The 287,009-nt window shown below is 44.5% G+C and overlaps 7 protein-coding genes, 1 long non-coding RNA gene and 1 other non-coding gene across 19 annotated transcripts in view; 6 read left to right on the top strand and 3 right to left on the bottom strand.

Moving 5' to 3' along the window:
* Window positions 1–4,985: 4,985 nt before the first annotated feature.
* On the top strand, window positions 4,986–29,512 carry ZHX1 (zinc fingers and homeoboxes 1). Of its 3 annotated transcripts, none has more exons than XM_038555438.1 (4): window positions 4,986–5,156; window positions 12,114–12,226; window positions 22,288–25,137; window positions 28,510–29,512. In XM_038555438.1, exon 3 carries the CDS (start codon window positions 22,513–22,515, stop codon window positions 25,132–25,134), a length of 2,622 nt encoding a protein of 873 aa, XP_038411366.1. In that variant the 5' UTR covers window positions 4,986–5,156; window positions 12,114–12,226; window positions 22,288–22,512; the 3' UTR covers window positions 25,135–25,137; window positions 28,510–29,512. The 3 variants fall into 3 exon arrangements, with proteins under 3 accessions (XP_038411366.1, XP_038411365.1, XP_038411364.1); XM_038555437.1 differs by having other exon boundaries at window positions 27,794–29,512; XM_038555436.1 differs by having other exon boundaries at window positions 4,989–5,156; window positions 27,820–29,512.
* Window positions 29,513–38,166: 8,654 nt separating this feature from the next.
* C13H8orf76 (chromosome 13 C8orf76 homolog) lies at window positions 38,167–58,170 on the top strand. 2 transcript variants are annotated; one of them, XM_038555440.1, is made up of 6 exons: window positions 38,167–38,329; window positions 41,227–41,322; window positions 42,051–42,194; window positions 46,776–47,182; window positions 51,505–51,637; window positions 57,795–58,170. In XM_038555440.1, the coding sequence occupies exons 1-6, from the start codon at window positions 38,213–38,215 to the stop codon at window positions 57,990–57,992; spliced, it is 1,095 nt and encodes a 364-aa protein (XP_038411368.1). In that variant the 5' UTR covers window positions 38,167–38,212; the 3' UTR covers window positions 57,993–58,170. The 2 variants fall into 2 exon arrangements, with proteins under 2 accessions (XP_038411368.1, XP_038411367.1); XM_038555439.1 differs by having other exon boundaries at window positions 38,169–38,329; window positions 46,725–47,182.
* Window positions 58,171–67,486: 9,316 nt separating this feature from the next.
* On the bottom strand, window positions 67,487–92,461 carry FAM83A (family with sequence similarity 83 member A). Its single transcript, XM_038555435.1, is given in 5 exon segments — window positions 67,487–68,151; window positions 75,301–75,323; window positions 75,325–75,426; window positions 77,011–77,178; window positions 91,889–92,461. Coding segments are annotated over 5 exon segments (1,308 nt in total). The 5' UTR covers window positions 92,369–92,461; the 3' UTR covers window positions 67,487–67,616.
* An 18,157-nt stretch (window positions 92,462–110,618) lies between these two features.
* Window positions 110,619–110,691, top strand: TRNAM-CAU. The gene has a single exon. It is a non-coding gene; the product is annotated as a tRNA-Met (tRNA).
* A 4,129-nt stretch (window positions 110,692–114,820) lies between these two features.
* TBC1D31 (TBC1 domain family member 31) lies at window positions 114,821–183,317 on the bottom strand. 4 transcript variants are annotated; one of them, XM_038555430.1, is made up of 22 exons: window positions 183,156–183,317; window positions 179,194–179,340; window positions 173,484–173,599; window positions 168,738–168,916; window positions 160,707–160,858; window positions 156,601–156,760; window positions 155,581–155,781; window positions 151,600–151,776; window positions 147,100–147,179; window positions 146,872–147,018; window positions 144,589–144,722; window positions 141,017–141,150; window positions 140,511–140,690; window positions 138,731–138,963; window positions 138,124–138,276; window positions 136,596–136,731; window positions 132,551–132,643; window positions 127,314–127,454; window positions 125,490–125,684; window positions 123,159–123,297; window positions 117,523–117,618; window positions 114,821–115,160 (listed from the first exon to the last, which is right to left on the bottom strand). In XM_038555430.1, the coding sequence occupies exons 1-22, from the start codon at window positions 183,230–183,232 to the stop codon at window positions 115,027–115,029; spliced, it is 3,204 nt and encodes a 1,067-aa protein (XP_038411358.1). In that variant the 5' UTR covers window positions 183,233–183,317; the 3' UTR covers window positions 114,821–115,026. The 4 variants fall into 4 exon arrangements, with proteins under 4 accessions (XP_038411358.1, XP_038411360.1, XP_038411359.1 ...); XM_038555432.1 differs by lacking the exon at window positions 183,156–183,317 and adding an exon at window positions 179,016–179,078 and having other exon boundaries at window positions 179,194–179,334; XM_038555431.1 differs by lacking the exons at window positions 173,484–173,599; window positions 183,156–183,317 and having other exon boundaries at window positions 179,194–179,307.
* Window positions 155,844–156,138, top strand: LOC102153461 (acyl-CoA-binding protein-like). The gene has a single exon (XM_038555434.1). It carries the CDS (start codon window positions 155,847–155,849, stop codon window positions 156,108–156,110), a length of 264 nt encoding a protein of 87 aa, XP_038411362.1. The 5' UTR covers window positions 155,844–155,846; the 3' UTR covers window positions 156,111–156,138.
* On the top strand, window positions 164,937–203,811 carry LOC102153799. 4 transcript variants are annotated; one of them, XR_005368604.1, is made up of 5 exons: window positions 164,937–165,098; window positions 167,056–167,151; window positions 176,234–176,373; window positions 195,673–195,946; window positions 203,655–203,811. It is a non-coding gene; the product is annotated as an uncharacterized LOC102153799 (long non-coding RNA). The 4 variants fall into 4 exon arrangements; XR_005368605.1 differs by lacking the exon at window positions 203,655–203,811 and adding an exon at window positions 197,292–197,412; XR_005368606.1 differs by lacking the exon at window positions 167,056–167,151.
* A 1,833-nt stretch (window positions 203,812–205,644) lies between these two features.
* Window positions 205,645–234,721, top strand: DERL1 (derlin 1). The gene is made up of 8 exons (XM_038555429.1): window positions 205,645–206,057; window positions 216,858–216,969; window positions 223,384–223,448; window positions 224,492–224,518; window positions 225,083–225,178; window positions 226,752–226,804; window positions 228,708–228,818; window positions 232,430–234,721. Exons 1-8 carry the CDS (start codon window positions 205,905–205,907, stop codon window positions 232,566–232,568), a joined length of 756 nt encoding a protein of 251 aa, XP_038411357.1. The 5' UTR covers window positions 205,645–205,904; the 3' UTR covers window positions 232,569–234,721.
* A 29,788-nt stretch (window positions 234,722–264,509) lies between these two features.
* Window positions 264,510–287,009, bottom strand: part of ZHX2 (zinc fingers and homeoboxes 2) — a 161,732-nt gene continuing 139,232 nt past the window's right edge. Inside the window, exons 3-5 of one of the 2 annotated variants that reach the window (XM_038555428.1) lie at window positions 278,436–281,186; window positions 275,095–275,129; window positions 264,510–265,810 (exon numbers count right to left, since the gene is read on the bottom strand). In XM_038555428.1, the coding sequence (XP_038411356.1) occupies window positions 278,439–280,955 (2,517 nt within the window). In that variant the 5' untranslated portion in view covers window positions 280,956–281,186 and the 3' untranslated portion in view covers window positions 264,510–265,810; window positions 275,095–275,129; window positions 278,436–278,438. The remainder of the gene's footprint in view (window positions 265,811–275,094; window positions 275,130–278,435; window positions 281,187–287,009) is intronic. The other variant, XM_038555427.1, reaches the window with a different exon arrangement.

Below are 287,009 nucleotides of genomic sequence, written 5' to 3'. Positions count from 1 at the left end.
AAGAAACCTGCCTTGAGGGGCACCTGGGTGGCTGGCTCAGTGGTTGAGCAGCCTTTGGCTCAGGTCTTGATTCCAGGGTCCTGGGATTGAGTCCTGCATTGGGCTCCTCACAGGAAGCCTACTTCTCCTCTGCCTATGTCTCTGCCTCTCTCTGTGTCTCTCATGAATAAATAAAATCTTTAGGAAAAAAAAAAGAAAAAGAAAGTTATGTTGAGTCATATAGTTATTGTGGAAAATCAATTACAAAAAAATGGCCATGGTTGTTTATTTTTCCTGTATCCTCATCCTTTGCAGTGTGACTTTGCAGCTGCTCCCATCAAGAGGTGGCATCTGGGCTGGCCCTGTGACTTGCTTTGACTAGTAGATCATGGCAGAAATGACAAGTGTGTCAGTTCCAAGGCTAGCCATAAGAAGTCTTAAACATTGCTTCTCAATTTCTTAGAACTCTGTGCATGTGAAGGAGTCCAGGCTATGTTCTATTGGAAGATGAGACACATGTGGTCACCCTATGATCAATAACCAACCACCCAAGGGAGGGGGACTGAGGCCATCCTAGATGAGCCAGCACCTAGATGATCCACTGACCATCAGCCAACTGCCAGCTTACATGAACGAATCTCTCCTAGACCAAGCAGCCTCTAGACAACCCACCTGCTAACTATGATGCATGAGTGAATCCCGTCAAGGTCAACCAAACCTGGCCCAGATCAGCAGAACCACCCAGCTGACCCACTGGTTTATGAGCTACATAACTGCTTGGGCTTTTAAGCCACTAAATTTTTATGGGTTTGTTATGAAGCAACAGTTGCTGATGCAGAGGATCTGGGATTTGAACAGAAGACTGTCTGACTTCCAACACCAGAGAATGCTCTCAAATCCTGTGTCCCTTGTAGCCTGGCTAATGCAATACCGTCCTTCTAAGAAGGAGTGCATGTAACGTCTTCATTAGATTTTAGGATTGGTCAAGGTGGGTTCAAAACCCTTTACCTTGTAGGTCACAGGGCAACTGACTGGCAGCTTAACCTCTCCAAACATTGGCATCCTCATTATGTTAACTTCAAGCAATACCAACTACTTCACACAGACCCCAGGAAGGTAAAACAAGATAGTATATCTAAAGTGCCCAGGGTTTAGTGAGCTGCGTGGGTTTTCCTGGAAGATGGACATTTGCAGTGCTCCAAAAGTTCTTGAAGACTGAAGAATTTCCCTTTCGGTGTTGATATCCAACCAACTGACAGTTTTAGGAATGAATATGTCTTCTTAGAGATAATGACTTTTGATGGCTTGTAGCCTTTGGTTCTACAAGAATGCAATAACTTTTTCCTCAATTATAAGCATTTTTCTAGATCACTGTTTCTCAAAGTAAACCTACAGTTCATTTGCCTGAGCCTCACCAGCTGCCTGGCAGATTCATAGCCTCATCCCAGACCTACTGAATTAGAGACTCTCCCAGGAGCAGAGTCTGAGAACTTACATTTTAAACAAGTTACCGGTAATTTTCACACACATTAAAATTTAAGAGTTGCTGCCCTAGACTCCTCTGCTAAGACTTTGAAATACAGTGAAGTATTTCATCTTCTCACTCTAGGACTGCTTTTTAGTTGGGTGTTCCTCTAGTGTTACTCATGTCCCAAGATTTTAGGTCAAAACAGATAACACTGGCACCATTTTTTTTCCTCCCAGAGATGGTGTTGACATAGCCACTAACTTTTTGGTGAAAATAGACCACATAGCAATGATTGAACCAACCCAGATGACACCATGATTAAAAAAAAGAAAAAGTGCATCAACATGTTACTCCTTGAATAAACACTGGGAAATCCATTTTTCCTGTTTTTCTTGTTTTGCATCTGCAGTCTCATAGTCCTGTATGTATTATAGTCTTATGCTAGCTAGATACAGAAACGGGAAGAGTGGGATGGGAAGAACATTACTAAGAATATTACCTTGTTTTTACTGTTGTTATTATCAACAACATTCCTATTTTCACAAAGCAAGCATTCAGAGGAATAGGAAATGACTTGACCCTAAACTGACTTTGGAAGTTTGTTCAGTCTGAACTAGCTTTAGCCTGAACGTTTTTGTTTACCTTCGGAACTAGCCATTGGAGAGCGCTGTGGGAGTATTTCACTAAGGCTAAATTCTTCAGTTCATCTACCTGTAATTAAAACTTTAAAGTGTCTTCTTCATTTGACGTCTTTCCGGCTGATCTGTTTTCAAGGTATCGTGTGTGTGTGTGTGTGTGTGTGTGTGTTTTTAAAGACTTTGTCACCAAAAGAGGAAAAAGGAAAAAAATAATAACAGAAGGAACTACTACAAAAAAGTGCTTTTGGAAGCCTATTCCTCTTCAGATGACACCAGTGCTTAGAACTTTTGATTCAAATCTCTTCATTTCCTACAAATATTTTTTTTTCACTGTTCCAAATACGGAAGAGGCTCTGAATAGCAAAAGTGCTGTGCTTTTTAAAAACCTGCTGGACAACTTTTCATCTCTAGCAGTACTGAAGTTTTGCCATACCAGACTGTGTATGACAAACTGCAAAACATATGCATAAAAAATCTAGACTCTTCTAATTGTGCCAATGCATGGCTAAAAACTTACTTCTGGAGCCACACAGCTGTTGAAATCAGTCATATTTACAATTTTTACAAATGAGTTTATTTTAATAAAAACAAGTTACTCTGTGAGCATGATCTCTAAACAGATTTATGTGGGCTGGCACAATCTGCTATGCTAAACATATATTCATATTGCTTGGGTCTGCAAGCAGGTTTTGTGTGTGTGTGTGTGTGTGTGTGGTTTTTTTGTTTTTTTTTTTGTTTTTTTTTTTGAGGGTGATAACAGTCTTGCTTTGTACAAGGATACCAAATAATTGGCAGCAATTCAGCCAAGGACACTGTTCTAAGCACTGTGCTGTTGAAGTTGTTTTCCTGGACAGAATTGCCCTGTGGGCATGGCCCTAAATTGGGAGGACTCTGGGCTGCTGGCATTGGGCAGTGAACCAGGCAGACAGCTTACAGTGAGAAGGAGGTGATTCTATAAAATGGTACTAAGAGGATGAGGAGGAGGAGAAAAAGAAGGGAAGGAGGGATAGAAGAAGGGAAAGGGAGAAAGGGAGAGAGAGGGAGAGGGTGAGATTTCTATTCATCAGTCCATACCCTTAAAGGGATCTCTTTTTGTATTCCATCTTGGTCTCGTCTCACCTCTCCCTTTGACTGATGTTTTTATGCTCATGTTTTTCACTTGGTTACTCGACTGTAGCCTCCTTGAAGACAGAAATGTTACCTGACTCAGCTTTGCATCTCCCACAGTGCCTGGTGGACGCTGGTGCTCAAAAACCTAGCTGTTAAATGTATGAACAAAAGAATGCATTTCTGTAACTGAAGCATTTCCTTTCCACAGAAAGAAGTCCTAAGGGCACGGTACTGCCCCCTAGGGGGGGTCCTGAAATTTTATGGGGGCAGTTTTTGTTCAGTAGTTCTCGTATTGGGGCCAGAGTGTTTACACAGTGCAAAACATATTTTATTGTTTTCCTTGATATTAGTATAGTATTTTCGAACTTTCTCTTTTTCCACCTTTATAACATTACACTGGTTTATTGAATTTATTTGTGTAGTTTACATTATCTGTGAATTTAGCTCTAGGAGAGTGAAGTGGTGTTACATTTATGTTGTAAATACGGGGATGTTGAGTATGGTAGGGTTGAGTACTCTGCTTATAAGATCATCAAGCTTTGCTTGCTTCTGCTTCCCCAAGTTCTAGGATTCTAAGACGAAACATACAAATAAAGAAGCTGGTGTACATTGATTTCAACAATCAGGCTTTCACTTTAAGCAACTGCACGTTTTAGGATTAATGTGGCTCAGGGAAGCATTGCTGTCAAAGCACAGAGGGTCCAGCGTCCAGGCTCATGAATCTGTGCAGAGCGGCTTGGAGAGTGAAACATTTCTCATCCCTTTGGTTTGCACGTTTCATAATTTTGAAAGTGATGGTGGAGGAGTGGTGAGGAGGGGCGGTGACGCCTGGGTGCTTGGCTGGCCCCCCTCTCTGCAGGACTAGTGCCCATGGAAGCTGTCCGGGTTTGAAGAGCTCGGCTGGAAAAGGAAGCCTTTCAGCAGAGCGGCTCGTAAGAGGGGAAAGGAGGGTTCCAGGGGAGCAAAGGGTGGCTCCGTCTTCAACGACAGTTGGAAGCGAGGCTGAACTGAACTTTCGGTGTCAGCGGGTGGAGCTGCGGTTTGTGGTGGAGCGGGGACCCGCAGGCGAGAAGAGGCGGGGCGGAGGTTGACAGAAGGTGGGGCCTCGGCCAGGCGGGGCTTCTTTTTGACAGTGGGCGGGGATTCCGATGAAGGGGCGGGGCTTGGGCGGACGCCCCCGGGAGACGGGGCTTACGCTGACAACGGGCGTTTCTTGAGGTCCGGCGGTGACAGTAGCAAGGCGGAGCGCCCAGAGGGCAGGCCCACAAGTGACAGGAGGAGGGAACCGACCCGAGTTAAGACGAGGCTTCTGTTGATAGCGCAAGGGGCGGGGCCGCTCCGCGATCCGGAGAGGGCGGGCCTTCTGCTGACAGGGGGCGGGGCCAGCGCGACCAGGGGGCGGGGCCGCTCCGCGATCCGGAGTGGGCGGGCCTTCTGCTGACAGGGGGCGGGGCCACCGCGGGCAAGGGGCGGGGCCGCTCCATGATCCGGAGTGGGCGGGCCTTCTGCTGACAGGGGGCGGGGCCACCGCGGGCAAGGGGCGGGGCTTCTGTTGACAGAGGGGCGGGGCGGCGCCCTACCTCCCAGTGCGCCAATCCTGAGGGTAGAGGCAGGGGTCGGACCCCAGGGGAGCCGCGGGGTCCGGGAGCCGAGAGCCCGGCGCGGAGCGGGGTGGGGGCGCGCGGGGACGGCGTGCGCGCGGGAGGGCCCCGCCTCGGCCGGCTCCTTCCCTCCCTCCCCGCTCCCGGTCGGCCGCTGGGGCGCGCGCCTCGCCTCGCACCCCCACCCCCCGACCCTCCGCGCTCCGCGGGGCCCGCCGAGCTGCCGAGGCCGTGTGCCGGCCCGCCGAGCGGTTCCGGGTGTAGGGTTCACAGGTCAGAGTTGACTCCCTGAAAAGTGCAGCCGGTTTGAAATGCAAGATGGCGGCGGCGGGGCGCTGAGAGGCGCGGCGGCCCCTGCAGGTAGCGGCGCGAGCGGGCTCCGGGACGAGCGGGCCGGGACGCCCGGGGGACCGCGCGGGGTGGGGGCGCGGGGAACCGGCAGCGCGGGCCGGCCGGGGGAAGGCGGCTCCGGGGCAGGGACCCCGGGGGCTCCGGGCGCCGGCGGCGGCGGCGGCGGCGGCGGCTGGCGAGGAGGACGCGGCGCGGGGCGCCTGAGGGGGAGGGACCCCGCCTGCCTGCCGGCCTCGGGGAGTCGCCGCCGAGGGACGGCCCCTGAGGTTCCCTCGCGCCCTCGGGGTGTCTGCGGCCGTGGAGGGAGCTGGCGGGGGGCTCTGGGAGGAGTCATGTCAGCCCCCGTTCTTACGGGAGCACCGAGCAACTTGGGACTGGAGCGGAGTGAAGACGCGGCCGCCGGGGCGGGGGGGCGCCGCGGGGCGCGGGGAGGGTCCTGGCGGAGGTCGGGAGGCCCGCCCCGCGGGGGCGCGCGCCGGCTGGTGGGTGCTGCCCCCGGGGCGGCGAGCAGAGCCCCCCTTGCGGGGCCGAGCGCAGTCGGCGTCGGAGCCCCCGGGCAACGCGCCGCGGGAGGGCTGCCCCCCACTTGACGGAAGGCTCGGCGCCCATCTCGGGGCCAGGCCGTGCCCGCCCCTGGGGGGCAAGACTCGGAGTCGAGTCCCGACGAGCTCTCTTCCGTTTAGAGGCACACTGGCACTCCGAAGTTCATTCAAGAGAATGGAAGCGGTCCCCGTCCCCTTGCAGGAGGGAGACGAGGGAGGCCCCACCGGGCACTCGCCCGAGCCTCGGGGCCTAACGGGAACAGCCTCGCAGTCTCAGCGAGGGAGGAAGGGCTGCGGAGGGGGTGCGAGGGGACAAGGCGCGGGGGCTGAGGGCGCGAGGAGCCCTGGCGGATGATGCCCTTCCCCTGGGGGTTTACCCTGAAGTTGTGGGTAGAGGGACTTGGAATTCTTTGTTCCGTGCACCTCCCTCCACCTCTCCCCGCTGTAGGTAACAGTAAGGAGAGAGCAGAACCCCCACTGGAAGAGAAGGCTCCGTTGGATATCCTAAGTTTAGGTTATAGCGCTGAGCGGAGCGGCCAGCTGTGACCGGCTCCGGGGAGAGACTGGGCGGGGGGGGGGGGGGGGGTCGAGGAGTGCGGTGCAGAGCTGGGCAGAGTGCGGATCCTACAGCGCTGTTCTGTCGTCACCCCCCCCCCCACCCCGAGCTGAAAACAGAAGGAGCTCATCTTTAAGGGGCGGGGGGGGGGGGATGTAAAAAAAAAAAGGCTGATAGTTTGTAATGTGATTAGGTGGGGATTGCATGTAACTTGAAAAAGCAGTTCTCTTGGAGGTTGAGAATATAACAGAAAAGGGAGGAAAATCACAGGATTGGGAAATAGAGTTCACAGGGAGGAAGCAGCAGCTTTCCCTCCAGGACTAGTGCCTATTCGTGGGTTTGGACTGTGTGTGTGTGTGTGTGTGTGTGTGTGTGTGTGTGCGCGCGCGCGCGCCTTCCCTACGGTAGTGCGCCTTTAGACTTGTTGGTGTTGGTCATTGCATCTCAGTCTTTGTCTGGAAGCTTTAACTTGTCTTACACGGTGTTACATGGATTGTCCTTGTTTCTGAGAAATTATCCCCCCAAAAGTCGTTATGTTTTTATGCCATCAGTGAGGATGAACGGGAGTTGGTTTTCACACGGCCTTAGTATATCCATAGAGTTTAAACAATTTTCTTAAGGAGCAATTCTGACTCTTGATTTCAGGCAAAAGAAATGTGGGTGCTGCCAAAGACAATAATGCATCACAGGATGTAAAAGGGCCCTCATGAATATTTTTTCCTCCTAATCTGTCTCTCCTTACTCCAAGCATTAGGGCCAAGCTAACTAATTTTACGCAAAGTAAAATGTAAAGTGTTGGGTTCGTTCAATATAGAAATGATAGCATTTCACTTAAGAGTGAGTCTTTTGTAGAAGTACCTCTTCAAATGCTTTATGTAATGATCAGGATTAAAATGAGAAAAAAATCAAGTAAGACTTGGGTACCTGATGACAGCTATGATTCATACAGATTTCTTGAACCATTCTAGTATTTTTAAAAGAGCTTTAATGTCTTTCATAGAAATGTCTTCTCAAACACATTTCAAGTGTAAACTAGTTGAGAGCTGCACATTTAGAGCATTATTATACATGTGAGCTATTCTTTGGTTTCCCCAAAGTGCATGTAGCTCTAGTTTTGTATTCAATTCTGAACAGACTAGGCTGGATGAACCAGAGTAGCATTGATGCCAGATGGTTTGAAAATATGCTAAGGCTGAAAACATAAATGTGCTTGTGCTGTGCTTGTACTCGTTAATAGTAGATGTCTTTCCCTTATAGCGAGCTTATTATTTCACTGGATTTGGAGGACAGTTCATGAATGATGTAGCAATTATTTCACCTTTGGTGATACTTGCAAGGTTTTTAAAAATAAATATGAATAAAGTTTAACAGTTATTTTATTAGTGACCTTAACAGCGTAGGTGAGGTGCTTCATGTTGAAGATTTTCTCCCTTTTATAACTTACATTAAGATTGAAAGGTGATATTTTAATGTATTTATATTTTCTTTCTAATACTGTTAATTGGGCACAAAAATGGGTTATTTGAGACTTAATTTGCTGTGAATCATGGCTTTATATTTAAATAGAATTACTCTTAACATTACTAAAATGATTACAAATGTAGCTGAGGAAATAACCTTTTTATATACATTGCATCATTGTGGATGTGGGCTCAAGAGACTCTACTTATTTGAACATTAGCAGTGTTAAAATTTCAGTGCCTAAGCTAGGTTTTAATCTAATATCATATTCATTAATTTAGGGAGGTGTTTGGAAATATCTGTTGCCCTATAGCCAGTGTAACACATCCACTTTTACATCTAAATCTCTTCTAAATTAAAATCCTTCCAAATCATCCTATGTAATCTCAAAGGTAATTTAAACTACATTTAATTGAGGGGGGAAAAAAGCTGTGATGCTAGCCTTTGAATAATAGCCAATGCTTCTATAATATTACTGATCTATCTTACTGTCTCCTGTTGCTCTGATATATTTGTGGTTGTGAGTAACCAAATTTGAATGGCTGAAGCTGCTAATTTAGATTACTAATCAAAATACATTTGAATTTACATTTTTGGGATCTGTATTTCATACAGTTAATTTTTAAGTAAATGTTTATGTAAATTTTTATGTAGTTGCCAAGTTTGGGTCTTAAGGGGTACATAATCTTTGCAGCTTATATAATCCATATCCTATGGTGTATTCAAGAGGTATTAAGATGGTCTTTAATTCCTTTGATCAAAACAAATATGATGATATACTTTGGAAAAAAAGTGTTTTTTTTTTAAGATTTTATTTATTTATTCATGAGAGACACAGAGAGAGGCAGAGGCATAGGCAGAGGGAGAAGCAGACTCCATGCAAGGACCCTGATGTGAGACCTGGGATCACACCCTGAGCCAAAGGCAGACGCTCAACTACTAAGCCACCCAGGTGTCCCAGAAAATAAGTTTTTATGAGTAGGTTAAGAATGACATTTATTGAAGACAGTCAAAATGTTTTACTTTTTTTTTTTTTTAAGTAGCCTCCATACTCAGCGCGGAGCCCAACGTGGGGGCTTGAAGTCACAACCCGAGATCAAGACCTGAGCCAAGACCAAGTGTCACTCAACCAACTGAGTCACCCAGATACCCAAAGCTGTCAAAATTTTTATGCAGGATTTTTGTTTTGAGTTTTTAGATTTAGATTTTTAAAAAATAATATTCTCAAAGCCTATCTAAAAAAATCATTGAAGTAGGAACCATATACATATTATTTTGAAACAAAAGAACTTTGTCATTAAATCTTAGTGATTTCATATTTCCCATAGGATTTCTGACTCCCCTTTTCCTCCTTCCCGATGGTCTTTCTGTTTTTTTGGGTTATTGTGAGGAATGAAAGGAGATAGAAATTCTGATTTTTATATTTCTAAGCACTTCACTCAATAATTATGTTTTTCTTCTATACAAAATCTATTCCCTTTTAACTTCTAATATTGTCAAAAAGAAGTTTGTTAAAACTTTGCTGGACCTGGGCTGTATTTGAAAGTGAGGGAATGGTAATTGCACTACTGAGTATTTACCCCAAAGATACCGATGTAGTGAAATGCTGGGACACCTGCACTCCAATGTTCATAGCAGCAGTGTCCACAATAGCCAAACTATGGAAGGAGCCATGATGTCTTTCGACAGATGAATCAATAAAGAAGATGTGGTATATATACAATGGAATGTTACTCGGCCATCAGGAAGGATGAATACCCACCATTTGCTTCAGCATAGATGAACTAGAGGGTATTAGGCTAAGTGAAATAAGTCAGTTGGGGAAGGACAATCATCATAGGGTTTCATTCATACGTGGAATATAAGAAATAGTGAAAGGGATTATAAGAGAAAGGAGGGAAATTGAGTGGGGATAAGTCAGAGAGGGAGACAAACCATGAGAGACTCCTAACTCTGGGAAACAAAGGGTTGTGGAAGGGGTGCTGGGTGGGGAGATGGGGTAACTGGGTGACAGGCACTGAGGATGGCACTTGATGGGATGAACACTGGGTGTTATACTATATGTTGGCAAATTGAATTTAAACAAAAAAAAATTTTTTAAGTGAGGGTATGGTGAGGAGGGAACAATTTTTCTTCATAACTACAATAAGATGATTTGTATCAGAGCTTTGTTAGTTCTATGAAACACATTTTAAAATGTGTTATGCATTAATGATTCTCCTTGAAGCTAAGGTCAGAGAAAATATGTGTATGTTGGGGTGGGGGGGTGTAAATTATGATTGCTTAATGCCTACCTGTTAAAGCCAACTTGTTCTAGCATTGCTTAATATGCTCAAAAGTATGAAGTGGAAAATAAAATTGATTGTTGCCCAGACCTTTAAAATATTTTATAATGTCTCAACATTTAGCAAAGTTTATGTGAAGACTTCCTTTGTTGTATAACTTAAAGCTAATACCTTAAATAAAAGTCAGAAAAATCTAGTTGTGGGGACACCCGGGTAGCTCAGCAGTTGAGTGTCTGCCTTTGGCTCAGGGTGTTAACCCAAGGGTCTGGGATCAAGTCCTGCATCCAGCTCTTTGCAGGGAGCCTGCTTCTCCCTCTGCCTATGTCTCTGTCTCTCTCTCTGTGCCTACCATGAATAAATAAATAACATATTTTTAAAAAGAAAAATCTAATTGTGGACTTACTAAGTCTACAAGCTTTACGTGGGTTATTTTAAACACATGTTATTAGAGTCCCACTTGAGATGAGGGGGCAATAACATAAGCTAAGTCACTTGTTTAAGACCACCCAGCTAGTAAGTGACAGAGCTGAGATTTGAACCCATGCAGTCTTGGTTCCAAAGCCCGAGGTCTTCATCTTTATTTACAGTCCCATCTTCTGCCAAAACAACTCCTCTGTTTTACTATATAATGTATATAGCTGAGATGATTTCTGTAATTTTTGAAGTTCATTCTAATATTAAAATCTTAAAAGATACTTTGAATTAGAAGTATTTAAAAATAACCCCAGTGTCAAGAGCTAAAATAACATCGGGCAAGTATACTTTTCATCCAGAAGTATCAAGGAGCTGCTTTGTTGCTCTTCTAGTTGCCTTGTGCCCTTGCAATGTCTCAGCAGCTCTTCTCAAGAGACTCTCGTTCGGTAAAATGTCTTGCAATTACTGTATGATTCAAGAATGGATTCAAATAGGTTACCAATTTCCCATAATATTAATAATTCATTTTGGAAAATAACTTCCCCTCTTTGGCAGCTGTTTCCTATCTTCTCTTCTAGTCCACATCCTGTGGATGGATAGCTAAGGAGCTTCCAAACAAGGAGATACCAGGAAATGAAACTGTAGAATCCCAGGCTGCAGAGAGCAGGATGCTCTACTGGGCCTACCAGGAAAATGCTCTTTTGCTTTTCATGAAAATAGTGTAACTATTTAGCCTAAGCTTTAACTTAATCTAGAAGTATCTTACTAAAGGGTTGGTGTATTTATTTCTTAAGAGCCTCTTCATGAACATGTATATAATAAAAGAATCAAAGGATAAGGTATTTGGAAGAAATCATCTTCCTTAATATTTATTCGCTTGGTTTATGGAGTTTCAGTGCTTAAAGAACAACAGCTAAAAATGCTTTGACTCTTCAAAAGTGCCATTTACTATTATTTATTAAGAGAAGCAGTTACAGTTTTTGTTACGTTTTCCTGATTGGGTTAAATACTCTGAATAATACGTCCCAAGAATTTTGGACACATATCTCAATTTTTGGTAAATGATCTTCAGTTTGATTGTATGGTCTAATGCTTACAACACACGGATTGAAAAGCCATCTGGTAGTAGTTTCTTGTAAAAATGAAATAAACACAGGTCATTCTACTAGATAATACATGCTTTGGGGTAGAGTACCGCTAGTTAAGTTATATTGTCTTGTTGCCAGGATTAATAACCACTGCATTGCAATTAATGCATTGTAAATAGGATACAGATATCAGTGGGTTTATGTGTAAACATACAAACATACACTTTCTCCCACCTCTTAGTTTAACTAAATTATCTTTCATAACTTTTGTTATGGGTCTAATATTTTACAGTTCCCAGTTTCTTCATCTCTCCTTTTATATTACAGCCTGCATATATCCATCCACATTTTGGAAATTTTTATTGAAAATAACGTAATAGTGAAAATAGTATCTGGTTGTTTTATATAATATAAATCCAGTTTTTGAGAATGTTTTACATTTTGTGTTTCTTAGTAATATTGGGTTTGACAGTTAAATGCTTCCTTTACAATTTCTATGAGGAAATTAAATTTTTTTCCAAAATTACGTTTATTTTTTAAAAATCAAGGCATAAACTTTAAAGTCCTAAGGCCGTATTATATCTAGGATAATAAAGTGATATTATTATTTTTTTTTTTAGGAAATGGCAGATAGGTACTTCAGACCTGTTGGTAATGATGGCCTGAGCTAAACACCGAATTTGAAGGGACACCCTCCGTGTCAAAGAACAGAATGCTGAAGAAGCTATGGCAAGTATGTATTTCATTGTTTGAATATGATAAAACTCAAATTCTGAATATGTTCACTTTAGATCCCATGATACTATATTTGGCTAACCTCTTAAAAGCTTTCCTTAAAAAAGCAGCAGACTTAGTCTTGATACTGTTAAGAAATGCGCTTTCAAACTTTAAAAATATAGGAGTACTGGCTGCTTTAATTTCAAAGGAAACAGCATCACAGTTCATGATAAATCTATGTGGTATATTAATCATTAATTTTTCAATTAATATTTGTTGAAGGGATCCCTGGGTGGCGCAGCGGTTTGGCGCCTGCCTTTGGCCCGGGGCACGATCCTGGAGACCGGGGATCAAATCCCACGTCGGGCTCCCGGTGCATGAAGCCTGCTTCTTCCTCTGCCTGTGTCTCTGCCTCTCTGTCTCTCTCTGTGTGACTATCATGAATAAATAAATAAAATCAAAAAAAAAAATATTTGTTGAAATACACTGTCAGGCACTATATTCAGTGCTGTGGTAACAGTGGTAAACAAGACAAATGAAGATCATGAGGGCAGATAACTTTAGTGTGGGAAAATTGATCTAGAAATTTTACTGTTTTTTTGCCTATATCCAGAAAAATTCTTCAAGACTTCAGAGAACAACTCCTGAAAATATATTTCCAGTATATAGTCTACTAATAATAATTATAATTCTAAAAGTTAAGATATTGGTGATTAAGTACTTAGTTTTAGGTTAAGCATGGCAGTATTTAAATATCTGAATATATTTGTACCTAATTACTTTTATATTTTATTTAACTGACATAAATTGGCTTTCATAAGAAGCATTAGATCACATACTATAGTGTTGAAATATTTACACTTTAGTCCTATTGTTATTTTAGATAATTCTAGAAAGTACCAAGAAGGATTTTTTAAAGATTTATTTATGTATTTTATTTTTTTATTTTTATTTTTTAAATTTTATTTATTTATTCATGAGATACACACAGAGAGAAAGCAGAGACACAGGCAGAGGGAGAAGCAGGCTCCATGCAGGGAGCCCGACGTGGGACTCTATTCCGGGACTGCAGGATCCCACCCTGGGCCAAAGGCAGGCGCTAAACCACTGAGCCACCCAGGAATCCCTATTTATGTATTTTAGAGAGAGAGAGAGTGTAGGCGCATGGGTACACACAGAGGGAGATAATCTTCAAGCAGACTCCCAGCTGAGTATGGAGCCCAAACTGGGGCTTGATCCCATCACCCTGAGATCGTGACCTGAGCTGAAACCAAAAGTTGAACGCTTAACTGCCTGAGCTACCCAGGCACCCCAGATTCTCTAGCTATTAATGTGATGGTTCAACTTTCATTTTTAAAAAATTGTTAAGAGTCCTTACAAGTTGACATTACCAATACTAATTACTATTATGTTTCAAAGTATTTTTTATAATTGAATGATTATATTCTGAATAAAATATGTAAGTTATTTTATTTTATAAATGGGGACGATAATAGACAGATGAATGGTTTTTCAGCCACTCAATGATAATATCACTTGCAGTCACTTGCAGTCACTTGCACTTGCAGTCACTTGCAGCACTTGCAGTTTTTTGTTTGCCTTCTTGTGTTAGACTGTCTGTGAAAGATTTAATGTACCTTCTTGGAAAAAGTTAGGCAAAACTTTTTCCAGCAAAAAAAATTACTTTGGGGCAATACTATAAACTTTAATAACAAAAATAGTGGATTTCATTATAGTACTTATTTATGTATCACTCTCAATATGTTACTTACCTACCTACAGCAAAAAAAATTACTTTGGGGTAATACTATAAACTTTAATAACAAAAATAGTGGATTTCATTATAGTACTTATTTATGTATCACTCTCAATATGTTACTTACCTACCTACATGCCAGCAGAAGATAGAAAACCAGGATAGTAGTTAGTGTTGTAGAAACCTTACAAAAAGACATTTCACTCCTCAAATCTGGGGTCAATGCTTGCCAGGAGAAATCTGTCCAGCTTAGATTCTTCTTTTAATCTTTAACAGTATTAAGGTTGGCTTTTTCAGGTAGAAAAATATAGGTAGAGAGGATAGAATTTCTAAACCATTAAGCCTTAGTTTAGTATTAGCAAAGAGGATAGAATTTCTAAACCATTAAGCCTTAGTTTAGTATTAGCAAAGGGACCTGAAATTAGTTGATTTTTGGCCAAAGTTTCTTCAGTGCTTCTATTTTTAGCACATTTACTTCTGTCTGTATTCACCTTCATACTTGAATTTTGATAATCTTGAGACCATTTTGGCAATTTTCTTGAGATTTATCTCTTAGGTAATAATTCTTAAAAACATATGCTGTGGGTACAAATTTGAGTTATCAAATTTCTTATTTAATTTTTTTTAGGAAATTAGCCATTGTTTCTAAATATTTTTACATTTTGGCTTTAAAAAGTGCCTAAAGTGTATACAGGCCAAAACGGGTTTGCTTTCTTTAAGTAAAGAAGGTATCTTCTTGGACATCTTTTTCTTTAACATGGTGGATATTCTGTGTTTTAATTTGACCCCATTATTCTTTATTCCTATTATTATTCCGGGCATTCTGTGATTTTGGTGGATTTGTAACTTTTAGTTTGAATATAAACATGCAAAAATAAGTATTTTCAGTTGGCTAAACAGAACTCTGACTTTAGAGAATAAGAAATGAAACTAAATAAAATACAGAATTCTAAGAATTCTCAGTATAGGTCTGAATAAATATCCCAAAGGATTTATCAGTTTATATTTTAGCTACCTTGAGAACAATTTTTAGCTAGTACCAGATCAAAACTAACATAATCCTTAAAAATTATAATTATTTTATAAGTGTTCATATTTGATTAAGAATTGGTATGAAAGTTGTTTTTATTCACATAAAATCTTACCAATATAATATGCTTTTGTGGCTAACGAGGCAAGTAAATTATTGTCTGTTAGTCATTTAATTTGAAGTATAAGACAGACAAAAAAATAGAGGCATGGAAATTCAGTATAATCACAAGTCTGTGTAACCGTAAAAAATTTTAGACTATTTGTAGCACTAAGCATAGAATTTGAAACAATCTACTATTTATAATGTATTAATTGAGAACTTATTTTTTAATCTAAAATTTAATTTAAAAATGTACAACACCATTAAAGTATAGTTTTCTCCAGGAACAGAAAAATAATGATTCTAAGTTCAGATTTATATTTGCTATTTTTACAGGAACATTTTTCTCCTGAATTTGACTGCAGGACTAATTCTGTGAATGAATTTATTTCCCTTGTTTCATTCTTATGCGGTCCACAAATTTAGACATGTACTACTCATACATAAAACTGATTTGTTACAACAGAATTATAGATGATAGTAAATATTTGTTGAATATTCATTGCTATATTTTAATAAATAGAATGTTTTATATAGGAAGATGGTTTAATATTCTAATGACTAAGGTAATTTTATTAGTAAGGATTTCACCATTGGAAGTAATTTACTATATAGTAAGCACAGTTGTTCTTTATAACTTCTCTGTAAAAGAGTGTTTAATGAAGTAAAATGTTATAATATATGATACTGATATATTATAAAAGGTTTTTTTTCCAACAAATATTATTGAGGCCTTAATAGGCAATGTGCTGGGCTCTTGGAATATATAGTGGAGAGCTAGGTAGACATTCTTTCTGACTATGTAAGAACTGCTGTTGGAACTGTCCCTGATAAAATGAATTTTGCTTTCATTAAATGCTCTTCTGTAGAGAAACTTTGTTGAAATTATTTTGATGAGTTTAGAATCATGAATTGTTTAAGAAGTATCTTACCCTCAGAAGAAGAGCTAGGATGCAGATGGAACCATGGAAATTGACTTGACCTAGATGCATATGCTGCACATTCTGAGTGCTCCTGAGGGTTCTTAGAACTAGTTTGACTTCTCAGACTGTGGAGCAGGTCCCAAAAATGTGTGGAATACACTCGAATGCTGTACATACTCAGAGATTTCTGCTTCCCCTGAAAAAAACCTTTATGTAGCACATGTTTTTGCCCTAAAAATAGAAAGTAAACTTTGTTTCCAGCTCCAGATAAATGACCATCAGAATATTCTAGTCTATTTGCAATTTTAAGGCCTTGAAATTGTTTGTTGTATTTTATAATAAAGCAATGTTATAATGAAGAAAATTTGTAAATAGCACACATAAAAATTTCACCCATAGTCTCATATGAAAATTTCATTTCTTTATATTCTCATCTAGTTTTTGCCCATATGCATACATATTTTCCCAGTTATTTTATAATTAATATGCAAATTTTGTTATGATTTTTTGTTTGATTCTTTAAAAAGTTTAGCAGTAAAAGTGGATAAATATTTTTTCATATTCCTACACTTGATCTTAGTCAAAGGCTGAGAGGCGATTTTTTTTATATTCCTTAATTACTCTTGATTACATTTTAAAATAATCATATAATAGTTGATCAGGTTGGGGGTTTTTTGTTACGTTGTTACCATTTTTCTACTGAAAAGTTACCTGAAAATAGCTTTCAACTATATTTACAGTGCTATATGCATTGAGAGTATAATTTTTTTATCTTTTTGGCAGTCTTCACTTTGTGTTTTAATTGCAAAGCCACCTAGCTATCTACTCAGTTGTGCAACTGAACTCTACCCCCTTTTTACAGGTAAATAGTGCAAGGTTCCCCTAATTGATTTTGAGCTGTTTTTTGTTTACCTTCACCTGTCAGCTAATAGTGATTTCTGTATGGCAATTTTCGTGTCTCAGCCTCGTTGTACTTTAATGATAAAAGGAGATAAATTGGAACCACACCAAAGAAATTCTTATTCTTTTTATCCTTTCTCCTTTTTCATTCAGTTTGTGTCAGCTGATTAAATTGTAAGAGATAGAAAGAGAGAGAGGACAATACTAAATAAGTGGTATTTCTTCATCTCCCAAAAGAATTTTTAGAGACTAGAAAATAGCATTAATTGGGCACCGACTATGTTTTACCGTGTGTGAAGCATTTTATTTGATAGGCCTCTGAGGTGGATAGCACCATTCTTATTTTTTCCAGGGCAGCCTTTCTGTTTCCTTTCTAGAACCTCCTATAGTGTGCTCATAGAGTTCCTGATGTTTCCTCTCTCATTGCATTGATCACAGCTATTTTAAGTGATTGTTTACTACCTGTTTTTCTTGCTCAACTGCTAGTAGTGACAGACCTGAGGCAATCTATCATGGTCATTGCCTTACTATAGTGCCTAACACAGTGCTTGGCTCATGGTTGACATCCAACAAATAGTTGAATGAATTTGTTGAATTGAAGAATCTTGGTTTTATAGATGAGAAAACTGAGGTTGATTCTGAGTAACTTTTCCAGGCACTGAACCACTGAGTAACAGAGCAGACTCTAGAACCTGTGGTTTTATCCTATATCACAGCTCCTCTGTGAATGTGTTCCTCTGGGCCTGAGTTTCTTCTGTCATGAAAATGGAGTATTTGTACTGAGTTCCCTGCTTCCCCCCAAATTATGACTTTATGTAATCAGGACCCCGAGGATCTCTTTGTTTGTGCTTTGGTCTATTTTTGAGCTATATACATTATAGTAGACTTGAGCCATTAGACCAAATCTTGAGGTTTCTTGGGAATTCTCAGTCTCCCTTAGAAATAATACTAAACAATATAGTGACTCAGGTTTTGTTGGGAAAATGTAAACAGTATCAGGAATAAAGTGGGGAGTATTTCTTGGATCTGTGTATTTGGGTATAAAAGTCACCTGAGCTGGAGGCCATCTTTAATACCTGAGATAATCAGATTTGAGTCTTTTGCATTACTGAAGATTTTTTTTAAAGCTTCTCTTTTAAGTAGCTTAAGTTTATATTGCCAAAACCAGTGCTTTCAACAGAAAACACACAATGGTGCATATACATCATTAGATTGTAAAATAATCTATGAATATTTTGTAATTTTTTATGGCTTTAGCAAAACATATTTAAGACTTTTTTTTTTAATTTTTTTATTTATTTATGATAGTCACAGAGAGAGAGAGAGAGAGAGAGGCAGAGACAAAGGCAGAGGGAGAAGCAGGCTCCATGCCCCGGGAGCCCGACGTGGGATTTGATCCCGGGTCTCCAGGATCGCGCCCTGGGCCAAAGGCAGGCGCCAAACCGCTGCGCCACCCAGGGATCCCATATTTAAGACTTTAAAATTTGTTTATATTGGGGCAGCCCCGGGGACTCAGTGGTTTAGTGCTGTCTTCAGCCCAGGGCCTGATCCTGGAGACCCAGGATCGAGTCCCATGTCAGGCTTCCTGCATGGAGCCTGTTTCTCCCTCTGCCTGTGTCTCTGCCTCTCTCTCTCTCTCTCTCTCTCTCTCTCTCTCTCTCTGTGTGTGTGTGTGTGTGTGTGTGTGTGTGAATTTAGCAAATTCCTATTTTTAAGCTAGATAAAGTGAAAAGTAAGCAGCTTAACCTAAGACCTAGAGAGCCAGATCAATAAAGGGACCTGAGGTCCTCAAGTTTCTCTTTTGTATCTCTTAGTAGTACTGGCAACTCTGTTCTACCCTGAGTGCCCAAGCCCTGCCTTCCACAGTGAAACAAGCTGAAGGACACATTAAATTTTCTTTAGATTAGTTTTCAAATTTCATGGCTCAGCAGTTAAGCTGCAAAGGATTTTTAGTGACACTGATACATTGTCTTGAAAGTATTTAAGTTTTTTAAAGCACAGGCTTTCAAACACATCTCAGAACCCGTTGGAGATGGAAGTAGGGTTTGTGGGATCCATGGGATGGAGTCAGGAAGTAGTTTAGCCTCTCCTTCTTCAACCAGATAGCTGTTCTTTTATCTATTTTGCCCTAAGGCTTCTCATAGAATCTTGTTTGAAGAAAGGGCTCCCCTGCTTACAACAAAAAGTTTGAAAACCATCACTAAGGAAAGGTAGTTTCAAAAAAACCTATCTTTGATTTTTAACTATTAGTATACTCCCAATTCCATATAATCTAAGATTCTAGGAGAATAACAGTTACAAAATAACTTACTCCCTGCCTTTCAACAATTCTCCCTCACTGCCAAAAATGTGAGTACTGCTCATTTGTTACTCTTCCACTTACTTCAGGCTATTTGAGGAATTCCCTGTTCCTAATAACCAAAAAATGATCAAACAGCTATACTAGCACTTGAACAAAATAGTTCAAATCCTACTGAAATGACTAGGAGAGATGGCATTAGCTTAGCATAAAATATTCAGTTAAGAAATAGTTTTAAATATCAGTGATTTCTTTATATTACCTTAGAAATCAGAGGCTTTTTCCTGGGTGGGGGTGGGGAATGACACCTTTGAGAATCGAATACTATTATTACTAAGTGGATGCTTTTTATTTTATAATGGAAAATTGGGGAATGAAAGACATTTAGGCCAACTTTCCTTCTGTTGCTTGGATACATCAAATGGATATGTAGTATATATTTGAATAATCCCAGTGAAGAGGATCTTCCTACCTTCAAATCAGAGGCAAGGCATTCTCTCTTTGGACAGTTCTGTTTCCTAAAGATGTTTCTGCTTTTCCTGAGTCAATATATCTCCTCATACACCCTGGGTTTTGCTTTATAATCTTTGAAGTAAACTTTATCTCCTCAGTTCAGTGAGAATAAGGATAAGACTAATAAATGCAAATAGTTCTAATTTGGAGTAGAGAGTAAGGGAGACCACTTAACTCATTTTATTCATTTTTCTTTGGTTTAGACTTCAAAGCACATTACCTTGCATTGTTGTAGCATAAAAATTTTAAATATTTGGATACAAAATTACTGAAATGTATTTGTATAAACATAATTCACTTTTTCTTGATAAGTCACAATCATTCTTGTGAATTTCTGCTACTGTTCTCTGTGGTGATGTTCTCAGGGCATGTTGAGTTTCTTTTATTTTTTATTTCAATTTCTTATTTAAATAGTGAACATATATGCTAATATTAGTTTCAGGTGTAGAATTTAGTGATTCATCACTTAAATACAAAACCCAGTGCTTGGGACGCCTGGGTAACTAAGGGGTTGGGCGTCTACCTTCAGCTCAGGGTATGATCCCAGGATACAGGATGGAGTGCTGCATCGGCTCCCTGCAAGGGAGCTGCTTCTCCCTGTGCCTGTGTTTCTGCCTCTCCCTCTGTGTATTTTATGAATGAATAAATAAGTCTTTAAAAACAAAAAACAGGGGCAGCCCTGGTGGCTCAGCGGTTTAGCGCCACCTTCAGCCCAGGGCGTGATCCTGGAGACCTGGGATCGAGTTCCGTGTCAGGCTCCCTGCATGGAGCCTGCTTCTCCCTCGGCCTGTTTCTCTGCCTCTCTCTCTCTCTGTGTCGCTCATGAATAAATAAATGAAATATTTTTTAAAAATAAAAACAAAAAAACAGTGCTTGTCACAAGTGCCCTCCTTAATCCCCATCACCCATTCAGCCCATCCTACACACACCTCTCTCCATCAGCCCTTAGTTTGTTCTCTGTTGTTAAGAGTTTCTTATGGTTTGTTACCCCTCTTTTTTCTCCTTCCCTTATGTTCATCTGTTTTGTTTTTTAAATTCCACATATAAGTGAAATCATATGATATTTGTCTTTCTCTGGGACTTATTTTGCTTAGCATAATACTCTCTGGCTCTGTCCACATTGTTGCCAATGGCAAGATTTCATTCTCTTTGATGACTGAGTAATATTCCATTGTATATATGTATACATCTTTTTTTTTAAAGATTTTATTTATTGATTGAGTAGAGACACAGAGAGAGAGGCAGAGACATAGGCAGAGGGAGAAGCAGGCTCCCCACAGGGAGCCTGATGCAGGACTCAATCCCAGGACCCCTGGATCATACCCTGAGCCCAAGGCAGACACTCAGCCGCTGAGCCACCTGTCCATTCATCAGTCGATGGACATTTGGGCTCTTTCCATAATTTGGCAGGGTATGTTGAGTTTCATAGGACTGTTTTCCTGTTCATTATAGTTCAAGTTAATAAACATTTAATGAGTCCCTACTTCTAGGCTTTTTGTATGCAGAGGGGCTACAGAAATAAATGAGAAGGCAGCCAAGATAGTTCAGCTGAAGATAGTTCAGCTGGGAGAGCATTACACTGAAGATATAAAGGTCCTTGGAAGAATGAGATGCACTGTAGTAAGGAGACCAGGAGTATGGATAGGTTGTGGGATAGAAATGTAACACTCCTCTGCCACAATATGGTAAGTGCTAGACCAGAAGATAAATTGAGGAGGAGGTCAGGCCAAGTTAAAGGGAGAAGGTGATCTATAGAGCAGACAAAGATCATCACAGCTCATGCACAAACAAGGCTTCTGGCATAGGGAATGACCCCATTGTGTGTCCCTGGACAACAGTTGTGTCTACTGTGTTCAAAGCATAAGAAATAGGAGTCAGGAGGGAGACTACAGGAAGTTGAGGTTGAAACCAGGTGTAAAGAGAACTACATGTGGCTTAAGGAGTTTGGGTTTCATTCTTTCAACACTGGGGAAACTTTAAGTCAGAAGACTGATATGATCATATATGTTTTATAAATTCTAGTAGCATTATGGAGAATGATTAAGAATAATGTCTCTAAAACTAAAACTTTGATCACTCTTACCCATCTTTGCTGCTTCTGTCATACTTGGCTCTACTACTAGAATCGTAAAACAGCCTAGTAGGAAGAAGAGGGCATAAGTGATGGATTGAATTTCTTATATACTTAATGGCTCTGAGTACCTGTGACTACCTTTTAGAGTTTTAAATTTCCTCCCTTATTAACAGATTATCATTTCACATTGATAATAGTGTGCTTGCCAAAGCAAACTCTTCTCCTTTTAAATATAGAGCTGGCTGAAAAATCCAAGTAAACAGCTGGGGGCTGACCATGATACAGTATGTGACTTTCAGTGATTTGACTTGGAGACATATATTTTGATCATTAGATGACTTTTTTTCCTGGTTCTGATCTTATTCTAGATCTTTATAACTTAACTATCCAACAACTTCATATAAGTGAAATATAACTGCAGCTTGTTTAAAAGATCATAATCACACATTTAAAAACATTTTTAAATTTATTTTAATATAGGTGATTGGAGTTGTGCTTCAAAAATTTCAGCAGTTCAACAGTATTTTATCTGCCAACAATAAGCTCTTTACTTGATTGCACCATGAGAAAGCTGCTAATGAAACTTGCTGAACACAAAAATGGACTTGAAGAACCAAAAGGCATTGTTTTCAAATGAAGAATACTGAACAATTTTAAGCCTCGATGCTTTTTAATCACCACTGAGATTTTCCTCATAACATCAGAATGGCAAGCAGGCGAAAATCCACAACACCTTGCATGGTCCTTGCCAGTGAACAGGATCCAGACCTGGAGTTGATATCAGATTTGGATGAAGGTCCTCCTGTACTTACACCTGTAGAAAACACCAGAGCAGAGAGTATCTCAAGTGATGAAGAAGTTCATGAATCTGTGGATTCTGACAATCAACAAAATAAAAAAGTTGAAGGTGGCTATGAATGTAAATATTGTACTTTTCAAACCCCAGATCTAAATATGTTTACTTTTCATGTGGATTCAGAACATCCCAATGTAGTGCTAAATTCATCCTATGTTTGTGTTGAATGCAATTTTCTTACCAAAAGGTATGATGCACTTTCCGAGCATAATCTGAAATATCACCCAGGAGAAGAGAATTTTAAGTTGACTATGGTGAAACGAAATAACCAGACAATCTTTGAACAGACAATAAATGATCTGACTTTTGATGGTAGTTTTGTCAAAGAGGAGAATTCAGAGCAAGCTGAACCTACAGAAGTTTCTTCTTCAGGAATATCTATCAGTAAAACCCCAATCATGAAAATGATGAAAAATAAAGTGGAGAACAAACGGATCACAGTTCATCACAACTCAGTTGAGGACATTCCTGAAGACAAAGAGAATGAAATCAAACCAGACCGTGAAGAAACTGTGGAAAATCCAAGTTCCTCAGCCTCTGAATCTAATACAAGTACTTCGATTGTCAACAGAATACATCCAAATACTGCCAGCACAGTCATGACCCCAGCAGCAGTTCTTCCTGGGTTAGCACAGGTGATAACTGCTGTATCAGCTCAGCAGAATTCCAATTTGATTCCCAAAGTCTTAATCCCCGTTAATAGCATTCCTACCTACAATGCTGCATTGGATAACAACCCCCTGTTGCTTAACACCTACAACAAGTTCCCTTATCCCACAATGTCAGAAATTACTGTTCTTTCTGCTCAAGCAAAATACACAGAGGAACAGATCAAGATATGGTTTTCAGCCCAACGCTTAAAACATGGTGTTAGCTGGACTCCCGAGGAAGTAGAGGAGGCCAGAAGAAAACAATTCAATGGAACAGTACACACTGTACCTCAGACCATAACCGTTATTCCTACACACATTTCCACAGGGAGTAATGGTTTACCATCCATTTTACAGACATGCCAAATAGTTGGTCAGCCAGGACTGGTCCTTACACAAGTAGCTGGAGCAAACCCCTTGCCAGTAACAGCACCTATAGCCTTGACAGTGGCAGGGGTTCCAAATCAAACAAACGTACAAAAAAGTCAGGCACCTGCTGCCCAGCCTATTGCAGAGACAAAGCCAGCAACAGCAGCAATCCCACCTTCTCAGCTTGTTAAACATGAAACCACAGGGGCAAACCCTGATTCATTTGGCATTCGAGCCAAAAAGACTAAAGAACAACTGGCTGAATTAAAAGTCAGCTACCTTAAAAATCAGTTTCCCCATGATTCAGAAATTATCAGACTTATGAAAATCACAGGCCTGACTAAAGGAGAGATTAAAAAATGGTTTAGTGACACAAGGTACAACCAGAGAAATTCGAAGAGTAATCAGTGCTTACATCTCAACAATGATTCCTCCACGACTATTATTATAGACTCCAGTGATGAAACCACGGAATCCCCAACTGTTGTTACTTCACAGCCTAAACAATCCTGGAATCCTTTTCCCGACTTCACTCCCCAGAAATTTAAAGAGAAGACCGCAGAACAGCTCCGTGCCCTTCAGGCAAGTTTTCTCAACAGCTCTGTACTCACAGATGAAGAGTTAAATAGGTTAAGAGCTCAAACCAAACTTACCAGAAGGGAAATTGATGCTTGGTTTACAGAGAAGAAGAAATCAAAAGCTTTAAAGGAGGAGAAAATGGAAGTAGATGAAAATAATGCAGGTAGTTCCAAAGAAGAACCTGGAGAAACTTCTCCCAGAGATGAATCTGGTGCACCTAAGCCAGGAAATACGGGCAAGATCTGTAAAAAAACACCTGAGCAGTTGCACATGCTTAAGAGTGCATTTGTCCGAACCCAGTGGCCATCACCAGAAGAATATGACAAGTTGGCTGAAGAAAGCGGGCTTGCTAGAACAGACATTGTCAGTTGGTTTGGGGACACCCGTTATGCTTGGAAAAATGGAAACTTAAAATGGTACTACTACTATCAAAGCGCCAATTCGAGTAGTATGAATGGGCTGTCCTCCCTTAGGAAAAGGGGGAGGGGGAGACCCAAAGGAAGGGGAAGAGGAAGACCACGTGGGCGGCCGAGAGGAAGCAAGAGAATGAACAACTGGGACAGGGGGCCATCACTCATAAAATTTAAAACTGGAACTGCAATACTTAAGGATTATTACCTGAAGCACAAATTTCTTAATGAGCAAGACCTTGACGAGCTCGTGAACAAATCACATATGGGCTATGAGCAGGTCAGAGAGTGGTTTGCAGAAAGACAGAGGAGATCCGAGTTAGGTATGGAATTATTTGAGGAAAATGAGGAGGAAGATGAAGTGATCGATGATCAGGAAGAGGACGAAGAAGAAACAGATGATAGTGACACTTGGGAACCCCCACGACATGTGAAACGGAAGCTTTCTAAATCAGATGACTGAAATGTAAGTTTCTAATCTGAGTGTATATTCATCAACCATATACATTTAGAATAGTCACCTTATATCTGACGCCTTCACTCTTGACAGTTTTTTCTGAGATGGTTTTCCTTTTAGCTAATAAGAGGACTAAGGACCAAGACTGTGGCCAAGAGACACGTGATTATTATGTGTAGTCTGATTATTATGATTGTTACATTGATTATGTAGAATTTAATGCTGCTATCATTTTTACATAAAATGTTTTTTTTTTTCACTTTGTTTTAAGGGAAAGGTACCCATTCTCAGAGAAGGGAGACTAGACTGGTGGTGGAGTGGAGGGATTCACAAAATACTGAAGATAACTAAAATGTATTGTTTGCAACCCTCCTTCACTAAAGCTTCATTTTTTGCCTATTTAAGGGAAGAATTCAAAAATGAAAATTAAAAAGAAGGGGAAAAGTGTACCGAAGGACAAACTTACCACAGGGGCGAGGATTGCTCAGTTTTAGGAAACTAGGTGAAAATGGGTATCTTTTTTAATTTATTGTATTGCCCCCAAACTATTAGGTTTTTAACTAGAGTTTAAAATGCTTTATGTGGGATCCTTGGGTGGCGCAGCGGTTTGGCGCCTGCCTTTGGCCCAGGGCGCGATCCTGGAGACCTGGGATCGAATCCCACGTCGGGCTCCCGGTGCATGGAGCCTGCTTCTCCCTCTGCCTGTGTCTCTGCCTCTCTCTCTCTCTCTGTGAGACTATCATAAATAAATAAAAATTAAAAAAAAATAAAATAAAATAAAATGCTTTATGTGTTAAAATTATTCAGTAATTTTTCTGTTGAAAGCCAAAGGTCTATTTTAGGCTTTATGTAAATTCATATTTGCTTGGAGGGCATCTGTTTTTGAAAACTGTGATATAAATTATTTCTGTCTTAGAGATCAAAAGGTAAATAACATATTTGATATTAAATTAACTCAGTTGCCTAAAGTGTCTTTTCATTCTTTGATAGAAAACAAACCTGCTACCAGAAGAAATGCTGTATTTGGTTAAAAATACATCTCTTGCTATAAAAGCGCAAGTAAACATGCTTTAAATCTGAAATGTTTGGCATGTTCCTTAAATTTTAACTCTTTTATAGATTGAATTAAAATTTCACTGTAGCTGCAAATCAGACACCTGATATGGAGTTAGGACTTCAATTCTTAATACTTTTGGAATTTAATAGCATAGTTCTACTCTCTGTTTTGGAGTGTTCTAGGATAAAACTATACTCTGTTGAGTATAGAGTAAACCATATTCTATTGCAAATAATGCACTTGTCACAAAATGTTTGTATATGTCTGTCAGGAGTCAAAAAGCATCTTATTATCAGAGATTACTGCCGTGTTCTCAAACAGTAAAAAAGGAAATGAGGAATAGATCCTCATTATCGTATGAGCATGTTTACTTACTTCCTTAGCTGTTTGCATCCCTACCCCATCCTCTACTTTTATGCTCTATTATTCTGCACAGTATTTCCTTGACTCCCCCATGTCTTCCTCACTGGTTTTATTTATTTTGTTAAACAGTTATTTATAGAGAGCTTAATATGTACCAGGCACTTTTCTTTTTGCTTAGCAGTCCTTTTCCAGACTTTCTTTGCATTAACATTTTTTTTTCAAGCAGAAATATAGATGAAACTAAAGCATCTATTTTTGAGTAAATCTTACTCCAGGTTATTGATAATGTAAGTAACAGGAAGTTAAACAATGTTGTATAGCTTTATTCTGAAGTGCAGTCCTCCATTTCCTAATGTCAGAAATTTTCAGGACAGGCTTTCTTCTGACCCAGATGCATAAAATATTTTTACCAGGCTTTTTTTTTTTTTTTTTTTGCTAAACACAATTCTCACTCGGCCAAGATTAAATCAACAAATGTGTTGCTGCAGTGAATTGTCCTTGTGGTTGTAATAACTTCAGCAATGATTCTGTAGGGAGCTGCAATCTTCTAAAAATAACAGGAACTTTTTTGTACAGTTTTTGGCTTTGTGTGGATAATTCTCATGTTCTGTATTGACACTCTAATGGATACTATGATAAAAATTCATACAAAGCCACAGTTTTCAAAAAATTATGTATGTTATTCATGTACTTTCATGGTACATATTCAGGCATGCCTTTAAAAATATTCAAAAGTCTAAAATTTAAAAATGCATTAATTAGCAAGTTACTGTTGGCTTAACAAAATAACTTTTCATCTTATAAGAGGATTCATCTTAAGTTTCCTCTTATTTCTTCACTTAAATATGGTTCAGTTTACCAAAAATAAGTAACCAAAACTTCTCCAAAATAGTTATTGCAAAAAGTGAAATACATATATATCTTTTGCATAAGTGAGACTTGTATATAAATAGAAAAAAAATACAAGACCCTTTAGATCTCAGTCTGTTTATTACAAATACTGACAGTGAATATACACTTCCTACTAATAATTGTTTTTATAAATTTTAACATAAAGGTGAAAATGTCCATATGCAGAACCTATACATAGGAGTTGCACACAAAATCTACTTTATATAAAATGTATATAGCAAGTGATCTCAGTGTTTAATAAGCAAATACAAAGGATGTATTTTCATGGCTAATTTGTATAATTTTTGTTTCTAAAGTGGTAAACATTAAAATATGGGTTTTAAAAAATTTTAGTTTTTTATTATGTTTTTCTTTTATAGCTGCCTAACGTTGGAGGAGAATCAATTCTTCAACGCAAGATGTCTGATTTACTGTGAATGGGCCCAATCTTTGATGACACTGAAAATGTTTTGGGGCATACACATTCTCAAAAAAATAGGATCCAATACCCAAAAGAAATGGAACTTAATGTTGTGCCAAAGTTAAACTACTGCATTTGGCGGAAGTTCTGCAATGTAAATAGAACACTAATTAAACAACTTGTAAAAATTCGAATTTTAATATAGTACATTTTTATTCTGATATGATGGAGATGTTCTGATTCTTAGACTTTCTGAGGGGGTTTAATGACCACTAGAGCTTGTCCTCATATTTTGTCCAGCTTAATACTGTATGTCTAGTGAGATGGGCCTTATTGCCTATATTCTTTGATATGTGATTAAGCTTATAGCTTTGAGTGACCAAACATTTTACAGAGTAAAAATTGTTAGAAACAGGAAGAGGAAAAACTTGATGTATTTCTATGTCTTATTTATCAGGCCCTGCACTGAGATTAAAATTTGTGCATGGGCTTATACAATTTCAACGTAAGTGGAAAAAAGCAGCCTATTGACACATGTTGAAACAGTAAGATTTTGTGATATCATTGGCCCTTAATGATGGATCTTTAATTTAACACATTCATGGATACCACTATTATTCTGTAATACTCTGTTCATTTTTTTCATTAGAAGCTGAATTTGCTTTGTATTAAACTGAAGATAATCAATTCTGAAGAAGGAAAAGAAAAAGGCATAAGAATTTGGTAGGGTGAAACTCTGAAATAATTATTTTACCAAAAATGTGAAGAAGAACCATTTAGTAAATATATACTTAATGTTTTCTTAACAATCATATAGAAATCAGAAATGTTTGTACAGGTATCATATCAGAATTTTCAAGAATTCTCTTTCAGGGAAATTCTACTTTATGTAGCAATTTCAGTGAATAGAGAGAAAATTCTGAACTGATCATAATGAGTTAAAGGTTAGCTTTTCATTTATGAATCATGGGAGTGTTAACTGTTAACTCTTGCCATGTCAGGAGACTGAAAGTTCATACTAACTTATAAACTTTGTAAAGACCGGTGCTGTTCATTCATGTTGAGAAGGACCCTTTTTTTTTTTTTTTTTTTTTTTGTGACTTTAGGATCGTTTTTCAAAATGTGCTTTCTTCATAGAAAAAAAATGTTCAGTTTAATTAGCTCTGGATTTTAAAATGTTTTTCTGAATGACCGGATGTAGTGGGCTTGGCCAGTTTCTTTTGTCTAATTTAATGAATAATATTAAGCTCTTGTTTTTACCTAAATGTTTGTCAGCTAATGAAATGTTATGAAAAAGCCTTGAATATGCATGCTGCTTTCATTTTTATAAACTTTTTATTTTTTAACTATAGCTTTATTAGTAATTCCAAAATGCTGCAATTTAGCTGATTTCTTCACTCAGACAGCTGGCTTTGTGGGTGGCTTTTTCATACTACTGTTAACTTTTTTAAGAAGAAGCAATGTAAAGACTGTAACAATTTAATGCACTAAACTGTTCTTTCTTTTACACATTTAAAAACTTCTTAAAGCCCTCTGTATTATAATAATTAAATTGCTCCCTTTTTTAAACCATTGCTAATGTGGTCTGCGTTTTGTTTGACAATTTTCATATTTGAAATGTCAAGTATTAGAAATAAAGCCTTTGAATAATATATTTATATTATGTTTCCCCTGCTATATGTAAACTTTGTATAACCATAAATAACTAGTAGTAATTTCCCTCTCTGTCTCTTTTATAAACTTGACACTTCATTCTGCTCTGATGTTTGCTAGATTTTAAATATATTTATTTGACAGAGCAAAAGCCCTCTTTTCCGGGTTAATGATGTCCTTGAATACAGAATAAAAATTAGCAGTGATTAGTAGGTTTCAGTGATTTTTTTTCCATTTTATTAACTGAGTTTTTTAAAAACTGTGGTAAAATACACATAACAAAATTTGCCACTATAGCTGTTTTTAGGTGTATGATTCAATGGCATTAATTATGTTCACAATGTTGGGCAACCATTACCACTATTAACAAAACATTTTCATCATCCCAAACAGAAACTCCATAACCGTTGAGCATTCCCCCTCCCCCAAGCCCCTGGTAACCTTTAATCTACTATTCTATTTCTCTGAAATTGCCTATTTTTGATATTTCAAGTAAGTGGAATTATACAATACTTTTCCTTTTGTACTTGATTATCATAATGTTTTCAAGGTGCATTCATGTTGTAATATATATCAGTACTTTGTTCCTTTTTTTTTTTTTTTTTAAGTAGGCTCCATGCCCAGCGTGGAGCCCAGTATGGGGCTTGAACTCATGAGATCTTGGTCTTGAACCCTGAGATCAAGACCTGAACCAAGATCAAGAGTCGGAGGCTTAACTGATTGAGCCACCCCAGGTACTTCTGTTACTTTTTATGGCAGAATAATATTCCAGACGGTAGCTGTGTTTTGTTTGTTTGTTGTTTTATTTGAGTATAGTTGCCACACGATGTTACATTAGTTTCAAGTATACAACATAGTGATTGAACAATCCAATATATACATTTTATTTATTCTTCTGTTGATAGACGATAGACATTTGAGTTGTTTTTACCTTTTGGCCAGAAAAATGCTACAGTAAACATGGGCGTGTATAAGTATCCATTTAGAGTCTCTGTTTTCAGTTCTTTCAGGTATTTATCTAGGAGCGGAATTGCTGAATCAAATAGTAATTCTGTGTTTAAATTTTTGAGGAACCACCAAACTTTTCTACAGTGACAAAATGTCTTCCATAGTGTCTGTAACCATTTTACTCCAGTTTCTTTGTATCCTAGCCAACATTTTTTATTTTCAGTTTTAAAAAGTTATTATTATTATTATTATTATTATTATTATTATTACTACTAGTATTACTATCCTAATAGGTATGAAGTGGTGTCTCATAGTTTTGATTTGCATTTCTCTAATGACTAATGATGTTCCACATCTTTTAGCTGTTTATTGACTATTTATAGATTTTCTTTGGAGAAGTAAGTGTGTGTTCAAGTCCTTTGCCCAAGTATAATTGCGTTGCTTTTTGTCGTTGAGTTTTAGGGGTTCTTTGTATATTTTGGATGGAAACCTTTAACAGATTATATGATTTGCAGATACAGTCACTTCTCATTATCCACAGATTCTGTTTATGAAATTTGACTACTCACTAACATTTATTTGCAATCCTGAAATCAATATTCATGGCACTTTTGTGCTCATCCACACACATGTGAATGGTGGCAAAACATTTGAATTGTCAAACTGCGTGTTCCCAGATGAAGTTTAAAAAAAAAAAGTTATGCTTTGCCTCTTATTTCAACTCTCAGATTATAAAGAAACATCCCTTCTGTAGTCTGTTAGTGCCACTTTTAAAGTATTTTTGCGTCTTTTCTTGGTGATTTAGCTGTTTAAAATGACCCTAAGTGTTGTGCTGAAGCACTGTCTAGTGTTCATAAATGCAAGAAGGCTGTTAAGTGCCTTATGGAGAAAACACGTGTTAGACAAGCTTTATTCAGGCATGAGTTATGGTGCTGTCGGCTGAGAGTTCAATGTTAATGAATCAACAATGTATATTAAATAGGGTATCTTTAAACAGAAGAACACATAAAACAGGTTATGTATTAATCAGTTTATGAAAACGTTATGATCGAAAAACTCCCAGGATTCTCCCTAGGAGAATTTGTTCAGTATTCACTGAATTAGTGACTCTATAGAACATAACTATTGAGAGGAACAAAAATTGACTATATTTTCTTCCTTCTGTGGATTGTATTTTCACTTTCTTGATAGCATCATTTGATGAACAAAAAATTTTCTACTGTGATAATGTTCAATTTATCTATTTTTGTTATTGTTGTTATTTATGCTTTTGATGTCATATCTAAGAATCCATTTCCAAGGGGTGCCTGGCTGGCTCAGTTGGTAGATCATGAGACTTTTGATCTCTAGATTGAGTTCAAGCCCTGTATTGGGCCTACAAATTATTTAATAAGAAAAAATCCATTGCCAAATCCAAGGTCATGAAGATTTACCCCTACGTTTTCTTCTAAGAGTTTTATGGTTACAGCTCTTTTTTATGTTTTTTATTTTATTTTTTATGGTTACAGATCTTATATTTAGATCATTAATGCATTGTGAATAAATTTTTGTATATGGCTTGAGGTAAAAGTCCGACTTCATTCTTTTGTTTGTGGTAATCCAGTTATCCTAGTGCTATCTGTTGAAACAACTATCTTTCTCTTACTGAATGGATATAGCACCCTAGTCAAAAATCAGTTGCCTATATTTATGAAGGTTTATTTCTAGACTTTCACTTCTATTCCTTTGGTATATATACTTATCCTTTTGCCATTGCCACACTGTTTTGATTATTTTAGTTTTATAGTAAGTTTTCACATCAGGAGTATGAGTCCTTAACTTTCTTCTTTTTCAAGATTATTTTGTATACTTGGGGTCCCTTGCAATTATATGCAAATTTGAGGATTGGCTTTTCCATTTCTGAAAAAAAGTTATTAGAAGTTTAAATTATGAACCATGGAAGCAGTTATGTTGAATCTTTAGATTGCTTTGGGTAGTATTGACATCTTAACAATATTCAGTATTCCTATCTATGAAGATGAGATGCCTTTCCACTTATTTAGGTCTTATTTCTTTGAGCAAGTTTTGTAGTTTTCAGTGGATAAGTCTTTCACTTCCTTGGTTACATGTTATTCATAGATATTCTTTAGATGCTATTGTTATTGGAATTGCTGTCTTAATTTGTTCTTCAGATGTTTATTGTACAGAAGCAACTAATTTTTGTTTGTTGATCTCATAACCTCCAATTTTGCTGGATTCACTTATTAGCTCTAGTAGTTTTCTTGTGGATTCTTTAGTATTTTCTATATGTAGGATCATGCCCTCCTTAAATAGATGTAGTTTTACTCTTTTCCCATCTGGATACCTATTTTTCTCATCTAATTGCTCTGGCTGGAACTTCTGACACTGTGCTGCATAGCACTGGTGAAAGAGGACATCCTTGTCTTGTTCCTGATCACAAAAGAAGGCTTTTAACCTTGCCATCAAATATCATTATCTGTGGGCTTTTTATTAATGTCCTTTATCATGTTAGGGAAGTTGTAGTCTTAGTGTTCTGACAGATTTAATTGTGAAAGAGTGCTGGATTTGTGTCAGATGCTTTCTCTGGCATCAATTGAGATGATTGTATGGTTCCCCCCCTTCATTCTATTAATATGATGTCTTATATTGATTATTTTTCTTGTGTTAAACCACTCTTGTATTCCTAAAATAAATCCCACTTAGTTATAGTGGGAGGGCACTGGGAGGGGCTTTCCTGATGAAAGAAGTGGTGAGCTGGGATGCCTGGATGGCTCAGCGGTTGAGCATCTGCCTTCCGCCCAGGGTATGATCCCGGGATCCGGGATCGAGTCCCACGTTGGGCTCCCTGCGTGGAGCCTGTTTCTCCCTCTGCCTGTGTCTGTGCCTCTCTCTCTCAATCTGGGTCTCTCATGAATAAATGAATAAAATCTTAAAAAAAAAAAAAGTGGTGAGCTGAGACCTAGTAAATGCAGGGAAGGTTGTAAGATAAAGGAAAGACTTGGAGTGGGGGTCAGGGGCAATGTAGGAGGCCTATTCTGGAGAGGACCCAGCCTGGCTACAAAGCAGGATTCAGTGAAAGAAATGAGGTAGGGAAGGATAAAACCTTTATAGGTGATGGATATGTTCATCATCGTGAGTGGAGGGAGGGTTTCATAGAGATATACCTATGTCAAAATTCATTTTAAATATGTGTAGTTGTTAATTATAACTTAATAAAGTTATATAAACAGAAACACAAAAATAAATAAACAAAAGAATAAAACAGTATGAGTTAGTTTGGCGTCAGACTGTAGATGGCTTTGAATGCCTGAAGAATGTATAGTTAGTAAGGCATTGCGCTTTTTATTTTATTTTTTAAAAGATTTATTTATTTACTCATGAGACACACACAGAGAGGGAGAGGCAGAGACATAGGCAGAGGAAGAAGCAGGTTCCTCACAGGGAGCCCAATGTGGAACTGGATCCCGGATCCCAGGATCAGGCAGGCCCTGATCCGAAGACAGGTGCTCAACCTTTGAGCCACCCAGGTGTCCTGGTATTGGGCTTTTTAAAAGTACCTCTAAGGTCTCCCTTGGGCCAGGAAAGTAGTAACCTCAGACACCCATCTTTGAGGGCTGGATAAAACTTCCTCTTGCTTCATAGAGCATCTGGATTTCTGGGCAGTTCCAAAAACGATTTGAAAACAACCAGTCTTCCCACCTTTGGTTAAAGCCTATAGTCAAAGATAATATTCTGGTGTTCTGGAAGGGAGTATCTTTGAGAGGCAGAAATAGAAATTTAGCAGGGCTCAAGACCGGGAGAGGTGTGGAGGTCTGTAATTTCTAAGTATAGTGAGAACAATCTTGTACTCTGGAAGCACCCTTGAGTCTGTGGAATGATGTACCCAAGAGACTAGACTCTAGCCCAGGGGCTCCCAGCCAATGCCAAAGCAAAGACCCAGCTCTCTGCCTGGCATAGTGACTGCAAATTCCGTAGACCACACATATATGTACACTTGGCTCCCTGCCACCTCCCAGTTCCACAGCCCCCACCCCCACCCCCGAGCCACCAGGAGACCACCAGAACCTTCTTCAGCTTTCAGTTCTTTGAGATGGCGAGGGCATCTCACTCTTTGGCCAATAGAATCTCTTGGCCAATGACCTTGAAAGGGGACACATAGTGATGCTTGTCATTTTCTTATGCTCAATAAATATTGGTTCCTCCCCTCCCTCTCAGAAAAGGCCTCATTATGTGACTTAAAACTTCAAAGTGCCACTTCCTGTCCATTCAACAAGCATTAATAGAGCAGCTCTGGACCAAGCTCTGTCTGAGGGCTGAGTTTCCAAAGAGTGAGAAAGACACTATCTTTAATTTCCAACAGTCCACAGTGTGATAAATGCCACAGTGGATGAAAGCATGGAGGAATTAGAAGAATGAGGAGGGACAGCTGCCTGGAGGAGGCGGTATCTTGCGGTGGGAAACTCAATCTAATAATCTATAAAAACAGATTTTAATGACAACCAACAAAATCTTAAACACTTGCAGAATTCCCTTTTACTCCCTAACAGTGCCTAACACCTAGCATTTCCTATGTATTTAATAGTTACAAAGTACTCTTCTCTTTTATTTTATTTTATTTTTTACTCTTCTCTTTTATTTTACTCTCTTCTTTTTATTTTTTTAACTAGGCTCCACACCCAGTATGGGATTCAAACTCACAACCCCAAGATTAAGAATCTCTTGCTCTACCTACTGAGCCATCCAGGCTTCCCTCTCTTTTTAAAAATAACATAATCCTAGGGCCTTTCTGTCAAATGACACAGTGATTTAAAACTTGGGGTCTAGGGATCCCTGGGTGGCGCAGCGGTTTAGCGCCTGCCTTTGGCCCAGGGCGCGATCCTGGAGACCCAGGATCGAATCCCACGTCGGGCTCCCGGTGCATGGAGCCTGCTTCTCCCTCTGCCTATGTCTCTGCCTCTGTGTGTGTGTGTGTGTGTGTGTGTGTGTGTGACTATCATAAATTTAAAATAAATAAATAAATAAATAAATAAATAAATAAATAAATAAATAAATAAATAAATAAATAAAACTTGGGGTCTAGATGCCAGGTCCTCAACAGTGATAAGGGCCCTTTGAGCTGTTTTCATTATTGCCAAAGGCCTGATGTTAATTACATTTAACCTTTCCCCAGGCTTCCTAACAGCTACCTCTTTGCTTTCAACTAAAACTCTAATACACAATGACGTTGGCTGGTAGGCTCAGGCTGAGCAGAAGCTTGTGTTGGCTGTTATATAGAATTTAGATTCAATGTTTTATTTATTTATTTTTTTAAATTTTTATTTATTTATGATAGTTACAGAGAGAGAGAGAGAGAGAGAGAGAGGCAGAGACACAGGCAGAGGGAGAAGCAGGCTCCATGCGCCGGGAGCCGATGTGGGATTCGATCCCGGGTCTCCAGGATCGCGCCCTGGGCCAAAGGCAGGCGCCAAACCGCTGCGCCACCCAGGGATCCCAGATTCAATGTTTTAAAGGAAAATGAAGCAATTATTAGTTAATTAGTGCAGTTTATTGTGTGCACAAATCCTCCACAACTTTGGGGAAAATAACAAAGGCTTCTTAGTGGTAAAAAGGCTAGAAACCCTGCACCTCAGGAATCCTGAGTTCAAAGGCTGAAGAACTCTCTCATACTCATAAGCTGCTGTTCTGTGGCTTCTTGACCACTGTGGTAAGAATATCTAGCTTAGGGCAGCCCAGGTGGCTCAGCGGTTTAGCGCCACCTTCAGCTCAGGGTGTGATCCTGGAGACCCAGAATCAAGTCCCACGTGGGGCTCCCTGCATGGAGCCTGCTTCTCTCTCTGCCTGTGTCTCTGCCTCTCTCTGTCCCTCTCTGTGTCTCTCATGAATAAATAAAAAAATAAAATATTAAAAAAAAGAATATCTAGCTTAGATAGTTTCATTGGGCCAGGAGGAGGCTAGGAGGCTAGAATGAGGTGGGAGGTAGAGGGCACAGATTCCAATAGGGTGGAGATTCCAAAACCAAACAGCCTTAAAAAAGAAAAAACTGGAAAAAAAAAAAAAAAGTTCTCTCTGCCTGCCTTTGCTTTGTTCTTACTTTGTACCTGAAACAGGAATTTTGAATGAACATATCTTACTCACTTGCTATCCGACAGGCACTTTACATGCATTATTTTAATCAGTGCCCATTTCACAAATTGGATCACACCGCTAGTGAATAACTAAACCAGGATCATGAACCCAGACAAATCTGGTCCATGAGGCCCTTTCAACACTATACTATATTGCCTTTACTACTAGAACAGGGCATATTAGGATTAGGGCAAATATCTCTACCCTTTTAGACTCCATTACTTCTGGATGCTTATATTATGGATACCTCTTTTTCTTCTACTTTTCTATAATTTCTAAGTTTTTCCAAATTAGGACTATTACATCTCTGAATGGAAAACAAACATTTTTTCTTGTTTTTTTTTTTAATGACCCATCTATGGATGAATGCATCAGTAGCTAATGTCTGAAGGCTATTCTGGTTAAGCCTTCCACTCAAGGCTGTTGGATATATGAGCTGATTCTAGATTTGAGGATTGATCAGCAGAGAGATTTTGAAACTTTGGGGAGTAGCTTAGACTCTCCCAGGGTGAATTTGTGGAATAGAAGATTGGGTTAAAGAAAGAAAATTGAGAGATCCCTGGGTGGCTCAGCCCGGGGCATGATCCTGGAGTCCCAGGATTGAGTCCCACATCGGGCTCCTTGCATGGAGCCTGCTTCTCCCTCTGCCTGTGTCTCTGCCTCTCTCTTTCTGTGTCTATCATGAATAAATATAATCTTAAAAAAAAAGAAAGAAAGAAACTTGGAAGACAAATGGTGGAAGAGGAATAGGTGAATGAGAAATAGGAGGAAAGCAAGGAAAAACCTGCTGTCACAGTAGTAGTATGTCACAGTAGTAGTATGTCACAGTAATATTGTGTTGTGCAATATTGGTGGTTATTTTGTCAATTTCTATTTTCCAGTCTCAAGGGATATCTTGAATGTATAAGAAATCTAGTAAATGTTAGTTTTAAACTTCTGGAATTTGGTATTTTTCTCCAGGTAGAATTAATGGTCCTTGATGGAGCATCAGAGTGAATTTCTGTCCTCCATTCTATAAATGCGTGAATTACTCTGGTCTTTGTTTTTGATGGTGGTGGTGTCTCTTTTCTGGAGACATGGGGACTAGTGATTCATTTCTGTATTTCCCAGCTCTTAGCCACATAAAAATTGATCCTGAGCAAGGTACTTAACTTCTCTAAACCCCAGTAGCTTCATTTGGAAAGTGAGAATCACTGCGCCTTTCATAAATTGTTAGGAGAGGATACAAAGTGCAAAAGAACATGCTTAACACAGTGTCAGGAGTATCTTCAGTGGTGAAAAACTGGTATGCACTAGTTTTAAAAAGCTACCCTGGAGCCAGTGCTTTTTGATGCGTGCAGGTAAGGCTCTCTCTGTCCATCTGCTGAAAGGGAGCGGTCAAACATTTTGTCCTGGCTTCGATCAGAGTGAGTCAGATAGAGATCGGAGTTCCACCAGGACTCCACGCCAGCAGCGCAGCCGCGGGCCGGATCCCGGTTTGGGTCCCCCCGCCTCCACCCAGAGACTACAAGTCCCAGCATGCCGCGCTCTGGCCTTGACGGCCCCGCCCCTTCCGCGTTGGCCCGCACGTGGCCGCCGTTCTAGCCCCCCCCCCCCCCTCCCGGTACCGCGGCGGCGGGAGCGCCATGGAGACCGGTTGCTGGTTGCTGGGCGGCGAGTTCGAGGACGCGGTGTTCGAAGAGAGGCGGGAGCGGCGGCCGGGACCGGCGGCGCCCTACTGCGCCAAGCGCTGCGAGCCGCAGGTGAGAGGGCGGGGCCTGCCGGCCTGTCTCCCGACCCCCGCAGGCCTGGGGCCCCGGGTCCCGGGCGGCCCGCCGCCCCCGCAGGCCTCGGCTCCCCGAGAGGCCCGGCCGTTTCCGAACCTCAGCCGGTGGGCCTGGCCGGCGGCGCCGCGCTGTCGGCGGCGGGGGTCCCCGCGGCGCCCGGTCCTGCAGCCTCGGGTCACGACGTGCGCCCTCGCTGAGCCTGCAGCCCGGCGGGCAGCGCCCACCTCCCGAAGCTCACCTGCTCCCCAAACGGCGACGCCGCACCCGCCGGCCGGCCCCTGTTCGGGCACCTCCCCCAGCCCCGTCAGCCCGGCTCGCGGGGTCAGGGTGTGCAGTTATACCCATCTCGGAGCACACCTTGACTGCCGCTTCCTCCAGGAAGTCTTCTCTGATTCCTCCTTTCCAGCAAATATGTTTGTCTTTGCCTCCCTCCCTCCCCGCCCCCTTCAGTTTGTATTACAGCCCTTGCCTGTACCATAAAGCTAATTAATCGATCACATTAGAGCGGGGGGCTTAACTTTACGTCCTCCAGTGCCTGGCAGTTTCTGTTCATAACAGGAGCTCCGTGAATATTTTGAGTCCGTAGAATATTACTTTGTATTATTGCACATATGTAAATCTCCTCTCATGTGTAAGAACTACCCTACTATGTATCAGAAACTCACCTGTTTCTGGAAATGCTAGCTAGGTTCCTTTTCTGGTATTGTCTTCATGTTTCCTTAAAACCCATTGTACTTAAAGGTGTCGGGTGCTCAGTAGTGACCAGATTATGTTAGTTTTATTTCACTTCCCTTTTCTCCTTAACGCATACCTTCTTTCAGAGTTACCTGTAGTAGTTGATCATGCAGACTAAAAACAGGAACGGACTTGGGAAGTCATGTGGCGCAGCATTAAAAGCCATCGCCATGAGACAAGACCCTGAATTGCAGCCTTGGCTTTTACTACTTGCCTTTCAGAGTGTCAATTCCTTATTTGTAGTTCGGGAAAAATAATATTTGCTGGCTCACAGGGTCATTGTGGAGTGCGATGGGTGAGATACTTTGTCAGGTGTGATGTGCTGCACACTCACAGGTAAAACCCAAAATCACTTGTCTTTAGGATTTGTTTGGTATAGGATACTGCTCATAACCTCAAAGAGGCCTTCCTTACTCGAGTCATGTTGATTTCCCTGGGTGAAAAACCTGGAGCCTGGGTTAGAAGATTTCTGCTGTCCCTGCCCAGATTCTTTGTGGGACAGAGGTTGGCCTTATCCAGCACTTCACCTGTTAGTTCCACGTTTGCTCACAAGCTTTCTCTTACCAGAAAGGGAGATTTGAAGCCATTTCTGTCTGAATCATTGTGGACCTGCAGCGTATGTGGGAGAATAGAAACAATCATTTGAAAGCCAGTTTTTCTCCATCATTTCCCAGTGGGATCATGAAAATTGGAAGAAGGGTTGCAGTTAGGTGGTTATTGTTCGGTAAGTTGGGGCTGGCACCGTGACTAGAAAGCAGCAGAGCATGAAGGAAAATTATGGATTTAGTACCTAGACTTGTTGACTTAACGCAACACTTAAGGGAAACAGAAAAACAGCACTTACTAGCTTTCTTTGCTGGGATGGAACAGGCCAAGGAGATAAAGTGTTTTACTAAGATGATGGGAGGGCACTGATAGCCAGGCAACTCTTAGAAATAGGACCAAGCAATTTTGACATGATGGTACCACCACCACAAATGCAGTTGCATTTTAATAGCATTTACCTGGGGATAGACTACATCCAGCCTCAGTATGTTTTACTGTGAGTAAAAAAGGAGATTGAGCTACTGTGGTGAAGCTGGAAAAACTGGCACACAGACTGCTTTTTGTTATGCCTTTTGCCTCATCTTGACGTTCTTTACTAACCAAGTCCAATGTCACTTTCCTTTCTAATAGGGTTTAAATCAGTAGAAAAGTGAATAAAATATTCCAGAATGGCATTTCCTCAGACTTCTCTTCTATAGGTCCTTGGCATTAGATTGCACAGAAACCTCCTTTCAGCCTTAATTTCAGTCTCTTTGGTTAGAGTCTACCTTTGCTTTTATGACATTTTCATAAAAGCACTGTAAATAAAGGTAATTCCTCTTTCCTTTGTCCTTTCCATAAAGCGTTGTCAATCCCTGTTCCATCTACTCTAAAAGTGTCTCTACAGGGAAATGTGTCTCAGTCTAAAGAAGCATTGGTGGGATCCCTGAGTGGCTCAGCAGTTTAAGCGCTGCCTTCAACTGGGGGCGTGATCCTGGAGACCCGGGATCGAGTCCCATGTCGGGCTCCCTGCATGGAGCCTGTTTCTCTCTCTCTCTCTCTGTCTCTGTCTCTCATGAATAAATAAATAAAATAAAATAAAATTTAAAAAAAGCAGCACTGGGAACTGTGCTAGTTAAAAATGTAGCTTCCCAGGCACCACCCCATTTCAAAATGCTCTAGATAGAACCGTATATGCCTGTGCTGCTTTTTCAGTCGAGGGGTTTCGTATTGGTATGTTTATTACTCAAAATAATTTATTTATTTATTTATTCATGAGAGACAGAGAGACACAGGCAGAGGGAGAAGCAGGCTCCTCACAGGCAGCCCGATGCGGGACTCGATCCCAGAACCCCAAGATCACACCCTGAGCCAAAAACAGACAGACGCTCAACCACTGAGCCACCCAGACGTCCCAACTCAAAATAATTCTAATGAAAACTAAACCAATGCTAAAATTGTCATTCTTGTTGGATGTTTTCCTGTGAGTCTCATCCTAAAGAAGTATGTCTCTCTTTGAGGTTTAATCAACTATATGTGGGAAATTGCTTCTATTTAAGTAGGTGGAAAAGCAAAACGTAATTTCTGTAACATGCTATTTTCACAATTTCTAGTGGTTTGATGAAGAAACAGGGAACAGTGATGATGTTGAAGCTCTAACTCTGAAGAAATTCAAAGGGGACCTTGCCTACAGACGGCAGGAGTATCAGGTAGAGTTCAGCTCTGTGAGGTTGCGCTACTTGACATAAGCTCTTGTTCTGCCAGTTGTAGGATGTTAGTTGTGAGCATGTTGTTTGTGAGGGTGAATTTGATCTGTGATAAGTGTTTGTAAACTCAGAACCCCAAGTTTCTGTCCTTTTCTACATGCCTCTATGTTATTTGTTTTGTGTCCTGTATCTACGATATAGGGATCTTTTTGGGATCCTTGCAGGTCTGTTTCCCCAGGTTCTGTTACCTCCTCATTCTGTGGGAGCCTCTAGTACAGATTCCTCACAGAGTCACGGGGTAGGGCACCCCAAAATGTGTAAGAAAAGGGAAGGACAAGTAGATACCATCTTGCTTTACATAGAAGATCTCATTTCTTCGCAAGAGTCTTGTTGTTACTTTGCTGATGAGAAATGGCAGGTAGTGTAGCAAGTTAGTGGCACAACCAGGATTCAATCCTGGTCTATTTGGCTTCAGAAAGCTTTTCCTACCCTATGGTGATATTTCCCATGGTGGTAGCGGTTATATTCTCCAGCCATTTCTTTTCTACCTTTTAGAAGAATAGTATTGACAAGTTACTCAAGCCTTCCTTGGTTCGTTGCGGAGTCCATTATCATAATACCTTCTGCCAAGAAAAAAGTCATCCCTATAACTGAATCCTTATTTCTACTATATTTTTGCCCCTCTTTTTATTCCTTCTCTTCATTTCCTTTATGTAACAAATAATTGGCAGAAAGCACTGCAAGAGTATTCCAGCATCTCTGAAAAATTGCCATCTACGAATTTTGCCATGAAGAGGGATGTCCAGGAAGGCCAGGCTCGGTGTCTGGCTCACCTGGGAAGGCACACAGAAGCCTTGGAGATTGCTACAAACTTGGTAAGTGGTTTGGTTGCTTATTTTCCTTTTGCTTTCTTGGGATTTTTGAATAGTTTATTTTCTAAAACAAAAACAAAAACAACTTCTTGCCAGCAGCAAAATTTGCGGGTTTGGATAAGTAGAGGAAAATCGTCAGTGGTGCAAGAACTTTGTAATGAACAGTTCAGAGCTCTAGACAGTCATTTTCTTGTAACATTTTTTTCTTTCCTGTGTTATGCCTAAAAATCTCATTTGTAAAGGTTTTACTCTTGTTAGGAGTAAACATTCAGAGTAGGAAGATCATCAGTAACGTTTATTTTATTTTATTTTATTTTATTTTATTTTATTTTATTTTATTTTATTTTGATTTATTTATTTATTTATTTATTTATTTATTTATTTATTTATTTATTTTAGATTTTGTTTTCCAAAATTTCTACAATGAACATGGATTACTTTTGTAAACAAGAAATAAAGTTAATCAAAAAAAAAAGCTAGATACAATACTGAGCCAAGCTTAACAGCCTTTTTTATTCTTAAATGGAATTCACAGAATCCCTTTTTAAGGGATGAAGAAAAGCAGTTATTTGCAGTTCTAGATTCTGCTTGTTTTTGTTTTCAGATGAAAGCATTTTTTAAATTCTGGTTTTTCTGTGTATAAATTTTATATAAGGATTGGTCTAAAAAGACCAATCTTAGTTTATAGATGACCAGTTTTCTTGCTCAGAAGGAATTAAAATGAGGTGCCAAGACACTGATCCATGATCCCGGCAGTTGAAGTTGCTGGGAGGTCAGCCTAAAGTATGCATCCGATTGAGCTGTCCTCCTCCATTTCACTAAGAGAAATCCCTAAATTTACTTGCTGGTGGGTTTACTGCCTCAGACCTCAGCCTCTTGCAGTGAGAGCAGACCTTGGAATTTGTCTTTAGAATGTGGAAAACAGCTATGTCTTCTTCTTTTTCTCCCCTTTAATAAATGCAGGTTAATTCTTAAGCTGGAAGGTAAGATTAGCTTCTTCAGAAGCACGTGGCACAGTGAACTTGATGGGATTTAACAGCATTCATTCTCTGTCTCTGGGGTCTGCAAATTAGCAGCAGCTTTGGCCCTTTGTGCCTTTTTCTAGACATCAGTCACGCGTCCTTCGTTCCTGTTCTATGCTCTCTCTCCCCTCTCTCTTCCTGGCATCTCTTGCACCACTGTGCTCTTCCCTGCCTAACCTACTGAAGGCAGTGGCAGCAGCATTAGTGTCTGGATCATTTCTGTGGTTCCTTCTAGCTTAGGAAGTCTGTTTCTGTGGCTCAGAGAAACATCTGTTGCCTGTCAGCAGATGCCAGCTGTCCAGAGCTTAGGATGTTATGAAGTAGGAAGAGGGACCAGTCGGAAGACCTTCAGCTCCCCTGCCAGGACTGAGAACTATCCATCAGGCTTGTAGGCCCCTTGTGGGAGAACGAACCAGCAGTGTAGGCCAGTGGCTTTCACTCTTTCTTTGAGTCTCTACATGACCTCCGACCTCTACCAATTTGCATAGTTTCCCATTGCCTGGTACCCCGTGTTTTGTTTTATTTTTTAAATTTCTTCCTTACAGACCTTTCTCTTTTGTTATTAGCTTTGGTCCATTTCTGTTTTTGTCTCGGTGGTTATTGTCCTTTTGTGTTCTGTATGGGGGACAGGTCGGTATATTGCATTGAATAAAATACACAGTCCTAGAGTGCCCCTCAGGATGCGAACACTTTATGCTCACAACTTCTAATTCACTCTCTTCTTAATGATTTTTGGGCAGAATTTGTAATAGAACTCATTTATATTTTATCATTTTAAATAATTAAACATCTTACAGTAACTGATAGGCTCATGAGATAAGCTATGGTAACAATGTTGTTTTCTGACGGTAAATGACTTTTTTTTTTAAATGTGTGTACTCTACAAATGTTGCAGTCCTACATGCCCAGTTCTGGGTTCAGTGCTAAGGTGACAGATGAAGCATATCCATACCCCCCCGCCCCAATACACTGCTCATCTTGTATCTGGAGGGAGAATCCCAAGCCAGCTAACATGCGTCAGCTCTTCTAAAGTACCCTGCATCCTGTGCCTTCTGATATGACTGACTATAGCTCTGCTACTTACTAGCTATGTAGGCAAGCTCTCCAACTTCTCTGCTATGACTCGGTTCCCTCTTCTATGAAATGGGGATAATAATGGAATCTATTTTAAAGGATTGTCATGAGGAATAAATGAGTATAACTAGTGCATGACACATATTAGCACTCAATAAATATATTTTTTTAAGATTTTATTTATTTGGGATCCCTGGGTAGCTCAGTGGTTTGGCGCCTGCATTTGGCCCAGGGCGCGGTCCTGGAGTCCCAGGATCAAATCCCGCGTCGGGCTCCCGGCATGGAGCCTGCTTCTCCCTCCTCCTGTGTCTCTGCCTCTCTCTCTCTCTCTCTGTCTATCATAACATAACATATCATCTCTGTCTATCATAAAATTTTATTTTATTTATTTATTAGAGACAGAGAGAGAGAGAGGCAGAGGGAGAAGCAGGCTCCATGCAGGGAGCCGGACGTGGGACTCAATATCCGGTCTCCAGGATCATGCCCTGGGCTGAAGGCAGCGCTGAACTGCTGAGCCACCCGGTCTGCCCAGCACTCAATAAATATTAACTGTTGTCATCATTATTGCATTTCAGGAGTTGTATTATTCTGGGAAAATCACACAAAGTCATTTAAATGGAATTTAATTTCCATAGAGTTATTATTTATGCTGTAAAAACTCTTCCATCAAAATCATAGTTTGTATGTAACAGCCTCTACCCCAACATACATTCTCAATATGAAATGTTGTTAAATAGCATAAAGCACTATAGACTAGTTGTAGAAGAAAGGTAGTATTTCTTAAAGTCTGTGTGTTGTTCTCCTTATAAATAAACGACATGAAGATGTATTACTTAGTTACTGAATATCTGCTATGTCCATGGTGCTATGCTCTCTACTAGGAATTCAGCATTGAACAGAAAAACTTTTGGGGGGAGAAATGAGAGAAGTAAAAAAGCAAGAAACAGATTCTTAACTACAGAGAACAAACTGATGGTTACCAGAAGGGAGGGGAGTGGGAGTGGAATGGTGGGTGAACTAGGTAGTGGGGATTAAGGAGTGCACTTGTGATGAGCACAGAGTGATGTGTGAAAGGGGTAAATCACTATATTGTACGCCTGTAACTAATAAAACACTGTATGTTAACTAACTGGAAATAAAATAAACTTAAAAAGAAAAAAATTATAGAAGATTTCTGAAGGGAAAAACTTTAGAAAAAAGAGTTTTATATGTGGTCAGAACTAAGGTTGAAATAAATGAGTTTTAAAAAGTAAACAAAAAAAAAAAACCCTTTTGGAACCTAATGTTCTGTTAGGAAGGACAAAATGCTAAACAATAGTAATAAAACCAAATATATTTGTCTTTGGGAAGTTGCAGTATCACCAGATAGATTGCATGGAGCTTTATTTTCTGTATTCTCACTTAATATAGAAATATTTAGGATCCTCCCCAAGCTTTCACTCACTGGCCTGTTTCTTCAGGCTGCATACTGGGTAGTTTTACTTGTATTTCTGGCTCATTGTAGTTTTGTACAGGAGTTTGATCTGGATATTAGTAGGCCAAGTTTTCTTTAGGCTTAAAATTAACTGAAAGGTAATTTTAGTCTGCCATCTGCTCTCCACAGACTAACTTAGAAAAAGAAGCCTTGTTTTCCCTAACCCACAGGGCTTTTGCCATATGGCAAGTTAGGCAAGAGGTGGTGGCTCTGGTTAAAGAGACTTGAAAAGCATTTTCTGATCAGAAGGAAACCAAGCAACCCCTTCTGGCCAAAAATAATTGGCCTTGGTAATAGTTACCAGGGACGGCATTTGGATTCAATTATGATGCATCGTGAAGCACTGAGAGCTTCAGGGCTCTCCTGTTTAAGATGTCTAAGCCAAGTCAGATTTGGAAATGGAGTCCATTTGAATCCTCAAGGAAATTACCATTTGGATTTTTAGAAAACCTGGAATATTAAAATGGAACCGCTAGCCCAGGGTTAAAAAGAGTTGGCTTAGGTCTTTCGGCTTTCTGGCTAAGACAATGAAGATTACAATAAAAATTGAAGATAAACTGCCATTTTATGATTTGGGTGCTGAATTTTGTCAGGCCACTGTCACATGAATTATGTTACAGTTATGACAGGATGTTTGGGAGTGTCTGGTGGTTATTTTGGTAGGTAGTATGTATTTCTCTAGGTTTACAGCTTCAAACAGTTCTCTGTACTTGTAGCTACAGAAAGATACCTCTCATTTACAGCATACACAAGTTGGGTTTTTAGGCATCTCCATTTTTACATGAAAAACATTCTGCAGTTTAAAGTTTTTAACTCTTGGAGCCCCTGGCTAGCTGAGTCGGTGGAGCATGCAAGTATTGATCTCGGAGCTGTGGGTTTGGGCCCCACATTGCGTATAGAGATTGTTTAAAAATAGAATTTTAAAAAAATAATAAAGTTTTTAACTTTTTTTTTTCTCCTTAGGAAAATAAAGCAACTAACACAGACCATTTAACCACTGTGCTCTATCTCCAGTTGGCTATTTGTTCAAGTCTGCAGAACTTGGAGAAAACAATTCTCTGCCTACAGAAACTAATTTCTTTGCATCCTTTTAATCCTTGGAACTGGGGCAAATTGGCAGAGGCTTACCTGAATCTGGGGCCAGCTCTGTCAACATTGTGTGCGTCATCTCAGAAACAGAACAGTTTCACCTCCAGTGACAAAACTATCAAATCCTCCTTTCCACACTCAGGAAAAGACTGTCTTTTGTGTTTTCCTGAAACGTTGCCTGAGAGCTCTGTGTTTTCTATGGAAGCAAGCAGCAGTAATAACCAGAAGAATGAGAAAGCCATGAAAAATATTCAAAACTGTATGGCAGAAAAGAGAGAAGCAGTGTTGCTAGAGACTCAGATGAAAGCGTGTGCCTCTTTTATACGAACCAGGTAATGAAGATGGATTAAACAACACAGGGGACTAGGCCAAGGGTAAAGGTGTTATTTTTCTAATTTTAAACTTCAAAAAGTTATAGGCTAGACATTTGGTATGTTTTTGAGATTATTTTCCCTATAGTCTAGATGGAATCCTTTGAACATGTCCTTTTAGTAAGATTTAAAAACAAAACTATGTTTGCTCAAGAATATGATTTGTTACCATTGCTCCAGATAAAATGTTAAAATTCAAAAACATTAAAACTAGAAAAAGAAAACTAAATGTATAAAACATTAACAGAGGGGAAGAGGTATTTTAAACAAGGAATTTTTCACTTGCAGTTTCCATAGAAATCTACTAAAGACCAAAATTTGTTCTTGTGTTTGAATCACTATTAATAATATGAATAAACACTGTTTAACTCATTCTACAGAGAATTCCTGTGGTTTAGGGACTCCAGACACTTTAAATCCATCGTAACAAGAGTTTAAGAGAAAAAAAAAAAGTTTAAGGAAAAGGGGAACATACACTTGACCAAATCCCATAATTTATGAAAGAAACAGATTCTCTTAGGTCTCACATGATGCCAAAAAGGGAGTGCTTTTGTTGTTGTTGTTGTCGTCATTGTTTTTAACTCTGGAGAATTCTAGAAATATGAACAGTGAGGCTCACTGAGAAGTGGTATCTCTGAGGCAAAATTGTAAACTTTATTCAGCAGATGTTTAGTGTTGACTGTGTTACTTTGTGAATCAGAAATATGTTGAATCAGTGGTATGCCAGGCACATGCGGGGTGCTGGGATCATAAAGATTGTTAAAAAGAGGCCCTTTTTGGGACCCCTGGGTGGCTCACTCAGATAAGCACCCACCTCTGGCTCAGGTCATGATCCCAGGGTCCTGGTATCCAGCCCCACATCACATCAGGCTCCCTGCTCAACAGGGAGTCTACTTCTCTCTCTCCCTCTGCTACTTCTCCTGCTTGTGCTCTCTCACTCTCTTAAAAAAAAGATTTTATTTTTCTTTTTTATTTTTTTATTTTTTTATTTTTCTTTTTTAAAAAAGAAAAATAAAATCTTTTTTTTTTTTTTTTTTTTTTTTTTTTTTTTTTAAAGGCCCTTTCCTTACACCACTCAGTGCTCTGAGGAAAATACATGAAGAGTCAGTGACAGGTGGCACAGGTGCTAACGGGTAGGTGAGTGGAACCCTATGGGGACAGGTAGCAGGAGCTGTTTAGTGTAGCAGGAAGAAGGAAGCCTTTACAGAGGGAGTGATGCTTCTGCCGAATGTTTCTGGGAACCTCCATCAGCTGTAGAGAAATGTGTGCTAGAGCTTTGTATACCTTATTTCACTCGCTGCTCCCTGGGGTGGACATTTGGATCCCATCGGGGAGACTAGGCATCATAACTTAGAATTATGCCCAAAGTGGCACAGCTAGGAAATGCTGCCATGTTTTGGACCCAGGCCTTTGATTCCACAGCTTGTGTTCTTTCTGGGATATCTTGCTGACTCTGGAATACGTCTCCAAATGAGAAGAGGCTGGGTAAAGAGAAAGAAAGCCGAGTCCACGGGGTGGAAGGCCTGGTGTAACACAATCTGCTGCAATGACAGCAGCATTGGTGGTGGAGCTGGAGAGGTGCGTTGTAGACCATGAGCCAGGATGACATAGTGAGAAGGAGGAAGAGGGGTTTTGGAGTTAAGGTGTTAAAGAACCTAATAAATTGTTACTAAGTGAATGAGTGTGGACTCCTCCACTTGCTAGTGGTCTGATCTTGCACAAATTACTTAAACTCTCTGATCTCCAGTTCCTTCATCTTCATCTTCATGGAGAAATGGGGAAATGCCTTCTTCATGGGATCGTTAGAATTAAAGTATCTGAAGCTCTTGGTGTAGTGCACAGTATTTGGACAGCATTTGGTGAAGGCTGTACTTCTGTACTATTAGCATAAGATGTTAAACGTCATCTTAAAGAATTTGGTCTTTAGGCTGAAGGCCTGAATAGTATTTGAAAGTTTTAAATGTCCAAGTGGTATGACAAGAGCTGTGATTTCAAGAGAGAGATCTGGTGGCTGGCAGGATATTTTGGAAGAAGGAATAGGGATCCCGGAACACCGGTAAAGGAGCTGTGGAATCATCAGTGGATGGCAATCAAGACCTGATCTAGGACCTGACCCAAGAAGAAATGGACATCACTGCAGGGTGGAATAGCCCAAACTGAGTGACCAGCTGAGGGTGTAGGAAAGACAAGGAAGAGAGAAAAGGAGTCCAAGACCAGTCAAGGGTCTACCTTGGGTGGATGGTGGCACCTTTTGCTGCGACAGGACACACGGGACAAAGAGCAGAGCAGACTTAGGATGGCAGTGAAGATTTTCGTTCAGTGTGCTGACATTTGAGTGCCTGTAGGACATCCAGCTGGAGCTTTTCACAAGGAGGAGTTCAGCTCAGAAGAAGGGAGCTAGAGATGAAGGAGTTTTCAGGAAAGAAAATAGCAACCAGATGATAAAAGTCAGGTAGGATCGATTCTGAGATTTGAAAGTGAGGTCATTGCAGCCTTTGAGAAGGCAGTTTGAATGGTGATGGATGACGAGGCAGAGGGTTGAATGAGCATGACACGGAAGGAACGAGTGTAAGCTGTATTTTCAGGTACTTTCAGGAGGAAGAGTAGAAATGTACATCTTTGATATCCATCAAAGATAAAAGGGGTCACAAATATACATGCCTCCAGAGGCCAGGTAGGTCATATAAGTAAGCAGGTTTGAGTGAATGGGGGAATGTGGGTCAGAGCATGCTCTCCTACCAGGCTGTCCGGTGACTTCCCGTTGCACTTACATAAACGCCCCGCTTCTTTCCATGGCCTGCAAGATGTTGACCTTGCCTTTCCTTTTCTCCTCACTTACTGCAGTTATTTTTTCCTCTCTGTTCTAGCCACAGTGATCTTTATGATTTTCAAACACATCAAGCTAATTCATGTGTCAGGGGCCTCCTTCCGCCGGATATTCTGGTGGCTGGCTCATCATTAGATCTTAGCTTGAGTGGTAACACAGAAAAGCCTTCCTTTACTTCCCCACCTAAAGCAGACACTTTATTCCCCCTGCTTGGGTTGTTTTGTTTGTACAGCAGTCCTCACTGCCTGAAGTCATCTTATTTATTTGTGATATCTCTCCTTCTGTTCCATGAAGCAGGACCCTGTTTTTCGCCTACCAGTATCTCCCAATGCCTAGAATAGTGAGTGGTCCATTCAAGACGTGAAATGAGTGAATGGAAGAGTCGAGTGCTTATGGAATAGCAATAGAGACAGTGAGGCCTGAGGGAAATTGGGAAATTTTACACACTCAATATTTTTTTTAAAGATTGAAATTTTTTTTAGAGTGCGTGAGTGCGCAGAAGCCAGGAGATGAGCAGAATGAGTAGAGAGAATCTCAAGCAGACTCCCCCTGCTGAGCAGGGAGCCCGACATGGCTCAATCTCATGTCCCTGAGATCATGACCTGAGCCAAAAATCAAGAGTCAGCCACTCAAAGGACTGGGCTACCCGGGCACCCCCACATTCAATTTTTTTTAAAGATTTTATTTATTTATTCATGAGAAACACAGAGAGAGAGAGGCAGAGACAGGCAGAGGGAGAAGCAGGCTCCATGCAGGGAGCCCGACGTGGGACTCGATCCTGGGTCTCCAGGATCATGCCCTGGGCTGAAGGCAGGCACCAAACCTCTGAGCCACCAGGGATTCCCCCACATTCAATATTTTAAGAAACAATGAAGAGAAGAGCTGTGTGAAGAGGACACGAGGGAGGAGGAAAGAGAAAACCAGGTTATGCTCATGATGGGAAGGTAGTGGCGAGGCGGTTGCCAGATGGTCATCAGAAGCTTGTCAAAGATTTGACCTTGCTTGGGGTAATTAAAGTATGCTGGAGGATCTAATTAGTCCTTGAAGTTGAGTGGCTGTGGGTTTGGAGAGATTTAAAGGGTCACAGAACACGGACTTCAAAAGAACGCATCCCAGACACTTTGTGAGGAGGAGCCTTTGATTAGGAAGCTTGTCCTTTTCACTCCAAATTGTTTGTGCTTTCAATCACTTGACTTCCACAGGAAGCCCTTTTGAGATTTTGCCCTCTAAAGATTTATTTGAGAAGCTTTGGTCTATGAATTTTAGAAAAGATGTCTCTCCATTGCAGTTTGCTCCATTTGCTCAGGTAAGAAGCTTTAGGGATTAAAACGAAGGTGAGGATCTTCCTTTATCCTGGTAGGACTCCCATCCAGCCCAGTACCTGTGCTCTCTGCAAACATTTCCTCACTGCTTTCCCTTACCTGTTGCTCACACGTTGGAACTTAATGTTTTTCAGGCTTTTGCTTCAGCTCACCCAATCTCAGCAAACATCATTTGCTTTGGAGAAGAACTTAAGGACTCAGCAGGAAATTGAAGATAAAATGAAAGGGTTCAGCTTCAAGGAAGACACTTTGCTGTTGATAGCTGAGGTGAGTGTTCACATAAACCCCCAGGCATCAGAGGTATTTTTCTTGGCTCTGGTACCATTTTTTAAGAAACAGCCAAATCTCTACGAAGGGACTCTTTTTTCCCTGCTTCACATGCCTTTTGATCACTCAATCCCTGAAAGCAGCCTCTTCGTCATCTCTCTCCTGCAGCATGCTGGAGGCAGGGACTCTGTTTCATTTTCTTGTCGGTGCTTGTTAGTACCTGCCTGCTTGAACATCGTAAATGCCCAGTAACTGTTATTTGAGTGCTGATTAAACGAATGAATGAATGTTGACATTCTTGCAGCATTTCCGTACCTTTTTTCCTCCATTTGTCCTCAGAACCCTCAGCACGGCCTGTGGGACAGGTGAATCTGGGAGTGAGAATCAGACAGGTTAGGACCTGCCTAAGGTCAGATCATAAGCTGCAGTGCTAGATGGGAGCCCGTCCCACCACAAAGTCCATATTCTTTATTGCCCACTTTTCAACTACCTTGATGGTTGCAGAAAAATTGAAATGTCAAGGTTTTGACATTTGACTGTAACTGAAACTTGACAATACAGGTGCTTTTCCCATGCAGTTAGTCTATATCCATATCCATCCCACCGTCATTCTTTAAGAAATACTGCATATCTCAATTGTCTGGCTCCTTTCTTCCTTCAAACTAAGTGTCCACTTGGACCCCTTTTCTCTCTTATGGGGCCACGCTCTCCTTCCCGTTCTCTGTGAGCCTTTTTCAACCTTTTCCCTTTCATGGGCTTTTTCCCTTGAGCCCACAGACAGGTGTAACAGATAGTCTGTCCATCCTCAGTTTCCTGTAGCCTTCTTTAGCCTTTGCTTTCCTTCATCCTTATGTGGCATTTATAGCTATTAGCCACCCACTTTTTGTTTCCACTTCCCTTTACTTCAGAGAGGCAATATTAGTCTAATTTTCTCCTATTTTCCTAATAGTCCTCTGCCTCTTGGAACTTGCTGCTTTCCTCTGGGTCTTAAGTAATGACATCATCTGAGGTTCTACTTAGGTTCTCTGTTCTCTTTGCCATCTCCCACAGAAGTCATAACCACACTCATGGTTTCAGTGGTCACCTCTGGGTTGATTATCCTCCAGTCTGTATCTTTAGTCCCATCTCTGGAACACTTGTCTCACGTCTCAGACCAGTTACCTGGTCTGTGATTAAGTGATTTATCTGAAATGATAACTGATGATCCTACTGTCACTTCAGGTACAAAGTGTCTAAAATGGAGCTACTCATCAAAACACTTTCCAGTCAATCTTCTGTCAGTATCTAGCAGAGAGAAGTTGGAGAGAACCCTCTCCATGCTAGACTTTGTTTTTTTCATCACTGCTGTCTGTCATTCTGTTATCTAGACCTGGGGCCTCGCTAGCTGTGAGCCATCTCCCCTCCTGCAGGCACGCAGTCACCCTTCTTTCAGGTCCACCTTTCATTTCTCTTGCACCTCCAGCACCCTCATCCCTACCACCTCTGCTTGGCTCACAGTGACCTCCTGGCTTGGCTCTCCTTGCCTCCTTACTTTCTCCCCTCAGATCTGACTGAAACGTTGCTGCTGCTAGCTTTCTCTTACAACATTGCTTTGAGCGTATTACCTGCTTGCCCCAAAACCAAAGTGTGTCACCATCACCTCAGAGGTCAAGTCTATTTTAGGTGCCTCCATATGATATCCAAGGCCTCCCAGAGAGTAACCCCAAACTTAGGACCTAGTAATTCCTTACACAAATCTTTTGCATCCTCTAAACTGATCTGCCACATCTAACAGACTTGTGGGTTTTCTCATCTCCACCCACTTACTGTATTTCCATCCTCAAAGACCCCACTGAGGTTCTTCCCTGTAGGAAGCTTTCCCTGAACGTTCCTGTCTGTGGCAATGGCTCCCTCCTCTCAGCTCAGGAAGAGTGAAGTATTGAATAGGTAGCTCTTTGGACCCTATAAGAAATACAAGAATATGTCTCAACTTTTCAACTAGATTTTAGGTTTCCTTATAAGTAAGGTTATCCTTAAAAAGAAGACATCCTTACAAGATGTCTTAAAAATCTTCATACTCTTTATCTTTACCACGCTCAGTACATCTGTGGACTGAGTGCAATAGTAGTTCTCCACCTGGACAATGCATGTGAAGTACCTGTGGAGCTTTTTAACAAAGACTAATGTCTGGGGGCAGCCCGGGTGGCTCAGCAGTTTGGCGCCACCTTCAGCCCAGGCATGATCCTGGAGACCCTGGATCGAGTCCCATGTTGGGCTCCCTGCATGGAGCCTGCTTCTCCCTCTGCCTGTGTCTCTGCCTCTCTCTCTCCTCTCTGTGTTTCTCATGAATAAATAAATAAAATATTAAAAAAAAAAGACTAATGTCTGGACCCTCATTGGGATTATAATATACACTTCATTTTGTGCTCCATAAATCTTACTTGGTGACATGAGCATGACCCTGTGTCCTTAAATATCCTTTGATTGTATACATTTTTTTCTTCTTATCACTGTTTATTTGAATTAGGATCTAGGGCACCTGGCTGGCTCAGTTGGTAGAACATCCAACTCTTCTTCTCTAATGTGGGTATAAGCCTCATATTGGGTGTGGAGCCTACTTTAAAAAAAAAAAATTAAAGGATCCATATAAGATCCACGGACTGTATTTGGTTCTTCTGTCTCTTACAACTCTTTTATTCTTTTTTTTTTAATTTGTTTTTATTTATTTATGATAGTCACACAGAGAGAGAGAGAGAGAGAGAGAGGCAGAGACATAGGCAGAGGGAGAAGCAGGCTCCATGCACCGGGAGCCCGACGTGGGATTCGATCCCGGGTCTCCAGGATCGCGCCCTGGGCCAAAGGCAGGCGCTAAACCACTGCGCCACCCAGGGATCCCCATCTCTTTTATTCTATAAAAGCTACCCTTCTCTACTTTTTTAAGATGAAAAATATATAACATAAAATTTGCCATCTTAACCATGTTTAATGTACAATTCATTAATCACATGCACGGTGTTGTGCAACCATCAGCACTACTTCCAAAATTTTTTCATCATCCCTAAGAGAAACTCTAACCATTAAGCAATAATTTCCATTCCCTCCCAACCTCTAGTAACCTCTAATCTACTTCCTGTGTCTATGAATTTGCCTATATTAGATATTTCAAACAGTGGAGTCCTATAATATTTGCCCTTTTATGTCTGGCTTCTTTCACTTAATGTAGTGTTTCAAGGTTCATCCATTATTGTAGCATGTGTCAGAACTTCATTCCTTTTTTATAGCTGAATAATGTTCCATTGCATTTATGTATATGCCACATTTTGTTTATCCATTCATCTGTCAAATGGCACTTAGATCATTTCTACCTTTTGGCTATTGTGAATAATACTACTATGAACATTGGCATACAAGTATCTGTTTGAATTCCTGATTTAAATTCTTCTGGATATATATTCCTAAGAATGGAGTTTGCTGGGTCACGTGGTGATTCTGTTTAATTTTTGAAGAACTGCCAAACTGTACATTTCACCTTATACTCTTATTTTTACCTGACATAGTAACATGATTGTGTCCCCGTATCTTTTTTTTTTTTTTTAAGATTTATTTATTTTAGAGAGAGAGCATGCCTTGGGGAGAGGTAGAGGGACAGGGAGGGAGAAACTCAAGCAGACTCTGCACTGAGTGCAGAGCACAAAGCCTGATGTGGGGCTTGATCCCATGACCCTGAGATCACAACCCATACCTCTATAGGGTTGTTTAAGTATGTCCTTTTTTTTTTTTTTTTTTTTTATTCATGAGAGACAGAGAGAGAGAGAGAGAGAGAGGGGCAGAGACACAGGCAGAGGGAGAAGCAGGCTCCATGCAGGGAGCCCAATGTGGGACTCCATCCCGGGTCTCCAGGATCACACCCCAGGCTGCAGGCGGCGCTAAACCACTGTGCCACCAGGGCTGCCCAAGTATGTCCTTTTTAATGGTGGGATAGTGGTCCAGTTATAGCTTTGGATGAGCTATCATTTATTTACTTAAGTCCTCTATATTGAACATTTAACAAATATTAACTACCTATTTTAATAACTCTGCAAAAAAAAATCAGTGTATTCCTTTTAGAATAGATTACTAGGAATAGAATCACTGGGTTAAAATATATAAACATTTTTAAAGAAACTCCTTTTCCAAATTATGATTCAGAAAGCTGGTTCAATTTACATATCCTGTATGAGAATACTGATTTTCCTTCTCTAAATCCTATTTAGATTGAACCATATGAAATTGTCAAGTTGATCATTTTGACCTATAAAAACAGTTTTATATGTATTAGTCAACTTATTTTTCAAAATCTGCAATTTGATTAGTAAAAATGGCACTTTTTAGTGTTAATTTACTTATTTGATTACTCTTAAGATGAACAGTTTTTTCATGTTTATGGGCCATCTGTATTTTGTGAAATACCTAGTCATGCTTTTTCTTCATTATTCTGTTTGTATGTTTCTGTTTTTCTTAATAATTTTTAAGAGTTCTCTCTATACTAGGCTTACTAACCTTTTATATGTTGTAGTATTTTCTGAAGTTTATGATTTTTTTTTGATATATAGAAGTTTAAATTATTTTATATGGTCAAATGTTTTTGCAGATATTTTGACAACTGTGAATTATGCACCTGCTAATCCCTCTTTCTGGAATATTGTATTATTTGGATATTACTATTCAATTCTCTTTTTATTAAAAAAAAAGACTTTTAGGGTTATATCCTAGATTTTAAAATACTTCATTTAATTGAGTCCAAGAAATCATCAATTGTAAGACACATCATTATTTGATGGGCCACTAAAAAGAAAATTAAGATGCCATTTATGCTGTGACATGCTGGTGTTGCTTGATGTCAGAAATGTTAAAATACAAAACAAAAATTGTCTTAGAATTAATGAAAATACAGGGGGATCCCTGGGTGGCGCAGCGGTTTGGCGCCTGCCTTTGGCCCGGGGCGCGATCCTGGAGACCCGGGATTGAATCCCACGTCAGGCTCCCAGTGCATGGAGCCTGCTTCTCCCTCTGCCTGTATCTCTGCCTCTCTCTCTCTCTCTCTCTCTCTCTCTCTCTGTGTGACTATCATAAATAAATAAAAATGTAAAAAAAAAGAATTAATGAAAATACAAAGCTATAATAAATGCTGATAGTTGACTGGGAAAGCTATTCATCTTGTTAGCTCCTGCCTCAAATAATAAGTAGTCTTTGAAGATTTAAAGTCAGTGGAAACTGTTCTTTGGATGTGCTTATTAATCCACTATAATTTGAGTATTCATGAATACATTGGATCTCAGGGTTTGCAAGAAATTTAGGCATAATCTAGTCCAAATCCAAGTGACTTAAATTCTCTCTACAGCATCCCTGCCAGATGGTTCCCTAAACCTTTTGTGCCAATGGTATGAAGTGTGTTGGAACTTAATTTCAGTTCACTGTCCTTACCAAAGATGGGCTGATCACTTAGTGGGTTCAGGTGCAAGCTTTCCACATCTTAACTTTTGCGTGTCTTATCAGAGAAACTAACAAAATATCTGGGCCTGATTCTGACCAGTAGGGAGCAGTGTTGTGCCTTGGGAGGGTAAACAAGCTCCTCCAGGTCCTGGAGGCTGCTGTGACCTCTCCAGAGGGATTGAGTACTCTCTGGGTCAGGAGAGGGTAGGCCCAGCTACTTGCTACTTGCCTATTTGCTGCCTTTGACTTCTTTGGAGAACTTCTAAGAGGGAGAATCTATGCCCCCATCTCACCCCCAGCAGCAGTTTTCTGCCCAAGCTCTGCTTTCTGATTATTTTATGAGGAGGGAGAAGTACTCACAGATGTGTTCTTGCCAGCAAAAGATCATCTTTGATTTGAGATGGTTGACCGGGCACTCTCTGTAGGCTGAATAGCTGCCACATTGGTCATTTCAGTGATTTGTTCACTCAGGGGAAGATAAGAGGAGAAATAGGGGTATTTTACTTATGTAGTCCTTGGATCACTACTTCTGAACAAACATCTTTTCAATATGTTGGAATTGTTGGAATTATCCCCTAGCTGCTAAAATATTTCTGCTTGCTTTTTGGTATGAAATCCTTTACACTTGATGAATAGCATAGTCTTCTATTCCACGTCTGCTGCCCCTTTCACTGGGACATGTTTTGTTTTTTTCCTCCTGCTGCAGGTTATGGGAGAAGATATCGTCCCAGAAAAAATAAAAGATGAGGTTCATACAGAGGTGAAGTGTGTTGGTTCTACAGCCCTGACTGCCTTGGTGATTGCATCTTCGAAAGAATTTGAAGACAAGTGGTTCAAAAAGATCAAAGACCACTTCTGTCCCTTTGAAAATCAGTTCCATACAGAGATACAAATCTTGGCTTAGTGGTCCCTTTAAAAACAAAAGAAAACATCCTGCATGTTTTAATTGTCCTTATTTATTTCGGATAGAATCCATACTAATCATGGAATATAATAAATTTATTTATTTATTTTTAAAAAATTTTTTTGGAATATAGTAAATTTAAAATGATTGTTTTATAAAAATAGCTTCTCTTCCAGATTATTTCTACTGTGTCATTTCTTGATTTTTTTTGTTTCCATTGTAGATTTTTACCATTCACTTATCTTAAACCTACTATCCCTTTAGAAGGTACCTGTTGGGAAAGTGAATAAAAGAGGCTTTTAGATATTAATAGTTTTTTTTAAACAGGTACTGTGTTATAATCAGCAATAAAAGTATCCACATTGTTTAGGTAAATTCATCAGGAAAGAATGAGAATGTTGAAACATAAAGGTAAACCATTTCTAAGAATGATGTGTCAAAGTCTTTGAAGGCTCTGAGATTTTGTTTTGTTTTTTTTTTTAATATTTTTTGTATATTTATTTATTTATTTATGATAGTCACACAGAGAGAGAGAGAGAGGCAGAGACACAGGCAGAGGGAGAAGCAGGCTCCCTGCACCGGGAGCCCGATGTGGGATTCGATCCCGGGTCTCCAGGATCGCGCCCTGGGCCAAAGGCAGGCGCCAAACCACTGCGCCACCCAGGGATCCTGGCTCTGAGATTTTGTATATGGGTCTGAACAAAGAGTGCGCATGGAGTAGGCTGTAGTATAGAAACTCAGGTCTCTCTCTCGTGGGCAGTACTCAGCATGCTGGCCTTGTGCTCCAGCGGAGGACACCTTCTCTTTTGTAAGGCTGTTTGCTGTGCAGGCATCATTGAAATTACAGTGTGGAATGAAGGGCAGTCTTGCTCACCAGAGGCACAAAAACGCAAGGCCCACAGGGCACTGTCATCTATGGTGATGGTCTGTCTTCCAGCCACTTGATTAGAGTCACAGTCTCTAAAATCTTCCATACAAAAGGCCATCATCTTACTCGCATCATCTGGAATGGAAGAGCGCCCTTATGAGGAGTGGAATTTAATAGTAAACCAAAAACTTCATCAAGTGTTGTCCCACACAGCTTTTTATTCTTCTCAGCAGAGGTAAAAGAATTCCAGCCCTGGGCAAAGAAGTGGAATCCTCGAGATTTCCCTTCCACTTCACCGGCTGCTTCACCCCTTCCCAGGCCCCTTCACAAAACAGAAATGTCTGATTCTCTTTCTATTTTGACTGGTCTTTTAGTATGTATGATAGCTTGACTAGCAATTTTAAGTTGTCATTTATCTCTAATGTGAAACAAAAGATTGGTATGATTAATAGACATTTTAATTTTTAGGAACCATTATATGGAAGCCTCTCAACAGCTCCCCATTGTCCTCCATCCATCCACTCACGGAGTCATGAACAATCACTGTGGAGCTCCTGTTCAATGACAAGCATTGTGTGGTTGCCGTGGAGACACTGGCTCTGGGAGTTTATGGTCTAGTTGCGGATGGCCCCCAAGGATATAGCCCAAACAGAAACCTGGTTTGCCAAGCCTTTGGCTCCCAGGCTCCCTCCTTCCCGGCTCCCCAGCTTTAAATGTGCCATAGCTTTTGCCTTCAGGCCTTCGCATGGCAGTTTGGCCTGGCACCTCTCCCCATCCCCTATCATAGGGCTGCTTCTCTAAGCCTTTCCAGTCTCTACTTCTTACAGCTTCCCAGAAGTCTTGACCTCCAGGTGGCAGTAGGTTTCCCTCTTTCATGCTCCTTCACTGTTTCACTCCCATATTGTTTCTCACTGCTCAGTTGTGATCACCTGCTTGTTTTTCACCGTAGACTTTAAAATTGTAAAACTAGGGACTAAGACTGTCTTTTTCATAGAGGTATCCTCAGGACAGAATACTCGACATTTCATTAAATATTTGTTGAATTTCTGAATTAACTGCATTAATACAGTTAATTACAAAACAGCGTCTTATTTTGTTGGCACAAAAACTTAATTCCCCAAAGACCCAACACAGTGCTGAGGCACTGGAAACACCCTGCCTGTTTCTCTTTCTGGAACTGAACACCTTCCCCCTGTTAGTCTAGGCCTCCTAGAAATACCCTTTTCCCTCCAGTCTGGCTTGGCTTCCCATCTCCATTCTAGTGCCCTTCTTGCTGCATCCATGCTTTTAGCTCTCAGCCCTCTGGCAGTCCTCCCAGATCCAGTGTCTGTGCTGTCCTGAACTCCCTGAGTGGTCTCCATGTGAATCTTCCCGCACCCCTGCCCCACCTCACTTTCCTGGCAGCAATATGATGATGATGTGTGTGAGAAGCCAGCCTCCTTCACCATGATGCTTGGCTGTAATGCAAGGCGGGGAAGGGCACTCAGAAATACTGGGCACCTCAGAGTTTCCTCACACACGTCATCTTGATCATTTCCAGCACAGATGGTGAAGGGCAGGGTTAACTGAGCAGTGATTATGCTAAAGAAAAATCTCAGGCCTGCCTACTTAGAGACCCCACCCTCTTGTCAATGAGTGAATCACAGGGAAGGTGAGCAAATGTGAACCAGGGGGATGACTGCACTCCAGGTGGGTGGGGTGGGACCCAAGGGCAATCCTCACCTCTTGTGACTCCCAAAAGGTCTGTCTGCAACATTTTCTCCCAAGGTGGAGTTTGTAGCTGGCATTTGAGCTGGTGAAAGTCCTTTGTCCTATATGCTCTCACACATCCACAATCTTCATACTGTAGCCAGAGGGTCTTAGAAAGATCGTTTTCAGTGCAGTAGTGGACTTCCCAATTCATTCCCACCCAAGCCCTTTGCCCATGCAGTTACCTCTACTGGGAACATTATTTCCCGTAGTCTCCCAACCCTGCCATTAGTTTCCCCTTCCTACAGATCTCAGCTCAGGGGTCATTCTCATACAAAATGTTCCTGATCGCACACTAGCTTAGGTCCCCCTTTAAATTTCATAGTGTTCGTGCTTTTTCCCCCAAAGCACCAGATGGGATTATAATTGAAAAAATAGAGGACTGGCCTTTGTCTATTTGGGACTCACTCTTGTCATTTTTCTCCCTCCTTAGCAGAGTGACTTTACTACCTAAAGCTTCAGTGTTGGGTCTGCTCAGCCCTTGAGTTAACAACCACCCGACCCCCTATCTCTGGGAACTACCCTCTCACCCTCACAGGTGGGTACCCGGCTGCCATATTTGTACTCAGTGACTCTAATTGGAGAGAGGATGGAGGGTTTACCTGGAAATGTCTCAGCCAATCAGAATCTCACCCAAGAGATTTAGAAATCAAAGACTCTTCTCCTGTCTGAAACTAACAGGGTCAAAACCTGGGAGTGGCTGTGTTCTGCCAAAGTAGACTGAGGAATGGACAGAGAAAGTCTACAGAGAAGGAGGAAAAGTAATGCCCAGATGCCCGGCTACTTCCTGATTGCAAGCCCTTCCTGTTCTCTACCCCCAGCTACATTCCTGGCTGAAGTCTCCATGAGACACCTGGAGTGTGGCGAGCAGAATAAGAGCCACCCAAGGATGTCCATGTCTTAATTCCCACAACCTGTGAATACATTAGGTTACACAGCAAAGGGGAATTAAGGTTGCTAATCAGCAGACCTAAAAATAGGGAGACTATCCTGGATTATCCAGGTAGGCCCAGTGTAATCACTGGGATCTTTCCAAATGGAAGATGGAATGTATTAGGGCTCTCCAGAGAAATAGAACCAGCAGGAGATATCTGTATATCTGTAGCTATAGATACAGATATATGTATGTACTTATCCATGTATATGTATAAATGTGTGTGTATATAGAGAGAGTTTTTTTATGGGAGTTGGTTCATATGATTATGGAGGCTGAGAAGTTGAAAGGCCTGAAAGTCAATGGGGTTAACAGTCTATGTCCTGATCTGCATACCAAAGCCAGAGAACCAGGAGTGCCAGTGTCCAAAGGCAGAAGATTGATGTCTCAGCTCAAGCAAAGAGCAAATTTGCCCTTCCTCTGCCTTTTTGTTCCATTCAGGCTTTCAGCAGGATGAATGGTGCCCACCTACACTGGGGAAAGTGATCTTCTTTACTCAGTTCGCAGATTCAAATGCTCATCTCTACCAGAAACTCTCAAAACACACCCAAAATAATGTCCTACTAGCTATCTGGGCATCCCTTCGCCTAGTCAAGTTGACACATAAAATTAGCCATCACATGGAGACAGAAGGAGTGAGTCAGGGTCAGAGAGATGCTATGCTACTGGCTTTGAAGATAGAGAAAGGGTCCACGAGCCAAGGAATGCAGGTGGCCTATGGAAATTGCAAAAGACAAGGAGATGGACTCTCTCCTAGGGTGTCCTGCTGGCCCAGTGAAATGCATGTTGGAGTTCTGAACTAGAGAACTCTAAGGTAATGAATGTGTGTAATGTGTGTTGTTTCAAGCTATGATGTTTGTAGTCATAAGTTGACTGCTTGAGCTAGTTTCAGCTCCTGTTACTTGCAACCAAAGAATCCTAATACAGGCCACTTGGGCCCCTTCAATCTCTGTTTTAGAATAAGAATTTGATTCTCAGAAGGCAATTTCTTTTATACATGACTTTCCTTTTTAAAACTTTGATAGAACATTATTGTAGAAGGTATCAAATAAAAAATGCAGCACCTGCTTTCAAGAGCTTCCATTCTCTAGCCGAAGTAACAGGACATCCACGTAAATAGTAGATAATGGGCAGGAGGGAGGTCTGGCTATTGCAGGGTACAGAGGAAGGTGGGGCTTCCAAAGAAGTTTCATGAAGGTGGAAACATCCGAGCTGGACTTTGGGAAGGGGAGGGTTTGCAGCAGGGTCTGTGGGGAACAAGAGGCAGGCATGTTGAGTTTCTCAGTAAGAAGATGTAAGGAGCCACCACCTGGAGGACGTGAAGGCTGGTTGTCCAGGTTAGCGGGCATGAGGGGACATGGGAGATGAGGCAGGGCAGGTGAGCCAGCATCACATTATGAAAGGTCATTGATGCCATGTAAAAAGTTTTACTTCACTCAGGGAACAAATACCAAACTAGAGAAAGTTTTTGAGCAGGGTTAGGGTTGTGCTTTGGTCTGATAAATCTGATTTTACTTTCCAAATGTTAAAAGTCTTTGAGCTTCATGCAACATGTGTTTGGGGGCTGGTCTGGGAAAGCTCCAGATATTGGTACCAATGTGGCCTCAAGATCCCCCGGATGTTCCAAGGGCCTTAGGGAATTCACATTGTTGTGAAGAATTTGTTACTCTTCAGGGCTTCCCATTACACTTAGAAGGCCAACTCCAACCAGCCTTTGCCTGCTGTCTGGCACGCTCTTCCCACCTTTTTCGTGGTTGACTGCTTCTCACATTCCAGTGTCCACCCCTGTCTCCCCTCATACAGGCCTTCCCTGCCCCCCGTCACTCTCAGACCCAACAAACCACAGATAGCAAGATGCAGGCAGGCAGCGAGGCCCTTGACGCTGCTAAGCTCATGGAAAGCAGGGAGCACATCCGCTTCCATCCACATTGGCCACCCAGCTCCTGGCACCGCAGAGGGCCAAGTTTGTGATTAAATACATGAATCCAGGCCCTTTTGGTGTGGAAACCGAGGCTGGCGTCCCAGGACTTGGGATAGAATAATTCAGCAAGGAAACGTGAGCTGGACGTTTCTTCACGCCGCCCTGCGGGGAGGGTTCCCAGCACAGCAGTGGCGGGCTCACCCCTCTGTGGGCTGCACTGCAGGGCCTGTGAGGAGCTCACACATGTTCTCGGAGAACAGCCCCCAGAGTAAGCCCCTGACTCTGCTGGCAGAGTTTGAATGGAGAAGGGCCCTCTCCGGAGGCCTAGCTGAGCTGACTCAGCTGTCTGTTGTCCCACGGCAGGGCAGGAGGGGAGTGCCGTGGGGACAGGCGGGGGGCAAGGGCGGGGCTGGAAGGGGCAGCCCGGTGTCCACCAGGCCAGGCTGCTCTGGCCACGGCCTACGTGGGAGGCCTGCCTGTCATGGCTGGCCTGTATTCCGTTCCCCCGTCCCGCCCCGAAGTTGTATGTTGAAGGCCTAGCCCAGTACCTCAGAATGTATTTGGAGATAAGGCCCTTAAACGCCTGGCACCGAAATCAGTGTTAGCCAGGGTTGTCTGGGGCAACAGAACCTCAATATGCCTATTTGTACTTGTATCTGTACCTGTGGCTCTGTCTGTCCAGAGAGATCTAGTACATGCACTGGCTGATGTGATTCTGGAGGCCGGCAAGTCCCAAGGTCCGCAGGGTGAGCAGACAGGCTGGGACCCGGGGAGTCCGGCGTGAGGTTCCAGTCCAAAGGCCAACAGGCTCCAGGCCCAGGGACAGCCAGGGTTTCAGTGTGAGTCTGATGACAGGAAAGACCTATGTCCCGGTTCCAAGGCAGTCAGGTAGAAGGAGTGTCTTCCTCCGGGAGGGTCAGCCTCAGCGTGGCTCCTGCAGACGCCCCTCAGCACGCCCTCCCGAGGGGAGAGGGAAGGGACGCGCCACCCACCTCGGAAGCGACATGTCTGCCTCAGGCGAAACACAGCAAACAACAAGAAGAAAGGAGGTTGTGTTTATGCTCGTGCATGTGTGTCTGCGATATTTATACTCTCTGGTAACAGTTTTTCTGACACACATACGCTCTTCAGGAGGAAGCTGAGAAAGTGAGTGGCAGTTTCTCTGTGTCCAACAACTTCTTGGACCAAGTCCAGCAAACGAAGTGTTTGAAGATGTGGCTCTGGCACCTTCCGTGACAGGCCAGCATGGCAAGCAAGGCTGGAGACAGGGAGCCCACGTCGAGGTGAGAGCAGGAGCCGGGAGAGGAGAAGTCATCCTGCGCTGTGTCAGTGTCCCCAGCAGGAGCCAAGCCCCTCCTGGCAGTCAGGTGGCACTCACTGTGGGCTGGGACCACCCAGGCGCTGAGGTTAGGGCCCCCGGGGCCAGCAAAGGTAACCTTGGCCTCTGGGCTCTTACGGTGCAGACAGGGCGATAAAAGGTCAGTATCTGGTGAGGAGCACATGAGCACAACAGATAATTTCTAGGAGAGGCTTGTGGGACTAACATTTCCAGTCAGTCCTGGCTGATAATCCTTCTGGGTAACATGAGCCCTCATCCCCGGTATGGGGCGTGCATCTGGCCGTCAGTGACGCCCCCCTCTGCCCCCCACCATGCCTGTCATACTATTTCATTCTCTCATGTTCTTCACGATGGTGGTTCATGTGGGTGTCACGCCTCGGCCACCTTTGGAGTTCTCCAGGACAGACGTGAGTCTGGGTCCCTGCCTGGAGCTGAAATGGTGTCAGCACACACATGGCAGGTGTCCCCTGGCTACCGTCGAATTTCACACGGTGGCAGAGATGCCATGTGTTTAGGACAGCCCCCAGCGAGCAGGGCGGCCAAGGCAGGTACAGGTGTGGTTTTAGCCCAGAGCAGAATTAGAGACAGGGCATACTGGGTTTGGGAGGATTGGAAACTTGGATTAGCATTTGCTTTGATCCTCAGTCACCCCCTTGCCATGTGTGTAAAACCCTCCTGGTGTCTGGTGGAAATAGCGTCTTGGGGTGAGAGCCCAGGGCTTGGGGGGCCCTTGGGAATCCAGTTCCACAAAGGAACGGCCCAGCCTCACGTAGGCAGGTCCCAGCGGGCTAGGGTGGATCATGATGCAGTGATAAATAATCCCAAATCTCGGGGCTTGCACAACAAAGGTTGATTTCTGGCTCATGCTACTTATCCACTGCAGGGGTCGGAGGGTGGGAGTGGGAGGTCCTGCTCAGCACCGTCCCTGGGGAATCTGGGCTGGCGGAGGGGCTCCATCGGAGGAGAGCTCCTGCACGGCCACCTGCACCCAAGCTCTTAAAGCTCGGGCCGGAAGTGATCCCCACCGCTTTGCCCATATTCCACCAACCACAGCTAACTTCCCTGGCAGGCAGGGGTCACACATGACAAAATGTCCAGAGGAGGAAAAACCTTATGTGTGAACCGCTAAGAAGACCTCGGGGGTGAGGGGTGACTGGCTGGTGCGGAGTGAGTGGGGGCAAGGGGGCTCGTTCCTCTCCGTTCAGACTGAGCCAGCTGCAGGCCGAGGCGGAGCCGGCCTTTGGGGCTCTTGGTCCCTGGCAGGCTTTACCTTCCCGAAGCTTTCTCAGCAGACTGGAATCCAGCTTAGAACCTTCAGCGGCCCCCGGCCGTTCCAGCCTCGTTAGGGCGGTCAGCAGGAAAACAGCACATCAGGCCTGGGGTTTAAAGAACCTTCAGGAACCAAAAGGGTTTTTTGTTGTTGTTGGAGTTTTAGGAACTAAGGAGGGGAAAAGTGAAATGAGGACAGGAATACTATTTGAAAGAAGCAAAGATGCCTTTGCCTTTGCCTTTGCCTTTGCCAGGAGTACTGGGCAAACACAGGGATGGGCTGAAGGGAGGTACCCTCTGGGGAGCGTGACTTGGGCTGCCAGGAGCTGCCGGGCTTCAGAAGCCATCAGGACAAAGGGCTCTGTCCTCGCAGCCCTTCATGGTGAAGGCAAAGCTTCTGAACCAGGCTCCAGCAACAGGAAGACATTGGCTCGGGTGATCTGGTGGCAGAGGGAGGGAAACGGGGATGCCTGTGGGGCTTTCTGTGCCTGCCTCCGTGGGGCTGGAACAGTCTGAGTTGTCGTCCCCCCACCACCACCTTTCACACCCGTGTCCATCAGGTCTCGTTAACTGTCACTTCTCTGGGAAGTGTCCCCTGACCTCCCCAGACCCGGCTGCCCGGCCCTTGCCTTACTTGCTGTGAGTCTGACAGTAAGTGCATGATGGGGCCTGCAAGGGCCCAGCGTCCTTGTTTCAGAGGCCCCTGGGTATGACCTTGCAGTTCAGCTGAACGCCCCCCTGGTGGCTCCCAGCTGCCCTGGGCACTGCGGCGGGGATCTCTCTAGACCCTGACAACGCCAGCCCCTGGGCCTGGCCAGACTCTGGGACCTCTTGACCTGCCCAAGGCTCCCTGAAGCCAGAACCTGAGCTCATGAACAGCCTTGCCCAACTCCACCCCCAGACACCTCGGCTTGCCCCATCCCTGGTGGCTACCATTTCAACTGACCCACCACTGCTTAGAGGGGCACATCCTGCAGCCTTACCCCTAATTCACCAGCCCAGGGGTAGTGGTATGCCTTCACCACCCTTCCCAGAAACATCCACAATGTTCCCATACCTTCTGAATCTCTGTGGACTGGGCTATCCCTGGGCACTGGGAAACAGAACTACCTTAGTCACACCCACAGTCTACCTCTTTGTGCCTCAGTTTACCCATATGTAAAACTTGGGCCACATCTGCCCCTTCTTACATTACAGAGATTCAGGAAACATTATTAAAGCGCCAGCTGTTCTTTGGAAGAAAAGGGCTCTATTTTCATGCTTTTGTCCTCTACCTCCTCACCCATCCCCACCTCCCTGGAACTTTCTGGAATGTGCTCCATAGGCCAAACTAAAGAGGCCAACACCCCCAGGACTGGTGGGTGTTGGCCAGCGAATGGTCGCAGGCCTGGAAACATTCAAACACAGGCAACGATGTTGTCCAAGCACTTTTAGTTCAAAGCTAAAGTTCAAAGCTGCTAGTCCTTGAGGTGGGGTCCTTGGGCCGGACAGTCCCGGAACGCCCAGCCCTGGCCCTGGGGAGGGCTGCTGGGGGAAGCGACCCTTCAGAAGTGAGGGGAGGCCTGTAGAAAGGGTCTCCAGATGTGGGCCACCCTGGGTACCAAGCCAAGCTGCTCGAGCTGCAGCCGCGTGGGCCTGTAGGCATTGAGGTTGCTGTAGGGAGCTGCTGTGCCGTCATGGGGCCTCGGGGAGAAGTGGGCCTGCGGGCTCAGGGCCCCCCACGGGCCATGGTGGGGCTGAAGCCTGGCGGGCAGAGGTGGGTTGGGGGCCGGGGGACTGCTGGGCCCCGACGCCGCCGACACATTCCGGTTCTGGGGGTTGCTGCCCGTCGACGGGCTGCTGAAAGGGTTGGAGGACGTGTGGTCGCTGGCAGAGCTGCTGCTGCCACTGAGGTGGCCAGGCGGGGGGCTGCGGCCGGCCCTGGGCTGCAGGGGTGCCCCCAGCCTGGGGGACTTCGGGCCCATCACGGGCTTGGAGGATGCGTATAGGTGGCGGAACTCCTCGTCAAACAGCTCCACCGCCGGGCCCGTGAACTTGGAGAGGATGTTCCGGTGGACGTGTCCGCAGAGCCAGGTGAAGCTGCAGGGGAAGAGGAGAGCGGGCTGGCAACGGGGAGGCCCGCCGAGCCCCCGCAGGCCGCTCCGAGTGGCAGTGGGCTCCCGGCACTGCTGCCCGGAGGGACCGACCACTAGCCAGAGGGGACCGGCCAGTGTCCGCAGGTGAACCCTAAAGACACCAGACCGAAGCCCTGGGTCGGGCCAGGCTCCCTCCTGGGGCTCGAACTCTTGCGCTCCCTGCCCAAGTGCAAGAGGGCTAAGTGACAGCCGAGTCCCCGGACTGCTGAGGCCACCTGTGACATGTGGGAACACCTGCCTCTTCTAACCAAAGGGGGGGTCTGGGGGAGGCTGCTCCTTAGAAGGCAGGGCGTGTTCTCAGGAAAGTCTTGAGGGTGTGGCCACACTTGAGGCCCAGGGACCCCAAGGGGCAGGCGGCAGGGGAGGGGATTCCCACGGGAACCAGAGTGCACTTTGCCCCGACCCCCAGGGAGGTGGGCGGAGGCCTCGGCCCTCCCTCCATTAACTGGTTTCAAATGAAAACAAAATGCTGAAGGCATTTATGGATTGTGTTTTATGATTCCTTGATTTAACTGAGTTCCTTTTTATCTCTGATGGAAAAGTCCCCTTATTAACCCCACTTACACACACCCACATACTCAAACCCCTTGAAAAGTCCTGGTGGACAGCACAGAGGACCCACCCAAAGGGTCAGGGTAGAGATTCCTGGGTCCCTAATAATGGGAACCCAGGCATAGAGGGCAATAGTGACAGGATGGTCAGAGGAACACACGGTCAATGTGGGGGACAGGAACGACCCCCCACCAACGGTCTCAACCTTCCCCCCCACCCTCCACCGGCCTTGCTACCAAAAAAGGCCTGGCCCAACCAGCAGAGTCCCCACTTGGTGAGGCAGGGCAGGTGAGCAAGGCTGAGCAATCCCAGGAAGAACAATGAGGCTTTGTTCAAACCTCACCTCCGGCCCACAAGCCACCCACACACCCCAGAGAGGTGAGCAACTGACGAAGAGCCTAGGGCCAGCCAGGTGACAGGGAAGGCAGCAAACAGTGGGGACAGCGGGACTCGGCTACACTAAGAAATCAGTCGCCTGGTGTTGCTTGGAATCAGACGAGATTAGGCCAAGCAACTGCATGCTTTATGCAACAGAACAGTCCCACAGGTGCCCTGGCAACTTTTCAGGCTCCCACACCCCGGTGGTCTCTGCACCTGCCCCCCACCCCAGGTCCTTGGTGTCCCTGCAGCCCCTGCACACCTATGAACCTCCTTTACACCCTGCATTGCCATTCATTCTATGCCCTTTTACACTTTCTCTTTATCACCACCCGAGGTAAGAAGTACACTTCATTTCTATTGCTTTTTGGCACTTAGTACATGGAACTGATGTTGTCACAATTTTTGGCTCAAGAACCACTCTCATGACTGGTCTATTCCTCGCCCGTTTTAATCTATTCAGCTATTTACTTAGTTATTTTAAATAACGTAATAAGCACCAACAAACCCAGCACCTAAAAATAATAAAAAGCTAGCATCTTGGCAATAATCAGCATCAAACCATACAGTCCCTCCCCAAAAGAAGGAATCATCACCCTGAATCCTGTGTCATAGTTCCCATACTTTCCTTTCTCCTTAAAAAAATGTTTTATGTATTCTGGAAAGAAAGTATTTTCGAGTTTAATATACATGTAATATTTTGGGGGGTTTTCCCATTTAATATTATATTGCTAAGATTTATCCATGTTCTTTCTTGTTGCTGTGCCTCATCCATTTTTGACTGCTGTATAATATTCCACTGGTGGCTAGATCATGGTTTATTCATCCACTCTCCCGTTGACAGGCATTTGGATTGCTTCCACGGTATTTCTGTTGGGACCTGTGCTATAGCAAGCATTCTCATACCTGTCTTTTACTACACCGTGGACTCCCTCTCTTGGAAATACCCCTGGGAGTGGAAGTGCTGGATCATAAGCCAGGTGAATAGTCAGCTTCAGGAGAAATTCCAAACTCTTTTAAAAGTCACTGTCTTGGGGATCCCTGGGTGGCTCAGTGGTTTAGCTCCTGCCTTTGGCCCAGGCAGTGATCCTGGAGTCCCAGGATCGAGTCCTACGTCAGGTCCCTGCATGGAGCCTGCTTCTCTCTCTGCCTGTGTCTCTGCCTCTCTCTCTCTCTCTCTCGTGTTTCTCATGAATAAATAATTTTTTTAAAAAATCACTCTCTCGACCTACAATCCCCTCAGCCATGCAGGAAAGATGCTGTACAGCCAGCATCTGGTATCGTCAGTCTTATTTTCTTGCCAGTTGAAAAGGTATAAAAAGGCAACTGGTCCTAGCCTCGATCTGCACTTTCTGGTCACTGAGATGCGAACGCCTCTCCCCGCGTGCTCCTGGCTGGGATGCCCACTCGCACCCCCTATTCTGGCGCTAAGCCTCGGGAACTACTTGTGGTTCTGACACTAATCGCGTCAGGGCATCAGGAAAGCCCGCTCTCACTCTGTAAGCTGACTTTTCCCTTTCTTTCAGGTATCTTTCAATGAACCGAAGTTCTTCATCGGAATACAGTCAGATACAGCGATCTTTCAGGGTCAAGGCTTTTTTTGTGTTGTTTCACACAAAAGACAGGTGTCCGTGTTAAGACACTTAATCCTTATCCTAAGGCCTAAAAAGATATTCATCTATTCTTTTCTATTAAGAGTTTAAAGTTTGTGGGGTTTTTTTGACATTTAAGAGTTTTTAATCTATTGGAAGGTGATTTTTTTTTGTACATGTGTGACATGGAATCCAATTTTCTGTGTGCAGAATTATTGTTTTCCAGTTTCTCCTTTCCCCACTGTGCAGACATGCCCCATCATGTGTGGGTCTGTCTCCGGGCTTTCTGCTCTGTTCCATTTGTCAGTTTGCCTGTACCTCCTCCGATGCCACATTGTCTAGATTATTCCAGCTCCACGACACAGCCTGATCCCTGGCAGGAGCAAGTCCTCCCTACCTGTTCTTCCTCCGACTTACCTGGCTAATCTTGGAGAGATACATTTAATGTCTTGACCTACTCACATAGACAAACACATACATAAGTACACAACAGTTTCCAGAACATTCCTGACCTCAGGAATGCTCTCTGTATGTTTATTCTATCCTATATCATTATAAAAATAATTCCAGGCATCATCCACTAACTTGATTTCATATCCTGCTAATGGATAATGATGCACATGGTTTGAAAAAACTTTGTTCCTCTAGCTACATTGGATGGCCAGAACCTTATATAGACTTTCATTAATTTATTTACTCATTCATTCAACATATATTATGATCATATATAATGTTCGGGCACTGGGTTAGCTATATTTCATTCCAGGGATATAACAGAGAGAAAACAGACTCGATCCAGGTTCTGACATCATGTTTACGATCTTGGATAAACAAGTCCACAGAGAAGCTCTCTAGGAGATGATCTGGAAACTCCAAGATAAGGAGTTAGCAGGATAAGACAGCAGGAATTACCTCTCCAGCAGAGGGCATGTACAGCAAGTGCAAAGGCCCTGAGGCCTGAAAGAGCATGAAAGACCTGGAGGAACACAGTATGGCTACAGCACAGTGGAGAGGAAGGAAAATCCTGCAGAGGCCATGGTAAGAATGATTTTTTTTTCTTTTCTAGGAGAAGTGACAAGCATAGAAGGATCTTAAGGAGGCCAGTGATTTGATCTGGCTTTTGTTTAAAAATCTTTCTGTTCCTGGTACAGAAAGCCCAGAAGTAGAAGTGTGGGTCAGGGCAGGAATGGATTCAGGGGTGGTTCAGTTCTCACGCTGTGGCCACCAAGGCCCAACCCCAAAGGCACCAACCTCCTGGACTTGCCAGCAGAAGTGGGAGCTCCTTCCTGGCTGACCACAGAGCACTTCCTAAGCTCATACTGACCTTAGAACACACGCCACACCGCCCTGTGGCCATTTGTCCATGTTTTTTCATAAGAGAGAAGAGCTCTGTGTCCCCAGCACCTGGCATATTGCCTGTGCTGGATAAGGCTTCACTTTTTTTTTTTTTTTTTTTAAAGAGTTTTGTTATTTATTCATGAGAGACATAGAGAAAGAGAGGCAGAGACACAGGCAGAGGGAGAAGCAGGCTCCATGCAGGGACTCCAGGATCACGACCTGAGCCAAAGGCAGATGCCCAACTGCTGAGCCACCCAGGCGTCCCTGGGTAAGACTTTCTAACAGAGCTTAAATGTTCAAATGTACACCCCCCACCTCACCCGCACCCCTCAGCTAAAGATGTGCACAGAGCACCTCAGTTTGGGAGAACTGTATACAACCAGGGCCAAAATATCCGAAGCCCAAGGACAGCTGCATTGAAAGAATGGGAGGGAGACATGTTTTGTTTCAACTGGAGACAACCTTGAGAGTCCCCACGGAGAAGGATCTAACTGAAGGCCAGCAAACAGATCTCCTCTGAGCGCTGAGTGCAAATGAAGTTACAGGTGTCCTGCCCTCTCTCCAGGAGCTGGGTTCTTCGGTTCTCAGGAATGGCCCTGTGTGTCTTCAGGCCCGGTGCCACCCTCCTCCTGGCACCTCCCATATCAGGATGACAAGCTCAGAAGGCACTAGAGAGCTGGAGATCCTAGCTGAGAAGGCTGGTGACCCTGGGCCAATCACCTACCCTTGCCGTGCCTCAGTTCCCCCAACCGTCATTGGGAAGAATAATTCCTCCCTCAAAGGGTTAAATCCTTCCTAAAAGTCTCATCACACCCGGCCTAGGGCCTGGCACAAAGCTCAACAAGGTTAGTTCTGCTTCCTTCTGCCCCCACCAAGGGCAAAGACCCCCCACCCCCAACCCACCCCCCTTGCCAGCAGCATAATGAGCTCCGCAAGGGCAAATACAAACAAAAACAAAGAAGCATAATTCTCCCAATTGAAAACAAGAGGAGACACTCTCATTCCTCTGCATTTTCTCTTTCAGAATTTCTTTCTCTGGCCCAGAAGACAAGGGAGGAATCCGAATGAGTGGGCCTTGCTACATTTCCCCAGTGACAACCTTTAGCTCGTACCCTTTTGCCCTACCATGTTTTCCAGGACTTTCCTTGACTCTGCTCTTCATCAAAGCTCATATAAAAATGCCCAGGCTGGAGGCACCTGGGTGGCTCAGTGGTTGAGCGTCTGCCTTGGGCTCAGGTTGTGATCCCGGGGTCTCAGGATCGAGTCCTGGATCAGGCCCCCCTGCATGGAGCCTGCTTCTCCCTCTGCCTGTGTCTGCCTCTCTCTCTGTCTCTCATGAATAAATTAATAAATTTTTTTTAAATGCTCAGGCTTAACCATTTCTTAGGATCATTTCTTTCTGGAGGTCCCATGCCACATGAAACTTGGAAATAAATCCACATGCTTTTCTCTTGTTAGTCTATCTTTTGTCCAGTTTACAGGCCCCAGCCAGAGCACCTAGAAAGGTAATAGGAAAATGAGGGTTTTCCTCCCCATATACTGGGTATGGGTTTTTTTTTTTTTTTTTGAGGTGATAAAAATATTCTGGACCTAGGTAGCAGTGACGGTTGCACACACAGGGAATGAATTAAATGCCACTGAATCACACATTGAAAATGGCTAATTTTAGGTTATGCGAATTTCCCCATAATAATAAAAAAGAATGAAGGAGGACTCTTCAGCTCTGGTGGGCCCCTGACTCCAGCTGCCCATCCAGGTGGTGAGCTAGGTCTCTAGTGGCAGCTTAGCTAAGGTCAGAGGTCAAGGTCAGAGGCCTCCAGTCCTGATGTGGGGTTTGAGGCTGAGCTCCCACCCAGAGCTTATGGCTTGCTGGCTTGCTGCCCAGCGGCCTTTGTCACTTTCAAATCTGAAAGAACAAAAAGCTGAGAAAGTGGCTTTGGCCACTTGGGGAGGGTAACTCAGCCCCATCTCAGCCTCTTACAAAACAACCGAGCGCTAATGCGGGGCCCTAGGATCAGAAGTACATGGGGTCCCTTTTGCACAGGTGCCCCAGTGAAGCAAAACAATGAGGAGAGAAGCTGTGGGAGGAAATGCACATGGACCACACCTGGGTGTCCCTCAGGGTGCGTCTTAGGTCTCAGAGACCATCATGGCATTAGGAGCTAAGGAAACCATTCCCTCAGATGTGACCACACTCTTCACTCGGGGGCAGTAAAGGGAGAGAGCACAGGCCCATGCACAGCCGAGGAAACCAGGGCCAGGAAAAGGTGGAGACAGCCAGAGGGGAGTAAAGGGAGCTTTTAGGCACTCTCCCTCCAAAGACCCCACCTCCCGCCCCGCAATGGCTCTTGAGGAGGGAGTTCCTTCTTCTTTCTTCTTCTCTTCTTAGCTTACTGTCGCTTCTGGGTCTTGCTTCGTATTCTTCCTTCATTTCTTCTTCTCTTCTCTTCTTCTTCTTCTTCGTATTTAGTCTTTTTCTTCTTCTCCTCTTCTCTCTTTCTCTTTCTCTTCGTTCACACCCAACATAGGGCTTGAACTCACAGCCCCAAGATCGAGAGTTACACACTGTACCGAATGAACCAGCCATGACCGGCTGTAGTCTATCTCCTTGGTTTGAATGGCAGCTCCAGAGGGGCGCCCCAGCCTTGAAGCATGCCTACTATGTACCCAGTAGGTCTCTACATAGCTGTCGAATGAATGAAGGAACAGAGACACATGGTGACTTGCTCAAGGTCACCCAGCCAGAAAGCTACAGAGCTGGGAATTGAACCCAACGTCTAGTCCAGGCTGCTGCCACGTCCAGTCTCTAGCACTAGCCTTAGGTCCCAGTGAATTGGGACACACTTCTGAAAATAAAATAGGACACACACACACACACACACACACACAGCCCAAAACAAATTGCATAGTTTTACAATCACGCCTGATAGAGCTGAGGAAGGAAAAAGAAGATTCTAAAAAAAAAAAAAAGAAAAAGAAGATTCTATGTCCTGTTGCAACCTGAAGGGAAACTTCAAAGTGCCTCTCTACCCTCAAGCCCAGAAGGCCCCCTTCTTCCTAGGCTAGTCCTGCCTCCAGCCTCATGTATGTGATGAAGTCTCAGCTCGGCAGGGACAGAAGCAGCCCCCTGGGAGCCCCTGGGAGGGACAGGCTACGTGCCTGAGCGGCCAGGACTACGCCACACTCAGCCTGGGCCTCCTCGAAGCCTTGGGCCCGTGAAACCCAGCGCTCACCTGTACGATCCCGACAGGACATTATCTCCAATCTGAGATGATGAACTTCTCCTGGATTTGGCCGGCGAACTTCCGGCCTGATTTGGCACAGTACACCTCTCCTTCCACACTCCGGATGGAAATGTTCTGTTGGAAGGAGAGTCAAGGCCTCATTTGCTAATTACGTATGTGTAGATATATGTTTGCCTAGGAAAACATCTGGAAGGATGCTCAGCAAGACATGAGCAGGGGTTATCTCTAATTTGTAGGCTCATCGGCTATTTTTATTTTTTCCTTTGCTGAATTTTCTAGATTCTTTTCATTGTCCTGACATTATTTGAGAAATGGGGCGGGGGGAGGGGGAGAGAGATGGTAGGATTTTATTTTATTTTTTTAGATGGTAGGATTTAAACAAAGTGACAAAGAAAAGAAAGATGACGGCCTAATACCCAACTTGCCTTGCAGGGGGCTTCAGTTACATGAGTCCCTGACCCCAAGCTGGTCACAGGGAAGTGCAGCCGGAGGGGTGGCTCTGTGGAGACCTCAGTGGACCTTAGATCGTCCTAAGGAAAGGTGTGTCCACAACCCAAATCATGGCCCTGCGTGTCCCTTCCTCTGCCCCCAGGAACACCTGCTGCCCCAGCCCCTGCCCAGAACCCTTGGGAGGCTGGAGAAATGAAAGGGTGGGTAAAGCCAGGGATCTCTGGGGAAGCCAGGATACTGCTGGGATCCCGTGAATGTCCCTGGTGGCTGGGCAGGCTCTGGGAAGGGGACACCCACGAGCTTCCTAGTGATTCCCAGCCTCCCCATAAGCTCTGTGACCTGTTGAGAGGAGGGTCTCATCTCACTGTCCCTTGGCGGGCAGAGGACTGGCAGCTGTGGCTGGTGTGGGCCATGGATTCAAGGCCTGTGCGGACTCTGCACCTGCCGACGGCCTCGTGTCGAGGAGGTGCGATCCAGGCCAAGCAGGCCTGGTAATCACAGGACCCAGGCCTGTCGCTCCAGATGCCTGAGCTCGGCTGCATCCCAGGCAGTGGGGAGGACAAGGGATGGAGGAAGGGAGGTTGGGGGGTCTCCCGGAGGCTGACCTGTCTGAGCTAGAGCCCAGTCACCGAGGGAACCACCCACCCCTGGTGAGTAGAGCCTGCTCATAAAAACTGGGTGGTTTTACCTTTGACCCTGAAGTAGCTGCCCTAAATTCGACATGATTAAATGACCCTTTATGCCTGGGTTTCTTTTCTCCTTGCCAGAAGGAAGTCCGTGGGCAGTTGGGTTCTGTCCAAAAGGATCAGCTTCCTGGGGTCCTGCGGAGTCCTATACGTGTACCAAACAGCCCGGATGCTGACCTGGCCTGTGGAGCCACGAGGTCCTTCAGCAGAGAAGACAACAGGCATGCGCAGCAGAGATTGCGGCCCACGAGATACCCACGGCCCCTTCCAGTTCCCAGCCCCCGTGGGCTGCGTGAGCCAGAGGGCCTAAGCAGGCATGACGGACACGTCCTCCAGGTCAGGTCCTGCGGCACTCCCCTGCCCTCTCTCCCTGTCACTGCCACCCCGAGGCCACGTATTCCTATGGTGTAGCTACAAGGTGAGGGAGGGCCGCCTGTTTTACAGGGCACTTTTGAGCGAGAGACAAACCTTTCTTTACGCTGAACCATTGAGATGGGGTGTGTGGAGGGGACTGTTAGCGGGCGCCAGCCATGCTGCCCTCACTCCCACTGGGGGCCCCTACCTTGAGGTGGCTGTCAGAGATCTGGACTTTGTCACACATCTCCTGGAAGAGCTTCACACCTCCCTGGTCCAGGAGCACACAGACAAACACCCCGCGCTTGTTGGCCGCCTCTAGAATGTCACAGAAGATCTCCACGTCGGTGAACACATCCATCAGGATAGCCAGGACCTGGGCCAGGGCAGAGGGGTGGACACAGAGTCAGGGGCCAGGTGCTAACTGGTTTCCGCCCGGCTTCCTACGGCCCCGACCCCGTGGGCCTTCCTGGGAGAGCAGCCCCCACGGCTGCTGCACTGGAGGAGCAGGGGTGGGGGCTCCGCCAGGGCACATTCAAGGGGAAAGAGCTGGAGGCCTCTGCCCTGACTCCATCGCCTGACCACGGCCCCTCGGGCCTCTTGGCCCACTGCTGGAGTGCAGCACCCACAGCAGGAAGGAGAGAAAGGCAGAGAAAGGAGCAGGAGGGAAGGGCAGAGCAAGGGGAGGCGGCCACGCAGGTTCAGGGCTGAGGGACAGATTTGACGACGGGGCTGCTCAGCCAGACAAGCTCGAAGGCCCCCAGTGGCCACTGGTTTTCACCTGCTATGAAGCCACATGTATTCGCCTCCAACAGAACCCTGGTGGAGGGGATCCCTGGGTGGCTCAGCGGACTAGCACCTGCCTTTGGCCCAGGGCTCAATGCTGCAGCCCAGGCCCGGGATCGAGTCCTGCATCAGGCTCCCGGCATGGAGCCTGCTTCTTCCTCTGCCTGTGTCTCTGCCTGTGTCTCTGCCTCTCTCTCTGTGTGTGTCTGGAGACCCCTACATGCAGAGTAGCCACTGCCACCTCTATCATAACAGGATCTGGGGGATCTGGGGGAGGAGAGAGCCCTAGAAATGCAGCAAAGGGGGGATGTGAGTGTGTGTGTGTGTGTGTGTCTCCCCCTGCCAGGCATCCAGTGTGTGTGTGTGTGTCTCTCCAGTGTGTGTGTGTGTGTCTACCTGCCAGGCATCCAGTGTGTGTGTGTGTGTGTCTCCACCTGCCAGGCATCCAGTGTGTGTGTGTGTGTGTCTCCACCTGCCAGGCATCCAGTGTGTGTGTGTGTGTGTCTCCACCTGCCAGGCATCCAGTGTGTGTGTGTGTGTGTCTCCACCTGCCAGGCATCCAGTGTGTGTGTGTGTGTGTCTCCACCTGCCAGGCATCCAGTGTGTGTGTGTGTGTGTCTCCACCTGCCAGGCATCCAGTGTGTGTGTGTGTGTGTCTCCACCTGCCAGGCATCCAGTGTGTGTGTGTGTGTGTCTCCACCTGCCAGGCATCCAGTGTGTGTGTGTGTGTCTACCTACCAGGCATCCAGTGTGTGTGTGTGTGTGTGTGTGTGTCTCCACCTGCCAGGCATCCAGTGTGTGTGTGTGTGTGTCTCCACCTGCCAGGCATCCAGTGTGTGTGTGTGTGTGTCTCCACCTGCCAGGCATCCAGTGTGTGTGTGTGTGTCTACCTACCAGGCATCCAGTGTGTGTGTGTGTGTGTGTGTGTGTGTCTCCACCTGCCAGGCATCCAGTGTGTGTGTGTGTGTGTCTCCACCTGCCAGGCATCCAGTGTGTGTGTGTGTGTGTGTGTGTTTGTGTCTCCACCTGCCAGGCATCCAGTGTGTGTGTGTGTGTGTGTGTGTGTGTCTCCACCTGCCAGGCATCCAGTGTGTGTGTGTCTCCACCTGCCAGGCATCCAGTGTGTGTGTGTGTGTGTGTGTGTGTGTGTGTCTCCACCTGCCAGGCATCCAGTGTGTGTGTGTTTGTGTGTTAGTGTCTCCCCCTGCCAGGCATCCAGTGTGTGCGTGTGTGTGTGTGCGCGTGTGTGTCTCCACCTGCCAGGCATCCAGTGTGTGTGTGTGTGTGTGTGTGTGTGTGTCTCCACCTGCTAGGCATCCAGTGTGTGTGTGTCTCCACCTGCCAGGCATCCAATGTGTGTGTGTGTGTTTGTGTGCGTCTCCACCCGCCAGACAGCCAGTGTGTGTGCGCGTGTGTGTGCGTGTGCGTCTCCACCTGCCAGGCATCCACTGTGTGCGTGTGCGCGTGTGTGTGCATGTGTGTGTCTCCACCTGCCAGGCATCCAGTGTGTGCGTGCGCGTGTGTGCGCGTGTGTGTGCATGTGTGTGTCTCCACCTGCCAGGCATCCAGTGTGTGTGTGTGTGTCTACCTACCAGGCATCCAGTGTGTGTGTGTGTGTGTGTGTGTGTCTCCACCTGCCAGGCATCCAGTGTGTGTGTGTGTGTGTCTCCACCTGCCAGGCATCCAGTGTGTGTGTGTGTGTGTCTCCACCTGCCAGGCATCCAGTGTGTGTGTGTGTGTGTCTCCACCTGCCAGGCATCCAGTGTGTGTGTGTGTGTGTGTGTGTGTGTGTGTCTCCACCTGCCAGGCATCCAGTGTGTGTGTGTGTGTGTCTCCACCTGCCAGGCATCCAGTGTGTGTGTGTGTGTGTCTCCACCTGCCAGGCATCCAGTGTGTGTGTGTGTGTCTACCTACCAGGCATCCAGTGTGTGTGTGTGTGTGTGTGTGTGTGTCTCCACCTGCCAGGCATCCAGTGTGTGTGTGTGTGTCTCCACCTGCCAGGCATCCAGTGTGTGTGTGTGTGTGTGTGTTTGTGTCTCCACCTGCCAGGCATCCAGTGTGTGTGTGTGTGTGTGTGTGTGTGTCTCCACCTGCCAGGCATCCAGTGTGTGTGTGTCTCCACCTGCCAGGCATCCAGTGTGTGTGTGTGTGTGTGTGTGTGTGTGTGTGTGTCTCCACCTGCCAGGCATCCAGTGTGTGTGTGTTTGTGTGTTTGTGTCTCCCCCTGCCAGGCATCCAGTATGTGCGTGTGTGTGTGTGCGCGTGTGTGTCTCCACCTGCCAGGCATCCAGTGTGTGTGTGTGTGTGTGTGTGTGTGTCTCCACCTGCTAGGCATCCAGTGTGTGTGTGTCTCCACCTGCCAGGCATCCAATGTGTGTGTGTGTGTTTGTGTGCGTCTCCACCCGCCAGACAGCCAGTGTGTGTGCGCGTGTGTGTGCGTGTGCGTCTCCACCTGCCAGGCATCCACTGTGTGCGTGTGCGCGTGTGTGTGCATGTGTGTGTCTCCACCTGCCAGGCATCCAGTGTGTGCGTGCGCGTGTGTGCGCGTGTGTGTGCATGTGTGTGTCTCCACCTGCCAGGCATCCAGTGTGTGTGTGTGTGTCTACCTACCAGGCATCCAGTGTGTGTGTGTGTGTGTGTGTGTGTGTGTCTCCACCTGCCAGGCATCCAGTGTGTGTGTGTGTGTGTCTCCACCTGCCAGGCATCCAGTGTGTGTGTGTGTGTGTCTCCACCTGCCAGGCATCCAGTGTGTGTGTGTGTGTGTCTCCACCTGCCAGGCATCCAGTGTGTGTGTGTGTGTCTACCTACCAGGCATCCAGTGTGTGTGTGTGTGTGTGTGTGTGTGTGTCTCCACCTGCCAGGCATCCAGTGTGTGTGTGTGTGTGTCTCCACCTGCCAGGCATCCAGTGTGTGTGTGTGTGTGTCTCCACCTGCCAGGCATCCAGTGTGTGTGTGTGTGTGTCTCCACCTGCCAGGCATCCAGTGTGTGTGTGTGTGTGTGTGTGTGTGTCTCCACCTGCCAGGCATCCAGTGTGTGTGTGTGTGTCTCCACCTACCAGGCATCCAGTGTGTGTGTGTGTGTGTGTGTGTGTGTCTCCACCTGCCAGGCATCCAGTGTGTGTGTGTCTCCACCTGCCAGGCATCCAGTGTGTGTGTGTGTGTGTGTGTGTGTGTGTGTGTGTCTCCACCTGCCAGGCATCCAGTGTGTGTGTGTTTGTGTGTTTGTGTCTCCCCCTGCCAGGCATCCAGTGTGTGCGTGTGTGTGTGTGCGCGTGTGTGTCTCCACCTGCCAGGCATCCAGTGTGTGTGTGTGTGTGTGTGTGTGTGTCTCCACCTGCTAGGCATCCAGTGTGTGTGTGTCTCCACCTGCCAGGCATCCAATGTGTGTGTGTGTGTTTGTGTGCGTCTCCACCCGCCAGACAGCCAGTGTGTGTGCGCGTGTGTGTGCGTGTGCGTCTCCACCTGCCAGGCATCCACTGTGTGCGTGTGCGCGTGTGTGTGCATGTGTGTGTCTCCACCTGCCAGGCATCCAGTGTGTGCGTGCGCGTGTGTGCGCGTGTGTGTGCATGTGTGTGTCTCCACCTGCCAGGCATCCAGTGTGTGTGTGTGTGTCTACCTACCAGGCATCCAGTGTGTGTGTGTGTGTGTGTGTGTGTGTCTCCACCTGCCAGGCATCCAGTGTGTGTGTGTGTGTGTCTCCACCTGCCAGGCATCCAGTGTGTGTGTGTGTGTGTCTCCACCTGCCAGGCATCCAGTGTGTGTGTGTGTGTGTCTCCACCTGCCAGGCATCCAGTGTGTGTGTGTGTGTCTACCTACCAGGCATCCAGTGTGTGTGTGTGTGTGTGTGTGTGTGTGTCTCCACCTGCCAGGCATCCAGTGTGTGTGTGTGTGTGTCTCCACCTGCCAGGCATCCAGTGTGTGTGTGTGTGTGTCTCCACCTGCCAGGCATCCAGTGTGTGTGTGTGTGTGTCTCCACCTGCCAGGCATCCAGTGTGTGTGTGTGTGTGTGTGTGTGTGTCTCCACCTGCCAGGCATCCAGTGTGTGTGTGTGTGTCTCCACCTACCAGGCATCCAGTGTGTGTGTGTGTGTGTGTGTGTGTGTCTCCACCTGCCAGGCATCCAGTGTGTGTGTGTCTCCACCTGCCAGGCATCCAGTGTGTGTGTGTGTGTGTGTGTGTGTGTGTGTGTGTGTCTCCACCTGCCAGGCATCCAGTGTGTGTGTGTTTGTGTGTTTGTGTCTCCCCCTGCCAGGCATCCAGTGTGTGCGTGTGTGTGTGTGCGCGTGTGTGTCTCCACCTGCCAGGCATCCAGTGTGTGTGTGTGTGTGTGTGTGTGTCTCCACCTGCTAGGCATCCAGTGTGTGTGTGTCTCCACCTGCCAGGCATCCAATGTGTGTGTGTGTGTTTGTGTGCGTCTCCACCCGCCAGACAGCCAGTGTGTGTGCGCGTGTGTGTGCGTGTGCGTCTCCACCTGCCAGGCATCCACTGTGTGCGTGTGCGCGTGTGTGTGCATGTGTGTGTCTCCACCTGCCAGGCATCCAGTGTGTGCGTGCGCGTGTGTGCGCGTGTGTGTGCATGTGTGTGTCTCCACCTGCCAGGCATCCAGTGTGTGTGTGTGTGTCTACCTACCAGGCATCCAGTGTGTGTGTGTGTGTGTGTGTGTGTGTCTCCACCTGCCAGGCATCCAGTGTGTGTGTGTGTGTGTCTCCACCTGCCAGGCATCCAGTGTGTGTGTGTGTGTGTCTCCACCTGCCAGGCATCCAGTGTGTGTGTGTGTGTGTCTCCACCTGCCAGGCATCCAGTGTGTGTGTGTGTGTCTACCTACCAGGCATCCAGTGTGTGTGTGTGTGTGTGTGTGTGTGTGTCTCCACCTGCCAGGCATCCAGTGTGTGTGTGTGTGTGTCTCCACCTGCCAGGCATCCAGTGTGTGTGTGTGTGTGTCTCCACCTGCCAGGCATCCAGTGTGTGTGTGTGTGTCTACCTACCAGGCATCCAGTGTGTGTGTGTGTGTGTGTGTGTGTGTCTCCACCTGCCAGGCATCCAGTGTGTGTGTGTGTGTCTCCACCTACCAGGCATCCAGTGTGTGTGTGTGTGTGTGTGTGTTTGTGTCTCCACCTGCCAGGCATCCAGTGTGTGTGTGTGTGTGTGTGTGTGTGTCTCCACCTGCCAGGCATCCAGTGTGTGTGTGTCTCCACCTGCCAGGCATCCAGTGTGTGTGTGTGTGTGTGTGTGTGTGTGTGTCTCCACCTGCTAGGCATCCAGTGTGTGTGTGTCTCCACCTGCCAGGCATCCAATGTGTGTGTGTGTGTTTGTGTGCGTCTCCACCCGCCAGACAGCCAGTGTGTGTGCGCGTGTGTGTGCGTGTGCGTCTCCACCTGCCAGGCATCCACTGTGTGCGTGTGCGCGTGTGTGTGCATGTGTGTGTCTCCACCTGCCAGGCATCCAGTGTGTGCGTGCGCGTGTGTGCGCGTGTGTGTGCATGTGTGTGTCTCCACCTGCCAGGCATCCAGTGTGTGTGTGTGTCTACCTACCAGGCATCCAGTGTGTGTGTGTGTGTGTGTGTGTGTGTGTGTCTCCACCTGCCAGGCATCCAGTGTGTGTGTGTGTGTGTCTCCACCTGCCAGGCATCCAGTGTGTGTGTGTGTGTGTCTCCACCTGCCAGGCATCCAGTGTGTGTGTGTGTGTCTACCTACCAGGCATCCAGTGTGTGTGTGTGTGTGTGTGTGTGTGTCTCCACCTGCCAGGCATCCAGTGTGTGTGTGTGTGTCTCCACCTGCCAGGCATCCAGTGTGTGTGTGTGTGTGTGTGTGTTTGTGTCTCCACCTGCCAGGCATCCAGTGTGTGTGTGTGTGTGTGTGTGTGTCTCCACCTGCCAGGCATCCAGTGTGTGTGTGTCTCCACCTGCCAGGCATCCAGTGTGTGTGTGTGTGTGTGTGTGTGTGTGTGTCTCCACCTGCTAGGCATCCAGTGTGTGTGTGTCTCCACCTGCCAGGCATCCAATGTGTGTGTGTGTGTTTGTGTGCGTCTCCACCCGCCAGACAGCCAGTGTGTGTGCGCGTGTGTGTGCGTGTGCGTCTCCACCTGCCAGGCATCCACTGTGTGCGTGTGCGCGTGTGTGTGCATGTGTGTGTCTCCACCTGCCAGGCATCCAGTGTGTGCGTGCGCGTGTGCGTCTCCACCTGCCAGGCCCCAAGCCTCCTCCTGCCAGCGGCTCCCGGCCTCCCTCTGAGGACTCCCGCCTCCTCCGCAAGCAAAGTGGTTTGGGCGGGGCCACCGGGGCGGGGAGGGCCCATCACCGCGGCCAGGCCAATGAGAGCGCGGCATCCCCTGCGAGCCACGGGGATTGGCCCGGGGCTGCTCACGTGACCCACGTTATGCTAATGAGAGCCCCGCGGGCGGTCGCTGGGCCGCAGCGCGGGGGAGGCTCCGGCTGCCGTCTCGCCGCCACTTGGGGACAGCGTACGCGAACGTGAAGGCAGCCCCGGCGACAGCCGGGCCGAGCAGGGTCCCGGCAGCATCCTCCGATCATCTGGTTTCGGCCATGCCCGAAGCCGGCCCTACCCTTGACCTTCCCACCGTGGAAGTCAGTGCCTGCTCCTCTCCTTACACTTGTTTGGGGTTGTTTCCCCCGATATTGTGATTTATAAAAAAATATATATATTTGATCCTTGTCCGTGTTTTGGCACCAAGCTCTAACACACCTGGAATTTGCTAAGTGGTGAGAGCGGAGAGAGATAACGATGCTTTGTTATGTTAATGAGGTGACTTTTGGATGGGGCTGGTTGCCAGGGGAACCCACTTAGGGGTTGGAGGGTTGGAATTTTCTGTCCCTCCCGCCCGCTGCCCCAGGGAAAGGGGGGGCTGGAGGTTGAATCAGCTGCCAGTGCCAATGACGTCGGGGGTCGTGCCTGTGTGAGGCCGGGCTCTGAGTCCTCTGGGTTGGTGATTTGGGGAGAGCTGAGTGCTCAGAGGAGGCGTGGAAGTTCCATGCCCTTCCCCGTGCATCTCTTCCATCTGGCTGTTCCTGAGTGCTCGCCCTTATAATAGCGGCAATCTAGAAAGTAAAAGGTTTCTTTGTTGTGAGCTAGTCCAGCGGATTGATCACACCCAAGGAGAGGGCCAGTCTCCAGACTCTGAGCTGCTGGGGCAGAGGCACCGGTGACAACCTGGGACGCCCAGCTGGGGTCTGAGAATTGCCCGGTGGTGGGAGACTCCCACACAGTGGGGTGGGAGCAGAACTAGACGGCTGTCACCCAATCGAAAGTCAGTCCTCACACCCGGATCATGGCATATGGACAAGTGGATTCAGCAGCCATTCGCAATGATAATTAAAACCATCATATAAAAACTGTAAGACATGGCGGAATGTTGAAGTAAAAGTGCTGTATAATCCACCCTTAAGGGACACCTGGGTGGCTTAGCGATTGGGTGTCTGCCTTTGGCTCAGGTTATGATCCCAGGGTCCTGGGATCGAGTCCCACGTCAGACTCCCTGCTTAGCAGAGTCTGCTCCTTCTCTTCCCTGCTGGTGCGCTCTCTCTCACTATCTCTGTCTTTCTTTCTCTCAAATAAATAAGTAAAATCTTAAGAAATCCATGCTCGGGCAGCCCTGGTGGTGCAGCGGCTTGGCGCCATCTACAGCCCAGGGTGTGATCCTGGAGACCCTGAATCGAGTCCCATGTCGGGCTCCCTGCATGGTGCCTGCTTCTCCCTCTGCCTGTGTCTCTGCCTCTCTCTCTCTCTGCATCTCTATGAATAAATAAATAAAATCTTTAAAAAAAAAAAAAAGGAAATCCATGCTCAACACAGGTGTGTTAGCAATGAACGAATTCAGTGAAAAAGGCTTAACAGAGCACAAAATGATAGTATTTCTGGTACGGTTGCCAGTGAGGGCAAGTGGCGTGGAGACACATAAGCAGGCACAAAGCCAAAACTAGCGGTTTGGACTGGGCATGAGGGCAGCTTTCAACATTACCTATAACAACGTTCCACCATTTTTCTAATAATTGCTATAAAAGTATAGTAATTATATAGATATGGTATATGGAGATGTATATGTACATACAGATCTGTAGATATATGGACCATTAGCATCTGGGAAGTAGCAAGGACAAGAAGAGGGTCATTGACACAGACAAAGGAGATGTCTGGTACCTCTCGGAGCTGACTTCCTGCTCAGATGACATGAGTGTCTGCACAGGGGAAAGAACTGCCTGGGTCAGAAGTCGGAAAAGATGTTCTCACAGGGAGGTCACGCTCCTTTAGAACCGTGGCCCTGTTAGCACGTGATTGTCTCTACACATTTAGCCTTCTGATGCCAACAGCAACCCAGGCCCTCTCTGCAGAAAGATAACTGCTTCCTCCTTGAGGGGGATATAGATGAAAGGGACAATTCCCTCTCTCTGCTCCTGTCCACCCTTCACCCCCTGTTGTGTTCCAGTGAGGGGGCATGTTTACAAATAACCCCAGGTCATGATTTAAGGGATACTTGGAAAAACAGGCTCAAGAAGTCTAGGTTTATCGTGTTGGCCTCCTGTTGGGATTGGCTCCCAGCCGGACTGTTTTAAGGCCCATAACCTCTTCAGTCCCCTGCGTGGTCATGCTACCTTACAGGGTGTGGTGGGATGAATGAGGACCTCCCAAAAGACAGGTCCACATCCTAACCATCAGAGCCTATGGGTGTGACCTCACTTGGAAAAAGTCTTCACAGGTGCAATTAAGCTCCCAAAGTGAGGGGCACCTGGGTGGCTCAGTGGTTAAGTGGCCACCCGCCTTTGGCTCAGGTCATGATCCTGGGGTCCTGGGATCAAGTCCCTCATCAGGCTCCCCTCGGGGAGCCTGCTTCTCCCTCTGCCTATGTCTCTGACTCTCTGTGTCTCTCATGAATAAATAAATAAATAAAATCTTCAAAAAAAATTGCAAGATGAGATCATCCTGGATTATCCAGTGGGCCCTAAATTCACTGGCAAATATCCTCATCAAAGACACCCAGAGGAGGGCAGCCCGGGTGGCTCAGCAGTTTAGCGCCTGACTTTGGCCCAGGGTGTGATCCTGGAGATCCAGGATCAAGTCCCACGTCAGGCTCTCTACATGGAGCCTGCTTCTCCCTCTGCCTCTCTCTCTGTCTCTCATGAATGAATGAATAAATAAAATCTTAAAAAAAAAAAAAAAAGACACCCAGAGGAGAGACAAGGAGAAGAGGCCACGCGAAGACAGAGGCAGAGCCTGGAGTGAAGGAACATAAGCTGAGGAACACCTGCAGCCACCAGAAGCTGGGGGCAGAAGACAGGACCCTCCCCCAGAGACTTCAGAGCAAGAATGGCTCAACGGATGTCTTCATTTTAGGTCTGGCTTCCAGAACTAGGAGAGATAAATATGTCTTGTTTGAAACCACCAGCTGTGCAGGAATTTGTCACAGCAGCCCCGGGACACTAATAGGGAGGGGTAGCACACAATCCAGAGGACAGTGCTCTACGGGGTGTTAGGGAACCCTGGCGCCAGCCCCGGTGCTACTAGAGATGAGCTGAGTCCCTTCGGACAAGCCACTTACTGTCTCTGGGCCTTAGTTTCTTTACCCAAAAAGAGCATTAGCTATCATCCCAGCTGCATCCAACCCTGAGCCCAGATAACATAGAGGAAACCGTGTGCAAAAAGTAAAAGTTTTTATTCTAGTTTGTAGTTTAAAAATGAGTGTGGTTTTTATATGCATTGGGAACAAGTATGAATAATGTTAGAAGAACACCATGCAGGGGAGCCTGGGTGGCTCAGTGGTTGAGCATCTACCTTCAGCCCAGGGTGTGATCCTGGAGACCCGGGATCGAGTCCCACATCGGGCTCCCTGCATGGAGCCTGCTTCTCCCTCTGCCTGTGTCTCAGCCTCTCTCTCTGTGTCTCTCATGAATAAATAAATAAAATCTCTAAAAATCACCATGCAAACATGTTTCAGTCTGGGTTATGGAAGGGGATTAAAATTAGTGCCTGCACCTCTGTGGCAGAAAGAAGAAATCAAGTAGGCCGATCAGTGGGATGGGCACTTTGGAGCGGGGTTGGCTGAGAAGGAGGAAGTACTCTGGAGACCCTAAAGGAGGAAGCCCAGGTGGCAGCCGGCTCTGGGAACCTGAGCTGCAGAGAGACGGAGGAGGCCCCCCAGGGGGTGCTGCTCTGCTGGGGGCATGCCCATATGCCAGGGTCATCCTGCGGGGACCTCACCCCCTGCCTGGCACATGCGAGCTCCTCCTGGGCTAGAGGGCCGCTGCCTCATTCGTCTGTAGGGGATGGAAGGGTGGAAAAGGGGCGATGGGATTTGGGTCCTGGTGGGGCCCAAGCATGGTGGGAACACTATCGCCCCCCATCCCGGCTTCCATTTCTCTTGCCTCTTTCTCTTCTGTGTGCTGAGGCTCCTTTGTTTTCCAAAAACAACAGCAACAGCCACATGTAGGGAGCAGAGCACACCCTTTCCCAGTTTGGCAAATCCCTGTGGTATCTGGCCTCACGGAAGACAGCTGGCTCCTCAAACCTGCTTCTGCAGCAATCTGTTGTGCTATGTTGCTGGGTGGAAGCCAACGAAGATAATCTGGCCTCGCACAGGTAAGTGGTGAGAGAGGACATGACGGCCCAGGCCCACGGACGGGGTCTGAGAAACCCTCGGGGATCCTGACTGCCTCGGAGGATGGATTGATCCTCGTGTTTCCATATTTCAGGATGCTTCTTCCTGCAGGGCCAGCTGATTGCCGGAGAGGCGGCAAGCACCGTGCCTCGGAGCACGCCTTTGGTAGGCACGCCAAGCCAGCACGGCCCCTGCCCTGAGTGACCCTGAATGACCCCAGGGCCACGTGCTGGGCAGCAGAGCCTGCTGAACAGGGCCTCCTTCCAACTAGCCCATCCTGATCCGTGTACCCTGCCTGCCCTCCCTTCCCTGCAGAAGCACAGTAAGGGCCTGTGCGTGTGCATTCCCCGCGCCCCTTCTGCCTCCTGACCCCCCTGGTGCTTCCTGTGGTCCTGCAACCCACGCTATGCCCCCTGCTTCTAAGGCACTGTGAGCAAAAACTTCTTGTTTCACGCCAGGCGTTTCCATGCCTGCACATCCCCCCCCGCTGCGGGACACCCAACCCTCTCACACCTCCTGACCTCTGCCTAGACTCCCGTCCCTCTCTGCCTCACAACCTCTTACTCAGCCTTGGAGACTCAGGTCAGAGGCCACCTCTTCCGTGAAGCCAGCCTTAGTCACCCTGTCCTCCCAGGCACAGACGGTTGCTCACGCCCCGGGGCTGCCTCCCACCCAGTGTCCTCTTCTCCTCCCCTAATGGGCACAGAGGCAGGGCGCTCCCCGAGGGATGGAGGGAGGCCCCCTGTTCTGCTTGGCCATCCTGGGTGCGGGACCTGGCTATGAATTAGGCTCTGTGGGATAAAGGAATGTGAGCATGAAGGGAAAGACAGACAATTCCTGCAAGCTGAGGGAGTGGAAACTGGTCTGGAAAACCCTGAGCAGGCTGGCTCTGTTTGTTCCCCTCTCAGGAGGCTGAAGCCATAGAGGGAGGACGCCAACCGATCCACCCTCCAGCTCTGAGTGGGGAGGCAGGGGCACAGCCTGCTTCTGAGGACAGCCTGTGACCAGGTCCCTGGGCCCTGGCATCTCTGTGGGGGCCGGCCACCCCTGAGCCCCTGTGTGTGTGTGTGTGTGTGTGTGTGTGTGTGTGTCTGTGTGTGGAGAATATCACAAACTGCCTGCAGGGGCCTGGCAGGCTACAACATGGGTGCAGCTCATCAAGGCCTGGGACAAGAGGGCGTGGTGGGGACTGTGGCAAAGCACACTCCCACAAAGTGGTGGTCGCCACTCAGCGCCAGCAGAGCCAGCTCTTCCTACTTGCTAAGAGGAACTAGAAATTCTCACTCTTAAGTGAACTCTTCAGGCTTTTTTTTTTTTTTTTTTAAGATTTTATCCATTTATTCATGAGACACACAGAGAGGCAGAGACACAGGCAGAGGGAGAAGCAGGCTCCCTGCGGGGAGCCCGATGCGGGGACTTGATCCAGGGACCCCCGGGATCACAACCTGAGCTGAAGGCAGACGCTGAACCACTGAACCACCCAGGAACCCCGAAATCTTCAGCTTTTCAGTGTTGTGTTAAATTTATAACACGCTGTTTTGGTGAAACAAAGGATATTGAGGGGGCCTCAGGGCCACAGAGGGAGGGAAGCCTCTCTGGGTGGAGGGTGGGTGTGGGGGGGGAGGGACTCAGCCTGGGGATTACTTCACAAGCTCTAACCTGGCTTCTTTCCAGGGAGCCTCACTCACTCAGGGTCCGAGCTGCGGCCATGGGTGAGAATGTTCCCCATGCCAGTGGTCCCTACCCCTCGGGAGGCCGCTGAACTGCACACTGGAGAGGCCAGAGTGGAGTCTGAGGCCTGGGGAGGTCGAGCGACTTGCCCCAGGTCCCGCAGTCAGCCCCAGGCGCGGCCTGCGCTCCTGGCTGCCTGCCTGGGCCCATCTGTCAATCCCTAATGCTGACCTGGCCCGGAAGCATGAAATACTGCTCTCAAGCAGCCCTGCCACTTGAAAAACCAACACTCCACCCATTGTGACTTTATTTCATTTTCCAGAACTCCACTCTTTCCCTGCCGGTCCACACACCGCCTCCCCATCTTAAGCGGGGCTTTTTCTGGAGCCTGAAGATTTCACAGAGTACCGACCCTCTGAGGGCACTTGGTCAGGAGCCTGGGATCCCGGCAGAAAATGAGCTGAAGCATCAGCTTGTTCTTTCTTTGAGTCTCCTCTCAAAAAAAAAAAAAAAAAAAAAGAGTCTCGGGACACCTGAGTGGCTCAGCGGTTTGGCGCCTGCCTTTGGCCCAGGGCATGATCCCTGAGTCCTGGGATCGAGTCCCGCATCGGGCTCTCCGCAAAGGAGCCTGCTTCTCCCTCTGCCTGTGTCTCTGCCTCTCTCTGTGAGTCTCATGAATAAATAAAATTAAGAAAAAAAAAATGAGTTCCTTCTCCCCTCTCTGAGCTTCAGGTGGCAGGAGGGAGCCTCCCCAGCCCTGTTTGTTCGGAACAGTTGTCTCATGCAGCTGGGGGAGAATGAGCCAGAGTGGCTCCGGCCGTGCCCGAAATTCTTTTTTTTTAAGATTTTATTTATTTATTCATGAGACACAAAGAGAGAGAGAGAGGCAGAGACCCAGGTAGAGGGAGAAGCAGGCTCCATGCAGGGAGCCCGACGTGGGACTCGATCCCTGGACTCAGGGATCACACCCTGGGCTGAAAGCAGGTGCCATACCGCTGGGCCACCCAGGGATCCCTTTCTTTCTTTTCTTTTTTTTTTTTTTAAAGATCGTGCCCGAAATTCTATCAACCACGCTCCAGTCTTGAAATGTTTTTCTTCTTCCAAAGTCACATATTGGCGTGCAGACACGCGGGGAGAAACCTCTCTGCCTGTCCTGTCTTCCGTGTGACACTAGCTGGACCCAGGTGCTGCCTGGCCTGTTGTGACCGGGTCTAAGCCGAGGCTGGGGGCTCAGGGGCGGGCATGAGCCTCGGCGGCCTGACCCCGAGGTGAGGCCTTCCTGAGAAGGGGACTCGGGTGCTGCGTCCTGAAGAAGCAGCCGGCGTCATCATCAGGTGAAGAGCAGGGAAGGGGAGGGGTGCCGGGCAGGGGGCACGGCACCCGCAAGGCCCTGAAGAAGGAGCAAGGCGGGCTGGAGGGTCTGCAGGTCCCGGGACCGGCCGCTCGAGCTGGGAGCCCCGCGGAGTTGCTCTTCCCACTGCAGGTGCGGGGGAGACCCAGAGGCTCCCAGCGGGAAGGGACGAGGCTAGACTGGAAGCGCAGAAGTACTGGGGGGCGGCATGGAGTCTGGGTGGTTGGGGATCGCCACGGAAGGCGAGGGGCAGGGCAGCCCGGGGCTCAGCGGTCTAGCGCCGCCTTGGGCCCAGGGCCTGATCCTGGAGACCCGGGGATCGAGTCCCACATCGGGCTCCCTGCGTGGAGCCTGCTCCTCCCTCTGCCTGGGTCTCTGCCTCTCTCTGTGTCTCTCATGAACATATAAATAAAATCCTTAAAAAATAATTAAAAAAAAAGAAGTCGAGGGGCAGGTAGGATGCCAGGGAGGGTGGGTCGTGGGACCCAGATGGTGACAGGTGGGACCAGAAAGTCGGTGATCCAGGGCAAGAGAGAGAATAGCACCTGACTCCATCCTCAGCCCCAGCCTCTGAACCCCATCCCGTGGGGCCAGCCCCAGCCCCATTCCTCCTCTACCAGCCCCGTTCGCCCCCGACCCCACGGCCAAGGAGACACAGGCCCCACCACCTGTACCTGGCTGGTCCGGGTGATGCAGCGACGAATGAGGTCTCGGATGTTGTTGTGCTTGTCCATCTGGAAATAGACGGTGGCGCTGGATTTTTCCTTCAGGTAGGGCTTCTGGGCTGAGGCCCAGGTGTGCAGCAGGGTGGGCTCGCTGCCCTCGGAGGCCGCGGGGAAGTAGGTGCCCGAGGGCAGGGAGCAGGAGTCCAGTCCCCTGGCGCCTGCCTCTGCCCCTGCTGCGGGCTCGGGGGCACCCGGCGGCTCCCTGGCCCGGGCCTGGATGAACTGGGCCTCCTCGGAGGACAAGAAGTCCACCTCCCCTTCCTGGCCCAGCGCCTGCCAGTAGGCCTCGGGACCCCCATCCAGGAGGGCGTCTGTGGCCAGCCGGGCGCTCTCGTTGTCGCTGAAATCGGCCCTGGCCGGCCGGACCCACTGGCTCTTGACGTCTTCCAGGCGCTTCTGGATCTTGCCCACGTGCCTTGACCGGCTCATGCTGCCCAGTGGTGCTGGGGAGGCCGCTGCTGCTCCAGGTCTCCTTGACGCCAGTGGGCCTCGCTGCGGGGGGGGGGGGGGGGGGCTAGCGCTCCCGGGAAGCCCCCCGCATCCACCTGTGCAGGGAAGTGGTTACCTGGCCCAGCAGCGCTGCCGGGATCAGCATCCCGGCCAGGCCCACCTGTGGGCGCCACCGCCCTGCCCTGCCCTGCCCGGGGCACGCCCCGCACGCTCCGCCCTGCACCCCCCCCCCCCCCCCCAGCCAGGCGGCAGGGCAGAGCCGGGAGGCCGTCCTGTGCTCTCAGTTCAGACACCACTGGTTCGAGCCCAGGACTCCCCTGCGGAGCAGATGCGGCCCTGAGGTTGGGGAGAGCCGGGGGGGGGGGGGGGGGGGGGGGCGCGGCCCAGAGCTGTCCACCTCGCGCCCCTCCCTTCTCCCGGGCCGCCCCAGTTCCCGGCCTCCTCCTCCGAAAAACCTGCCTGGGCTCCCTCTCCCCCTGCTAATGTTTGTCACCGTCGTGTTTGAACAGAGCATGGAGAGAAGCTCCGGGAGGGGGGTGCGCCACCGGCTTGGAGAAGCGCCTGGAGGGGAGGCCGCTGCTGTCTGCGCGGGTGACGGGACCTGCCCGCCCTGCGCTGGAGGCAGGTGGCAGCAGAACAGCTAAGGGAGAAGCCTCTTTCTTCCTTTCTTCCTTTCTTCCTTTCTTTCTTTCTTTCTTTCTTTCTTTCTTTCTTTCTTTCTTTCTTTCTTTCTTTCTTTCTTTCTTTTCTTTTTCTCCTTCCCCTTCTCTTTCTTTCTCTCTTTCTCAATCTCTCTCTTCCTTTTTTTTAGAAGCCGCATTTTCTCCCCAGGTCAGGTCATGGTCAAGTCAGTGTCAGTGGAATGCAATGTCTATCTTCCTACCAGAAACAGAATGACACAGGATTTGCTCATTGGAAGGTGATTCCAAGAAGCGCCAACGGGTCTGGGGAGGAGTGAGACAGGAAGGGCAGGGAGCACCACAGGGCACCACCCGGGCATATGCTAATGAGCAGGTGACTGTTGTGCACATCTGGGATTTATGAACACCGAGGGACCGTCTGGGGTCATTCCTGCCAGGCCCTCTGGGAGATGGTATTGAATACATCTTAGAATTTTCCTACACCCTCCCCCCCAAAAAAGAATTTTCCTACCCAAAGGGTGAGGATTTATCTACCAATCTCCATTTGTCATGGGGGGAGGGCTGCTCCCCGGCCCACATCAACCCCCACGTGGCTGGCCTGCCCTGTGTGCTCACCAAGCAAACCTTGAAGCCAGAGGAGACATGTGGTCCGACTCTCAGAGACAGGGTCAGAGATTCAGGGGAGTGGTGAGTGCTAATGGGAGCGAAGTAGGGCCCTGACAATGTCTGCTAAGAGAACAATGCCAGAGGAGTGGGCCTGTGGGGTCCTCACACAGCTGGCATGTAGAAAGAGCCAGAAGTCTATCTGTCTGTGGCTTATCTATTCTTTGGAGAAAAATCGCTGTCAGCATCTATAACCCACCAAAGCCATGGCCCAAGTGGCTCAGTCCAGAAGGACAGTAGTAGCATTTTAAAAAACACAGTCCAGGGGCACCTGGGTGGCTCAGTGGTGGCTCAGTCAGTTAAGCACCTGCCTTCAGCTCAGGTCATGATCCCAGGGTCCTGAGATCAAGTCCTACCTCAAGCCCCCTGCTCAGTGGGGAGCCTGCTTCTCTCTCTCCTGCTCCCCCTGCTTGTGTTCCCTCTATCTCTCTGTGGCAAAAAGATAAATAAAATCTTTAAAAAAAAATCACAGTCCAAGAAGAGAAAAAGAAATTAAAAGAAATTTCTTCTTTTAAAGGTCATTGAAGAAATCCAATTCACACCCTTGTGCAACCCTCTCTCGTATTTGACTTTCTCTCTTCCCTGCAACCCCTAGAACCCCTAGTATGACAAACCTAACTCTCTCCCTAGTGCCCTTCTGGCTCCGTGCCTCTCCCTTTGGCCGACTCTTGCTTGGACAGATTGACTTAACCTCTTCCCCACGTTCGCCTCTGAGCCTGCCTCCTCTCTGGCCCTCCTCGGTCCCTTCTTCCAGCTGTGTCACCTAAGTCCAGTGCCCAGTCTGGTGAAACCAACTTGGGGAGGACAGTAATAACCCCCGGATTTCTCCTGGTTCGTGCCAGGGCTCTACAGATGTCCGCGGCTCTCCACTGCCTGCCGTGTTAAGTACTGATTCCCAAGCCCTGCGTTGAAGACCTTGTGTGTTCGAGACCCGTGGGAACATTCCAGCCTGACCCTTCCTACACTTGGCCATAATTAAGTGCTCATTGCATGCTGGCCATCTGTGCTGAGGGAGACACAGATTAGTGGGCTTCGTTTCACAGATGAGGAAACCAAGGCTCAGAGAAGTTGAGTAACTTGTCCAGGATCACGCAGCTAGTGAGTGGCATAGCCCAGACACTGTCACCCCAAAGCTCATGTGCTCACTGTGCCAAGCTTCCCCTGCCCTTTCGCCTTCTACCCTCAGAACAATCCACATCCTCCTACCAGTTCCAGAGTCTATACAAGGGAGACCTAAGAAGTGGGTGGAGGAGATGGGCTTCTGGTCTCACCCAGGCCCCAATTCTCTTTGATGAATAAATGATTGAGGGACCCCTGAACCAGTGGCCAGTCTCCAGGGCCTGTAGGGACTATTTTTACCTTTGCACTTGCAGAGCAGCTCTAATTAAAAAAAAAACAAAAAACCACATCTGAATGGAACTTTCACCTCTAGAACTGCATGAGGAAGAAGAGCCCTGTTTCTCTTTTTCTCAGCTCTGTGCCCTCACAAAGACCCCAAAGATTCTACTTTAATCCTTCAGAATAGACACCCATACATTCAATGTGCTGTGACACAGCTTATCCCCCTATTTCTGTGTCCCTGGCAGACATTACTAGTTGATCACAGAGCTCTTTCCCCAGGAACGGGGGACCATACCCCCCTGCTCTTTATGGGGCTCAGAGAGAAGTCCTCACCGGGAGGAATCTTGGATGTACCACAAGCCTTCCATTTGCTGATGAGAAAACAGGAAGCCCAGAGAGGGGACGTCAGACAGCTGGCAGGTGCTGGTCATGGGTGTCGCTCCCCCCTCTGCTCCTCTGCAGCCCCGGCCCTGGGGACCATCACTGTTCCTGCTGGATCTGCTGGCTGAAATAACACCCCCCACACACACACACACACCCGGGACTGCGCTTCTGGAGCAGGAAATCTGGCCAGCTGTTGAGCCACACATGCTGAGGAATCCCTGCCAAAGAGCCCTGAGTGGGGCGCCTGGGGGGCTCCGTGGTTGAGCATCTGCCTTCGGCTCAGGTCCTGATCCTGGGGTCCTGGGATGGAGCCCAGCATCAGGCTCCCCGCAGGGAGCCTGCTCCTCCCTCTGCCTGTGTCTCTGCCTGTCTCTCTCTCTGTCTCTCATGAATACATAAATATATGAAATCTTAAAAAAATAATAAAGGGAAAGCCCTGTGTCATACATGATCAAACCTTGTTCCAGTTTTGCTCCACTCTTCAGCCTGAGACAGCTGCAGTGTTTTTTTTTTCTTCTGAGCTCTTTACGTAGGATACTATCCATGCAATTTTATAGCTTATCTTCTTTGATAGCATCATAATACTCAGAAGTGTATTTCTCATGTCATTAAAAAATGTCCATGCTTCCTGCTCCCTTGTCTCCCACCCCCTTCCTGGCTGAACAGTTTGTTTGAGACAGAGAGAGAGAGAGAGAGAGAGAGAGAGAGAGAGCAGGGGGAGGGGCAGAGGGAGGAGAGAGAATTTTTTTTTTGCAGTTTTTTCAACAGATTTTTTTTTTTTTTATTGGAGTTCGATTTGCCAACATATAGCATAAGAGAGAGAAGATCTTAAGCAGACTCCACGCTAAGCAGTTTAGGTGAGATTCTCCTCCTTCAGGCTGTGAGCAAGTTAGGGTGAGGGATGGGGGAGCAAGCAAGGCAGGACTTCGCTTCTTGACACCCCTCGGGGCCTATGCCGCTTGGAGCTGGCACACAGTAGGCACCTAATACACATTTGTCAGGTGGATGATGGCGAAGGGCTCCTGGGGCGGAGGCCAGCTCGCACAGAATCTTCTGGAATGAGGACCCCAGAGCTTGTCTGTGGAGCAGCCAGGGGCTGCGAGCCTGGGCCTTGGGGGCAGGAATCTGCCTGTTTGACCTTACGAAGCAGCTGCCCCCGCCTCCCTACCACCTCTCCATCCGGGCCTGCAGCAGCATGCAAACTGTATGCTCATTAGCCAGTGACCCAAGAAGTGCAATTAAGTTGAAAATTAGTTGGCATAATTAATTAGACGGGTAAATAGCTCCCTGTCAACACCAATCAATTCATTCTGCATATAATCAGCTCCACGAAGGCGGCCTAGGAGCTCCTGCAGCTGATCCTTCCTTCCTCTGGCAGGCAAGGGCAGAGGGTGGGAGCCCAAAGGGGCCAGGATGTCCAGCCCCCCGCCCCCCCAAGCTAAGCTGCACCCACAGGTGCTCTACAGTTGCTCTTCAGCAGAGCAGCCTCTTCCCGGCTGTCCTCAGTGATTCCATCCAGGCACCCAGCAAAACCACAGCTTTACTCCCCGGAGCCCTTTGCCTTCTCCAGCTTCCTACTTTTGAGTTCCCCGTGTGTTGCTCAAGATTCCTGATGTGTGTAAAAACCATAAACACGCATAAAAACCATGGGAGCTCCCAGTTTGGGGCTAGCAAATCTGCAGATGCTTTTTTAAAAATTTAATGTAATTAATTTATTTTTTATTTTTTATTTTTTTTGCAGATGCTTTTTTCAAATGAAGGTATAACTTAAATGAGCGTAATGCACCCTCGTTAGTGTTCAGCTCTATGCGCTTTGAGAAATGCCTACAGTCATGTAGCCACACCACAGCTAAGATCTAGAACATTTCTATCTCCTGCCCTCTCCTAGTAGTCAACTGCTCTCCACGCCCAACCCCTGGCAAGCACTGATCCATGACCTCTCCCGAGAGGTCCTACTCCAGAAAGTTCTATAAATGGAATCATACAGCGTGAACCTTTCGAGTCTGGCTTCCTTTTGCTTAGCATAATGCACTAGGGATTGATCCATATAGTGATGTGTGCCAGTGATTAGCTACTCCGTATTGCTGAGTAGTGTCTTACAGCACAAATGCACCAGTGTATCTGTTTCCCAGTTGAAGGACACCGGGTTGTTTCTAGTTTTGAGTGTTTATGAACAAAGCCACTATAAATATTCATAAAAAAGCTTTTGTATGAACACAAATTTTGTGCACTTGTCTTAGATAAATACCTAGGGGTGAGTTTGCTGGGTCTTATGCTAGGTGTGTAGGCAAGTATATAAGAAACTGTCAAGTGGTTTCCTTAAGTCCTGTACCATTTTGCATCCCACTGGCAATGTATGGGACTTCCAGGAGCTTTGCATCTTTGCCAGGGTGTAGACTTCAAAAAACTGTGCTATCCATCGCTGCTGATAGCAGGGATGGTGGCATAATTTTCAGGGCCCTAATTTTCAAGAAAAAAAAGTGCCACTAACAGTATTAAAATAGAAAGCTTTTTCCTTTCTACCATAGTCTTTCTCTCCACTTCTCATGGCAGTGTGTTTTTTTTTTCACTTGTTATTTCATGTTTTGAGTAAAGAAACGTTAAAATTCAAAACTGTTAACATGGATTTTACCCTTCATCTCTATATTGTGCAATGCTGTTTCAAATGCAAATATGAGCGCATTTAACCTGTACGTAGAATCACTGAAATTACACAATTCGCATTTTGTTTGTACATGCATATGTATTTTGTTCTTCCCAGAAAGTGGAAATGCTGCACAAAACGAGCTCACCTGTTTTGCTTTGTTCCTTTTTAAGATTTTATTTATTTGACAGAGTGAGAGAGCACAAGCAAGTACAATTTTATTTATCTGACCAAGAGAGAGCACAAGCAAGGGGAGAGGGAGAGGGAGAAGCAGGCTCCCCACTGAGCAGGGAGCCCAGTGCAGGGCTCCCTCCCTCTCAGGACCCTGGGATCATGACCTGAGCTGAAGGCAGGTCATGATCCCACTTAACCAGATGGAGCCACCTGGGCTCACCTGTTTTTGTCTCACTTCTTACCATGTGCATGTCCTACCTACAAACACTCTCTACCTTTGGCTTACCGGTGCATAAGGAAGGACAGAGACAAGAAGGAGGTACCTTCATTCTCTTCAGTGAGCATATGGAGAATTCCTTGGTTGTTTCCCAGAACAATGCCCTTTCCTGCAACCAAAGCAAATTCTGGTTCCAACAGAAGGCGTGACCTCTCGGGGTCTGCTCTTGCCCCCACTTTCCTTGTCTTCCCTGGGAGTTTCACTGACTTCCCACGCTCGGCGGGCCCACTGGGGTTCAGAGCTCATGGGCACTGTCTGTGCTCTGTGCTAGTGGCTCAGCCAGGAGCTGCCTGTCTCCTGCTCACCCCGCTGTTGGACTTCACTTACAAAACCCCAGTTCAACGATCAAAATCATTCAAGAATTTCAAGATGGTGACAGGAGAGCCTTAGACCAAGCCTAGGGCCCTCGTGAGCCTGGGACCTACGGGACTGACCCCACGGGCTGCCTGGAGAAACGAGTTCTTTGACGTGCACATCCTCTGTGATACCAGATTAAAAGACTTTTATCATTTTTTTTTTTTATCAAAAAAAGTCCATCCCTGAGATCCTAGGTAATTATGTTATTTGGGGTATGCTGTTCTTTAGGTGATTAACTTAAGCTTTCTCTGTCTGAGGACATCGTTCCTTTTTCTAGAATGAAGAAGACAACTTCTTTTTATTTTTTTTATTTTTTATTTTTTTAAATTTTTATTTATTTATGATAGTCACACAGAGAGAGAGAGAGAGAGGCAGAGACACAGGCAGAGGGAGAAGCAGGCTCCATGCATCGGGAGCCCGACGTGGGACTCGATTCTGGGTCTCCAGGATCGTGCCCTGGGCCAAAGGCAGGCGCCAGACTGCTGCGCCACCCAGGGATCCTCACAACTTCTTTTTAATTTTAATTTTAATTTTTTATTTTTTTAAAAGATTTTATTTATTTATTCATGAGAGACACAGAGGGAGAGAGAGGCAGAGACACAGGTAGAGGGAGAAGCAGGCTCCATGCAGGGAGCCTGACATGGGACTCAATTCCGGGTCCCAGGATCAGGCCCTGGGCTGAAGGCAGCACTAAACCGCTGCACCACCCGGGCTGACCTTCTTTTTATTTTTTTTCTAAGATTTTATTTATTTATTCTTGAGAGGCACACAGAGAGAGGCAGAGATATAAGCAGAGGGAGAAGCAGGCTCCCTGTGGGGAGCCTGACATGGGACTTGATCCCAGGACCCGGGGACCACGCCCTGGGCCAAAAGCAGATGCTCAACCACTGAGCCACCCAGGTGTCCCAAGAACACAACTTCTGTTCTTTCATTACAGGGCACAACCCCTGGCCTGGCCAGGGCACCCACAGGCCCTCAGGAAAACCACTGTGCTGGAATAAGCCTCCCCTGCACCCCTGACTCTGTGTGGGAGCAAGGGGAGAGTGAGAGCACTGAGGCTCCCCTATGATGACCCTCACCCCACACACAGCTGGCAGGAGCTGGGGTAAGAAGGCTGAAGATATCAGCTGGTAAAGGAAGGAATATATAAGTGGGTCAACCCAGCAACATCTCAGCAACTCAGAAGTGACTCTCAGGAATTTCATATAGTTCCTGGTACAGGTCAGCAAATAGTCAGAACCTGCCCAAGGTGGCCACCGGGCAGGTGTGGGTAGTCCGAGGGACCTTCCCTCCAAGCCCAGCTGGGAAACTTCTTTTTTAGAACTCCACCCTGTCTCCTTGGCTTTGGAAAATAATTCTATTTGCTTTCCCCTTTGTTTTGTGACTATTACATGGTCATTTGTGAAGTGAACCCAGAAAAAATTTGTGAAAAAAATCCAGAAAAACAAAAATGAGTAAAATGCATTAAGATGGAACCCCACCCACCCTGTCTTCCACAGCCGCACACCACTGGCATCACAATTTTTAACACTGGTTGTGCGTTGTGGCCACAGCATAGATTAGATGTCTCTGGGACCCTCTGTAAAGTCCCTCTAGAGAGTGCTACTCCCTTCCCCCCCCAGTACTCCCCAAAGCCAGAGCTCTGCATAGGACCCAAGCTCTGCCAGGCAGGAGCATCCCCCCATGACTTGGAAGGTGCTCGCTCTTAAGAGATCAGAGCTCGGGTGGGAATGGGTGCAGGCTCCAGTCCAGGTGTCAGAGATGCAGAACCACAGCAGCAGTGTTCCCCTGGAACCATCCATGGTGTGGCCAGGCATCTGCCTGGGCTTGTTCTTGACTCTGTGGCATCTGAGCACGGTTCCCTAGCCCTCCTGGAAATTCTGGAATGAACTAATACTCTGCAACAAAGCCCCTTCTGCTCAGCCGGCTAGAGTGGATTCTGTTGTCTGCAATGAAGAACTCGCTGCTGGGGCCTCAGCTTCGCTCCTCCCAACCTCCTTCATAGCACTTATCTGAGATCATCACCTGAGATTGTGACCTGAGCTGAAATCAAGAGTTGGATGCTTAACCAACGGAGCCACCCAGGTGCCTCTACTTAATATGTCTTAATGAGGGAGGACCCAACTGTCTCATCCACCGCGTTGATCCCTGTGGCTGTCCCGTGGCAGCACTTGGCAAGTATCTGCGGAGTGAAGTACTTGCTCCTGTCCAGCAGCCCTTACTTTGCCCCAAGGGAGGAGTGGAGTAGTCCTAGCACCAGCCACTTCTGGATCGAGTCGGGGATATTCTTTCTCCATGTATGCCCCCCCCACCAACATTTCCTGACTGTCTCCCAGAGAAGTGCACTGTTCTAGAAGATACCAGCTTGCACACCCTGGCTCTAGTGACTCAAGGTCGTACAGATGAATGAGCTCACCGCGGCCAATTCCTTGCTCTGCTTCAATGAGCAAAGACCCGCTCCGTGATGAGTGTGTGTATGTCCGTGTGTGTTCAGTGGGGACAGATTTTTCTGAATAGAAAACCCCACAGACTCAGAATAGCAGACATGGATCATTCATTCATTCTGCAAACACCGACCGTGGGTCTGCTATGCATGTATGTGTGTGTAAAGTGCAGGAGGCAGCCTGGACCTCCCAGCAAATGCCACTTTGTAAACAGACTTTCTCCCTTTGGCTATCAGACTGTCACCTAGATTAGTTGAAGCCTCTAAGCCTTAAATTAGGAGCCAGATGATGCAACTTTGCCATAACGTAGTTGTGCAATTTCAGGCACAAAGCTACGTTTGAAACACAGGTGCGGGAGTAGATTTTAGTGATATGATTTGAAAGCATTAATATTTAAGCAGCCCAGGCCCTGGAAGCCTGGCTACTGCAGGTGGGAACCATGACGCCCATTAGCCCTGTGAAGAAGGGAGCCTCGAGCCTCTGTGTCTCAACACCGACTGGGGTCCCAGGACACACACTGTGACCCCTGTCACTGTCATTGTGTCTGTTGGAATGTCAATCTGACCATGGAAGGGGCAGGCCCACCTGCTGGTGCCCCAGGGCTGCTGGGACCACACCCTTCACCACCTGTCTCACCTGTCCGAGGGGGCGGAGTGGGAGGGCCCTGGGAAGGGAGTGCTGTAACCCTTTCCTCTCCTCTGGCTAGGACACCTGGCTGTCCTCCCCACCCTGTGTGTGGGGAGTGGGTCATGGATCTTTTGTTGTTGTTGTCGTTAAAGATTTTTAATTTATTTATTCATGGGAGACACAGAGAGAGAGGCAGAGACATAAGAGGGAGAAGCAGGCTCCCTGCGGGGAGCCTGTTATGGGACTCAGGACTCCATCCCAGGACCCCAGGATCACGACCTGAGCCAAAGGCAGACACTCAACCACTGAGCCACCCAGGCACCCAGTGGGCAATGGATCTTGAAGCCCATTCCTGGCCGGGTCATGGCAAGGCCCACTAATAACTTGGTTATTAGATCAGATCCTGCACATGTTTGGAACTAAGAAATAGGTCTTTGATCAGCCTCAAAGTTGGAGATCCAGAAATGAACCAACCACAGCCCCCGCCCTCCAGGAAAGAAAAGCCGTTAGGGTAGAATGTGAGAAGCTTCCCCTCCTCAGCGAACACTGGAGGGCCCGGCGTGGGTTCTGCTCAGCCTGCCGCAGACCCCTGTCGCGGTGGCTCTGACAGTCCACGGGAAAGACAGCAAATGAGAAGTCACCACGTCAGACTGTGGTGAACCTTAAGGTCACGGGAGCCAAGAGAATGCAGAACAGAGAGGCCTGACCCAGCCCCGGGGGTCAGGAGGCATCTCTCAGGTCACAGCCCTGTGTAGGTGGGGACCAGCGGGGTGGTGGGAATCAGCTGGGGGAGGCGGGAGGGAATGGGCACCCAAGTCGTGTTGAGGTTGTGTGGAGGGTGGTGAGGGCAGGGGACAGAGGAACCCCAAAGCCGAGGCCTCTGGGGGCACAGGAGGACTTCCTGCAGGGATAGTCTGAGGAAAATCCTCCTCTCCTGGCCCCACATTCTGTCTCTCTCAGTCTTCCCTAGACCTGCCCAGCTGGCTGTGGCCTCACTCCTGGCTTGTCACAGCCAGGATAATGAGACAAGACACGAGGGCCTGCAGCCAGTTACCAGGTCCTGGCTGGCAAGGGGCCAGGCCTGGAAGCCTCTGCTGCTCCCAAAGTGCCACAGGCGAACCTACCATAAATGAGGCTTTTCTCCTCAGCGTCCTTCCTTCCCTCATAGCCTTTCCCCTCACTTAGCCCTCTCTTTATATATCTATAGGTAGATGATAGATAGATGATAGAGATATTCTTTTATTTTACTATTTTATTTTATTTTATTTTATTTTATTATTTTATTTTAGCAGAGAGAGAGAGAGCTGGAAAGGAGAGGAGAATCACAGTGAGCGTGGGCCCTGGAAGCCGCTCACTCTGACTTCCCTCCACCTGGACCAGTGACAGGAGAGCTGTTTGAGAAAAGATGGGCTGTGGGTCGTGGTCAGGTCAGATGGGCTCACGGTGTGCTGGTGACCCTGCCAAGCAGATGGAGTCAGGGGCCCGAGGGTGGCGTGGAGGTGCAGGGACAGGTCAGGGTGGAAAGAGAAGTCCCAGCTCCTAACCGCACAGCGACCCTGGAGCTTCTGGTGTTCGCCCGCAGGTAAATGGACAACCCCGGCTGTGCTTCCTTGGGAGCAAAACAGTAAATCTACCAGAATCCAGGACAGAACAAGTTTTCGGCTGTCCACAAGCCCCTTGGATGTCCGCTGTCAAACACCAGCACAAGAGTGTTCACTACAGCACTCGTTACTGATTGGGAAGGATGAGACGTTCTGGAATCAGAAGACCTAGGGCAGCTGGGGCTGCCACTACAAAGGACCAGCCTGGGTGGCTGAAACAACAGAGATCTGGCCTGTCACAGTTCTGAGGCCCGAAGCCTGCGGCTGAGGAGTCGGCAGGGCTTCTCTGTGGCCTCTCTCCCTGGCCTGTACTCGGCCGTCCTCTCCCTGTGCCCTCACATGGTCTCCCCCTTGTGCGTCTACCGCCCCATCTCCTCTTAGAGACACTCTGCTGTGGTGACAAAGAACAGGAAGATGTATATGTATTGGCGGGAAAAGAGTTCCAAGCTCGGGACGCCTGGGTGGCTCAGTGGTTGAGTGTCGGCCTTCGGTTCAGGTTGTGATCCTGGGGTCCTGGGATCGAGTCCCACATCGGGCTCCCTGCAGGGCGCCTGCGTCTCCCTCTGCCTGTGTCTCTGCCTCTCTCTCTGTGTCTCTCATGAATAATTAAAAAAAAAAAAAAAAGAGTTCCCAGCTTACTGTTAGTAATGGGACAAAAGGATACTGATACCAGTGGTCTCCCTCTGGAGAGGGAACAGATTAGGGGCCAGGGTGGGACGAGGAGGACTTATGTGCTTGAGTCCGTGTTGACATATGGGTATGTGACAGACTGGCTTCTTGCCCTCACCTCTTCACTCCCTCCCTTCCCTGGCTTTGCGGCCTCCCACAGTGGGCCGAGAATGCTTCCCTGCCCCATGGATGTTGAACTTGGCCAGGTGGTTTGGTTTGACCAATGCAATTTTGATGGATGTACCCAGAGCAGAGGCCTTAAATGTGCTTTCTTGGCATAGCTTGGCCTCTTGGGCTGCCATGACCCTCACTGAGAAGAACATCCCCTGGGGGGTAGCTGGTCCCAGGAGAACATGGAGACAGCCCTGAGCAGAGCTGAATTCAACCTCACCTGGTATGAGTCCTGCAACCTGCAGGAGCCAGAAAAATACATGCTTACCTTGAAAACAGTAGGCTGAGCGGAGTAAACCAGACACAGAGGGACAAGTGTTGTATAATTCCATGTACATGAAATGCCTCGATTAGGCAAATCCATAGACAGTAGATTAGAGGCCACCAGGAACACGGAGGAGGGGGACTAGGGAGCTATTGCTTAATGGGTACAGTTTCTGCTTGGGGTGAGGCAAAGGTTTTGGAAATTGATAGTTAAGACAGTTGCATCATAAATGTACCTAGTGCCACTGAATTGCACAGTGAAAGTGGTTAAGATGGTAAATTTTGTATATCTTTGGCTACAATTTATTATTTTTTCAAAAAGATTTTATTTGAGAGGGAGAGACAAGCAGAGGGGCAGAGGGAAAGGGAGAAGCAGATTCCACGCTGAGCTGGGAGCCCGATGAGAGACTCCATCCCAGGATCCTGGGATCATGCCCTGAGCTGAAGTCAGCCACTTAACCAACTGAGCCCTCCAGGTGCCCACAATAAAGCCATTTTTATTTTTATTTTTAAAATATTTTATTTATTTATTCATTAGAGACAGAGAGAGAGGCAGAGACATAGGCATTGGGAGAAGCAGGTTCCCCGTGGGGAGCCTGATGTGGGACTTGATCCCAGGACCCTGGGAGCACGCCCTGACTCAACCACTGAGCCAGGCAGGCGTCCCATAAAGCTATTTTTACAAAAGAAAAATACCTGCTTGTTGTTTAAGTCATTGACTTTTGGATGATTGGTTGAAGTAGCACTTGTATGGCAATTTTTGACAGAGAGCTGCGTGTGTGTGTCTACACTGAGCACACGTTATTTGTGTAATACAAAAGATGCAAAATCAGCATGTATTGGGTTTCCCTTAAACAGGCCCTCTGTCTTCCTGCCTGGTGGTGGCACCAGGATGTTTCTGGACATTGCTCATCCTAATTTGGAATGACTCCTGGCTTCTCTGTCTATCCTTGGCAGTTGACCAGATCCAAGTCCTGACTGTTCCTGGAGAACGTGTCTCCATTGGCTCCCTAATCCTCGTCTCCGTAGCCATCTCCCTGGGCCTGGATTGTCTGTCTGGTTCCTCTGGTGACCTCCCTGCCTGGGTCCAGCCAGGCTGTGGGAAAGCAATAATTTGCAACACGTTTCCATTAAGTTCCCCTGTCCAGCTGGCCCTGAGGCCCCCTTCTCAAAACACACACACACACTCAAGCACACCAACTTTTCACTCTATAAAATGGGTTTACAACAGCCTCTCCTGCCTGTCAGTACCCGCAGGGGTACGTGAAGAGGTCCTAAAATTAATCAAGAGGAAGGGTTCCTGTTCCTTCTCCATCTCCCATTTCCCATCTGTTCTTCCATATTTCGGATCGTCGTACTACTAGGTGGGTGTGGAAAGCTCCAGCACCACAAGTAAGGGGAATGTTCAATTCAACATCGCTTAGAAGTTGAGAAAGCTAAAGATTCTGACGACTAATGATCGTGGCTTCCAATCCCAAGCTGAAAGAGGACCAACCAAGCTGCTAAATGGATGAAAATTAGTTCTGAAGTGCTTTTTAGGCTGTAACTTGAAATATGCTGAAGGAATTGATTCTAGTGCTGAAGCAAAGCTCTCTCCACCCTTTTTTCTTCTTTATGTGAAGTTTCTCAACTTTTATGTCTGTAAATATGAAAAATAGGAATAAAATTAATGCAGAACCCCATCTTATTCTAGCAAAACGTACTAATAGTTGTTCACTCTGTGAACTACATAGAACACTGCAGCCAGGGGCGCCTGGGGGGCTCAGACCCTCAAGCTGGGGACTCTTGATTTCGGATCAAGTTATGACCTTGGATCCAGTTATGATCTCAGGGTCCTGATCTCCAGGTGGTGAGATGGAGCCCAGCCTGGAGCCTGCTTGAGACTCTCTCTCTCCCTCCGCTCCTCCCCTGCATGTTGGCCAGTTGCTGCTGGGGGTGCGGGGAGCGCTGGAGGGAGGCCCCCAGCGGTGCCTGACTAGGGCTGAGGTCTTTGCCTCCCTGGCAGCCAGGGGTTCCTACCCGAGCAGGCCGCCTAACCGGCCTCCTTGAGTGTGCACCCCTGTAAGTGAAGAACAGGGGTGGTACTGACCCCTTCAGGTTGTTCTGGGGAGTAAGTGAGCCCCAGGGAGGGAGTGTTCCGCTGCGAGGACGAAGCCGCCCCCCTCCCCCGCCCCCGCATCCACCCAAGGGAGGGGTTTGGGGGTGGGGCCGGGGAAAGAAGCAAAGGAGGAAGGCAACAGGGATCAGGTTTTTGCAGAGGGGGTGACGGTGTACCAGGCTGGAGAAAGGTTGAGAAGAGAAGGGAAGAGACTCGTCTCAAACAAGGTGCTTGACGGTGGAAAAGGCGTGCCAGGCCTTTGGTGCCAGGCCTCTGGGTGGAAGGGGCTCGTCTGGGGACCCCCTGCACAGACACAGGTCCTCAGCCTTGGGTCACTCACTGGCTGCCAGGCCTGGGGGTCTGCGTCTGCCACCCTGGTGGGCAGGTGACACTGACTCCAGACTCGGGGCACAGCCAGGCCACGGACCCTGCGCAGCAGCCAGGGGGGTGCCACGTGGGGGCCGGCACCTGCCCGGGTTCTGCAGGGCGCGGGCCTCACGGAGGAAGCACGAGTGTGCGTGTGCGTGCACACGGGCTCCTTGTCAAAGTCTTTGAAAATTGGTGACACGCGCATTTAAAAGATGGAGACGCTTTATTTGGTGGAATATTGACCCGGTGCTCACCGCCCCACCCCGCCCCTCGCGTGCTCTACTTTGCATGGGAAGGTTTGGGTGATGCTGCGACCCCCCCCCCCCCCCCCCCCCCGGGCGGGCCCAGCCCGGTTCCCCCCAGTGGCCGCGCCCCCCTCGGCCTCCTGCCCTGTTCCCGGGACGCTCTAGAACCCAACGGACGGGCCCTCCCCTCTCCCGCCTTCCCGAGGGGACCCCTCCACCCGGAGATGGGGAGACGGCTGCGCCCCCTCCCCGCGCACCGACGCCCTCCTCCCCATCTGCACCGTCCCCTCCTCGCTCTCCGCCGCCCCCGCCCCCGCCTCCTTTGGTCCTGCAGTTTAGATCTTTTAGGTTAATGGACTTAACATCTTAAATAGGCAGTAGATGAACAAAGTTGGAATATTTTATTTTCAACTATTCAAAGGTAAACCGAGAAACGTCTTCCTCCCAGAAGAACTTGAGGCAAATCCCCAAACTGAGGATCAGTCTATGAACTATCTGACCAGTCCTACCCAACACTGGGGTCCAGGGGCCCTGTCAGTGATAGTAACTACTTATTGGGGTTGGGGGGGGTCCTCTCCACCAATCTGCTTGGGCCTGTGCAAAGGGCACTTCAGAGGAGTCCCTGTGCACTTGGAGGCCAGGAGCCAAGGGGATACGCAGCGACTCTCAGACATTTCAGGGCTGGTTTCTCTGTTCATACCCAATTCTGGTGCTTAGAACAGGGGCCCATGCTGACCCGAGGGCAAAAAGCCCCACTTCCTTTAAGGAAGGGGGCAGGCCTGACCCGGATGCCCAATAAGGGGCAACCCTAGCCTTTTTTGTTTTTCTTGCTTTTATTCCTTTTTTTTGTTGGCCTTGTGCTGAGTTTGTTTACAAAAGATGTATTTTTTAAAAAGATTATTTATTTATTCATGAGAGACACACAGAGAGAGAGGCAGAGACACAGGCAGAGGGAGAAGCAGGCTCCACGCAGGGGGCCCTACGCAGGTCTCCAGGATCACGCCCTGGGCCGGAGGCAGGCGCTAGGCCGCTGAGCCACCCAGGGATCCCCCAAAAGATGTATTTTGTTTAACCAAATATTAAAAATGGAAAACTGAAGAAGAAAAGAAGAAGAAGAAGAAGAAGAAGAAGAAGAAGAAGAAGAAGAAGAAGAAGAAGAAGAAGAAGAAGAGGAGGAGGAGGAGGAGGAGGAGGAGGAGGAGGGAGGGGGAGGGGGAGGGGGAAGGGAAGCGGGAGGGGGAGGGGGAGGAGGAGGAGGAGGAGGAGAAAAAGAAGGCAAGTCTAAGAAACTGTCACAGCCAGGAGGGGCCTAAGGGGGCATGACTTTTACACAGGATATGGGGTCCTGCATGCGCTCCCGGACCAGAAAAAGGACCTTTAGGGAAAACCAAGGAAATGTGAATCAGGATGGACTTCAGGCAATAAAATATGCACACTGGTTCAGGGATTGTAGCCAGCATACCACACTAATGTGGGAGGTTAGTAATAGGGGAAACTGGGGGTGGTCTTTATGGGAACTCTAGTACCTGCCATTTCTCTGTAAATCTAAACCTGCTAACTTAATAGTTTACTTTCTAGAAAGCCTTCCTCCCATCCATGCCTTCAACCGTGCAGCTTCCGGCCTCCTCCAGTACATATTGATCATTGATCTTGGTTTTCTGTGTATCCGTTCAGAGATTCGGGGTGCAAACACGAGCACCTGTGCATATCCTCAGCCCCACCGCACCCCCATCCGGCAGTGGCAGCGGCAGGCCCCACACCCCGTTGTGCCCGGGCTTGCTCCACTCAGGTCCTGTCGGGCGTGGAGCGCCCCGCGTTCCTGTTTGCAGCCTCGTTCCTGTGGCCTCGTCCCTGCTCCTGGACTTGGGCTCGTCCCGAATGTTTGCGGGTCTCACGCGGCTTGAGGGCATAAGCCCGGCGGCGGGGGAGGGCATCTGTTGGCTGCGGGACCCGGAGCGAGTCACTGGACCCCCCCCCAGGCTTCCTGTGAGTGTGTTCTCTGGGGGCTCCCCCTCCCCCTCGCCCTGCTGCGCCCCGGGAGCTGCCCTGAGGCCGCCGCGACCGCCCCTGGGGCACGGCTCCCGTGGGGTCCCCCAGGGAGCGGGGGAGGGAGAGCTGCCCCAGGACTGAGTAGCCGTGGGGCTTCCCTGGGGCGGGGGCGGGGGCGGGGGCGGGGGCGGGGGGACGTCCCCAGGGGAGGGTGCAGCCAATCCGCGGGTCCTGCAGCCGGGCCGCCCGCTGCACCCGCGGCCCCTCCCGCCCCGGGGGTCGCTCCCCTTAGCGCCCCGCCGCGCTCCCCGCCGGGGCTTTCTCTCCGCCCCCAGGGTCGCGGGATGCGGCCCCCACCTCCCGGCGCCCGCGTGGGCCATCCGTCCCCTTCACAGCCCGCCGCGTCTCCCGAGCTCGCGGGGACCGACACAACATACTGGCAAATTTCAGGAAAACTAGGACACGTCTGCAGGCCCGCTCGGGGGCGCTCCCTCCGCCCAGGCCCGGCGCTGGCGGCGGCTCAGCCCAGGGGAACGGGGTGAGGGTCCAGGGGGACGCAGCGAGGCCCACAGGTGTGGGTGCCACGTGCGGCTGGGTTCAGGGGACACGCGGGAGAGGACTTCCAGTTCGATAGTCGCGTCCTTAAACCTATTCTTAAAAAAAAAAAAAAAAAAACAAACCCACCCCGCTTTCCACGGATGACGGTGGTACAGTTTCCTGGACCAGGGGAGGTGGTGTTTAAATACGTTGGTGTAAAGGACGGGGAGGTGGGGGGGAAATGGGGAAATCGGGGGCTCCGAGGGCTCAGGCCGTGGCTGCTCCTGGAGCGGCTCCGGGCCGCGGGGCACACCTGGGCTCGTGCTCGTGCTCGTGCTCGTGCACCTGCGCCTGCGCCTGCACCTGCGCCTGCGCCTGCCCCGCCGCCCGCGGGGGCCGGGGCGTCCCCGGGAGCCCAGCGCCCGGCACGGAGCCGGGGACACCGCAGGGGCCCAGTAGGTGGTTCACGGGCTCGCAAACATGCAAACGCCCAAGTGCAGCCGCGGGAAGAAGCGCGGGCCTCGGCGTCCTCTCGTCGGTGCCTGGGGCCCGGCAGGCGCGGCGCTGGTCTCCCGCGGACGGTCCGGCGGGCGCGGGGCCGAGGTTGCCAAGGACGCCGTCCGGCGCCGGCGTTGGAGCTCGGGTCCCGGAGCCCGGCGCAGGGGTTCGTCTGAGCATGCGCGCAGGCCCCTGCGTTAGCCTCATTACCCTACTGCCGGAGGACGCACGCAGGTGCCTCGTTAGCGCAGTAGGCAGCGCGTCAGTCTCATAATCTGAAGGTCGTGAGTTCGATCCTCACACGGGGCACAATACTTTTGTTCGCGGTCTCCGCTCCCGCCAGACCCGCGGGTTTTGTTTGCTCGTCGGTGCCGCACGGGGAGACCCCGGCGTCCGTGCTTTTCCCCCGTGGGCCCCTGGGGTCGGCCTCGCCCCCCCAAGTACCGGCGCCCGGACGCGGCCTGTGGGTGTCCCGTCCGCCCTGTCTGTTCCGAGGCGCGACGACAGGGGGACACCGGGAGCCTGGCTGGCCCCGCGGGCCGCCGCTGTGAGCCTCCTGGGAAGCACCGCGGCGTCCCCAGCAGGCGGCGCCCCTGCCCCCGGGCCTCCCGCGCCGCCCGCTCCGGCCCCGGCCCCGGCCCCCGCCCTGGCCCGGGACCCCGGGGGGGGTGGGGCGGGGCGGGGCGGGGCTGCGGGACCCCGGCGGGGCGGACCGAGGCGCTTGCACCCCCGGAGCTGCCGTGCTGCGCGGGCCGACGCGGTGCGCTCGCGGGGCTCGGCCGCCCCAGGTTTTCGGCGGCGGCACTAACCTGTGCAGCCGCGCCGCGGGCCGCGGGAGGACCTCTGGCTCCCATCCCGTGGGAGCAGCCCCCAGGGCGCCGGTGCGCAGCTGCGGCCGCCGGTCAGGGGTCGTCCCCGCGGGCAGCTCCTCAGAGCCGCAGCCGGCGCCCTGGCCCTGCTGCGCCCGCCCTGACTCCGGGTTGGCCCCAGACCCCACCACCTGCCACCGGCTGCCCGAGGCTGGTGCACGCGGGAGTGAGTGTCCACTTAGAGCCGTGTCTGGGGTCCCCTGAGGGGCTGCGCCCAGGCCCTACCTGCGGCCGGCGAATGGCAACGGGTCCCTTTGGAAAGGCTTGGGATTACTCATAGCATAATAGGGGCACTCACTGCTGCGGGATCCTTCCTCGGGGGGGGCGGGGGGCGGGGGGGCCCGGCCTCCCCTTGGGTCAGGAGCCTTTGGATCTGGAAAGAAGTGTGGGCCTGGAAACTGCGGCCCGCGTGGCGCGGCTCTCCCGTCGGGTTCTCAGCCCGCGGAAGCTTTCCTGCTACGGATGTCAGGACGTTTTAGTGGACTGCCAACGATTTCATTCTTAGGGACAAGAGAATCCATTGCCCAGAGCCCCATCCTCTCCTCCCCTCTCCCCCTGCCCCTCCCCCTCCTCTGCTGCCCGCCCCCCCCCCCCGCCTCTCCTGGTAGGAACCCCATCACCCCCCCCCCCCTGGAAGTCAGGGGAGTGTCCGCGGCGGCATCTCTCGCCCCGCTCACCCCCTCCCAAGCAGCCCCGAGCTCTTCAAGTTTGCAGACGCTCCGCTCACTCGGTGCCCGAGGCGGGGCGCGCCCCGGGGCTGAGCGCGAGGCTGGGAGGTGAGCGAGCAGCCCCTGCTCCATCCCTGCGTCCCTAAGCCTTTGCACGCCGTCGTCGGCAGCACCCGCCAGGGGCCCCGGCTCCCTTCCCGCGCGGCCTCCCCCAGCGCTCCCGCGGCGTGCAGGGGGGCCGAGGGGCAGCAGGGGGTCTGGAGGTCGCCGCCGAGGAAGGGGCTCCTCTTCCTCCTGGCAGGTGCGGTTCTGCCTCCCGGTTCCTGCTTGCTGGGCCTTGAGCCCCGGAGCGCTCCCCGCAGCGGCCGGACAGCCTCGGGCGACGAGCGCTCGGCCACCAGCCTCTCCGCGGGGCGGGGCACCTGCCGGGCAGGCCCCGCGCGGGACCAGGCGCCCGCCGCGCAGACGACCCTCGGGGGCCCCGCCCGCGCGCCCCTGGCCGGGAGGCCTCGTCCCACGAGGCCTGACGCGGAGCCCGGGGCCCTCCGGGTGTGTGCGCCTCCTTGACTCTCCCGCAGTCCGCGGGACCCCGCAGAGTTCTCTTCACATCTCAACGTTACTGGCCCATCATCGTTTAAGAACTCACCGCCTCGTCTCTCCGGCTTTTCCTGCTAAAGTTGCCGTGTGGTTTGGCTCCCGGCTCCATCTAGACGTGAGCTCCAGAAGCTGTGCCCGGGGCACCCATGCCAGTGAAGCTGTCGCCGTGCTGGTGGCCCCCGCTGCTGCCCTGATGGGCGACATGGAATCGCCGCGCAAAGGCCTGTAGCAAGTGCTCAAATCTTGCTCAACATCAGAGAATTCTCGCTGGACAAGAGCCACAGGAATGTACCGGATCCAGAAAGGCCTTGGGGCGCCTGAGTGGCTCAGCGGTGGAGCATCTGCCTTTGGCTCAGGTGGTGATCCCGGGGTCCTGGGATGGAGTCCCTCATCCGGTTCCCTGTTCACTCAGAGCCTGCTTCCCCCTCTGCCTGTCTCTGCCTCTCTCTGTGTGTCTCTCATGAATAAATAAAATCTTAAAAAAATATCTGAAAAGGCCTTAAACCAAGTTAATAATTTATTCGACATCACTGAATTCATACTGGAGAGACACTAAGTGTAGCCGATGTGAAGAATTCAGGGGAAGCCTCACCTTCATCCAACATGGACCACTTCACACCAGAGAGAAACCTTATGAAGGCAATAAATACGGAAAGGCCTTTAGGAACCGTCCTGCTTTAACAAGCTTAAGGGAGTACTGGAGAGAAACTACTTGAAGGGAGCCAGAGTAGGAAGAATTTTAGCTAAGCTACACCTTTCTTCAATTCCCAGAGAATTTACATTACAAAGAAATTGGGGTTAAGTTGAAGTTGTGTCAAGCAGCAGGAGGAGATAATCAGAAATGTATTTCATCTATTTTATTTAAGTGTGAGAGTGTCTGAAAACCCCAAGCAAGCACATCTGACCAGATTCAGCCCAGGATCTGAAATCTGCTACGACAGTGACGTTATCAAGATTATTGGGAGAACTATAGAGCCAGAGAAAACTGAAAGAATGTGATAGGAAGAGCTTCATTTGGTTGAGAGTCTGCATAACCATCCCTGGATAAATGGAAACTTTTAAATTTAAATCCAATTAGCCAACATATAGTACATCATTAGTTTCAGATGTAGTGTTCAATAATTTATTTAAATTCAATTAGCCAACATATTGTACATCATTAGTTTCAGATGTAGTGTTCAATAATTTATCAGTTGCCTATCACACTCAGTGCTCACCACATCGTGTGCCCCCCTTAATGCCGGTCACCCAATTACCCATCAAATGGTAACTTTCAAAAATGAAAAACGGTAGTACTATAAAAGAGGTGTGTATTTGCAAAACCAGTCTGAGTAACTGTGAGTTCCGGTAAAAGGGGACCTGAGGTAGAGGTAAAAATCTGGCATTATAGAGCTGAGTCTGGCTGGCAGGATCAGAATACTTTAGAATGCTTTTAGGACAGCAAGCAGTTTCTAGCTCCCCTGACTTTCCATTCTACCCTATACATTTTATATTCTGTGACTTCCTGTTGCCAAACACACACCAGCTTGGCCCATGAAGGCATTTGCAGCTGCCTGAAAATGGACAGAAAAGTAGGCTGAAGAAAGTGCTCCTGGGAAACCAATGCCTTGCATTAGGACTTTGCCTACTGGACAAAAGAGAGCATAAGAATTACTACTACTGCATGCTTACTGTATGTCACAGTATCAGAATTTTACATTATCTTTCATTTAATCCTCACATCCGTCCTGAGCTATTTATACCCACCTTTTAGAGATGGGTTCAGGGAAGGTTCTGGAAATAATTACCCAAGATAATGGAAATTGTGAGGAGCCCTGCTGTGGAGCAAAGGGCCAGAGCGGGAGAGCAGAGCTGTCTGGAGAGACAGAGACACACACCAGTGTTAGGAGCAGGGGGGGTCCACTGGGGAAGAGGAGACCCTGGTGCTGGGGGACAGACGGCCACAGTGTACACTGCTGGTGCTCTAGATGTCCTGCTGACTTCTCCCGCAGTTCTGGCTGCAAGGTTTATAAGATGATTTTCTGTGTTTCTCCATTTATTTATTTTATTTTATTAAGATTTTATTTATTAGAAAGAGAACACAAGCAGTTGGAGTGGCAGAGGGAGAAGCTGACACCCTGCAGAGCAGGGAGCCTGACCTGGGGCTTGATCCCAAGACCCTGAGATCATGACCTGAGCCAGAGGCAGATCCTTAACCAACTGAGCCACCCAGGCGCCCCTCTCCATTTATCTTTAAAATAAACTCTCATCAGCTAGTCAGAGGTTTACGCTGGTCCTTGCAACCTGAAAGAGCTTAACACAAGCTTTAAGAGCTTCAAAAATTTTATTATGAAAAATATAAGGAGTCATTTACAAGCCAAAAAGCATCAGAACAAAATAGTACACATAATTTTTATACATACATTTTTCTATACAAAAGGTGGACCTCTCTAGGGGTATAAAATAAATAATGTAAAATCCATGTCACTGATTGCAAAATAGGTTATTTCTTCAACTATCTCAAGCCCTATCTATGTAACCAAAAGGTGAGGAGTCTGACATCTGTTACGAGCCTGGACGGTGAGTCTCTGGCGAAGATTTCTCACTCTCTCCATAAGATCCCGTTCCGTGGTATCCCATTGTATTCTTCTTTGACTAAAAGAAGCTTGGAAACAAAATTTAAAATTAACAATAGTTTAATTTTTGATGTTAGCAACAATAGAGCATTTTATTTTTTTATTTTTTTATTATTTTTTTTTTTTTAATTTTTATTTATTTATGATAGTCACAGAGAGAGAGAGAGAGAGGCAGAGACACAGGCAGAGGGAGAAACAGGCTCCATGCACCGGGAGCCTGATGTGGGATTCGATCCTGCGTCTCCAGGATCGCGCCCTGGGCCAAAGGCAGGCGCCAAACCGCTGCGCCACCCAGGGATCCCAACAATAGAGCATTTTAAAGGCAAATGTGTTGCCAAAAATCAATAATGAAATGAATATTCAAAAAAAATTTCTTGAACAAAAAGCCTAATCTATTGTTTCCTATATTGTTCCATTTACAAGCTAAATATTTATTTGTTGAATAAATTTGTTGAATGCTGTCATAGAATGTACTTGCTTTTGGTTAGTTACCACTTTTTTTTTTTTTTTTTTTTTAAATCTGGGGGATACAATCTTTTAAATTAGGAACAAATCTTGTCCCAGAGAGGATGAATGAGTTCTTTGCAACAATAAGTTTCCTCACCAGGAGGCTTAATGATAATGAGAAAAAGCATTCCAAGCCGCCAAAATTAATATTTAGAAAAGTACACCAAGACTACTTTCCCAATGACTAAACGAAAATAAATAAATCAAATGGTTTTAATAGTGGCCAACACAGGGAGAGTCCAATTAAAATATTACAATGTATCCAAGTGCAACAGCCATTTGATACTGAGTTTGAGGGACTAGTAAACACTGGAATCTGGGAAAAAAAAAAAAAAAAAGCAAGCATCTTAAAAATACACTTTTCTCAAACCTAGATTCAAACAGCTCCGATTTCTGAAACTATGATTTTCCTCCAAAGGAATACAACTTTTGTGTTTTGTTTTGCTGCTAAATAACCTGAGCTTACCAAATGTCTTGACCTTAGTTTCTAATTTAGAATGATCTAATAACTAAAAAGTGAAGTTCTGATGTGTCAGAATAAAGAACAGCTGAAAATCTCACGTACGCTTTCATTTGACTTACGCATGACTTTTGGTTTAATTCTGATTCTAACACAGAATCTGTACTCATATAAAGTATGAGTCAGCCAAAAATATACAACACTGGAATCTCCCGACTTGTTCTTAGGTAGAGTTCTTATACAGCTTGTCTTCAGAGACACTTGTTTAAGAATCTGTTCTTCTAAGAGAACTTAAAACATCTCGTTAAATGCCGCTTCTTCTATACGATAGTTTTAATTGAAAATGTCAGTTGAAATCAAAGTCTAAAAGAGTTTCTTGTCCCCTCTTGTTTTAAAAAAGAAGTCAATACTTTATTGGGAAAGCTGTCAGCTCCTTGATGGGCTAACGCCGTGACTCTATTTCTGTATCATGTTTCCACCCTGTCCCTTCTAAACAGAAACTTCCAGTGAATCAGGCGGAGGGATTAAAAGTCAGCTAATCACCACGAAACCATTAGTGTCTGGCAGTTCGGCTGCTAGTGGCCCCAGCAGTCCATCACGGCGCCCAGAGCAAACCCACATTTCCAGTGGCTATTGGACAGAGCCCACCCAGAAGAACAGAGTCAGAAAATTCAAACATGTAATAGCTTTGAAAACTAACGCTCAGATTTTCTTTCCACAGGATGTAAAAACTAGTTGTGAGTATCATTAATTTAGTTAGTGACAGGGGATCCCTGGGTGGCTCAGTAGTTTAGCGCCTGCCGTTGGCCCAGGGCGTGATCCTGGAGTGCTGGGATTGAGTCCGTGTCGGGCTCCCTGCGTGGAGCCTGCTTCTCCCTCTGCCTGTGTCTCTGACTCTCCCTCTCTCTCTGTGTCTCTCAAGAATAAATAAAAACTTAAAAAAATTTTTTTTTTAGTTAGTGACAGACTTCTGCAGGAGCCGGCAGCTGGTTCTCATCAGAGACATCCATCTGGCAAACTTTCTTTGCTTGGTTTTGGTCTGATCCAGTTTTTACCCCAGCTAGACTTTCTGAGAATCTTGCTACCTCCATTTCAGGATTTCCATTATCAATGCCTTGGAAAAATGGTATCAGCATGCTGCAAAAAGAATTCAAGCCACAACCTTGCTTAAATTAAAGATATATATTTATTATTATTATTATTATTTTTGAGAGAGAGAGATAGACTGTGAGAGAGAGCACGAGCAGAGTGGGGAGGGAGAAGCAGGTACTGTGCCAAGCGGGGAGCCCGACACGGGACTCGATCCCAGGATCCTGGGATCTTTACTTGAGCCGAAGGTAGATGCCCAACCAATTGAGCCACCCAAATGCCCTTAATGCTAAATTTTCAATGCTGGAAGAAATATTTCTTGCTTATCAACTTACGACATGTTGAGGAATCCGCTTCCGAAATGTCATTTAATTGCGAGGTTCTAGACAAACAGGTGGAGACGACCTGTCCATTTTGGTACCTGGGCACTCCTGTTAGAAAAGTGAGGAGATACAGAAGACATTAGGAGTGAGTGGAAAGCCTTTCTTAATTCAAAATGGTCCCTAGGAAATTACAGTTGCCAAGGATGAAAAGCCCGACTTCTATTCTGAGAAGAGTGCTGTCCCCATTAAAGGCAGGGTAAGTGCAGTTCAGAGCTGAAGTTTTGGCGAAATATTTTAAAAACACCTTTAGCTAAAACAAAAAGCCAACAAACAACTCAAAAGTAGAGACGTTAGGACACAGATTCCAAATGTTTCGTGGAAAAGATTATGAAAAACTGATGAGCGAGCCCATCCCCTGGTGGCTTCCACAGGGCAGGGCCTCATTGCAGCAACGGAGAGCAAGCGAGAACCAGCAAGAAGCAGACTGGCTACCCTGAAACCTTCCAGAACAGCGAGCAGAGCAGGGTTCCGGCACCGACGGTACCTTCCCCGGTTTTTTAATCAATCATTCTCATCTCATAAGTTATACAGGCCCCTCAGCTCTGTTTTCACTGTTCCCCAACTCCTACAGCTTTTCAGTAAGACACTAAGATCTTTTTTTGATTTTTCATCCTAACAAGAGTCATGACTGTCCCTTTCTACTCCCATCCCTGGAGTCCAAGCCTCCAAGACTCAGGTCCAGACTGTCTGAGTTACACTGACTCATTAAGATGCCTGCTTTTTACCTGATCTCGAGGGCTTTAGCAAATGGTTTTAACTCACAGTTTTAGCTCAATGAGTCATTAAGACTATTTGGGGCTGATTACCAAATGACTAATTTGAACTGGTGTGGGGAAATGGAACGTAAGAGTCATCTTCAAATATCTGAAGGGCTGTCATGAGGCAGAGGTAGTAGATGTAATCTGCATTTGCTCCAAAGAACTGTTTCTAATGAGAGAATTAAAAAAAAAAAAGGCATATTGAATTTTACATAAGGAGACATAGCTTGTAAATATAATACTGGCAGAAATGGAATCAGGTGGTGAGCTCGCCAGCTCCGTAATATCCTGGCATAAACTGTAAAACCACTATTCGCTACTGCGATGTTGCAGATGATTCACACAGTAGATGCTGGTTCTCTGGATCCTTCCACATCTGAGACCTCACTGTCCCTGGTCTCTCATTTGTCCTCCAAGAGCCAGCCTGCCCCTGGCTGTTTACTTCTCCCCCAAGGGCCATGGTGTAAACATTACCTCTGTTCCAGCACCGAATGGTTCCCTTTGCCTACAGCCATGCTTTAAACACTGGCTGAGCAGATTAACCTATGAAATTTTAAAACAAAATTCCAGCTTCCTAGCTTCTATCCTAGATCTACCACATTAATTCACTGTTGATGAGATCCTCAATATGTGGGTTTTTAAAAATCTTCAATTAAAAAAAATGCTAGAAGTAACACATTTGAACACATAAAGAATAAAGCAAAAACTCAAAATTCCTTTCCTGTACCTTTTGGAGTACAACTTGTTCTTATTCTTCATTTAATGTAATATATTTTATTTTATTTTTTAAAGATTTTATTTATTTATTCATGAGAGACACACACACACACACACACACACACAGAGGCAGAGACACAGGCAGAGGGAGAAGCAGGCTCCATGTAGAGAGCCTGACGTGGGACTCGATCCAGAATCTCCAGGATCACATCCTGGGCTGAAGGTGGCGCTAAACCACTGAGTCACTCAGGGATTCCCCAATGTAATATATTTTAAAGCCCCAAAGGGGACTCTTATCAGTTTAAATCAGTATGTATTTGCTGAATTTGTATTAAGGGGACCACAAAATTCAAAAGGAACCAAAGATACAAACTAAAATTCCTCCCTTCTCCTAATGCCAGGTACCAATTTCTTTACCCAGGAGGTAGGCCCCACTGTAGAGTTTCCAGGTCATTCTGCTGTGTAGCCAGGAAGGCAAAGAGGATGTGGCCCACTTCCTGAGCCTGGCACTGAAGGTCCCTCTCCTCTCGCTTTCCAGTGATATCTCTAACTATCCTGCACACGCGTTCTCTGCTCCAGCTGGTCTAACATCTCACCACAGCAGGCAACTTCGGGCCGCTGATTAATCACATCTAACAAGTTCTGTCATGTACAAGCAGAGTTCATGGAGGCTGAAGCTGGTGAATCCACAACAATTATAAAGGAAAGTTCTGTGTGTCTATTTGTATGTGCATGTTTCTGGAAGAGTCTCAGAGGGGTCCACAAACCATAAATGGCTAGAAAACGGTGCACTGGAACAAAATTAAAGATCACCTGGTCTATAATGCTCTCATTTTACAAATGAGGAAACTGAAGACCAGTCACCATTTCTGAATAAATCCAGTGACTCTAGCATCACTTATTTAAACTCTTGTGTTTGGGGGGACCTGGGTGGCTCAGTTGGGTTGGGGTGTCTGCCTTGGGTTCAAGTCATGGTCTCTGGGTCCTGAGATCAAGCCCACATGGGGCTCCATCCTCAGTGGGGCGTCCACTTCTCTCTCTCTCCTTCTGCCTCTCCCCACTGCTTGTATTCTCTCTCTCAAATCAATCAACCAACCAACCAATTAATCTTTAAACTTCTGTGTTCATTTACCATAAAGCTGGGACTAGGATCCAGTGCGCCCCTGCCACCCAATTGGGGATCCTGCACTGCACGCATCATGCAGTCCTCCCTCTGAAGTGTGCTCCCTGTTGCTCCAAGTCCATCCCTTTCTTTAAAGACCTAGTGATTAAAAACCTGGTCCAATGGCCCCACATGATAACAGCATTTACTAACATCTTTTTTTTAAAGTAACAGTTTCATTGAGATGTAATCCACGTACCATAAAATTCACTCCGTTAAAATGCACAGTTCAGTGTTCTCAGTGTATTCAGAGTTGTGCAACCATCACCACTAACTCTAGAGCACTTCCGTCCCCCCAAGTCCTCTACATCCATTAGTAGTACCCTCCCGACCCCCGTGAAAATCAAATGATATGTATTCCTTTATATCTGGCTCCTTAAACTTAGCAGAGTTTTCAAGGTTTATCCATTTACAACATAAATTTGTACTTAATTCCTTTTTATTGCTAAATAAATTTCCATCATATGCACAGGCTAGATTTTGTTGATCCATTCCTCGTTTGATGTATATTCAAGTTATTTATACTTTTCAGCTATTACTAGTAATGACGCTATGCACATTCCTGTCCAGGTTTTTGTATGAACACATTTCTGAGTCTCTTAGGTACACACCTACAAGCGCATCTGCTGGGTCATACAGCCACTCTAGGTTTAACCTACTGAGTAACCACCAGACTATTTCCCAGAGTGGCTGCCATTTTATACTCCCATCAGCACTGTTCCCATTTCTCTCTGATCCTTGTCAATACTTGCTATGTTTGATTATTGTCACGCTAATGAGTATGAAATAGTACCTCATTCTGTTTTTTTATTTGTATTTATTTATTAAAATTTTTTAAAAAAGATTTTATTTATTATTCATTTGAGAGAGAGAGAGTGAGAGAGAGAAAAGCACATAAGCAGGGGGAGAAGCAGATTCCTCACTAAGCTGGGAGCTGACTCAGGGCTTGATCCCAGGACCCTGAGATCATGCCTGAGCCAAAGGCAGATGCTTAATTGACTGAGCCACCCACCCAGGTGCCCGTTTTTTTTGTTTTGTTTTGTTTTGTTTTTTTTTTAATTTTTATTTATTTATGATAGTAACAGAGGGAGAGAGAGAGAGAGGCAGAGACACAGGCAGAGGGAGAAGCAGGCTCCATGCACCGAGAGCCCGACGTGGGATTCGATCCCGGGTCTCCAGGATCGCGCCCTGGGCCAAAGGCAGGCGCCAAACCGCTGCGCCACCCAGGGATCCCGGTGCCCCTGTTTTTGTATTTTTAAATTTTTTTCCTCATCGTGGTTTGGTTTATATTATATTATATAAATTATATATCCTATTAACTGATGAAGATAAATATCTTTTCCTGTGTGTACTGTGGCCATGTGTATCTTCTTTGGAGAAATGTATATTCAAATCCTTTGCCCATTTAAAACTCTATGCTAAATATCATTTTATAGGACATAGCTATTCAGCTACAATTTTAAGTTTATGGACATGGGATTTTAGGGGTAGCAAGGGCCATTCACATTGTCCGGAAGGTTCTGTTTTCTAGAAAATACTAAGAATTTCCTTTTCACTGCTAATAAAGATTTGACAATAAGCAAAAATTTTACTTATTTTTAAAGATTTATTTATTTGAGAGAGAGAGCAAGAGAGAGAATGAATGGGGGGGAGGGCAGAGAGCAAGGGAGAGAATCTCAAGCAGACTCCATGCTGAGCATAGTGTCTGATGCAGGGCTCGATCCCATGGCCCTGAGATAATGACCTGAGCGAAAGTCAAGAGTCAGACGCTTAACCCAATGGAGCCATCTAGGTGCACCCCGTTCTTATTAAAAATTTAAATAAATGACCCATCATTGGCACACTCTAATCTGCTTCTTACTTCCTGATGCCTCCATTCTAGGCCCTGAGTGACAAACCAATCCTGAGTGCCTACAATCAAAATGCCATTTTCCTAATTACAGCTGATTATCTCCTAGTGGTAAGAGCAAATGACTCTGATTTCATTTATACACCCTGATTAAGAAAATGAAAAATCCTTACACATTTGCCTTTTGAAAAATGGATGATTATTAACCAAATTATCTCTCATTGGTGAAATTTAGGAAAGTTAAAAAAAATTGAGGTAGCATGGTGAGAAGACCCCAAATATATATATTTTTTTACTTATGGCAGTATAATACCATAAAATTATATACTTCAAATAGGTAAATCAAATAGCTTGTGAATTATTTATCAGTAAGACAGTTTCTAAAAAAAGTAATCCATATACATTATAAAAGATGGGAAGAGAACAGGGATGCCTGGGTGGCTCAGTGGTTGAGTGTCTGTCTGCTTTTGGCTCAGGTCGTGATCCTGGAGTCCTGGGATTGAGTCCCACATTTGGCTCCCTGCATAGAGCCTGCTTCTCTCTCTGCCTATGTCTCTGCCTCTGTGTCTTTCATGAATAAATAAATAAATAAAATCTTAAAAAAAAAAGATGGAACAATACAAAACGTAGTAAAAAAAAGTTCACTATATTTAAAAATTCTAAGTAATTTAGGTTTTCACTTGATGCCATTGTAAGCCCCACACCAAAACCTAATAGTTATACTAAGTTTCCTTGTGCTACTTTACTGTTTTGAGGACCAGCTATTGGCAAAGCACAAATTTTTACCAAAATAAACTAGAAATAGCACTTTGGGAATAAATGAGATTCCGCTAGATTAAGGAGATGGCAGGAAATAAATCCATGAAATAAAACAGAATTGTACAGAATGGTTGAGAGATTTTTCTTGATTGGAGCTATTTTGTTTGTTTGTTTTTTTTTTAAAACAAGCCCCAGCAACCAAAGAAATGGTGACTAGTGATCACCTTTCAGCTAAGAAATAATTTGAATAAACTACACCTCAGGGATTTATTCATGACAGCAGATCACATCAAATGAATGAATCTGTACTATCAAGAAAAGAAAGGCACTCATGGATACTCACCTTTAGTACATGGATGTTCTGCATGTTCTAAAGCATCATTTATCTCTTTCTGTAGAAACCACTTTCTAGATGCATCTGAGAGAGCTGAAGCTTTCTTTTCTGATTTCAAATGGAAGTCTTTTTCTTCAGCTTCTTGCCACTATATGCAGATAAATGAGAGAAAATAAAAATCACCAAAAATTGGGGTAATGTCAGTTTCTACAGTGAAATAAGCCCTTTCTGTTTACTTCACTTCCTTTGGAGTCCATGGCATGTAGGATCTGTTTGGTTTCAGGGTAACTTGAGTGCCTGTCTTTGCCCAGGACTGCTGAAGACCCTAAAAGACAGAGGCACTTCTCAGGTAGCACTCAGGACTTCAGGGTGCCAAAATGCACAGATAGGTGTCTCCTGTCTTTGGAATAACAAGTCATTTCAATACATTTCAAATGTCAAATCTTAAGAGATTAAGCAGCTTTTTAAAATTCATGACAATGGTCTTACTTAATTTGAATGCTATCCCTTAATATTAAAATCTACAATGTGCAGAGAATGAATTCTTTGCCCAGTTCTGGTATTTACACCAACCATGGGGAAGTAAAGGAATTTCTATTAACCCTTGCTTTCTCTTTCCTACAGTGAGAAAAGGATTATCTCAAAATTAGCTCAAGGGCAATTACAATAATCCCTTTAAGATATCATACAACCCCTAAAGTTCGTCAGTGTTCCATGCTGCAGCTCTTCTATGCAAACACACATACGATTTTTATGTTAGAGAATTGCTAAAGCAGAAAATAACAGAACTTTAAAGAATCATTAGGGCTAGGAAGGACCACAGAAATCCAGTTCTTTCCTGTTACTGAGGAGGAGGGGAGGATCCTCAGGATCCTCAGGTTGAGGACCAAGGATACCAGATACAAAGGAGGATCTCTGTAAAACAGGGAAACTCCTCACAGTGATTCTGAGTCTACTCTTATCTATACCATTTTACTCAACGAAGAGCAGCATCGAATCTGGCACACTCTAGAGCTGATGTCAGCAACCCTTGAAGACATGGACCTCCACCATAACTTTCCCGAGGAGAATAGCCGCAGGGGGCACTCAAAGTGTTCTCAGGGCCACGTACCCCTCAGATGGGGTAGCAGGAACATGAACAGGAGTAGTGACTTGAAGGAAATATATTATAAAAAGCTTTCAGAGTAGATATCACGATAGAGCAGCCTGAAAAGGAACGCACCCCAGCCAGTTATCTACTTCCTGATTTCTCCCTAGCTCTTCAGTGTCATCAGGGAGGCCTGCTTTGTCTGCAGTAAGATCTGTAGAGCGTGGGTGCCAGAGCTGCTCACGGGATCAACCAAAGGACACATTTGTGTAACATGACATAAACTCTTAGGCTCCTCCTCAAAATCCATTCTCTAATTCTTTTATGGGAAAAGAACTCTAAATTTATTTGGGATGATGATGCTCCCTGCTAAAAATACCATATTTCCCAACATCCTTCGCAGGCAAATTGTAGCTAGAAATGTGACACGGGACTTCTGGAAAGGAATTATAGGGTTGTCTCAGCTGAGAGTTGGACCTTTATACGTCTGCCCTACTTTCTTCTTGCTGCTGGAATGCATATGTGATCACTGGAAGTGCAGCAGTCATATTGGGACGGTAAGCTATCCTTGAGAAAGACAGTTGTACACCAGGAAAGGAAGCAACACAGAAAGACTGAAGGGGCCACTTTCCCTAATGACCTTGGAGTCAGGAAAGCAACTCTGGACTTCCTACCTCCAGACTTCTTTCATGTGAAAAAGTAAAACACTTCCTATCTTGCTTATAGTCACTATTAGTTCGGCTTTTGTTAGTAGCAGTTACATATAATTCCTAACTGTTTAAATATCGTTAACATTTTAATAATCAAGAATTAGGTAATGTTAGGGATGCCTGGGTGGCTCAGTGGTTGAGCATCTGCCTTTGGCTCGGGGCGTGATCCCGGGGTTCTGGGATCAAGTTCCACATCAGGTTCCCTGCATGGAACCTGCTTCTCCCTCTGCCTATGTCTCTGCCTCTCTCTGTCTCTCATGAATTAATAAATAAAATCTTTAAAAAAATAGGTAATGTTAGTAATATTATCCCATCAGCCAGAACAAATCCACTGCAGGAAGCTGAGAAGTTGAGAGGCACTAATGTAATGCCTAGTCATTTTCGGTATCATGTTAGATTTCTTCTCTGTAAATAACCTATTAAAACTAGATTATTTTTAAGATCTTATTTATCCAAATTTATCTGGTTTGATGCTTTTGTCATTTGATGATGTAATATTTCAAAACTCAAATGATAACAAAAAGTTTGTGACACCGTTCTTACCTTTTTAGCTTCCTCCCCCATCATTGAGTTTAATACTTCTGTTTCTTTCCGTCTGTTTTCCCGAAGGAGTCTGGCCACTTCCTGGTAACACTCGCTTCGCTGCAGATCGTCACATCTTTGTTTATGTAAAGCTTGAATTCGCCAGTCTGCATTTAGACACGCTTGCTCAGCTTTTGCCAAATTTTCTTCAATTAACTAAGAAATATTTACAAATTTCAGAAACAAGGTCAGATTATATATAAAATACAGTATATCCATTCAATGCATCCAAGTGTCTAGGGGAACTTTTTTTTTTTTTTTTTTTTTTTAGGATTTATTTATTTGAGAGAGAGAGAGGGAGAGAAAGAGCGTGGCAGGGAGACAGAAGGAGAGAGAGAATCTTAAGCAGACTCTTCACTGAGCATGGAGCCCGAAGTGGGGCTTGATCTCATGACCCAGAGATCATGTGAGCTGAAACCAAGAGTCAAACTGACTCCCAAACTGACTGAGCCACTCAGGCACCCCTCCGGTACCTGTTTGTAACCCTGGCTGCATATTAGAATCACCTCACAGTGTTTAAAACAAACTGGATGCTGAGTATCCAGGACCCAGCACAAACCAATTATATCAATCTCTGGGGTAGCAGGATATTAAAACTTTTTTACAAAGATAATTCTAATGTATAGTCAAGGTTGAGAATTTCAAGGTTAGGTAATAAGGGGGATTAAACAATTTCCATGTTTCAACCTTTTGAAAAGGAGTCAGAAGAGCCCATTCTTACACTGTGGACAAAAGCCTATAAGGAAAAATAAATGGTAGGCTATTCCAGTGGGATCACCTAAGGGACTGTTATTGAACAGAAGGTAGGGAAACATTACACTATTCCTGGCTTTGGACCAGGGCCAGGCCTTGCTACAGACTCATTTAGAATTTTGTTAACTGGATAATAGAGAAAGTTCTTTCCGGAAGTTCTCAAATTCTATTTCAATTCATGTAAGCCAGCATTTCTGAAAGGGTACTCCACAGAAATTCTACAAAATAAGTTTGGGAAATTTTCTTAAAGATTCACAATGTATCATATCCTCAAATTTGGCAGGAAAAAAGCCCCTAAATTTAAACAGCACTGCTGGGGTGGCTCAGTCAGTTGAGCATCTGCCTTCGGCTCAGGTCATAATCTTAGGGTCCTGGAATGGAGCCTCTTGTAGCAGCCTGAAAAGGAACACACCCCAGCCAGTTATCTACTTCCTGATTTCTCCCTAGCTCTTCAGTGTCATCAGGGAGCCCTGATGCTTCTCCCTCTCCCTTTCCCTCTCCCCCTCACTTGTGCTTTCTCTCACTTTCTCTCAAATAAATAAAATCTTTAAAAAACAAAAAACCCAAAGCACCTCTAATACTTATTGCCACTCCCCATTTTATTGTGTCATAGTTATTAATATTCTACAGAACATACTTTGGAAATGCTGGCTTATATATACCAGGCAAAGACCTGATGTTTTGTAACTAATTTACTCAGGGACAATTTCTGAGACATTAACACAGTGGGTTTGTATTTATAACGTTACTATTTCCCTCGTATTTTCTTCTAAGTCTTAAAATTCTCAAAGACTATAAAAGATACATGTTTATGTCTGGCAGTGAAGTGAGTGACCTGTAAAAATAATGTGAGATTCTAGGAATTGTGATAACTGAAACAAAGAAATGAATTAACTCAACTTCACAGAGCGCGATTGTGAATTTCTTCTTTTGAAAGGATGACTGATGGGGGCAGGGAAAAAATAAATACATAAAAGGATGACAGATGGGGATTCCTCCCCCCTCTATATGCTAGATTTGCCATATTTTTACCTTGTGAGTTTTTTGGTTCTGAGTTTGACCGGTTTCTATCAGTTTATGAAACATATGTTCTTCAAGATCCACTTTTCGTCTGTAGGCATCTGTATCTTCTCTCATTTCTTTTGCAACAGCTTCCTGATTTCTAATAAGATTCTGTTAAAAAAAAGCATTTGTAAAAAAAAAAATCTATAGAATATATATAGATTATATCTATATAACAACGCTAGAACAAATCTATATAATAATGCTAGAACACAAAATGACTTTTTTCCCCTTTAATACTAGCACACAAATAAAAAATTGTAGTTCTCTAGTTTTCAAAGACAAAAGCAAACAGAAGTGACATCAGTGACAATACAAGAAAGGACTTCTGAAAATTCTCTCATCCAAAAAAGTACTAAGAACACTGGTAAAATCAATTTTTTCAGAACTCTGGAAACTAACCAAAGGCTTACAGCAATTTGGGGAGCATTCACTCATAAAAATGGCTGAATCTTGGTAAAAAGAATAAGCCTTAGGGCATTTTTAAGTTGCATTATTCCTAGTCCCACCCCACCCCTTAGCTCTGCATTAGCCTTGAAAACCAGCAGCCTGGCAGCCTGTGGAAGGGGCAAGATGGACTAGGAGCTCCTTCAAACTCCCATTCTCCCATGATTGTCACCATTTGACCTATTTGCTGATTTTGGAAGAACTCTCTTCCAAGGCTGTCTTTATTTGTCCTTATTAAGAACTCATTACTTTGAACAGTCTTTTCCCTGGGGACATTTGCTGAAAAACATCAGAGGAACCTGTTGAACATCTTGGCTGTCTTGGGCAGTAGATCTCAGTGCAAACCATAAGTTAATCAAAAGGCTTTACAGAAAAAGTTGGAGAAGCAGATGTCTGCTGGGGACTTTGAAAAGCTCTGATAGATTCCTAGGACCCTAAAAGTCCATATGCATGTGTAAGGCTGTATATATGCCAAGGGCTATGTGAATGCTCAGATCTGAGAAGGTCCTGAGCTTTCAAGTCTGGTGAACTGAGGTATTGCACAGTCAGGAAGTGAAATCTAAGAGTTCTGAACTACGTAGCTAAATGTTGAAGGCATGGTCCAACACAGTGCACACAGAGTCCCTTGGCAAAGACTAGGAGCTAATTGGTTCAGGCAACTAAGGAAATCTCTATATAGTCACTAGAACTGAGTTAAGACTTTAATTGAATTCTATAAATTAAACTTTACAGATTTAATTCAGAAAAGTCATTAAGGACAAGAAACCCTGAGGTGGGAGGAGAATCTGATTTTCAGAACTGCCACATTATTTTAAAAGACCTAGTTTTCTTTTCTTTTTTTAAAGATTTGAGAGAGAGAGAAGAGGGGCAGAAGGAGAAGCTGAGTTCCCACTGAGCAGGGAGCCTGAGTTGGGCTCAATCCCAAGACCCTGAGATCATGACCTGAGCCAAAGAGGTGTTTATGCTTAACTGAGCCACCCAGGTGCCCCTAAAATATATAGTTTTCGACAAAAAATTATATGAGATATTAAAAACCAACAGTTTCTCTCTCTCCAAAGAGCACCATAAAAATGGCCAATAAACATGAAAGCATCACTATGACTAGCATCATCAGTCATTAAAAAATGCAAATCAAAACCACACGATACCGCTATATACGCACTAGTATGGCTTTTATCAAAAGGACAGACAATAACAATTGTTGACAAGAATGTACAGAAATGAGAATTCTACACTCCTAGGTATATATCTAAGATAATAGAAAATGTATGTTCAAACAAAAAGCTGTATGTGAATGTTCACAGCAGTGTGACCTATCATAGCCAAAAAGTGGAAACAACCCAAATCTCCACAGAATGTGGTTTTATCCATATGACAGAATATTATTCGGCCACAAAAAGGAATGAAGTACTAACTCAGGATGCTACATGTATAAACCTTGAAAACATTATGCTACATGAAAGAAAACAGTCACAAAAGACTATACATTGTATGATTGCATGCACTTACATGAAATGTCAGAATAGGCAAATCCATAGAGATAGAGAATAAAATAAGTGCTTGCCAGAGTCAGGAGAATGAGTGCTAATGAGTGCAGTGGTTGTAGGGAAGGACAGCAAACAATATTCATGAATATTTAAGTTAAAAAAGCAAACTACTAATTGTATGTACCAAATAATCTCACTTGATGGTATTAGCAGTTATTTCCCAATTTATTTTATTTTATTTATTATTTTTTTTATTTCCCAATTTAGAGATTTATTCTAGTTTTCCAATGATCTACTGGCAACATAATTACCTTCATAATGAAAAATAAAAATGTTTATAATTATATGCAGAGAAGATATTTGTATGAAGAAGTTTATTGCCAAAACCTGTAAACTACTTAAGCACCCAACAACAGAAAATAGATTTAAATAAGTTATAGTTCATCAATATCTATTACAAATGACAATACCAAGATATGGAGTCATTTAGAAAAAGGATTTTATTAAGTAAAAAAGAAAAGAATACAGAATCTTAGTTACTCCACAAGAGGTAAAACAATGTATATGCAGAGATTAGGAGGAAAACAATGGACATTTACAAACAGTAGAGGAAGGAAGACAGGGTGGTGATTTAAAGAATCAGGGGAAGGAAGTTGTCGATTCATTTTGTCAAAGTGTAGAGCGTTTTTGGCCAAGGGGCAATGATGGGAAATTAATAATACTCGCCCAGCTGGTGCCCATCTGTGTAGTAAAGGGGTAACTCAGTAGCCTGAATTATTCAAATCCTGCACATTCCAAAGAAAAGATTAGCCCTTGACCAGCTCTAAACCCCTGGAATACCCTGTCTGATAAGGGTATCTCTATATATGTGGGGTCTTGGGCTCTGCTAGATGTTAATAATGTGACTTATGGTAGGAGCCTTGGGTCACCCTTATCAGCCTGACCTCTGCAGAGCAAGTAAGGAGGGTCAGCCATGTACCCACTCCATGCCTGTTGGCAGTACTCTGTTGTCATACATCCTTGCTGGCAAAATTAAGCACTATCTGTATGACTCCACTGGGAAAGGACAAGGGGAAGCTTGTGCCTATTCTCTCCTGGACTCTACCCTAGGTGCCTTTTACCATTGCTGAGGCGTTTTGTTGTTGTTTAAGTAATCTCTATACCCATTGTGGGGCTCAAACTCATGACCCTGAGATCAAGAGTTGCATGTTCCACTGACTGAACCAGCCAGGTGCCCCCTATCTTTGTTGAATTTATTCTGTATCCTTCCACTGTAATAAACCATAACCATGAGTATAACAATTCTGAGTTCTGTGAGTCCTTCTAGCAAATCACTGAACCTTAGGATAGTCTTGGGGACTCCTGTCACTGACATATAGATATTAATTCATTTAATTCTCACAGCAGTCTTGGCAAGGGTGGTCCTACACCAAGTAGAAAGTACATGTGCTTGAGAGAGACCAAGAGAAATGCAGAAATTGGACTTGATGAAGCAGGGTCCTAGGAGATGAAGGAGATGGATTCAGGATCAGAGGTCAGTATGTGCTTGTTTGTGCTTCATTTTATTCTTTTTTTTTTTTTTTTTTGCTTCATTTTATTCTTTTGTTAATTTTTTAAATTCAAATTAGATATACATGGGATATTGAGCATATATTTCCAATAAGAGTCATCACAATATTGTCTGTTTTCTGGGATATAGTTTGTTTACAAATAGACGCAGTTAATCAAACTAATGTAAGAGCTAAGTTTGGCAGATAAAATATTAATTACTAAAATTGATGAAAAAGGCAGGAGCTGCACATCCGAATCTAACAGACCAGATAAAGTTCATGATTTTATGAATTAGTTTTATTGAGTAGGCTCAGTCTTCTCTAACTCTATTAGTTTGCTTAATAAATACTTTCCTCAAAAGAGGGCAAAAATGATGATGATATGTAGAAAGAAACTCAGTGTCACTTGTAGGGCATTCCTGTCCAAAGCACTTAAGTTGAATCTTATCATAAGGAAACAACAAACATCAACTGAGGGACAGTCTACAAAATATCTGGCCAAATGCTTCAAAAATATCAAGTTATAAAGACAGACTCATGAGTGGTGCCAACATAAAGGAGACTAAAAGAGACATGACAACTGAAAAAAATGAATCATCTGAGATTTTCTTTTGCACTAAAGGACATTTTTACAACTGATAAAATAGATAACAATAATATGTTCATTTCCTGATTTTGATAATTGTTTTGTGGTCATGCGATAAATATTCCTTAGTCTTAAGAAATATACACTGAAGCATTTAGGGGTGAAGGGGTATCAAGGCATAGACAGGAAGGGAAGGATAATGCTAATTTAACAAGATGTTAATATTTGATTCAATATTTCTGAGAGAAACATATTTGGAAATTCTTAGTATTTTTCTTGCAAATTTTCTGCTAATTCTGAAATCATGCTCCATTGGTGCCACCACCCATCTCCCCAAAGAAAAAACAGGGAAAAAGTAAACTTAGGTTTGGCCTAAATGAATTGAATCTAATTCAAAATCACAGGAGACCTAGCCAGTGTGTAAATCCCTGGCTCAATTCTAGAAGTAGTTCAGTGTGGAACTCAAAATATGCTGCAGATACAAATGGAGGACATATGTTTTAAAACTCATTTAATGTGAACAATCATATGTTACCTGTTACATATTTGCAGTTATCACTGACTTCAAAATCTCACTTTAAGAGGGCTGAAGGAAGTGAAAACTTATGGTTTCAACGTTAAATAAATGCATAACAAAATGCTTTTCCCAAATAATAAATATTTATATTAACAAAACTCTTTTTTCCACTGTCTTGGAAACTCAATTATATATTCTAAGTAGATACTTGATAATCTAATTCCAGAGAATTCAAATTAAAAGTACTTTACAAGCTCTTGTCTGATTTACTTTACTTATAAAGATCCTTGTGAAGTACTAGGTTAATTTAGTAGTCACTATCACATAGATGGGAGAAAACTTAGTAAGTTGGTGGAAGATCCTAAGGCAAAATCTGGGGCTTACATCTGGTACGTCAGACACTAGACCAAGTCGCTAAGAGAAACATGAGTTAAAGCATTACAACAAACTGTACATTCAGACATTCTGGCTACCTTACAATCCTGGATGACACTATATTCTGCTTAAAAGAAAAAAAAAAAAAACAAATAAAATGAGCATTATGAAATCATGAATAAATACAATCTAAAAAGAGTTTGTATAAACCCTGCTTCTCCCATGGTGGAAACAGACAATTATACCTTCTCATAAAGTCTTTTTTGTGATTCAAGTTCCAGATGTCTCATTTCTAGGTCTTTGGCTGTAGTAGCAATTTCTCGATCTCTCATGTGTACCTATGGCCAAACAACAGTGTGAACACCAAAAAGAACTGACAAGATAATTTCTGTTTAACAGCTTTAGTAATCTTATAATCCAAATAACCCACTAAAAGTATTTAAAATAAAAAGTATTGGGTTTTTGATACCAGAGTAATTGATAGTCTATTACTATTCATTGCAGAATCTAGGAATAATGTCTAAGTTAAAGTTAAGCTTAATTTTCTAAAAAGGAAAGTACAATTACCATATGCTCATCTACCCAGACTGCAAGAACAGATGGCAGCTCTTACCACACCATATCAGCCAATATTATGAGTAAGAAAAACTTGAGCAATTTAAATTTGCGGTGGTTAAAAGTATAGAATGTTTAATCTTATTAAATATAACATTATTTAATGTTCTTTTTGAATAAATGCTTATACTTAAAAAATTTTTTTTTTTAAGATTTCTTTATTTTGGGGGATGAGGGGAAGGGCAGAGGGAGAGAACCTCAAGCAGACTGCCTGCTGAGCATGGTGCCTGACACAGGGCTTGATCCCATGACCCTGAGATCATGACCTGAGCCGAAATCAAGAGTCACCTAGGTGCCTGTAAGTGACTGTACTTTTATAAATTCAGTTTGGCAAAGAGTAACTCCAATTTTAAATGTGCTCTGCTTGGACTTAGCTAATTTAAAGTCTACCTTTCTTCAGATTTTGATTATGTGGAAGCTTTTTACACTTATACATGAGAGGATTTGAATAAGGGCCTCTTTAGGTGGCTAGAAAATATTAGGAGAGGTCTTAAATGAATACTTGGCTGCTTAAAGTCCCCATTTTTTAGGAGAGATATGTGTTTTAGAAATAAAACCAATGACATCAGTTATCAAACCCCATTCGTTTATTCAGTAAACATTTAAGAATTGCATTACTATTTGTATGTGTAAGTATTAGACATTGTAAAGAGATCAAATACCTATTACTGGAGAAACAGAGTAAAAATGAAAATACGGTGGGACATACAAGGACATGCATCTGAGAAGTAAATAAATCACTGACCGGTGACCAGTTCAACTTAGGAAGGTTACTGGGAAAGCCAACGAGGTCAAAAGTGGGGATGCTCAAGTTTATGAAACAAGAATAGTAAAAATTCTAATAGGTGGAAGAGAGGTTTGGCATAGTTAATAATGTGTTTTAGGAATTTCAATTAGAGAAGCTCTTTTGCTTAGACATACAAATAGCTTAGTGCCAGAGCAACCACAGATCAACTCTGCTTACTGCTAATGGATGTGCAGTCACTTGAATGTGTCACTGTGGACTTAAACAGTTTCCCTGCTGGTGCCTGCACGGGGAGCAGAAAAGCTCTGGCAGTTTAGCAGGGTCAGAGCTCATGAACAGAATAGGGAGATGAAGAATAGGAGGCTGGAAGGGTAAGCAGAGGCCAGGTCATATGAACTGAAAGGACTTTACAGGATTCTTTGACAAAAAATTGCCTTCACTATCTCAAAGAGTTTGGAATAAAGAGGTCAGAGTTTGTTCTAAGCCTGTACTACTTTTGGAGAAGAATATATGCTTTTCTAGAATAATGAATTATCAACCTCATTTATTCACTGAGATCATGAAAAGGAAACATAGCTTTCAAAACCCAATTTAAAATTCACTGGCTTTAAATAAAACAAAGGTATTATCTCATGCTATAGAAGAGATGATAGATTTCTAATACAGATGAATGCAAAATACTTTCAAAGACTGAAAAAATACTTAGTATTTGACCAAAACTAGGTTTAAAACTCCCTAAATGAGACTATAAATTCAATGCAATCCTAATAATCCTAATAAAAGTGCTGCTAGGATGGGGTGAGGTAGAGATCTGGAAAGAAAAAGTGATATGATTCTCAAACTCCATTTAAAATGATACACATTTGGGCAGCCCCAGTGGCTCAGCGGTTTAGCGCTGCCTTTGGTCCAGGGCATGATCCTAGAGTCCCGTGTCGGGCTCCCTGAATGGAGCCTGCTTCTCCCTCTGCCTGTATTTCTGTCTCTCTCTCTCTCTCTCTCTCTGTGTCTCATGAATAAATAAATAAAATATTTAAAATAAATAAATAAAATGATACACATTTGAGAATACTGCAGAATATCCTGAAAAGGTGAACTTATAGTGGGAATGAGGCCCACTAGTTAGGAAAACACTCCGAAACTGTCATTCAGTGTGGTGCTGGCTTAGGAGCAGACACAGCAATGGAGGAGATACGATATATAAGGGGATTTAACACTGAATAAACCATCAGTTGGCAAATGACTTTGTTCATCAACAAATGGGTGTGACTATTCCAATAAAACTTTATTTATGGATACTGAAATAGGAATTTCATGCTTTTAAAAATGTCACATAAGGGCAGCCTGGGTGGCTTAGGTGGCTTAGTGCTGCCTTCGGCCTAGGACGTGATCCTAGAGACCCGGGATGGAGTCCCACGTCAGGTTCCCTGCATGAAGTCTGCTTCTTCCTCTGCTGTGTACCTGCCTCTCTCTTTCTCTGTGTGTCTCTCATGAATTAAAAAAAAAAAAAAAAAAAAAAAAATCTTAAAAAAAAAAAGTCACATAATTTCCATGTCATGAAATTATGTTTCTTGAGTTCTTTTAACCATTTAAAAAGTTAAAACCAGGGTTGCCTGGGTGGCTTCATCAGTTAAGTGGCTGACTTGTGATTTTGGCGTAGGTCATAATCTCATGGGTCGTGGGACAGAAATCCATATGGGGCTCCGCAACTCAGCAGGGAGTCTGCTTGAGATTCTCTCCCTCTGCTCCTACCCCCCACTCACTCTCTCTAAACCAAATAAATCATAAAAAAAAGTGACCAGTCCAAATTGAGGTATACTATATAAACTATTAGATTTCCAAGATTTAGTATAAACAAAAAGTAATATATCTCATTAATAACATCTTTGTACTAATTACATATTACAATAACTTGGAAATCTACTGTATTAAATATTAATTTCATGTTTCTTTTTTATTTTCTTATTTTTTTTAATGTGGCTATTAGAAAACAAGATTGCCTATGTGGCTCACATCATATCTCTACTGGATCCTGCTGCCTCAAATGGCACAAACAGCCAATGTAAATTGATAAGGAAAAAACCTGATAGAAAAAAGGACAAAAGATATGGACATAAAATTTATAGTTCTACAAACAGAAGATAGTAAGTAACTTGGGAGATATTTAACCTCACTAGCAAGAAAAAAAAAAGGCAAATTAAAATATACAATTTGCACCCATCAGATTGGCAAATATTAAGACTGATGTACTCTGAATTGACTAGGGTATAAGCACTCTTATATATACACTTAAAATAGGTAGGTTCATTTCTAGAGAATAATTTGATATACCTTGGAATTTACTCAACAAAACTATGAGTGCAACCTGAGTGCAATTTGTACTGAGAATGCTAACCTAGCACCGTTTTGTACAGCAAAGCACTATAAACCACCTCAATGTCTAACAGCAAAGGATTAATCAAGCGATAATATAGTCACAATGGAATGCTAGGCAACCATGAGAAATGGAAAAGCTGTATTGCCATTTTTCAGTGTATCTCTGGGGGAGGAAAGGAGAGAAGAGTGGGGAAGGTTTTGACTCCATGCATTTTATGACAGAAATTTTCTTGTATTAGCCATGTGCAAATTTTTATACTAAAAAAGAGTATTTCCCCTACTTCACAGTTAATGGTTAATCGATGCTTCTATTTTTCGAGAAGTAGTCGCCAAGGATGCCAGTCAAACTGACTAATTTTCTTGGCATTTCTAAAATCTTTAATTATTAATGAAATATGGAAGTGAATAAGAAGAGCCTAGGGAAAAGTGAAAGTAAAGAGGCTATTTAATATTCCTTGTGAATTCTAGCAATAACATTGATCTTGAGGGTGTTTGGGTCACAGTTCAATGAGAGTAAAGGGTGATCCCAAGTGAGCACAAAAGTAGTGGTCATATACCTTTCTCTCGAGTTCATCGTCCAGCCTTCTTAATTCCATCTCATGCTGATCTTGCTGCAGCTTCAGAAAGCGCCTTCTTGTAGCATCTTGTAAGTGCATCTCCTTTACTTTCAACTCTCTTTTCACAGAAGCTAGTCTTAAATACAAAATACATCAAGAGAAACAAATCAACACATTTCTCAATGTAGATTTAAATGGAAACATGTGTCCCAACAATGAAAGGCCTGGCACGTATTAGGGTGCACTGCCCCAGTGTGACTGGTGCTACCGTGGCATGGTGGTATGTATACCACACATGGGTGAACACTGCCCATGTCTGCATGCATGGAAATGACATGTGTCTACACACAACTGGTTATTCATTTCAGATTTAAAAGTTCTTATAACAGGTCTATTCAGATCATCTCACTACAGTCGATACCCTTTATCTGAAGAAGAACAAAAATTGCTCCAGTGTGACCAAAGATTACATAGGCTTACTCTTCCAGAATTTTAGTATAAGGTTAATGCTCAGTTCAGTAATTGTTTTTAACCCACACTAGAAATTGGTTTCATAAAGTCCCAACCAAGAGTAAAAATCAGTAAACACTTACAGAAGTGAGTTTCCCAACGATTAGGCTTTTTTTTTTTTTTTTAAAGATTTTATTTATTCATGAGAAACAGAGAGAGAGAGAGAGAGAGAGAGAGAGGCAGAAACATAGGCAGAGGGAGAAGCAGGCTCCATGCAGGGAGCCCGATGTGGGACTCGATCTGATCCGTGGACCCCGGGATCACGCCCTGAGCTAAAAGCAGACACTCAACCACTGAGCCACCCAGGAGTCCCTACTATTGAATCCCATAATCTTAATCAATTTAAACATTTTGCTTTATTAATGTATGTTCAAATAAGCATTTAGCACTTCTAGCACCCTGTCCTCCAAAGTATGAAATGCATAGAGATAATCATTTTATGTTTCAATTTTCAAGTCATGCCAGTATGCTTAAAACACAATTTTAAGGGCTCCCTGGGTGGCTCAGCGGTTTAGCTCCTGCCTTTGGCCCAGGGTGCGATCCTGGAGTCCCGGGATCGAGTCCCACGTCGGGTTCCTGGCATGGAGCCTGCTTCTCCCTCCTCCTGTGTCTCTGCCTCTCTCTCTCTATCATAAATAAATAAATATTAAAAAAAAAACACAATTTAAAAAATTATGCCTTCCTCAAGGTGATTTACCCAGCACTGTATTACAGAGCATTTCTGCCTATTGTATAATGATGTTTCCAATAACATCCTCCAAGGTACATTAGGTCTTGTATTACTTCTGAATAATCAGTGCAAAATTATAGTGCAGTGCAGTATAGTTTCAGAATTATGTTTCAGTATATGTCAATCTTTTGAAATGTGGTATATGCAGATTTCTTTTTATTAGCTTATATTTTTGCTTAATGGAAATGCCACAGGTGGGTAATGCTATATATATAGAAAATAAAGAAGAAAATAAAAATTATTTGACTAACTCACATGTCCAGATTTTCTCAAAGCGGTAACACATACCTCTGCCTTTGCTGTACCATCTTCTCCTCCTCCTGTAAGAGCAATTCTCTCCTTGTTTCTTCAGCTTTACGAAGGAGTTCTTGTTTTTGGTACCAAGCTTCATCTTCAACTCTTTGCTGGTCTACTTCAGCTTGCATATCTTCAACCATCTGCCTTAAGTAGGGAATACTTCTTATTACATCCAGACACAAACAAGCCTCCAATATACATTTGTGATCACGAAAGGGTAAATTGCTATTTCCCTTTGAGACCCTGAACAACTGCCTTTTACTTTCAAAAATTAAAGTTTATCTCATTCAAGGGGAAGAAAGCACTGGAAAGGATGCCCTATGTAAGTCTCACCAAAAAATGCAAAGAAAAAAATGCAAACAAAGAAAACTGAGTAATTTAAGTCCAAGAACAATCAAAACACGAAATATATACCTGATTAATATGATTGTTTTACTTCTATATGCAAGAATTAAATACCTTTAAAGATATTCCCAGCCTTCAAACTCTGATTCTACACAAATACTTAATATTTTACATGTGTTTTTCATAAGAATTTTGTCTATATTTATAACAGATTTTGCTTCTATCCCACAAAGTACAACTATTCCATGATTACCTCTCCCTCAGGTAGTCCAATTCATCATTTCTTATTCTTTCTCGCTCCTGTGTCTGATAGTCCACGATGAACTTTGGATATTGGTTAAATACTGGATACTGCCCTTTTGTCAGTGCCACAAAAACATGAAGCATGCTGTCTGGATGAATGTCAGTGGGAGTGGTATCCATGAGACGATAAACTTCCTTAATTACAACACTTATATCCAAGTTATTCCGATGATGAAAAAAATACTGTAAGAGAACTTTGTGTTTAAATTGTGATTTACATAACAAAGCAACTATGAGATAGAATTAAAACAAGAGTTTAAAGTATGAATTTTCTTTCTCTCTCTCTTTCTTGGCAAATTCACTGAAGATTTTCTTAACCCAAGTTTTTGAGTCAATTTCATATTTTCAAAGTCCAATAAAATTTCAAAACCAAATTTCTGAAATAATACTTTTTAAGTTTTAACTCAAACCAAAGGCCTCCTTTATATTAGAAGAATACTTCAACCCACAATGGAGCAAGCTCTTCCACTTGGATTTTTTTCTCTGCAAAATCCAAAATAAATAAATATGAAAATAAATTAGCTTGATTCGTTCAAAATATTTGAAATGTTTCCACATTATCTTGTTCTGCTGGCAGGTCCAAATTATTTTTTTTTGAAGATTTTATTTACTTATTCATGAGAGACATACAGAGAGAGAGAAGAGGAGACATAGGCAGAAGGAGAAGCAGGCTCCCTGCAGGGAGCCCAACATGGGACTTGATCCCAGGACCCCAGGATCACGCCCTGAGTCAAAGGCAGATGCTCAACCACTGAGCTACCCAGGTGCTCCCGGCAGGTCCAAATTCTAAAAAATATATGTATATATGTATCTTGTGAACATTAAGTAAAAATAAAGTTTGACAGGGGGCACCTGGATAGCTCAGTCTGGCTCTTGATTTCAGCTCATGTCAAGAGTTGGGAGACTAAGCCCCTCGTTGGGCTTTGAGCTCAGTGGGGAGTCTGCTTCAGGTTCTCTCATCCTTCTGTCCCTCCTCACCCACTCTCTCTCTCTCTCAAATAAATATATCTTTTTTTTTTTTTTTAAAAAAAAGGAAAACTAAAAACCTTTTAAAAAAATAAAGTCTGCTAGGAACCACAAAATAAATAACAAGCAAGCCCAATTCCTCTTGTCTACCAAAAGAACCTCTTCTTTTATTATTTATGTATTTGAGAGGGAGACACAGATAGCGAGAGAGCACACATGGATGGGGGGAAGGCGCACTGAGCAAGGAGCCCAATGTAGGGCTCCATCCCAGGACCCTTGAGATCATGACCCGAGCCGAGGGCAGATGCTTAACCAACTGAGCTACCCAGGTGCTCCAAGAACTTCTCCTTTAAAAAACCTCCTCTCATGCTTTCCTAAGTAACTTTCCTCTTATGTCTCAAAATTCTCATAGTAACCATTTCATATGTGTAATAAGCATCCAGACTGTCACAGACTGGATGGGTCACTTATAAAACCACACACAGAACAACGACCCACCTGTTAAACATCCTTTACATAGGCAACAAGCATGGAACTTCCATATTACCATGTTTCTTTTCTGAAGCTATGACTGTAAGACAAATAGTGTGCTGTAATTGCCTGTTGGATTATCTACCAACTATGTCAGAGTAAGGATGTGGTACTGCATTACTACCCACCCAGCACTGGTAACTGACATGCAACAGGTACTCAATAAATGAATGGATCTTTCAATTGAAATAAATGAAACTTGAGAACCATTACTTAAGAACAAGGATATTTACCTCAAAATCATCTTTAAGACTGCAGTTGAGCAAAGGAGCTCTAGAGCATATGTTGTAGGCTACAACAGTCATGAGGAGGAATGAAGGATGGTTGGAAAATACATTATCAAATAATTTTAGCCACTCCTCTCTTGTTAGTACTTCTGAAAAAATGGTTTCAAGAAGAGGCCAAGCATACAGCTAAAATAAATAAGGAAAGATTTATTAGTTTCCTACGGAAAAGTCGTTAAGTCATTGCCAATATTTTCTTACATTTGATGGAGCAGTTAGAGTTAAAAACAGTTATGTTAAAAACAACTGGGAAAAGAACCACCTTACTCCGGACCTTTCTTTACAGACTTTCAGGAAAGCAGTTTAAGGAAGAAGAATGGAATACTGTTAAAAATACAAAAGGTAGTATATTCTTTTATTATACTCTTTCAAGAAAATACTGCCTTACTTATACCAGAACCAATGTTAGCTTCCCAAATAAGCCATGTTATCCTAAAAAACCTTATTCTTCTTACCTGGGAAGTTATATCGTGATCTATGAAGTGCTGCAGTAGTTCTTTGTCATGAAATGCCAAAACATTTTCTATCATACTGAGAATATTGATAGGAGGATTCGGAAAATATTCAAACCAGTGTTGACACCAATTGACTATGAAGAAAAAAATAGAAAATTTATCTTTACCATTCTGATTTATCAAAAGATTTTGCAATTCTTAAATGTATCCACTCTTTATGCCATCAATATGCTCATTAACAAAGAACACATGATAACTCTTCAAGTTCTAGAACAATTGATTTTAAAGTTCCATCATGTTAACAATAGTATTTTAGGTTTATGGAACTGGCCAATTTCTTCAAATGAGAGCAGGTGATAAGAAAGTGTCAATCAAAACAAACGATACTTCCCTTAGTATTCCTGATCCTCACCATAGGGCATTCTGCTTCCTACTTCTCCTGGTTAACAGAATGACCCTTCTAAAAAAACTTCTTTCTTAAGTCTTTGTTAAATGTGACGAATGGGGGGTGCCTGAGTGGCTCCATCGGTTAAGGGTCTGCCTTCAGCTCAGGTCATGATCTCAGGGTCCTAGGATTGAGCCCCGCACTGGGCTCCCTGCTCAGTGGGGGAGCCTGCTTCTCTCTCTCCTCACGATTTGCGCTCTAGCTCTGTCACTATCTCTCTCTCTGAAATAAATAAAATCTTAAAAACAAAACAAAACCGATGAACATTAAATGCCAATCTCCTGAAATCTACTCAAATTCATACCTAATCAGGGATGCTTGAGTGGAAAAGGACTGTGGTTCCATCCTTTGATGATAAAGGTCTCTTCACATATTAGCTAACCGAAGGTTTAGGTCAGTGGAATTTTGGATTACATACGGTTATAAAGGGCCTACTAATTCCAGAAGTCAATTATTTATTAGTAAGTAAATTTGAGTTAATAATTAAGGTATAATTAAACTCTTGCAAAAACTAAGCTTTAGGGATCCCTGGATGGCGCAGCGGTTTGGCGCCTGCCTTTGGCCCAGGGCGCGATCCTGGAGACCCGGGATCGAGTCCCACGTCGGGCTCCCGGTGCATGGAGCCTGCTTCTCCCTCTGCCTGTGTCTCTGCCTCTCTCTCTCTCTGTGACTATCACAAATAAATAAATAAATACCTTAAAAAAAATTTTAAAAACTAAGCTTTAAAGGAAATTATTTCGACTTCTTATAACTGCTGCTCGAGTTAACTCTAAGAGAAAAATCCAGTTCAGCAACATGTGCTAAGTACCTACCATGACTCAGACAGACACTGCTAATCCTAGGAATTGTCAAACACTGCACACAGATACGGCCCTGATTTTTATACCTAATCATCAACAGAACACTGCTTTCAATTAGGCAAAAGGGAAACCCTGCTTTACACAGTAACTTCCTCTGTTCGGCATGGAGTCACCACAACAGGAGTACGAGTAGAGGACCTAGACACAGAACTGAATGAGAACAGGATAAGGAGAAATCACTGTGTGGAGATCTTTGACTCCACCTGAAGAACTAACTCCCTCTTGGTCATAAAGAGACTGTAAAACAGTGCTTAAAATGACTTCTATAAACACATTCCAAATCATATACCAAAGTGATTATATTCCTTCAGACTTTCTACTAGGTCCCAACTAGACTGTGAACCTGAACGGTCAGAACAATGGTAATATCGCAAGCAGTGCTAACATTTAGTTGGAGCTAACATTTAGTAAATGTTTATTAGCTAAAACTAGTTTGAGACCCTTGATGAAAATTCACAGCTACTCATGCTGACCATGATGGATCTTCTAGATTTAGATTTCAGGTTTAGAAGGAAAATCAATTCCTCAGCACGTAATCATGCTCCAACGATTTAACAAGATTTTACTGGAAATAAAGAGTGCAATTGCTGGGTTATATGGTATTTTATGTTTAACTTTTTGAGGAACTGCCAATTTTCTACAGTGACCATCATTTTACATTTCCAGCGATATATGAAGGTTCCAATTTTTCCACATTCTTGCCAATCCCTCTTTTTTTCCCCAATTTTGAAATTATAGCCATCCTAGTAGGTATAAGTAGCATCTCAGTGTGGTTTTTTAATTTGCATTTCCCTAATAACTAATGATCCAGAGCGTCTTCTCATGTACTCATTTGCCACTTAGATATCTCCTATGGAGAAAAGTCTAATCAAGGTCTTTGTCCATATAAAAATGGGATTATTTTTCTTTTTGTTGTTGAGTTGCTTCTTTTCCTTTTAAAACACAAAGTGTTTTGCCAGGGTAAACTAGTATAACCCTTTTGAGGAATCAATTAGAATATTCTTATTTTTTTGACCTAATAATACCAATTCCAGGAATTTGACCAAGAGAAAAGAATCATAATCATTTCTATGTAAAGATAGTTATAACATTGTTTCTTGAGGTAAAAATTAGAAATAACCTAAATGTCCAACAACAGATTAAACTAGTACATTTACATTATAGAATATTTTAGTAGTGAGGGGGAAAAAAAAGAATCCTACAGTCAATAAAATATAAAGTTTATAAAAAGAGAAATGTACATAACATTAAAGTAATATAATTATAAATTTTTTTCAATTATAAAAATTTTAAATATTGCTTAAAATGTATGGAAAAATTATTTAAAAAACTAAAGGTCTACCAGTTGGGGAACTAAATTATAATACATCTATATGATGAAATGTTACATTACCCAGGGAATAAATTATATTTTTCAAGAATATTTAATGATTTGGGGGAAATGCTCTTATAAGAAATTCATCAATATATTATCAAAGATTATCCATGGGGAGGAAGAACACTGGTGACTTTCCTTTTGTAGATTTTCCTATATTTTCTCCAATGATCAGTAAAAATTAACCAAAGCAAATACAATGTAATTAAATGAACAAAAAAACATAAAGAGAAATATAATACTCACAATATGTATACTTGAATCTTTTATTTCTTTTAAAAATTTTACTGTTATAGGTAAGAGCTTTTCTCCTTTGTACAAGACAATCTTTTAAAGTAATTTAAAATACATATAAAATTGTTATTTTTGTTAAATCAATCTATAATTGGATCCAGTTTATTAAATGCTTTACATACTTGTTACAATCCTAGGAATATTAACTGACTTTCAGTAAGTAAAGAATCTGCTTCTTTCTTATTATTTTTAAGATTTTATTTATTTGAGAGAGTGAGTACACGCAGGAGCTGGGGGGCTGGAGGGGGCACAGCAGAGGGACACTTGAACTCCCCGCTGAATGCTGAGCCCCAGGAGTGGATCCCAGGACACTGACTGAGATCATGACCTGAGATGAAGTCATATGGTTAACCAACTGAGCCATCCAGGTGCCCCTGCTTCCTCTTACTAACAAAATCTAACCTGTATTAGTATCTTCTAAAATGTAACTATCCAGATTTTCCTGTAAATAAAAAGGTTTATGTATAAATATCCAAATCATCCATTTCACGCTCTGTATCTGATTGTTTAACACCAGAATTGCTAAATGTCACAAAGACATCAGAAAAACAGACAGAAATCTGCCCTTGGTTTCATTATTTAATACTTATTTACTTACTGATGAGGGTAGCAACAACTTCAAAACAGATGAGTTGGTTGTTCTGGAATAATTTTACAAATGGAAATGCCAAGAGTGGAAGATATGGTGTGTCGCTGAAGATGGCAGACCAGTGAGCTAACGCAGATAGGGTTCTGTGAATCATGTAAGAAAACAAAGACCAGAAAAGTTTATTATTAGAATTTTAAGTAAAACATTCGCATGATAAAAAAAATTTGCTACAGACGGTATATTTGATTCTCCCCTCTACCTTTGTCATCTAGCTTACTTCCCCAGAACCACTGTTAAAAAGTATAGATCTTTTTTTTTTTTTTTTTAAAGATTTTATTTATTTACTCATGAGAGACAGAGAGAGGGAGGCAGAGACACAGGCAGAGGGAGAAACAAGTTCCACACAGGGAGCCCTACGCAGGACTTGATCCCGGGTCTCCAGGATCACGCACTGGGCTGAAGGCGGCGCTAAACCGCTGAGCCACCCGGGTGCCCTAGATCCTTTTTTTAAAAAAATCACAAAGGTTGATATAAACATTGTTTCCACACCTTGTATTTTTTGCTTAATAGTATCTTGGAAATAGTTCAATCTAAGTAGATGTGGAGCTTTGATGGCACATGACAGTTTTGTGTAGATACCTTAATTTCTTAAATTTGGCTTTACTGGGCATTTCAGTTGCTTCTAATCCTTTATAAACAATGCCATGCTTAACGTTTTATTTACATTTACATGTGGGAATATAGATTTGGATAAATTCCTAGAAGGGAATTGCTGAGTCAAAAAACATGTGCACCAATTTCAATAGCCAGTGCCAAATTATTCTTTGCAAAAATAGCGTCTATTCACATTCTCATTAGCAGAATAAAGGGATGCCCATTTTTTCACTGTGGCCAACATGTTTTATTATCAATTTTCTTTTTCTTTTTTTAAAGATTTTATTTATTTATTCATGAGAGACATAGAGAGAGAGGCAGGGACACAGGCAGAGGGAGAAGCAGGCTCCCTGTGGAGAGCCCACTGAGGGACTCAATCCTGGAACTCCGGGGTCACGCCCTGAGTCAAAGGCACATGCTCAACCACTGAGCCACCCAGGTGCTGCTCCAGGACTATTTTTTTAAAATTTTGGTCAATTGAAACTCAGAAAAACAACGGCAATGTGGTTTTAAATGTGTATATATACATATTTTTTCAATGTAATTTTGACTGGCATTTATTATAAGGGAGATACACAACTTTTCATGTTTAAGAACTATATCCTCAGCTATGAACAACACATTCAATCCTTTTTCCATTTTTTTTTAAGATTTATTTATTTGAGAGAGAGAAAGAGAGAGAGAGCGTGCACACACAGAGGGAGTGGGAGAAGGAGAAGCAGACTCTCTGCTGAACAGGGAGCGGGATGTGGGGCTGCTCATTCCTGACCCTGAGATCATGACCTGAGTCAAAAGCAGAAACTCAACCAACTGAGCCACCCAGGCAGCCCCTCTTTTCCATTTTTTATTGGTTGGTCCTTTCCACACTCATTTTACATGAGTATTTCATATAGAAACCAGCCTTTTGTCTTATGTTTTATATATACTTTTTCACTTTTACATTTGTCTTTGGGGAATTTTTTTACATGTAGAGATCTGTGTTCATATCAATCTCTTCTGGACACATCATGCTTTAAAAGGCCCGCCTTACTCTAGGGCTGTAATTCTCCTATATTTACTTTTAAGGTTTCCTTTTTTTAAAAAAAAAACTTTTATTTTGAAATAGTTTTAGGTTTCCAAAAAAGCCACAAAAATAGTAGAGAGGTTCCTATATACCTTTCACTCAAATTATTCTAATGTCAACATCTTTCATAAATATGGTACAATTAGGACACTAAGAAATTAACATCAGTACTATGCTATTAACTAAATCAGACTTCATTCAGATTTTATCATTTTTCCCCATTTTTTTATGTGTCATTTTTTTCATTTTGCCAAACTAGGACTCAACACTATATTTATTTGCTAAATTAAGAGCCCATAGGCTCTTCCAACATGGGAGCTCCCCAGTTTCTTATCTTTAGGACATTGACATTTTGGGGGAATATCACATAGTTATTTTATTTATAGAGTGTCCCTCAACGTTTTCTCATGACTTAGAGTGGGGTTTATACGTTTTTGGTAAGAATACCTAGAAAGTGATGTGCAACATATTAAGGTGGTATCTGCTGAGTTTCTCTACTATAAAATTCCCATCTTCTCATTTATAATTAATATCTTGAGGAAGATATACATATTGCTGCAATATACTGAACATACCTCTGTAACACTCTGAGTAGTTTCCTGCTTTTGATGGGGTATTTCTTCTGAAGGTTGAGAAATGCCACATGAACACCTTTATCTTCCAGGCTGTTAAATGCAGTATGGTTTTCAGGCAGTTGTAGCAGAGAGCGCCAAATGAACATTCTGAAATAAAGGTATAATTTTAACCTAAAGTTTGGGGGAGGGGTGTAAAATTGATTTAACAGGGAAGAATGTAAATTTTACCTGTATTTCATTGGATATTCACCATAGCCTTTTAATAAGATTTGCAAACGCTTTTTGTTTAATCCATCTGACAACTCATTCTTAAAAAAAAAAATAACATCAATAAGTGACATCATCACAAAACAGAAAGGGTAATCTAGCTCACAATGGCTTTCCAGCATTACTTATTTATTTATAGATTTTACTATTTGAGACAGTGAGAAAGAGGGTGCAAGTTGGGGATGGAGGAGCAGAGAGGGAGGAGGAGGGAGAGGGGAGAAAATCTCAAGCAGATTTCCCTCTGAGCATGGAGTCCAATGCAGGACTCCTGAGATCATGACCTGGGCTAAAACCAACAGTCAGATGCTCAACCAACCAAGCCACCCAGGTGCCCCTGGAACCTCTTTGTAAACGAAGATAAAATCCCCAGGTGAGTTTGGCCTGGGTTTTATCTGTTCTTATCCTGACCATATACAGACGAAGTTCCTACTTCCCTTCCCATGTCATGACGCCAAGATTATAGTGAAGATTTCACCCTGTTCAAGTATTCTACTTTGACCTACTCCTTAGAGCTGGCTATGAATTGCTGAGAAGCAGCCCACTCCCTGACATATTTCTGAAGAATTCCCAAATTTGACTCCCACTAGAGTACTGCCCTGAAGGTGGTGCCTCTTATTTTCCAGAAATCAATTGTGACCATGCCCTTAGTTTTCCCAGAAAAGGCTCCTGTAAATTCTCAGGAAAGCTGAAGTCAGATCATGTCTCAGAGCTATCATTCAGCTTATTTTCTCATCAGAACATTCAACTAACAGGAATGAGATTATCCAACCTTTACACAGCTAGGTTTGTGCCTGCTACTTAGCTTTTTAAAACTAACTGATATTTTTGGAGGGGAGGTGGGTAGGGGAGATGGGGTAACTGGGTGATAGGCATGAAGGAGGGCACTCGACGGAATAAGCACTGGGTGTTACATGCCATTAAATTCTACCTCTGAAACTAATAATATACTATGTTAACTAAATTGAATGTAAATTAAAAAAACTAATATTTTAAGATTACCCATAAAAGTAATAAAACTATAAAGGACATAATTAACATGAAAATGCAGACAATAGTTACATCTATAGGATAGGGAGAGAAATGTGATTGGGAGTAGGCACACGGGAGCTTCAAAGCTACTGGTAATACTCAGTTTCTTAATGTGTATGTGGGTATGTCCTGAAAAGTGTTAACATGGGAGGTCTGAGAACACTACCCTTAGAGAGGTGTACTTGCAAGGCTGGGCCTTGTCTGGAGTCTAGAAACCTGGATTTCAGGAAATTTCCCACTGTCCCCAGATAAGAGTGGCTCACTGTGCCTAAATTGTTCGTACACTGTGATTTATGCTGAATACCTGCTCTCCTTGTAGAGTCCGGGATTTTGAGATGTACTTAACCTACGATGCCTATATAACCAGCTTTCACTGAAAACTCTGGCCACTGGGTCTCTAATGAATTTCCCTGGTAGACCACGCTTTACACATTCGTATTATGTCAGGTTCACAATTTTAAAATGCTCAGAGGAAAAAAAAAAGAGGTCATTAAAATTAATGTGAAAAACGCCAAGTGCTTGTGTGAATATGGAGCAACTAGAGCTCTCAAATACCTCTTGGTGGGAATGTAAATTGTTTCAACCAACTTCTTGGGAAAACTGACAGCATACTACAGCGGAACATAAGCATTACCAACAGGCTGGTAATTCCATTTCTAGGTTTTTATCCAGCATAAATATGCCCAACGTTCGCCAACAGACATGTACTACAATGTGCACAGCAGCACTATTTCTAACAGAAAATTTTTTTAAGAAGTAGAAAACCATCCAAATGTCTACCAACTACAGAATGGATAAAATTTGGTTTACTCACATGATGGAATTTTATATAGTTATGAGCGAATGATGTACAACTACATGGATTTCTCAAGCATAAATAAAACATAATGTTGAATGAAAGAAGCCAGATACAGGACTACAAACTGAATGATCCAATTTATATAAATACAGAAAAAGGCAGAACTCATCTATGGTGTTACAAGTCAGGAGAGGAGTCATCCTTGGGAAGAAAGGGTCTGGAAGGGACCAGAAGAGGGCCTTCTGGGTGCTACTAAGGGTCAATTTTTGGATTTGTGTGCTAGTGACACAGGTGTGTTCGGTCTATTAAAAAAAAAAAAAATCACTGAGCTGTATAGTGTACTTTTGTGTGTGCAATTGGTTTAATGTCAATAAAATGTTTTAAAAGTCCTTGAAAACATTACCAACTTCTTTATGAATATTTATATTTACTTTCAATTCCAAAGTAATATATGATCTTTGAGAAAATTATGAAAACACAAAAAATTTACATAAAGAAGAAAATAAAACTGAAAGCCCATCCCGCAAAGGTAATTTTATTAGCATCTTGGTTTTTCTTCAAAAATAATACGTATGTACTCAAAGTCTTTTCAAATCAAACTGATATCCAAGTATATAGTACTTATAGCTTGCTTTTTATTTTTAATATACTGTAATTATTTCCCTTTCCTCTTAAATATTCTTAGATTTCTAGTATATAGCTCTATCATAATTTATGACTGGTTACCTACAATCAGACATTTTGGTTGTTTCTAAGTTTTTCTTGAATAAATCTCTTTCTCTCTCTCTCTCACACACATACAGTATAGAAATTATCGCAAACAAGGCAAAAAGGCAAAGTAGCTCATTCTTTCTTAGAACCATTTGGCTTCTACTATCAAAACATTTTTTTTTAATTTTTTAAAAAATTTATTTATGATAGTCACACAGAGAGAGAGAGAGAGAGAGGCAGAGACATAGGCTGAGGGAGAAGCAGGCTCCATGCACCGGGAGCCCGACATGGGATTCGATCCCGGGTCTCCAGGATCGCGCCCTGGGCCAAAGGCAGGCGCTAACCTGCTGCGCCACCCAGGGATCCCTACTATCAAAATTTTTATCCAAACTCTGATTTAAAAATTCTACTTCTCCCAATACATTTGTGCAAATGTTCAAAGATAATTATATAAGGCTTTCCACTTCATCACAGATTGTATTAACATGAGATTGATGATATAATCTAAATGCCAGCTAAGCACAGTAAATTAAGGCGAAGGTATATGCACAAAGGCAATACAATGCAAGTATTTTTTAAATGTTGTAGCACCATATGCATAAATATAGATATTTAATATGTTAAGTGATATAAGTTATAGAACAGTACTATGATTCCATTCATGTAAAAAAAATAGAAAGGTTAACACGTGCAGATATACATATATTTCTATATGCACAGAAGACTCCTGAAGCGTATCAACAACTATTAACAATGATTACCTCTGGGGAGTGCGAAGAAGAGTGGGCTAGGGGACAGGGAAGAAGAAAGATGTACTTTTATTTTTTCCCTTCCTAACATTCTATAGTAGCGTTAACAACGCAACTCATGCATGTAATTTTAAGTTTTCTAGGAACTATGTTAAGAAAATAAAAAGATGCAGGGATCCCTGGGTGGCGCAGCGGTTTGGCGCCTGCCTTTGGCCAGGGCGCGATCCTGGAGACCCGGGATTGAATCCCACATCGGGCTTCCGGTGCATGGAGCCTGCTTCTCCCTCTGCCTATGTCTCTGCCTCTTTCTTTCTCTCTCTGTGACTATCATAAATAAATAAAAATTAAAAAAAAAAAAAAAAAAAGAAAATAAAAAGATGCAGGTAAAATTAAGTTTAGTAATGTTTCATTTAGCCCAAGGTAATCAAAATATTGTCATTTCAACATATAATCGATGTAAATTATTTATATTTTATATTCCTTTTTTTTTCTTTTTTTTTAAATTTTTTAAAAATTTATTTATGATAGTCACACAGAGAGAGAGAGAGAGAGCGAGGCAGAGACACAGGCAGAGGGAGAAGCAGGCTCCATGCACCGGGAGCCCGATGTAGAATTCGACCCCGGGTCTCCAGGATCGCGCCCTGGGCCAAAGGCAGGCGCTAAACCGCTGCGCCACCCAGGGATCCCTATATTCCTTTTTTTTCAAAGTTTATTTACTTTAAGTAATCTCTACAGCCAACATAGGGCTCCAACTCAAGATCCTAAGAGCAAGAGTCACACATTCTTCTGACTGAGCCAGCCATGTGCCCCAAGATGTTTTACATTCTTCTGCTTATACAAAGTTTTCAACATCTGATGAGCATTTCTCACATACAGCACATCTCATTTCAGACTAGGCACATCTGAGGTATTCATGAGCCCCACGTGGCTAGTGGCTAGCGTACTGGACAGTGCAATTCTATACTGTTTGACTTTTTAAAAAACCATAAACATGTACTAATATAATTGTATATTGAAAATTTAGAAAACATGTTGTAATTTCAGTTACAACTTTCTTATCTTCTTACCTTTCCTTTAAGTTCTAAGAGAGGGAAGAGTGATGATGGCTTTAAGTATCGTAAATCTCCTCCATAGCAGAGTCATGACAAAAATGTCATCATAATATATTCTTACCTCTTTGTTTTCAAAACTACCAGTCAGGTCTTTCTTTAGTATTCTGGTTTGTATTCTGTTTTCCCTTGATCTGGCTGGCCGTTGTACTCTTCCTGATGTTACTTTCATCTTAAGGTCACCAGAATTCAGTTTACTCTTAGGCAAATCTTCAATCACTTTCACTAAGGGAGGAGGTGGCTAAAAGGGAGAAAAAATAAAATCCAGTGGCTATTCTTAGAACACAGACCTGTTCACATAAGATTTACAAAATTTGTTGTGATCAATTTCATAATGTACCTTTACATTATTCTCCAAGCAAAAAGTGTACATAAAATATCCAAAAATGTTTCCTTGTTGTTAAATCAAATTTCTGCCAAATTCCCTTGAAGAACACAATAAAGATACGTGAATAACAACAATAGAGAATTTAATTATCCTTTGAAAGCTGGCCTTAAACCATACTGTATCAATTTATTTTTAAAAAAGATTTTATTTACTTGATTGAGCATGAGCAGGGGCGGGGGGGGGGGGGGGCAGAGGGAGGGGGAAAAGCAGACTCCCTGTTGAGCAGGAAGCCCCATGCAGGACTCAAAATTCCAGAATCCTGAGATCATGACTGAGCTGAAGGCAGATGTTTAACCGACTGAGCCACCAAGGTTTCCCTAATCCATTTTTTTAATACTTGTGTGATAAAGTTAGTGGTTTGGTGGTAATCTGTGGCACAGAAGGCAGCTGGACACAGGGCCCTCTAGAATGCTGAGAGAAGCACCTTAATATTCTTTGGGCTTTTTTTTTAAATTTATTTATTTATTTATTTATTTATTTATTTATTTATTTATTTATTTATTTATTTATGAATGAATGATAGTCACGGGGGGGGGGGGGGGCAGAGACACAGGCAGAGGGAGAAGCAGGCTCCATGCACCAGGAGCCCGGTGTGGGACTCGATCCCAGGTCTCCAGGATCGTGCCCTGGGCCAAAGGCAGGCACCAAACCACTGCGCCACCCAGGGATCCCCAATACTCTTTGGGCTTAAGTGAATTTCTCTGAGGGAGTTGTCAAATGACTTTCCTCTGGAAGCCTGGGACACTTGTCTCTCTCTGTCCTTGGTACTACAGAGATGGCCATTAGTCCTCTACTACGTTGACAGCTTAACAGGCAGTTCGGACGCCAAGACTTAGATTCTCCACCCTCATTATTATGGGAAAATAAAAGAAAATAAATCCCAACAGCTTCAATTTACTTAAGGGAAAATGATTCACAGAAACATTTTCTCCATGAATAATACTACTTTGAAATCAAAAGGTCTTCCCCGCTCAAAGGAAATGAGCAGATACGGTAACTCAGGTTTCCAAAGTTCTAAATATTCTGAAAGTTACAATGACTTTCACAGATTACTGAAATGTCTGAGTCCATTATTGCTAAGAGTTTCCTTAGTGATTAGCCCAGACTCAAATCAAAAACAAGGTGGATATGTGAGTTTTAAAAAATTTTTCTGGAAGCCAAAGTGCCAATTCCTGTTAGATGAGAAAACAGACCACAAACACAAGGGAATATCCCATATGTCAAAATGAACACACCAGATTTCAGAAAAATACGATATACACATTACCTTGCATTCAGATCATCATGAAAGCTGGAACAATGTTTTTCCAAGATAATGTAAATGACAATGAATCACTACTCCTCTAAAAAGCTCCTTGAAAACGAAACCAAACTTTTTGACCTCCCCCCGCCTTACTCCCAAAAGAAAAAAACAGAACAAAGCAAACATCTTGACCCTTTTTCATAACACAGACTACTAAAAGACTACTTTGAAGTTTCAAAGATTTTTCTCATGTTATCTTCAGAGGTTTAGGACTTCTACTTTTGAAACCTGCAGCCTACTGTATGAGTCCAAAAAAGTCTTCCCTGGGGCACCTGGGTGGCTCAGTGGGTTAAGCAGCTGACTTCAGCTCAGGTTATGACCTCAGGGTCCTGGGATCGATTCCTCCATCCAGCTCCCTGCTCAGTGGGGACTCTGCTTCTCCCTTTCCCTCTCTCCCTCCCCCTGTTCATGCACTCTCTCACTCAAATAAAAAAATTAAAATCTTAAAAAAAAAAGTCTTCTCTATTGCCAACTGCAGTACGATGAATATAGAGAACACTGTAAAACGTGTAGAGTAGGTAATATAATATACAGGGTGTAGATACTACATTTCTGTTTTAAAACTATTATTAAAAGCGTTTAAAGTTGGAACCATTTCTGTAAGGTTTTTAAAATAGTGTTTTTCTCGGATACATTATTATTCGTATCTAGAAAGAATACGAGGATAATGCAAAATTTAACAATAGCTTTGCCCCTCAAAAAAAGTACGATGGCCATCTATTCTGTGATTTTTCAATTTTTTAGCGATGAATACAATTAACAATGGTCTGACTTCTGAATAGTGCCCATCTTTAATATCCTTGAACTCTCTTCTTTCTAACGTCAATCCATTCTTCCAATCTGTATTAAAATTTTTATTCTAGTGCCACATTTTTTTCCTCTTGAACTTCATGTGCTTCCACAAAATACAATCCTCCCAAAAGTTAGAGCCCGAGATAGGATCTGAACTGCCATACCTCAGTAGTGTTAAAGCTTCAACACATAAGCAGGAATTAACTTACTTATCAGCACAATACTAATGATTCTCCAGTGGCCACAAGACAGGACTTGAAAGAACAGGACTTGGGTCAGTTTTGTAGAGACTACAGATCTGAACATTTGTGCAAGCCTGGAATAGCCAGAAAGACACTAGTGGTGCTGATAATGTGTACAAAAAGAAAAAAAGGTGACCTTACTTCTGTTATAGGCTAGCTTTTCTGGTCAATATGATGTTAATATGCTTAACAAATACCAGAGAGGAAGTCAATGACTTACCCTTCCTTTGGTTTTTCTCAGATCTCACCCTGCTTCTATTAATAACATGTACCTAGCTCCTGTAAAATTCAGCTAAGCTGAAAACTCATTAAAATCAAATTAGTAAGTTACTAAATATTTAAAGTTTATGAGAATAGTAGAGTATAATTCCATATGGTTAAAGAAAATGTATGCATCTGCACATGCACACGAGTGTGCACATGCACACACACGCACACACACAAAGGTTCTCACTATTCACAGTAGTTCTGTTCTATAAAGAAGCTCCAAGAAGTACTGAGCTAGTGAATACTGAATCACTGCTCCCAGGAGAAATACAGTTAGGTCCCTGTGAGCCAGTGATCACAACATTTTTGTTGACCAATCAATATATAGCTTTGTTTAGTGTGTGTTTGTATTTAAAGACACTTATTCTATATAAGTTGATTCACGAACATTGAACTCATGCCAACGGCACTATAACTTATGCCTGAATTAAGTGTATCTATTGCAACCTTCTTGTGCTTAGGTACACTAGACAGCACGCTGGTACTGTGTATGTGTGTGGAGCATTTTTTAAAAAAGATTTATTTATTTATTTATGAGAGAGAGAGAGAGAGAGAGAGAGGGGCAGAGACCCAGGCAGAGGGAGAAGCAGGCTCCATGCAGGGAGCCTGATGTGGGACTCGATCCCTGCTCACCCACGACAGCACTCGGCCTTCTTATTTCTGCTCTCATAATTGAAACAAGTATCCCCTCCATGGTCTGTTTAATGTCACGTTTTTCACATCTTTGTGCTTTCTGTTGTTGATTTTACTCTTTAAAATGCCCCGCACAGGGATGCCTGGGTAGCTCAGCAGTTGAGCATCTGCCTTCAGCTCAGGGCGTGATCCTGGAGTCCCCAGATTGAGTCCCACATCGGGCTCCCTGCATGGAACCTGCTTCTCCTCCCTCTTCCTGTGTCTCTGCCTCCCTGTGTCTCTCATGAATGAATAAATAAAATCTTTAATAAATAAAATAAAATAAAATAAAATAAAATAAAATAAAATAAAATAAAATAAAATAAAATAAAATAAAATAAAATAAAATAAATCTTTGATGTTATTTACTTGATAACATACCTTATTGATTTCTTGTGTTAGAGCTTGAACTGAATATATGTTCAGACTTCCATTTTCCATAATAGATGCAATGTACCGTCCATGTGGGCTAATTACTGATGAGCTAATTCCTTCATCAAGGCTCCCAATTTCAAAGAGAAGTTTACAAGTTTGTATATTAACAAATCTCATTATGCCATCTTGACTCAGCACTCCAAGAACCTAAGAGTAGAGAGAAATAATATATGAATAATATATGAGTCCCGAAGGTTTGCAACCCCGCCACCATGTCTCAGGCTGAGTTTGACAAAGCTGCTGAGGATGTTAAGCACCTCAAGACCAAGCCAGCAGATGATGAGATGTTGTTCATCTACAGTCACTACAAACAGGCAACTGTAGGTGATGTAAACACAGAACGGCCTGGGCTGTTGGATCTCAGAGGCAAGGCCAAGTGGGATGCCTGGAATCAGCTGAAAGGGACTTCCAAGGAAGATGCCATGATAGCTTACGTCAACAAGGTAGAAGATCTAAAGAAAAAATATGGAATATAACGGCTGGATTTGGCTGCCAGCAGTGCATTTCGTCTAAACTGATCTAATGTCTTGTTTTTCTAATACTGTGGATGACATGAAATCATGCAAATAGCCCGTTAATGCAGGTCCTGAAGACCATGCAGGACGTGGCTCCAAAAGAGTAGGGGCTGCCATGGTTACTGACCTGCACTGAGTAGTTTTTATCCAGAAATCAATTAAAGTTGCGTCTGTTACTTAAAAAAAAAAAAAAAAAAAGTCACATTTAAGTCCCATGTCTCAGATGTTAACCAGACTTAGTGATCATTATATAATGTATACAGATATCAAATCATTATGAAGCTAATGTTTATGCCAATTAACACCTCAATGTTAAAGTCAGTCAACTCTCTGAATATCAAACTACACACGCTCACATGTACCTTGCAAGTTAAAGAGGAGAACAAAGATAGTTCAGGAATTGATATGCTCTTTCTCAGAAAGTATAATGTCCTACATTTATATTACTAACCTGATTAGAGCCAGCATCAAAACTATCGGGGAGAAATTCTAGGTGGCGGATGGCTCGAACTCTAGCAGGCATCTGAATAATTCTGAATAGCTGTTTAGCTTCCAAGCACCACAAGTGAAGGTGATTTGATTTCCCTCCAGCTGCCAGGATTCGACCATCTCTGTGGAACAAAAGGTGAGAAAGTAGGACTACATGAATTGTTTACAGTAGTACTGTCCACTATCACCCCACATGACAGAAATGTTCTCCATCTATGCCACCCAATATGGTCACTACTGGCCACAACTTGAAATGTAGCTAACGGTTCTGAGGAAGTAAAATCTTAATTTTATTTAATTTTTACTAAATAGTCCCATGAATATAGTAGCTATCATATAGGAAAAGTTCAGGTTTACAGCATATAGATTTTTTACCTATTGTATTAAGACACCAGCTTAACAAATACTTGTTTGATGACCTGATTGAGGATTTCGGAGTAACATTTATCTTTTATAGTGTAATCTCAAAGTCACCTCTATTCAACTTTCTATATTTCACATATGACTATACTGAATTGATACAGCACTGTTACATGAAAACCCAAAAAGCCTCAACTTTTTTATTTTACTTTTTATTATTATTTTTAAAGATGTTATCTATTTATCATGAGAGACACAGAGAGAAGCAGAGACATAGGCAGAGAGAGAAGCAGGCTTCCTGTAGGGAGCTGATGTGGGACTTGATCCCAGGATCACGCACTGAGCCGAAGGCAGACACTCAACCACTGAACCACCGAGGTGCCCTTCAACCTTTTTTTTTTTTTTTTTTTTAAAGTTAGTTAGTTATGACAAAGAGAGAGAGAATGTGCATTTGTGCAGTGTGCACCCATGAGTAGGAGGAACAGAGGGAGAAGCAGAGATGTCTCACTGAGCAGGGAGCCTGACTTGCGCCTTGATCCTAGAACCCTGATATCATGATCTGAATGAACTACCCAGGCGCCCAAACCCCAGCTTTTTTTTCCTGCTCAAAGCAAGCTACTTTTACAAAGTACAAAAAGAATAAGCTGGTTTGACTTGCAATGTTGTTCACTCATTTGCCAAGAACTTGTAAAGAGTCTACTAGAAGACAGGTATCATTTCAGGCACCAGGAACATAATGGTGACCCAGGCAGGTAAGAGTCCTGCTCTTGTGGGATTTTCAGTATAGAGGAGGGGAAACAAATGAACTTTACCTCAGCTGACGGTAAGTTCTCTAAAGAACTATAAAATAAGATGGGAGTTATAGACTTGGGAAAGGAGGAAGGTCTCCTCCGTGAAAAATGTGAATGAGACAGCTGTGGGATGATTTGGAAGAATTCCATGCTGGTTGGTATTCCAGACTGGCCGACACTTTAAGTGTTGAGAAAGGAATAAGGTTAGCACCTAAGGAAGAGAGAGAAGCCACACTCAAGGGTGGTTGGAATTGTTCAATAGGAGGAAAGAGAAAACCTGAGGCCAGATGACAGAGGCCATAGGGATATTATGGGGAGTTTGGCTTTTATTCTAAACACAAGGGAATGCCTTTCAAGGAAGTTCAATAGGGAAGTGACATGATTTGACTTATGACTTAAAAAGGCCACTCTATCAGGGCACCTGGGTGGCTCAGCCAGTTAAGCCTCGAACTCATGATCTCAGAGTCTTGAGTTCAAGCCCTGCACTGGGCTCTACACTGAGCATGGAACCTACTTCAAAAAAACAAAACAAAACAAACCCCAAACCCCCACTCTATCTGCTATGTAGAGACTGACTTTAGGAAATGAAATTGAAAACAAGGAGACCAAATAAGGAGTCTATATTATAGAAGTCTGAAAGAGACCAAGGGAGTTAGAGTAGGGTCATAGCTGTGGCAATGCACAGATCAGACCAATTCAAGATATTTGATGGAACTGACGGGATTTACTCATGACTTAGAAGAGGGTGAGAGAAAACAAGGAAATAATATATTTTCTAGCTCTTTCCACTGAAAAGGCCTAGAGACAGTGACCAGATTAGTCACAAGGAGTACCCCTAACATCCAGATTAGTTTTTGAACTATTATTTCCCACTAAAACAAGCCCAGGCTCTTTAGAAAAATGGCTGATTCCAGGTTTGGGACAGAAAATGTATAAGGTAAGCCTGGAACATCTCGTCAGATAAGAAAGAATGAGAGCAGGGGATCCCTGGGTGGCTCAGCGGTTTAGCGCTTGCCTTTGGCCCAGGGCGCGATCCCGGATAGAGTCCCATGTTGGGCTCCCGGCATGGAGCCTGATTCTCCCTCCTCCTGTGTCTCTGCCTCTCTCTCTCTCTCTCTCTCTCTCTATGTCTATCATGAATAAATAAGTAAATAAATCTTAAAAAAAAAAAAAAAGAAAAAGAAAAAGAATGAGAGCTTTCAAAACAGACCACTGGGGTTGTTATCAGAAGGGTTCAAAGCAGTCAAAGAGGGGAGAACTAGAGCATCACAAATAGTGATATTAATGGATTAAATCATATCAACTACATTTAAATCCATTCATTCACAAAAATTAAAGGCAAAGCTTTCATTGGCGACATGTGGAAAATGCCAATAAGCCAATTCGTTATTTTTTACAAAAAAATTTTTAAGGGTGCCTGGTTGGCTCAGTCAATTAAACTCTGTCTGACTCTTGATCTCAGGGTAGTGAGATTGAGCCCTGCATTGGGCTCCATGCTGGGTGGGGGACCTACTTTAAAAAAAAAAAAAATTTTTTAAAGACAGGGACATCAAGCATTTATCCCACCTTTCCTTTGCAACTATAAAGTAACCAAAGAGTTGATGAGAGGACGTTTCTTTCTATAGTAGGTTTCTAGTTAATAAGGGAAGAAGGAATAACAAAATTAGCATAGCACTATTTTGCTAGCCTCGAATGCAATACTGATTCTAGGTCATGATCAGCGATGGCTGCTAATATCACAAGAGAAATGTTCATCTGATTAAATCATGCAAACCACCTATCATTATCATGTCTTCTTGACCCCAAATCAAACCTAAACCAGACCAAGCCTCCAATTTATAGAAAATATAGGTGTGACCAGTATATAGGAAACAAGGTGAGAGGATCATATTAAACACCATCACAAGGATCCAAAAAGCAAAACCTGAAATACAGAGAGCGCTATAGGACAAATGACTGTTCCTTAATGAATAAATTGCAAGGAAAATATTTAAAAAGGGATATATCATCCAAAACACTGTGTGAACCTAGTTTGGTTCCTGATTTGAACAAAAACTGTGTATATGACAATATTAAGAAATTATTCATTTTTAAAAAGTATGATAATGGGTTAATTAACTGGACTTTAAATAAAAACTTGGAAAAGGAAGTGATAACAATACTAAAGTTATGTTCTAAAAAGGACTCTTTCCTTTAGGGATACACACTGAAATATTTATGTATGAAATGATACGCTTGGATTTTGCTTTAAGGAAATGCAGTAGGTAGTAGGAGGTAGTAATAGGTTGAGTTACAGATAAAATAAAAGTGGCTATCAGATGATTATTACAGTTAATAAAAATGCTGTAATTAGGGCTTCCTGTATTTTTATATTTTTGTGTACATCTGAAATTTGCCACAATAAATTAAAAAGTTCTATAGAACATATATAAGTTTGAAGCAATTTTTTTTCTCCTATGAAAGAAAAGACAATGAATAGATAATGAAAATGGAATGAAAATTTATAAAATTTTACTGGAAACTAGATTTCTTAAAAATTCTCAGTGTTTTAAAAAATGTACATTTGGATCAGAGAGGGAAACAAACCTTAAGAGACTCTTAACTATAGGAAGCAAAGTGAGGGTTGCTGGAGGGTGGGGGGATGGGGTAACTGGGTGACAGACAAAAAGGAGGGCACATGATATGCAACCGATGAATCATTGAACTTTAGCACTGAAGCTAATAATATACTATATGTTAATTAGTTGAATTTAAATAAAACAAAACATTTTTAAAATGTACATTTGGGGGGCCCAGCTGGCTGGCTCAGAGGAGTGTATGACTCCTGATCTTGGGGTCACGAGTTTGAGCCCACGCTGGGTATAGGGATTACTTTAAAAAATAAATACATTTAAACAAAAAGTGAAATGCACATTACCTGGTTACGGCAAATACTTTGTATAATATACTAGAGCTTTCAGGTGGAGGTGGCAATTGATATCTGCAAGAAAGAGTATCACATTCCCAGGCGAAGATGGAATTATCTTTAAAACAGCTGAGGATGGTGTTACTTAATGGTAAAAAGAAAACCTAAAGATAAAGGAAAAGTTATTGTTCATATAGCCAACAGCTTCTTTAAATTTAAAATTATACAAGTTGTCAATTTTTCTTTTAAAAAATTACTTTTTCTTAAACTGGAAAAAAATATTTATGACCTATGACAGGATAATACTGATAACTCATATACTATTATAAACTGAAAGGAAAAGGTAAACAAACTCCTTTAGAAAAAATCAGGGACTGAAATGACTAGGCAATTCATAAAATACAAAGTAACAATTTTAAAATATTTAACCTTATAAAAGATTCAAATGAAAACAATATTTTGTGTATCAGATATACTCTAACACAAATGAACATATACACAAGCTATACATACACTAACATATGTACTCTATAAACTACCTTCTACTATAAACATGACATGAAATACTAATTACTCATAAAGATTACAAATATTAAATATTGGTGAGAGTATAGGAAACCGGCACTGTCCTCCTGGCTGCTGGTAATAAAAACTGGTTACAGATCATATACAAGGTATCTCAACAACCTTGAGAAGAGAGGTATGTATCTTTTCTGAGCTAGTCAGGCTGCTTCTAAGAGTTAATCCTTTCTGGGGAAAAAAATCAGCAAAGTGCTTTAAGGTAAAGGTATACAAATGTTTGTTGGGCATTATTTATAAAAATACAAAAAACAAGTTTGTTGTTGAAAACAAAACTATGATATTTTATCAGTGACTCTATCTTTTTAATGGACAATTGAGACTGGACTTGATAGTAAAGTTGGAAATACCACTTTATTCTAATGTCTGTTCTTCTATTGTATAAGCACTAAACAATGCTGACTTTTCTCTTTTTTTAAGATTGTATTTATTTATTTATGAGAGACACAGAGAGGGAAGCAGAGACACAGGCAGAAGGTGAAGCAGACTCCCTGCTGGGGAGCCCGATGAGGGACTTGATCCCACGAACCCAGGATCATGACTTGAACTAAAGGCAGATGCTCAACCATGAGCCACCCAGGGACCCCCTCCTTTAAAAAAAAAAAAAAATTATTCATTCATGAGAGACACAGAGAGAGGCAGAGACATAAGCAGAGGGAGAAGCAACAATGCTGACTTTTGATAACACAAAGTTTTAGTTAAAATTCACCATTTTCTCCTAAGAATTTCAATGTCCTCTAATATGATTTTGTGTCATTTGTATAAAGCACACTAAGGGAGGAAGGGAAGGAAAAGAAAGGAGAGAAGATGGAAGAAATCTATGCCCTAAGACTGTCCATCCTCTCAAAAAAACCTCAAGTGACATTTCCCATGGTTTAATCTTTAGTTCTATCTCTAGCTCTTTATTCTTTGATTCCCATCTAGAGCTGCCATCTTAACTGCATTACAGCTTATTGTTACTCTTCATATTTGAACATATTTTGTCATTGTTTCCACCAGTTTGTCTTTATAAGCTTTATTATTTTTTGAAGAGATATGATTTGTTCTTGTGTTGGAGAAGGAACAGGGACTAAGGAGGCAGCACACCGTGAACAATTTGTAGCCTCTCATTCTGACCCTGGATTTGTCATACACCTTCACCGTTTAGTAGAGTCAGAGAAACCCTGTTTTCTCTTGAAATGCTACATTCTTTGGAGATGAGGTGATCACCATCTTTAACACTGGAGTGTCTCTTGAGTATTTACAATTTGGAGGCCATCCTCATAGTAAGTAGTGAGAAGGAGTGGACCAAAAGGAGTAGTAGTGAGAAGGAGTGGACCAAAAATGACTGTCTGAGGGTAAAGCAGGATCAACACCAAATCTACTGCGGCTTTCTCCAAGTGTTATAGACATAATGAATCCATAGGCACCTAAATAAAATACTTCTGCAACCCTGCATCTGCTTTGTGTTGTCACCAAGTCTGTTCTATACATACAGTTAAAAAAAAAAATCATTTCTTATTTTTAAAATATTTTATTTATTTATTCATGAGAGACACCGAGGGGCAGAGACATAGGCAGAGGGAGAAGCAGGCTCCCCACAGGGAGCCTGATGTGGGACTTGATCCCAAGACTCTGAGATCACAACCTGAGCCAAAGACAGACGCTCAACCACTGAGCCATCCAAGGTGCCCCAAGAATGATTCTAATAGTTAATGATATTACTATAAAAATTTCAAGGCCTGAAACCTGTAATTTTTTTAAGTTTTTTATTTATTTATTTTTTAATTTTTTTTTAAGAGGTGCAGGGAGGGGCAGATGGAGAGAGAAAGAAAATTTTAAGCAAGCTCCAAGCCCAGCGCGGGCCTCACAATCGATTGTGATCGATCTCACAACCCGAAATCATGACTTAAAATTAAGAATCGGATGCTTAACCGACTGTAACCGACTGGGTCACCCAGGCACCCCAAGAAACCTGTAGTTTTTATAATAATAGTTGAAGGCTGTTATTATGAACTATTTTTCTTGTATACATATAACAGTATCTTTTTAAATAATAAATAGTGCTTAAAAACCACAACTCTTACATACACACATACATAATGCACTGTGGGACTTACTGGTTAATTAAAACAATCTACTCAGTGTTCATGCTAATAAGATACAATAAAAAATGCTAATTTGACTGCTGCCCTTGCCTAATTCAATCCTCACTTTTGTCCTTGGCTCACTTTGTCAAAGACAATCTCTGATAGATTGTTTGCCAACAGATTCAGGAAGATTTATAATAGAAAGGTCTTACTGAAAGAATTTGCAATAAATACAATGTAATCTAAAACGAATGCACTGAAACGCTGTTTGAAAGCCAAGGTCGAAAGAGTGACTTAAGATTTTTATTATAATTAGCAATATTTTTCTAGAAAAGTAATAAAGTTTATTCCTAGTGGGAGAAGCAAAAGCTTAAAAGTTAATGAACACCAACTGCTATTTTAGGGGAATAGCTGTGATAGATTATTGCCTACATGATTATTCATTACTAGATTTGTGATTTTAATTGCCAGATTTTAATGATTATAAAATTGTTCCTAATGAATCATGTCATTATTTAGATAGTGTCATCTCTTGACAGTCATAAGCTTAGTAAAAACTTCAAAAGCACTAACAAAATTTGCTTTTTGGAAGGTTGGCTGAAAGGGTGGGGCTGCTGCTTTTCCTTATAAAATGCAAAAATCTTAAGCTTTCCAATTCACTTTTGAGAGGTATGTGGGCTCTTTTCAAAGTTGAGAGTTCAGTATGGCAATAAAGGGCAAGTCAAATGCACAATTCAGCAAAAATTTAGTGTGTGCCCACTAAAGAGACTAAGTTCAGTAATACATTCTTTGTTAAATGTTTCTTCATATCCATCACAAAAATTTTTCCAATACATACTGAACCATAGTCATCAGAAACTCTAGATTTATTCAAAAACCCCAAACTAAATATTTAAATATTCTACTTTGAACATCAACAAACTAATAGAAATTTACTAATATGAAGCAGTGTAATTGACTTACCCGAGAGGCAGTATGGTATAATGGAGAGACTCTACACTAATATGAGCTTAGATTAAAACCACAAGTATTTGATAAGCTATGTAGACATGGGACGTTACTAATGTCTCTCAGCTTCAGATCCCCTTTTGTAAAATGAGAGTAGTATCTACTTTTAGGATTAAAGTTTAAAAATAACTAAACAAAGTGTTAGGTGCATAATAAATATTCAATAATTAGTATCTATTGCTATTGGTATTAATTATTTCTATTGCCAGGCACAAAACCAGTGGAAAGATGTTGGGAGTGACAGGTTCTTTAAAAACATTTTGATATCTGGGCCTGGGTGGCTCAGTCGGTTAAACGTCTGACTCTTGATTTAGGCTCAGGTTATGATCTCAGGGTGATGAGATGGAGCCCCCTGCAGACTCCCCACTAAGTGGGGAGATTCTCTCTCCCTCTGCCCCTCCCCCTACTCATTCTCTCTCTCTCTCTCTCTCAAAATAAATAAAATCTTAAAAAAAAAGGAAAAATATTTTTAAATCAAAGGTCCATAGTTATTAATTTGAAACCCTTGGTGCTAAATTGTGTTCCAGAATTCAGAATTATTTCTGACTTGAGAATGGTAATATGATATTCTGTGATAGAATGCAGAACCCCTGGGTGACCCGGAGCAATATCCCATACTCAAACACATGAACATTTCAGCCTTGTGTCAATTCAGTTCAGGTTTTGCTGCCAAGTGAATTCAGCAAGATCAGATTTTGCCACCAAGTGAACTGCTTGAAAACTTTTGGGCTTCTGAATTGCTAATGAGGTACCATTCATCTATTTCACGTAGTTCAAAAGAAATACAAGTTATCTTACAGCTCTTTTTTTTTTAAGATTTTATTATTATTTATTCATGAGAGACAGAGAGAGAGAGAGGCAGAGACACAGGCAGAGGGAAGCAGGCTCCATGCAGGGAGCCCGACGCAGGACTCGATCCCGGGTCTCTACGATCAGGCCCTGAGCCGAAGGCAGTGCTAAACCACTGAGCCACCCAGGCCGCCCCTTACAGCTCTTTAAAAAGATACCTAACTGCACTGAGCCACTCCTGTAGTAGAACCAGAAAACAGGTAAGAACAACGGACAACAGCAGAAGCAGCTGCAGCTGACTTAGAAATAAGCACTTGATACACCAAAGCAGATGTTAGGTCTAGATTGCTTTGTAGAAGCTACCACATTTGGTCCTGAAGCCAACACTAAGATATGGGCCACTACTATCTGCATCTTACGTATAAGGTAAATAGCCTGTCGAAAATGTTGAACATGAATTTATTTAAGACTTTTTTTTTTTTAAAGATTTATTTATTTATTTATTCATGATAGACATAGAGAGAGAGAGGCAGAGACACAGGCAGAGGGAGAAGAAGCAGGCTCCATGCCGGGAGCCCAACGCGGGACTCGATCCTGGGATTCCAGGATCGTGCCCTGGGTCAAAGGCAGGCGCCAAACTGCTGAGCCACCCAGGAATCCCTACTTAAGACTTTAGATTTAACTTCTGGCTTATAAGAAATACAAATCAGAGAATAAGTTAAATGACATAGCAATGAACAATAAGACAAATTCAGAATTTGGGGCATTTTCCAGGACAACTGGCTTGGTTGCTCTCAAAATAAATAAAAGAATAAATAATAATGTCATGGGAAAAACGGTAGAAGATTATTTTATTTTTAAAGATTTATTTATTTGAGAGAGAGTGTGCATGCAGTGGTGGGGGCAGGGGAGCAGAGGGAGAAGGAGATGGAGAAGAGCCCAATCTCACCACCCTGAGATCACGACCTGAGCCAAAATCAACAGTCAGACACTTAACTGACTGAGCTACTCACGTACCTCATAGAAGACTATTTTAGATTAAAAAGAGCCCTCATAAAATGAGACTCAACATCATTTGTCACCATGTATCATACATACAAAAGTCACAGAAGTTCTATATAAAATACAGAATCATGGGCAGCCCAGGTGGCTCAGCAGTTTAGTGCTGCCTTCAGCCCAGGGCCTGATCCTGGGACCCGGAACTGAGTCCCATGTTGGGCTCCCTGCATGGAGTCTGCTTCTCCCTCTGCCTGTGTCTCTGCCTCTCTCTCTGTCTCTCATGAATAAATAAAATCTTTTAAAAAAAATCAAATACAGGGATCCCTGGGTGGCGCAGCAGTTTGGCGCCTGCCTTTGGCCCAGGGCACTATCCTGGAGACCCGGGATAGAATCCCACATCAGGCTCCCAGTGCATGGAGCCTGCTTCTCCCTCTGCCTGTGTCTCTGCCTCTCTCTCTCTCTGTGAGACTATCATAAATAAAAAAATAAATAAATAAAATAAAAAATTTAAAAAAATCAAATACAGAATCAGAAAATGGAATGAAAACATAGATTGAGTAAAAATTAAGAATAAAAGTTTTACTTTAAGATTAGTTCACAATTACCTCCTGTTTTCAAAGAATAAGCCAGGAGTAGCAACAATCTGACCAGCCTTCAGTTCCTGTATAGCCCAGGGGCTAAGAATGGTTTTTACATTTTAAAATTATTTCACTGTAGGGACGCCTGGGTGGCTCAGCGGTTAAGTGTCTGCCTTGGGCTCAGGTTGTGATCCTGGAGACTCAGGATCGAGTCCCATGTCGGGCTCCCTGCATGGAGCCTGTTTCTCCCTCTGCCTATGTCTCTGCCTCTCTCTCTGTGTGTCTCTCATTAATAAATAAATAAAAATCTAAAAACAAAATAAAATAATTTCATTGCAGATGGTTATATAAGTACATGCACAATATCCTCAATTTTACTCTGGGTCTGCAAAACAAGAATATTTACTACCTGGTCCTTTGAGAAAAAGTTTGCAGGTAACGTACAGACTACCATGTTCTCTTATTTTAGAACAATATACCTATATCCATACTGCATACTATACATATGTTTTCTAAATTTTATTCTCGTATCACTAACAACTGGAGTCTTACATTTTAAACTAAAATGTCTAAATGACCAAGCAAGGCTAGATTGGCAACTATCCAGCATCTAGTAATTTTAATTTCATGGTAAAAAGAACAGATGGTTTTTGTGTCACTGTTTCATAACTCTGTTTCCATTGTGGGTTCAATTCCCAATGTGCTCTGCTTTGGAATTTAGAATTCAATTTAGTACTAAAGCAATTAAAGAAGAAAAGACCTACTAAGATATTTGGCCTAAACCCCTGATGAGTAAGCTGGCTACAACTTTTATCTATTTTTAATTATTAAAGGCAATCTAAGGAACTGAGATTTCCACAGAGACTATAAAATAAATTTCTGGTTGACATGCACTGCTAGCTGTTCATGTTAATGACCAAGAAATTAAAAGCAATACTGCATGTATAATATAACCTGAAGCAATAGAATGAATCACATGGGAGACTCAGACAATCCTGACAATAGTATTAGGCTAATCAAATGGAAAAAAAATTAAGCCTTAAAAGCAAAAGAGGTGGGTATTTTTTAAAAAGTGATATACGTATACAATCGAATACTCATCAATAATAACAAGGAATGAAGTACTGAAATGTACAACCACATGGATGAAGCTCAAGACCATTATGTTAAAGGAAAAAAGCTTTACATATACCATTACTGACTAGCTCTATTTATTTGAAATTTTACAACAGACAAAACTTAATGTACAGTAGGAAAACATCAGGACAGTGCTTTCCTTGGGATGATGGTAGTAATAGGTCCAACACAGGTTACAGAAGTATATGTGCAAACTGTACAAAACTGAACAAATAAATACTTAAGATTTGTGTATTTCATTATATATAAATTTCACATTAGCAAATACTGAACCCTAACCAATTAAATCCAGGCTTAAGTATTTATGGGCAAGTATACTGATGTCTGTAATTCACTTTAAAATGGGGAAAAAAAGGGCAGCCCCGGTGGTCCAGCGGTTTAGCGCCGCCTTTGGCCCAGGGTGTGGTCCTAGAGACCTGGGAACGAGTCCCACATCAGGCTCCCTCTGCCTGTGTCTCTGCCTCTCTCTCTCTCTCTCATTTATAAATAAATAAAACCTTAAAAAAAAAATGGGAAAAAAAAGAATAGAGGACAGAAAGATGGACAGATCCTTAATATAGCACAGTACCATAAGTAAAAATAGCATAGGAATACATTAATGATAGAATCTAATGGTGCACATGTGTTCACTGTGAATTTCTTACAAATCTACTCTACGTTTAAAATTTTTCAAAACAAAAACTCAGTAAGTTATAAATTGTAGCCATAGGTAACATCTTTAATCCTGTGGGCCACTCTGCTTTGCTTGTTGCTGAGTTACGAGAACACAGCTAGGTGGGACAATGTGAATCATTCATTAGTCTTCCATCATCTATAAACCCTGCTGACCAAGAAACTAGTCTTGAGAAGCACAAAAGACCAAGATGCACCCCACCTCCACTGACCTTTTGTATACCCACAGACTGTAGAATATTCAGCTTTCTTTTTCTCTGAAAGGTATCCAAGTCCCATAGCTGTGCCGTATCAGAAGAAGTAGTGATGGCGTATCTCCCTGATGCGTGCACAGAGATCGAAAATACTGATGATTCATGTCCTCTCATCCAACTAACTAGCTCCTTGGTAACTGTGGTGAAAAGTAAAAGTTACACAGATCAAACACTATCACCAAAGAACAATTTCAGTTGATGTCTAGGTATTTCTATGAGGCACCTTCATTAACATCTACAAAAGTAAAAGCCTAGTTGGCCGGTTGATAAAATGCACAAATGGAACATGTTAGTAACATGAATATCGTGAACACGTGAGGAGATGGGGACAAATGAAAAAGGGTTTAAGAAATGCTTCAAGTGTGACAATAGGGAGTTTGGGCTTTCTCTTGTGAGTCATAGTTTTATCTCATAGAAGAATATCATAGCTGGTGTGTATTTTAGGGAGAGCACTTTGAAGATACGTGGTAGATACATTGCAAAGAAGGAAGAGATAACAAATTCACTTTCTGCTGTAATAATCTAGGGAGGAAACAGGAAGGTCTAAACTAAAAAGGTGATGATGGAGAAAAGAATAAACTCAAGAACCGTAATGGAGAAATTCAAAGGACTGTGTGGTCAAATAGATGTGTTGAACTAAAAGACGAGTTAGGTCTTCAGTGGTTCTAGCTTAGTTATGTAACTAGATGGCAATACTACTAACTGACTTGAGAAATACATGAAGAGAAACAGATCTAGCAGTATGGGAAGCAGAGATCATGGATTTTTTTTTTTTTTTTTGTAATGAATTTGATTTTTAAAACTGATCCTGAGGTTTGTGTATATCCATGCGAGAGAGAAGCATAGAAAACAGCCTGGTGGGAAAAATACCAAAAACCTCACGACAATTATCACTGGGTCATAGAATTAGAAGTGATTTGTGTATTCTCTTTACATTTTCCTGTGTTTCCAAGTTTTCTATGGTAGGCATGTTTTACTTTCATGATTAGAACTTTTTCCTCCAGAAAGATGAAACTGAGAATAGTCAGAAAGCACGATGTAAATCTGGGAAGCATTAAAAGACACAACATAGGTAGAAATTGAAAGCAGAGCAAACAGAGAAAGCCCTGGGGGAAGAGTTGTAGTTTCCAAACACCAGTCTAAAGTCTGGCATTAGTTAATGATCAATTTTTCATTGGTCTTCAGTGAAATGAGAAAAATAAGGATAATGAAACGAGTTTTTCATAAAGCTAAATTTATTTTTTTCAAGATTTTATTTATTTGGGAGACAGAGAAAGAGCGATAGCACATACAAGTTGGGGGGGAGCAGCAGGCAGAGGGAGAGAGGGAGCAGCAGACTCCCCGCTGAGCAGGGAGCCGGATGTGGGGCTAGATAGATCCCAGGACCCCGGGATCATGACCTGAGCTAAAGGCAGATACTTAACCACTTGAGCCACCCAGGCACCTCTCATAAAGCTAAGTTTAAAGTACTACCTTTCAATCTAGTATTATATCCTTCTAGTAAGTTCTTTTATGTTAAAAAAAAAATCTTGTTTCATGAAATGAAGTTTTATTGTTTTTTCTAATGTCAATTAGCAAACTTAAAAGTTGACAACCCATGTGGGTTGTTCTTCTGCTTTCTCTTTAATTGGGGAAAAAAATCCAAAAGTCCAGGTACCAGGGACCACTAAAATAACCCAGGAGAGGGGATCCCTGGGTGGCTCAGCAGTTTGGCGCCTGCCTTTGGCCCAGGGCGTGATCCTGGAGTCCCGGGATCAAGTCCCACATCGGGCTCCCTGCATGGAACCTGCTTCTCCCTCTGCCTGTGTCTCTGCCTGTCTCTCATAAATAAAAAAAAAAAATAAATAAATAAATAAATAAATAAATAAATAAAATAAAATAAAATAAAAAAAAACAACAGGAGAGAACCTACTAGGAAGCAGTCGGAAAGGTAGGAGGAGAAGCCAGAGAGAGAAGAGAATGAAAACTAAGGTCCTGATGTAACGCAAGGTGCTAAATGCTACTGAGAGGTGGAATGAAAAGTAGGAGGGTTTCAACAATCAGAGGTTCTGAATGACCTTGGAGGTATGGGGGGGGGTGGGGAGAAGCAAGTGGCAGAGTCCACTGCTAGAGGTGGTGAAGCAGCGGGATTTAGCAGCCAAGAGGGAGGTAGTGAAGACCACATCCCAAGGAAGGGGCTTCACTGGTGAGGGTAGGGGGGGTTCAACAGACAGAAGAGACTGTGAAAAGACAGACCTGAGGAGAGAGGAGAAGAGCATGGATAGAACCCAAGTGAAGCAATCACAGAGGAGTATCAACATTTCACTTTTTTTTTTTTTTTTTTTTTTTTTAACAATTTTTGTGATAGCAGTGTTTGGAACAGAGATTGGAGACAGGGTAAAGTCCATTGATAGGTAACAAGTTTAATGATTATGGTCATGCCAACATCTACAGAGTGGAATATTACATGCTGGTTTTAAAATACTGTCTGAATGCTTAATGAGGTTAAGAACACGATCCCACAAAACAATGCAGATAGGATGAGCATATGTTTGTTAGAATGTAAGAGAGGTGGGGTGCCTGGGTAGCTTAGTCCATTAAGTGTGGGACTCTCAGTTTGAGGTCAGGTAGTGATCTCAGCGTCATAAGATGGAACCTAGGCTCCACTCAGTGGGGAGTCTGCTTGAGATTCTCTCTCCCTCTGCCCCTCCTTCTGTTCATGAGTGCAAATGTGCTGATGCTCTATCAAATAAATAAATAAAAGCTTAATAATGAAAAAAGAATGTAAAAAAGGTATATGCAGAGAAAACAGACTGGAAAGATAGGTCCCTACTATAGAAACATGGACTGTGTCTGAGCATTACTGAAGGACATTGAGTTAGCCTCCTTACACGCACAGTGAGAGTGTAGTGATGATTAAGAGCAGGGACTCTGGAGCTAGGCTTCCAGGATAGGATTCCTGGCTCCACCACTTACAAGCTGTGGGACCTTGGTCAAGTTACTTCTATGCCTCAGTCTCCTCATCTGTGAAATGGAGATAACAGTATCCATCTCCGTGCGTTTCAGGACAATGAAAATTAGTATGTATAAAGTCATAGAACAGTACTTGGCAAGCAGCCCAGGTGGCTCAGGGGTTTAGCACCACCTTCAGCCCAGGGTGTGATCCTGGAGACCCAGGATCGAGTTCTGCGTTGGGCTCTCCGCATGGAGCCTGCTTCTCCCTCTGCCTGTGTCTTTGCCTCTCTCTCTCTGTGTGTCTCTCATGAATAAATAAATAAAATCTTAAAAAAAAAAAAAAAAAGAACAGTACTGGGCAAAGAGTAAACAATATATAAGTGTTAGCTATCACTAATATTACTACGGTTATTATCTTCCTTTTTCTAAAATAGATTTTATTTATTAGAAAACATGCTCACATGGGGGAGGGGCAGAAGGGGAGAAATGAGCAAACTCAGCATTGAGCCCGGAGCTGGGGCTCAAACCCAGGATCCGGAGATTAGGACCTGAGCCAAAACCAAGAGTTCGATGCTTAAACACCTAAGCCACCCAGGCGCCCCAGTTATTATTATTATTATTTAAGATTTTTATTTATTTATTCATGAGATAGAGAGAGAGGCAGAGATACAGGCAGAGGGAGAAAGAAGCAGGCTCCATGCAGGGAGCCTGACATGGGACTCGATCCCGGGTCTCCAGGATCAGGTGCTGGGCTGAAGGCAGCACTAAACTGCTGAGCCACCTGGGCTGCCCTCAGTTATTATTATCTTTCTAAATATTCTATCAATTACTTCAATAATAAGAAAAAAAATACAGTTGAGATACCTTTTTTCTTACTAAGAGATTCAGTTTACAGAACTCTAAATTCTCTAAAAGTAGATGACATGGTGTAAAATACATAGGCTATATTTGAAAGTTATTATTCTTGTACCTAAGTACAAGAAGGAACTGAGGCTTCAGAGAGAGGTCTGGCTTTTGTTCAGGTTCCTGAGGAGCATTCTCTAAACCCTAAAAATTTCCCCAGTTAAGAGGTGTCTCTGTTATTCATGGCTGGTCCCTTGGACAACAACAGATGGCTTATCTAAGGAGAGAATCTCAGAGCCGGGTCTGGTCACACAAGAAAGACCAGCCATGTGAGTGAACAGAAGGCTGGGGCTCTGGGCCATGTGATATCTGCCCAAACACTCCAAAGAGAGGGGAGGGCTGGAAATTGGGATTATTACCCACCAGTCTGAATTCAAATCAGTCATGTTTACATCATGGAGCCTCCATAAAAGTCCTGGACATCAAAGCTTAGTGAATTTTTGGTTTGGCAATACTCAGTGTGGATGGCCACTTGCTGATGCTGGGAGGGTAATATGCCCTAAGGGGAATTATCAGTTTCTCTTCTGGGAGCCTCCCACATTCTACCCTATGTGTCCTTCCTTTACCTGATTCCAATTTATATCCTCCTGTTGCATTAAAACCACAATTGTAAGCAGAGTGCTTTCCTAAGTTCTGTGAGTCATTCTGAATTACCAAACCTGAGGGTAGTTGTGGGGAACCTTGAATTTGTAGACAGCAGACCTGATGGGAAGATGGTCCCAGGACCCCCCAAACTTACAGCTGATGTCTCAAATGAGGTCATTTTGTGGGGACCTCTGCCCCAGACTGTACAGACTGACAAACTCCTTGCAGTACTTCAGTCTAAATTTTACTCTTATTCAAATGATAAATAGAAAGACTTCTTACCTGTGTCGAAACATTTAATAGAATAATCAGCTAATGCCACAAGGAATTCAGACTTCCTACGGAGATTAAAGGCCAGAGCTGTGCATGCTTGTGCTGTTCGCTGAACAAGATTAAACCTATTAAGAGATTACCACATTAGTATTAGAAATTCTTCCAACAATCATAAATTTTACGTTGGAGGAGTCCTTAGAGATGAAGAAAACGAAACCCAGAAAAATGAACTCTTGTTTCGGTAGGCCAAAAATAGATTCTGAAGAGTTCCGTCTGCCATGTACAGGAACTTGGCACTTACTTAGCAGGTTTTAAGCCTAGCAGAATTACGACCAGCCACGGCTTTTAGGAAGATGATTCTGGCAGCAATGGCAAATGGATAGAGGGACAAGAAGAGATCTGAAGCAAGCTGCTAGAGAGCATCTAACCAGAGTTATGGGTATAAAAAGGAAAGGACAAACAGGACAAGAGTCAGGAGTCAAGTGGGTGTACGGCATGGTGATGCATCAACTATGAGGTGAGGAGGGAGGAATCAAGAATGATGAAGGTAAAAAAAAAAGATCTCGGGACACCTGGGTGGCTCAGTGGTTGAGCGTCTGCTATCAGCTCAGGGTGTGATCCCAGGCCTGGGATTGAGTCCCACATCAGGCTCCCTGCAAGGAGCCTGCTTCTCCCTCTGCCTATGTCTCTGACTCTCATGAATAAATATATAAATCTTTAAAAAAAAAAAAAAAAGAAAGAAAAGCGATCTCATAAGGTCGTTGTGATGATTAAGTGAACTAATACAGTGACTAAATGAAATAATATATGCTAAGTGCTTAGCAGAGTACCTGGCACACAGTTACATTAATTTACTAAAAAAAATCAGGTTTTCAAGAGTGGGCAAAAGAGGGATGAGTTTGAGGATAGAAAATAAGTCTGGTTTTAAATATGTTGAGTTCAAGGCCTTTGCAAAATGTTTAGAGCTGTACTGTCCAAGAAATATAACACAGGCTGCAGGTGTAATTTAAAATATTGTAGGAGCCTTTTTACTTTGAAAAAAAGAAAAAGGTAAAATTAATCTTAATAACATATTTTTCCTAATATGTATATATTATGATTTCAACATTTAATCAATAAAATTAAGGAGATATTTTACATTCTTTTTTTCATACTAAGTCTTCCATATCCACTGTGTATTTTACACTAACACATCTCAATTTGTTTTTTTTTTAATATTTATAATTTTAACCATTTTTTTTAAGAAGATTTATTTATTTGAGAGAGTGAGCAAGAGAGCATGAGCAGGGGGAGGAGCAAAGGGAGAAGCAGACTGCCTGCTGAGCAGGGAGCCCAACGTGGGGCTCAATCCCAGGACCCCAGGTTCATGACCTGAGCCAAAGACAGATGCTTAACTAACTGAACCATCCAGGTGCCCCTGACACATCTCAATTTGGACTAGCCAACTTTCAGTCTCCAGAGCTTGATGCAGCCAGTGGCTCCTGCACAGGACAGCCTAATCTAGCCAGTAGGTAGTAGAAGTAAATCTGGATTAACAGTGTTTGCATGGCAGCTGAAGCCTCAGGCTTGGTATTGATGAGATTATCAATGAGAATGCCTGGAGCATAGAATGGAGCAGGCCCAGGAGAGATGCTCAAGCAGTACAATGAAGGGACAAGCACTAGCAGGAGAGTCAGTGAAACAAGGGGAAAAATTGATCAGGGAAGTAAAAAAATCAGGAAAGAGCTGTACCTTGAAGCAACAGAAAAAAAATTCTACAGAGGATGTGAAGACGAGTATTTAATGGAATGAGAAGTGAAAGAGACATTCGATTAGGCAAGTAAAATTTCCAAGGGACCCCAGCACAATGGGTGTTCAAATCAGGCATGCCTGATTTCAAGGCTCAGCTCTGCCACTTACTCTTCTGCTCAGATGTGAATATTTAGAGAGAGAGAGAAAAGGGACAGTGGACAAATTAAAAGAGAAGAACACTCATGGTGCAAAGTCCCAGGGATGGCCTCAGAAGATGGAGATCAGTACTGGAAGAAACTAGGATCACTTACTTTATGAATAAACCAACCATATGGATGGCTGTGTATCTGAGGCTGTGTTGGGGAAGAGGAAGGGCAGTTTGAAAGTGTTTGTTTTCTCATGAGTGAGGAGGCCAGCCAGTCGAGCAAGAGTAGGATCGCAAGAGTAGGATCGTACACAAGGAGATGAGGAAGCAGGCAAAGGTCTGGAATTGAATGAATGGAGGAGAGTGAGAGAAATAAGAACTATTGACAAAATAATAACAATTGATTAGCAAACGAAGGGAAGGAATCAGTAACGCTCAGGTCCATTATCTAGTAACGGAGTCTCTAAGTAATTTTTGTTTTCTCTAGCAGCGGGAACAGAGAAGAGACAGTTGTATGGACTTAAGATTGAGAACTGGTAGCATGCGTTAGGCAAGGGTAAAGGGTGGGAGAATTGTGACCGTTACTTTTTTGGCAAAGAAGAGAGACAATGATTAACAGATATCTAATAAATTACAGAGAAATTCATTATCTACTACGACCTCTTCTTTTCCTGAACAATTTGAGAATAAGTTACTGAGATCATGATTCCTACAAACAAGAAAATTCTCCCATATAATTGCAATACAACTATCAAAATCAGAAAATTACATTTATATATTACCACAACCGAGTCCTCAGATCCCCATTCAGTTTTGCCATGTGTCCCTAGTAATGTCCTTGACAGCAAAAACATCAATCCAGATTCATGTCTTTACTTTTCAGGTCTCTAGTCTCCCTCAAGCTGTAATAATTCTTCTGGTTTTTCTACAACTTTCATGACCTCAACCCTCAAGATTATGGGCCATCCTATGTATGCACACAAACTTCGATCTGTCCCACTACTTGTGTCATCATTTGATAAGGTAGTGTTTGCTATACTTCACCACAAAATTAATCTTTCCCCCTCTATAATTATTTTGTGGGGAGCTGCTCTGTGACTATGTGAGTATCCCTTTTCACTAACTTATTACAGCATGAATTCATAGATTTCTATTTTACTCAGTGGGTTAGTACCCATTATTATCATTATTTATTTTGCTACAATGTCTCTAATACAGGGGCTCTTTTAAGCCACCATTATGTCCTTTTGACACTCTGTGTTTTTTTAAGATTCTATTTATTTATTTGAGAGAGAGAGAGAAGCAGATTCCGGCTGAGCTGGAAGCCGATTCGGACTTGATCCCAGGACCCCAGGATCTCAACCTTAGCCAAAGGCAGCATTTAATCGACTGAGCCACCCATGTGCCCTTTGACCCTTTATTTTTTTTTAAGATTTATTTATTTATTCATGAGAGACACAGAGAGAGAGAGGGGCAGAGACAGAGGGAGAAGCAGGCTCCCCGCAGGGAACCTGATGTGGGACACGATCCGGATTCCAGGATCATGCCCTCAGCCTAAGGCAAGATGCTCAACCACTGAGCCACCCAGGCATCTCGACGCTCTTTCTTTAAACAATTCCTTCTTTCTGGCTACAAAATGTTAAAGGCTCACCTTGTACTTTGCCTGTCTCTATCCTAAAACTGGCCGTTTCTGCCAGGATCCCTGATTACTTTTAGCAGATCGTGGTATTTAGAAAAAAAAACGGTATATTCATTGCTACTGGGGCGTTGTTGCTCCCAGGTCCTATGAATGGACTACGCTAGGAAACATATGAATATGTAATTCATTCACTCACTCATACATCTATTCAATTCTATGTCCAGATATTCAAAACCAGCAGTGCACACAGGTATATCCAATTCCAATCTGGTACCACAGGATTCATTCTAGTTTTCTACGTTCCTATATTTGTAACCCCCCTTCCTGATCGGAGAAGCCGGGTCCCCATTATCCTCAACATATTTACTCACTCGATCAAAGCTTCCTGTCTTTCCCATGATTGCCCATCCCTCGCAGAGACACCTGACTCTGCCAGGCGGACAGGCTCTCCCTCCCACCTACCCGCCCCCCGCTGCAGGGATGCTTCCCTTCATCAATCCCACCTAACTGCTTCTGCACTCAGTTGTTCAGCAGAGGAAGCAGAGGCAGAAGCTGAAGATCAAGTCTTTAAAACTGCTAGATGTACAAGGGGTGGTGGAAAGGGAGGTGGGCAGGGGACTGGGGTGACTGAGTGACAGCACTGAGGGAGGCACTTGATGGGATGAGCACTGGGTGTTATGCTATATGTTGGCAAATTGAACTCCAATAAAAAGAAATTTTTTAAAAAAAGGAGTAATGGGTATCATATAGGCAAAGATATAGAGGGATGACGTCAGTGAGCCCTCTTGCTCAATTATAGAACTCAACAGTTAAAACCAGAAAGACAAAACCACTTAACTCATGCTCTAACTGAAACCCATTTTTCTTATTTCTTACCACACGATTTTTAGTATACAAAATTCTTTTTTTAAGTTTTAATTCTAATCCTAGTTAGTGAATATACAGTGCTATATTAATTTCAGGTGTACAATATAGTAACTTAACATTTCTGTACATCAGCCTGTGCTCATCACATCAAGTGCACTCCTTAATCCCCTTCACCTATTTACTCTCTTCCCTTTGTAACCAATAGTTTGTTCTCTATAGTTTAGAGTCTGTTTCTTGGTTTGCCTCTCTGTTTTTTTCTCCTTTGTTCATTTATTTTGTTTCTTAAATTCCATATATGAGTGAAATCATGGTATTTGTCTTTCTCCGACTGGCTGCTTTTGATTAGCGTAATATTCTCTAACTCCATCTCCACGTCATTGCAAATGGAAGTATTTCATTAATTTTATGGCTGAATGATATTCTATTGTATGTATATACCACCTCTTTATCTAGTCATCAGTTGATGGACACATGGGCTGTTTCCATAGTTTGGGTATTAAAAATAAAGCTGTTGTAAACAGGGGGGTGCATGTATCCATTCAAATTAGTATGTTTGTATTTGGATAAATACCCAGAAGAATGATTGCTAAATCATAAGATACTTCTATTTTTGGCTTTTAGAGGAACCCCATACTGTTTTCCAGGTGGGTCACACCAGTTTGCATTCCCACCGGCAGTGAGAGAGGGTTCTGCTTTCTCATGTTTGTCAACATCTGTTGTTTCTTGTATTCTTGATTTTAGCCATTCTGATGGGAGTGGGGTGGTATCTCATTGTGGTTTTTATTTGTACTTCCCCGATAGTGAGTAATGATGAGTATCTTTTAATAAAAAATAAAAAAATAAAACTGCTAGATGTGTGTGCACCTGGGTGGCTCAGTGGTTAAGCAGGGAGCCTGCTTCTCGCTCTGCTTACGTCTCTGCCTCTCTCTCTGTCTCTCATGAATAAATAAAATCTTAAAGAAAACAAAACTGCTAGATGTGAAAACCGTGACAATAATGTACGAAGGAAATTATGCTCTTTCAAAATTGCCTGATAACGTACCAGACAGTGATAAGATAGCAATAATAAATTTTAAATTTAGGGAAAAACAAGCTACTAGAGATACCATTCAAACTGGAACTTGAATCCTCTAAAAAAAAAAAAAAAAAAAAATCTAACTATATTTTTCTATGCTCTTCCACTTTCTTCCATCAGCATTTATGACCGTGTTTTACAGGGTACCTGAAATAGAGTAAGAATTTAAATGAATCCTGCTGAATGAATAATTAACAGGAGGTACTAAAATTGGCAGTGACTGACTTGCTAAATAAGATATGTATCAAACGGATCTGCTCACCTGTTTCCATACAAGTCAAAAACATAGATATTTCCTTGATGGTCTCCAGCAATTAAGCAATCACCCGAACTATCAAAAGCCACATTCAAAAATCGCAAGACTTTCGGAAGGTAATCAGAAGTGCTGTGAATGATGTTCACTATAATTCTGTCAAAAACAAACAAACAAACAATATATGTAATTCTAAGCCAAGCATTAACTTACGAAAGATATAGCATACATCACTTATTTTGAAGTTTCCTGCCTACCTGTTGCCCCTCTTTTCTGCTATTCTCCTAGAAGCAATTGTACAGTGATTTCCAAAAGCAGATCAGGTTATTCATTATCAAAGTGGCTACTGTTCATATGTTCAACAAATACTTGAAAATTCACTATGTGTCACACACTGAACATGCTGGGGCCTAACAGTAACCGATGGACACAGGCCCTTGCCCTCTTCGAGCTTTCAGTTTAGTGGGGAAGACAAATATGAAAAAAATAAGTGCACATATGAACAGAAAGTGACAGACAATAACAAGATATAAGAGAATGTATTTTTTATTGAGTTAGTCAAACTGTTACATGAAGCCATAAAGACATGCTAAAAACAATGATGTAATTAGTGAAAAGTAGTTTCATGTAAATCATAAGCCACCACATGCAAGAATAATTTCAATTCAGTATCTTAATTTTAAGGTATCTTAATGAGATTTTGTAGTATAAAGTGTTCCAAAGTGAATTAAGCGTACACGAGTTTTATTTTCTACAGTTGTCTAAAGTTACTATTTTTTGAGAAGATCTTGCACCATGTATCTGTTAAAAGAAGCCTGTTATAAAACTCGCAGCAGAGAATAACTAATTTCTTAAAATAATTTATGTGTGCCTATTCAGGTCACAAAGAGCAGAATAATTTCTCTCCCCTTTTTAAAGATTTTATTTATTCATGAGAGACATGGAGAGAGAGAGAGAGAGACAGAGACATAAGCAGGCTCCCTGCAGGGAGCCCAATGTGGGACTCGATCCCGGGTCTCCAGGATCATGCCCTGAGCTGAAGGCAGACGCTCAAATGCTGAGCCACCCAGGCGTCCTATTTTCTTCAGTTTAAACATAAGGTTGTTCATTGGGGGAAATAGCAAATTTCTTACAATACTTATTTTTATCAGGTCCCTGACAAAGATTCTTTGCTTGACCAAACTTTAGTCTGGCTCCTGTACCTTCTGAGGCACTTCTCCATCTGTGCACTTCCTTGTAAAACCTAGTTTTAGCAAGAACCCTGCTCAGTCCGTCTGTTTAATTAGAACCCCGGACCTTCAGGACCTGATCATCCTTGATAACTGAGCAGTTTCTCATTCTCAACCATCTCCCAGCTGACATCTAATCAAGCTGGCCTGTCTTCAGCAAGAATCTCTTTAGGCTGGTTTACCCAAAGTTCCTTTATCCTAGTAACTTTCTATCCACTGACTCCCACCCTGCCTTTTGGCTTGATATTCCCAGTTGCCCAGGCTCTATTCAGACCCGAGCCCAGTTCTATACCGAGGTCTCCTTTCCTCTATTGCAATAGAGGAAGAAAATCTGTTTTTACCACTTTAACTACTGTCCAGCTCTGGTTTTCCTCTGACATCCCCAAAGGGGAGAGGGGGAGAATATATATATTGAAAAGAGTAATAACATCAAAATGTTCCCCAGCAATTAAAATCAGACAGAGCCAACGACTTTTCCCTCTGCTCTTGTTTCTATAACATTTATTATGTATTCGGATTACATTACATGATCATTGTTCAAAATAAGGAAAATATGGAAAAACACTAGTAAATAAAACTGATTATAACCCTACCATCTGGATATATAATCACAATTAATAGCAACATTCTGCCCTTTTGATTCATATAACACACACACATACTAGCATTTATTTTAGAACAACTGCCTTTTCAACTGCTCATGAGTTGCCTGATGGTTCCTCAATTCTTAAACATAATTTAAAAATCAAAAATTTACCAAACACCAAGATCCATGAAACATTGAGACATTTTTTAAAGTCTTTATATGCCCTAAGGCAACACTAGTCTGGCAGGCATGATTATTTTCACCTATAGTCTTAGTGATTAACTTGCCCTTCATAGAACTAGTTAATTGGATATTTTCTTCAACTAACATCCAACTGACTCAGTCTGTGCCCCTGGTCTCTCTCAACACCATCACAGTGGATTCTGATGAACAAAAATAAAGCTATGTTTTAGTGGAAGCAAATTAACATTTGTGTAAAACTTGTGTCTTTACTTTTTTGAATCTTGCATGTATATCCAGATATTTTATGATAGCAAGAAATAGAATTACTGTGGGTTAGCAATAACCTTTTTCTTTTTTTAAAAGATTTTATTTATTTATTCATGAGAGACAGAGTGAGAGGCAGAGACATAGGCAGAGGGAGAAGCAGGCTCCTTGCAGGAAGCCCGATGCGGGACTTGATCCTGGGACTCTAGGATCATGCCCTGCGCTGAAGGCAGAGGCTCAACTGCTGAGCCACCCAGGCATCTGGGTAGTAACTTTCAGAATATTTAGAAAACATCAGACGTAGAGGTAGTGTTTACATAAACTCCAAGTTTGGAAATGAAAATGTCTACTGAAGAATCCCTACTCTAAACAAAAAAATTTTTTTCAATGGAATTGGTGGGACAGCAACAAGGCTAGGGGGCTGTCAGCAAGCAGAAATCAAACAAGCTGTCAGTACAACGTCTGGAACCAGGCTTCCAGCAAGCATAGCTGGCAGTTGAAGTCTGTTGATTTGTTGAGCAGCAATCAAAGGATCAAGAGAAAAGATACTAGGAGAAGAAACATGAATCCAAGTGATGCAGCAAAGGCCATGAAATCCTAGTAAATTAAAATCAATAGGATCAATCTGTGTGCAGCAATTGGAACCAAGATGTCACCACTTGGGACAAAGGCTTCCATTAAAGTCTTGAGTGGCTAAGACTCAAATAGAGGTCAGGTACCTGACCAGAATGAAAACCAGAATGAAAAGAACCTGGGGAGGAGAGGTGGGAACAGGAAACGTACAGAGGACTTCCAGGGCAGTAAAAATACTTTCTAGGATACTGCAATGGTGGATACAGGTCATTATACAATTGCCCAAACCCATAAAACATACACCACCAAAAGGGAATCCTAGTATAAACTGTGGAACTTCCAGTGATAATGATAATATGTCAATGCAGACTCCTTAATTGCAATAAATATACCTTTCTGATGGGAGATTTTGATAATGGGGAGGCTATGCATGTGTGAGTGCAGCGGGTATATGGGAAATCTCTGTCCCTTCCTCTGAATTTGCCTGTGAACCTAAAACAGTTAAAAAAAAAAAAAAGTCTATCTAAAAAACAAACACAATTAGCAGCAGCAGCAGCAGCAGCAGCAGCAGCAGCAGCACAGTCCTTACTAGGCCACCTTGACCGTGGCCGAACCCCCCTGTCGTCACCGTCATACACACAACCCTGTAAACTCCAAAAACCCGGAAGTTTGTGGTGTTTCACAGCTGCCCCCCGCCCCCCGAGCTTAGAAGCTTGGCACAGAGTCAGTGCTCAACAGTTGACGGGTGGGTGCACGCCCGTCTGAATGCAGGTGTCCGAGGATTTAAGGAGGTTAAGCTGCAGCATTCGGGAGCGGTGGGCGTGCACCGCTGCCCTTCCCCTGCACGTTCCTCCAGTTCCTTTCCAGCTGCAACCCCTAACGTTTACTGAGCATCTGCTGCGCGCCAGGAACGCTTCGGGGCTGCCACGGCGACCCAGGCGGGCTCAGCCCGGGCACCACGGTCTCGCGCCCCCGCCCCCACGACCTGGGCCAGCCGAGCACCGACTCGGACCACCTGCCTTGCAAGAGGTCATCGGGGGCAGGGGCGGGGCAGAGCCCGAAGCCCCACCCGGGCCCCCGCACCCCTTCCCCAGGCCCTCGCCGGCCCCCAGGCCCCCCTCAGCCGCCGCCTTTACCCGTCCCGAGCGGCCGGGGACGGCTTGCGGTGCCACAGCTTGCCGCTCTCCCTGTTGCCTAGGTCCGTGCTCTGCATCGCGAAGCCCCGCCGCCGCCGCCGCCGCCGCCGCCGCGCGAGGCACAACCGACCCGGGCGCCTTCCCGGCAGGCCCCGCGCTCCCCGCCCGGGAAATTTAATCTCCCGACCCGGGAAATTTGAGCTCCCGGCTCCGGCCCGGGCGTCCGGGATCCCGGCGACCCGACCAACCGCGCGGGGGACGCCGACCTTTCTATTCGCAGCCAATAGGGAGGAAGTTTTGCTTCCCAACTCCGCCCAGGCGACCCCTGCAGCTCGGGATAATGGAACCGGCCAACGACCTCTCTTAGGCTCCGCCCCTTGGGGGCGGTCCATACCCTACCCCCCGGGGCCCAAAGCCTTCTGGGAATCGTAGTTTCCTGCGGGTGGCACAGAGCCACGTGCTTGAGAATTCTGCGCTGCTGCCTCCCCCGCCCCCCCGCGGGGTTTTAGGCTCCCCATGGAGGCAATAAAAGTGGTTTTCTCCTGTGGCCCCTGCATTCTTTTATACATTGCCTTTAGGGACTCAGGGATTGTGGAGACAACTAGTAGAAGGACCCAAATGCATTGAGAATTGAAGGGGGTTCCTTTTACAGAGCTTAAAAGAACCCCTATAGAGTCCATTCTTCTTGTCCTTATCACCATTGTGATTGGTTTTTCAACTGTAATCTAACAAAAGGCGCCAGTATCATGGTGTCCAGTCCACCAGGCATGGACTAGTGAACGTCAACAACCAGTTGCATTGACATCAGAGTTCCTTTTTGTAAAAATTCACTTAACTTGGCACTTCCTTCAGGCCTAGGAGGTATCAAGCATTCTTCTAAGTGTTTGACGATTACCTCATTTAATCCTCGTAGAAAATCTACAATGTTGGTAGTACTATTATTTTCATTTTGGGGGCTTTGTGAGGTAGTATATTGGTTTCCTAAGGCTGCAGTAATGAATGATCACAACTTGGTAAGAAAGAAGAAAAAGAAAAGAAAGGAAAGAAGAAAGAAAGTTATTCTCTCATAGTTCTGGAGGTCAGAGTCAGAAATCAAGGTGTTGGCAGAGCGGCTCCTTCCAGAGCCTCTAGGGAAGATTCCATTTCTTGCCTTTTCCAGCTTCTGGTGGCTTCCTTGACTTGGGACCACATCATTCCCTTCCATCCCCCCATTCTCTGCCTCCATCTTCACCTTGCCTTCTCTTTCCCACCTTTGTCTCAAATCTCTCTTGCTTTTCTCTTATAAGAACACCTGTCATTGGATTTAGGGCCTGCCTGGGTAATCCGGGATGATCTCCTCATTCTAAGATTCTTAACTTAATTACACCTGCAAAGACTGTTTTTCTAAAGCAGGTAACATTCACATGTTCTAGGAATTAGATCATGGGTATATATTTTGGGGGAGCCACTGTTCAACCTACTACAGGTAGGTACTTCTTTTATCCCCATTTTGCAGACAAGGAATTAAGTTAATAGGAGAGCTGCGATTAGATTTTTAGTCTTTTCATGCTTGGTCCCTGTGTTTTTCTACAATAGCAAAATGAGTTTTTTCAAACTTATGTGGCCATGATATTTGAAAAGCTCAAAGTCTACCGAAAAAAGCAAAACTCTCACAAAAATTTACCAATGCAGAGCTTAAAACTTGTTATATTGTTGCCAAGGGTGACTCTGAGAGACCACACAACTTTCAGTAACCTCTTGTAGAATAGACCATCACATTCTTCATTTTTATTTATTGGATTTGAGATGACAACAAATTGTGTGTATGAATGTTTGCGTTATTAGTCAGGAAGCTTAGGGTGTTAAGCGTATGGGCGTCTAACTTGAAACAGGTTATTTCTCACATTTCTATCCCATGCTGGTAACCAAGCAACATTTTTATCAGTAGTAGAGACAAACGTGCTGAATGATTTCCTGAACCACTTTGGCTTAACCTGCCTGCAGTTCAGCTTATATGGGCTATCACAGCCCATATTACTATCCTATTCAATTTCAGGTATGTAACAAAAGGTTTCCATAATACAAATCTTCTGGATTCCCACTTTGCACTTATCTTTAGATTGAGTTGGGCCAGATCTGAAGGTCATGCTGGCAATTGAAGAGATACGCACCCGCGGCTGCCAGCCTTCTATTTGTTCTAATTTCCTAGAGTTATCCAAGTTGGTAGACCATTTGCTACTTTCTTCCTGAATCATTACTCAGTCAATAACTGATGCATCCTATAAATATACTTTTTCAGCCTACCTGAGGTGTAATTGATTTTCAATAAGCCACACATATTTAAATTGTATTTTATGATTTGACATAAATATACTCTTGTGAAACCATCATCATAATCAAGGTAACGAAAATACCCATCGCCCCTAGAAGCTTCCTCTTGCTTGTTTGCAGTTCATTATCTTTCTATCCCCACCCCATCTTGCCCACAGGTAATCACTAATGTTTTCTGTCTCTTAGTTCATATTTTGTAGACATTTATATAAATAGATCCTAGGCAGCCCATGTGGCTCAGCGGTTTGGTGCCTACCTCCGGCCCAGGGCCTGATCCTGGAGACCTGGGATCAAGTCCCACGTCGGGCTCCCTGCATGGAGCCTGCTTCTCTCTTTGCCTGTGTCTCTGCCTCTCTCTCTCTCTCTCTCTCTCTCTCTGTCTCTGTGTGTGTGTGTGTGTGTGTCTCCCATGAATAAATGGGTAAAGTCTGAAAAAAAATTTAAAAAATTCTTTCCAAAAAATAAATAAATAAATAAATAATAGTTTCTAAACTATGTACGCTTTTTTTTTTCTTTTGGCCTGGCTACTTTCATTCAGAATAATTATTTTGAGAATCAACTCTGTTGTTGGGTATATCGACAGTTCACATGTTCTTATTGTTGAGTGGTATTCCATGGTATTGATATACCACTGTGAATGGATCCATTCACCTTTGATGAACATTTGGATTGTTTCCAGTTTGGGGCTATTACAAATAGAGCTGTTATGAACATTCCTATACAAGTCTTTGTGTAAATACCAAAACTGTTTTCAGTTCTGGTGATTAAATTCTTTGAAGTTGAATGGCTGGGCCATATATGGTAGGTATATACTTAGCTTTTTAAGGAAGTATCAAATGTTTTCAAAGTAGTTGTGCCAGGGGTGCCTAGGTGTCTCAGTCGGTTAAGCATCTGCCTTCTGCTCAGGTCACATGGTCTTGGGGTCCTGGAATAGAGCCTGGTGTAGGTCTCCTTGCTCAGCCAGGAGCCTTCTTCTCTCTCTCCCTTTTCCTACCCTCACTCATGCTCTGTCTCTCAAATAAGTAAATAAAGAAAATCTTTTTTTTTTTTTTAAAGTAATCGTGCCACTGAATATCCCCACCAACAGTGTAGGATGGTTCCAGGTGCTCCAAATCTGTGATGAGTGTTTGTAATCACAGCCATACTAGGAATGTTGTGGTACTTCATGGTGATTTTAATTTCCCTTTCCAGAATGAATGTTCAGCATCTTTTCATGTGATTATTTGCTTTCTGCATATAACTTTGGTGAAGTATCTGTTCAAATGTTTTATCCAAAGTTTAATTGGGCTGTTTTTTTCTTATTGAGTTTTGAGAGATCTATATATTCTAGATATAAGCCCTTTATCATATATGTGCTTTGCATATATTTTCTCCGAGTTTCTGGCTTGTTTTTTCATTTTATTAACAATATCTTTCAATGAGGAGATGATATTAATGTTGATGCAGATCAACCCAACAGTGTTTTCTTTCTATTTTTTTTAAATGATTTTATTTATTTATTCATGAGAGACACACACACAGAGAGGCAGAGACACAGAGGGAGAGGGAGAAGCAGGCTCCATGCAGGGAGCCTGACGTGGGACTTGATCCAGGCTCTCCAGGATCACACCCCGGGGTTCAGGCGGCGCTACACCGCTGCGCCACCGGGGCTGCCCCCAACAGTGTTTTCTTTTATGAATTGGGTTTTTGGTGTCATATCTAAGAAATCTTTACCTAACCCAAGATCACAAAGATTTCCTCTTTGTGAAATGTTCCTGTTTTCTTCTTTGTATGTTTTTCAAATACATCTCAGAGGAATGGAAAGTTATGTGTATCCAAGGGATTTTTGGGTTTTTCTTTGAAAAGTCCTTTCTCTTTGCCCTCTTGCTTTCCCTACTTCTGCCTTCTTCTTTTTTTTTTTTTTTTTTTCAAAAATTTCACTTATTTATTCACGAGAGACACACAGAGAGAAGCAGTAACACAGGCAGAGGGAGAAGCAGACTCCCCGCAGGGAGCCCAATGCAGGACCCCATCCCAGGACCCCAGGATCACATTCTGAGCCAAAGGCAGATGCTCAACCACTGAGCCACCCAGGTACTCCTGCTGGATGCCTTATTTTTTGCTGTGTTAATATGTAATCTGGAGAGAGAAGAAGCACTCCCACTTTGTCTACTTTGCTAAAGGGTATTTAGTGGATATTTGGATTACTCAACATCTGAAAACTCTGTTTGGGAAAAATCCCAAGATATTTAGGAGGTAAAGGGCAGCTATTGCTTGGCACTCAGTTGTCTAAACCTAGGCCAGTCAAGGAGTGAGCAAGCAAATCAAACCAGTATGGTAACTAAAAATACAATTCAAATATTTCCTGTAGTCTCTCAAAGAGCACCGAGTAGAAAACAATTAAAAACCTTTAGCAAATTTCTTCAAATACCCTTTCTTACCTCATTAAGGGAGGCCGGACTAAGTTATGCACAGTAACAACTCCCAAACTCAGACGGCTTAAAACAATTTACCAGTGTGTTTAGCCCATCTTAGTCTCTAGGGGAACACAGCTGTTGGGAGTTGCCATTTCAAAAGTGTTTGGTTGCTGTCGGACAAAGAGAGTTCTAGGGGGTCTCATGCCAGCAATTCAATGCTCTAGCCCAGAAATGTCACTGTAACTTTTACTCCCAACTCATTACCAGAACTGTAGCTCCATCCAAACATGAGGGGCCCTGAAGTGCAATCCTACTAAATTAGTTATCTGTAGCTGCAACATTGCTGTGAAAAAACAATCACCAAAATTCTGTGCCATTCAACCATGAGCATTTATTGTTCATGCATCTGGGATCAGCCAGGCTGTTACTGCAGCATAAAGTGATCCATCCTGACTAATAGAATAATTTTGTCCCCACTTAACACACAAGGAAACAAGGTTTGGAGTGCTTATTTACTTGTCTAAGGTCATGTAACTATTGAGGCAAGATTAAAATGTTGGGGGGCCGGGCTGGCTCAGTCATGCAATTCTTGATCTCGGAGTTGTGAGTTTGAGGCCTACATTGGGTGTAGAGATTACTAAAAAATGATAATAATAAAAAACATAAAATAAAATAAGACAAATGTAGACCTGTCTGGCTCCATTATCTTACTCTGCCTTTCCTGCACCAGATTGGTATGGTTCTGAATTCTTCCAAAAGACCTATTGCCTGGACCAGAAAGTAATTTATTGCTAGCCTGGGATAAAAATCTCTGGGAACTTTTTTTTTTTTTTTCTGGGAACTTTTATAACAAGATTCTGTTTTATCTCCTTGGGAAAAGGGTTTATTTGCACATTAAAAGGAGTGTTGGTAAACAAAGATGTTAAGAGGACTTAAAAAAAAATAAAGCACTGAGGAAGTGGGTTTGGGGGAGGGTATGATAGGAAGGTATGAGTGGATAATTTTGCCTAAAATGTCCTGTTACACACACTTCTGGGAAATGCTCCTAGCCCACTCCTTACTGGTCATATGATTGGCTCAGGTGTGGGGCCTGACTCAGCTGAGCCAAAAAGAGCTCTTTTTCAGGATTTTTTAAAAAAGATTTTATTTATTTATTCATGAGAGAGAAGGGGGAGAGAGGCGCAGAAACAGGCAGCCAGAGAAGCAGGTTCCCTGCAAGGAGCCCGATGAGGGACTCCATCCCAGGACCCTGGGATCATGACCTGAGCCAAAGGCAGTCACTCAACCACTGAGCCACCCAGGTACCCTTTCTGGATTTTTAAAGTTGAGACCAAGGATGGCAAGTCTCAGTTCCTCTCTGGTAACAAAGACTGAGAACTGCCAGAGGCAGTAGCTCCAACTTTTTGGTGATGGCCAGTCTGAGAGAGGGTAGCTGAAACTCCAGGGGAAAAAAAAAGAGAGAGAAATAGTAAAAGAAGATTCTGTTCTGGCAGCATTTATATTCTTGTTCTAATTGTTGCAGAAACTTACCTGGACTGCTGTATACTATACACTGGTTATTTAAGCTAAAACATTGCTTTCTATTTCTAAAATAGATATAATTAGAAAAAAAGGATCAGAGAAGGTCTCAGGACGGTGATACATGAGCTGAGTCTGGAAAGATGAGCAAGGCAGAGAAGTTAGGAATGGAAACAGCATCTGCAGAAAGTCAGGGGCTTTTGTGAAACAACGTGGACCCTTCTAGAAACTAGAAATGCTTAGTGTAATTAAAGCCCAGGATACACAAGGAGTTATTATGCATGTAAAGAGTTTAGCATCTAGAAAACCCTCAATAATAATACCAGTAACAATTATTATTATTATGTGAGTGAATGGCAGAAGAGTGAGGATACATATAAAAGTCAGAATATAAAAAAAAAAAAAAAAAAAAAAGTCAGAATATAAAAGACCCAGACTTGGGATGCCTGGGTGGCTCAGCAGTTTAGCGCCTGCCTTCGGCCCAGGGAATGATCCTGGAGTCCTGGGATCGAGTCCCACATCGGGCTCCCTGCATGGAGCCTGCTTCTCCCTCTGCCTGTGTCTCTGCCTCTCTCTTTCTCTGTGTCTCTCATGAATAAATAAATAAAATCTTTAAAAAAAAAAAAAGACCCAGACTTATCTTAAAAAAAATAATAATAATAATCTAGGGCAGCCCGAGTGGCTCAGTGGTTTAGTGCCACCTTCAGCCCAGGGTGTGATCCTGGGGACCCGGGATTGAGCCCCACATCTATCCCTCTCTCTGTTTCTCGAATAAATAAATAAAATCTTAAAAAAAAAAAAAAAAAGACCCAGACTACCATTCTAAGGTGCTTGAATCTTCTTCTCAAAGATTCTAGGGAAACTCATGGTTTCTAGACACATCCCTTTGACTGTGTGAGAAAGATCACTTAAAATAGTTTGAGGCTTGAGACAGAAAGAGGGTGTGAGCTGTTCCACTTGAGGCAAAAGTGACGAAGGGGTCGATCAAGGCAGTCACCATAAAGGGAATCCAAACAGGCAACAATTAGATGACAAGGGTCCATTGACATATTGTGTAGGAAAGCTGACATTGCAAAGGAACGGGTTGCATTTCATCAGTGAAGCAGAAGTGTGTGTCATGCTGCTAACTGATGCAAACCCAGGCAGCAGTGTTTTCCATTTCCTAGGCGACTCAGCCATTTGGCGTGGTCGGGAAAGAGGGGGATAAGGCAAAAGCCATGACAGGTGAACTATGACATTGTGCACCTCCCCCTCCCCCTTTTAACATGACTCAGAAGAGAGAAGGAAAATCAAAGAGACGTGCTCCAAGTTGCCTAAATAAATATTCATGGCTAGGTGTTCTCATAAAACATACATGAAAGCAACCAAGGGCGGTGTTTCTTGTGTAATCAAAAGGATTTGGCAACTACAGCTGGAACGGTAGGGTATCAAAGCAGAGAGCGAAATGTGATGTTGATTTTGACAGGCAGCAGGATCATTCCCAGGGACGATGAGAAACTGCTGACATAGACTGTGGTTTCTAAAAGGCCTCCTGCAGGCTAAAGGAAGGAGGAGACCTGAGAGAATTCCATGACCCAATGGGCAGTGGCTGCAAGCTTCCAGTCTTTACAGCCTTTCCACGTGGGCAGGAGGGGAGGAGGGGGTGCAGAATTCCTGGCCCCTATCATGCCCACAACTGTCCTAAGAAAGACAGCCTGTAACCACCTCCATCTTAGCCACAACTTCAATATATCCCACCTTACAGATGTGGCTTAATTTTATCATCCCTCTATTGTTGACAGTTGGGCTTTAAAAAATTATATTCAGGGACGCCTGGGTGGCTCAGCGGTTAAGCGCCTGCCTTTGGCTCAGGGCATGATCCTGGTATCCCAGGATCGAGTCCCACAGCAGGCTCCCTGTATGGGGCCTGCTTCTCCCTCTGTCTGTGTCTCTCATGAATAAATAAATAAAATTTTAAGAAATTTTAAAAATAAAAGTAAAAAATTATATTCAAACTATATGGCAGGGAACTTAATATCTAAGTGTACTATTGTAGGCACTCGTCAAAGACCACGTGGAAAGGTTCTATTGGAAGCTAAAACTTTTAAATTATGCTCTGCTGGTGGTGGCCTATTCCAAAGGCCCCACCTGGGCAGAGGACAGTGGAGTCAGAGAGGGCTGAGAGTAAGTCCCACAGGACTGAACAACTAGTCTTGATTCACAGGCTCCTAATAACATTTGTGAGCTCAGAGGACAGGCTATCAATCAAGTGTGACAGGATGCCAGTAAACCGTGAGTAAAATATTTTTAATTGCTGTAAGGGAGGAAGGCAAACTGAGCAAAGCACTTACTGTGCATTAAAGTATTCTACGGCAGCGTGGCCTCCTTCCTCTAGTGCCCACTCCGGGCAGTGTGTGCCAAGAGGCCACAGAGCCCAGTGAGCATGATCAGCAAGAAATCCGCACCAAACAGACCGGGTTCTCCAGTCTCTTCTGATTTTTATGTGGCCTTACCCAACAGTAAAAAACATCTTTCCCAGGTAATTTTTAATTCTTTAAAGAATTTTAAAAATTTATTATTATTTTTAAGATTGTATTTACTTATTCATGAGAGATAGAGGAAGAGGGAGGCAGAGACAGAACCAGAGGTGGAAGCAGGCTCCCAGGACCCTGGGATCATGACCTGAGCAGAAGGCAGACACTTAACTGACTGAGCCACCCAGGTGCTCCCAAGTAGGTTTTCTTTTCTTTCTTTTTTTTTTTTTTTAATTTTGTTTATTTATTCATGAGAGTCACAGAGAGAGGCAGAAACATAGGCAGAGGGAGAAGTAGGCTCCATGCAGGGAGCCTAATGCGGGACTCCATCCCAGGACCCCAGGATCACAGCCTGAGCCTAAGGCAGATGCTCAACCACTGAGCATCCCAGAAGCCCTCCAAGTAAGTTTTTAAAAAGTTTTTTAGAGCAGTTTTAAGTTCACAGGAAGATTAAGAGAAAGCTATATAGATTTTCCCATATACCTCCCAGTCTCCCTCATTATCAACATCCCACACTTGCCCAGTCTCCCTCATTATCAACATCCCCACCAGAGTGACACCTCTGTTACAGTTGATTTTTTTTTTAAGATTTTATTTATTCATTCATGAGATACACAGAGAGAGGGAGAGAGGAGCAGAGACCCAGGCAGAGGGAGAAGCAGGCTCCATGCAGGGAGCCCGACGTGGGACTCGATCCCGGGTTTCTAGGATCACACCTGGCAAAGGCAGGTGCCAAACCGCTGAGCCACCCAGGGATCCCACAGTTGATTAACCTACATGGAAACATCATAATTTCCCAGAGCCACTGGTTTACATTATGGCTCATTCTTGGTGGTGTAGATTGTCTGGGTTTGGACATTATAACATCATACAGAGTATTTTCATTGTCCTAAAAATCCTCTGTGCTCCACCTATTCATCCCTCCCTTCTCCCCTTTACCTAAGAATTTTTGTTTTCATTAGGTTGATGGCTTTGAAAAATATTGCAAGCAACTTTGTGCAGGAGGAAAGAGAAAGATAAGATAGGGTATGTACAGCAGGATTGCCTCTTCACATACAGGCTTTAGAAGCATGTTGCTCTGCTTGTAGTGGCCTATTCCAAAGGCCTCCCTGGGCAGAAGGCTCTGGAGTTGGAGAATGCTGTGAAGATTTCCCATAGGACTGAACAATTTGAATTTTGCATTAAATTAAAACCTCTAACTCATGAATACTGCGAACTCAGAGTCATAATTTCACATATTCCACCCTGTTATCCCCATAAGTATATTGCCTGAGTCCATTGGCTCCATTGCTTACTAGTGCTCTAACCTTGGGCATAGGGTTTAACTTCTCCATGCCTTATTTCTTCTGCTGTAAAATCAAGGTTATAATAGGAGCAACCCCATAGAATTGTAAAGAGTTTATTTATTTATTTTTTGAATTATAAAGAGTTTAGAACAGCAATGACACACAGAAGTCCTGGGTGAAAGCTAGCTATTATTATTATTGCTATTATTATTTTTTGTATCTTTCTTTATTAAACCACCCAGAATGTTACAGACTTTGCTGATTATTATCCACAGACAAGAAACAGGCAACCACATCATGCTTTTCTCACTGGCAGTAGAACACACAGCAATTAGTTGGAGGGCTCCATGACCATTACTTAGCACTGTAGATATACATGAAACAATAATCTGGTAAAAACTTGCACATCCAGAAAATCCGTAGTGCTGCCTTCATCTGTATTCTCAAAGCATATGCTGCTAAGCTATGAAGGGAATTCATCATTTGCATGATGATCCCTTTTATTTCTCCTTAACACACACACACACACACACACACACACACATTCCTAAATATTGTAGTATTGCTATTATTTAAGCCCTTCTAAGGAGAGTACCGATGATGTACTGATAAATTCAACAACTGACTCTCTGGACAAAAAAAGAAAGAGCCCTGGTTTGTAGAATATAAATACTCCTACTATTCAGGACCAATTTCAAGCTAGCAATGTGATGTCATTGGAAAAACATAAGCATAGTAAGTACACTGTTACGTAGTATGTTCACTATACAGATAAAATGGACACAACCTCAAGAGCATTGAAATTGTAAAATGTGGTCTAAAAATTAAGAATGGGGGCACCTGGGTGGCTCAGTTGGTTAAGCATCTGCCTTCGGCTCAGGTCATGATCCCAGAATCCTGGGATCAAGTCCGCATCGGGCTCCCAGCTCAGTGGGGGAGCCTACTTCTCCCTCTCTTCTCCCTGCCTCTTTCCCTGCTTGTGCTCTCTCTCTTTCTCTCTCTGTGTCAAATACATAAAAAAAAATAAAATAAAATAAAATAAGATAAAATAAAATAATAAATGATGTTTTTTCAAATCATCAAATGTTTCAATTATCTGTTGCTGTATAATAGATTACCTCGAAATTTATTGGCTTAAACCAAAAGAGACTTCCTAAATTCCATAATTCTGTGAGTTAACCATGCTGAGCTAAACAGTTCCACTGCTTTCCACTGCTAAACATTCCATTCGCCGGGGGTATAGCCATGGTCACTTCACTGATGGTTGCATTTGGCCAAAGCTCACCTGGGGCTGAAATATCTAAGATGGCTTCTCACCTACCAGTGCCTCTGATCACGTGGCCTCTCATCTTTTGTCAGTCTAGCTGGAGTTTCTTAACATGGCACTGGGTTCTAAGAAAGCAATGCTCCAGTAGGACAAGTCTGAATGTATAAAAGTCTAACAAGTCTCTGCTTGCACCATCATGCCTGCTGATGCCCCACTGGCTAAAGCAAGTCTAGGCTCAATATAGAAGGAAACTGCACACCTGCATGAGATGTGTTTTGTTAGGGATTCCTTTTATTTTTTAAGATTTTATTTATTTGTTCATGAGAAATACAGAGAGAGAGGCAGAGACATAGGCAGAGGGAGAAGCAGGACTCCCCATGGAAGCCCAATGTGGGACTTGATCACGGGACTCTGGGATCATGACCTGAGCCAAAGGCAGATAGATGCTTAACCACTGAGCCACCCAGGCGTTCCTTGCTAGAGATTCTTAATGTGATGGTTGACCAAAGATGACATCAGGAAATCCCAAAGATGTATTCAGTAAGAGTACATATAGGAATAAATCATCATTTGAAGGGGGTTGGGAGAGTTGTCCTACTGTTTGTGGTGTCTGTGTGTGTGTGTATCTTGAAGTGGTAAGGGGGTTGCGAAAGAAGGAGGAATGGACAAGCATCACACGTAACTCAGTGATTTCTCCTTCTCCTCCCCCTCCTCCTCCTCCTTCTTTTTCTTCTTTAAAGATTATTTATTTGAGAGGGAAAGAGAGAGAGGGAGAGTATAAGTGGGGAAAAGGGGAGAGAGAGAAGCAGGCTCCCAGCTGAGCAGGGAGGCCAATGACTTGGAGTTCCATTCCAGGACCCAGGGATCATGACCTGAGCTAAAGACAGCTGCTTAACCAATTGAGCCACCCAGGCACCCCTAATTCATTGATTCTTAACCAAGAGTGACTGCCCCCAGATCCTCAGAGGACATTTGGCTATGTCTATAGATGCTTTTGATTGTCATAACTGAGAAGACGGGTGCTACTGTAATATGGCACCAGGGATGCTGCTAATCGTCCTACCATGCACAGGGAAGCCCTCACCAACAAACAACTGTTTGACCCAAAGTGTCAACTTTGGGAGCTGGGGCTGTGAAACCCTGCGTGTAACCTAACACACGTGCAAATTTGACTGGTTAGCATGTACTCTCTCTTGCCAACACACTTTTTCCTACTGTCTTTGACAGCACGTACAAGATATAAAAGCTTTCGGAGCTCTCTAAATGCATGTTCAGTCTACTTGGATTGGCTTCAAACAAATGTGACAGATGTCGCTTTTTTTGGCTCCAACGCTTGCCAGTCGAGCATATGCATGTTTGCACATTACATCTGCAATCAGCGATAACGTCCTGTGCCCCAAAGAGCTTGCACATCCAACTTTCACTGAAAAATCTTGAATTGCTTTTCCTCCAAGTCCTCTGGCTCGCAGGTGCTCTTGATATCTCTCTTTGCTTTTTCCAGGTAAGCCATTCTGTACCTTTGTCCTCTCTCTGCAAAGGAGATCCTCAATCACTAGTTCAGTAAATGTCAGTGTGGCTCCTATGTGGGCAAGGGCTGTTTTGGGCGCTGGGGAATGGCAGTGAACAAGCCAAAATTGCCCTTGCCTGGAACTTACATTCTAGTTGAGAAGACATTCAATGACTAAGAAAACAAATAAATTATATCATGTCAGGTAATGAAAAGGGGAAGACAAATTTAAGCAGGATAAAGGGATGAGCAGGAGGGGTGGGAGGTACCTGGATTAAGATGTTGGGGGAAGGCACTGCTGACAGGTATTGTCTGAGCAGGGAACTGGGCCCTGCTAGGAAGGAGACACAAAGACAGGTTTGCAACTGTGTATTCACTGTGCTGTGTAAGACATTTATATTGGCTTCCCAGGGCTGCTGTAACAAAGTATTGCAAACTGGGTGGCTTAAGATAGTGAAATTTATTCTCTCACAGTTCCAGGGGCTAGAAGTCTGAAAGCAAAGGATTGGCAGGATTGGTTCCTTCTAGAGACTCTGAGGAAGAGTCTGCTTCTCTCCTAGCTCCTGGTCCTGGTGGGCAATCCTTGGCTGATAGATGTGCCACTCTGATCGCTACCCTTATCTTCCCATGGCCTTCTCCCCCTACAATTTCCCTTTTTATAAGAATATCGCTATGGCTAATCCAATGGACTGGCTCACCCTCATCAAGTATGACCTCATTTAGACGTGGTTACATCTACAAATAGTATTTTCAAATAATATCACATTCACAGGAACTGGAGGTTAGGATTTTAAGATATCTGTTTGGGGAACACGTTTCAGCTGATAATGTGATTGTTTAGGGTTATCACAATTTCTTAGTAGCACAACAGGAATTGAGGAAAAGGGTCAGGGCTGCTAGGCAGGCATCCAACAATGTATAAAATGCTCCTGCATCCTTTTGAACATTTCCAACATATCCTGTTAGTGAAAACCCTGTTTGTGATATATGAACTAGAACCTAATTCTGTTTTTCATGGAAACATAAAGAATATTTACAAGGATTTAATATACTCTAAATTGTCCTGGGATGCAGCTACTGTACTCATTGAGACAAGATCTTATTCTTTTTTGTTTTATTTTGTTTTAATTTAAATCTATTTGACATATAACATTGTGTAAATTTAAGGTTTATATATTACTGTTTCTAATGTATATGTATGTATTGTTTCCTCTCTCTTACATAAAAAATGGCATATTACATGTAAATAATTTGCAGTTTCCTATCTTTCCCTTGCTAAGGTATCCTGGAAATCACTCCATATGTATTCATAGAGATCTTTCTTATTCTTTGTTTACAGCTACTTATTATTCGAATGTGTGAGTGTACCGTAGTCTGCAACCTATCTCCTATATATGGGTACTTGGGGCCTTTCTAATATGTTGCAATTACAATAACACAATAAATAACCTTGTATCTGACTTTTGCACAAATTTTTTTTTTGTACTCTTCCAGGTTTATGTTCAGGGTAAGTTATTAAAATTGCCTTTGTTTTGTTAAAGGGTAAATGCATATGTTGTTTCTATTGTAATATGTGCCCTCTTTAGGGATTATACTATTTTTTTGCCAATCTCATTGGTGAAAAATAGTATCTCATCATGGTTGTAAGTTACATTTCTCTTACGGGAAAAGTTGAATATCTTTTAAAATGCTTTAGGGGAATATAATCTATTTTTTTGGCGAATTATCCCTGTATTCTGTTTGTTTTTCTACTGGGTTTTTGGTCTTTTTGCCCCCTCTCATTTTTTTTTAAAGATTTATTTATTTATGATAGACATAGAGAGAGAGAGAGGCAGAGACACAGGCAGAGGGAGAAGCAGGCTCCATGCCGGGAGCCCAATGCGGGACTCAATCCCGGGACTCCAGGATCGTGCCCTGGGCCAAAGGCAGGCGCTAAACCGCTGGGCCACCCAGGGATCCCCTGCCCCCTCTCATTTTTTAAAAGATTTTATTTTTAAGTAATCTCTACACCCAACATGGGGCTTGAAACTCATGATCTGGAGGTCAAGAGTCACATACTTTACCAACTGAGCCAGCCAAGTGTCCCTCCCCTAATTTTTTTTTTTAAATAAGTTCTTCATATATTTGGGGATATTAGTCTTTTATCTGTGATAGATCTTGAAAATATTTTCTCTCAATTTGTCATTTACCTTTTGACTTGGTAATTTTTCTTGTCATGCAAATATATTTTCACAAAGCTCAATCTGTTCAGTCTGTTATTTTATTACATATGAATTTTGATATATTTTCTTTATTCAGAATTTTCCCAAAAGTTGTCTACTACCAATGCTAGGCTATGGTGGTGTTTGAGTTACAAATACAACGTGGGTATGTCTGCATTTGTCACTCTTTGCTCACAATACTAAGTCTAAATGCAAGCACCAGACTATTTCATTACATCTGCTAATGTAGCTATGCCTGAGCATTTACATATTAAAATGCATATCATAGTATAAATTAATTTTCTTGTATTTATAATTTATATGACAACTAGGCACTACATTTATTGAAACTAGTTTTAACTTGGGGGGCAAATAGTTGTTTTATTTTTATTTTTTAAATTTTATCTTATTATTATTTTTTTGCAAATAGTTGTTTTAAAAGAGGGCATTTGGAGGATGCCTGGGTGGCTCAGTGGTTGAGTGTGTGCCGGGGTCCTGGGATCAAGTTCCGCATCAGGCTCCCTCTGAGGAGCTGACATATTCTCCCTCTGCCTGTGTCTCTACCTTTCTCTCTGTGTCTCTCATGAATAAATAAATACAATCTTTAAAAAAAATTTTTTTAAAGTAAAAGAGGGCATTTGGCCTGAGAGGGTTGAGCACCATTCCTCCGGGAGAAGGATGTTTCCAGTTGAGGGTCCAGCAAACGTGTGCTGCCTAGGCCTTTCCAGTGTAGGGAACTCAATGAAGCTGAATCGCTGTGACAAGGGGGAAAGTGGGAAGAATAAGTCACAGTAGTAGCCAAGATTCAGATCATCTAGTACCTTGAAGGTCATGGTAAGAACGTTCCATCACACTTAGAATAAAATTCAATGGAGCTTTGAGCAAGGGAGTGATAGGAGCTGATTTAGGCTCCTGTCTGAGAACAGACGGCACACTGGGAACAGACCAATCAGAAGTCGACTGGGGAAGCCCCAGAACTAAGTGATCCTAGGTAGGTAGGTTGGGACAGAGGGACAGAGGGAGATGTTGCAAAGTGGTTGGATTGGGGATATACTTTGAAGGTGGAGAGGCCTGGGTTCACTTACGAAATGTATTCAGTCTTGTATGAAGAGTTATACAACCCAGTTTCCACCTCAAGGAGCTTATACCCTAGAGGAGGAGACTGCCACATAATTATAAAACAATGTGCTGAGGGCAATGGTGATTTGTGTGATGTTCTAGGGATAAGGAGAGGAGGAAGTGGGGGAGCATTAATCTAGGCAAGGGGATGCTAATGGGAAGTGGGTGAGGGAGTCAGGGACAATTTCTTTTTTTTTCTCAATATTTTATTTATTTGAGGGCGAGACAGAGAACATGAGTGAGGGGAAGGGCAGAGGGAGAAGGAGAAGCAGACTCCCTGCTGAGCAGGGACCCCCCCCTCCCCACAATGTGGGGCTCGAATCCAGCACCCTGGGATCATGACCTGAGCTGAAGGCAGATGCCTAACCAATTGAGCCACCCAGGTGCCCCCAGGGACAATTTCTAAAATGAATAATTCATGCCTTCCACAAGTATTTCTTGAGCACCCACTATGTGCCAGGCCCACCTGTGGGCACTGAGGATACAGAAGTGAGCAAAACAAAGTTCCTATGCTTGTGGAACTCACAGCTAGAAGTCATAGACTAAGAGCTTCTTTTTTGGTGGAAGCAATCAATACTTGTTAGTGCATGTGGACATACTTCATTGGTGTTGTAAAACCATATATAGTCATAGGATTCTGGAAGGCCATTCCCTAGAGGCATCTCAAGTGTTTTCAGATGGAAAGGATGAATACCTACCATTTGTTTTGATGTGGGTGGAACTGGAAGGTATTATGCTGAGTGAAATAAGTCAGTTAAAGAAAGACAATCATCATATGGTCTCACTCATATGCAGAATAGAAGAAATAGTGAAAAGGACTCTAAGGGAAAGGAGGGAAACTGAGTGGAAAAATTAGAGAGGAAGACAGACTGTGAGACTCCTAACCCTGGGAAACAAATAAAGAGTTGCAGAAGGGGAGGCAGAGGGGGGATGGGGTGACTGGATGATGGGCACTGAGGAGGGCACTTGATGGGATGAGCACTGGGTGTTATACTATATATTGGCAAATTGAATTCAAATAAAATATTAAAAAATAAAATAAAATCTTAAAAAATATCAGAATAAAATGCTTTATTGACTTTGTAATGCAAATGACTTTGTACATTTGGCCATGTTGGTCTTCGTGCTGTGAGGCCTCCATGGCAGTCCCACTACCTGAGGGACTCTTCCCTGAGGTATCTGCATTGCTTGCTCTTTTACCTCCTTGAGATCTTTACTCAAGTATCCCTTGAGATCATAGTGAGGCCTTCCTTGACCAACCCAAATCTCTTTGCTCTATTTTTTTTTTCCTGGAATTTATCAAGAGTTCATCCAGTATACCTCTCACTCTTACCCTTTTCAATTGTCTTTCTGTCTCCTCTAGAATGTAAGCTTTAAGAGGGCAGAGATACTCATCAGTTTGGTTTACTGCTATATCCACAATGCCTTGGAAGAGTACCTGGTGATATGGAAATGTTGGGGTTCAGAGGGAAGTTAAGAAAGAATTCTTGAGGTGCCTTTGCTGCATAAAGGATGGTTTTATTAAAGCACGAGGGAGAGGACCCTTGGGCAGGAAATCCTGCACTGGGATTGATGAGGAGCCTTTGGTAGGCTCCACCTTAATGAATAAAGTTAATGACCTTATAAGAGAGACTCAAAAGAGTTCTGTCCCTTCTACTGTGGGAGGATGTGCTAAGAGGTCTGCAAAATGGAAGAGGACCCTCACCAGAACCTGACCTGGCTGGCACCGTGATTCTGAACTTCTAGCCTCCAGAACTGTGAGGTTGCTTATAAATCACCCAGAGAGTACCACCTTTGGTTTTAGATAGACCTGGGTTAAGTCTTATATTTGCACATGCTAGCAAGTGGCAAGTTACTTAACTTTTCTGAGGCTGTTTTTTCAATTATAAATAAAAATAAAAGTACCTCATAGGGTTGAAATGTTCTTGTGAAGACTTATTACGACCATTCCCATAGACTGTCAATTTATTAATACTCTACACATATTATTAATAAAAAAAGAAGCTAGCTATTGCAAGGCATCAGAAATAGGAAAGCTGTCAAAGGATTATGCTACACCACTAGTAGAATATTAGTCATTAGAATGATAATTATGAATATTAAAGGGATTTTTTCCCCAAATACTTCCCGCATAAACTCTGGTCCAGCCAGCCTGGTTTACTCATCTATAAAGCATCAAGTGCCTCCCATGTTCTGGTTCTTTTTGTTAGTTACTAGAATAAAACTAGTACTTATGGGATGTTTTGGAGCTTATAAAGGGCGTTTACATTTGTCACTGAAGTATTGCAGAATGGTTAAAAGATGGACTCAAGTCAGCCAGACCTGGATTGGAATCACCATTTACAGTTATGAGACCCTGGATGAGTTAGATGATGTCTATTTCTCAGTTTCTGTAACAATAATAATGATTCTGTACCTACCTATTGGGGGTTAGTGTGTCCATTAAGAGAGACAATGCATGGAAACCTCAAGTCCAGAGCTTGGTAAACAGCAAGCTCTCTATTCAGACAAACAACAACTTTGATATAGCGGCAGGTAATACTATTATTATTATTAGGGACTTGCCCACAGTCACACACCATTAGCAAAGGTCACACAATCAGAAAAGGACAGAGGCAGGACTGGAATCCAAATTCATTCCTTGACGGCATGTAGAAGGCTGACTTTATTTAGTAGACACACACATAGACATACACGCATGTGCACATCAAAATAACAAATGCAAAATGCTTTTTTTTTATTTTTCAAAATGCTTTAAATGGTGTTTAGTAGCTGCCTTGCCCTCCTGCCCAGTGTGACAAAATCTTTAAAATTTCCCAGACTTATGACTAAAAATATAGGACTGGCTCTTCCAGACATGGGAGAGAGAAATTATAATTCTTGCCATAGCTTCACCTGCAAGATGGGGCTAATGAAATTGCCTACTAGTTAACGTAAGGATTAATTACATCTTTGCAATGTGCTTTGACTTTCTTGAAGAGGCCACTTATGTGGCAGACATCCATTAGGATGGTATTCCTCTGTGACTGTTGTGACAGAGGATATTTGAGTCATCAGCTCCCTGTCTGTCAGCATCAGTCAGCAGTGCCAAGCTTCAGTGCTAGGCAATATTGTGCTCTTAATTATTGGTCTCCCTCCAGTTTTTTTAAAGTCCCTTTTTAAGAGAAACACTTGGAAATATACTTGAAGATAGCAGCAAAGACAGAGTTAAGGTAATCTTTTCTACCTCTCAATTTTTCTAAAGTTTTTGACATTGAACCTGTTCCTTTCTGCACGAACCTCCTTTCTACCTATTTTGAAAATTAATTTTAAAATACATAGTACATATAGTTGGGACATTTGAAATACATAAAAGAATATGCAATAAAATATCTCCTTCCTACTCCTGTTTCCCAGCCTCTGAGTTTCCCTTCCCAGAGGTAACCACTGTTCCAAGCAAATGCTGTGTGATATTTGTGTGTGTGAGCCTTCTGTACAATACAATGACATCATGTGCACATTGAAATATAACTCTTGTATCTTGGTTGCTATGCTATTAGAAATCATTCCATTTTGGGGTGTTCGAAGTTATTGTTTTCCAATGAAGGTTGATAGGATTTGACCATATGGATAAGCCATAGGTTAGTCAGTTACTTATTGATGCATAATCAGCTATTTCCAATCTCCTGATATTTCATAGATTGTGGCAACGATTCTCTTTGTGCACTTAAAAAGAAGTTGGGAGTCTATCTGAAGCTTAAATTCCTAGAAATGCATTTCAATATTGCCAAATTGCTTGCCAGAGAGGCTGTACCAATGTATATTCTCATCAATAATTCATGAGAGTGCCTATTTCCCCCAGACTTCCACAATTTTTCCTAGGACAGCCTAATCATTACCTGCATGTTTTATTTTTATTTATTTATTTTTCTGCATGCTTTAAATCATAACTCATGTTATGATAGTAACACAGGGACTTCCTTACAAGCTAAGCAATTAAATTCTAGAGCTCGCTGTTTGGGAGCATTGGGGAAGTCCTCTATTTAAGACAGCTAAGAATAAACTGTCTTCCCCCACCCTTCAGAATAGTTTATCACAATATATAATGATTTTATAGAGAAAATAGAAAATCCTGAATGTCCATATAGTCTGATGGTTCTCAAAGAAGGGTCTGCAGATAACCTGGATCAGAATCACATTGTGGGAGGGTATAGGGTTTTGAAAATGCAGCTTTCTATTTCTAAAAGTGATACACTTTCATCCTAAAACATTTTGAAAAAGGAAGCAAAAATAGTAAGAATGTTGATGTTCCTTTAAGCATTAGACACGAATTTATCTCATTTGAATCTTCTCAACAGTCCAATGAATGGCGTACTAGTATTCTCCCTTATCTCATTTTACAGATGAAGAAATGGAGGCACATTTTACAACATGATATTGCTAACAAGTGGTGTAATCACAACCCAAACTTTAGTGTTTCTAAAAGCCTGAAGTCGAACTCCAGGGCATGCACTCTCTGAATTCTAGAGTGTGACCTACAAATAAATACTGCAAAATGGAGCGTGTGTTGTTTTGTTCTTGGTAGATACATATGTATATATGGCATTCGGTACTTATGATTTCATCAGAGAAACCTTCCTTAGCTTTCCACCTAAGCTAGATAACCCATTTTCTCTTATTGTATCTTGGATACAGGGGGTAGTGGGTACAAGAAGACAGGTAGATGCAGAGAATGAATCTCAGGAAGGATCTCCAAATATTATGTTATTTATACAATGTTCTAGCTTTTTTTTTTTTAATTTTTATTTATTTGTGATAGTCACAGAGAGAGAGAGAGAGGCAGAGACACAGGCAGAGGGAGAAGCAGGCTCCATGCACCGGGAGCCCGACGTGGGATTCGATCCCGGGTCTCCAGGATCACGCCCTGGGCCAAAGGCAGGCGCCAAACCACTGTGCCACCCAGGGATCCCAATGTTCTAGCTTTTTACTGGAGATCACAATGATCTTATAAGGTCGTACTAATCCGTAGGCCCACCAGCTTTGTATGAATGAAGAGTTCCCTCATATATTCACTATACTTGTTATCCATTAGGAGACAACAAATGTAGTATATTTTTATCAGGCTGTGGAATACTTAGTGCCTTTTTATTCTGTAAAAACTATTTTGGGGGATCCCTGGGTGGCGCAGCGGTTTGGCGCCTGCCTTTGGCCCAGGGCGCGATCCTGGAGACCCGGGATCGAATCCCACGTCAGGCTCCCGGTGCATGGAGCCTGCTTCTCCCTCTGCCTGTGTCTCTGCCTCTCTCTCTCTCTCTGTGACTATCATAAATAAATAAAAAAAAAAAAAATTAAAAAAAAAACATTTTTAAAAACTATTTTGGGGGGAGGGTGCACAACTCAGTGGTTGAGCGTCTGCCTTTGGCTCAGGGTGTGATCCTGGGGTCCCAGAATCGAGTCCCCCATTGGGCTCCCCTCAGGGGGCCTGCTTCTCCCCCTGCCTATGTCTCTGCCTCTTTCTGTCTCTCATGAGTAAATAAATAAAAATCTTAATTTTTTTTGTTGTTAATAAACATCAGGGATGTTGTGCTGAGAACTGTTCTCTAAAATAATAAATACATTGTTGGACAGGCTTTGCTGTTCGAGATTTTATTGGTGTCGATGGAAAATCCCATTTTCAGTCTACGGCCTGAAAACTTCCAGCTAAAGCTTTGCACCTAGATTGAAAATCATGGGTCAAAATGACCCCTGTAGCCCAGGTCCTTGGGGTGAGGATGGGGGGCGAGGGGTGGGGTGAGAGAAGCTGGCTCAGCTCTCAGGCCACCTCATCCGAGAAGTCCTCCCTGACCATCCTCATCGAAGCAGTCATCTTTCCCCACACTCCTCCGCTCCCACCCCCTCGCTCTACCGCTTCGTCCTCTTTTACACTCCTTACTATTTTTTTAATTTTTTGTTTTTGTTTTCATTCCTTATTATTACTTTTTCCCACTCTCTGAAATGACCTTTTTCACTTATTTAGTAGTTGTCTATCCCCATTAGAATGTAAGCTCCAGGAGACAAGGTACCACGACAGCTCTGATAGTCGCAGGATCCCGGGTGTCTAGAACCTTGACTGGCACTTAGTAGGTCCTCAACAAACATCCGTCGAACGAAAGAGCAAAAGAGGAACTGCGTACTTTACTTTCCTCCTCCCCATTTCAAACACCGGCCGAGAAGACCCAGCGGGGTTACAACCCGGGCTTGAACTGTGCAGCAGGCGTTGAGGCCCGCGATTGGCTGGAGTATCTGCCGTTGCCCCTGGCAACCACTGTTTCCCACCAGTCGTGTCTATCCGCCCCCGCCTGGCCCCGCCCCTTTTGGTCCCGCCCCCGAGCCGCCGCGGTTCGGCCCCGCGGTGAAAATCTGCGCTTGCCCTTTAAGCGGCGGGACTTCTGGTCAACGTCTTCTACAGCCGCCGGAAGGGGAAGTTTCGCCTTCGAACGCTCCCTCGCTCGTCCGAATTCGGTGGCGCCACGTCCGCCCTTCTCCGCCTTCTTAGCCGCGGCTTGGGCGGCTTCCGCCTCGACACCTTCCACTCGCGGAGCGGGCCCTGTCGTGAGGGGCCGAGTACGGGGAGTCGGGCGGCTGTGCGCACCCTGGCCACTTAAAAGGCGAAGATGTCGGACATCGGGGACTGGTTCAGGAGCATCCCGGCCATCACGCGCTATTGGTTCGCCGCCACTGTCGCGGTGCCCTTGGTCGGCAAACTCGGTCTCATCAGCCCGGCCTACTTCTTCCTCTGGCCCGAAGCCTTCCTCTATCGCTTCCAGGTACTGACCAGCGACGAGGGGAGTGGAGACTGCAGGTCCCAGGAGGCCCCGCGGCGGCGGAGCGTAGACTGGCATGTTGCGGGCGCGCGGTGCCTGGTGGGATTTGTAGTGCGACGGCTCCAGCGGTTTAGGGCGGGGTCCTGTGGTCTGGGGGCGGGGTGGAGGCGAAGAGGTCTGGAGCTGGGGGCCAGGATGGCTGGACAAGTGGGTTTGGCCTGGTGAGAAGGGGGACTGATTTCGCCCTTCTAACTTTACGCTCCCTGCCCTTTGCATTCAGAGAAGGAGGCAGTGGGAAGGTAATTCTGTGATAGCTGTTCATCTTTTGGACGCCAGTGATTAGCAGCTTTGGTCCACCTGGAGCAGGTGCCCTCTGACCTCTGTCTGCCACCCACGTGGGTGCCATGTGGTTGTCAACTTACTCATAGGCCGAATTCTTCTTCTGTTAATGGAGTTTGTTGTTGTTGTTGTTGTTGGGAGTGGTTTGAGGTCAGATGCAAAGAGTGAGTTGTTTATCTGCGTTTCACCCAGTCGCCACCTGGTATCTGGCAAGTAGTAGTTGAATGTGTGAAGGACTGAGTAAAGAGTAAATTGGTCCATAAATAGAAGTCCTAGTTATTTGTTTAAGCATGAAGGAAACTGTCCAGAGTATTTCAGGCAAGAGTATTACTTTCCCAGAGATGATCTTCACTGGATTGTGTGATTTAGGTCTTTAATCAGATACTAAGACCTGACATTAATTTGTGCACATTAATCGGAGTGTGGATAACACTGTTTTGTCCTCCCCCTCTTTACTGTTTCTTCCTCTGTTTTGCGGGTTCCTCATCTTACTAACCTTTACACGCTGTGACGTCCCTCAGGGATCAGGGATAGGACCTTTTCTTTTCTCTACACTGTCCCCAGCTGTAGGTGATCTCATTTAGTTCCATGGCATTAAATACTTTCTATAAACCGAAGACTCTCGAATACAAATAAACATATTTTCTGTCTGGATCTATCTCCTGATTTCCAGCTGTCAGTTTGGAATTATCACTCAGATGACTAATAGGCCCCTCAAATTTAAAATGTCCCAAGCCGGATACCCTTTTTCCTTTGCCCCCTAGAAGTATATAGCGATTCCACTATTACAGGAGCTCAAACTGGTAGTCGTAGAATCATCTTCAACTTCTCTTTCTCTCACATTTCTCTCATTTGCCAGCTAATTTTTTGCTCTACCCTAGACATATATCCAGAGTACAGGTCCCTTTTCATTCTGCGTTGCAAGCCATTATCATTTCAGCTAGGTTTTTTTCTCTAGAAGCTAGAGTAATCCTTTTATTAATTTTTAAAAGATTTTATTCATTCATTCATGAGAATACACAGAGAGGAGAGAGAAAGAGGCAGAGACACAGGCCGAGGGAGAAGCAGGCTCCATGCAGGGAGCCCAAGGTAGAACTCGATCCCGGGTCTCCTGGATCAGACCCTGGGCTGAAGGCGGCGCTAAACCGCTGAGCCACCGGGGCTGCCCCTAGAGTAATCCTTTTAAAACATAAATCAAGTCTGTCAGTCCTCTGCCCTGAACCATCCAGCATCTCTGCAACTCAGATGGTTAAAATCCAAGTCCTTTCAGTTCTTACTGTCGCTCTGACTTTATCTCCTACCACCGTCCACCTTCTTTGCACAGAAGACTCCACAGTGGAATTCTTGTTCCGCTAGCAGCTAACTTTCTCCCCTCAGGTCATTAGTGCCTATTGTTTCTCTTTTGGAGGAAGATAACCATGATTACTTCCCTTCTTCACATCTCTTCCCTAGTGCCGCCTTATTGGCAACGCTTTAGCCCTACAGAAAAGAGTACCTGTCCTTTACTCCATCTCCCTTATCCTTAATTTTTCTTGCTACGTATCACCTGTTGGCATTTGTTATTCGGCATCCCTTCAGAAAATAAGACTCCATGAGAGCCAGATCCCTGACTTGTTTACCACCGTCTTTGTTACCTAGAATAGTGCCTGGCACGTAGCAGGTGCTTTCATGTTGGTTGAATGCATGGAAATAATTGGCACTTACTAGCGCTGGCCACTGGAACCACAATAGTGAATAGGGCAGAAAGTCCCAGCTCCCATGAAGAAAATGAGAGAGAGGCATGTGATAGAGAGTGACTTAACATTTGACAGAGTGTTCCAGAAAGCCTTCAGAGGAGATATCTGAGCTGAAATCTGAATGCCCAGGAGCCAGCTTTGGGAAGCTCTGGCTCTGGGACAACCCTCCAAGAGGAAAAAATAGTCAGTGGAAGGCTGAGAGGCAGGCCCTAGAAACAGAAGGAGACTGGATAGTACAGAGTCAGCTACAGGGATGAGGATTGGTAGATGAGGACAGAGGTAACGAGGGGTGAGTACGGTAAAGCAAAGATAGAAATGTAGCCTGGGCCTGGATCATACAGGGCTTTGTGGTTTGAACTTTATTTTGAAGATGCCAGAAAGGCTTTGGAGCTTTTTTTTCTTTTTTCTTTTTTTTTTTAAGTTTATTTTTTTTTATTTATTTTTATTTATTTATGATAGTCACACAGAGAGAGAGAGGGGGGCAGAGACATAGGCAGAGGGAGAAGCAGGCTCCATGCACCGGGAGCCCGATGTGGGATTCGATCCCAGGTCTCCAGGATCGCGCTCTGGGCCAAAGGCAGGCGCTAAACCGCTGCGCCACCCAGGGATCCCTTTGGAGCTTTTTAAACAGAGGACTGAGAGGATTGCTTTGACCGCTCTGTGGGATGGACTTGGTCCATGCACTGGGGGAGAGGGATAGAATTGCATTAGAAGGCAAGAGAGATGACGTTTTGGGCCAGGGTGGCTGTGAAGATAGAAGTGGATGGATTTGGGAGTTGAGTGGGCAAGGTTGCTGCGAATGGGGGAGTGGCTGAAGGCAGCAGCACTCAGAGATGTCTCTGTTTCCACAGTGGATGGTGGAGCCCTTTACCAAGATGGGAAATGCTTAGGAAGGCTTCCATTTGGGGGTGGGGGAGGATGTGGATTAAGAGTTCTCTTTTGGCCACGTTGATAGAGATGCTTCTTAGGCATCCAAATGCGGAAGTAGGCAGGTGGATGTTAGAATGTGATTTGGGCCTGCAGCCAGAATTGTACAGTGTTTTCTGTTTATTTGCGTTGGTAATTATTGGTGACCTAGTGAATGTTGTGCACTTTGTGCCCGGTCAGTGGCACGTTGGGTAATGTGTGTACATGAGGAGCAGTGGTTGTAAATCCTTTTGTAAGAAGAATCTGGTCAAAACTGGCTCTTTGACCCTCCTTGCAAAACCCTGTTCACTTGTGTAGTCAGACGAGTAAAATAAGAAAGGCTCTCTAATAGATTACAGGTAAATATTGACAGGTGACTTATTAGAATCATCATTCGTGTCCCAGCTCCCATGCTTTTCCCATCTTCCTTGCATCGTTTTGTCAGGGCTTGTCCTGAGACCAGGGAGAAGCTTCTGGCAGCAAGGCAATGCACTGATTGTCCAGATGTGAAAAGGCTAATGTCTGTATCTTCTTTCTGCTCCTCTGGCTGCTACCCATTCTGGACAAATTTAGCTTTCAGACCCACCTGGAGGAACTCATTTGCAAACGAAGCAGTTGAAGGAAAAAGTGTGTCTGAGAGGCAGATGTGTAACAAACAGTGTGATGTGGTTTCTGCTAGAGGCTCCTCTTTTCCTTGGAAGCTGAATCTTGAACAGCTTAAAAAAAATTGGGGATGATTGGTTTAGAATTGTGGATTCATGTTGGAAGTGATGAAAGTCACTTCTCCTTATCTTTAGGTCTCATCTGAGTAGCTTGTTGGTTTGGAACGGCAAAGTTTAAAGTGTTATTTTCTTAGTTTGGATAGGAGTGTTAAGACTCCCCACATTGTTGTCCAGAATTCCTAGCCCCTCACATTTAACACTCATCTATCTACTTGTTCATAATGATTGCATGTCTCTGTATGGGTCCTTGATTCACTAGGAGAGAGGTGGTGATTTCCTGCAGCCCTGGTGATTTCTGAGATTTTGTCTCCCCGGGCTGCCAATTTCTTTGGACAGAATAAGCTCGCCCCCTTACATGTGTATTGTACTTCCATGCGAGCTCATTCCGCTCCCACAGGCATCCTGAGACAAGTATCACTGCAGTTTGTAGACAGCTGCAGTTTGGTTTCTACTTCAGTGAGTCAAAGATAGTTCTGAGCTGTCTCGTTCAACTCCTTCGCATAGTATCTACCAAAATACACAGTTCAGTGTTTAGCAAACATTCTTGAGGGTGATTTCTTCCAAGCCAGTTATCTCCTTTCTCTTAAAATAGACCATAGGATTTCAAGTAGTTGAGTCACAGTTCTCCAGGCCTGGCTCAGCCTCTTACTAGTGCTGTGCCCTTAGGCAAATTACTTATCCTTTCTGAGGCTCAAGATTGTTACCTAAGAGTAGGGATGATTTAATACCATATGGAGGCACCTGTGTGGCCAAGTGGTTGAGCTGCTGCCTTTGGCTCTGGTCATGACCTCAGGGCCCTGGGATTGAGTCCCACATCAAGCTCATTGCGGGGAAGCCTGCTTCTCATTCTGCCTCTTCTCTGTCTCTCTCATGAGTGGATGAATAAAATCTTAAAAAAATAAAATACCATATGAACCCTGATCTAAACTCCATTGATATTAAGATGCTCCATCAGCTTGAGGGACGGAAGAGTAGATATTCCATTAAATGAGGATATTGATTGTAAGCCACATCCTAATTTTAGAAACACAAAAATGAGTGTCCTCAAACTGAGGAGGTATGTTCTCTACTCCATGCCTCTGTTATGAAAATTTCAAAGAAAAATGTGAAGTGCCCAGTAAGTAGTCTGGTAAATAATCTTATCAAAAATAGTGTCCATTTTTATTTACTAGCCAGTAATAATTTCTGCCATTCCTGCCTTTTCTCTGTGGGCATGAGGATTCTAATTTTAATCTGTAACTGAGATTGAAATGTAACTGCTGGATTATTATTGCTTATTTAGCCCTCTTAAAAGGATCCTGCCTTTAGGTGAGAAGAGATGAACTCTCAATTTCGCTGATTTGTTTTTAGGAGTCATAAGAGATGGCACCAGCCAAATCTGTGATTTGGGCCTTGTGGTTTTATTTGCCAAACTTTTGCTTCTGTTATATCACCTATAACCCAATGACAGCAATCCTAGCAGATTGATTTAAGAGTGTATTGGGGATAGCTGGGTAATATTCCATTGGGGATAGCTGGGTAATATTCCATTGGGGATAGCTGGGTAATATTCCATTTTATATGTATATATATATTTACATACACCACACCACATCTTTATCCATCCATCTGTGCACTTACATCTGGGCTCTTTGCATAGTTTGGCTACTGTGGACATTGCTACTATAAACCTTAGGGTTCAAGTGCCACTTTGGATCACTACGTTTGTGATCCTTCAGGAGGGCACAGGATGTAATGAGCACTAGGTGCTCTGTAAGATTGATGAATCACTGACTCTACCCCTGAAATTAATATTACAGTATATGTTAATTAATTGAATAAAAAACCGATAAAGTTAAGAAGAAAAAAAAGAGTATTGGGGAAGAGAGACCTATTACACACATAACCAGAAGGGAGATGAACTTGGTTTATAGGCTGAGCATGGAAGTAGCCTCAAGGTTTGGGTTAGAGCTTTCGTGGCTAGTATTACATACAGCTTTAAAATCTTTCCTTAACAGTCCTGTTCACTTCAGACAGTTGTGTTGTTGTCTGTAGATAAGGTCCATTAGATCATAGCTTTGTTTTTTTTTTTTTAAGTATACAGGCAGTAAAGTGTATGTATTATATATCTATAGCTTGTTGAATTTTTAAAAACTGAATACCAATATGTAACCAGCACCCAGATAAAGAAACAGAAAATTACCAGTACCCCCACAAAACCTTCCTACAGCTCCCTTCTGGTAACTACCCCCTCCAAGGGTAACTACTATCTTGCCTTTTAGCATCATAGTTTGTTTTTTTTTTTTAAGATTTTAATTATTTGGGAGAGAGAGAGCACAAGCAGGGGGAAGAGCAGAGAAGAGGGAGAAGCAGACTCTGCTGAGCAGGACTCCCACCCCCACCCCCACCCCCCGCCCACCGCAACATGGGTCTTGATCCCAGCATCCTGATATCATGACCTGAGCCAAAGGCAGATGCTTAACCAACTGAGCCACCCAGGCGCCCTATCATAGATTATTTTTGCCATTTTAAAAAAACTTTCTATAAATGAAATCTTAGAGTATATATTCTTTTGTGTTTGGTCTTTTTTTTTTTAATAGTGCATTTGAGTCATTCATATTGTTGCACATGGTTATAGATTGCTGTTCCTCATATTGTTCCATCGTGTGACTAGACCACAATCTGTTTACCCATTCTACTGGTAATGGGCCTTTTGGATAGTTTCCAGTCTGGGCCATAATGAATAGTGCTGTGAACATTCCAGTACATGTATTGGTGAACATAGGTATGTGTTTCTGTTGCGTACATATCTAGGAGTAGAATGAATGGCTTCTCATAGCTCTTTTAAAGTCCACAATTGAAATTGAGTGCCTTTTATTTGTTTTTTCTTGCCTTACCTAGGATGTCAAAAAAAACAAAAACAAAAACAAAAACAAAAGCCCACAACTTAGCTAACATCAGCATTTGGTACATGGGTACTCCCTCTCTTTCTTGTTTGATGGCCTGTGTAGTAGAGTTTCTTAACTCCAAATTAACCAGTCCATACTATTTCAGGAAAAATCTTTGTTTTTGGTACTTTGAAAACCCTGCTTGAGGCTCTGGGTAGCATTTGGAATGATTTCATTAGCAGACTGTGTGGGAGATTTACAAATCAAGGATGGCTACAGTACGCTCTCCCAACAGGAGTTGTTGGGACTAGTAACCAAAGGGCAATCAATGTCTTCTCCCTTTTTGAAGACCTTCTATGCTGGTGAATATGTGGGCTGCTAGATTTTAAGTGAGGAGCTTTGGGCAGATTGCCTCAACTCTCATGAGGGCCCAGCTTTCGTCATGAAAAAGCTGGGGTGATTATGGGGTGCTGGGGTGGGGTGAAAATGAGCTGCTCCCCTCCCCTCTTCTGCCTGCGGGTTCTGCACTCTTGGCACCGCGCCTGGCTGCCCATTATAGGACCCGTGAAGACTTTCTAGGGTTGTAAAACATGCTTCCAACCTCTCCCAGCCCTGAAAATAAAGCCATTTTCTTATCCTATTTTATATCCGTAAAGGAGGGGATTTAGCTGGGCATCTTCAGTGAGGACTTCAGAAGTATATTGCCTTGTGTTTTTCTGAAGAGATAAGCTCTCTCCTGGTGTTTTTAAGTTATAATTTTAAAGTAATACAAAAATAATATTAAGTCTCTTAGATCACTGAAAGCCAAGTATAACTCAAGGGTAAGCTTAATGAACGGAGGAAAAGAAGTGAGATATTTTGACAGACACTGATTTCCAAAGCACAGGTGCACACAGTAGCTAAAAATAGTGTCATGGCGTCAGTATGTGTAAAAAATACAGTCGGAGAAAAACAGGGTTTCTTTTCCAAAATCAAGCCCTGAGTAACTTATGGGACTATGGAGGTAGTTTAAAATGGGAATTTGTAAAAACCATGTCAGAGCATGTCTCCTGAAAGATTGTAATAATCATACACCCACACAATTTTTTTTTCTTTTTTTTACAAACCACCTTTTTAATCCACTTTTTTAATTCCTACCTTTTACAAAGTAAAAGGTAAAATCTGGAGATAAGGAAGATGGAGTCATAGGGTAGGTGTTATTGGGTAGATGAAGACACCAGCTCCAAAGTCTAGAGTTTTCCAAGGCCGCAGGGCTACTGAAGGGCCAAGGCCAAGGCTTGCTTGCTGCTGGTCTTTGTTCCCAGTGCTTTTCATAAGAGAGAATCAGGCTTATACAAGTATAGTAAGTACTTAAAATGTTTACTAATTGTAATTATAGCTCATAATAATGATACCACTTGTGAACAACATTGTAAAAACCAGGGTTTTGTGTCATAAACTCTGGAGTCAAGCTGTCTGGGTTAAAATTCTAGCTCCACCACTTACTATTATTTAACCTTTTCTCATTCTGTTTCTTTAATAATAAAACCTATTTCCTGGGTCACTGCATGTAAATGAGCAGAAGAGTACACTTTTTTTTCTTCTTAACCACTCATCAAAATAGGCAAGTATTAGTAGATCATTCCCCTTTTACAGATGGATAGGAGTGTTAGCTCCTAACCCAGGACTTACCATCTAGGTCTTCTTAAATCATTTCCAGTGTTCTTTCTGTTAAACTTTACTGTCTATGATAAAGGTATGAATAAATCAAAATGCTACTTTGTTTTACTGGTTTAATATAAGGTTCTTGGAAAGTCACTCTTTGGGGTATTATTTTATAAAGTGCATTTTCTTGAGCTGTGAGAGTTACATTCTTATACTTGGAGAATGTAACTTGGCAGCTCTGTGTCTGGCCAGGTCTCACAACTAATGTCCTCCATTCCCGCCACACCCAAATTGTCAGCAATACCTGTTTATTTATTGTGCTCTTGCAGTTCTTTTGGACTTTGTTTTTTCTAAGACCAAATTTCCCCTCTTGTGATCACTCTTGCTTCTTTGGATAATGCACTCTTGAGAAGTCTTTGATGGAGGGGCCGTGTCTTTCACGCTTATGTAGTAAGGCCAAAGCCAGCATTATACTGGTATTTCCCAAGGTTTGGGAAGGTCATCTACTTTAACCACTATTTTTAAACATTGTTCTGGGGGCACTAGCCAGTGAATTAGACAAGAATGGATTAAAACAGATGGAGTTGTGTACTTGGAAAGCCCTAGAGACTCAGTTTTCCGATATACAGACAATAAGGTAACTCAGCTAATATTACAAACAAGAAGATAATTCAGCTTTGGTGGTTGGTTATAAAAAGAGCTAGAAAGCATAGCTCAATACAAAACTTAACAAAAGCTATGAAAGACTTCTTCCTGGTTGGGAATTGTATCACATTGATATAATAAAGATGCCGGTTCTAGTTCTTTTAGGAAAATAAAATATTGAGACCAGCCAAGAAAATCAAGACAGCTGTGGAAGAAAAATGGGAGCGGGGTTATTTAATTGTGTAACTTTACCAGATACTGTAACATATTATAAAACTAGAAAGTAGAACAGTTTGATGTTGGTATAGGAATTCAATTCCAAACAAGATAGCACTTTAATATAATAAGAGACCTTAATATAAAAGGAAATAAATATCTGATGAAAGTAGTTTTCAAATCAATGGAGAAAGTATGGGATGTGATGCCTGGGTGGCTCAGTGGTTGGGCGTCTGCCTTTGGCCTGGGGTGTGGTCCTGGGATCCCAGGATCGAGTCCCACATCGGGCTCCCCACATGGAGCCTGCTTCTCTCTCTGCCTGTGTCTCTCTGTCTCTCATGAATAAATAAATAAAATCTTAAAAAAAAAAAAAAGGCATGGGTTACTCTGTAAATGGGATTGAGAAGGCTGAGTGACCATCTCCTCCTCACTCCAAGATGAAGATGATCGGGGAATGTGCTACGATAAAACTGTGAACACTTTCATATTCTTAGAGTGGAGAAGTAGCTTGTAAGCATGATACATGATAGATACACTTGCCGCCATTTAATGAATACTTCTACATGTCACAATATGACAAGAATACCGGAAAAGCATAGATTTAATGATAGACCAGAAAATATTTGCAACAATGAGAAAGGGGAATTTCCATGATATATATAAAGAAATGCAAATCTAGCAGAAAAATGAAGAAAGGAAATGCTAAAGTCTTAAAAACATAATTGGTAAATAGAGAATACACTAAATGGTGAGGGCGTGGAGAGAGGATAGGTACTAATCTACATTTAGGAGAAAGTAGAAGTCGGTTAAATATTTTTGTAGGCATTTGACAGTATCTACCAAAATTAAACATAAAGGTCTATTAGCAGATTAACTCGCAGGGTTTTATCCTACATGTACATGTATAAAGAGGATATTTAAGAATATTCATTGTGGCATTGTAACAGTTTAAATGAATTTTGGGCACTCACATAAAAGGAATACTGTAAAGCCAGCAAAAATTTTTCCTCAAGTGAATGAAACAAGGTAAAGAACTGTCAGTGTGTGGTAGGATGAAAAAGGATGTACGATAGTAACATATAATATTATATTTGTTGAAAGAAATACAACAAACTGATCGTTGTTGCTGAAGGGAATTAGGCAATGAGGGTCAGGAGGGAGGCTTATTTCAATCTGTAGACCTTTCTATAATTTTTTTTTGTGGGGGGAGGGAGTTAATATTGTGAAGTCATATGTCCATATTGCCTAAATGGCACAGAGATTTGAATACAAAAATTTCTATTTTACTTCTACCTCTAAATTATGACATTTTTTGGCAAGATTTGTCATCCCAGTATTTTCTTTTTCCTACATAGTGATAATACTGTCTTTTTTGAAATTGTCTTTATAATTCAGTTTTGACAGGCTTAACTCTATGCCTTATCCCAGTAAAGACTAATCATATATTTCTGTAGTATTGATTTTTTCAACTTGGTTAGAAATATTTATTGCTTATATTACAATATGTTATTCCATCAATTCGCAAATTAATATGATTGTAGCTGATAAGAGCTTTTCTTCAGTTTTCTTGAGTTATCTTAGTGGTGTCCCTTTGGTAGCTTTCATCACAGAGGAGAATATTTTGCAAAGGTGAATGTTGTTTTAGTTCAAAAAAAAAAACAAAACAAAACAAAGCAATTAACCAGGTTTAGAGAAACTTAACTACTGTGTCTCTTTTAATCTGGACAGGTTTGGAGGCCAATCACTGCCACCTTTTATTTCCCTGTGGGTCCAGGAACTGGATTTCTTTATTTGGTCAATTTATATTTCTTATATCAGTATTCTACACGACTTGAAACAGGTATGTTTTCCATAGTTTTAAGATTTGTTTCTGTCTAACTTACTGGTTCATGTTTATGTATTGGAAGAATTTTGAGGGCAGTTAGCATAGGAAATGGCCTAATGATAATAAATGCTTAGTTAATAGTACTGGTGCCAGGACTGTCCCAGGTACTTAGATTATTTGATTTTTAATCCTCACAGCATTATCATGAAGTAACAGCGTCACCATTTTATAGGTGAAAAAATAGAAGACCAGAGCTTTACATGTCTTGTCCACACTTTGTCCCTAAGGGCTGAGCTGTGTGCCTCTCCTTGAAATTTGGTATCTCATTTCTGTCATGTGGCATTTTTTGTTCTTTAATGCGCAAATGGGCCGAAGTGTATACATCTCCCAGATTGGAGTTGAAAAACATTTTTTTATGCTATGAAAGCCTTATTATCTGTGATCAGATCACTCACCTGTAAGATATATAACTGGGATTTAATAATACACAGGTTTATCAGATATGACTACCTCTATGATGTTATGGATAAGCTTTTTTACAAAAACCTTTTCTTAAAAGTTTTGTCAATTGTTACTTCCTTTGTGCAAATACCTTATATGCTGTTCCGAGTTGCTTACATGGAGAAGCAATAAGTTGATACTGCTGTGTCAAAATGTAAACATAATTTTGTTAAGCCTAAATGATTTTGAAAAGGTTGGCTGATTCCAGAGACTATAAACCTGCTAGCTGTTAGCTCAGGACAGAGAATTCTGAACCACCCTTAAATCTAAGTCAGTTTGAAAAAAAAAAAAAAAATCTAAGTCAGTTTGAGAATTGTGAATCTTGTAACTGCAGGGAAAAGTAGAAGGATGGGCACTTGGTGTCAAATGTGATTTTTCCCTAAATTGGCATTTGTATGAGGTTCTTTTTACAAAGAAAATCATTGTATTAATACAAAGTGTCAGGTTATCAACTGTTAGCACTGGAAGGGACCTAGCCTATCCCCTTATTCAGACAGGTAAAGGGGCTAGGGCTGAGCTAAAACTGACCAGCAGGTGAGGACTCTCACCATCGCATCAGGGGTTTGGTCCTTAAAGCCCCCAGAACACATGATTTTTTTTTCTCTCTCCTTTTGCTGATAATGATGCCAACTGGCTTCAAATTCTGCCCCTCTGATATAATTTCATTGAGGATTAAGCTATTGGAGTAATTTTGTTTCTATATCAATAGTAAACTCTTAAGTATGGATGATCATGACCAGTTTTTAAACATTTGGTTATGGAAAAATTTCAGACATACACAAAAGTAGTGAGAAAGGTTAATGCACCTTTGTTTTCCTTTTTATTGAGATAAAATTTACATAACATAAAATTGTTTTATTATATGGTCTCATTCATTTGGGGAATATAAAAAAAATAGTGGAAGGGAATAAAGGGGAAAGGAGAAAAAATGAGTGGGAAATACCAGAAAGGGAGACAGAACATGAGAGACTTGTAATTCTGGGAAATGAACAAGGGGTGGTGGAAAGGGAGGTGGGCGGGGGGTGGGGGTGACTGAGTGATGGGCACTGATGGGGGCACTTGATGGGATGAGCACTGGGTGTTATGCTATATGTTGGCAAATTGAACTCCAAAAAAAAAAAAAAAAAAATTAATTAAAAAAAAACAAAAAACAAAAAAACAAACTCTCCTAAGATGTAATTGGGTTCCTGTACCAAATGGTCAGTAAGCCTCCTTCCTGCATTAAGCGCTATTAAAAAAAAGAAGAAGAAAGAAATCAGAAAGGTGCGAGCAAGGGGTAGTAGAAGGGGAGGTGGGTGGGGGGATGGGGTGACTGGGTGACAGGCACTGAGTGGGGCACTTGACGGGATGAGCACTGGGTGTTATACTATATGTTGGCCAAACTCCAATAAAAAAAAAACACAAAAAAGAAAAAAAAAGCAAAAAAAAAATGGATTGTTTTAACCATTTTATTTATTTATTTTTTAAAAGATTTTATTTGGTGCCCCAATAGTTTTAACCATTTTAAAGTGTAGGGTGCTGTGGTCTTTTTATTATTATTATTTTTTTATTTTAAGATTTTATTTGGGGTACCTGGTTGGGCTCAGTGGTTGAGCATCTGCCTTCGGCTCAGGGCATGATCCTGGGGTCCTGGGATGGAGTCCCATATTGGGCTCCCCGCAGGGAGCCTGCTTCTCCCTCTACGTATGTCTCTGCCTCTCTGTGTCTCTCATGATTAGATAAATAAAATCTTTAAAAAAGAGTAATTTTATTTTTGAGAGAGCACGAGCGTGAGTGGAGGGAGGAACAGAGGCAGAGGGAGAAGAATCCCCACTAAGCAAGGAGCCTGACTTGGGGCTCTATTGATCCCAGGGCACCAGGATCATGATTTGAGCTGAAGGCAGATGCTTAACTGACTGAGCCACCCAAGTGCCCCAGTTCTGTGGTCTTCAGTCTATTTGCAGTGTTATGCATCCACCACTAACTAATTCAAGATTTCTTCATCACCCCCTCAAAATTGAAAGCATTACTCTCCCTCCCCCATCCTGTTTTTCCAAGCTTCTGGCACACACCAAGCTACTTTCTATACATATGGATCTCACTATTTGGGACATTTTCTGAGTCCCTATGTGACTGGCTTCTTTCACTTAGTAGAATGTTTTTAAGGTCTATCCATGTTGTAGTCTGTGTCTACATGTCTATATGAACCCTCTGTTAACTATTGTTCACCTTTAAAAAAAATGAATTTAAGTAATCTCTACACCCAACATGGGGCTTGAACCCATGACCCTGAGATCAAGAGTCTCTTGCTCCACCAACTGAGCCAACCAGGCACCCCTAACTACTGCTCACCTTTAATAATGATCTCATCGCTGGTCTTACTTGATTTCTATTCGTGTCTGTCCCTCTGCCCCTGATTAATTGAAGCAAATGCCAGACATGATATCATTTCATCCGTAAATATTTTAATATTCACTTCTGAAACACAAGGACTTAAAAAATAATCATAATACTGTTATGAAATGTAAGTTACAATAATTCTGCGGCCATATTTTATTTGTAAATTGTTTTCTCTTGGTTGCTTGATGTCCTGGAACCCACTTACCCATCCCTACTATATAGTCAAGTAATTATTTTTTTTTTAATTTTTATTTATTTATGATAGTCACACACACACACACAGAGAGAGAGAGAGAGAGAGAGAGAGGCAGAGACACAGGCAGAGGGAGAAGCAGGCTCCATGCACCGGGAGCCCGATGTGGGATTCGATCCAGGGTCTCCAGGATCATGCCCTGAGCCAAAGGCAGGCGCTAAACCGCTGCGCCACCCAGGGATCCCCTATAGTCAAGTAATTAAACTAATTTGTGATACCTGAATAACACTTCAGATCAATCTGTAGGGTTATTAGCCCTTTGATCTCTTTTGTCTACTCTAATTCTTAAAAGTTTCCCCCAGTCCATACTATGTAGTCACAGAGCATTTTGAAGTTCTAGAGTTGAGAGGCATTTTTTAAAGTTTTATTGATACGTAATTCAAATACGGTACAGCTCCCCCCATTTAGAGTGTACGATTTAGTGAGTATTCATAGAGTTGTGCAGTCATTACCACAATTAATTTTAGAGTATTTTATCACCATGAAAAGAAACTCTGTACCCTTTAATAGCCACTCCCCATTTCAATTCAACCCCGCCCTCCCCTTAAACTTTTAGGCAACCACTGATCTACTTTTGCCTTTTTGGATTTGCCTATTCTGGACATTTCTTAGAGACAGAATCATACAATATGTGACTTAGCATAGTGTTGCCAAGGTTCTTCCATGTAGCAGTACATTATTCCTGTGTATTGCCAAATAAAGCTCTATTGTATGGAATTGCTACATTTTGTTTTTCCATCCATCAGTTGATGGACATTTGACTTGTTTTCATTTGTCACTGTTATGAATGATGCTCCTCTCAACATTTATATTGGGAGGAACTTTTGAGACCTGTCCTTTTAATATAAGATTTCACAGACAAGAAAACAATGGTCTGGAGAGGTGGTGACAGGTCCCGTAGGTCACAAACCTGTTCAAGGTAACACAGCTAGGACTGGAACCTGGGTTCGTGGACTCCCAGCCTTCTCTCCACCGTACAGCCTCACAATAACATCCTGACAACACACTTGTCACCTATATATTTTCCTGCCTGACTCAAGTATACAGCAGTGTTGGTTTATTTATAAGGTTTCTGATTTAAACTGGAAGATTGCAGGTTGAGACCTGTTAATTTGTAAATTCCCAGTTGCAAACTTGTCATATAATAGACTACTATAGTTCATGTGATGACAATAGTTAAACTAGTCAATCCGAATAATCCTTGGAAATCAAGACGCCAGTGGGACACCTGGCTGGTTCAGTCGGTCGAACATGCTATTCTTGATCTTGGGTTCATGAATTTAAGCTCCACCTTGGGTATGGAGCCCCCTTAAAAATTAAATTAAAAAAAAAAACAGAAATCATAAAGCCGAAACCAAATCAAAAGAAGCACAACTATTACTAAAACTCAGAAGTGTTGTCAGAATTTCAGCTCTGATTCATCCATAGAGATAGATCCCCTACCATTAAGCATCCTTAACACTGGGGCTAAAGTGTGCCTCTGAGATATCAGGGGAGAAATGGGGGAAAGAACGAGAGACTTCTGCTGCAAACTTGTTTTTTTTTTTCTTTTTTTTAAGATTTTTATTTTATTTTTTCTTAAAGGTTTTATTTATTTATTCATGAGCGACACAGAGAAAGAGGGAGAGACATAGGCAGAGGGAGAAGCAGGCTCCCCACAAGGAGCCCAATGTGGGACTCCATTCCAGACCCTGGGATCACGCCCTGAGCCGAATGCAGACGCTCAACTACTGAGCTACCCAGGTGTCCCAAGATTTTTTATTTATTTGAGAGAGAGAGCGAGCAAGAGTTGGGGGAGGGCCAGTGGGAGGAGATGCAGACTCCCTGATGAGCAGAGAGCCAAATGCGGGGCTCCATTTTCAGACCCCAAGATGATGACCTGAATCAAAGACAGATGCCTAACCAACTGAGCCACTCAAGCGCCCCACTTGTTTTTTTTTCTTTTAGATAGATATTTTCCCCTGACTTTCTGATACTTGTTAGGATTTTTTTTAGTTGACTACGTATGAGCTAGAGTGACCCTTCCAGTCATTTGTTTCTTATTTCTGCCTCTTCACTGGTCTTCCAATTGAATGCATGAGGAATCTCCCTTAGAAAGGAGAGCCAGACCAATGTTGATTATTCTGTCCAGATATAAGACAGAGTCTGGTATATGATGTAGTAGCAAGGGCACTGGACTAGTAGAGTTCACCTTCTAACAAGCCATGTGACTTTGGTCATGTAACTCTCTGTAGAAAGGGGGTCTTTCTTTTCTACCTCTCAGATGGAGTGTAAAGGTAAAGAGTCAGAGGCTATGGGAAGGTTTGGCTTTGCCCTTCCTCTTCCCTTTTTCCAGCATCATTTTCCCTTGCTAGAATGTAAGCTGGAAGGAGATTGAATCTTCTCAGAAAGGCAGTGTCAGACTAAGTGGTTTGTGTGTGTGTGTGAATCTATTAACAACAACAGCAACAACAACTGTAAGAACTTCCCAACAGAGTCATGCTGGAGGAGACACAGTGGTGGGCAAAGCAGATGTGTTTCCCTCCCTATCAGAGCTTATGGTCCAGTGGAGAGGGAAAGGATTGCCCCAGTGATCACGGATGTGTCATCAAGTCATGGGGAGAGCCAGGAAAGAGCCCGACTGGTTGTGATGTCTTCAGGAGGTGTAATCTCAGGAGTTTTGGAACAGATTCCTCCACAGGAGTCCTTCAGCCTGTGGTAGTTGGGGAGCATGATCCTTACTGGAATTCAGCTAGGAGAACACAGATTAGCATTACTCAGTTGGCTGTAGCTCAGGGCTTTGTTGAGGAAGTGGTTTTATTTATTTATTTTTAAGGTTTTACTTAGTTATTTGACACAGAGAGACAGCGAGTGCAAGCAGCGGGGCGGGGCGGGGAGGGGGGTAGCGCAGCAGACAGAGGGAGAGGGAGAAGAAGAAAGCTTCCTGATGAACAGAGAACCTGACTTGGGGCTCGATGCCAGACCTGGGACCATGACCTGAGCTGAAGGCAGACACTTAAACCACTGAGCCACCCAGGGATCCCTATTTTTTAAATTTGTTTTTAAAGATTTTTATTTTAAGTATTCTCAAAACCTAACATGGGGCTCAAGCCCACAACCCCAAGATCAAGGGTTGCATGCTCCAAGGGCATCGTTTTAGATATTTTTAAAAATTTACTTTTCTTTTGCTTGAGAGGAGAAATTTAAAGATATTCTCATTTTGGCTTTCTCTATAACTTTTTGAAGTATTTCTCTACATAGAAGTCACTTTGTTCTGAAATTCTGAACCATGACATTTGGCTTGTTTTTGTTTCTAGGAGCTTTTGATGGGAGGCCGGCAGACTATTTATTCATGCTCCTCTTTAACTGGATTTGCATCGTGGTATCCTTTAGTCTGTTATTTGGGGCCAGAAATAAACTATTATTTTCAGGTTTGGGGAAGTAGACCGTGTTTTATACAACAGTTCAAATTATAGTATTTGCATCTTTGTTTACTACAGTTAATAATTAGGAATAATTAAAGTTCGTTTTTGAAGCTGTCGTAAATCACATAGCCCTTGAGTGATGCGTCCTCTTGCTGTTGTGAGGTTTCCCACATTTGGTTGAATTTTATTGCCGTCCCTGTTCTTGTTCCTGGTTCTCTGCGTTCTCATGTGTGACAGCTTGTTTGACTGCAGCACAAAGAGATTCCATGCCATGAGACAGCTTTTGGAATCTGTGCTCCTTCTCAGAAAATGAATTTACAAGCAGCATCCTTTCCTGACTTTGTTGCAGTCCTTGTTTCGGGGGCTTACCCAGTAATTCAGTTCCCCCATAAGTCCCCAGCTCTGGGAAAGGACCCAGCTCGTCTCTGCTGTGTCACAGCTACAGCTGCCAGCAGCCTTCCAGCTGCGGACCTGTACAGATGGTGAGAGCAGCAGAAGGGGCCTGATGGCTCAGTCTGCACCCAGTTGGTGAACTTAACATTGCTTTGGGGCTTAGCTTCCATTGAAACTTGGCCAAGAGCCAGGACATGTGGCACTTTGATTGCCCTTTCCCCTCTTTTAAGGGAAGAAAAAAAATGTTTTGGAACCTCAACCATGCTGTGGAGCCCTGGATGTGAGTAGAATCATTATTTGTTTCAGGGCACAGGTATCTCTGTCTTCCATTTGAAGATGAGATGCTGAAACACAGGGCAAGGCAGAGAGGACGCAAGGGGGCCATCTGAGTCATATGCCAAAGCAGTTCATTTGTCACATTTCCTTGTCATCATAATAGTATAAGAGAGTATTCATAATGAAGATGATTAGGTACCTTTGTGTTTGGGATGTTCTAGACAACCTGAACTACAGAAAAGTGTTTTCTTTCAGGACACAGAAATGAAATTAACTGATACTAGGAGCACAATGTTTTTTTTGTATCTTATCTTTAACTTTATAAACCAAGATTACTGGCTTAGCAATGGATATGCAGGTAAGTGTCCCTTGAAACTGTTTGCCCTTTTATAGGTTTCAGATTTATAATGAATGGCCTTTGAGAGAAGCTTACATTGCATTAACTCTGTGGCTAACTATGTGGCATTTTGAAATTACCAGAATTATAACTTTTATATTGAAAGTCTTACATGAATTATCTAAACTGTTATTTTCCTTGCTCATTTCGGGCTTCTTCACAATGTTTGTGTATGGACAGTGATGGTTCTCCAGTATTTTCTATGCATTATATGGATACGTACTTTTTTTAAATTGAGAATATACATTAGGTAGAGTTTTACTGCCTGCTTTTTTTCAAATAACCAAGTTTGATCCTGAGATTTCTGAATATGTCTAAAATAATTGTATTTTATTCCAGGATTTTGTAATGTGCATTGTCCAATTGATTAACACAGTTTGTAATTCTGATGATTGAATTTCTTTTTGGTTTTGAATAGCCATGTGAGAATTTGTAGGGGAGAGGTTAAAAAAAAAGGTAGATTCACGCTGAGCCTGTTTGAAGTGCCTCTGGAGCCTTGTCTTTACATGTTGACTTCTTTTGCAGTTGCTGATGATTCCTCTGATCATGTCAGTACTTTATGTCTGGGCCCAACTGAACAGAGACATGATTGTATCGTTTTGGTTTGGAACGCGGTTTAAGGTACTTTCATGTAGTTGGAAAATTTTCCTTTTCATTTGTCTTTGCAAAATCCCCTCAGCTCAGAGATGCACTTTCTGACTCATCCGGAAGAGGTCACTGCAGAGCAGAGTACCATAGGCAAGCCCCCTCTCCCCTGCTCAGTGCCCTGCCTGTCTGCAGCCAACCTGGAATCCTTTGCTGTTACTTCTCACTCCCTCTGTGCTTCAGGCCCCTCAGGCTTGTGTCCCTAAGTGGTCTCATGTCTGTACGTGATAGAGAGGAGGAAGGAGGAGGGGTATCTGGGTGGCTCAGTGGTTGAGTGGCTGCCTTTGGCTCAGGGCGTGATCTTGGGGTCATGGGATCCAGTCCTGCATCAGGCTTCCCGCAGGGAGCCTGCTTCTCCCTCTGCCTGTGTCTCTGCCTCTCTCTTTGTGTCTCTCTCATGAATAAATAAAGATAAAATCTTTAAAAAGAAAAAAAAAAAAGAAGAAAAAGGAAAGATACTCCTGGGGAGCACTCTCTTTTAAAGTCTATTCTTACTATTCCCTGTTAATGTATTTTACACTTTAGCTAAGAGAGATTATTTTTGTCACCAAACACTTCCCTTAGTGCCTTCTCTCACAGTTTTCCACTGGTAGCATCTTTTTTATTCTCTTCCTCTTGTAAATCCTACCTGTTCTTCATTTGAGTAGGGACTGAACATACTTCCAGGTCTCCTGTCTAGAATTTGTCTCGCCTCTGGGCTCTGTAAGATGTTCTCTTTCTCTTATGGTACTTAACCACATTCGGTCTCCAAGTTATTTATATGCAACCCTTTCTTTACTAGTTTGTGAAGTTCCTTGCAGCTCCCTTAGCTCTTGGTATAACATGCTGAATCTTGGTCTGGCCAGAGCCTCAACTGAAGAGCTTTGTCACTGGGGAGAGTATTTGTTCAAGGTATCCGTGTGTAATGAGATAAAAATTCAAAGTAATTTTGTGAAATATGTAAAAGAAGAACCTAAAAAGATGGGATATTTTAGTTCATGGGTAGCAGTTTTGCCAGTTAGAGTCTTAAAGTGGTTCTTTTCAGGGTCATGTTTTCACCAGCATCCATAGGACACCCATCTCCTTTGTGAAGATCTTTGTTAATATTCACCCAGAGGGGCATGTGTTGTATCTGAACCATGGGCAAAGTACTCTGTCTCTCTAGTTACTAATATATGAATAAATATAATTTTATTTTTTAAAAATGTATTTATTTTAGCTAGATAGAGCTCGAGCATGCAAGTCCGGGGAGGGGCAGAAGGCAAGAGAGAATCTCAAGCAGACTCCCTGCTGAGTGCACAGGGCTCAATCCCATGACCCTGAGATCATGACCTGAGCCAAAACCAAAGGTCAGGTGCTTAACCAACCAAGCCACTCAGGCGCCCCCTGTATAATTTGAGATAGGAAGTTTCAAGTACAATAATGCTAGACTGGTCTGAGAAATTACTGCAGTGACTTTCCAAGGGATTTATATAAAGCTCTTGTCAGTATATCTTTACCCATTCCAGCCCCCTAGCAACTGTATCCTTTTTAGGTGTGGTTATTCATGTTTGTGTATATTTTTTCCTAGGCCTGTTATTTACCTTGGGTTATCCTTGGATTCAACTATATCATCGGAGGCTCGTAAGTGATACTAGATTTACTTAATTGGAAACAAATCCCTAGAAGACTTCCATTATTCTTTATCTCCCTTCTCTTATCTTTAGAAAATTTGAAAGTTGTTCAACATTGATGCATTGGAACCTTATACTTATGAAATAAAGTTGACCCTTGAACAATGGGGGCTAGGAGCATCAACCTCCTGCATCGTTGGAAATTTGTGTATATTCTTTAACTCTTCCAAAACTTAATTGCTAATAGTCTCCCATTGACCAAAGCCTTGCTTATGGCACAAGCAGTCAATTAATGCTTTAGAACTGTACTATATTTCTCCAAAAAAACCCCACATATAAGTGGATCCACAAAATTCAGATCTGTGTTCAAGAATCAACTATAATTTCATTCTGATTTAATTGATTAAATTGTAGGGCTTTAAGTGCATTTAGCATTGAATGATTGTTATTTTGTTAGCTCATCATTAGGCACAGTACATTTCCATGTACATGTTTTTGAATAAATATTTCTGAATTCATTGTCCAGACTGAGTAAACAAAGAACTAATTTAATTTGTGTCTGAGCTGACGACTCTAAGAATTATACATAAAATTACTATGTTTTTTATTCTTTTTTTTTTTTTTAAGATTTTTAAAAAATTTATTCATTCATGAGAGACACACAGAGAGAGGCAGAGACACAGGTAGACAGAGAAGCAGGCTTCCCTCCCCGCAGGGAGCCTGATGTGGGACTTGATCCTGGAATTCCAGGATTATGCTCTGGGCGGAAGGCAGTTGCTCAACCAATGAGCCATCCAGGCATCCCTTTGTTTTTTTTTATACTTGAGGCATTTCCAGGATGCCTTGAAAGCTGCTCACCAGTCATTGAAGTGCAGATTCTCAGATGGGAAGTAGTTTTGTAAGTGGTTTGATAGTACAGAAGTTTTAGCCAAATAGCCTCAGATTTTTAGTCTGGAATTGGAGCTGAGAGGAAGACCTTTAAAGCATCCAGTCAGAATTGTAAAAGGAAGATATCAAGATGCAACTGTTCTGTGAACTCCTACTTGTACTACAAAATATCTTAAATGTTTTAACAGATTTTAATAGTACTGGGGCCTTAACATGTCTGACATTTCTGCTCTGTGTGGTCCTAATGCCTGTCGGATATTGATAGAAATGAATGAGTCAGCAAACAGACTCTCTTTAGAGCGTAGCAAGTTCTGAGCATGGTAAAGCTGCCCTGCCACCCGGATGGGCAGAGTCTGGGAGTACTTGTGGCTGTTGATTTGTCCCTGACAGGAATCACGTGGCAGGAGAAGGCAGAAGGATATGTGATAGTAGGAGTGGATCTATAAAACCTTGAAGTGGCCTGTATGTAAGCCATGGGAAAACTGAAGGTCAATGTTTATTTTAGGATTACAAGGTGAAGGTCAGCTATGCCAAGTGATCTTTGTGATGTCTTATACTCAAAGATGTGAGGGAGAAGTGCTGTGGCTCTAGGAATGGGGGAACAGGCGTTCACTCTTCCCCCTGTACCTTTCCATATTCCCCTGCTTCTCTCTTGCTAGCCTTTTGATTTGCCCATGGTTTGCAAATACAGTATTTATGACTGAAACAGCAGAAGCTTGCTTTGCAGCTTCCAACTCTGGAGGCAGGAAGTAGCAAAAACAATATTTTGAGGATGAGATGGGGCTTGACAGAGATGTCAGGGCAGCTGGTCTTGTAGAGCACAGACTCCAGCAGGACTGAATTTCCCTTCCCTCCGAATGCATTCACCATACAGACCACAAAAGGGCTCATTGTGGAGCTGTCATAGGCTCCCAGGGACCAGCAGTGGGTTGCCAGACTCTCTTCCCTGGGCTTCTAGTTAAAACTGGCTACATCTCACCTGACTGCTTGAATGCCTTCAAACTCACCTGGCTCTTTGTTTGCAGGGTAATCAATGAGCTAATTGGAAATCTTGTTGGACATCTTTACTTCTTCCTAATGTTCAGATACCCGATGGACTTGGGAGGAAGGAATTTTCTCTCCACACCTCAGTTTCTGTAAGTGTGTTTTTGCTCATTGAATAGCCATTTGCTCATGTTTTAGGCGTCCTCATCAAAACTCCATGAGATATAGCATTTACCTCTTTTGGTGGACAGAGAACTGTGAGCCAACAAACTGCCCCGGTCACCCAGTTACAGGAAGCCAGGGCTCAGAGCCACAGTTTGGTTGTCTCTGTGGAGCCCTTGCAGCCAGGGGCTGCTGACTCATGTCAGGCTTCCCAGGGGACACCGTAGCTCTGCGGGGCACGGGGCAAGGCACACGGTCCAGCGTGGACAGCAGTGCGTAGGGGGCCGGGCACAGTCACAGCACAAGGCTACCGTCTCTCGGAGTATCAGTTTTCCACAAGGTTTGGCCAGAGAAGAGGCAAAGGGGCTAAGTTAACTCCTTGGTTAGCAGTTTCAACCCTTTTTCTATTAGATGCTGTAGAACAGAAAATTTGTGGGACTTTTTAAAGTGAAAGTGAGAAACCCAGGGTTGGATAGTCCAAGCACCCCGGGAGTACGTACTGGTTCCTTCTTTGGTTTTAGGGTTTATTCAGGTGAGGGGGCTGAGGGCCTGTGACAGACTTGGGTTGGAATGCCATTCCCGTCTACCAGTTTTGATAATTAGGGGAATTAATAACACCTTGGAGCTCCAACTTGCAAATTGTAAATCCAGGGGAGCCCTGTCTCCCACGGCTGCAGGTGGAAAGGTATGCTGTTGGCCGTACAGCCATGGGTGTCCAGTAAATACGAGCTCTTAGTCTTGTTCTTAAAGTTAGGGCTGGAGTGGGATTTTACAAACCAGAAGAGATGCTGACACACTTAAGCATGTAAGTAGTGTGGCCATTCTGTCAGTGAAGCAAAAGGCAGTTGAAGAAGGGACCAGTGAAATCACCATCTGGGTGTCACAGCCTGCCTGACAATCACGCCTAATCTCCAGTCGGGGATATGCAGTCATAGCTTGCATTGAAAAGCTTTAAAAAAAAACACCCTTTCACATCTTGCTCATTTTAATGTTTTGCGGTTTGTCATTCTTCTGGAGGGGTCAGTGAGAGCAGTAAAACTTGAGTAGGCCCCTTCACCCCCCCCCCCGCCCCCTTTGTCAGTTAGTGGTAGGTTTTTGAAAGCCTTCTTCTGTGAAATATAACATACAAACAGAGAAGTACACTATTGTTGTACTTTCTCTCTTTTTTAAGAGCAGAGAAAGAAACTTGTTTGTCTTCTGAGCCTTGAGTTGCCTTCAGGCTAAGAAAACAAATGACCAATCTGCTTTCTAATTATCAAAGGACACGATAACAGCAGGTTTGGATTTTTGATCTAGGTTTATCAAGTCAGATGGCAGATGCATCAATTAAAAAAAAGAAAAAACTTGGTCCTTTGGTGGGTAGCCAGCAGTTCTTTTGCTTTAAATGGCCATATTTTGACTTCCCGGCTTGTAGATATTTCTCAATTGCAGGAAATAAAGTATCCGAGATTCTAGCGGCAAAATCAAGGGCACACTGGAGCCTGCCTTCCATTTGAGCATTCTCTGTTGGCGGAAAAGCCCTTCTGTTGAATTTTGCATAAAGATCAGATGATAAAATGTAGCTCCTTGCAAAAGCAGTAACTGCTTTGAAATTACCATAAATTTTTGTTGATTATGTATAATTGGGTGTCTTTTTGTACTAATTACTTGCATTTAATTTCACTATCCATTTAAGCAGTGGAGATGGCTTCCATATTGTCTTACAGCAAGACAGACCTTTTTAAGTGTTCTACTTTATTACACACTTTGGAGGAATATTATTGTACCAGAACATCAAGGATATTGAGAAATCAGAAGTTGCAAATACATTTTCATTTAAAGACAAAGCTGTATTTGTTTAAAAGGGAAGATGGGAGTTCTAGAATTCTAAGATAGATCCCTGTTCTGCATTCCATTTGGAAAAGTAGATCCTCTTCTGCGCACAGTTATTTTTCTGTTTGAAAGGGGTTCATTGTCTGGTTTTGGCGGGAACAGGAAAGTCTCAGGGATGATGTAAACAAGTGAGGACTCCGGTCACCGGCCGCTGTCACCTGAACCGCACCCCGTGGGTCCCCTCTGCAGGCTGCAGTGCAGTAAGTGGTACAGGTGCAAGCTCTGGGGCCAGGACGCCTGGGTTTGAATCCCGACGGTCACCTTTAGAAGGGCTTTATTCAATCTGGTTTTGGTTTTCTCATGTATAAAATGGGATACTAATCGAGCCTTCCCCATATTGTTGTGGTGAAGACAAGGTGAGTGTATGCACAGACAGCACCTGGTGTACGCGAAGCACTGGGTGATTGGGTTGTGCTCTGCAGGCTCTTTGCTGTGGGCAGGTCACCACTCTTGGGTTGTTGTTGGTCCCATGAGGGTTTTGAGCAGGGGCATCGGGTGATGGTCTCTGCCTTCGAGCACAATTGTAAACATTAGAATTTAAGTGGAATAGGTTTTTTTTTTTTTTTTTTAAGATTTTATTTATTGATTTGAGAGTGCGCGAGCATGGAAGGGGAGAGGGAGAGGGAGAAGCAGACTCCCCACTGAGCAGGTAGCCCGATGTGGGACTCCATCCCAGGAGCCTGGGATCGTGACCTGAGCAGAACAAAGGCAGACGCTCAACTGACTGAGCCACTAAGTGGAATAGATTTAAAAACATTCTCCATTTACTCCGAGTCCAGAGAGGTCAGAGCCCAAGAGAACACAGGCTGGGGTGTATGTTTTCTTAGCTGTTCTGTGACTCTTGGTTTACTAATCTGTCACATGTGAAATCAGGTCCCCTTTTTGGGCTTCAGCGTTCCCACCATATTGGAGATGGAAGGAATGCTGTCAGAGGGCAGATTAGGAATTCACAGGAAAAACACACCCCAGACTCCCAAGACCAAGAGGGCCTCTCCGATCCCCCTTGGTGGATGCCGTGGAGCCCAGATGTGGCAGTGGACACTGTTGGGCCTCAACACTCAGGCTGCGGATTCATCTTCTGCACGTGAATTTGTTTTGTCTGCTTTGATCTAGTTTGATCTGTATTTAGATATGTCAAAATGCTATATATGGGTGGTTCTTTCTGGTTGTTGGGCTTGTGGGAGTAATATTTTTGTTTCCATACTCTTCAGCATGAAATACTTTTGTAATCAGAAATCAAATTGAGTGTGGATCTGGCTGGGAATGGAGTAAATTTGAGAAACCCGAAAAGTGGGGTGCCTGGGTGACTCAGTTGGCCAAGCGTCTGGCTTCGGCTCAGGTCATGATCCCAGAGTCCCGAGATCAAGCCCGATGTTGGGCCTCCTGCTCAGTGGAGAGTCTCCTGCTTCTCCCTCTCCTCGTGCTCCTTCTCTCTCTCTCTCTCTCTTTCTCTCTCTCTCAAATAAATACATAAAATCTTAAAAAAAAAAAAAAAAGAAAGAAAGAAACCTGAAAAGCACGTACCGCCTGTGGTCAGTGCATTGAGCCAAGTGCTGAAAAGGCCTGAGTTAAAGTAAGACTTGTCCTTGTCCTTCCATTGGCCGCGCTAATACGATTCAGTGAGACAGCTGCCACAGGGACACCAAGAAAGGAAGGTGCACTGAGTGGTGGGATCACTCTGCCGAAGTGATTGTGTCGTCTTCTCTCCCTTTGTCCCCCCACCACCCAGGTACCGCTGGCTGCCCAGCAGGAGAGGAGGGGTGTCAGGATTCGGTGTGCCCCCCGCAAGCATGAGGCGAGCTGCAGACCAGAACGGCGGAGGCGGGAGACACAACTGGGGACAGGGCTTTCGGCTTGGGGACCAGTGAAGGGGCGGCCTCGGGCCTGCCCACCAGCCACTCCGCTCAGATGACGTTTCCTCCCAGTGCTGGGTGTGCTTACCAACCAAGTTCTAGCAAACGCTGTCGGACCCGACCCACACTGAATGTAGTCTTTCAGTACAAGACACAATTTTTTAAATCCTGAAGAAAAATATAAGTGTTCCTCAAGTTTCGTGATTCTCATTCAAGTCCTTACTGCTACGAAGAACAAATATCAACTGTGCAAATTTCAGAACTGACTATATTTTTTTGGTGTCTTCTCTTCCTTTTCCGTCTGAATTAATGGGTTTTGGCAGGTCCCGGTCTGCTGGCACCAAGCTGGGCTTGTGGGGTGGGGTCACCAAACCCTTGACAAAGGGACTCTTACCTCTTTCTCGCACACATGCCTCCCTCCTTCTTTCCCCAACCCCCACACTTGCAGCTAGAGGAGGTTGCCCATAACATGGTTCTGCCTGTGACAAGCTCTCTTATTTATTGACTTCTGCCAAGGCTTGGTCACAGAGAACTTGTCCACCGCGTTCCCCCCTTTGGTGGCAGAACTATAACAATAGAAGAGAAGACTGGACCAGCGGACGGAGAGCTTCATCAGCTTTTGGAATTGCTGTGACCTGGTATCATGTGCAACCATTTGCCACCTCTACAGATGTTTCTTATGGGAAAAAAAAAAAAAAAGCACCACTGTGTCAGTGAGGGCCACAGACTGGGGCTGAGGGTTGTTGCTAGTCCTTTTTGTTTTCCCCAAGTCAAGTGGTGGAAACTCAAGTGGAGCTGCATCTTGCTGGGGTGGGGGGTGGGGCTAAGGTGAACTGGGGGGCATACTGCAAACTCCCTTTGCATCTCATGTAGAGCATACTGGTTTTGTGTGGGCCCAGAGTAGTTTGGGTTGTGTTGTGCTAGAAAGTTCCAAATCACATTTGCCGCAGGGAGTTGCTCTCTCTGAGAGAGACCTGGGCATGATCACATTTCCTCCTCCTTCTAGTTTTATGTTCATTGAATAGTGTGGACAGGACAACCTCATACCCTATTTAAATTGTCTTTTTTCTCTCCTTCCCCTTTTACTGGCCATGTGCTTCAGTTAATTGTGAGGAAGGTGCAGCTCTCCTCTGTACAGAGATTGTATGTTGAGAGCTACTACAAGCACATCTAGGTAGATCCCATAACTTTGGGTTGTAATGGCTTTAGAATCATTTGTGCTTGAGGGTCTTTATTTTGAGCCATGAAGGTACACGTCATGAATGCACATCAGACCAGCGTAAATACCCACAACTTCTGTTTTCATAGGTGGGCTTTTTCACATCAGAGTGAGGCTTATCCCCCAATAAAGTTTTTTTGAAGGCCCTGGTGTTTGCCAGTTTCTTAATTTGTGTTTTTAGTCCGAAAGCAGCCTGCCAGGACCAGTGTTGAGTGGCTGCCACACTTGGAGTCAGCTGGAAAGGCTTTGGTCGTTTTGATTGGTTTCTTCTCAGGAAACTTTGTGCTCTACCAGTGTGACTGTCCCGCGCCCCACCTCTAAACAGTAGTGACGTGTGTTCTCCCAGGAAGTGAGGATTTGAAAACAGCTCGTTTTTAAAAAAAGTTTGTTTGTGTGTACCTCTCCATATTTAAGTTATACCATAAAATAGGAGGCCGAGAGAATCTGAACCTCAACTGTCATATGTTTTTGCTGTTGACCTGTGGCCACAATAAAATTTACTTGTAAACTTTTAGAAGCCATTAGTCCTGTCATGTCGCATGTGCGCTCATCGTACAGGAGCGGAAACTCATTGTACGTGTAAGAAGGTTCTCGTAAGTGAGCCCGACGCTCTTTGCCCTCTTAGCCACTCAGCTGCCTGCTAGCAGTAGTTTTGGTAAGGGTTACAAGTATTCTTTAGGACACCTAAGTTCAAGGCAAAATGTTCATTAAATTTTCCTTTTCAAATACATTTAGGGAGCTGATCATTTTGTCTGGATGACCTGTCTTTTTGGAATAATTTTAGCTAAGCAAGCTATTTGAGATTTGATTTGGCAAGGCAAGACATGATGGTGGATTCTATTAATGAGTGAAATTAAAAAAAAACAAACTTATTTTGTATCGAGAACTTCCCCTTTTGTAACTAATCCTTTTTATTGATAAAAATTGTAAATTAAAGTGTACAACTTGATGGTTGTCTGCCTTAAATTTCCATGTACCTACTCTGCTGCCTCTTTTAGGTACTACGTCATTTTTGGAACCAGTCAACTCTTGGGCATTTAGGAGTGCCCAGGATTTGTTGCTATTTCAGTGATGCAGCATATTTCAGTACCTACTTCTGTTCACATGTTGGGGACTATCTGTAGGATTCATTCCTGGAAGCAGAATGTCTGGGTTTTGATTTTAACGAACACTGAGTTAGGAACCCTATCCAGTTGTAGGGTGCTTCATGGCATTTCTGTAGCCCATGGGTCTGACTCCTGGAACCCTACAGAATTCGTTTAATCCCCTTGCCATGTCAGAACCTAGAGACTGGAAGGCAGATGCCATGACACTAGTGAGCCTTTTTTTCTAGAGCATGAACCACCCAAATTTGTATGCCAGGTTTTGGGCCCTCTTCATTCATCCATCATGAGGTGGGGTGATGAGAAGGAGCAGTGCTGCACCCGTCTCCTTGTCTTGGGGGGAAATTCCAGAAAGTTAGAAAGGAATGATTTTGCTTATTTCAGGAGATGGCATATCGCCAGTGTCACCGTGTTCCAAGCTGCCTTTGAGTAACACTGACTGAACGGGTGATGCTGGTTGCCAACTGCTCCATTCATGGCCACTCTGTTTCTGAGGTCCCTTCCCCTTTAAAATTTGCAGCATTTACTTAATAGCAAAGCTTCACCTTGGGAAAAGTCTAATTCTTGCTCTTTGGACTTTATACCGTTAGTATCTCGGAAGGTGGGGCTGAGAAAACACGTGTTTCCTAGCAGTTGACTTATCTGCTTTCCAGAGTGGCTCTGGCGGTTGGGATTGGGATTCGGGGAGAGGATCATGTCATGTAATCCTGACATGAATGATGAAAGCCCAGAATGGTTGTCCACGTGCCCTCCTTATCTTCCCAACTCTGGTAGGGTAGATACCTGGGTACTGGATGTGCCAGGTACTTTCTACATCATTTAAGGTAAGCCTCCAATCTCTGCTTTCCAGTCTGCTTGTCCCAGAAAGTCACTTGGGATTTTTTAAGGGTGCAGATTTCTTGCATTGCTCTCCTGCATGTTTTTAAAGTTCACAGTGATTCTACTATTTGGCTGGGGTTGGGAACCAACTTGTGAAGTAGGGATTCCCATTTCTCAGGGAAGGAAACTCTCGACTCAGAGGTTAGGGTGCCTAAGATCAAGCAGCTACACGGTGCCAAAGACAAGATATGAACCCAGCTCTGAGTTAAGATCTCTGCTGCTGCTCTGGAGTTGAGGAAGCCAACATTCAGAATCTGGCCATCAAGTGGCGAAGAAAGATCCTTTTCTTGCCAGGCCGAAGGCAGGCCAGAATATCTGGAAACCTTAGTTGAAGGTATAAATTAGCTTTCTATCATCCCTAGGGGGAATTGCCTTGTGGCTTGCAAAGGTGGCAGGGGGTGGGGAGGGATCCTAAAAAAAAAAAAAAAAAAAACATTTATGTAAACATGTATATAAGTTCTATCTATTATAAAAACTAGGTGTCTCTTGAGTAGTGTTTGGACAGGTGCAATTAGGACCAGCTCTGTCTTCAGGGTGTGTGCTCTCTACTGGACTAGGGATTGGGTTGGGTAGGAATTTGGCCTGTTTAGGAAGCGAGCTAATGGCTCAGTCTCCCAGGAGTCTTCAAGGACTTCTTGTTCATACAGGGGGATCATAGTTCCCTGAAGCAGGATATTGGAAGAGGTTGGAGATCCTGGGAAGACTGGATTCAAAGTTGAGATACTTTTAAAAAGCAGTCAAGCGGCTTCTGTCTACAATGGGTAATATCAGCGAATGGGTGTGACCCTTGTGATTGGGGCAAAAGGAGACTATAGACTGGAGGCAGGCGAGAACCCTGTTGCCTGTACAAGTGCATATGCACTTAGGAAGGAGGAGAAACCCCTGCCATGTCACCAGGGCCAGAAAGACCCACAGGGAGTGTGGAATTGGATTCAGGTGCAAGGTTTAAGGATCACTCAGGAAATGTTTATTAAGCTCAGGTTGTCATTGGCAGCCTTCAAACTGACCTAGATGAATTTGATCCCTGTCCCTTCTCTGTCACCACGTTGGCCTTTTTGAGGGCTGGCACTGGTACAGTGAGTGTCCTCGTTAATTAAGGGCAATCACCGTTAGCTCAAGGGAGACTTTAGATTTTGATCAAAACTGTCGTGATACAGAAGTCACAGACCCAGCTCTGAGGCTGTAAGATGGCATCTGTCACCACAGCATGCCTTCAACATCTGCAGGTTTCCAGACTCCTCCTTACTGGAAGGGAAGGATTGGGCCTTTGCCTGATCCCTTCCATCAGTGAGGGTTCTTTGGTTACAGGTATCCCGAAAGGACTCTGATTAACTTCAGCAAAAAGAATTTATTGGAAGGATATACGGTACCTCATGGATTTCAGGGGGCTGCTGAGACACCTGGCAGGAAGGGGGACCAGGGATTCAGGGGAGCAGAAGCTAATCTGAACCACATTTGCTGGGCTAAGATATTTCTTATTCTATACTTGGGTTTCTCCTTTTGGGGCTCAATTCCCAAGTCTTATTGGCCTACCTCTGACCTTGTGAATCTCCTGTGAATAGGAATTGGGGGAAAAACATTTGACTGGCAGTCCCATTTAAGACTCTGCAATGGGGGAGTAGTAATATTCAAGAGCAAACCAAAGTACTCCTCATTCATAAGAAGGGGGAAGTAGATGCTGGATGCCTAAAACGCCCCAGTTGGCCCACTAACATGCATGTAGATCACATGTGTGGCCTTCTGGAAGAATCTCTGGCTTTGCCTCATTCCAACCCAGGAGTAAGACTCTATGTCCCCCCATCTCCTCTCTCAAGTTCACCTCCAGAACATTAGCAAGCAGTGTGGATTTTGCTGAAGATTTGAGGGGAAGAAGGTGAAGAGGGTTGACATTGAACATCAGAGGGATAAGTGACTCCCCACCCTTCTTGAGAAGAGAGACCGTCTCTGTGTGTGTTCACTGTCACATCCCCAGTACCTAGCACAAAGGTTGGCGGGCACAGCTTTCTTGAGATAAATATTTGTTGAAGGAATGGATCCATTTCATAACCTAAATTCTCTTGAGCTGTCAGCTGGCTTCCTGCCGTCTCTTCATCCTTTCCCCAGGTGGCTCTTCCAGTCCACTCTGTCTTGGTCAGTTTTGTCCTGGCTCTAAAGCTCTATACTCGGCAAAATAAAAGCTTTGTAGTTAATCAGGTCTACCCGTCTTAGAAAGGCTTATTAAAGTTACTCACCAGATACAAAGCAAGACTCGGTCAGGGAAGCAGGGGAATTCTGTGGCTAAAAAATTAAGACAGGGGGATCCCTGGGTGGCTCAGTGGTTTGGTGCCTGCCTTTGGCCCAGGGCGTATCCTGGAGACCTGGGATCAAGTCCCATGTCAGGCTCCCTGCATGGAGCCTGCTTCTCCCTCTGCCTGTGTCTCTGCCTCTCTCTCTCTATGTCTATCATGAATAAATAAATAAAACCTTTAAAAAAAATTAAGACAGTTTTGGGGCACCTGACTGGCTCAGTCAGAAGAGCATGTGACTCTTGATCTCAGGGTTGTGAGTTTGAGCCCCATGTGGATGTAGAGATTACTTAAATAAATAAACTAAAAAATTAGGATGATTTCATTATGTTTATTATTTGAAATTATTTCAGACATTATTTCAAATGTTTGATCATTACCTACTCCTCAAAATTCTGATACCCCCTCTCCAGAGGGTTGCATAGTGGCCCCCAAAACATACATCCATGTACTAGTTCCTAGAATCTATGAATATGACTTTATCTGGAGAAAGGATCTTCACAGATATAATAAAGGATCTTGAGATGAGATCATCCTGGATTATCCAGGTGGGCTCTGAACCCAATGACAAGTGTCCCATAAGAGGCATACAGGGGAGGGGGGGCCTGGGTGGCTCAACTGGTTAAGCATCCACTCTTAATTTCAGCTCAGGTTATGACCTCAAGGTCATGAATTCAAGCCACATGTTGGGTTCTGCATTCAGTGGGGAATTTGCTTGGGATTCTCTCTCTCCCTCTCTCTGTCCCTCCCCGTCTCTTAAAAAAAAAAAAAAAAAGGCACACGAGATACTTGACAGAAGAGGGGAAGACACAGACACAGAGCAGGTGACACAAAGACAGAGGACGAGATCGGAGCAAGGAGGACCAAAGAACACCTGATGCCACCAGAAGCTGGAAGAGGCAAGGAGTATGTGTCCCATAGAGCCTTTGGAGGAAGTGTGGTCCAGCTAACACCTTGGTTTTGGACTTCTGGCCTCTACAATCGTGAGAAAGTAAGAGTCTATTGTTTCATGCCATCAAATTTGTGGTGATTTGTTACAGCGGCCCTAGGAAACTAATACACCCCCTAGAGTGCTGTAATAACTTCCCAACGACCTCCGCTCAGGTCCTTACATGCGACGTGCCCTTTCCGCCTCTCGCAGCTGGAGCACTCTCAACTCTCTCTCTGGCCTAGAAGGACCAGAGAAGTACTGGTGATCATCTTTCATCCCTTCGGGTGAGACAAAGTCTGTCCAAGACAGAAAGAAAGGTTAGCACCAGTCTCCCAGCAGCCAAGATCACCTGGATGCATCTCTTCTTTGCCTGCCGAAAGGCCTTTAATTTAGAAGCCGACCGTCAGCCTTCCCTCTACGTTCTAGCCACTGTGTGTCTGTGTCTGTCCCAGACCGCCATGGTTGGCAAACAGTACAAAAATGGAATTTTGGAATCCTTATATAAGCTCAGAGATCCTTCAGGCTACAGGGTACCTCAAAGATGACCTCAATCAGATTTTCTTTTTTTTTAAATATTTTTTTTTATTGTTATTTATTTATGACAGTCACAGAGAGAGAGAGAGAGAGGCGCAGAGACACAGGCAGAGGGAGAAGCAGGCTCCATGCACCGGGAGCCCGACGTGGGATTCGATCCCGGGTCTCCAGGATCGCGCCCTGGGCCAAAGGCAGGCGCCAAACCGCTGCGCCACCCAGGGATCCCTCAATCAGATTTTCAAGTGATCTTTAGGCATGACACTCTTTGCTCTAATGAAATTTCAAATCCTAATACCTAAAAGACAGAAGGGAGGCTGATCTAAATTGTCTAGCAAGAGAAGGGTCACAGCTACTGTTGTCACAAATTACCCCTCGATCCCGTCCCTTTTTGCCTCCCACCCCCCGCCTTTTTACAAATCCTTTGAAATTTCCCTGACTTTTGTTGTTCAAAATGATTTTTCGCAGTTGTCCTCATTTGGGGGCCATCGCTACAGAGAACAGGTACTTTCCTAGTCTTCACTGGATTTTAGAGGACCATTAAATCACTCTCCTCTTTCCCTCCTCAGTTTGGAGCCAAGTGAGAGACAATCACAGTTATTAGAGATAAAAACGTTAGCTTCACTCTTGAGAAAAGATGGATTGGAAGATACATTATAGAGGTGTAGTCACTTAGATGTCCTAAAACAGAACCCCAGAATTTGAAACACTGCCCTGGTCCCTGGCCCCGCAAAACAAGGACAGGAGTGTGTGTCTACTCCTGGAAGCTTGCCTTGGGGAAGAGCCCAGAAGGTAGCTTCCGGAGGCCTGACTGGCCTCATAAGGGCTAAGCTCAGTCTCTACCTTGACTCTAATCATAAAAGTCTTCCCTTTGGGAGGAAAATAGAATTTTACTTTTCCTTCCTGGGAAATTCCCTCTTTGTGGCAATACAAGGAGTGAGAAACCAGTATTTCTCCCTAAAAATGCTCACTTCTACTCCCATTTATAAGACAGAGACGGTCCCACTGGGAGATCCAGGATGCAAAGGGCTTTTGAAAGGTGTGATTCAGATGGGTTAGACTAAGAGCTATAACAAGCAATCACCAATTCCCCACTGACATCACCACAGAGATCAAGTTCTCGTGCAAATCACAGGACAAGGTGGGTAGGCAGGTGGGATGGTGGGGTCAAGGTTCGGGAGTGGAGTAGGAGGGGTGGTTCTCCATGCAGTTATTCAGAGACTCCGTGTCCTTTCAATTAGTGCAGGGATTTTGAACTTTTTTTTTTTTTTTTTTGTCTGCCATGGTGCAAACTATGAGGAGCTCCACAGTGTCCCGGGACCTCAGAGTCCACTGAACTCTTTGTAGATGGTGGACACTTTGAGAAAGAGCAAGTGGAGGATCATGCAGGAGATTTTAGGGGCCAGGCCGAAAGTGGCATACGTCATTTCTATCCACGTGCTGCTGGCCGACACTCAGTCACATGGTGTCAACTAACTGCAAGGGAAGCTCGGAAACCCAAGTGTCCTGATGGCACACGTGGCACGTCAAATGACGTTGAAAGAACACAGAGCGTGGTCTCAGCACAGTATCACCATCGCATAAACAATGGTCCAGCAAACCAAAGAGCCATTATACGGTAATTCAAATCTTTACTAAGAAGTCCAAAGAACAGATCCACTACAATGCTGCTGTTTTGTTTTTAAGAATATTATGGGGACACCCGGGTGTCTTGGTGAGTTAAGCATTTGACTCTTGATCTCAGCTCAGGTCTTCATCTCAGCGTTGGGAGTTCAAGCCCCAGTTGGCCTCCACACTGGGCATGGAGCCTACTTTAAATAAATAAATAAATAAATAAATAAAATAAGGTAATCAAAAAATAATATTACTGTACAGCATACATTTAGGAAAGTTCACACATCCTAAGTGTACAGCTTGATGAGTTTTTTACAAACGGAACACACCTGTGTAACTAGCACTCTGATCAGAATATGACATCTCCAGCCCCTGGAAGCCTTCTTGAACCCCCTGCCGGTCACCAAGCCCCCTAGGTGAGCCACAGTCTTGCCCTGTCACCGCAGAAATTAGTTTTTGCCTGGTTTAGAATATTCTATGCATGGAACCACAATGCAGCTCTTGTCTTGCACCTGGCTGCTTGTACTTAATGTGATGCTTGCGAAGGTCATTCATGTGTCTAATTGTGTTGCTATCACTCTGGTTGCTGAAGACCGTTCCATGTATGAAGGCATCATGATTTTCTCATCCATTCTATTGCTGATGGGCATGGGGTAGTTTCAGGATATGGGGAGCGGTGCTGCTGTGAACATCCCCCGCACATCTTCTGGAGGATGAACCCACACATGGATCTGTGGGGTTAGGCACCTCCTAGACCCAATTTCTCGAAGCGAGAACTGCCAAATCCGAGTCCGTGCAAATCTAGCAATAGTGGAAACCGGCGGTCTTCCAAAGTGCCTGCCTCACGCCCCCTCCCCCAGTGGGGTGGCGTAGGGGGTGCCAGCCCTTGGCTAAGTGTGCCTTACTCACCCCAGCACTTCTGAGAATCCTCATTCCGCTTGCTTCCATTTGGTCCCTGACCCCTAAGGCCGTGCTAGAGCCCCCGACTTCTCACCTCCCCAAAAAGTCCCCAAAGTTGACATTTTTGAATTTCAACTTTTCTCCGTTTCTCTCTCTTTCCTCACTTGCAGTTTGCTCGCCCTCCGCCCATTCCCCGAACACGTGGGTGTAAGCCGGGGTGGGGGGGGGGGGGGGGGGGGGGGGGGGGGGGGGGCCGCGAACCCCGGAGGGGAGCTGGGCCAGCGGAAGGGGCGGGGGCTGGGAGCGCTCGCTCCTTGCCAGTGTCTGTGTGTCTGTCCCGCAGAGAAAGGGAATTAAAGACAACCCTTAAAATCATTAAGATGAAACACCTGGGCGCGCGTGGGCTCTGATTAATGCTCAGTGCACGTGGCGCGGGACCCGAGGGGTGAGCCGGGCACTGGAGGGGGGCAGGGACCCCCGAGACGCCCCTGCCAGCCCCTCACCCGAGGGAGGGTGGCGGGGTCCGGCGCTGCAGAGGCACCTGGACGCGCGAGGGCGAGGGACCCGGGCTGGGGCCTGGCCGCGATCTTGCTCAAAGGTCACTGGTCCCCGCTCTGAGTCCCGGGGGCGCCGTGATTAATGCGCACCCCGGGCGGGCCCTGGGGCAGGAGACCGAGAGCAGCAGCGTTCCCCACCCTCTTGAGAAATGCATAATCATTAATCAACATTACTGGGCCCCACTCAGACTAAGTGGCCTCTTGTGATTAGGAATGGGTCCTTGAAAAATAAAAACGCAGTCTTTTAGCATTTTGAGTGTGTGCATTTGACAATGGCTTTCTTGATAGCGTGGGGGGCTGGGAGGGGAGCTCGCTGTGCAGGGCCTGTGGGGGGGGGGTGTGTGTTGGGGGGTGCAGGCCCGGCTTCAGGAACAAAGGCATTTGGAGGCGTTATGGGTTTGGCCTTAGTGGCAGGAGATCGTGGGCTTTGCAGGGCTGATTCTGACCAACACATTTCCCCAGGACGAACTGGAGTCTCCAGGAGGGCCGAGGGAGGTTGGGGGCTGGCTTCCCTCTGGGACTTCCAAGTCACAATTCGTGACACACCCGAATGCCCGAGCTAGTGGGAAATAATCCGGCTCCCACCTAGGAAGGCTGTTGTGAAAATTAACTCAGGTCGTAGGTGTAAATCACTTGGCTCTCCTCAGAAACGTTAGTTCCCCTTCCCTACCCAACCATGAACTCTTTTCGTCCTCACAGTTGCCCTCTGATGGTTTCCCTGTGCCCATGCTGCAAACGAGTATACCCGGGGCTCAGAGGGAGCGCATGACACCCCTTCCCAGGGAGAGGCAGATACACCTTCTGCGTATATTCAACACGGCCGAGGTGCCTGGTGGACCTGGGCGAAGCTGACACTGCCCCCTACCAGCCCTGTGACCTGGAGCCACGTGCATGACCTCCCATTAACCTGAGCTCTACTGTCCTCAGCTTTAGAAAGAGAAGAGTGAGACCTTCCTCATAAGATGATGGTGACACCTCAGGGAACCGATGTTTGGGAAGCATCTTACACAGAGACTGTCCCCAGCGATGTTTGTTCGCCCGTCTTCTTCCCCTTTCCTTCAGAACGGGCATCAGTCTGGCCCTCACAACAGTCTGATGCGGTGGGTGTTACAGTTACAGGTGAAGAAACTGAGGCCCACAGGTGGTCACCCAGGCAGTTGGCCATGTCACGCTGCAGCGAAGCAGTAGTAGGGTCCCTTAGCACCAGCCTGCCGCCTTGGTTGGGTGTTGATTACAGGGAATGCAGTGGGCTCAGGGAGTCACCCTAAATCCCTCCATTAGAAATGATTCTACTTGGGGAGGTGGGGGGGGGGTAGGGTAGCTGGGTGACGGGCACTGAGGGGGGCACTTGATGGGATGAGCACTGGGTGTTATACTATATGTTGGCAAATTGAGTTAAAAAACAAAACCAAAACCAAAAACAAAACACCCTCCCCCCCAAAAAAAACCCCAAAACAAAACAAAACAAAAAAAATGATTCTACTTGCTTGCAAGCCTTTGGGGTGGGAATTTTTTTAAGTCACTTTTTTTTTACTTCTAAAAATCTGAGCTGGCCTCAGTTCTGTTCTGCTTATATGCACATGAAAGCCACGTGTGAGGATGCTGACAGCAGCATTATTTATACTAAGCCTAAACTAGAAGCACCCCAAGAATGGGCAAACTGGGTTACTCCTCCTCCAGTGGAATATTATCCAGCTTGGAGCACAAACAGAACAGGGCGGTAGAAAGCAACACTGGGGAATCTCAGAAACAATGTTGCATAGAAGAAGCCAGATGCAAAGGGATATCTGCTTTATGATCCCATTTATATAAAATTCAAGAAGAGGCACAACAGATCTATGCTGTTAGAAGGCAGGTTAGCAATTACATTTAGAGAGAGGGCAGTTTCTGGGAGGGCTCCTGGGGGGGGGCCCTGGGGGTACTGGTATATCCTATATTGATATGGGGGATGGTTCCCTTTATAAACATTTCTTGAGCTGTATACTCACAGTTTGTATGCGTTTTGTAAGGACATTACACTTGAGTTTTAAAGATTTTATTTATTTATTTGACAGAGAGAGAGAGAGAAAGAGCGAGAGAGCATGAGGAGTGGCCCCAGAGGCAGAGGGAGACCCTGAGATCATGACCTGAGCCAAAGGCAGATTCTTCACCGACTGAGCCAACCAGGCGCCCCTATACTTGAGTTTTAATGTTTGTGTCAAAAGATTGTTGGGTAGGACAGCCCTGGTGGCTCAGTGGTTTAGCATCTGCCTTCAGCCCAGGGCGTGATCCTGGAGTCCCAGGAGCGAGTCCCACGTCGGGCTCCCTGCATGGAGCCTGCTTCTCCCTCTGCCTGTGTCTCTGCTTCTCTCTCTGTGTCTCTCATGAATAAATAAATAAAATCTTAAAAAAAAAAAGATTGTTGGGTAAATCAGAGACTCTGGGGAAGGCTGAGGCCCCTGGCTGTGACCTGCATGACCCCGTGACAGAAGGGATCTGGTGAGACAGAAGGGATCTGGTGAGACAGTGTCCCCAGGGAACATTCGAGGGACCAGCGTGCCAGGAGTCTGGGCTGCCCGGCGTGGGGAGGCTGCTCCGGCACCTGGACGCTGCAAGGGGCTTCTTCCCTCAGGTCTCCACTTCTATCCCAGCAGGCAGACTGGGTTTGTGGAGCCGAGGCCCCCTCCAGCTGCAGGGGAGCTGAGACCTTAACTTAGGGCTCCAGCTGCAGGGGAGGCTGAGACCTTAACTTAGGAGGCGGAGCTCCTGGTGGGGAAGGAGCCCGGCCACCGGCCTAGGACAGTCGGAAAGCGCACGGCAGCTGTTCCTGTGCTCCGGCCTCGGGAGGCCTCGCAAGGGCCTGGTGGGGACAACCTTTTGATCTTCCTCCCGCACCCCCCAAGGATGAGAAGCTGCATTGCCAGCTGGGTCCCAGTTGCTTTTTGCAAATGAAAGTGTGAGACTGGGAGGCGGGGAGGAGGGACAGGTGGTCCTTCCTCAGTGGCAGTGCAGTGTCAGGGCTGCCTGGGCTGCCTGGGCTCCTGGGCTCTGGGTGACAGCACGTGCCTCCCTTGCTGCCTTCCCCTCTCCCTCCATGTGCCTGCGAGTTTTCTGTGGCCGCCTCCCCCCTTTTCCTGAGGGACACGGACCTAAAAGTCACAGGGTGGGGTTCAGACACGTGTGTGCGGAGGGCAGACTGGGGAAGCATGGAGCCTCGAGCACCCCACTAAGGAGGGGGAGCTTCAGGCAGGCCCTACGGGGCCCTCGGAGGGGAGTTAGCACGTCACAGGAAGGGCCCAAGCAACGGGTCCTCACCCCCCTCAGGGTCCTCACCCCCTCAGCCAGAGCTCAGGCTGCCAGGCTCCCCTGGGCAATGCCAGAGGCCCAGAAGGGGTGAAGGGAAGCCGAGTGGCTGGGGAGCCAGAGTCAGATGGACCCGGGGCCAGCAGGGCCATGTGCCCTCCCAGGGGCATGGCAGGCAACTCCCCTGATTTTTCTGGGCCTCAGGATCCCCGTCCTTAAGTGATAGATTAATACCTGCCCCGGAGGGTGGTGCAGGGGAAGCCCTTTGCAAATAGAAGGGAGTGGTGTTTCTTGCAGAGGGAGCACTCTCTGCACCGCCCCCAACCAGAGGACCTTCAGCTGAGGAGTGACCTTGGCTTTCTCATCCTGCTGTCTGGAGTCCATCCCTCAGTGGCTCCGATGAGAGAAAGGACGCTCACGTGTCCCCTTGGCCTGGCACATTCACAGGCCCGGCGCTGGGCGGGGTGCTGGGGATACAGGGATGAAAAGGACTTCGTCTCTTCCCCGAAGGAGACTTACAGGGAGACACGGGCATGCCACCGGCACTTACAGCTCCCCATGACCTGGCGGTGGGATCATGGGAAACTTCTGGAAGCAGGGCTTTCTAAGGAGGGGTGAACTAGATAGAGTGTCAGGTGGAGGGGCCTGTGGTTGCTCAGGTCTGGATGCAAGAGAAATGGAGTGTTGGGGAACTGGAGGAGAGTGGAGGCAAAGAGTGGGAGCAGGGAGCAAAGGGCTGAGGGTGAGTGAGGCCAGTCATGTCCTGCTGAGGGGTTGGACTCACTGGGCACATTGTTTGCCCAGCTGCAGGCTGACTTACAAGCTCCCAGCGCCAAGAGAGGCTGTGTCACCTGTTCTGAAATCCGAGCTGCGTCAGGCTCTGGGGTGAACGCTCTCTGTGCCTTTGTCCAGTGTTAACCTGAGCTGAGAGGAGAGGCTGCCCCCGGGGACCCCGGGGACTCTGGCCCTGGCCCTCTGCCGCGCAGTGAGCAGGCCGGGTCAGGACTGGAAGCCGCCCTGCTAGGACCTTCTCCACCCACTTCCCGCCTTGCGCCCTGCTCCTGATCAGACTGTGATGCCCTCTCTCTTCCTACTTGTCAGGCCAGGCCAAGAGTGACCACTGTGATTTTCCACCTGCCTCCCAGACAGGTGACTTTCGTAAGGAGACCGGAACAGGCTCACACGGATGTGTCTATGGGACAACTGAAGGTTGTTTTCTCATCTGAGAGTAGAAACCCGACAGCTCTGCAAGGAGAAGGCGGATAGGAATGAAGTAGAAGTGAAAACGAGAAGAGAGAGAAGTCTAAGCCTGGATCAGATTGATTCTGCTAAACCCCAGCCCTTTCCGCCTGTGGGGTGCTCTTCTGTGTCTCAGATCTCAGTTCTGGTGGCAACTCCTCTAGGAAGCCAACCATGCCAGTGTTGAATCGATGCCCCTGCCCTTTTCCCGGTTCCTGTGTACATGTCTAATGGTGGCTGTTAACGACTTGTCTGCCTCCCCCATTAGACTGAGCTCATTTCCTTTAATAAGAGTGGATCGGACACCTCCTACGTGCTGGGCTGTCACAGGTCCTGGGTGGTCAAGGAGGAACTGGTCAAGGTTGTGGAGTGAGGTATGATCAACTGGGAGAACGGACAGTGGGGCCCCTTGGAGGCGGGGCCGGCGTGGATGCAGTTTTTCTTCCCCAGCAATTAAAGTACTTGATGCGAAGCAAGCACTCAAAAAGTGCATGTTGTATGAGTGGTGTTGGCGCGGTGGATGTATTTATCAAATCCCAAAGAATCTGAATTTGGAGAAAGACTTGCCCATGATCCCTTGAGCTCTGAAGACTGTTGGTACTTCCTGCTTGCTTGAGCCCATCAAAGATGAGGTGACTCTGGCTTCCCATAGCTGCTGTTGGGCACAGGATACAAGGGGTAATTAACCTCTTCTGGCTCGGCCATGTTAGGAATAAGGGCATCGTTGGCTCTACCAAAGGTGACCCTGATGCAGGCTTGTAGTAATAATGTGTATAGTTCCAAAAAAAAAAAAAAAAAAAAAAAAGCTGGTTCTGGAGTCATGAAATTTCAGTTTTGGCCCTGGATGTGGAACTAGCTAGAAGACGATCTGAGGCAGATTACTCATGTTGGACTGCTCTTTTCCCATCTCTAAAACAAGGAGGGCTGGGTTGGATGGATCCCAACACCTGGCATTTTGGGGTCTCTGAATCGATGGCTTGTTTGCCCGGATTCCTGGCCAGAATCCACTTGAGTCCATTGCAACTTTTGCCTTCCTCAGGCTGGACCTCCTCAGGTGACCCGACTACTGCCTCCTGCTCTGTGTGCCTCTGAGCTCAGTCAGCACCCCTGACGCCAACGTACGAGACAGAAACGTCTCTGAGTGGGTCCGCATCTCCAAGGTCCCTCGTCACTGGCTTCTGCTTGGGCTTGGCTCCGGTAGACGATGGCAGGAGACTGGAGGGCTGGAGGAGGGAGATGCTGCATTTCTTCTTCATTTCCTCTTTCTTTGGTCATGTCACCAGCAACAGCTCCATCTGTCACTCCAGCCATGTGGCCCCTTCTCCACAGTGCCAGCCATGCCCAGGTTCTGGTCACAGCCTTCCCTCTACTGTTCCTTCCACCCTAGAGGTGGTAATGGCCTCCCGCCGTGGCCGGTCTCTGGGTGCCTTGCTCGTCCCTTGAACCCTGCTCCCACCTATGGAAAAGATCCCTGCGATGAAGTCTCTTCAGTTGAACCCCCTGTGGTAAGTAAGGGTTCCTCTCGGGCTTCTGACCACCCAGCACTCTACCAGTTATGGAAGTCAGCCCTCACAGAACTCCACTACGCAGCCTTTATCTTCCTGTTTTACACCCAAGGGCACCAAGCCTCAGAGAGGCTGTGACTTGCCCCACACCACGAGATTTGAATCATTTGGCCTCAAAGTCTGTGTCCTTCCTCATTGGTTGCACCAACCATGTGGAGTTTCCATCTCCTTCCCTGTCTCCAGGCAGAGTGGCTTCTAAACTCTTTTGTTCTTCCTATTTTTCCTTTCTGGCATCTTGGGATGGGCTATTAGGCCATCTAGGTTCTAACTTTCATGTCTGGAAAATGTCAATGTGCCTAGCTAGAGTCTTAAATCAGCCGTGTTGGCAATCATTGGTGTGAGTCGTTAGCTTAAATCGGCTTCCCCCTCGGTCCGCAGGCAGCTCACGCAGGCAGGGAGGCAGCCTGCTAACGAAGGAGCTTTGTTCTGGCTGCAGGGAGGAGGAAAGACAACCGATGGCCTACGCCACTCTCTCTGACGCAGGGCTTGAGGCCTTTAGATTTGGCCTTGACCTTGGCAGCCGAAAACCTCTCCCCCATTTATCCTAAGGAAATAATCAGAGAAATGGGAGAAGAATGCACAAAGATCGCAGTGGCAAAACAACCTGCATGTCCGTCGGCAAGAGACTGGTTAAATAGATCATGGTCTGACATTGGAAATGGCTCATTTAAAAATCCACTAAAACCAAGCTGCATTTGTCGATACGGAAAAATGTCCAGAGCAAGTTGTGAAATGAAAGGAGCAGATTATAAACCAGTGTACATGGAGGGATGCCATTTTCAGGAAAGATAATCTTTATTGTTTTGCTCTCTATCTCTGTCTCCAACCTGGCAATCCGACCATCTCCAAACTTTAAGCCCATTGACTCCTGGCTGCTTCCAAACACATCTGGCAAGGCCCATTTCCCCATCCCTACTGGGGAACTCCTAGCCCGCCCTCAAGACTGTTCCAGATGCAACTTCTCCTCCACTCTTCCCGGGCTCTGCCCTGGGTGCTTTGCTCACCACTGTGGCCGCTCCTGCTGGGTTAGGGTGAAGTTACTTCCTGTCTTCCTCAGGAGTAAGGCCATGGTTGGATTCAGTTTGGGGACTCCAGAGCTCAGCCCGTGGTACATGCTCTGTACTTGGTTATTGAATCAATGACTGACATCTGGAGCCCCCTACGTGTCACGCTGCAGAGGCCACATCTTATGTTGCATTCCTGCCAGAGTCCTGTAGGATTCGAGAATCAAGTCACGGACGCAGTCACAGAAATGCAATGAAACAGTATTTTGATGTGAAAGACAAAGAAGGGCTGAGACACCGCTTCAAATGGAAAGAGAGCAAAGAAGCATGACAAGTAACTGCAAAAGGTGGTCCAGGACTGGGATTCTGGAAACAAAAAGTTGATATAAAAGGCAGTATTAGCCAATTGGCAAAACCGGGGTATGGGTTGTATATAAGGTAGCGGTATTTTAGCAATGACAATTTCCTGAATTTGATAAATGCATTGTGGCTCAATTGGAAAACTGCTTTACTGGAATTTTGTATCATAAACATTTCAAAGGTACAGAAAAAAGGAGAAAGCGGTGTAATAAACATCTGTATGCTCATTACCTAGAGTTAACAATTGTTGCCATCTTTTGTTTTCTGAGGTATTTTAGATATTTACAAGTAAATCATGTATAACTCATGACATTTCACTTCCTCATCGTGTGCGTCTTTAAACAATAAGGACACTGTCTTATGTAATCCCAACACCATTAACATACCTAACAGTTAACAATAATTTCCTAGTATCGTCTAATACCACCCATATTCAGATTTCCCCATTTTGCCTCTAAGTATCTCTTAGAGTTTGCTCAAACCAGGGTCCAATCAAGACCACGTATCTATCGTAACTGGTTGTTATACAAGAAAAGCCTTAAATGTGTGTCCTAGATCGTTATTTTCTTTATCTTATTCAAGTCCTTCCTTCTTGCCCTCCCCTCTTTCCCTACCTTCCTTTTTTCCTTCTTTCCTCCCAACAATATTGATCGAGAGCCTTATGATGTGTTAGGCATCGGGGAAGTAAAGATGAATAAGCTAAGATCCTTGCCTTAGGGATCTCGCAGCCTAATGAAGGAGGAAGAGTCACATGGACGGATAATTATAAAACAGTGTGTGAGAGCTCTGCCAGAGATAGATGCTGGGGAGTCCACAGTTCTTTGCAACTTCTATCAAATGGTGAGAAGGAAAAGAAAGAAAAATTGGTTTAGGAGGTAGTCGGAATAAGTAATTAAATAGAGCAGTTTTATAGGTCACCATGTGGATTTCAAATTTCCTTGATCTCCTAGTTCTTCATTCTTAGGAGTAACAGGGGTTGGTCCCTAATAGCATTTGATAGCCATTTGTTTCAAGTCTGTGTTTATTTCTCTTACAGCCCCTTGAAAGGCTCCACTCAACCCACGCCTCCACTCCCGATCAGCCTTCCATGACCACAAACACGAAAGCCAGACTCCTAGCAACGAGTACTGTCCACTCCCCTGGCCTGGGAGGAAATAGAAGAACCCTCAGCCGACGTGACCCTTGGGGCCTATATCCCACCTGTCAGCCCAGGTGCTCTTTCCAGTGCTGGGATGGGTGGTGAGCCATGACGTTCCCTTGAGGAGGGGCTACAGCATGTGGTCGAAAGCATGGGCTTGGGTTTCAGAGAACCCTGGGTTCAAATCCTGACTCTGGCACTTGTTAATTTCTGTGGCCTTGGCCACATTGCTAAATCCAATCTTGAGGAGATCTTTCTTTCTTTCTTTCTTTCTTTCTTTCTTTCTTTCTTTCTTTCTTTCTTTCTTTCCTTTCTTTCTTCTTTCTTTTTCTTTCTTTCTTTTTTTTCTTTTTAAGATTTTATTTATTTATTCATGAGAGCACAGACAGAGAGGCAGAGAAACAGGCAGAGGGAGAAGCAGGCTCCCTGTGGGAATCCTGGTGCAGGACTTGATCCCCAGACCCCTAGGATCATGATGAGGCCAAAGGCAGGTGCTCAACCCCTGAGCCACCCAGGCGCCCCTTGAAGAAATCTTTCTGTAGTCTAAATTTTACTCCTCTGGTGGAGACAATGACACGATTTTCTTGTGCCCTGGAAGTCCTTTTTTCTTGGGGTCCTAGCCATTCTTACACAATATGACAACGGTCTGGCACACAAAAGAATGAGAAACACCATGGAAAAGCTCTGGAACACACGTGGATTTAACAATCCCTTAAAGAGGAATTCATCCTGCAAAGGTCAGCTCAGTCCTCAGCCTCACCAGGTGGCTGGTGCCCAGGGTTTGTTCACCTCTGCAGGGCCGGGACGGTGCTTAGGAGACTGTGTCCAGGCATAGAGCAAGGGCAGCTGCCTTCCCAGAGCAACTGGTTAGATGACCCCAAACAAAGGCTCCCTGTTTCTCTAACAAAGCCATTGTGAATGTTGCTTGGCTTGAGGAGAGATGCAGAGTGATGGGTTCTGGATTTGGAGAAATATTCTCGAACAGCCTGCTTTTCAGTTTTCCATGCTGCCATTTGCTTGCTCTTTAATTAAACACTGTTTATGGGCACATATGCTTCTTCAAAGTTCCCTGGGGGAGCTTGCTGACAATCTTCGCTCCAAAGCTTTAGAGCTCTTGTCCTAAAGTTTCTTTAGCTCACTGCTGTCCTGAAATATCTCCCCAGAGCCTTCCGTTGAGGGGAGGGGTTTGGGAGCTGGAATCTGGAGACTTTTAAGAGGGGTATCAGCCCAGTCTCCTCTAAATCATAGGATCTCAGAGTTGGAATGAACAGTTAGTTGATGGTCATCTGGTCTAAAGCCCCTCATTTTTTCAAATAAGGAAACTGATGCTTAAAGAGAGGCAGTGACCTTCCCAGGGTCATACACACATTTGTGTATGACTCCTAAGCAGAGGTTAGATTCAGGGCTCCTGAATCCATGGATGGCCGTGTGGTTGTGTCCTCTGCTGCTCGCCCATGTTTCTACTATTTCAGGATGCAGAATTCTTACCAGACAGAGCAGTATGAGCAAATGTAAGATAAGTAGGGTCCATGGAAATGGGTAATGAGTTCCATCCTATTAATAGCAGGACATGTTTTTGGCTGGTTTTCCAATTTCATTTTGCATTTACTTCAATGACTTCATGTAACCCTATTCCAACTGTGACCCACATGGTCCAGTCCTAGATCCACTTATAGAAGCACAGTCCAAATAAGCCAAAACCTGACAAAAAAGGGAAATTAGCCCCCCCCCCCCATCTTTCTAAAAGAACATTAAGCAGGCTTCCGGGTAGATGACCCATTGGCAGCATGCCTTATATGTTGTTTAGACTCTTGGCCAGTTTTCTCTTGTCCTACACTCTGAAGCTATTCACTACTCAAAAATTCCTTCTTTTCCAACAGCCCTCATGACTTCTACTTCCTGAACTTCCTCTCTTTTCTCTCTCCATTCTTTATTACATAGGGCAATTTAACCTTTTTCCTGAAGTGCTTCTACTCCTCCTCTGACCTTTTTGCTGCTGTCTTTCTTTGCTCATTCCAGACCCTGCACCAAAAAAGTCTAGGAATTGGCCTCTCAAGAGCTAAGGGAGAAAGGAGAATTAGGTTGTTAACTAGAGGTTCTCTTGGGCGGGTTGGGTCAAGGGAGGAAGTTTGTAGACATTCATCTATTTTACCCCATCATGGATGTTTCCCTGCAAAAATTTATTTTCGAATATCTTACTACCATCCTTGTCTAGTTAAACTTGTGATATTGCTGGTGCAGATCTATTCCTACAACACACAAATGAATGCACGCTTGCCTTATCCCTTTGGGGCTGGACTCTGAAAGGAGACTACAGCTTACGTGGCAGACCATGTGTCTCGAATTATAATAGAGACGTGCAAAAGGGGTCTTAGGAGCACAGAGGAAGAAGCAAAGGATGTGGCTAGAAGGGGTCAGGAGAGGATTCTTGGAGGACCTGATATTCATCTGGGACTTGCATGAGTCAGGGTGTTTGCCAGGTGAAGGAGGAAGAAAAGGGAAGTTCAGGCCCCAAGAAGAGCAGGTGCAAAGGCACAAGGCAAGAGAGAACCTGGAGGGTGTGGGGGACACTAAGTGGTTGAGGATGGGCTTGAACTGTGTGTGTGTAAGAAAGAGAGCGGGAGACAGAGACAGAGACAGAGGGAGGGAGGGAGAAGTGGGATGGTGATACAGTGGATGTGAGGTTGGTTAGGAGGTATAGGCAGGGACTGGAGCCAACAAAAACTTACATGTTGAGTCCAGAAGCTTGGGCTTTGTTCTGCAGGCAGTGGGAGCCGCTGACAGGCAGACAAGATGTGTGATCAGACTTGTGTTATAGGAAAGGTCACTCAGGCTACAGTCTAGAGAGCCAGTGGGGAGACAGGTTAGGAGGCTGTGCAGGGAGGGCAAGAGGTCAGGGTCTGCATGATGACAGCAATGGGGTGGATGATAGGTCATTGGAAAGATATTTGGGGGCTAGAAGGGAGAGAACTTGTGGTTAAAACTCAAGGAGGAGTGACAGGTGGAAACTATCTCCCCACCCCGAATTCTGACTTGGGTAACTGGCTGCTGCTGCTGCCATTCACCCAGACAGGAAACAGGGGCGGGGGTATGTGGCCAAACACAGGTGTGTGCTCCTTGAATTCCTGAAAGTCAAATTTTAACTTAATCTGCTTGGTTTCTTTTTTCTTTTTTTAGATTAAAAAAAGTATTTATTTATTTATTTATTTTGAGAGAGAGAGAGAGAGAGAGAGAGAGAGAGAGAAGGGGGTTAGAGAGGAAGGGAAAGAGAGGGAGAATCTCAAGCAGACTCCCTGCTGGAATGGAGCCTGACTCAGGGCTTGATCTCACGACCCTGAGATCATGACCTGAGCCAAAACCAAGAGTTGGATGCTCAACCACCTGAGCCACCTAGGCGCTCCTGGTTTCTATTATCATATTAAGGATATATAGATATACAGATACTTATTTTTATTTTTTACAAATTTATTTATTTACTTGAAAGAGGCTTTTTAGTTTTTTAAAAAAGATTTCTTAAATTTATTTGACAGAGAGAGAGAGAGCACGAGCACAGATGGGGGAGGGGCAGAAGGAAGAGCAAGCTCCCCACAGAACAGGGAGCCCAATTCAAGGCTTGATCCCAGGGTCCTGGGATCATGACCTGAGCCGAAGACAGATGCTTAACTGACTGAGCCACCCAGGCGGCCCAAAAGAGGCTTTACAAAATTTTTAATTCCATAAATTAATAAATAAAAAATCTTAAAAAAAAATGGGGCAGCCTGGGTGGTTCAGCGGTTTAGCGCCACCTTTGGCCCAGGGCCTCACCCTGGAGACCCAGGATCGAATCCCACGTCGGGTTCCCTGCGTGGAGCTTGCTTCTCCCTCTGCCTGTGTCTCTGCCTCTCTCTCTGTGTCTTTTATGAATAAATTAATTAATTAAAAATTTTAATTCCATTATAGTTAACATACAATATTATATTATTTGCAAGTGTACAATAAAGTGATTCAACAATTCTGTACCTGACTCAGTGCTCATCATGATAAACATACTCTGATTCCCTATTTCCCCCCTTCCCCTCTGGTGACCATCAGTTTGTTCTCTTAAGAGTCTGTTTCTTGGATTCTCTCTCTTTTCCTTTGCTCATATGTTTTGTTCCTTAATTCCACACAAAATGAAGTCATATAGTATTTGTCTTTCCCTGGCTGACTTATTTCACCCAGCATTATACTCTCTAGCTCCATCCCAATTCTTTTTTTTATATTCTTATTCTTAACACACCCACCACTTTCTATCTCTATAGATTTGCCTATTTGGGACATTTCATATAAATGGAACCATAGCCAATTCATTTTGAAATATAATCTAATTGGGGCGACTGGGTGGCTCAGTCGGTTAAGCATCTGCCTTCAGCTCAGATCATGATTCCAGAGTCCTGGGATCGAGCTCCATGTCGGGTTCCCTGCTCAGCGGGGGAGACTGCTTCTCTTTCTGTCTCTGCCTGCTGTTCCACCTGCTTGTGCTCTCTCTCTCTGTGTCAAATAAATAAATAAATAAATAAATAAATAAATAAATAAATAAAATCAATCTTAAAAAAAACCTCTAATCTGCCCTTTCATTTCCAGTTATCAGTTCTGCAGACATGCGCTGGGCAGTGGGGTCACATCATCTGTTTTAGTCAAAACTCTTTCATTGCCAAATGACAGTAACACATCTCCAACTAACTTAAGCAAAAGGGGGATTTCTTGGCTGACATAACTGGGAAAGATGGGTGAGCCTACCTTTAGGATTAGCTGGATCTGAACATTCAAATGATCTCAGACTTGTCTCTCATGCCTTTTCTCTTTCTTCCCATCCCACCCCCTCCTCTCCATCCCCAACTTAAATTTTTATATACCTTGAGATAGATGTTGATTGGTCCCGCTGAGTCATGCGTGTTCTCCTTGGACCACTCACTGAGGTCAGGGGTGAGTGCCACGATTGGCTAGACCTCAGTCACATGACTCCTCATGGCCAGAGGGTCCTGCTCTGTGCTGGGGCCACACCAACAGCCTGTAGTTGGCCCAGGGGGGAGCAGGTGCCTAGAAGACTTCTCCAGTGGGGAGGGATGTGAGAATTGCTGAAAGGGAGGGGCAAGGGATGCTGGGAGGTGAAAGCAACCGACGTTCAGTCCACTTCCCGACTGGAGGAGCAGCGCACAAAGAGAGGCTTGAACAGCAGACCCACCTGTGGTCAGCACCACATAGATCCCGTTGATGGTGAGTGCTCCAGGAGTTCAGAGCATCAGGGCTCCCTGAGAGCCAGTGGGATATGTGTCTTCCTTAAACCCAGCTTCCCGTCTTCCAAGATTTACCTTGATTTGGTCTGGAAGAACAGGGGGCTAGGCAAGAATTGGGGTGGGGGATTCTAAGAGGGGAGACTGCATGGACGCAGGGAGCAGACCAGTGTGGCCACAGGAGGAGCTTGTGTAAGGAATTGGGGGATACATTTGGAAGTACGGACCGGATCCCAAGTTTGTGACCCAAACTCAGCTCTGGGAAGCAAGTCTGAGGCAAAAGACTCAGAATATATTTTGTTTCACTTTACATCTGTTTTATATAACATTTTATTTGTTTTGGGAAATCCCAAACCACTTTTTGATTTCCCATCATACAAGCAAATAACATAATCTTTGGCTGTTTCTCAGGTTCTTTCCAAGCAGATAATCACTTCTGTTTTCTCATGACAGGGTTTGAATCGAATTGGTTGCTCAAAACTGATGGTTTCTTCTTTTGTTACACGTCATAGACTGCTAGCTGGATTCCTAGTACTTAACATCCTGACACTGTAGAAACTCTTTCATTTCTGCTGCTTCTGTCTTCCTATCATTTATCCATCTGGAAACTCCTACGAATCCTTCAAAATATAGATCAAGGTTCCCTGAAGAGGAAACAGACTGTGCCTGCCTTGTCTCTCACCTGGCACTTAGCACGGGGATAAATAAATACATGTGTGAGTGAAGAGTTCACATCTATGAAGTATAAATATGGCACAGAGATTTTGTGTCAGTTAGGAGTGTATCTGATCGCAAGTATCAGACAAATCTGATAAGTGCTGGGTTAGTAAAGAGAGATTTTCTTTTCTCACATATCAAGATGTTTGGAAAGGGAACCTCGTCCTCTGTTGGTGGAAATGTAAATGGGTACGGCTACTATGGGAAACAGTGTGGAGTTTTATAAAAAAATTAAAGATAGTTCTACCCTATGATCAGCAGTTCCATTTTTGGATATTTATCCAAAGAAAATAAAAACGTTAATTTGAAAAGATATTTGTACCCCTATGTTCATTGCAGCATTATTTACGATAGCCAGGATATGGAAGCAACATGAGTGTCCACTGATAGACAAATTGGTAAAGAAGATGCAGTATATGTATATATATTGCATATATATATATGTACATATATATATAAATACACACAATGGAATATTACTCAGCCATAAAAAGAATGAAATCTTGCCATTTTTGACAACATGGATGGACCTAGAGGGTATTATGCTAAGTGAAATAAGTTAGACAGAGAAAGATGGATACCATATGATTTCACCTACATGTGGAATCTAAAAAAAAAAAAACAAAATAAATGAACAAAGCAAAACAGATTTATTTTATTTAAAGACTTTATCCATCCATTCATAGACACAGAGAGAGAGGCAGAGACACAGGTAGAGGGAGAAGCAGGCTCCACACAGGGAGCCCGACGTGGGACTCGATCCCGGGTCTCCAGGATCACACCCCAGGCTGCAGGCGGAGCCAAACCGCTGCACCACCAGGGCTGCCCAGCAAAACAGATTTATACAGAGAACTGGCGATTGCCAGAGGGGTAGGGGTAGGGAGAGAGATGAAATAGGTAAAGGGGATTAAAGAAGTCTAAACGTACAGTTATAAAATACATGAGTCACGGGGATGTGATGGACAGCATAGGGAATATAGTCAATGGCATTGTAAGAACCTTGGTGACGGATGGCAACCAGACCTGGCATGGTGATCGTTTTGTAATGTAAAAGACATCAAATCATCATCTTGAACACCTGAAATGAATAGGCTATTGTATGACAATTATAATCCAATTGAAGAAATAAGTTTGAAGCTTTCATCTGTGGCACGGAGTCGGGGGCTCAGTGAAGCTATGAGATACTTAGTCTCAAGATCACCGAGGCATCAGGCCAGAAGGGAGAAATGAGAGTGGCACCAGCTATGGGGGAGCCTTCTGCTGTATGTCTCATTAGCCATTCGTAGCTGCAAGGGAAACAGAGTTTCTCCCCTAGGGTTGGGGTACGTTAGTGCCTGGGTGATATCTTGGTTCTGTTAGCAACGAAGAAGGAGGGGATGGGTACCAGCTAGGCCACCAACGGCATCCACTACAGATTTCGTCTCCCGTTCCAAGGTTAATAGATTCGAGGTGGAGTTCTGTGTTAAATATTGTGAAAGTTGTCCAGGCCCAGCAGGCAAAGACACTTTGATTATTAATGTCTGTCATAGGTATGGGGTGGGGCACATGGCATGGTTGGTGTATATGTGCCATTTGCCGTGTTTGGTCCAGCCAATAGATTGATCTGTGTGGGGAACTATTTCTTCCCCCCACCCCACCCCTGCCTGCTCTGTGTGCAGGGAGCCGGACTCTGACAGGCTGGATCAATAGGTCCCCTTGCTTTCTGACCTTTGATTGGGTTTGGCCATTGGAAGGCAGTGGCCAGAGGGCTGAGGATGGGAGTAGAATGATGTCAGGGTAGTTATTCCCCAACTTCACCCCTGCTGGGTCACCATGGTTATGAAGGCCACGCCTCCTTGCAGGTAGCCTCCTCTGTATATCTGTCCCCTATTGGTTCCAGTAACTGCTCCATTACTCACCCTTTCAGGCCAAGTCCCTATGTCTTCCCTTGTTGGTTTCCCCAAACCCTGCCTCCACTTTTGTAAACAATACACTTTACAAACTTATTTATTTTTAAAGATTTTATTGATTTAGTTGAGAGGGTGATAGAGAGAGTGGGAGCAGGGGGGAGGGACAGAGGGAGAAGCAGGCTACCCCCTAACCCGGGAGTCCCTTGTGGGGCTTGATCCCAGGATGCCAGGGCCATGAGCCGAGTCAAAGGCAGATGCTCAACCACCCAGGTGCCCCAAAACTTATTTTTTTAAAATTTTATTTATGTATTTATGTATCTAGTTATTTATTTAGAGTGAAATGAGGAGGGGGGCAGAGAGAGAGAGATGATCTCAAGGAAGCTCCATGCCCATTGCCTAGCCTCTCGGGCTCCATCCCTCGACCCTGAGATGACCTGAGCTGAAATCAGGAGTTGGACGCTTAACCGACTGAGCCACCCAGGTGCCCCTGAACAAGAAACTTTCAATAAACTCTCCCTAAATGACTCGGTTTTGGTGTTCCTTCTCTTTCCCACAAGGATCTGGACTGACAAAGTGTGTAACACTCTGGGGGCTCATTCTGGGTGAAGGTGTTAGAGTTAGTGATGGACGCCTTTGTCTCCTCCTTCCTCAAAGTCAAGGGCGGCGTGCCTCCTACACTCTGCAGGATACCTGACTTGCCACATGCTCCCGGATGTACAGAAGTCTTTTTTTTTTTTAATTGATTTTTATTGATCACCCCCTCAGGGACAATGATGGTGTCTCTGCTGTGGTTTCCAAGTACCTCCAGCTGCGAGGCACTCCAGACGGGAGCTTTCAGGAATCAGTAAGGGGAACTGACAGTCTGGTTCTCTCCAGACTGTACTGTGGCAGGCCAGTGAGAGCTGTCATTTCCGGGCGCTGTTGGTTGGAAGTGGCAGGGCACCAGGTGGCCTAGAAGAACAAGTGCGCCCACGCTTCGTGTACCACGTGCCCTCCGTCTTGTTCCTGCCTCTGCCTCCCAGCTTCCCAAGGCCTCGGAACCTGCATGCTGAAAACAGGCTCCATGGTGTGCTGTGGTATGGGCTTCTCCTCCCAACCCCACTGCAGCAGGAGGTGGGGGAGGTTCCCAGTACCTTCAGAGCAGGGCTTCTTAGACTCGCATGAATATGGGAAGCACCTGATGAGCAGGGCCAGCTCGCAGGTTCTGATTCAGCAGGTCTGGGTGGGAGCCAGAGAGTCTGCATTTCTAACAAGCACCCTGGTGAGGCTGAGGCTGCCCATCGATGCCCCTCCCCGCCCCCCGCCCCCCGGAGTACAAGCACGGAGCAGGGGAGCACGCCCGAGTAGCAAGGACTCAGAGGTGAGCCATCCATCCTGGGAGCCGCCAGCCACAGGTGGCTGTGTACTTGTAGTGTCTTTCCTTCCATTTTTATCTCATCATCTCATCCACCCGTCAGAAGTGAGTTTCTAGTAACAGGTTTTTGGCTTAAGTCAAAAAGAGAAATATGTTAGTTTTTACAAAACTGGAAAGACAGGATGCTGGCCTGGGGAATGGCAGGGTCCAGGGACTCAAAGGATGTTGCCATTGCCATGATCAAGACCAACCACCTTTGTCTGGTTGCTCTTCTGCTCCTTTTCTTGATTTTTTTTTTTTTTTCCTCTTCCTTCCTACCTACTGGCCTCCTGTCTCGGGCACGGGCTTCCGCTGCTGGTGGCAGCAAGCTAATAACACACTGTCATCTAAATGGGAAGAGGGAGCTCTCTCCCCCAGCCCTGCGCCCCTGCTCCGCCCTGCACCTGGCTTGGACAGGGGGCCGGAGCACCATGGCTCATGCAGTGGGCTGCACCCCAGAATCAGATGAGTGGAGGGGGAGCTGAGTGGAACCCCACAGGAAGCGAGGGGAGTGCAAAGAGGCACGAGACAGACAGAAGCAGCAGCTGTTCAAGGGCCACCACTACTCTCCTGCACCTCAAGAAGAATCCTGTCCGGGTCTCCCCCTTAAGATTCCTCTCCTAGCTTCCGCCCCCCGCTCATCGCTCCCAGGCGAGCAAAGATAGCCTGACATATTTTGCTGGATGCTTAAAAGAGCACAACCGTCTTCCCTGTGTGTTTTCACTGCAACCAATTATCAAGGCTTTCTCTTTGGTGCAGAAATTAAAATAAAAGACAAATGTTCTGGCTTGGTTTTCCCTTTGGTTTCTTCAGGCATTTGATAGCATCTCATGCTGCTTTGCTTGAAGAATTTATTTACCTTGCTTGAGAGCGGCAAGGGGAACCCCAAGGGCAGTAATCGCAGGAGCGGAAGGCAGATGCCTGCCCAGGGAGAAGCTGGAGGCAGAGTTTGGCCTGACATTCACTAAGGGGTCAGAAGGACAGGACAGTGTGGGGGAGACGAGGTCTGTGGCAGGTCCGGTGCTGGGAACACACAGGGAAGGCGTGCTGGCAGGGACTAGGCAGGAGTCAGCCACAGCCACCTCTTACTTTTTTTTCCTAATAAGAAAATTGCATGTTGGATTTTTGGGATTTTTTTTTTTTGGAAGAGGGGTGTAGGGAGAGTTTGGGGGTGAAGGGGAGGAAGGAGAGTATTGGCTGAACATGGAAATGTCTCCAAAGCCAGAAGCACAGGTGTCTGGAATATTATCTCGTAGACCTGGATCTAGCTTCTTCCTGTTTGCTTTCTCACACAAGCATCCCCCCCCTCCCCACCAGGGATGGAAAGGCACAGCCTCACACTGCCTGGCCCCGTGTCACTCCCCAGTCAGAGCAGTAAGAGGGGAATGAGCTTTTGTAGAGCACCTGTGTGCTGGGTACTTTGCGTACTTGAGCTCAGTTAACCCTCACACTGGCCCCAGGACAAAGATCTGCACCTCTAGGTCTCAGATGAGGGAGTAGGCCAAGACAAAAGTTGAGTAAACCTCACAAGACCACCTAGCTTTTGAACCAGAGAGCTCAAAAGGATTCAAACTTGGGTTTGTCTGACTGCAGAGCTGGTACTCTTCAATCTATCCATCCATCCAGCCAGCCAGCCACCATCCAGCCACCATCCATCCACCCCACAAATATTTAGGGAGCATCTCCTACATGCCTGACACTGTGCTAGGGCCAGAGGATGTGGGAGAGAGAACAAGATAGACACAGTCCTTGTCCTCGTGGAGCTTGCAATGCAGTGGGATGCAAAAGACAGTAAACATATATGATGACATGTTGCGAAAAGCAAGAGGGAGGAAAATAAAAGCAAAGTTGGAGGAAGGTGTGGCAGATAGGCAGGGCCAGGGTGAGGCAAGTATGGCACCGAGGATGCAAAATTTAAGGAAGGTGCCCGCTCTCAGGATCCTGCATGTCCAGGGTTGGCACTGGCACAAAGGAACCCTTTGGTTCCTTATGTTTTGTTCCTGGAGGGGGCTTGCTTGCCTCTGTCTCCTCTTGTCCTGCGGGAAGCGAGTCATGGAAGGCAGGTGACATTTGGACAGAGGACAGGTGCTCTTCTGGTGGTCCAGGTGGAGTGTGGTGTCTGGAGCATGAGCTTTGGGGCAGGTGGTGGGGACTGAGCAGATTCCACTAAGCAGAAGGCATTGCTGCCTCCTGACTATGTAGGAGACCAGGGGATGGAGAATGAAAAAGAGGTGAGATTAGCGGGCAGGTATCTCCAAGGCATCTGGAGGCCACAGACGGTAGCTGTTGCAGGAATGCATGGTTTTCCAGCCAAAGGCCAGAACTCTACGATATCCAACATTGAGCGCATCTTCCAGAGAAGGCCAACTTATCCAGAATCCCTGATTCTTCGATGTTTCCTGGGGGCGGGGGGGGGGGGGAGCGGGGAAGACTATGGAAGGATATGCTCCTACACGCTTTATACACATGCTTAGTTTAGATAAACTGGCCAAAGTCCATTCGTCCCTGGAAAATTAAATGCGGAGACCAGAGATTCCCAAAGTGGGTTCCCTGGACCAGCAGCAGCAGCCTCACCTGGAAACTTGTTAGCAACGCAGTCTCAGATCTTACTCCAGACCCACTGAATCAAAAACTTTAGCCCTTCCAGGTGATTCTGGGGCCTACCCAAGTTTGAAAACTACTAGGTAGATGAGTGTCACGGTTCAACAGTAAGGGACTCTTTTTATTTTATTTTAATCTAAGATTTTAAATTTAAATTCAATTAATTAACATACAGTATATTATTGGTGTCAGAGTGGTCAGCGATTCCTCAGTCTTATATGACACCCAGTGCTCATCACATCACGTGCCCTCCTTAGTGCCCATCACCCAGTTACCCCACCCCCCTCCCTCCAGTGACCCTCAGTTTGTATCCTATGATTATGAGTCTCTAATGGTTTGTTTCCCTCTGATTTTGTCTTGTTTTATTTTTCCTTCCTTTCTCTTGTGCTCCTGTTGTGTTTCTTAAATTCCATATATGAGGGCAACTGGGGTGGCTCAGGGGTTTAGCGCTGACTTCGGCCCAGGGCGTGATCCTGGAGTCCCGGGATGGAGTCCCACATCAGGCTCCCTGCATGGAGCCTGCTTCTCCCTCTGCCTGTGTCTCTGTTCTCCCCACTCTGTGTCTCTCATGAATAAATAAATAAAATCTTAAAAAAAAATTCCACATATGAGTGAGATCATATGATAACTGTCTTTCTCTGACTGATTTCACTTAGCATAATACCCTCTAGTTCCACCCATGGCATTGCAAATGGCAAGATTTCAGCTGAGTAATATTCCATTGTATATATAGACCACATCTTCTTTATCCATTCATTTGTCAATGGACATCTGGGCTCTTTCCACAGTTTGGCTGTTGTGCACATTGCTGCTATCAACATTGGGGTGCAGGTGCCCCTTTGGATCACTACATCAGTATCTAAATACCCAGTAGTGCAATCTTAGAGTATTTCGTAGGGTAATTGTAAGGTATTTTATAGGGTAATCGTAGGGTCATAGGGTAGCTCTATTTTTAACTTCTTGAGGAACCTCCACACTGTTTTCCAGAGGGGCTGCACCAGCTTGCATTCCCACTGGCAGTGTATGAGGGTTCCCCTTTCTCTGCAGAGTGAGGGACTCTTTAAATCTTACCTGGGCAGAGACACAAAAGCCAGCCTTCTCCGAGAAATGGCAGTGTCCTAGTCACCAGTCATCAGCAGTTGGAGGAGGGAAGTGACTTACCTTGGGTCACCTGAGTGCGAGCAGTGGTGCTGTACGTGGCCCACAGATCTCATTCCCACTCTGCAGTCTTTTATGAATCTATTTGTGAAGACCCTGGAGGAAGGAGGGCCTATCACTCACTCCTCCGTGTCAAAGAGAGATGACAGATTTCCACATCAACATTTGTGCCCTGTTTTTAAAGCCCCATTTGTGCTGTCGGACCTCACTGAGACAGAAAATGAGAAATGTCAAGTGAATCTGTCATAACCACTCTGAAATGGGGGGTGGCTGAGTCGGAACCCTCATGCATGCCCTAGGAGCCAGATGGCAATGAAGAATGAGGAGCAGAGGAAAAGGTTATAAAAATGTTTAGTCTTTGCTTTATTGAGTTACAACAAATGAGCAACAAGTTAGAAAAAATGGTTTTTCTTTCCCCGAACTCCCTAGCATTTTATTTGTGCAGTGTACCCAAATGGGGGGCAGTGGGGGGCAATGGGTTGCAAACACAATTCATATTGCAACATTTACACCAGATCTGTCTCTTGGTTTTTCTTCTTTAAAAGTTAGGACTAACTGGAAAAAAAGAAAAGTGCACTCAGGAATCTAAAATTGGCCCAAAACAAACACACAAACAAACAAAAATCAATTCATGGGTGAGGCTTCAAGCTGAAATCTTGTCAAATAACCACACGGAGAAAAGCCAGTCAGGAACAGAAGTCAAAACCAAAGCTGTTCATCTTTGTACCATCTAGATAGGAAGACCTCTTTTTGTTTTAGTTTTGTCAAAGTAATGATAATGCTAAAAAGGTGGGAGCCCTTTCTGCTGGTATCTGAAAAGAGGCTGAAAGAGGGGAGCCATCTGCTCCCCGGGTCTCTGGTGCTGGCTCAGCCCAAGGTCAGCCAGAGAGGCCAGGTGGTCTAGAAGCCAGATCTATCCATTGGCAGTTTGGAAAGCCCTGTGCGTGGCTAAACAGGGACCCCAGGGGTGGCTGGGGGAAGGACTGGAAATGGGTTTGATCCAGAAGATCTGCCATCTGCGAACCCTCTCAAAGTTGAGACAGGTGCCCAAATCCTAGCTTTCCCCACGGAGAAATCTCCCAAATTTCAAACTACTTAAAAAAAAAAAAATCAACTCTCCCTACCTAAAATCCAGTAGATATAACGGCACTAGTGCTAACATCCCCCCTCCCCCAAAATTAATAAAATAAAGATCAAAAAAAAAAAAAAAGAAAAAAAAAAAGAAAAGGAAAAAAGAGAAAAGCACATGTGATCAGCCCTCCCTCCTGGAAAAAGACCTTACAATGGTAGTGCTGGAAAAGGAGGTTGCCCTTGATTAAAAAGGTAACAAAATTCCCACATTGTACAAATTGTTTCCAGTATCGCAAGAGGTGGGGGCCAGGGCAGAGGAGCAAACTATTTACAGGGACCCATTGAAAACGCAGTAGTAGGACTTTGGCACTATGAACAATTCCCACCGGTCCTCTGGGCGGGGTGCGTGAGGCTGGGCTTCCTGCACCCGCAGCGCACGCAGCCAGGCAGTTGCACTTGGAGTCTCTGGCCAGGGTGGAGGCCCGAGGCCGGCCGGGGAGGGAGGTTCTCTTCTCTCATCAAAGACAGAGCGTCCCCTTTATCAGCATTGGCAGTTCCGCTGCACTCCCCTAGAAAGACGACACAAAACCAGAGACAAGACGTCAGATGATGGTTCCCTGGGTGGCAGGAGGCTGGGGTGGCTCTTCCTGGCTCTCCTGGGGGAGGGCCCCCGTCCAAAGCCATCCTGGGGCTGGGAGGACAGACGAGTGCCCAAGTTTGGGGCCAGTGTTTAAAAAGGAATGTGTTTTCCTGAGCACAGTGTGACATCCCAGGAAGTGCCCCCCGAATCAGGCCTTTGAAAACAGGATGATTTTTCTGGGAAGTGGAGGCGGTGGCCTGGGATTCTTTACATCATTGTGAGGCCCTTTCCTTATTCCTGGAGGGGCAGCGGGTCACAGGGGTTCCTAAGAGGTTCCAGAGTCCGACAAACCTGGATTTGGGGCCTAACTGTTCTGATTACTGACAGTAGAGCTGTAAGCATGTGACTTAATCTCTCTAGGGTTTAGTTTTTGCTACTGTAAAATGGGAAATAATGGGGTTTGCTGCGATGATTAATTAAGCTGACACATGCACCGGCGTTTGGAACAGTGTCCAGAACACGATTACGTAGTAAGTATTGTACACAGTGAGTATATACTACATACTATTACATGTTTTTGTTGTTTTTGTTAGGTGCAGCCTTTTCCTAGCATGGTCGGATATGTAACATTGATCTTGACAAGATGAAACATTTTAAATGTATTCTTTTAAAGATTTTATTTATTTATTCATGGGAGACACAGAGAGAGAGAGAGAGAGAGAGGCAGAGACACAGGCAGAGGGAGCAGCAGGCTCCATGCAAGGACCCTGATGTGGGACTCGATCCCGGGACCCTGGGATCAAGACCTGAGCCAAAGGCAGACGCTCAACCACTGAGCCACCCAGGCGTCCATGCATTTTTAGTTTGATGTTCATGGGAGTGTGGCCATTATTCCCATTTTACAGCTGAGGAAACTGAGCACAGGGAGGATGAAGACTTTGCCCAAGATTATACAGCTAGGAAATGGCCCAGTCAGGATTCACACCCAGACCATCTCCAGAGTCTGTGCTCAAAACATACAAACAGTATTTATGAAGAGTCCGTAGGGAGAAATGCTTAATTCTTATCTTCTCTGAAGTTATGAAAACAGTACAAGGGCCCTCTGATGAGTTGAATGGTGTCTCCCCAACAAGATATAGTGATGTCCTCATCCCTAGTGTCTCAGAATGTAACCCGATTTGGAAGTTTCTTCACGGAGTGAGTAATCAAGTTAAAAGGAGGTCCTTGGGGGTGGTCCCTAATGCCCTATGGCTGGTGACATTATAAACAGGACATCAGGACACAGATTCACACTGGAAGAACACCGCGTGAGGACAAGGACAGAGACCCTGGTGATGCATCCACAAGCCTAGGGATGCCAAGGACTGCCAGCTACCCCCAGAAGCTAGGAGAGAGGCGTGGAACAGACTCTCCCTTAGGACCCCCAGAAAGAAACCAACCCTGCCAACACCAGGCTTCCAGAATCCAGAACTGTGAGGGGATGCATTTCTGTTGTGTGAACTTTGTGGGCCTTGAAGGCAGCCCTAGGGAGTGAAGACAGACCACCACTGTCACCCTGTGGGCTCCCAGGATCTGGAGCTCCTGGGACGGGACTCCCGGGGAGGGCCCAGGGCTGTAAAGGGTACTGCTAGTAATCCACGACGGGCTGGATGGGGATCAAATCTGCTGATTTCTGCGGCCACTGGCTTTTCCTTTGCCTCCCTCCTGGTAGGACCGGTGCTGCTCAACCACTTCTCTGGCTGAGAAAGGAGTGGAGGGGGGGCCCTGAGAGGTGCTTTGGCATGGGGTGCCAGGAGCAAGCGGGCTGGACTGCTCGGCCAGAGGCCCCAGCAGACCATCTGTTGTCACTGGTTCCCAGTGTCTGGAGGTCAAATGTACCCACATGTCCTAAGTTCTCCTGACATGGGGACTCAATGCTGGAGTAAAGAAGCCAGCTTGTAGGGGCACCTGGGGGGCTCAGTGGTTGAGCGTCTGCCTTCGGCTCAGGGTGTGACCCCGGGGTCCTGGTATCGAGTCCTGCATTGGGCTCCCGGCAGAAAGCCTGCTTCTCCCTCTGCCTGTGTCTCTGCCTCTCTGCGTGTCTCATGAATAAATAAATAAATCTTAAAAAAAAAAAAAAAAAAAAGCCAGCTTGTGAAAGAAAGGTCTGTGGTTGAAAGCAGAGTCCAGGGATGTCCTTGGGACCCACTACTGCCTAAGAGTGACCCAGCAAAAGTCACTGGATCGTAAGAGCCAAGGGGGTCCTTACGTGCGGTGCTGCCAACATCACTCAGTTCACCAGGAGAAAGAGGGGAGCTGGGGGGGGAAGGGTGAGCTCCCCAAGTCGTACGACTTCTCAGCAGCACAAAACCACCCTGCTTGTGACAGCAGTGACAGTAGCTGGTATTTCTCTCCTACTTGCTATGAGCCAGGCCTGATGCTAGGTGCTGCTGCTTCTCGTCTGTTCCTTACGGTAGCCCAGGAGGTAGGCAACCGATAGGCCCGCCACGCCGGGGAGAAATGAGGGCTCAGAGAGATTAAACAACGGCAGGCAAATCGTAAGTGCTGGAGCCTGCATCCTCCAAGCCAGTCCCACATGAACTGCTGCTCTCACACCTGGTGCTGGTCCAGGCTCCATGTCGCACACGCATGGAGCCACCTGGGGACAGGGGAGAGAGAGCACGTCTGCTGTGAGGGCAGGGGCTGGCGATTCCGGGCGCCCCGAGAGGACCACAGGGCTCTGGCCGATCCCATGGAGCGCCACACGCACCCCTGGGTGGGCACCGGGACCACAGCCAGCCTCCTCCAGTGCTCCCCCAAGGAACTGGGTTCTCCCCAGCAAACTGGGTCTCTTGCCCCCCTTGCACAGGCGACTGCCCCTGGTTGGATGTCCACCCGAACAGTTCTCCGGACTCCAGGAAGCAAGGCCCACGGTGGGCAGACAGCTTCTGCTCGTCCTTCTCCCGGCCAGGCTGAAGAGCACCAGCTCAGCGCAGGACTGTGGGTGTTGGCGGTGGTGGCTCAGAGTGGAAGGAGCCCGGTGGCCGGGATCCTGCGTCTGCCACTTCCTAGCTGGGTGTCCGTGTCAGTCCCTTAACCTCCCTGACATCACTTCCCTGCTTCACACCTGCTGGCCTGCTGGGACGGTTACCGACGAGGAGTGCAAAGCATGCAGGTGCTCCCGAAATCCCGCTTCATTTCTCCTTGAGGAAGGCCCGGTGTAAAATTGGGGCTTTAGGTGTAAGCGAGCTCACGCGTGTGTGCGCGGGTACGCACATGTGCATAGAGGAGGCCTATTTTCTTTCACTCCCCCTCAAAAATGGAACTGAACCCTGTCTCTTCAAGTGAATGGCATAGACGCTCACACTTTTAGATATACCTCAGTATTAGGGTGCTTAGGATTCCCTGGGTCGTTTCTTGTGGACATGAACATACAAAATCCTCCAACCAGATGTATTCATGAAGAAAAGACACTGAATGAACAAACCCCTTAAAAAATACAAAACAAACAAAACACCCTTGGGCAGCCCGGGTGGCTCGGTGGCTTAGTGCCGCCTTCAGCCCAGGGCCTGGTCCCGGAGCCCCGGGATCGAGTCCCACGTCGGGCTCCCTGCACGGAGCCTGCTTCTCCCACTGCCTGTGTCTCTGCCTCTCTCTCTCTCTCTGTCTGTCTCTCATGAATAAATAAATACAATCTTAAAAAAAAACAAAAACAAATCCTAAAACAGACTGCAAGGGCAAAAGGGTGACCTGGAGAGAAGGAGAGACCCCGGATGTTTGTGGGTGGCTCTGGGGCCTTGGGGGCACCTTGGAGCCGTTGGACCTCAAGTCTCCTCTGACCTCTCCAGGGCGGGTAGCGGTGGGCAGGACTGTGGGAGCTAGCAGTGCTCTCAAAGCGAGGCTGGGAAGCCGCTGGAAACAGAAGGTAGGGTGGTGTCCCCGTGCGGGGCACAGCCGCGGCCTGGTCGCCTCCCCCGTGGGCAGCCCGGGCTAGCCAGAGGCTGCTTCCCTGGAAGGCCTTGCTCCCAAGGGTCCTCAGGTCTCCTTGGGAAGGGCTCCTGCCCCAGGGCTTCCCTAGCACAACCGTATCACGGAGTCTTCAAAGTGCCTGGTTAACTGTACGCCCCGTGAGGTCGTGGATGGGGCCCACGGCGTCCCCCACTGGCCCCTGGCCCCGCTCCTCGGCTGGGTCTGGCCCACACCGTGTACTCCAAGGTTCATTTGTGAGTGAAACACGGGAAAAGCTCGGTGCTTTGAGAGGGGTGGCTGGTGACACAAGGTTGGTGACAGCTCCCATTCCGGGTTTTTATCTTAGAGTAGCGCAGTGATTTTGACCTTGTGGCCTCTCGCTAATCCCCTAGGCTTCTGTCTGCAATCTTACCACTAGGCCAGGGGACAGTCCTCACTGCAGAGAACCAGTGACCTGACCCGATGAATTGATGACTTGATCTCCGAGCACCGGTTATCAGCTTCGGGAGGAACCAGCAAGGTCACCAGGCCCTTTGCTTATGGCCACTGTTCAAACATCTCTACCAAGCAGATGTCCAGCTTCTCCCTGAATGTGCCCAGGACAGGGGGCCCTTTGCCTCCATAGTGGTCTCTTTCTATCTTGGGGACAACTTAGAGGGTTAAAAACTACTATCTAATTCTTTAGCAAAAGCCGCTTCTTTATTATTTTACCCGTTGGGGAAACATGAAAAAAATTAGAATTCTTTCCCCATGTGATACCTTTCTGTTTCTGTGTCTCTTTAATTTTCCCTGTAGGGATTTCCCTAAGCCCTGCGGACTCAGGAGAGAGTAACACGGGGCTCCGTGAGGAAGAAAAACAAGCACTGTGATCGTGATTTATTATCTTAATAATATTTGAGTCAAACTTTCTTTTCTTGAGAGGGGGGCATGGTCTGATTTTAATTAGAAGTGGGAAAAGGAACACATGGTGGCAGGGAACGGGATTAAGCAATTTCCCAGGGGACCAGGAAGACGCCATTTCATCCCAAATTGTTCTCATGCCAGGCCGTGGTCAGCTCAGGCATGTCTGGCCAATGCGCTTGCCCTGCAACAGTATGGGGAGCCCCTGGGCTTGGGGAAATTTCTGAGACTCATAAGCCAGGCAGATCTCCCCCAGGCTGCTTGTAAGGAGCCTCCATGGCAGAAGGAATCAAAGGGGCTCCTGGCTTTTCCGGCTCTTTTTCCACCAGAGGATATCATCATCCATTAACCAGAGGTGTCCAAAGAATTTGAGCAACTGGAATCGTGGCAAACACTGGGCACACGCCTAGTGTTTATGCATGTGGACTGGGGTTTGAGTGCCAGCTCCCCCAGTTTCTAGCTCAATGATCTCGGATGGGGTGCCTTTCTGTGCCTCATTTTCCCCTACCATAAAATGAAAATAAGAAATAATGTTGACTTCAGAGAGTTGTCAACGCATGCTGAGCCCCTGTGGGTCGGGGCTTAGCATATTACCCCTTGCTTCTGCTCCCCACACCCACCCCTGAGATGCAGTTAACACCTGATGGCATGAGCTTGTACCGGTGGGGTCCCAACTGAAAAAGTCAACTTGGGAAGGCAGGAAGCATTGGGCCAAGTTCTTCTCCATATAGAAAAGTGTCCTTTCAGAGTGAGCAGCTGAGCATTTGCTGATGCTAATGCCACCCCCCCGACCCTGCCTCCTCCCGGCTGTGGGGGATTTCACCTGTATTATTTCATTTCATACTGACGACAACAGACAACTCTATTAGTACTACGGACTGAATTATGTCCCTTCCCCCACCATTCATCTGTTGAGACCCAGCTCCCAATACGACCGTTTTAGGAGATGGACCTACAAAGAGGTAATTACGGGTAAACGAAGCCATAGGCTGGGGCCCCAATGTCCTTAGAAGAAGAGGAAGAGACACCAGGAGTGCACATGCACAGAGGAAAGACCAGGAGGGCACACACAGAGACAAGGTGGCTGTCTGCAAGCCAAGGAGAGAGGCCTCACCAGTAACCAACACTGCAGGTACCTGGATCTCGAACTTTCACCCTCCAGGACAGTGAGGAAATAAGTGTCTGTTGTTTGAGCCACCCACCCAGTCTGTGGCCTTCTCTTCTGGCAGCCCTGGTTGGCTAATATCGTTAAGTGTTAAGCTTGCGGAAACTTATTAGTAAGAGAGAATAAAGTTCCGTGAGGGCAGAAAGGACTGAACACCCAGATATCTGCAACATGACTTTCCTTTGACTCTTTCCTGGAGTATCTCAAGAATGTCTTGACCTTTCTCTATAGAATCATACACACAGAGTCACACAGAGTCTTCTTTATTGGTGAAGTAGCGGAGTTTCAAGGGAAATTTGGATTATATGGGAGTCCACTTAGCACACTGGCTTTTAACCCCTGCATGTGTATGAAGTGTGAATTTAGGCAAATCACAGCCACAATGGCCCCCATCTAGGTCCCCTGATGCTTTAGGTCTCCTCTAGCCTCAGGGCCTTGGAGTATGCTATGTCTTCTCCCTGGAATGCTGGTCCTCTCCTCTCTCTCAGCCAACTTGTACTTGACTGTTTTGGATTCCAATTCATTTATTATCTCTTCAGAGAAGCTTCCCCCCAACCACCTAAATCAAGTCAAATTCCCCTATTCTATATTCTCACAGACCATGTACCTTTCCTTCAAAAAACTTGTCAGCATGACAATCTTTCCTTTTTGTTGCCTTAAAGCTTCATCCCTCGCTAGACTGTGGGCTCCATGAGGACGTGCTGGGCACCACAGCCTCCCAGAGTCTGGCATGCTGTAGCCATTCCACAAATACCTGATGCATCAGTGAGCCAAGTCACTTAGGATGGATGCCTCTGGACCAGTTACTTCCTCTCCTTAGACCTGAGTCCCTCCTCTGACAAATGAAGGAACTTAGACTTCACGGTCCCTAACATTGCTACAAGCTGCCCAAAGCACAGTGAGAATTCCTAACACAAGAAGCTCCAGAATTAGGTAAATGGAAGTGGTAACAGTTCACTCTCCATTAGGTGCCGGGGCAGCGAGGCTAATGGGCGGTCCTGAGAAGCATCACCCAGCAAACACCCAGGGATGGGTTTGCCAGCAGACTTTTTCCTGGAGCTGCTCACACACATGGGAAGCAACCAGTCCCCAACCCCTCTCCTCTGCTTGCTGTCAGCCAACAAAGCTACTGGGTGATGGAAAACAATGAGGAAAAGCAGAGGCCTGAAATACCAGATTCCAGACAATTGAGAGCCAACGATGTTTGCTAATTCTCAGGGTGGTTCAATACATCGCTATTATGCACTCGCTCTGAATCGGGCCCCGGAGACTCAGATATTAATGAGATATAGTCCCTGAGTTCAGTGGTCTCGTAGAGGAAAGACAGGGAAACAGATAATTACATTTCCTTCCTTCCATCCATCCATCCATCCATCCATCCATCCATCCATCCATCCAACTATCCATCCACACATTCAAATATCTGTATTTAGACAGCTAATCTGAACAGATCGTGGGGGCACACACACAGCCTGTACCCTAACTTATAGCCAGGATGCAACACTTGGTAGCCTTGGATTTTTAAAGCAAGCTGAACCATGGAAAATGTTTTTCTAACATTTCACCAAATTGATCTCTTCTCCAAAGCCATCCCTAATCACGAGTTGGAAATCGTCAGAAACTGGGAGGCAACCAAACTCGTGGATGAGTAATTGTGTATAGAATTGAGAAATGGTCAAGTCCGGTTGGTCTGGCCTGAGCTGTCATGGTGGTGCCACTGTGGCTGGGTCAGGCCCTGGCCTGATTGATGAGAGGTGGGCCCCAGGCTCTACCTGCTGCTGGCTGAGGAGCCCACGGCAAGTCTCTCTGAGCCTCAGTTCTGCCCTCTGCAAAATGGGAAGAAAGCCATACCTGTCTCGCAGGGATGAAGGGACGTTTAAATGATTTACTGGATGTGCTTAGAAGAATCCCAAGCACATGGCATATACCAGTAAATAGAAACTCTCAGTAGTAGGAGTACTGGGATATTCCATCTGGCCAAACATCGAGGCATATGTTTGGCAATGTGTGGCTCAAGTATTCTGACTCATTTTTCGGAAAGGAGGAATTTACCGTTCAGCCTCTCACCAGGACAGGTCTCTCAATGGATGGCTTGATAACGGGACCCAGAGGTTGAATCAACACGACACAATTCAAGGTTTGGAAAGGACTCCTTACCTTTCTGTCTAACCTCAAGGCTGGGGGACCCTGGCCTGGTCATACGCTGTCATGATGAGCCTTTCAAAGCTTTAGCAGAGGGGGATGCTTAACTCAGAAGGTAGGGGAACCCTGGGGTCTGCTCTCAGCTGCTCACTCAGGTCACCCTCTCTCGCTCCGTCTCATATATACATCCCATAACACCTTTTTTGAAGCCCAAACTGTGCATTATTTTCAGGATTATTATATGTGTAACAACTGAACTCAACTACAGTTTCCTAAATAAATATGTGTTTAAATAAAGGCATCGCTGAATATTTATGAATTTCAAGAGACCCATGTGTTCAGTTCATAAAAGCTGTGAAGTAATTTGGAGGGATTTCTTCCAAGTTGAAAGGTTCCTTTAAGGGGTGCCTCTGTGCAGGATGCCACCACCAGCGTGGACCGCAGGCCGCCTGTTTCTCCATAGAGCGGCACCTCGGAAATATCAGGAAGCCAATTAGGGATGTCAGATGTCACCAGGTGTTGAGTAAATCTTAGCATCTTGTTTGGGAACATTTTTCAGCTCATACTTGTGGCGTTTGCCATAAAGAAACATAGAAGGGGGTTCCTGGGTGTTCCTCTTTTTTTTTTGTGGAGGAGAGAAGGGAAGAAAAACAGCTAGCTCCTTCATCTCAGAATTATCTAGTGCTTAGTTGTCAGTTATAAACACCCTGGGAATTCTCTCCTCCCAACCCTACCCCTTGGGGGGTGGGTCAGCCAGAAATGGGGACTTCTGTCAGAAAGAGAGAGGCAGAGACAGCAGTAGGAGCCAGGGCTCTGGAGCGGAACTGGGGCGCTGGCTGGGAGAAGGTGGATAAGTTCCTTGGTTTCTGAGACTCCGTTTCTGGGTTTTATAAAAATCTAGAGAGGCACTTGGGTGGCTCAGTTGGTTGCACGTCCCGATTCCTGATTTTGGCTCAGGTCATGATCTCAGGGGCGTGGGATCGAGCCCTGAGTCGGGCTCTGCGCTTAGCAGGGAGTCTGCTGATTTTTGTCTCTCCCTCTGCTCCCCTCCTGTTATTCTTTCTCTCTCTAAAGTGGGTAAATAAATCTTAAAAAAAAAAAAATCTAGAAATGCTTACCTGTCAGCGTCATTAGGAGCGCTGAGTGAGATCATCTGTAATGAGAGCACCCGGCTCAGCCTCGGCTCCTCAGGACCCCTTGCACCCCCCTTCCACCCTTCTGCCCTCCTCCAAAGCTTCTCTCCATGGTGAGAGCATTGCCTCCCCACTTTGTTTCTCTGGGCCTCGGGTCAGGGGCAGGCACAGTGGCTGCCAACGCTGGATGGGCGTTTTCAACTGTTGGTGGTGGTACAGCTTAGGGAACGGATGGGGACAGGTGGTCTCCAGGGCCTCTGGGGAGTTGCCACCCCTAGATGACCCCCGCTCCGGAACGGGGATCTGGAGGTGCCATCTCAGCTCACTCTGGGATTCAGGGACACTTAGCATTCTTATATTCAAACTCGGCAACACGACAGGATCAGAATAGCTTAGTCTGCTGGGGAAAACCACTGTCTTTTCATCCCGTTGTCCTTCCTCCTCGTCTGCTGAATCCCCATCTCAGCTTTCTGGCTATGCCCAGACTCTCTTGCTCCTCAACTGTACCACTCCTTCTTTTGTCTCTGGAGCTTTGCCTGTCTGTTCTTTCCACATGAACCACACTGCCTTGTGGGTGCACTGGCTAACTCCTTCCCCTCTGCCAGGCCCCGAGATGGATGTCCCTTCCTCCAGGAAGCCTGCCCTGCCCTCAGTCTGGTGATCCTCTTGTGTGCTCCTCTGCACAGCTGTGCAGGTCCCCACCACACCATGGATCGCCCCGGTTAGTAAAGGCAAGAGCAATTTCCTCTGTCCTTGGCCTGACTGAGCTCCATGTGAGTGAGGACTCTCATCTGTCTTCTTTACCCTGTTATCTCTGGTGCTGAGCACAGAGCCCGGCACACAGTAGGTGTGCAGCAGGGATTTGCTGAATTGGACTGAACCCTATCGTCTAGTCCACGGTAGGAGGAGAAAGCAGTCACGGAGACTCCTGTCATGCACTGGAAAAGGTCAAGGATAGAAGAACAAGGCAAGCTAGGAGCTTTCAGGCAGATTCTGATTGGACCAAAGAAATGGCTCCCTCATTTCAGCAAGGGAGATGTGGGCTGGGCTGGTAGAGTCTCAGAAGAAAGCAGAAAAATAGCCAGAGGGAGGAACCAAGCTTGCCAGATGGTGGGGGGCAGTTGATAACCACTGGGAGCCTCCGAGCCTTGGCCCCCTCCTATCATTAGCCCCTCCACCCCGCCCCATGCTGCATCCTGGCCTGTAACCAATTACCACTCCCTCCTGAGAAGTCAGGGGTGGGGTGGCGGTGCAAAAAGACTTGATGGCATCTACAATTGGCTGTTCCTTAAATTTCCCTTTCAGCCAGTTTCACTGCTGATGGAATTGGCTAAAACAACGTTTCTAGAAGACTTCATTTTGTTGCCAGGCCCCTCATCTTACTACGAAATAAATGAATTAATGAGTGGCATGACCAGCCAAAGTTGTCCGAACTCCTTAATAAAGAGGTATGATAATTTCCAGGGCTCCCTCTGGGACCTTATCAATCATTCAGGAGGTTCTTACCTTTATTTCATTATTATTATTTTTTATTTCATTATTTTTAAAGATGATATCCTAGGATGGTGGTGGTGGGGGGAAGGTATCCCCCCTTCTATTGCCTTTTAAGTGACCTCTGGAGAAGCCAATCTGGGCAGATTGTAAATCTCATGTCTTCCTCCTACTTCCAAGCTGCCCTTGGAATGTTTTGGCTTTGGCTAAGGTGATCTTTGCTTCTTGAACCCCTCTCTCCTGCTGCCCCCTCTATTCTAAATCTACCACCAAGCAAGCTGCTGGGCTTTTAGGCCTTGATTTGCACAGACCTCTCCTGAAAGCACAAACACCAGGGCTTGGGTGGCATGTCCCATCATGTGGATGACATGGCCATTAGTAACCATGGTAACCTCCCTTCCCAGGCTTTTGTGGCTCTACAGGCCTAATTTACATCAGTCTCTTCCAGACTGAAGGGGTTCTAGGGACCCAATCAGCACAATTATGAGCTGGGTTACTTAGTGAGATGCGCTCTAACCCTTCCTTTAGCCATGACAAGGCAAATACCCAAACCTGCCAGGTGAAAGCAAAACAACCCCAAATCTCTAGCCAGGAAACTTGGTTAAGTACTCTTGAAAATCCAAAAAGGAAAGAAAATGAAAAAAAAAAAAAGGGGGAAGAAAAAGGGAAAGATACATCCTTTTCACCTTTGATTCTTACGGCAGTGAACACAAAGCAGGCAGAGGATGTGTCCTTGCTGCAACGGCATCTAGACTTTCGAATGGATAGGCCCCCAAGTGTGGTGTCCAAAACAGGCCACAGGCAGCAGCACTGTCACCCATGGGCACAGCCTTGCAAATGAGCACACAAAATCTACCAGCCCCTAGTGACACAGGGAGACTGAAGGAGTCCATAAAAATCTGCTTTTTGCTCCCTGTCCTGCTTCTATCCTCGCTAGGACCTGCACCCCGCCCTACACACGCCTTAATGTATGTCCTCCTTGTCAGGGGCAAGGAGTTAATGATTTCTCTGGAGTCTTCTAATAACATCTCAGGAATGACGGGGCGAGGCCATCCTGTGCATATGCCTATTCTAGACCACTGGCGCTAGACATCTTGATGTCAAGACCCCTTGGCTCCAGGGAATGAGTGACTTATGATGACACCTGCCCCTGTCCTTGTTCTGAACAACTCCTGGATGCCTGAGAGGACACGTGCACCAGACCACACTCATCAATAAAAACCCCAGACCCCAAGCGAAGATGAGACTCATGCTCCTTAATTTTCTGAGTCTCCCAGACACTCCCTCTGTATCTGTTCTCTCTCTCTCTCTCTCTTTCTCTCTCCCCCTCTCCCTCTCCCTTCAGTAAACCCTGCTCTTACCTCCTGCTGGTTCACATCTGATTGCCATTCTACATGGAGCCCAGGACCCAGGACCCTCTCGGCTGGTCCTGCGGGACCCCTCTGAGCCCTCCGACCTGGCCAGCTGGCATCACTACTTTTCTTCTTTTAAAAACAACAACTTTTGGGCAGCCCAGGTGGCTCAGCGGTTTAGCGCCGCCTTCAGCCCAGGTCGTGGTCCCGGAGACCCGGGATCGAGTCCCACGTCGGGCTCCCTGCATGGAGCCTGCTTCTCCCTCTGCCTGTGTCTCTGCCTCTCTCTCTCTCTGTGTCTCTCATGAATAAATAAATGAAATTAAAAAAAAAAAAGGCTTTAAAAACAACAACTGTTACAAAGAACCCATGGTCTGGGTCAGCATCTCTGTCCCCTACAACCTATACTGCCCCCGACCATAAAAAGAAAGCGAGCCAGCACCCTCCCCCTGTTCCCTGGGTGGAACAGGTGAGGTTCGGTACCTGTTAGGCCTGGCCAGCCTCGGCCGGGATGCTGTCTGAGTCCGAGCCGGCCAGGTCCGCGGTGCCTTCAGCTGCGGCCTGGCTCCAGCTGTCGGACCTGTCCGAGACGGCGTCCTCCTCTCCGACCGTGACCTCCACCCAATCCACAACGCCCGACTCCTCGTTTTCGTCGCTGCCCTGGCCGTCCCGGCTGCTGCCCTCTGACCTGTCCGAGGTGGCTTCTGAAGGCTTTGCCGGCGCACCGTCTTTCCCCTGCTCGTTGCCCACTTTCACCCTGGGTACCAGCTTCTCCAAGTCCTCTTCGCAGAGCTTTCTGGGGTCCTTGTAATGCTGCGGACCCACCTCGCTCCCGTTCTTTGGGCTCTCAGCGGCCACGGCTTTCGCCGCCCGCCTCTGCGCCGCGTCGTAGGCCTGCTCGCCCGCCGTGTGCGGGTGCTGGTCCTGCTCCATCCACTTCAAGGGCCCGGTTTTTAGCAAGCACCTGTTCTCCTTGAACCAACGCACAATCTCAGTTCGGACCAGGCCGGTCTTTGCGGCCAGCTGGTCATACTCCTGGGGCGTAGGCCACTGGGTTCTTGCAAACGTGCTCCTCAGGAGGTGTACCTGTTCCTGACTTTTCGTCATTGCTGGTGAAGGGCTGGCCAGAGAGCTGGCTAACTGGACACCAGAGAGCTGGTCGAGCCGAGACAGAGCACCATTGGGGGCCGCCACATCTTGGCCTTTTTTGCCAGTCCCCATGGAATCCAGGATCGATTGTTCCATGCTGTCCCGGAGCTTCCTTCTCTCCGAGAACCACGATTCAATCTCTCTCCTGCTCAGTTTCGTCTCCCCCCTTAGCCTCTCCAGTTCCACCTGGGTCGGGAAAGAGCTTTTCAGAAAGCTGTCTTCCAGGATTTTAACCTGACCCTGTGTCTTCTCTTTGAATTTCTGCGGGGCAAAGTCCGGGTACGCGTGGTACGTGCGGCCGTGTCGGGAGGCCGCGATGGCCAACTGGTCTTTGGCAAGGGATTCGCTGGTGATGTGGACGATGCCTCTCTGACATCGGTACCGGTGATCGCTGAACCACTTCTTGATCTCGCTCCTGGCCAGGCCGGTCACCTCGATGAGCCTGTAGACCTCGGCGTCGTCAGGGAACTGGCTCTGGAGAAAGCTCGCCTTGAGATGCGCGATCTGCTCCTTTGTCTTCTTGCGGTCGCTGGCCGGGGTCAGCGAGGGGTTGGCCGCCTTGGGTGGGGGCTCCGGCACCTGGGCGACGTGTGGACGCTTGGGCTCGGGGGCAGCTTGGGGAGTCACCAACGGTCTCTTTTGGCCATGGTTGGTCACTCCGGCCACGGCGAGCGTGATGGGGGAGCAAGAGACGGTTGCTGACCCGCTCGTCACCTGAGTCAGCACCAGGCTGGTCTGGCCGAGAATCTGGCACGGGAGAGCTGTCTGGAGGATGGGCTGTGACACCTTTGTGGGGGCCAACTGCGCCGGCAGCACGGTGATCGTCGGGGGTACCGACTGGATCGTGCCATTGAACATCTTTTTCCGGGCCTCCTCCACCTCCTCTGGGGACCAGCTGATGCCGTGCTTTAAGCGCTGTGTGGCAAACCAGATTCTGATGTGCTCTTCTGGGTGTTTGGAAGCAGCTGTGAGCCAGGACAACTCAGCCTGGGTTGGGTAAGGGAATTTGTTGAAGGAGTTGATCATGGTGGCATTCGTGTCCAGGGCGGAGTTGTATTTGGTAGTGTTCAGCGGGACGGGGACCTTGGGGACAAGGTTGATATTTGGTGGGAGCTGGACAGAAGGCATGACGTGCCCTAAGGTGTCCTGGAGGAGCTCCACGCCTCCAAGTCTCGAGAGGATCTCCGCCGCGTCTGTCACCAGGCGGGCAGTCCCTTCCACGTGGTTCTCGGGGGTGGCCTCCTCGGGCTTCTTGGGCACCTTCTTGGCATCGGCTTTTGGTTTCCCTGGCTTCATGATGGGCGTTTTACTCACTGAGATTCCAGGATCACTGTCACCGCTCGCAGGGCCGCTGGTGGTGATGGACACGACGTGGTTGGTGGCTTCGATGGACTGCTCTAAGACAGTCTGATTATTGCGCTTGATCAGCTTCAGCTTGAAGTTGGTCTCCCCGGGATGGAACTTGGAGTTGTGGTCAGACAACGAGTCGTACTTTTTGGTTGTGAAGTTACATTCGGCACACACGTAAAGGGGGTTGAGAATCACGTTGGGGTGCTGCATGTCGACATGCTCCGTGAACTCGTTCAGGTTTTGCGTGGAGTAGGGGCAGTATTTGCATTCGTAACCACCCTGGAGTTTTTTGGATTGGTTTTCCCCTGTAGATTTCACCTCTATCACTTCATTTTCTTTGGAAGAGTTTTCAGGTTCCACTGTCCAACTGTCCTTGGCTGCTTCAGGCTGTGGCGTGCTGATTCCTTTATCTTTGGCCCTGTCTGCTTCCTCGGGCACATCTTGTTCTACTACTTGTGATGTCCGAACCATGCACGGGGTTGTGGATTTTCGCTTGCTCGCCATGCTGCCTGTCTGTGTGCAATAGCTTAATTTGGGGGCTGGGGTGGGCAGGTGGGGAAGGGGCAGTGAAATTTTTGGGACAAGTTAGATTTTAAAAGGCTTTGGGCTTTATTCCCCCTCCAATGGCTTTGGCTTCCCTTGAATGCTGAAGTCTAACGTTTGAGTGTTGAGAATGATCTCAGCACAGAAAATTGTAACTGCTCCAACGGCTACACACAAGAGGCAGCATCATATCTGTGGGACAAGAACAAAGATGGGGTCAGTGTTTTTCCATAAGGCAGAAGAAACTAGCATTTCTTTCTAACCCATCCCAACTGGCACTCCAAACAAAGCAAACACCTAAGTAAGCACAGATGTCAAGACTGGGTGCAGCATAAAAATGAAGGATCATATTCTTCTCTTCCTTTCTTTGGAAAGGGCAATAGGAACTGGCCCGGAGCAAGCAAACGAGGGCGCAAGTCACTCGTTCATGTTTAGAGGCAAACAGAAAAGCTACAAAGGCGCTGCATGGTGGGCGGGGTGGTGGAGGGGATGTCAAAGACGAGATGTCACTGGGCTCTCAAGCTACTTTAATTGACGGTACATCAGAAGCAAGATGCGTACCTGAGGCTGGCAAGCGGTGTTTATATGGGCATTAGGAAATGGATAGTCACTTTTGTTTCTTATCATAAGAGTAAAATCACCAGTAGAGAAAAATCCAGAAAAATGCTTTGAAGTATAAAGAAGAAAAAAAAAATCACCCCAAATATTAGAGTTCCCTCAGTTCACTTGAAAGCTTCCTCATTTCCGTAAATATTGAGCAAAATGATGATTTAAGAAAATGGCTGCATGGTATTATCTTGTAGGGCTATACCACATGTGATGTATTTAGCCATTCAACTTTTGTTGGACATTTAAGTTATTTCCAATTTTTGGCTCTCCTCAGTGATATAATAGTCAACACCCTGAGTCCTTATTTCTGATAACCAACTTTGGATGAATGAATGCTGAGAAATAGAAGCACTGGGTCAAAGAGTATGCACGTTTAGGTTTTCTAGACTCCTATGGCCAACTTTTGCATCAGCCAAATCTTCCCCTGGCAGCGAATGCGAATGCCCAACTTACCACTCTGCCTACATGAAATATGACCATGAAAAAGCTTTCCCGAGTAGATGGGGTTAAACCGTCTTAATGTGCTTTCCTTGATTGCTAATCAGGTTGAACTGTTTTCAGAGATCTACTTGCCATGTGTGTTCTTTCTTTTTGAATTGCTTATTTATGCCATTTTTATGTGTGATGCTCAGCGGTTTTATTATTAATTCACAAGTTTTCTCTAGATTGAGTATCAGTACTTTATTATATTTGTTGCGAAATGTTTCTAGTCTATCATTTACCGTTTACTTTTGTGTACGGTGTTTTTCATGTTTTATATGTAAAAATTTGAAGATTTAGGCAGCAAATTCACCCACCTTTTTTTTTTGTGTGTGTCTCCTTGCATTGTGATTTTATATGTAGGAAGTGATTCCTGGTTATTAGAAACAAACTGCAGGTTACCAGAGAGGAGAGGGTTTGGGGGGCACATGAACTAGCTAATTAATGATTAAGTGGTGCAAATTTTCACTTACAAAAAAGTAAGTCCTGGGGATATAATGTATAGCATAGGGAATATAGTCAATGATACTGTATTTACTTTGTATGGTGACTGGTGGTAACTGGACTTATCATGGGAGCCATTTCATAATGACGAGAAACAGGGAATCACTATGATGTGTGTCTGAAACAGGATATTATACGTCCATTATACTTTAACAGAAATATTAAATAAATAAAAATCACTTGCACACCAAAAAAAAGGTGATTCTCTGCTTTGACGGCTGAGACATATTCTATGTTTTCTTAGAGTGTTTTAGCTTTATATGTTACATTTAACTCATCTAAAATTGAATTGATCTTGGGTTAAGCTATAAGATACAATTCTATCATTTTTCTGGAAAGTTACCAATTATCTCATCGCATGTATTGTGTTATGTTTTCTCACTAATTTGTGAAATCATCTTTGTCATACATTAAATTTTTATATATACTAGGGTGTTTCTGGGTCATCTATTCTGTGCCTCTTATCTAGCTATTGAGACTCAATGTCTCACTTAATTTTTTTTTTGGTAGATTAGAGTATATTTTAATATCTGGGAGTGTGAATTCCTCCTTATTATTCTTCTTCTGTAAACATTTCTGGGTTACTTTGGTCACCTAATCACATAAATCAATTTTGATAAATCAGAGTCACCTGCAAAATAAAACCTGGTTAAAATTCTGATTAGGGGGCACCTGGGTGGCTCAGTGGTTAAGCGTCTGCCTTTGGCTCAGGTCGTGATCCTGGGGTCCTGGGATCGAGTCCCACACTGGGCTCCCTGCAGGGAGCCTGCTTCTCCCTCTGCCTATGTCTCTGCTTCTCTCTCTGTCTCTCATGAATAAATAAATTAAAAAAGAGAACTTTGATTGGAATTGCACTAAACAAATATTAATTTGGGAGTCCAGAAACAATTTGTTTATTAGGAGTAGGAATTGTTAAAGGAAGGCAGACTGGGGAGCTGGCCATGTTGAGTGTCCCAATGCATGGGCTGAGACGGGGGGCCCTTCCATTTTGTGGGTAAAAGTGAAGGGAGATGTGTTTTGAAACAAGTAGAGCTGACATCCAGGGAGAAGGAGAATGGGAGGGATGGCATCTCTGAAGTCTACCGTTTGAGTGTTGAGAATGATCTCAGCACAGAAAATTGTAACTGTGTTGCCCCTCCCACTGGCTTGGGTTTGAGTCCCGTGGAGGAGAGTGGTCAAGGGTGGAAGTGAAGACTTATTTTTATGAGCAACAAGGGAAGACTCTGCCCACACCTGTCTGCTAAGGGGCACAGGTGACAAAGCTGAGCGGGACCCAGGGAGCGGCATTTCCCCTTGTGAACCCAGAATGCAACCATTCTAAGGAGGAGCCCTGGCCTTTCCATGCTGGGCAACGTCCTCAGCTGTGGTTGAGGATCCCTCAGGGCACCAGTGAGGAGAGGACACTGGTACAGCGGAGCAGAGGGGATCGTGCCCTTTTTGCACTGAGTACACCCAAGCCCACATCTTCAGGCTTCACATTCTTGTAGCTCAGACTCTTTATTTCCCCCTCAGCCACACATTGTTTCCGCCAGAGTTTCTTATCTCTGTCAATGGTTCCACTATTGCTCCTTCTGCCCAAACCTCTTTGTCTCACCCCAATGAATCCATCAGCAATCCTATTGAATCTTGTCTTTGAAATAAATCCAGTGCCATCAGACCACTTCACACCACTCCCCCTGCTCCCTGCCCTTTCTCAGCTCCCATCATCTCCTGCCTGGAAGCTTGTGGCACATCCTGTGGGTCTCCTGCTTCCTTCCTTTCCAGGGCAGAGGGATGTTCTAAGATACCAATCCGTTCATGTCGCCTTTCTGCATGAAGGCCTTTCTCCATGCCCTCCTAACCTCATACCCTGGCATGTTGTGGCCCATGCTTCCTGTCCCCCTTGGGTGTCATGCTCCGGATGCTGGTGCAGGTGCACTCTGTCCACCTCAGGACCTCTGCCGGAACCTCCCATCCCAGAGCTCCTCAGTGCGTACACCTCCTTTTAAGTCATCCTGCCACGGAGGGGCCTTTCCTGACTGCCACCCCACTGAAATTAATGCCTCCCACCATCACTTTATTTCCTTCCTTGCTTTGCTTTCTTCATAGCACCTTTCAATATTTAAGATTTGCTTAGGGGCACCTGGATGGCTCAGTCAAGTAAGCGTCTGACTTCGGAGGTCATGATCCCAGGGTCCTGGGATGGAGCCCTGCATGGGGTTTCCTGCTCAGCAGGGAGCTTGCTTCTCCCTCTCGTCTGCCTGCCCCTCCTCCTGCTTATACTCTCTCTTTCTCTGTCAAATAAATAAATAAAATCTTTTTATGTATTAATTTTTAAAGATTTTTCATTTATTTATTCATGAAAGACACAGAGAGAGGCAGAGACATAGGCAGAGGGAGGCTCCTTTCAGGGAGCCTGATGCAGGACTCGATTCCAGGACCCCCGATGGGATCATGACTTGAGCCAAAGGCAGACACTCAACCACTGAGCCACCCAGGCGTCCACTTAAAAAAAAAAAAAGATTTACTTATGCATTTTATGCTTATAGAAGGGAAGAGAGAATATTTACCCTCTTACTCATTTCTTCCTCTAGAACTGTGCTCTCCATATGCCAGCCATTAGCCACATGTGACTCTTTGAATTTAAATTAATTAAAATTAAAAAAATTAAAAAATCAGTTCCTCAGTCACATTGGCCACATTTCAAGTGCTCAATAGCCACATGTGGTTGGTGGCTATTGTATTAAACAGTGCAGGCTGTTTCTATCCTTGAGGGACCTTCTTCGGGACAGTGCTATTCTAGAATAGAAGCCCCATAAAGGCAGAAACTGTTCACTGTGGTTTCCCCAGAGCCTAGAATCATACCTGGCCCATAGCATGCTTTCTGTAAATGTTGGCTGAATAATTAAGTTAACTGCAGGATGGCTACCTCGTGGGAACCGTGGCTGATGCGGGGTGAGGAGGCACAGCAAAACCTCTTGTGGATGCTCAGGACTGTGTATGCACATGTGTGCGCCCCCTGTGTGTGCACGTGTGTGTGTATGTTGGGGCTCATATGAGTAGAGGAGCTTTATTAGGGGAAGGAGGTCCTAAAGAGGGTGCTATTGACACAGAAGGAGGTGGCAAAATTCGCACACACTAGCCAAGAGGCTTGGGCATATAAAACACAATTTTTAAGAGAGGGATCAAAAGGAGACTTTCCTCCTGCAGGACACAGTAATCAGGCAGGAATGGGCTCTCATGAGATAAGAGATTTTTCTAACAGAAACTCCCCATCTGTAGGATGTCTTAAATCTGTTGATAAATGAGGCCCAGAAGTGAACCAAACTGTGGTAAAACACCCTAAAACTTCTCAAGGTTCCAAAAAATTGCATTTCAGAATAAACAGTATCTTCTAAAACTCATTTGGCAACTAGGAGTCCAAACCACAGCAGATCAAAAAGAAGGAAAGATGAAGGAAGAAATAAGAGAAGTGGAGGCAGGGCTCAGAAAATACTGAGCCTTGAAGAATTCATCTCTTGGGGTCCCCGTGATGGAGCTGCAAGAACCATTGCCCTTGGAAGAATAATCCTGGCATGGCAAGGGGGTGAGAACAGCATCTACAGAACAGCAGCATGTGGCATCTGTTTGAAAGTCCGTGAGCCACCAGCGAGATTGGGACCAGCGCTGTGAAGCCTGGTACTCGCGGCATGAAGGCTACAGTACAGCCAGGCATCTTCGGGTTTGGGTGCCTACCACGCAGAATTGGCACAAATAAAAAATGAATGAATGAAGGAATGAATGAATGAAATGCATGTTAAAACTCCAACACAGGGGTGCCTGGGTGGCTCGGATGGTTGAACGTCTGCCTTTGGCTCAGGTCATGATCTCCAGGTTCTGGGATTGAGCACTACATCAGGCTTCTTGCTCTGAGTCTGCCCGCCGCCCCCCCCCCCCCCCCCCCCCCGCCGCTTATGCTCTCTTTCTCGCAAATGAATGAATAAATAGAATTGTAAAAAAAAAAAAAAAAAAAAAAAAACAAAACCCTAAAACCCCCAAACAAAACTCCAACACAGCCCCTTCCATCCATGCTGTGGGGGGTGAATATCCCAACAGACTAGCCCTGTGTTGCTGGTCTCACCCTGGCCAGCTTCCCAGTGGGTCTGAGGCGGGCACCAGCACACTCTGTGTCAACCTGCAGACACCCCACTTATGGGCAGCACCCAGCTCTCTGCTGGCTGCCCCTAGCCACCGTGCCAAGGGCCCAGCAGTGTGGGAGCCTCAGAAGCAATCCCTGCCTTCAGGGGGTGGCCTGAGTAGGTTAGGACCAAGCACATTTGTGATGAAGATCCTGGTGCTCAGGAGAGGAGAGGTAAGAAATCTCCTTCACCTGTGACTACTCTGCACAGCATGTCCTCCTTCCCAGCCGTCCCAGCCCTCACAGCCCAACTGTCACAGAGCGTG

Source organism: Canis lupus, chromosome 13, assembly GCF_011100685.1.
Source record: "Canis lupus familiaris isolate Mischka breed German Shepherd chromosome 13, alternate assembly UU_Cfam_GSD_1.0, whole genome shotgun sequence".
Classification (NCBI taxonomy): Eukaryota; Metazoa; Chordata; class Mammalia; order Carnivora; family Canidae; genus Canis; species Canis lupus.
The sequence above is the reverse complement of the archived record's forward strand: the minus strand, read 5'-3'. Positions and strand labels throughout refer to the sequence as shown.

What these genes read in the sequence shown, in the direction of transcription:
- ZHX1 (XM_038555438.1), top strand. Translation starts at nt 22,513, where the DNA reads ATGGCAAGCAGGCGAAAATCCACAACACCTTGCATGGTCCTTGCCAGT.
- C13H8orf76 (XM_038555439.1), top strand. Translation starts at nt 38,213, where the DNA reads ATGGAGACCGGTTGCTGGTTGCTGGGCGGCGAGTTCGAGGACGCGGTG. An exon ending in GCCTCTTTTATACGAACCAG is followed by an intron (nt 47,183 to 51,504) that starts GTAATGAAGATG and finishes AATGTTTTTCAG; the next exon opens with GCTTTTGCTTCAGCTCACCC. An exon ending in CTTTGCTGTTGATAGCTGAG is followed by an intron (nt 51,638 to 57,794) that starts GTGAGTGTTCAC and finishes CTCCTGCTGCAG; the next exon opens with GTTATGGGAGAAGATATCGT.
- LOC102153461 (XM_038555434.1), top strand. Translation starts at nt 155,847, where the DNA reads ATGTCTCAGGCTGAGTTTGACAAAGCTGCTGAGGATGTTAAGCACCTC.
- TBC1D31 (XM_038555430.1), bottom strand. Translation starts at nt 183,232, where the DNA reads ATGCAGAGCACGGACCTAGGCAACAGGGAGAGCGGCAAGCTGTGGCAC. An exon ending in TCCCCGGCCGCTCGGGACGG is followed by an intron (nt 179,341 to 183,155) that starts GTAAAGGCGGCG and finishes TGTTTTTGACAG; the next exon opens with AATTATAGTGAACATCATTC. An exon ending in AGAACCAAAAAACTCACAAG is followed by an intron (nt 125,685 to 127,313) that starts GTAAAAATATGG and finishes AATATTTCTTAG; the next exon opens with TTAATTGAAGAAAATTTGGC.
- DERL1 (XM_038555429.1), top strand. Translation starts at nt 205,905, where the DNA reads ATGTCGGACATCGGGGACTGGTTCAGGAGCATCCCGGCCATCACGCGC. An exon ending in GCTTAGCAATGGATATGCAG is followed by an intron (nt 224,519 to 225,082) that starts GTAAGTGTCCCT and finishes CTTCTTTTGCAG; the next exon opens with TTGCTGATGATTCCTCTGAT. An exon ending in CTCTCCACACCTCAGTTTCT is followed by an intron (nt 228,819 to 232,429) that starts GTAAGTGTGTTT and finishes CCCACCACCCAG; the next exon opens with GTACCGCTGGCTGCCCAGCA.